This window comes from Podarcis liolepis (assembly GCF_965112155.1).
Source record: "Podarcis liolepis genome assembly, chromosome: 14".
NCBI classification, from domain to species: domain Eukaryota; kingdom Metazoa; phylum Chordata; class Lepidosauria; order Squamata; family Lacertidae; genus Podarcis; species Podarcis liolepis.
In genome coordinates, this window is record NC_139569.1 from 39,766,442 (window position 1) to 40,054,799 (window position 288,358).

The window sequence follows — 288,358 nt, forward strand, 5'->3', positions numbered from 1 at the left end:
CATCAACCTGGAGTCATCCAAGTGCTTTAGACTGCAGCTAGCATATCTGGGGGAGAAGGGAAGAATTACACAACACTTTGCTCATTCTTTGAGGCCTGCCAGCTTTATTAGTGTTGAATTTGTTCAACAGCAACAAGATGAAGTCTTCTCATGTCACTTCCGCTACTACCCTCTAGTGGTGAATTTTAGCCTTGGCACTTTATATTACAAATACAAGCTGGAAAACAAGCTAAATAACAAAATAACAAATCCTGCAAAATAGTGGATAACTCTGAGGCAACGAAGGGCTTCGTATTCCTGAAATGTCACACATTTGTCATTGTTTGTTTGGTTGGCTTGCGTAGGCTTTGCAAAATTCAGATTGCACCAAAGTACAAGACTCAAGTCAAAAGACCTGAAGCCTTTTTCTTAGGTATCATGGGTAAAAAATAAATTTAAAAAGGACCCCTAGACGGTTAAGTCCAGCCAAAGGCGACTATGGGGTTGCGGCACTCTTCTTGCTTTCAGGCCAAGGGAGTCGATGTTTGTCCACAGATAGCTTTCCGGGTCATGTAGCCAGCATGACTAAACTACATCTGGTGCAACGGGACACCGTGACGGAAACCAGAGCACAAGGAAACACCATTTACCTTCCCGCCACAGTGGTACCTATTTATCTACTTGCACTGGCATGCTTTCGAACTGCTAGGTTGGCAGGAGCTGGGACAGAACAAAGGGAGATCACCCCTGTGGACAAACGCTGGCTCCCTCGGCCTGAAAGTGAGATGAGTGCCACAACCCCATAGTCCAGGGGTCCTTTACCTTACCTTTTACCCTTTTACTTATGGGGTGTGTCCTAACCACGCATCTGTGATCAATGAAGAAACATTCATTCATCAAAAGCCATTAAATAAGCATCTTCAGCTACTTCTGGAAATCCCCACCAGCCATCGATATCCACCGGCAAGCAAGCAAGTGAAACTGGATTGTTTTCATTGCACACACCACAGAAAGAGTCTCTGCTGCAATTTATAAACTTTACATGTTGTAAAGCATGGCACACATCAAGGCTGGTGGGGCGAGGCTATCAAAATTCAAAGGAAGGATTATTTGGAGAAATACTCCTTAGAGGAGCTTTGGGGTGCTTAAAGAACATGCTCTATTATGCTAGGCTGGGCAACCTGTGGCTCTCCGGGTGTTGCCAGTACTCCAAATCCCATCATCTCTGACCAGTTGCTATGCTGCCTGGGGCTTATGGGAGTTGGAGCCCAAGAGCCTCTGGCGAGCCACAGATTTCTCACCCCTGCAGAATGCAACTGGATCCTAAGTTGTGAAAGAGCATCCTTAAAGAGTACAAACAGCAGCATCTGGGTTTTATTTTATTTCTTCAGTTTTTACTGCAGGTGGCTCAATGCCTCCCACCTCGCACTATCGATATTCACAAGCAATATCACAAGCTTTGACTTGCCTCCCAAACTGCTTATTTAAACTGGTGCAGAGATGGCTAAGCAGAAAGAAAGAAAGAAAGAAAGAAAGAAAGAAAGAAAGGAAGGAAGGAAGGAAGGAAGGAAGGAAGGAAGGAAGGAAGGAAGGAAGGAAGCTTTATCCAAATGACGCTTACATGGAATCGTAATTGCTCTTTGCGGATGTTCCGTGGAAGCCGCAGCAATAAGGACCACCGAGAGCTCATCATGACCCAAAGATACACAGCATAACAAGCTTATAATGTAAGTAAAAGTTAACATATCTTTCAAGTTATTATTTTCTGTCATTTTGAGTTTTGCAGCTGTGTAATCTGATGTGGCAGCTTTGCTTAAAATTTCCTATGAAAACTGCTTTGCTTTCAAAGAAAAGTGGGATATAAATGTGTGTGTATTTTTAAAAAGAATAAAGCAGGTGGTGTTTTAAGGGAGAGAGTATGGTGGTGACACTGTGAAGCCGTAGGTTTTAATAGAGTTATGCAAGAGTCAGGCATTGCATGCATGCCAAACAGCTGCCCCCGAATCACGAAATCGCGTAGGTAGGCATCGCAACGCCATTCAGAATCCGGAGTGTGCCAGGCTCCTCTAGAGCAAAACAAGGACACACAAAGTCCTGAAAGTGGTTGTGGAAGGTGTACAGGTGTTGCATAATATCCGTGTTAAAAAACGACAGGCTCCCTTTGTCGTAATCAAGCAGAAGTCCAATCCTCCGGGGAGGGACAGTAATCGTAATTTCTGGAGTCATCCCATTGTTCAGAAACTCGTAGGTATGTCTGTGCAAGAGAGAGAGAAAATGCATGCAATTAGAAGCAGACTGAGTTTTGGTTTTTTGGTAGGTACTGTGTTCTGCAAAGTGTCATTGATGCGATAACAGTGCATTAGTGGTAGATTTTTACTGGACATCATTCCAGTTCTATTAGCTGTTTTGCTATGCTTCTCCACTGTTATTTCATTTTTGCCTCCTGGAGCAGCACCCATGCACTGTTACTGCAAATAATAATAATAATAATTTATTATTTATACCCCGCCCATCTGGCTGGGTTTCCCCAGACACTTTGGGCAGCTCCCAACAGAATATTAAAAACACGATAAAACATCATACATTAAAAACTTCCCTAAACAGGGCTGCCATCAGATGTCTTATAAAAATCAGATAGTTGTTTATTTCCTTGACATCTGATGGGAGAGCGTTCCACAGGGCAGGCGCCACTACTGAGAAGGCCCTCTGCCTGGTTTGTTTATTTGTTTGAGCAAGTGCTTTATCAATGTTCTATGTTTTTAAAAAAAAAGTGCAGGAGGGGAAAAAATTAACCAGAACTTTTGTGATATAAAAAGTGACAAGACTTTCAGCAGGAAGGTATGGGAACATGCATATATTGGAAATTAAGCAGCGCATCCAGCTATGAGCTTTTGCAGGTGCAAGATCTGAAAGCAAGATCGTTTATGACTGGGCAGTTGCACCAGAAGATGCTGAAAGTGCCACGGTCATGGGTCTGAACCCTGTAGAAGAAGAAGAAGAAGAGTTTGGATTTGATATCCCGCCTTTCGCTCCCTTTAAGTAGTCTCAAAGCGGCTAACATTCTCCTTTCCTTTCCTCGCCCACAACAAACACTCTGTGAGGTGAGTGGGGCTGAGAGACTTCAGAGAAGTGTGACTGGCCCAAGATCACCCAGCAGCTGCATGTGGAGGAGCGGGGAATCAAACCCGGTTCCCCAGATTACGAGACTACCGCTCTTAACCACTACACCACACTGGCTCTCATATGCACTATATGGGTGCATATTTCTGCATTGCAGAAGGTTGGACTAGATGATCCACCGGGTCCCTTCCAGCACTATGATTGCTGCGGTCTAAACCACTGAGCCTCTTGGGCTTGCCAATCAGAAGGTCGGCGGTTCGAATCCTCGTGATGGAGTGAGCTCCTTTCGCTCTGTCCCAGGTCCTGCCAATCTAGCAGTTTGAAAGCACACCACTGCAAGTAGATAAACAGGTACCACTGCGGCAGGAAGGTAAATGGTGTTTCCGTGCGCTCTGACACTTGTCACAGTGTCCCGTTGCGCCCGAAGTGGTTTAGTCCTGCTGGCCACATAACCTGGAAAGCTGTCTGTGGACAAATGCCGGCTGCCTCGGCCTGAAAGCACCACAACCCCATAGTCGCCTTTGACTGGACTTAACGGTCCAGGAGTCCTTTACCTTTACCGTTTACCTATGGCTTGGAAGTGTTTGTACCTGGAAGAGTTGACTGTGTGCCTCATACACCAGGAGGCGTGGCTTGTGCCCAGATAGCTGTCTCGAGAAACATTTTCAAAAGCCACACCAACACGGTATTCTGTATTTTCATTGACGTCCACCTCCCAGTAATGTTTGCCTTGGAACGGTATTGGGTTTCCCAAGATAGCGATGGATCTGGCAAAAGGAAATGTGGAAAATACTGTATATTCCCTTGCTGTAGAGAATATCTGAAGGTAGCCAACATCTGTGACAGGGGTTCCCGACCTTTGGTGAGTATATTTGGCTATTTGAAGGTGTGCTGTGAGCACCACCCTTTCTGGTCCCACCCCTCCTCCCTCCCTGGATCGGTTCCCTCCCCGAGAGAAAGAAAGGAAGAAAGAAAGGAAGGAAGGAAGGAAGGAAGGAAGGAAGGAAGGAAGGAAGGGCATGTACACACACTTTGCTTTTCCAAGGGATCAGGGTAAGAGTCAGGTACAGGTGGGTTAACCTGAGCCTTGAAAAACACATAGAGCTGAAAGAGGAAGTGGGAAAGAGTGGCACCGTTCCAACTTCCTCCTTCAACTCCGTGTACTTTTCAAGGGAGGAAAGGGCAACCGCTCTCACCACCTCACCCCAAGTGAACGGAGGAGCTCTCAGAGTCTTTACTGGCACCAGGAGAACATCATGTGCCCTGTTGACGGCGCTTGAACCTTATCACAAGACCACTGGATTTATGAGGGAGCATAGATATGATTCAACGTGACCCTGACTTCCTCTGTGTTTATAGACCAATTTTGTTTGCTAGAAAATCAGTGGCTTAAAGTTATTCAGCGCCCATTTGCCCGGTGGTATGCCTGTTCTGTAGTAATCACAACGATGAGGCTCACAAGCCCAGGAATGAGGAATCCTTGGCTGGAAATCGTGCTGCATTTTAACTGTTAACTCTGGAACAGAGAATGCAAAATGGTGCTGTTTGGACAATGCTGCGTTGAATGATGCATGCGATGACTTTTGGTGGGGAGCCTATTTGCAACAATCTGAGGACACGGGACTACAATATCCTAGTGGTGAAGGCAAAAAGTGCAATTCGTGTGCATTCTTGTTGGAAGATTAGTCCTGCTGCAAGGGGTCAAAAAATATATATGGATGTACCGTGCCATATTAGAAGCAAAAAAACTTGTTTTGATGAATTGGAAGAGCCACAAAAAGATCCCATTGAGCACATGGATTGACATTATGGACAGACTAGTTACATACAAATGAATTGCATATCGACGCAAATTAAGAATGGCTAAATATGAAGAAATCTGGAAGGAATACTTAAGCGATAAGGCAGAAAGTGGTGGGAAGTAGGGGGAGGAGAGGTGGGGAAATATTGTTTAAAAGGTGTAGTTATAGGTATCTCAGTACTCAAATGAATTGTTAAATTGTGTTATTAGTGTTATTGCGGTTTTTGTTGTATGTGTTTTTTGTGGTTGCTGCTTGTATGGAAAAAATGATTAAATAAATTAATAATAATAATAAATATTAGTCCTGCTGCGTTTAATGGGCTCTCACCCAAGTATGTAAGCATACGATTGCGGCGTCCGTCTGTTGCAGTTTACTGTCATAGCAAATACAGGACTTAGATCAATAAGGCACCTGATTAGCAGTGCACAAAATTCCATCACAATGTATAGATGGTATGTAACACCAGTGAAACTTGGTAAGATGTATAAAGTCAGTAATAAATGTTGGTAATGTCAGGAAAAAGAAGGAACATTCTATCACATGTGGTGGGAGTGTAAGAAAGTGAAAAGCTTCTGGGAAATGATTTATAATGAGATGAAGAAAATGTTGAAATATACTTTTGTTAAGAAACCAGAAGCATTTTTATTAGGAATATTAGGGAATGAAATTAAAAAGAAGGATGTGAAACTATTTAGGTATGCAGTGACAGCAGCTAGAATTTTGATGGCCCAGAAATGGAAACAGGAAGAAATGCCGACAAGGGAAGAATGGAGAATAAAATTGATGGAATATGCAGAAATGGACAAATTAACGGGGAAAATTCGGAATCAACGTGATCAGAGATTCACCGAGGACTGGAATAAATTTACAGAGTATACCAAAAATGTATGTGAGAAGCAAATAACGCTTGTTGGCTTTCAAGAAGCTTTGTGAAAATGATGGGTAGAAATGTTGCTTAAAAGATATGATAAGATTAAGATTGTTAAAGCGCAATATAAATTTAAGAGATGTGAGTAATTGTGATTATATGGAAAATTGTCAGATAGGCTGAGGGAAGTCTAAAAGATGTATATGTTAGAAGTGGATGTTAAATATGGATGGAATGTATATTGGAAACTGAATAAAAATTATTATTAAAAAAAAAATCCATCACAAAGATTATAATTTATCCGCATAACGTAAACAGAAATTAAGAGAATTATATATACAGAACTTAATACATTGCCATTTTTAGCATAACAAGAAATCTTACAGTTCTATGCATGCTTACCCAGAACTAAGTCCCGCTTAAGGCCACATTCACGGCATATATTTAAAGCAGTATCATACCGCTTCAAATAGTCATGGCTTCCCCCAAAGGATTATGGGAGTTGTAGTTTGTTAAGTGTGCTGAGAGTTGTTCGGAGACCCAATTTTCCCCTCGCAGAGCTGCAATTTCCAGAGCTCCCTGTGAAGAGCAATTGACTGTTCAGCAACTCTGAAAATTATAGCTCTGTGGTACCATAGTGCTTTAAAGTGGAACTGATTCATTTACTCTCTGGTAAACATCACCCAGAATTGTCAGCTGTATGTTGTAAGGAGGAATCTTTCGGGAGGGGGTGTTATCTGCATATCCGTTTGTGTATAAGCTAGCGTTGCCATGGCAATCACAGCAAATTTTGGAATTAAGTGGGAGGGAAGACACTTGCCTGCTTCCTGTAGAATCTAGTAATGTGCAAAAAAGCAAGAGATTGCTACAAGGACCGCATCGTGTAATTAGGCTGACTTTAAAACCCTCACAGCTGTGCGATTAAGAGCACAGAGTTGTGATGGAATCCAGCGACGCTCGTCCTTTTCTTTTTGCATTTTGGGCTGTCTGGAAGCCGAGATGAGGGGCAAACGGGGCTCACAGGCAACGTCAGACCAGCATGCACAAACACTGCTAAAATTACAGGATTCCCCCATGTTTTATGGAACCCCAGAGGAATGCCGGAGGGGAGAGGAAATTCATTCACAACATAAATGGCATACATAGTGAAATGTGACAAAATGGCTGAGGGAATCTAAGTTTCCCTCAGAGTAAACTGTCCTGTCAGAAAAACCAGAATGTGTTGGCTCCGCCTCTCACTTGCTCTGACTCCACCCACCTTTCACGCTCCCTGATTTCTACCCCACCAATCCCAATGGAGGAGGCAGACATTTCTTATTGATTTTTTTTTTTTTTTTACTGCACTTGAGCACAGATCGGAAGAATCTTTATTTGCATCAGCCACTAGCCATAGCAATAAAATAAAATAAAATGTACTGAAGATAGAGGTAAAAACTTAACTATGCAAAATACATTTCGGAGGTTTACACCAATAATCAAGTAATAGATCTTATTCTAATTGCCCCTGCAAAAAAAATTGGAGTTTTTCTTGTCACCTGATTATCTCGATCTGCTAGAAAAACGGGCTCAGTAGCAATGTTTGAGCGGCCCGGCATGGACAATAATAGAGGGGTGAAAACCTCACTCCTCAAATCTTTATAAAGAGTGCAAGCCAGAATCACATGAACCTCTGACTCAATACTGCCATCTCCACAGGGACAACCGTTTTTCCAGAGGAATTTGAGCACACTTCATGGCTGGCTTGCCCCAAAAGTGTGTCTGAAAAACATCCTTTACTATTACAGTGGTACCTCGGGTTAAGTACTTAATTCGTTCCAGGGGTCCGTTCTTAACCTGATACTGTTCTTAATCTGAAGGACAACTTTAGCCAATGGCGCCTCCCGCTGCTGCCGCGCCGCCGGAGCACAATTTCTCTTCTCATCCTGAAGCAAAGTTCTTAAGCTGAAGCAATCTTTCTGGGTTAGCGGAGTCTGTAACCTGAAGCATATGTAACCCGAGGTACCACTGTATATTAACCCTTTGAGAAGGCATTTTTGAAAGGTGCATGTTATGTACTAAGCTTGTATCCTAGATCAATAGGCAAGTAGGATCCTAGAAAGCAACAACTGATTGGCTTGCAGGAAAAGACCAATCAGGCTCCAGGAGGGAAGCAGAATCAGCCAATCAGACGGGACTCATTGTGTAAATAATGTATATAAAAACCTGAGGTTTAGGGGGCAATTCAATCACTGTTTTACAAGCTGCAATAAAGAGCATGAAATCACTACAGGACTCCCAAGTATATTTCAGTGCAAATCCCTGCCAAAGAAGAAAAGGTGAAATAAAATTAGAAGAAATGGAGGCAGTGAAAGATTTTACTTCCTTGGGCTTCATGATCACTGCAGATGGTGACAGCAGCCACAAAATTAAAAGACACCTGCTTCTTGGGAGAAAAGCAATGACAAACCTAGACAGCATCTTAAAAAGCAGAGACATCACCTTGCCAACAAAGGCCCGTATAGTTAAAGCTATGGTTTTCCCAATAGCGATGTATGGAAGTGAGAGCTGGACCATAAAGAAGGCTGATCACCGAAGAATTGATGCTTTTGAATTATGGGGCTGGAGGAGACTCTTGAGAGTCCCATGGACTGCAAGAAGATCAAACCTATCCATCCTTAAGGAAATCAGCCCTGAGTGCTCACTGGAAGGACAGATCGTGAAGCTGAGGCTCCAATACTCTGGCCACCTCATGAGAAGAGAAGACTCCCTGGAAAAGACCCTGGTGTTGGGAAAGATGGAGGGCACAAGGAGAAGGGGACGACAGAGGACAAGATGGTTGGACAGTGTTCTCGAAGCTACCAGCATGAGTTTGACCAAACTGCGGGAGGCAGTGGAAGACAAGAGTGCCTGGCGTGCTCTGGTCCATGGGGTCACGAAGAGGCGGACATGACTAAACGACTAAACAACAACAACAAAGCCTATGAAACAGGCCTATAGATTCCATACCTTGTAAAGCTGTTTTCACGGAAGGGCCATTCACATTTGGGACTCTCAGTTTTGCAACATGCAATTGTCAATCCGTCTTCTAGCACAGACAGCAAGGGGTGGGCCGTCTCCTCATTCAGAGTGAAGGAAGTGCCTGTGAAAGGATGGAATATTGTAGCCGGCAGGGACTGCGGAACCTTGCAAATGCAAACAACTCCTGTATGATGGCCCCATTCGCACATGCCCAGCGTTGCTCCCCTGGAATTGGGGCCTACCGTGCCAGGCCGCAGCCCACTCACCCCTTCCCAGGACTAGGTAAGCAGCCATTCTGCCCATACAGGTGTGAAAAATTGTTCTTGTAATTACTACCCAGTATGTTTCCAAGCAAAACTCAAAGTGTTGATGCTGACCTTTAAACCCCTTGGTCCAGTATACCTGAAGGAGTGTCTCCACCCCCATCGTTCTGCCCTGACACTGAGGTCCAGCTCTGAGGGCCTTCTGGTGGTTCCCTCGCTGCGAGAAGCCAAGTTACAGGGAACCAGGCAGAGGGTCTTCTTGGTAGTGGCACCCACCCTGTGGAACGCCCTCCCACCAGATGTCAAAGAGAAAAACAACTACCAGACTTTTAGAAGACATCTGAAGGCAGCCCTGTTTAGGGAAGCTTTTAATGTTTAATAGGTTATTGTATTTCAGTGTTCTGTTGGAAGCCGCCCAGAGTGGCTGGGGAAACCCAGCCAGATGGGCAGGGTATAAATAAATTATTATTATTATTATTATTATTATTATTATTATTATTATTATTATACCTGTGCTTAGGATGGAGACAGGCTCGCTCCGCTCGCTGAAACCTCCCATGTTGACGGCTTTCACAGAGAGCAAGTAGTTGTGTCCTGGCTCCAGCTGAATCAGCGCTTCACAATTCGGAATGCCAACAATGGACCTGGAGAGAGAGAAAAACAGAAGGAAACCTAACGGATCACTGTTGTCAAGGGAGCACAAAAGGCATTTGAGGAAGAGTGGAGAAATGAGGCAGAAAGAGTCCTCCCTCACCCCCTCAACACACAAATCTGTTCCGATGTCGGGATCAAAATCAAAATCTTTGGAGTGGGACAAAGGCAGCCGTCTGAGGTGAGCCAGGAACCAGAAGCTCCAATCAGCACAAAGAGCGAGAAGACAGAAGTCTGAGTGGCTAAAAGCTCCCTTTTCATGCTGATTGGTGGCTCTTGGGTGGAGACTGCAGAAATAGTCTTTGACCCCTTGCAATCCCCAAGGCCCAATGGTCTCAGTGTGGGTCAAGTGTGCCTACTGTTATGTCCTGAAGTTCTCACCCTGGGCCAGCAGAGGGATACTGTAGATAGTTTTCACTCAGGTCCACATATGCAAATAAGGAATTGAAAGTGACGTTCAGTGATTGGATAGTTACAGAAAGTGGTTACTGCTGCGTTGGAGTGGAGCTCTATATAAGCAGGCTGGCTGAACCCTTCAGTTCAGTTCAGTTCTGGCCGGTGAATAAACAAGAGCTGTTTGAAGAATCGTTGTATCGTCTGATATGTTCACCCACAACTTAACACCTACTGTAAAAGAAAGGTAAAGGTAAAGGACCCCATGGCAGTTAAGTCTAGTCAAAGGCGATTATGGAGTTGCTCATTCCGCTTTCAGGCCGAGGAAGCCAGTGTTTGTCCACAGACAGCTTTCCGGGTCATGTGGCCAGCAGGACTAAACCGCTTCTGGCGCAACGGGACACCGTGATGGAAGCCAGAAAGCATGGAAACGCTGTTTACCTTCCTGCCGCAGCGGTACCAATTTATCTACTTGCACTGGTGTGCTTTCGAACTGCTTAGGTTGGCAAGAACTGAGCAATGGGAGCTCGCCCTGTCGTGGGGATTCAAACCGCCGACCTTCCAATCGGCAAGCCCAAGAGGCTCAGTGGTTTAGACCACAGCGCCACCCGCATCCCTGTGCACCTACTGTAATGTATATATTATCAACTAAATACCACAAAAAAGGCATGTGGCCTTTTTAAGAGAAACCCAGGAGACCAGCTGTACAGAAGCTTGTTGCCTTGTATGCAGGCTCCCAGGCCTTATCAGGAATGAAGTTTGCTAACCCTTAGCTCAAAACGCCAACCTTCCCCTTCGCTGCCTCCCTCTTTCCCCTCAGCTCTTGGGGTGTTTTGAAAAACATGGCCCGAGCATTGCATGCATCTAATACTATGCAACTCACTCAGTAATGATGTTCCCGTCCTCTCCATCTGTCAGCTTGGACAATTCAGCAGTGTAGGAGTCAACAGGATTTGTGTTCCCAGATTCCCAGCGCACCAGCGCTGCGTGTTCACAACTCTGGATCTCCTTCCTCTTGAGGACAGGTGCTAAAGGAGCTTTAAAAAAAGAAGAAGCAGATAAATATTTTCCCCCCTGAGCCATTTGGTTATGAGATATACTATGAGGGTTTGTCTTTTAAAAGTATTACAGTATTAAGGTTTTCATTGATTAACTTGAAAACAAAGATCAAAGACACACACACACACACACACACACACACAGAGATCAGCCCCTCCACAATGGTTGGGCTTTCAGCATCCTCTCAGATGATCAGTTCTTCTTGCGCCCCTCCCCTGCTGAATATTTACATTCATTTATTCCTTTATTTCATCGCAGTATTTATATTCCACCATCTCATGTAAAATGTCAAGGCGGTATTCAGCACTTTATGCAAATATGATGAAGCATTTGGAACTCCCTCCCACTAGAAATCAGGCAGGCACCATCCCTGCTAAAGTTCAGGCTCCTGGTTAAAACAATTTCATTTCAGGTGGTCTTTGCATCATGAATTCTTATTTAATGTTTTAAATTTTCCTCTCCTCATGTTTTTGTTTCCATTATTGAGATTTTAAATTTCTGAGGTTTAAAGTGCTTGAAGTTTAATAGATGTTTTACATTTTGTATATTTTTTATCGTCATAAGCTGCTTTGAGACCCAGATGATTAAAAAGCGGGATATAATCTTTTAAAATATCTATTCATTTCTTATTTTTATTTCTTTATTAAATTTGTATACCGCCTGCCCTATACCTGTCGATCTCACAACATAAAATCACAATATAAAAACCCCCAGAAAATAAGTAATAAAAACAAAAACAAACCAATAAATAATACAATTATTAATATCCATAAATATATAAACAAACAAAAATAAAATACTGTACATGCAGTACAAAATTATCATTAAAATGACTGGCTAATCTTGAGAAAATTTAAGCTGAGTAGGCCTGTGGGATGCAGGTGCCGCTGTGGGTTAAACCGCAGAGCCTAGGACTTGCCGATCAGAAGGTCGGCGGTTCGAATCCCCGCAACGGAGTGAGCTCCCGTTGCTCGGTCCCTGATCCTGCCAACCTAGCAGTTCAAAAGCACATCAAAAGTCCAAGTAGATAAATAGGTACTGCTCCGGCAGGAAGGTAAACGGCGTTTCCGTGCGCTGCTCTGGTTCGCCAGAAGTGGCTTAGTCATGCTGGCCACATGACCCGGAAGCTGTACGCCGGCTCCCTCAGCCAATAAAGCGAGATGAACGCCGCAACCCCAGAGTCGGTCACGACTGGACCTAACGGTCAGGGGTCCCTTTAACTTTACCCTTTAGGCCTGTTGGCATAAAAGGATCTTCAACAGAAGTTGAAGTGTGATTGCCTGCCAAATTATCTTCTAGAAAAGGCTTTTATAGTGTTGTTTTGTTTTAGTAAGCAGCTCTGGTGGGATGTAACTATTTGAGATAAATAAAAAAACCTGCAGAGTTCAACAAACTTTAGCTGGTTCACGCCCCACTTCTGTAGACTTTGCTTCGTTCAAAACTCAGGAAAAGGTGAATGTCAAAAGCCATTCGAAATCTGAAATCCATTTACCTGTGATATAAACAGCTCGTTCACTCGCTGAGCCGACCCCGGCTCTGTTAAGGGCTTTCACCCAAAACTCATACTGCGCGTTCGGCGCCAGGTTAGTAACTGTGCAATATGTTTCTTTCACGTTTAGCATAAACGCTGCAGTGAGAAAGCGGAAGATTTAGAAAGTTATTTTAAAATGGCATTTTCCGAAACCTGCTTCTAAGCAGGAACCCTTTCAATATCTGCAGCACCATTTCATAGTTCAGTGGCGGGAGCCTCTCAGCCAGATTTAATTTTCAAATAAAAACAAAGATAATGCTTTGTATTTTCCTACTGGCTCACCAGTTTTTTAAAAGGTTTCAGGACTGTTGTTTCAGGACCCCGGACAACCACCTCGACAGGTGCTTGAAATTATAGCTCTGTGTGTGGGAAACTAAAGTTCCCAGAATTCTTTGAGGACAGTCATGGCCACAGCTGTCAACTTACAGATTTGAAAATAAGGGACCAGAAGCCTCGAAAATAAGGGATCAGCAGCCAAAATAAGGGATTTTAGTCAACCACCTGAAATACGAAGTTAAAAGGGACCAGATAATTTTGGAGAGCAGCGCCGGTTTTTAGCCCTTCACTTCCAGAGGTTGCTGCTCAGGAGACCAGCTGATGAAACACTGCGATTAAATAACTACAAGCAGCAACCACTTTTCACGCAAAACGAAGTCCAAGCTACGAAGATGCTACCCTAGACAGAGATGCTCAGTTTGGCGGCCGCGAGGAGGATGGCAGCGGAAGAGCCCAAGGCTCCCGCCAGTCCCAGTGGAGAGGGGCTCCTGGGGGCCAAGGCTGGTGAGAGGAGGCCGGAGGGGGGCGGGCCAGGCAACCAAGCAACACAGTTGGAGCCTCCCTCCTCCCTGGCCGGCAGGGAGGGAGGGAGAGGAGCTGCTTCCTTTGAAACCCGGGAAATTTAAGGGACATCATCAATAAGGGACAGCAGCGGGACATGGTGCTGGGATAAGGGAGTTTCCCACCAAATAAGGGACGGTTAACAGCTATGGTCATGGCGTATAGGCAGCCTTACCGTCCTGCTCCTCTTTTGATGTCTCGTTGCTCACTCGTTTGTAGTACAGCTGGTAGCTTTCGACAATATCTTCTGAAAAGAAGCTCCAGCAGACTCTCACGGACGTACCAGTAGCAGAATTGGCATCCTGGGTGTTCATTACTGGTGCACAAGGAGGCAAAGGAACTGGAACAAGGAGGGCGGAAGGGAAAAAAAATAATCTGTTAAACAGAATTCACATGGTGAATTCCAAAGATAAGCAACGCCACTTAACAGAAGAAATTGCTTTATATTTTATGCTAGTTGTCTGCCTGGTTTACTATTTAGTCTACACCAAGCTGATGGTGGGGAGAACCACCAAGGGCCACACTTCTTTTTGGGCAATCTCCCGAGGGCCACATGACAGTGGTGGGTGTGGCTAGAGACAAAAGTGGGTGGAGCAATATATGTAAATTTTCGCTTTGTACAATAGATTAGTTTCTACGTACCCACCCACCCCAGCTCTTTCTTCCATTCAGACAAGAAAGAGGTATTATTGTAACAACAACAACAACAACAACAACAACAACAACAACAACAATTTATTTATACCCCGCCCATCTGGCTGGGTTTCCCCAGCCACCCTGGGTGGCTCCCAACAGAATTAAAAGCACAATAAAACATCAGACATTAAAAACTTTCCTAAACATTGAGTTCAAAGACACTTTTCAGCCAGGCAGAAATCATTGGGGCACAAGCAAAGCTAGTAAGGGGTATGGATGGGGGAGAATTCTGAGGGTCAGATAGAAACCAGAAATAAATACAATGAAAATACCAGGGACTGAATTAATGGAGTCCATTAGCTCCTGAATATCAGAGAAATCTATGACCCGGGCTTCAAAGTTTGTTGGCACTGAAAGATCTATATCCACGTCCTTTTTCAAGAAGTCGACCAATCTGCAAGTGCCAGAGAAATGGAGAGTAAGACAGCAACTCTTAAGAGCTTGGCTATATATTAATGTCTCATATTTTTTCATGTGTGCGTGTTTGTGTGTGTTAGAGATAGATATAAATCCGTTATGTCAAAATCATCCTCATCATTATTATGTACGGTATACAAGTGGGATCTGCAACAAAATGTTGCAGTATGGACTGCCCCTGTTCAGAATACTCCATTCCTTTCCCCCATCTCTCATGGTTTTCTCTTCTCCACTCAGCGATCAGTTAGCATTCTGTGTCCACTGAGCATGCTCAGTCCTCATGGGACTACTGGGAGGCATCCCCCCCCCCAGCCACCTTTAGTAATTTCCCCCCCTAAATAATTTTTGTACTTCTGCTATTTACGCCTGGTGATATGCCCATGAATGGTGGCAACCTAAGCTACATAAGGACTGACACTTGGAAAGTTGAGTTTCTTAGCTGCTATTTAATGCTTCTGTCCCATTCTTCTGTCAGATGAATACTTAAAACAAATTACAAAAGAAAGAGCAATACTGTTATGTACTGAAGTTCTCACCCTGGGCCAGCAGGGGGATACTGTAGATAGTTATGCAAATAAGGGATCGAAAATGACGTTCAGTCATTGGATAGTTTTAGAAAATTGTTACAGTTACATTGTACTGGAGCTCTATATAAGCAGGCTGGCTGAACCCTTCAGTTCAGTTCTGTTCTGGCCTCTGAATAAACAAGAACTGTTTGAAGAATTGATGTGTCATCTGCTATGTTCACCCACAACTTAACAAATACAATATGGCCTTCCCAAACTTGATGCCCTCCAGATATTTTGGCCTACACCTCCTGCTAGCCCCAGCATGGCCAATGGCCAGGGATGATGGGAATTGTAGTTCAAAACATTTGGAGGGTACCAGGAGGTTGAGTAAGGCTGCAATTGGACAATATTGGAACCACAAATCAAACACAGACCCGCCAAGTGTCCCTATTTTCAGGGACATCCCTGATTTAGAGAAGTCATCCCGGTTTCTGATTTGATCCTGGAATGCCCCACTTTTCCGTAAAGGTAAAGGGACCCCTGACCATTAGGTCCAGTCATGACCGACTCTGGGGTTGCGGTGCTCATCTTGCTTTATTGGCTGAGGGAGCCGGCGTACAGCTTCCGGGTCATGTGGCCAGCATGACCAAGCTGCTTCTGGCAAACCAGAGCAGTGCATGGAAACGCCGTTTACCTTCCCGCCGGAGCGGTACCTATTTATCTACTTGTACTTTGACATGCTTTCCAACTGCTAGGTTGGCAGGAGCAGGGACCGAGCAACGGGAGCTCACCCCGTCGCGGGGATTCGAACCGCCGACCTTCTGATCGGCAAGTCCTAGGCTCTGTGGTTTAACCCACAGCGCCACCCGTGTCACTTTTCCTTAGGATGTCCCTATTTTCATCGGAGAAATGTTAGAGGGTATGGAGTTATCCAACCCCCGAGCCGTCTGAAGACAACCCTCTATAGGGAAGTTGTGTGTTTTTATATGTGTTGGAAGTTGCCCAGAGTGGCTGGGGCAACCCAGTAAGATGTGTGGGGTATAAATAATAAAATTATCATTATGGAATGGGACGTCCCTATTTTCTATGTCACATAGAGGAGGGAGAAAGGTTGTTTTCTGCTGCTCCAGAGAAGCGGACACGGAGCAATGGATCCAAACTACAAGAAAGAAGATTCCACCTAAACATTAGGAAGAACTTCCTGACAGTAAGAGCTGTTCGAGAGTGGAATTTGCTGCCAAGGAGTGTGGTGGAGTCTCCTCCTTTGGAGGTCTTTAAGCAGAGGCTTGACAACCATATGTCAGGAGTGCTCTGATGGTGATTCCTGCTTGGCAGGGTGTTGGACTCGATGGCCCTTGTGGTCTCTTCCAACTCTATGATTCTATGATTCTATGATTCTGTGAAATGTTGGAGGGGATGCAAACACAATCATTAAAAGTTCACTTTGTGACCATGGGATGGTGACGACGACTCTCAACCCAAGCTATCTCACAAGTTGTTGTGTGGATAAAAGCTGAGGGGAAACCATGTCTTTCACCCTGATCCATTTGTAATAAACATAAGGGATGGACACAGGCTCTGAAGCATAAGAAAGATATTCAGTATATTCATCTTAAGTACGCAGGAGGGTGAGGAACTACTGATTCAGGGCTTGATATTACCTGTGGCTTGTCGCTACTGCGGCCTGTAGACAAGAGAGGCAGAGAGAGAGAGAGAGAGAAGGAGGAGGAGAAAAAGGTGGTTTAATGATAGGAACACATTATAATCAAAATTAAAGGGGCACAGGAATGTTAAGGTATGCAACAGCAACAACAAAGGTTTTGCCATTTAACCACAAAATACTATTGTTCATAAAAATGGCATCTGTTGATCTAATAACTTGGAACTTGACATACATGATTTACCTGAAGAGGTCTATGATATGCCGAATTTCAAACAGATATAATAAAATTACCACAAGTTCAGCAGGTTAAAAAGTGCTGAAAAGTGACACATTTCTTCTTTCTAATCCACTTATCATATATTTATTTCCAATTTTGGTGAAAACTACTACCGTACTTTATTTTGGCTTGTCAAGGAAGGCATGCGTCCATGAAGTTTGCTAAAGTTCTGAGCAGCCGTTATAATAATAATAATAATAATAATAATAATAATAATAATAATAATATCTTTATTATTTATACCCCGCCCATTTTTAATGTTTTGTTGGAAGCCGCCCAGAGTGGCTGGGGAAACCCAGCCAGATGGGTGGGGTATGAATAATAAAGATGATGATGATGATGATGATGATGATGATGATGATTGTCTTCTAACACCTCTCAGCACTCTTAAGAAAAGCAGTTCCCAGCATTCTTTGGGGGAAGCCATAACAGTTTAAAGTGATTTAAAGGTATAGTGCAGATGAGGGACTAAATTTAGATATAATCTTCAGGGTTCTCTTCTGGCCTGGCACAGTTTGGAAAGTTTTTTTTTTTGGGGGGGGGTGTTATTATTTGGAAGACAGCCTTCCTTTCCTCCAATTCAAATTAAAAGAGAATAAAGGTGTTGCTAAAAATAGCAAAGAGAGCCATTGTGGAGGACTCTTAGGTAAAATGCAATTTCTTCTTTTATCTCCTTCTCAAAGATTGCTGCGATTGTTATATAAAAACCCTTCTTTCTCTCCCCCCCCCCCTGCACTCCGGCTACACGACAGAGCAAAATTACGGTGATCACTCACAGGAATTGCAAATCCCCTGCTATGTTCTGAACTGAAGTACCTGTCTATAAAAGGGCTTTTCTCAAAACGTGGTCCGCTGGCTGGATTCATGAATCAAAATGCAGGAGATTTCTGTCACCTTTCAGCAAGTCAATATTAAACCCATTCATCAAATCAATTCACTCTGTGTGTGTGTGTGTGTCTCAACAACCACTTGCTGATGCGTTTCGGTTGTGCTAAGTTTATCATCAGTATACCATATTTTTTGCCCTATAGGACGCACTTTTTCCTCTCCAAAAATGAAGGGGAAATGTGTGTGCATCCTATGGGGCGAATGCAGGCTTTCGCTGAACCCTGGAGAGCGAGAGGCGTCAGTGAGCACCGACCCCTCTCGCTCTCCAGGCTTCAGGAAGTTATCCGCAAGCCTTGCGTGCCTGGCGGGAGTTCCCGTGGGCTCGCAAGGCTTGCGGGTAGCAGCCTGCCAGCCCGAAGCACGGGGCGCCCTCCAGAGGACGTCCCGTGCTTCGCGCAGGTGTCCGCAAGCCTTGCACGCCGGGGGGCGTTCCCGCGGACTCACAAGGCTTGCGGGCGGCAGCCTGCAGCCCGGAGCACAGGACGCCCTCTGGAGGGCGTCCCATGCTTCGCGCAGGTGTCCACAAGCCTTGTGAGCCTGGCGGGAGTTGCCGCCGGGATCGCAAGGCTTGCGGATAGCAGCCTGTTCTGGGGGCTGGGGTCGTGGGAAGCTTGGGCTTCCCCCGCCCCAGCCCTGCGGCTGGGGGGGAAAAATAATTTTTATTTATTTATTTCCCCCCCAAAAAACAAGGTGCGTCCTATGGGCCAGTGCATCTTATAGGGCGAAAAATATGGTAATTTGTGACACTTTGTGCTGCTCTGATCTGATTGGAAGCAGGGATTCAACCCCATTGTGCCTATCTTCTTTTTTTAATTATTATACATTTTTATTAATTTTAATATATCATTTCCAACAGTCATTTAGCATAATTTCTGGTCTTGTACAATATTTTGGACTTCCGTCAACAACCTCTGAAGATTTCCCATTCTTTATCACTTATTCTGCATTTCTTAATTTCTCTATTAATTTTAATTATCATTAACTAATAGTTCTCTTCATAGTCTTCCTTGCAATATTTCACCTAATCCTCTTTACATAACTTCTTGCGGTCCTACTAGCGTGATCTGTTTATTACAATTGCTTTTCAAATAGTTCAAATATTTACTCCAGTCTTCTAAGAATTTCTGGTCCCTCAGGTTTCGACTCCTTCCTGTTAATTTATCTCATTCTGCATAGTCCATTAATTTCATTTGCCGCTCTTCTTTCGTCGGTAATTCTTCTTGCTTCCATTTTTGTGCCAATAATATTCTTGCTGCCGTTATTGCATATAAAAATAATTTACAGTCTTGTCTGTTAATGTCCTCCCCTACAATGCCAAGTACAGTGGTGCCCCGCAAGACGAATGCCTCGCAAGATGGAAAACTCGCTAGACGAAAGAGTTTTCCGTTTTGGAGGTGCTTCGCAAAACGAATCTCCTATGGGCTTGCTTCGCAAGACGAAAATGTATCGCGAGTTCCTGCGGGTTTTTTTTCCTTTCCCCCCTTTTTCTAAGCCGCTAAGCCGCTTATCAGCTGATCCGATAAGCCGATAAGCTGCTAAAAGCCGCTAATAGCGCTAATCCGCTAATCCATCAATGGGCTTGCTTCACAAGATGAAAAAACCGCTAGACGAAGAGAATCACAGAACGGATTCTTTTCGTCTTGCGAGGCACCACTGTAAAACTATTGTGCCTATCTTCAATCAGAAGCACCCCATCAAATTCAATGGAGCTTAGCCAGTGCTGTTTTTCTAAAGAAACAGATGCTGGACCTCAGCATGAACACTTTCCTTGCTCTCTTAAAATGGCACCCACCTGAGGGGTGCCAGAACCGGGTTCTGTTGAATTCCAGCTGAAAAAAAGCCCTGGGCTCAGCTCTCCCCACCCTCAAAATATTTGGTGTTGGAGAAATTCATTTACCCTGCAATCGCCTGGCCTTCACCAGCTTCTGAAGCAATGCTTGTGTCTCCTTTAATTCAGCATTTAAGAGAATGCCAATGTTCAGTCTCACAATGGATCTGATTGTCCTTGTTACAGAAGAGCTGCTTTTTCCCCTTTCAGTTTCTCTTAAGCCGCTTTGTGGGTCCGGTCTTTGGGACAGAGGCTTGCGAGTACGTACCCTATATTGAAAGCACATGGCTTCCTCCAAAGAATCCTGGCATCTGTATGTATAAAATGTTACAGTGTTCCCAGGGCAATTAACAAGTACCGTATTTTTCCGTGTATAAGACGCCCCCATGTATAAGACGCCCCCCAATTTTTGGGGACTCCAATTTAAGAAAACACCCCTCAGCACTACCCGTGTATAAGACAAGCCCCAATTTTAAACCTTTCTCTTTTTTTGGTAAAAAAAACCTAGTCTTATACACGGAAAAATACAGTACATCTATTAAAAAACACACACACTCAAGAACCAAAAAGCAGTAGGCTTTTTAGTAACTGTTGAATAAAATGTGTCAGGTAGGCCATTTGTATAATCCTCATAATATCGCTTGGAGTTTAGCAACTCTGCTGTGGCAGTTCTTTAGTTCCTTACAGATACTCCCTCAGAAATGTGGGTCGCATCCATACCACACATTTAAAGCACTCTTACACCACTTTAACCAACACAGTCAAGGGCGCTGACTTGGGCCCCAGGTTATGGGTGCCCAATGGCGCCCGTGACGTAACGTGATGACATCATGACGTCACGTTGCGTTGGTTGTGTGGCGCCGCTTCCAAGGCCTCACGGGGTCTTGGAGATTATGCCAGAACCTCAGTTTCTACCAGAAGTCACATTCAGAGGTCTGGCAGGGCCTCGGACGTCACTTCTGAGACCTGGCGGGGTCTTGAAGGTCACATCCAAGTCCTCCCAAGACCTCTGAAGGTCCTCTGGGAGGTTGCGTTGGGGCTCCGACACGACTTCCGGTAGAAACCAGAAGTCACATCAGAGCTCCATGTTGTGGGTGCTAATCACCCACAATTTTTGGTGGGTACCCTGGCATCCAGGGCCCTCTAGACCTGGCGCCTATGATCACAGTTCCCTCTAAAGAATTCTGGGAACTGCAATTTTTTAAGGGTACTCATTGTTAGGAGACGCCTCACAGAGCTACTATTCCCAGCACTCTTAACAAACTACAGTCTCCAGGACTCTTTAAGGGAAGTGGGATAAAAATAATAAATCTCATTTAATTTTCATTTGCTTACAGTCTCATTTGCATTTATCAACTGACTGTCAAAACAAAACAAAACAGATTTGAGGTTAAAGACTAAATAAGTACCGTATTTTTCACTCTATAGGACGCACCCGACCATAGGACGCACCTTGTTTTAGAGGGGGAGAACAAGGGGGGGGGAATTGCCCCTCTCTGCTCAGCGCCCCTTCAGCGAAGTGGCAGGAGAAATGGAGCCCCTTCTATTTTTCCTCCCCGCTTGGCTGAAGGGGCGCTGCGCAGCTCTCCCTCTCTGCTGAAGCCAGGAGAGTCTTGCTCTCCTGGCTTCAGCAAAAGGAACCTGAAGCCTCCGGAGCGCAGCGGGAACTTGTGCTGCACTCCAAAGGCTTCAGGCGGCTATCCCTCTCGCTCTCCAGGCTTCAGCGAAAGCAATGCGAAGCCTCCGGAGCGCGGAGTGCTCCCTCTGCGCTTCGGAGGCTTCGCGTTGCTATCGCTGAAGCCAAGGAGCCTGCATTCGCTCTATAGGATGCACACACATTTCCCCTTAATTTTTGGAGGGTAAAAAGTACGTCCTATAGAGCGAAAAATACGGTATTTCATTACTGGTTATTTCCATCGCATACATCTCCCTACCTTGATCGCATTCACTTTATTTTCACCTTGGCTGAGATCCTCAATTGTTTCCATCAGGTCTTTACATGTGTCCAGGTTGCCTCCACAGGTGACCAGCTGCTCATACAATCCTTCCAGCTTCTCCTTCTTTTCTTCCCCCAAAGCCTGCATGACTTCCTCATACCTTTGCTCAAGGGTCAGCATGAGATCATTGTAGCCCCTCTCCAAGTTCTGCTCCTGCCTAGCAAAATTCTCCTGGAAAGAGAGCATTTCAGGGTTGGAATGGGTTTGCTGAGCAGTTGCCACCCAAAAGATCCACGAAAGGACCTACACGACAAACCTGCCCTGGTTTTATAATACCGGTTCAGCCATAATAGGTTTTTGTTTTTAAAGAAGCAGATTTTCCAGCTGCACAAATTTCCCGCCAGACACCCCACACTAAAAAGAGAGAAATCTGAATGAACACAAAGCGCGCTTTGCTCTTGGAATCAGTGGCAGTTTCTCTATAGGGGTCGGTTGTTGTTATCTACTACGCAGCAACGGTTCATTTATGGGTCTGTCTTAATTCAGTAACCTGAACAAACATAAACCCCTGCATTGCAAAATGGGACAATCTACAAAAAGGCAAACACAACATGCTGGCTAATAACTTAGTAAATTATACATTATTGTTATATGTATCAGAGTCAAATAAAGGTTCAAACAACCAATGAATAGCTTAGAGATGTTTTCCTTTGAGACTTGTGTGAGACGCCTTCCGTTGAGAGATGGTTTGGTGTTCATTGTTTGAACCTTTGTTTGACTCTGATACATATAACAACTTGCAGTTACTTGTATATTTTGTGAGATGTGTTGTATGATATATTATTTTGAAGTGGCTTATTCGTATATTTTGAATGACATCATACCGATTATATATTTACGAAGTTATTAGCCAGCATGTTGCATTTGCATTTTTGTAGATTAATTCAGTAACCAACAGAGGTGCAAAACTTCAAGGGTATTTACAAAGACAACCCAAACATTACCTGCCTGAAGATGAAGAAGGAGGAGAGCAGATTTCAGCCCCAAAGAAGAAGGTATTTTAACATGGTTTGGCAGTTTAAGGAGGAGTTCAGTATGGATGGGGCTTGTCTGATCTCAACTGGTAGGAGTCCCATAAAATTCGGCCCACAATCCTCAACCTGTGGTTTCTAGTGGATACGCACCATGGGAGACTTCTAACAGTGACTCCCCTGAAGACCTCTGTGACTGAGCAGGGATGTAAGGGATCAGGTCATCCTTGAAGTATCTTGGGTCCAAATTACTAACTTAATACAAGAACCTTGAACCCGGTCTTGTAGCATGTGAGCAGCCAGTGCCAACCTTTGAGTACTAGAATTATGTGCTGGCAATAGTCTATCTCCAACAACCATCCAACCACAGCATTTGGAAAACCCAAAGGTAGCCCCACAATCAAGTATTGAGGTCCCATTCTTGAGGTTTCCAATGCATGAAGATGTCTCACCTCGATGGTGATAAAAATTTCCTCCAAGTGGCTAGAAAAGCTCTCCAGGTGAGTGATCTGATCTTCCAGTCTGCATACGTTTTTCCGAAACTCATCCTATTCAAGAAACGACAGCGTTTAGCATACTGGATTATTGTGGAAAGAGAAACCCCCTCCTTCCAGACTGGATTGACTGGTTTTCCATTGTCCTCATTGTTAAGTTGTGGGTGAACATATCAGACTACACAGCGATTCTTCAAACAGCTCTTGTTTATTCACAGGCCAGAACAGAACTGGACTGAAGGGTTCAGCCAACCTGCTTATATAGAGCTCCAGTACAACATAACTGTAACAACTTTCTGTAACTATTCAGTCACTGAACGTCACTTTTGATCCTTTATTTGCATATGTGGACCTGAACTATCTACACTATCCCCCTGCTGGCCCAGGGTGAGAACTTCAGTACATAACACTCACCTTTGCAATTTCCACCACGCTGCTAAGAGGAATGACCTCGTGCTCACTGTGGTCGCCACTCTGCTGACCATCGGCTCTGATCGGGACGCAGCACGTAATGCAGTATGTATCTTCCCCTTTGTCGCTCTCTCTTGCGTTGCCCAAGGAAGGCAACCTTTGCTCCTCTGCACCTTGAGTCTTGCTGGTTTCGCACAAGCCCAGATCTCGTCTCCGGAAGGGCTCTTCCGAAAAGAGCTCCAGGTCATCAGCTGAGTCATAAAGCTCCAAGTGGTAGAATCTGGGGGGTTCTGCCTCATTCTCTTTGGATCCCGTGTCCATTGCAGGAGTGAGAAGGCGGGATGCCAATCTATCCTGCAGAGAGAGTTGTTTGGGTTATGAGCAGTGACGAACAAAATGCCACAAGATGTTCAGAACAGACAGAGGAAGAGCTGCGTAGCCACAATGATACAAAGGAAGAACAAAATACAGTGGTACCTCAGGTTAAGAACTTAATTCGTTCCGGAGGTCCGTTCTTCACCTGAAACTGTTCTTAACCTTCAGTACCACTTTAGCTAATGGGGCCTCCTGCTGCTGCCGCTGCGCCACCAGAGCACGATTTCTGTTCTAATCCTGAAGCAAAGTTCTTAACCCAAGGTCCTATTTCTGGGTTAGCGGAGTTTGTAACCTGAAGTGTCTGTAACCTGAGGTACCACTGTATAGGCACTTTTAATAGGCAGGAGGAGTTACTTTTGTGTAGCAAAAAAGCCAAAGTCCTGGCGTATCTTAAAGATTTAAATCAGGGATTTTTGGTTGTTGTTCTTAGCCTGGGGGCCACATGACATTCTGTGCAATGTTTCGGGGGCCTAATGACCAGTGGTGGGCAGGGCCAGAAGAAAACGTAGGCAGAGCAACAACAAAAAACCTTGCCTTTGTACAGGTCCCCTCTCCCGGGCCCTCATAGTGACCCGGCTAGGGGGCGGGAGATTGACGCTCCCTTTGTGCCAACCCCCGCCACGTCACCCCTGCCCAGCCAATCCGTGCCAGCAGGGGGCATGACCACAGGTAATTTAAACCGTGGCGTGGCCGGGGGCTTCCCACTCTCGCCTCCACGCCAGATCTCCTTACCCATCCACCCTCTTTTTAAGTTTTGCTTTGTCAAGACCTTGCTATGGAGAAATGTCGGCCGCCTTGGTGTTGGGGCCGGGTAGGAATTTTTCCACTTGGTGAATTGGCACTTGCCATTTGGCTCTCGCCTGCCCTGTAGCCATCGTCACAACTTTGTAAGGTTGGGCACTGGGAAAGCCTTTGTTTAAGGGAGGGGGGGTTGTAGCCTCTGCCTGCCTCTCTTCGATAAGGGCATCCTGATAAAGGGATCCGGGGGTGTGGATTCTGTCTGAAGCCCAGGTGTGGGCTAGGGCCATGCAACTACCCCAATGGGAACCCCTCGGATTGCCCCTATTTGATGTAAGTCATAAGGGTTCCCCCTTCTGGTGGTTTGCCCTTAGTTTGACTCCCTGCAGACGGGCGGGAGTCAAGATATAGCCTGGTTTCACCCAATGCCTAGCCAAACCGCTCACATCTGTAACCAATACAGTGGTACCTTGGGTTACATACTGTCAGAGCTGCTCTCCGATCCTAGCTCACAGAGGATCACGCTAGCCAGCGTTCACTTTATAAAAGTCTTTATTGAGTTACAGTTTCCATTTCCAGGCTGCTGCGTGCAGCTCTACGTCTTATAAGCTAGACCGGCGAAGCTCCGTCTGAGTCTCCGCCCCTTGTACACCAACTTAATACCCTAGCCTTACTCCACCTTTTCCGCCTGACCGTTCTCCTCTGGGTCCCTCTGCCCCCCGTGGTCTCTTCCTTCCTGGACTCTTCTGACGCTGACCCCCCGGACCCTCCTGTCTCCTTGCGTCGGGCTTTAGGACCTGGCTCCCTTTCCGGGCTGCTCACTGCGCCGCCTTCCGGTGCATTTGAACTTGGCGCGCGCGCCCAACCTTCCACTTTCCGCTTGACCGTTTCTTCGCTCTCCGATGGAGGTGTGGCCACTCCTGACTCATGCCCTCCCCCCTGCTGCGAGCTGCCAGAGCTCGATACCTGGCGCCTTTCCTCCCCACTGCGCTCTGTTGGTGACGCTGGCCCCGATTTCCAACTGCTGCCCTCTGAACCCTCTCTGGACCCTTCTTCCTGGGGTGTCCCCCTAAGCTCCCCCCTTGCTCTGGCCACTGGTGCTCCTTTCTGTGAATCTTCTGATTCACTGGACAGGCTCGGAGATCTCGGGTCGTCGTCGTCACTCATCTTTTCTTCGGACTCCTCCCCCTCGCTCTCTGTTTCCTCCCTTGCCCTCGCCTCTGCTCCTGAACCCCTGACACATACGCTTCAGGTTACATACACTTCAGGTTACAGACTCTGCTAACCCAGAAATAGTACCTTGGGTTGAGAACTTTGCTTCAGGATGAGAACAGAAATTATGCTCCGGCGGCGCGGCGGCAGCGGGAGGCCCCATTAGCTAAAATGGTGCTTCAGGTTAAGAACAGTTTCAGGTTAAGAAGACCTCTGGAACGAATTAAGTACTTAAGCAGAGGTACCACTGTACAGTCATGGCCTGTTTAAGCCCATAATCCAAAACACTCATGGTGTGTTTATTAATCAGTGCGGAACTACAGGGCACGCAATGGGCTTGTTTCCTCATTTGAACACATTCTTGTCTATCATGCAGTGGCGTAGCTAGTTGCTTGGGCGCCCGTGGCGGCACAAATGCCCTGGGGGTGGGGCAAGAAGCCCATGGGGTGGGGCAAGCCGGGGCAGAACACGCTGCGCAGAACTTCCACAGAGTCCGCAAGCCCCATGTTGCCGTTTCGGGCAGCGTGGAGCCTGCCGGTGCCTGAGCCACTGTGTCACTCCCCAGGAGAGGCGTGTGGCTCGGGTGCACTGCAGGCCCAGGCCCCACGTTCACAGCCCTCAGTGATGACACCCAGGGCGTCCCCCACCCACTGCACCCCACTTCCTACGCCACCACTATCATGCAAGTAGCCAGACAAGAACACTCAAAGAGGATGCGAAGCAGGACTGATGGAAAATGTGGCTCAGTAGAGTGTTTGGTGTTAAAGCTATGGTTTTCCCAGTAGTGATGTATGGAAGTGAGAGCTGGACCATAAAGAAGGCTGATCACCAAAGAATTGATGCTTTTGAATTATGGTGCTGGAGGAGACTCTTGAGAGTCCCATGGACTGCAAGGAGATCAAACCTCTCCATTCTGAAGGAAATCAGCCCTGAGTGCTCACTGGAAGGACAGATCCTGAAGCTGAGGCTCCAATACTTTGGCCACCTCATGAGAAGAGAAGACTCCCTGGAAAAGACCCTGATGGGGGGAAAGATGGAGGGCACAAGGAGAAGGGGACGACAGAGGACGAGATGGTTGGATAGTGTTCTCGAAGCTACTAACATGAGTTTGACCAAACTGTAGGAGGCAGTGGAAGACAGAAGTGCCTGGCGTGCTCTGGTCCATGGGGTCATGAAGAGTCGGACACAACTAAACGACTAAACAACAAAAGGGTGTTTGGCCTGAGGAGAGTCCCGATAACCTTATAAAGAGGCCTGGAGTGAGCAACAGAGCCTCAGTACACCAGGACTGGCATGGACTCTGTCCCCCAACAAGGTGTCAACTCTGGGTTTTGTCGCTGTGCCCTTTCACCCTCTACCACAAGTGGCCTTCCAGTGGCCTTACTGACCAAGGATCCAATTCAGGCCAATTTGAGAATTTCACGATAGTATAAACTTTACACTACAAAGCCATACATTTTGTTACGGGTTGTTTTTTTTACAAACATGTACCGTATTTTTCGCTCCATAGGGCGCACCTGATCATAGAGCGCACCTAGTTTTTAGAGGAGGAAAATACGGGAAAAAATATTCTGAATCAAATGTTGCACTAAACTATTTAAAGGAGCAAAGCGGGCGGCTCCTGTCCGCTTTGCTGCTTTAAACTGAGCCTCAGAGGAGGGTAGGAAGGGGAACCATGGCTTATCTAAGTCCAGTTAATAATGCTGAGCCTGACTTATAGCCATCAAGATTAGCCTGGCCGTCTCAGTGGAAATCTGGGGAAGCTGGGGTGGACTTTCAGTGGTCAAAGTGTGGTTGTGTCTTCCTGCCTGGCATCTATTTCCTGCCCTCTTTCCCTCCTGCACCCCCACACCCTGCTTCGAGGGAAGGAAGCGGAGCCATGGATCCTCTGCTCGCAACTGCAGTGGATTCCCTCCACTTTGAAGCAGGAAAGTGGGAGAGGAGCTGCTTACACAAGTGTAAGCTGCTCCCCTCCCACTTTGCTGCTTCAAAGGGAGCCCAGGAGGAGGGAATCTGCTGCATTTGCCAGCAGAGGATCCATGGTCCCCTTCCTTCCCTCCTCCGTAGTTGCTTTGAAGAAGGAAAGTGGGAGAGGAGCTGCTTACACGAGTGTAAGCTGCTCCCCTCCCACATTGCTGCTTCAAAGGGAGCCCAGGAGGAGGGAATCTGCTGCATTTGCCAGCAGAGGATCCATGGTCCCCTTCCTTCCCTCCTCCGTAGTTGCTTTGAAGAAGGAAAGTGGGAGAGGAGCTGCTTACACGAGTGTAAGCTGCTCCCCTCCCACATTGCTGCTTCAAAGGGAGCCCAGGAGGAGGGAATCCGCTGCAGCTTCCCCCACCTCCCGCAGAAGCCGCACGCTTTTTAAAGGGGCTGCGCGGCTTCTCCTGGCTTTTCTGGGAGGTGGGGGGATTCCCCCACCTTGTAGAAAAGCCTGCAGGAGCCGCACAGCCTTTAAAGAGGGTGCCGCTCTTGGGGGCTTTTCCCCCAGGAGGGAGAAGGGACTCATGTGGCCAGTCAGTCCCTTCTCCCTCCTGGAGAAAAGCCCGCAAGAGCGCACGAAGCTTGTGTGCAGCTCTTGAGGGCTCTTCCCGCCTGCCTCCCCCCTGCATTCGCTCCATAGGACGCACACACATTTTCCCTTGCTTTTTAGGAGGGAAAAAGTGCGTCCTATGGTGCGAAAAATACGGTAATTTCAATTTACAAAGCATGAATGCACTTTCAAAACTACTGCATGCAGAAATATGCTCTCGTTATCTTTTTATGCCGCAGTCCAATTGCTCACATTTGTCTAAGTTTATTGAGCAGCATTTATTAAGCTGAAGCAAAAAGTGTCGTGACGCACAAATAAAAGACGCACAAGGGAAAGGGCACAAGGAGGAAAAAGGAGGAAAATGGAAAATAAGAATCAAGACTCAGGCACCCATTTTTAAACAATCGCTCCTACACTGAACAGCTGCGCCAGTTCAATCTACCATAATAAAAAAGGAGAATCTCACTGTTCTGAAACTTGCCTTCTGTGTAAAGATTCCACAATTTCTTCTGGTGCCCAGATAGCAGTAAACTTCACATTTGTCTCTCCTGACAAGTCTTGATTTTCATACGAAGGCAATTCTCTGCCAGGTTTCTAGACGAGCGACTGCAGACTTTTTGCTGTAACACGAGACAGCCGCTTCTTTCTGAGAGGGATGTCGGCAGCGATGAGCAAAAGCGACAAATATAGACCACCACCAGCTCTCGTTGCAGGGGAAGATCCTAAACTGTCACGGAGGAGAATGTCAGAAGCTGCCGGGAAAAGTTTGAAACCCCCTTGGGACCCATTCACAACATCCCTCCACCGTTTAATTCCCTGTATTCCCAGTTTTCAGGCATACTGTTGCTCAGCGAGTCAAAATGCCATCACATTTGCACATCAGGAAAGTTTCAGCCAGGACCCGATGAAGACATGCTCAGAGCCTAAGTTATGGCAGATTTAAGAGGCCCCATAACGTTACCCAAAACTGAGTTTAATTCAAAGACAGAAGTAAATGAAAATAGAATAACCTTTGATGTTTGCGCATAAGCCAGGAAAGAGGCAATGATGGAATCAGAGCCAGGCTGAGACATTTTGCTGCCACAAAAGCTCCCCCCGCCCCCATCTGTACTCCCTCCCCCTAGCACCATACCTGGCCCTGCCATCACAACTGCACCCTCACCTGTGGCTGCACCCGTGTTGCTGCCACAAGACAACAACAGCACTGAGGATGCAGCGGCAGTAGTGAGGGCAATGGCCCCTCCAGGTGGCAGGTAAAGGTAAAGGGACCCCTGACCATTAGGTCCAGTTGTGGCCGACTCTGGGGTTGCGGCTCTCATCTCGCTTTATTGGCCGAGGAAGCTGGCGTACAGCTTCTGGGTCATGTGGCCGGCGTGACTAAGCCGCTTCTGGTGAACCAGAGCAGCGCACAGAAATGCTGTTTACCTTCCCGCCAGAGCGGTACCTATTTATCTACTTGCGCTTTGACATGCTTTCCAACTGCTAGGTTGGCAGGAGCAACGGGAGCTCACCCCGTCATGGGGATTCGAACCGCCAACCTTCTGATTGGCAAGTCTTAGACTCTGTGGTTTAACCCACAGCGCCACCCACATCCCCCAGGTGGCAGGGGGAGAACTCAAATCGCCAGGTGGGTGAGAGTACCTTTGACAAAAGCCAAAATTATTACAAGAATTGCACACGCAGCTTGCAGGCTCCTGCTTGGCAGTAACCAGCTGCAAATTCTAGCACAGACTCTCTGGTGCGGTGGCTCTCCTCCCCTCCTCCCCTTTCCCAATTAACCTCCATCTCCAGGGCTCAGTCATGCTTAATGACATCACCGTGGCCTGGCCCCCTCTGTGACATCACCAGGGACCACCTTTAGACCTCAGATTTGGGCCCTGAAATCTCAGGGACTGGGATGTTCCTCTACTGAGTTTGTGCAGCGGTCACAGAATGTCGGCCGGTTGTTTGTGGAGGGACGGAGGTGGCAGAAAGGAAACTGAGTCGGAGGGGAAATGCTGTGTAGGAAGGCGTGGCTGGCTGGCTGGCTGGCGCAGTGAACAGGAACACTGCAACATTTTGTTGTCGGCTTCACTGGTAGTTCTATCAATTAGACTGGGAGACAATTTTATCAGAAGCAGATCAGAGGACAAGGTATAAATGGCCAAAACAGATCCAACGGTAGTTGTGTTAAATTATTTAAAAGGATATGTGGACAAGGAGGGCATCGAAATTGTTACCAACCTATTCATAGCGGCAATAATATCCATATTATCTAATGGTGGTCATTATGACTGATTCTTTAGAATCTGTTGCCTTTACAGCAAAAATAACTTATTATACACACCTGAGAAGGGAAGCAGGCACAGAAAAATATAGACTTTGGGCTGCATTCCGGTACACACACAGTAAGCTCTGTTGAATTCAAAGAAACATCCTGTTGAATAACAAATACATAGGACCGCACTGACGAGGGTCGATGTTTGTCTTACACTGGAAGAACAAATACAGTGGTGCCTCGCAAGACGAAAAGAATCCGTTCTGTGATTCTCTTCGTCTAGCGGTTTTTTCGTCTTGCGAAGCAAGCCCATTGACAGATTAGCGGATTAGCGCTATTAGTGGCTTTTAGCGGCTTATCTGCTGATCGGATCAGCTGATGAGCGGCTTAGCGGCTTAGAAAAAGGAAGGGGGGGAGGGGAAAAAACCAGCAGGAACTCGCAAGACATTGTCGTCTTGCAAAGCAAGCCCATAGGAAATTCGTTTTGCGAAGCACCTCCAAAATGGAAAACTCTTTCGTCTAGCGAGTTTTCCGTCTTGCGAAGCATTCGTCTTGAAGAGTTTTCCGTTTTGGAGGTGCTTCGCAAAACGAATCTCCTATGGGCTTGCTTCGCAAGACGAAAATCCTGCGGATTTTTTTCCCTCCCCCCCTTTTTCTAAGCCGCTAAGCCGCTTATCAGCTGATCCGATAAGCCGCTAAAAGCCGCTAATAGCGCTAATCCGCTAATCCGTCAATGGGCTTGCTTCGCAAGACGAAAAAACCGCTAGACGAAGAGAATCACAGAACGGATTCTTTTCGTCTTGCGAGGCACCACTGTAAAGAGCATGAAATCCACTCCCAACTCTGACCCGAAGCAAAACATTCCGGCTTTTTCCCAAACTCCTGCGGATCTTTACCCCTGCCTCCTCCTGGAAATGAGGGAATCTCCACACTTCCCTTTGTCGCGTGATTTCTAAGCACACGCCTAAAATGTTTTTTTGTCCCCCTGAGTTTTGTTGAATTGGAAAGCTTTAAAGTCGAGGTGCATCATCTAATGTTTATTGGATGGATTTTCCCCTTAAATTGATTTTTGAATTCTGATTTTATTGTCATTCACGTTTTATACTGTATTTTATGCTGTTTTTTGTTGCATCAATTAAGTGTTTTAAATTTGTTGTTAGCCACCCTGAGCCCGGTTTTCTGAACCGGGAAGGGCGGGGTATAAATAAAAAATATTATTTTTATTTATTATAATTTGTATTCAGTGGCAAAGAGCGGTTTTTCGCGGGGAACAAAAAGAGCGTTCAAACACAGAGCTTTAAAGTGCAGACGTGCCTGGGAATCTCTGAGTGTGGATAATCGCCAACGTCGATTCAGAGGTAAACAGTGTGTTTTCCCGAAACGGAGTGTTTTCCGGGGAAAGCGGCAGAACGAAACAAAAACCTCTCTGGCGCGGGAAAAGCGGAAGGGCGGGTGACCTTTGAGCCACCTCGGGACCCTTGGCAGCTGCTTCTAATGCGGGCAACGGATGCTTGCAACTTCCAGATTAGGAGGGGAGCCCACTTCCCACGGTGCAAAAAAGTCCCTCCCTTCTTTTTAAAGGAGCGTGTTTGCTTTTATGAAGTCCACTTCCTGGGACCCAAAAAAAGGGGTGGGGAAGACGCTAAGACTCCTCCCACTTGAAAGCCAAGCAGCCAACCAGAAGCGGGGACGCCGCTCGCGACGTCACAGAAAGAGTCACAACAAGTCCTCCCGGGCCGCTTTGCTACTTTCACTAAAAGGAGGGGGAAAGAAAGTTTATCGGGGTTCTAGAACGTTGGAAAGCCTTTGAAGTTCAAAGGGGCGCCGCCGCCGCTGGAAAGGAAGCGGCTGCGAGGCTGCGGGCGCCCGGCTTCCTCTCTGCCCCCATGGACGAAGCAGAGGAGCAGCCGCAGCCGGACAGCCTGGACGGCTGGGTGGCCATCAAGGAGGACGCCTTCGGGCAGCCCGAGCCGCCGCAGAAGCTGCGCTTCCTGGTGGCCTGGAACGGCATCGAGAGCAAGTTCGCGGTGACCTGCCACAACCGGACCTTGCAGGAGCAGGCGGCCGAGGCCGGAGGCGGCGGCGTTGGCGGCCCGCAGCAGATGAGCTGGGCCGGCCTCTTCTCCCCGCAGGCCCTGCAGGGCCCTCGTCCACCGCCAGCTGTCGGCCTTGGCCCCGCAGCTGGAGCCGTGCCTGCCCGCGCTGCCCGCGGCGCTGTCCGGCCAGAGCGGCCTGTGGGCGCTGCTCTTCCCCGGCTGCCCGGTGCTGGCCGAGGCCGAGCTGGAGGCGCTGTGCCGCCGCCTGGAGAGGTACCTGGGCTGGGCTTTGGAGGCGTGCGGCCGCAAGGCGCTGCTCGACTCGCTCTTCGCCCACGACCAGGACGAGGAGGACGAGTACTTCGAGAACTTGCAGGAGTTCCGCAGGAAAGCGCTCAAGGGGCGGCTCAGCGGCGCCAAGGAGGCCTTGCGGAGGGTACGGGGCGCCGTCGGGGGGCGTGAGGGGGCGTCGGGGGGGGAGAGGAAGGGTGCCTAGAGGGCGCTGGCAGGGACGGGGAAGGAGTGGGCTCAGATTCCCTAAACAGAGGCAGTGCGGCGCAGTGGTTAGCGCGTCGGACGAGGACCTGGGGTAATCCAGGTTCGAATACAGTGGTACCTCGGGTTACAGACGCTTCAGGTTACAGACTCTGCTAACCCAGAAATAGTACCTCGGGTTAAGAATTTGGCTACAGGATGAGAACAGAAGTTGTGTGGCAGCAGGAGGCCCCGTTAGCTAAAGTGGTAATGACCCCCCTACCCATTACGTCCAGTCATGGCCGACTCTGGGGTTGCACGCTCATCTCGCTTTATTGGCCGAGGGAGCCGGCATACAGCTTCCGGGTCATGTGGCCAGCATGACTAAGCCGCTTCTGGCGAACCAGAGCAGCGCACGGAAACGCCGTTTACCTTCCCCCCGGAGCGGTACCTATTTATCTACTTGCACTTTGAGGTGCTTTCGAACTGCTAGGTTGGCAGGAGCAGAGACCGAACAACAGGGATTCGAACCGCCGACCTTCTGATCGGCAAGCCCTAAGCTCAGTGGTTTAACCCACAGCGCCACCCATGTCCCTTGCAGCTAAAGTGGTACCTCAGGTTAAGAACAGTTTCAGGTTAAGAAAGGACCTCTGGAGCGAATTAAGTACTTAACCCGAGGTACCACTGTATTAAAATACCATAATACATCAAACATTAAAAGTTTCCCTAAACAGAGCTGCCTTCAGATGTCTCCTGAAAGTCTGGTAGTTGTTGTTCTCTTTGACATCTGGTGGGAGGGCTTTCCACAGGGCAGGCGCCACTACCGAGAAGCCCCTCTCCCTGGTTCCCTGTAACTTGGCTTCTCGCAGGGAGGGAACCACCAGAAGGCCCTCGGAGCTAGACCTCAGTGTCCGGGTAGAACGATGGAGGTGGAGACGCTCCTTCAGGTATACTGGGCCGAGGCCGTTTAGGGCTTTAAAGGTCAGCACCAACACTTTGAATTGTGCTCGGAAACATACAGGCAGCCAGTGTAGGTCTTTCAAGATGGTGTTATATGATCTCGGCGGCCACCCCCAGTCACCAGTCTAGCAAATTAAGTTCTTAACCCGAGGTACCACTGTACCCCACTTGGCATGAAGCTCGTTCGGAGGGGGAACCTTTCTCCAAGTCACCTGTCTCGGGGCCTCCCCTACCTCGCCGGGCTGTTGTGGCAGGGGAGATCAAATCATCTGTATTGATGATTGAGTTTCTTGCAGAAAAAGGTGTGGATATAAATGCAAGAAATAAGCAAGTAATCCAGGCTTTTGCAAGTTTCAAGTTCCCCACATGTTGTTGGACTACTGCTCCCATTAGCCCCACACAGCATGGCCCAGTGGCTGGGAACTGTAGTTGCAACAACGCCTGGGAACGTTAGTTCGGGCAAGGCTGCTCTGATATGTGTGTGTCTTCATTTCTTACATTTGTAGACCACTTACTGGCTGAACAAAGTCAGTCCATTGTTCAAAAAATAAGACTTTAGAGTCACCTTGCCCCCAAATGGCAACTAGACATTCCATACATTGGCGACTGCAACCTTGGTTTAAGGAGCCGTTTGGCGCGGAGCTTTGATATCTGAGTTTCTAACACTGATCATTGCCTGGAACCCTGGAGAGTCGCTGCCAGTCAGTGTAGACATTATTGAGGTTAATGGGCCGATTTAGCATAAGAAAGAGTGCCCTTCATTTTTGAGCTCTATGCAAAGGACACACAGTGGTGAGCTGGAGCCATTTAATTCCACCCCAGTTTTCCAAGCCCCATGGGAACCTGAGGCCAAGGAGCCGCAGATTTTGTGAAGGTTGACGCTCAGCCAAATCAAGCCTTCCTTGTCCTGTCATGTAAGGTGCTGCGTGCAACTCTCCAAAATCCAAACACCCCCCTGGCCCACCAGCTGTGTGTTGGATGGAGATGCTGTTTGGATGACAAATCAGCTGTCAAAATCCTCACAAGTCTTCTGCATATTTAGGCTTAAGTGTAGGGGAGAGGCCTGTGTTTATAGGAGCAGGCAGTGTTGCACCGGATAGGGTATCTGATTGCAGTCATTAAACGAACTGGAAATTCCCCTTGACCTGCAAAAAACGCCTTCTCAGAAATCTGAGCGACTTGGTCTTTTATAACAGCTGCCCCGGGTTTCCAGATCACTATAAAGCAGAGGATCCCTGGTTTTAAAGCGTATTTATCTTTTTTTATCCCACCCATCCTCTAAGCATAGGGGGGTGATGTACCCAGTATTTTCTATGCTCTGCCTCCCCAGTTGGGAGGCAGCGATTCTTCTGAATGCCAGCTGCTGAAATCCCCCAGGAGGAAAGAGTGCTCTTGTGTTCAGGCGTTGTTTGAGGCTTTCCCACACGCATTTGGATGGCCACTGGGAGAACAGGATGTGGCCCTAGATGGGCCATTGGCCAGATCCAGGAGGCTGTGCTGATCTCCTTGCCCCTCTCTCCTCTTTGAAAAATATATACAGTCCATAGCTGTCAACTTTTCCCTTTTTTAAAGGGAAATTCCCTTATTCCGAATAGGATTCCTCACGAGAAAAGGGAAAAGTTGACAGCTATGATACAGTCATACCTTGGAAGTCGAATGTAATCCGTTCCGGAAGTCCGTTCGACTTTCAAAACATTCGGAAACCAAAGCACGGCTTCTGACTGGCTGCAAGAAACTCCTGCAGCCAATCGGAAGCTCCGTTGGACGTTCGGGTTCCAAATAACATTTGCAAACCGGAACACTCACTCCCGGGTTTGCGGCGTTCAGGAGCCAAAACGTCCGAGTACCAAGGCGTTCAGGATCCAAGATACGACTGTACTGTTCCCCTAGGAGGCTTTCGAAGTATTTTCTGGTTGTTGTTTTTTTAAAGGAAAACGAACTACATTAAAACAGTTTATCCTCCCAACAACCTTGCGAGGTAGCTTAGTGAGTGAAGCTGGGGATCACTGCAGAAGATCTTGATTCTAAACAATGGCATTAACAAGGCCAAAACAAAATAAATAAAATAAAATAATTCCTTCCAGTAGCACCTTAGAGACCAACTAAGTTAGTTTATTGGTATGAGCTTTCGTGTGCATGCATCCTTCTGTAAGGCCTACATCAGCCACCCTCTCAACCTGACTAGGCCTCATTTCCACCATGGTCTCTGAGACTTCCGAGTTGCAAGGGGAGGGCTGTATACTGCAGGCCCTTTGGCCCTCCGGAAGTTACTGAACAACGACTCCCATCATCCCTGGCCATTGGCCTTGCTTGCTGGGGATGCTGGGAGTTGTAGTTCAGCAGCCAAAGGCTCCCCTCACCTGCCATGTTGCCTCAGGATCTTCCTGCCTGTGGAAAGCTAGCATGTCAGGAACACCCTTGTAAGCTCACCTTCTCCCAGAGGTGCCAGTTTGCTATGTGCGGAGATAGTAATTTTAAAAATTAACTTGGAGGAACATTTGGACATACCCCCGGCTTCGCTGTACAGTGGTACCTCGGGTTAAGTACTTAATTCGTTCCGGAGGTCTGTACTTAACCTGAAACTGTTCTTAACCTGAAGCACCACTTTAGCTAATGGGGCCTCCTGCTGCTCCCGCACTGGTGGAGCACAATTTCTCTTCTCATCCTGAAGCAAAGTTCTTAACCTGAAGCACTATTTCTGGGTTAGTGGAGTCTGTAACCTGAAGCGTATGTAACCCGAGGTACCACTGTACAATGGCACCGTCCTCTAGGAACATGGGACTCTGTGATTTGCGTGTTTGGCTGGCGCAGCTCTTGGGAGAGAGTGTGCGATTTGTCGGCAGCAATTCACAATTACTCAAAACAGAGAAGTGTCGTCAGATGCTAAGGGGGAAAGGCAAATTCTCCGGCTCTTGACTTGCCTCTGTGGGTGTGGGAAATGGCTCACATTGGTCTCAGCTGAGATGAGCTCTTAGATTCTGGAACACTTTTGGTGTGTTTTCCATGAGGTTCAATCTACCACCCTGCGGTGCAGCCTTTATTCCCGTGAGTGGCTCCCTGGTTGTAAGAAAATTAAACTTATTTCATTGATGACATAGTCAGCATTATATATCTGTTAGGACCACCAAATGTAATGATTTAACTGCTGCTGTGTTCCATTCTACTGTGATATAAAGCAATTAGCACCCTGAGGTGTAGCTCATAGAATTGTAGAGGTGGAAGGGACTCCTGCGGCGTTATCTAGTCCAGCCCCCCACAATGCAGAGATCTCCCCCATCCAATTTGAAACCATACTGGGTGCTGCTTAGCTTTGCTAAGTTTTATTGCTGCGCCACTACCAATAGGAACTCTTCCCCCCTACTTAACTTGAATTGCTTAAGCATTTTCCATTGCTCTGCAACCTTGACTTTCCTCCTATACAGTCGTACCTTGGAAGTCGAATGGAATCCGTCCCGGAAGTCCGTTTGACTTCCAAAACGTTCGGAAACCAAAGCGCGGCTTCCGATTGGCTGCAGGAAGGTCCTGCAGCTTATCGGAAGCCGCGGAAGCCCCGTCGGACGTTCGGCTTCCAAAAATAGTTCGAAAACCGGAATGCTCACTTCCGGGTTTTGATCGTTCGGGAGCCAAGGCGTTTGAGATCCAAAGTACAACTGTATTGGTACAGTGGACGCTCAGGTTGCGAACGTGATCCATGGGGGAGGCACGCTTGCAACCCGCTGCGTCTGCGCATGCGCGGGTTGCGATTCGGCGCTCATGCGCAAAGTGCAATTTAGTGCTTCTGCGCATGCGCAATCGCTGAAACCCAGACATAACCCGTTCTGGTACTTCCGGGTTGCAGTGCATCCGTAACCCAAAGACAAGCAGCCTGAAGCGTCTGTAAGCCGATGTATGGCTGTAGTTGCAAATCATACGGATAAAGGTAAAGGGACCCCTGACCATTAGGTCCAGTCGTGGCCGACTCTGGGGTTGCGGCGCTCATCTCGCTTTATTGGCCGAGGGAGCCGGCGTACAGCTTCCGGGTCATGTGGCCAGCATGACTAAGCTGCTTCTGGCGAACCAGAGCAGCGCACGGAAACGCCGGAGCGGTACCTATTTATCTACTTGCCCTTTGACGTGCTTTCAAACTGCTAGGTTGGCAGGAGTAGCAGCTCACCCCGTTGCAGGGATTCGAACCGCCGACCTTCCGATCAGCAAGTCTAACCCACAGCGCCACCCGCATCCCTAATCATATGGATACAAACTGTCAATTAAAAACTTGCTATATCAAGACCAAGGTTTGCCCAGTCCAGCGTTTGTTTTCTTAGATTGATTGGGGAGGGGTCTTAAAAGAAGGAGGACTCCCCTGAAAACTCCCTAGGATGGACTGAGCATGCTTAGGGGGGTGCAGAACCCTCACTGGCTGTTGTGGGGTGCAGGGGAGAAAGTTAGAAGAGGAAATGGAGTGACTGGAATTCGAACCTTTGTTGTGTCCAATCCTAGTTGCAGAACCAGTGTGGGGAATACTTGGCCCTCCAGTTGTTGCTGAACTACAACTTCCTTATTCTCCGGCCATTGCCGTGATTGCTAAGGCAAGAGAGAGTTGTAGTTCAGCAACATTCCCCACTCCTGTTTAGAGCCATTTAAGCTAGCGGCTGTGACTATGTCTTGTGGCGGACAGTTCCGCAGGTTCTGGAGGTGCCCTGATAGGTGCAGTATTATTACTATTTATTAAATTTGTATACGGCCTTATACCTGCTGCTCTCAGAGCTGTTCACAGGATAAAATCACAATACATAAAGACAACAGGTGTGTTTGTCTTGCGAGGTTTGTGCGGCGCCTCCGTAGGACCCACATCTACGTAAATTTGCGGCGCTCTTAAACGGCTGCTGTCCACCCACCACCGCCATGGATGTCTCAATTGTTTGCAAAGAGTACGATTCCATTGCTAATTTTGGAGTCTTCTTGCCCCCGTAGGTTCTCTACCAGCACAAAGATGCTGACAAGCTGGTTGCTTTGATGGAGCTCTACAAGGAGGAAGATGATGCTTATTGGGAGCTGGTTACCGTGGCGACAGAATTCTATCAATATTTGCTGCAGCCGTTTAGGGATATGCGTGAGCTGGCAACTTTATACAGACTGGAGATCCTGGTAGGTTTCTCTTCCCGGTGTTTCAAAGTCTCTATAAAATAAGATCCTGTGTGATGAATGCTTTCTCCCCGTGGAGTCAGAATGATGGGATCTGTTGGCACCAAACTGCTGTTTCATTTTGTAGGTGTCGTTGGCACAACCGTAGTACATTGCAATGGATTTATTTTGAAACATCCAGGCATAGTTTTGCTTTATTTGTTGTTCCGCAGGGCTCTTCCCTAATGTTACTGCATTATTGCAGTAGGCGCTCTTGTGCTGCAGTGCAACCAAAGCAGGACGAAAACCAGGCAAACGTAGAATAATAGAGGTGGAAGGGACCCTGAGGATCATCTAGTCCAGCCCCCTGCAAGGCAGGAATATGCAGCTGTCAATAATAATAATAATAATAATAATTTTTATTTATACCGCCCTCCCCAGCCAAGACCGGGCTCAGGGCAGTTAACACCAGGTATAAAAACAATTGATTAAAATACAACTTAAAAACAAGATTAAAATACAACATTAAAATACAACATACAAAAAATAAAACATAAAAAATGCAGCCTCATTTCAGTAGAAACTCAAGTCAAAAACTTTTTGGGGATGAAAACCAAAGGCCAACTATCCAGACTGGTCCTGTGTGGGCCAGAAAAAAGCCAGGGAAGTCCCCAAATAGGAGTTCCATCACAGAAGGAAAAAGGGGGAGGGGATCAAGTTGATTCCAAGCCAAAGGCCAGGCAGAACAACTCTGTCTTACAGGCCTTGCAGAAAGAAATCAGATCCCGCAGGGCCCTGGTCTCATGAGACAGAGTGTTTCACCAGGCTGGAGCCAGTGTTGAAAAGTCCCTGGCTCTGGTTGAGGTTAATCTGACTTCCTTAGGGCCCGGAACCTCTAGGGTGTTGCTGTTATGGGGTGTTGCTATTATGGGGATCAAACCTGCAACCTGGGCGTTATCAGCATCTAAACCAATGTTTCCCAACCATGGGCCCCCTTCCAAGGGGGGAAAGGGGGCAGCTGCCTCCCCTCAATAAGTAAATATCAATACAAATTAATACAGATCTGATGTTCTGCTCCCTCTAACAAAAGCTGTCCTACCAGTAGAAAGGTAGCTATTTAAATTTTTTATTTGTAAATAGAACAAAATTTTTATAATTTATACTCTTACCTAGATTTCAAAGAGAAATTATAGATTATAATACCAAAATATTGAAGAAAACATATAATTCATTGCTAGAATGGGAAACTAAAGATGAAGAGGTCAAATGTGTAATGATCAAATGGGCACAGGACTTAGAACTATACAAATGGAAGACTGGGAAAAACTATGGAAAGTGGATTTAAAATTTACTGATTGTATAATTCTGAAAGAAAATTATATGAAAATGATGTATCGATGGTGCATGACTCCTGTTAAACTTGCAAAAATGTATAGGATAAGTTCCAATAAGTGCTGGAAATGTAAAGAGAAAGAAGGTACGTTTTATCATATGTAGTGGAATTGTAAAGTAATCAAAAACTATTTGGAAACGATATATAATGAACTGAAGAAGATGTTTAAAAAAACTTATATTAAAAAACTAGAAGCTTTTTTGTTAGGCATTATAGGACAGGAGGGACTTGGGTGGTGCTGTGGGTTAAACCACAGAGCCTAGGACTTGCCGATCAGAAGGTCGGCGGTTCGAATCCTCGCGACAGGGTGAGCTCCCTTTGCTCGGTCCCAGCTCTTGCCAACCTAGCAGTTCGAAAGCATGAAGTGCAAGTAGATAAACAGGTACCACTCCAGTGGCAAGGTAAACGGCGTTTACGTGAGCTGCTCTGGTTCGCCAGAAGCGGCTTAGTAATGCTGGCCACGTGACCCGGAAGCTGTATGCCGGCTCCCTCGGCCAATAAAGTGAGATGAGTGCCACAACCACAGAGTTTGTCACGACTGGACCTAATGGTCAGGGGTCCCTTTACGTTACCTTTATAGGACAGGAATTGCCAAAAGAGTGGAAGAAGTTATTCATGTATGCTACAACGGCAGCTAGGATTCTACTAGCTCAGAAATGGAACTCTGATATAGACAGAACACCTTTTGCCCGTTTTGACTCTAAAAATATACTCTTTTTTTTTTTGCAGAAATCCTTGCAAGCTGACAGGCTGGGTCCTAAAAGGATTGAGGCCCTGAAGAAGGAGGCGGAGGAGTGGACAGATCAGGCTGAAGAAGCTGTCTGCTCCATCCAAGACATCACGGTTGGTTACTTCAAGGAGACAGTGATGGCACTGGCAGGTGAGCAGAGAGGCAGGCAGAAGCAACCTCTCCCTTTCTTTTAAAATTATTTTCCATTTTTGCGTTTTACAATGTTTCAAGTCTAAACCAGTAGCATCTAAGTCTAAACCAGTAGCATCTCTAAAATCCTGCCCCCCCCCCCCCGGTCACACATAAGTCTTATTACAGTGGTGCCTCGCAAGACGAAAAGAATCCGTTCTGTGATTCTCTTCATCTAGCGGTTTTTTCATCTTGCGAAGCAAGCCCATTGACGGATTAGAGGATTAGCGGCTTTTAGCGGCTTATCGGATCAGCTGATAAGCGGCTTAGCGGCTTAGAAAAAGGGGGGGAGGGGAAAAAACCCGCAGGAACTTGCAAGACATTTTCATCTTGCAAAGCAAGCCCATAGAAGATTCGTTTTGCGAAGCACCTCCAAAACGGAAAACTCTTTCATCTAGTGAGTTTTCCGTCTTGCGAGGCATTCGTCTTGCAGGGCACCACTGTATTCAAAAAGTGAACTCCTATACACATGGCAGACGCCTAAAAGGCTATTCACTGTTAATAACTTCTCCTCCTCGAACTGCCCCCCTTAGAAATCAAATTGCCCCCCTGTGGGGACCACGGGTCTAAGCCAAATTCCACCTGCATTTTTTGCGACTTCCCTTCCTCTGCGGTTTCTTATTTTACTCCGTATTCTTACTGAATGCCCAATTCAAACCTATTTACAAATCTAACTTTTATACTTCCTTTTAAGTTATTTCTTACCGCTCGTGTTTATGTCAACCCTGCTAATGTTTTTAATTGTTTACAATTCGTCTTCACATATTCAACAAATGTTCCCTCGTATTTACGGGACCGCCTCTTCTGGAATGCCCCGCAGAGGATCTTAAGGTCATAGTTTAGAGGTCCCAGGCCCTAAGGAAGTCATAATATCCTCCGCCAGGGCCTTCTCAGTGATGGGTCCAACCTGGTGGAATGCTCTGTCCCATGAGACCAGGGCCCTGCAGGATTTAACTTCCTTCCACAGGGCCTGTAAGACAGAGCTATTCTGCCTGGCTTTCAATTTGAACTTAGCCTGATCTTTTATTCCCCTTCCTTCCCTCCCCCTCCCCTTTTTATGAAGATTACCCGCGCTGGGATCCCACAGCTAATTCTCCCCTGGTCTCCTCGCTGGCCAAAATAGGACTAACTTAGCTAGCTAGCTCTGGTGATCATCTAATGTTTATTGGATGGATTTTCTCCCTAAATTGATTTTTGAATTCTAAATTTCTTGTTATTCACGGTTTATACTGTATTTTATGCTGTTTTTTGTTGAATCAATTGTTTTAAATTTGTTGTTAGTTGCCCTGAGCCCGGTTTTCTGAACCGGGAAGGGCGGGGTATAAATAAAAATTTATTATTATTATTCTGTTTAAAAAACCCTCTCTCATCACCCTCTCTCATCTTGATATTCTTTCGGTAACTTTCGCCCCATCTCTGCGTAGTCCATCAATTTTAGTTGCCGCTCCTCTTTTGTTGGAACTGCTGCTTCTTTCCATCTTTGGGCGTATATCATTTGGGCAGCCATGGTAGTGTACGTAAATAGTTTTCCCCCTGATCTTTGGGTACCTCTTATCCCATTCTACCTAAAAGAAAAGCTTCTGGCCTTTTAACAAAGGTTATTTTTGACATTTTTTCCCAACTCATTATAAATCATTTCCCAGAAAGCTTTTACTATCTTGCACAACCACCACATATGATAAAAGATACTTTCTTTCTCAGGCATGAGTGAGGCACAATCTTCCAACGAGTTCCCCCAGGCAGGCCATCTTGAGTTTCCCAGTAGATTGAGGCCCATCTTAATTAGAGAGGGAGGGTCTGTGCTGAGTGGGAGATTCCATCAAAATATCTTGGGCCATCCCTGGAGGTGACCTTCAGGGCCTTCTCGGTGGCTGCTCCCAGACTCTGGAACTCCCCTCCCGGACAAACTAGAGTGGCTCCCTCTTGGTTGTCCTTGAAGACTTCCTTGTTCCAACAGACTTTAGGGAATTGACGGCTTTGTGCCATGCTATTTATATTGTACCGTATTTTTTGCTGTATAAGACACACTTTTGCCACTTCAAAAATTAAGGGGAGATGTGTGTGCGTCTTATGGAGCAAATGTAGGCTACTTTGCTTCAGTGATAGCAACGCGCAGCCTCCGAAGCGCAGAGGGAGAGCTCCTCCACGCTCTTTGGCTTCGCGTTGCTTTCACAACTCAGTGGATTGAGTGAGATCCGAACCCAGAATCCTTGGCTGTATGAGGTCATAGATAAAAGTTTCACTTGGCTTTAATATGTTCCTACATCTTTGTGTGGGGGACAGAGAAAAGGCTCGGGGCTGTTCTTAGCCTGCATAAAACATCTAAAGCACACGACACCCTAAGAATCCTGGGAATTGTAGCCTGTTAAGAGTGCAAGGAACTGTAGCTCTCTGTGAGAGGTAAATTGCAGTTCCCAGGATTCTTTGGGGGGAAGCAGCACACTTTAAATGTATGCTGAAAGCACAGACTTTTATTTTGTTTGGTTTTTTGTTTTGTTTTCTTCAGATGATCTTTATTGAATTTTTAGTTACATACTGTACATACACATACATTATATTTCACATTTGTTCTTGCTCTCCCCAGCTGACTTCCCTCCTTCCTTCTTCTGGCTTTTTTGTGCCCTCTTTGACTTTTCGCATTGTCTTTGTCCATTTTCCACAAGATTGTTCTTCTTCATTTTTTCCATTAAATGTCCGTAAACAAATAAATTTTTCTATATATACAAATTCTTGCTGTCTGTCTATATTCATTTACAAATACTGTTCAGTAATAATCCTAATATACATTTTTAATTCATTTTGATGTTATTATCTAGTAAATTTCTTGTATTTTCCCGTTATGAGATATTATTTTAATTCTACTGGTTTTCCTATTTCACATCATCTTCTCTATATATAACATAAATTTCCCCCCTTCTTTTTGATATGTTTCATCCCCCTGATGTCCTGATGTCAATTTTTTGCTGTTAATTTGGCTATTTCTCTGTACCCCATAACCTTGTACTGCCATTCTTCTATTGTAGGCAATTTTTGCTGTTTCCATACCTGAGCCAGCAATAACCTCGCTGCCGTTGTGTATAAGAACAGTTTCTGGTCATTCTTGTCAATGTCTTCTCCCACCATTCCCAATAGGAATGGCTCTGGTTTTTTCAAAAACATATACTTAAAAATCTTCTTTAATTTGTTATATATATATATATATATGCCTTCTTTCACCCCCCACTCCCAATAATTTTTATTTCCTGTTTTATACATCTTTGACAATTTAATTGGCGTGACCCTCCTCTTGACAGCCATGCAGAAGCAAATGGAGCAAGACCGGAAGCGCTTTGGCCAAGCTGCTTGGGCCACGGCTTCTCCCAGGTTAGAAAACTTGAAGTACCTGTTGGCGAAGGAGACTCTGCAGCACATGAGGGCCAAAGAGCTGTGCCTGAACCACAAGAGAGCGGACATCCGGAAGCAGGTAAAGGCATTGCCCCCCCCCCCATTCTCCTCTCGTCTCACTAGAGGAGCCTCCCAGATGCGGGAGTCATGAGATGGAGAGTGAACATTGCAGCTAGGAGACAGCCTTAAAGGAAAAGGGAAAGGGACCCCTGACTATTAGGTCCAGTCGTGGCCAACTCTGGGGTTGCGGCACTCACCTCACTTTATTGGCTTTGCTTGACCACTGGTCCTGTTAGCTAGGGATGATGGGAGTTGTAGTCCCAAAACATCAGGAGAGCCGAGTTTGCCTATGCCTGACCTGTCAAGTGGCCTCAGCTGAGAAGCGAACAGACAGCTTAAAGGAAGCAGAGGGCAAAAAGGATGGTTTCGTTACAGGTTTGCATTGTTTCATCATGTACGGCAGCAGATTGGGTCACCTGTTCCAGCCACCATTGACAAGCAGAGATTTGTGGAGGGAAAGAGAGTGAATATGTACAGGTTATTCGTATATTTCATTGTTTACAGGTGCCCTGGAAATGTGTGTTTTATTTTTACTTACGTGTTCTACAACACACACACATATACAGTGATACCTTGGGTTACAGACGCTTCAGGTTCCAGACCCTTCAGGTTACAGACTCTGCTAACCCAGGAATATTACCTCAGGTTAAGAACTTTGCTTCAGGATGAGAACAGAAATCGTGTGGTGGCAGCAGGAGGCCCCATTAGCTAAAGTGGTACCTCAGGTTAAGAACGGACCTCCGGAACGAATAAAGTTCTGAACCCGAGGTACCACTCTGTGTGTGTGTGTGTGTGTGTGTGTGCGTGCGCGCGCGCGCGCGCACACACACACACACACACACACACAGAAAATGCCCCTCTAATGGGAGGGAAGCACGATGAGGGGAAACGGCCGAGTGATGTCGTTTTGCTTCTAATAGTTTGTGGGCTTAATGATGCTTCCTGCAGATGGAGACCCTCCAGGAGCAAGAAAATGACATGGCTCGAGTCGAGGAGCTGGAAATAGAATATTATGAAACACAGCTGGAGCTGTATGAGGTGCAGTTCGAGATCCTGAAGAATGAAGAAATGCTGCTTATTACACAGTTGGAGTCTTTAAGGAGGCGGATGAAAGGTAAGCAAGCAAAAGGAGCCACACCTGCCAGGGACTGGGCGGCTGTTCCTCTGCTCTCCTGCAGTAGCCGGGGCGGCAGTTTGGAGCCTCCAGTCAGAGAGCAGCAACAGGGGAAAGGATATTGTGTTTTGTGTCCTGCTTGGAGGCTTCCCAGAAGGATCTGGTTGGGTAGTGTGGGGAGCAGAATGATGGACCGTTGGCTGACACCTCTGACACTCATCAGTTTTCCCACTCTACACACCGGCCTCCCAAGTTGTCCGCCTCCATAATAATAGTAGATAGGTAGCCGTGTTGGTCTGCCATAGTCAAAATAAAAAAAATTCCTTCCAGTAGCACCTTAAAGACCAACTAAGTTAGTTCTTGGTATGAGCTTTCGTGTGCATGCACACTTCTTCAGATACACTGAAACAGAAGTTGCCAGATCCTTCTATATAGTGAGAAGGTGGGGAGGGGTGTTACTCAGAAGGGTCTCCATAGGAACGCATTGATTGATTTTCAATGCATTCCTATGGGAAACCGTGCTTCGCAAGACGAAAAACTCGCAAGAAGAAAAAACTTGCGGAACGAATTAATTTCGTCTTGCGAGGCACCACTGTATATGCCTTCTTTCACCCCCCACTTCCAAGAATTTTTATTTCCTGTTTTATACATCTTTGACAATTTAATTGCCAAAGGAGGGAGTCAGGCTGTGCCCTGACCAAAGGCCTGGTGGAACAGCTCTGTCTTGCAGGCCCTGCGGAATAAAGCATTGTTTTTACATTGCCACTCCAGGGGCAAGGCCAGAACAGTTAGTCACAGAGAGACACACACAGCAGGCAGCCTCCTTTCTGAGAAGTGGTCATTAGTCCATGGTGCTGGATTGAACGAGTTTACCTATGCGCCTTAAGGAGGCTGGAAGAGGGAAAGTATATAGAGCAGGGCATCATGCAGAGATGCAGCAGATAGCCAACTTTTGGGAATTTGGGGGAACTTGAAAAATATTATTTTCTTGAGCTTATTTAATATACGTGTGTGTACAGTCATACCTTGGAAGTCGAACAGCCTAGTTCTTGAACGTTTTGGCTTCCGAATGATCGAAATCCGGAAGTGTTCTGGTTTTTGAATGTTCTTTTGGAAGCCAAACATCCGACGTGGCTTCCACAGCTTCTGATTGGCTGCAGGAGCTTCCTGCAGCCAATCGGAAGCCACACTTTGGTTTCCAAACGCTTTGGAAGTCAAACGGACATCCGGAATGGATTCCGTTCGACTTCCGAGGTACGACTGTATAGGTATAGATAGATAGGTAGATTTGCATATTTCACATAAGTAAACATTTTCTCCTTCCTTTAGAGATCCAGGATGAAGTAGTTTATTATGACACATGTGAAAACCCTGATGAGTTAGAAGCCACTGAACAAGTCCTGGAAGAAACCCGTGTGCCTTCCTCTGAAATAGCTCAACTGAGGCAGAAGACCCAGCAGTTGGAGACGAAGCGTGGGATTATCTGCTCAAGGAGAGCTTACCTCAGAAACAAAAAGGCAAGTGGCCCAGAAAAGTTCGGGTGCCCTGTTATTATTATTTATTAAATTTGCTTATCACCTTATACCCACAGGTCTCACGGCTGTTCATAGGATAAAATCACAGTATAAAAACACAACATACATAAAATAAAAAGAAAAATAACCCAATAAGACCCCCCCCCCCCCCAAAAAAACCCCACACACATTTTAAAGAGGCATTGAATGTCAAGTCAACCAAAGGCCTGGTTGAAAAGGAACGTTTTTGCCTAGCGCCTAAAGGTGTCTAATGAAGGCACCAGGTGAACTTCTCTGGGGAGAGCATTCCACAGACGGGGGGCCACTGCAGAGAAGGCCCCGTTCTCGTGTTGCCACCCTTTGCACCTCTCAAGGAGGAGGCACATGAAGAAGGGCCTCAGAAGATGATCACAGGGTACAGGTGGGTTCATATGGGAAGAGGCGGTCCTTGAGGTATTGTGGTCCTGAGCTGTTTAAGGCTTTACTGGTCAAAACCAGCCCTTTGAATTGGGCCTGGAAACTAATTGGTAGCCAGTGCAGTCGGACCAGGATCGGTGTAATATGCTCAAACCGTCTTGTCCCGGTGAGCAACCTGGCCGCTGAATTCTGCACTGTTGACATTGGGGGAGAGACACTTGTTCCAATAAACATGATACACACACACACACACGTTGCGTTTTAAAATAAAATGGGGACCTCAGCCGGCACTTACAGCTGACCGGCATTCTTCTGCTTGGTTTTTCCATTAGGATCAATGTGAAGAGAGCCGCCACGCCCGGCTGCAGCAGGCTCAAGAGAGCTCACGGCATTTCCAGCAACATCACAGCATCCAGATTGTGAGTAGCAAGGAACTGGGGGAGAAATCTTTAAGGCAGGGGTGGGGAGTCTGTGGCCCCGCAAGCAAATGTGATTGGGTTCCAAGCCTCAGCCAGCATGGCCAGTGGTGAGGTGTGAAGTCGAGCAACATCTGGAGGGCCAGAGGCGCCTTGCTCCTCCTTTATGGAATTACAGTCGTAACCTGGATCCCGAACACCCTGGGAGTCGATCGTTTTGGCTCCTGAACGCTGCAAACCCGGAAGTGAGTCTTCTGGTTTGCGAATGTTCTTCAGAACCCAACCATCCAATGGGGGTTCTGTGGCTCCTGATTGGCTGGAGGAACTTCCTTCAGCCAATCAGAAGCCGCGCTTTTGTTTCTGAACTTTTTGCAAGTGGAACGGACTTCCGGAACAGATTCTGTTTGACTTCAAAGGTACTCTGGCTGAGCTGTAGTTAGTGCTTCCATCATGCAGCAATTCACAGGAAGGCAGGGAAAGAAGTAACACTGTGTGTGCTGGGAACTCTTGCGTTTCTAGGCCCTGTGGTTGGGAAGCTACACTTGGAAGCAGAAGGGGCGGTGCTTGCTGGTAACTCGGAAACCAGGGACATACTATTGGGGGTTGGACTAGATGACCCTTGGTGTCCCTTCCAACTCTATGATTCTGAGTCCAGTGTACATATCCCTCTGCCCTCGCTGCCCTGAGGATTGCGAAACCAGAATAAAGCATGCAAAATAGTTTTTAAATGGTGGTGGTCGGGAAATGAGATGGATGCAAACTTGCTCAACTTGCATAATCTGTTGCGACTCAGAATCCTACTTTTGGGGGTTTTGGCTTTGGCTTTGGATTCCCTGTGCATATAACTTTACTGCACTATCTAGGGACATGGGTGGCACTGTGGTCTAAACCACTGAGCCTCTTGGGCTTGCCGGTCGGAAGGTCGGCGGTTCAAAACCCCACAACAGGGTGAGCTACCATTGATCTGCTTCAGCTACTGCCAACCTAGCAGTTCAAAAGCACACCAGTGCAAGTAGATAAATAGGTACCGCTGGGGTGGGAAGGTAAATGGCTTTTCCGTGTGCTCTGGCTTCCGTCACGGTGTTTCGTTGCACCAGAATTGGTTTAGTCATGCTGGCCACATGACCAAGAAAGCTGTCTGTGGACAAACACGGGCTCCCTCAGACTGAAAGCAAGATGGGCTCTGCTACCCCGTAGTCACCTTTGACTGGACTCAACCGTCCAGGGGTCCTTTATCTTTTTGGGGGGTTTTTTACTGCACCATCTTCTGTATATTACCCCAGTCATTGTAGCAGATCTCTATACAGTGATACCTCTGGTTACATACGTTTCAGGTTACAGACTCCGTTACAGACAGGTTACAGAAATAGTACCTCGGGTTAAGAACTTTGCTTCGGGACGAGAACAGAAATCGTGTTGCGGCGGCAGCGGGAGGCCCCATTAGCTAAAGTGGTGCTTCAGGTTAAGAACAGTTTCAGGTTAAGATCGGACCTCTGGAACAAATTAAATACTTAACCCGAGGTACCACTGTATGCGGGTGTTAACTTTTTTCTGGTGTCCAAATGCAGAAAAGAGACAAAAGGAAAGAGGACGAGAAGAAGAAGAAAGCGTGGATAAAGCAGGAGCGAGAGAAAACCCTGGAGAGGCTGAAGACGTTCAAAGAGGTGAGTCTCAAGTCGAGCTCCCAGCGATCCTTCTGCCACTGGGAAATCTTCCTTCTGGAGAAAAGACAAATCGAAGGTGGTGTGCTTGTTTCCTCATTCCCCTGCAACTGGCCAGCGGCGGCAGGAAACAACAAAGACAACTTCTGTTTGAGAAATTGTTATAATAAATTGGTTTGGCATGGGTTGTTGTTGTTTCTTAAACATAGGCTTAAGTGGTGTAGGACCCCACCCTCTTGCTTTGAAGTGGTTTTGATATTGTATTTTTAAATGGCTCAATAACTCACCTTGGACGCTGCGACGAAGGCTGGGTAAGAAATCACGACCACAGTTATAATCATAATACCCTCCTTTCAAAGTAGCAAAGGAAAGCGCATTGAAGTGCACTGATGAAAATGATATGTTTATTGTATTTATAGCCTGCCTTACCTCCAGGGTGTGGCTCTCCCCCTACCCATTTTAATCTCACAACAACTTCAGTCGGTAGAGCAGGAGACTCTTAATCTCAAGGCCGAGGGTTCGAGCCCCATGTTGGGCTAAAGATTCCTGCATTGCAGAGGGTTGGACTGGATGAGTCTACAAACAACCCTGTGACATAAAGGCTGGCAACTGTCCCAAAGCCAGCCGGTTAAGGATCATGCTTGAGTGGGCATATACCGTATTTTTCGCTCTATAAGACGCACTAAAAAGTAAGGGGAAATGTGTGTGCGTCTTATGGAGCGAATGCAGGCTGCACAGCTATCGCTGAAGCCAGAACAGTGAGAGGGATTGCTGCTTTCGCTGCGCAGCGATCCCTCTTGCTGTTCTGACTTCGCTTTGCTGGAGAGGCACTGCGCAGCTTTCCCTCTCTGCGCAGCGCCCCTTCAGCGAAGCGGGAGGAGAAACGGGGCCCCTTCCGTTTCTCCTCCCGCTTTGCTGGAGAGGTGCTGAGCAGAGAGGGAGAGAATATTTATTTTCTTGTTCTCCTCCTCTGAAACTAGGTGCGTCTTATAGAGCAAAAAATACGGTAACCCCTGGTTTCCCAGGTCCTAGTCCGACACTCCAACCACCCACCAGCTCTCTTTCCACCATCGTTGCTCTTCGGCAGTTGAATTGCACCTTTCTGAAACCTGACAGCTCTGTCGTCGTTCCCCTTGCAGAAATGCCCAGCACAGTTTGTGCTGAAGACTTCCCGGTCACAGCCATTGAACGCCAAGCAGCCCCAGGGCGCCTCCCGTCGGACTCCAGCCGGTACACCTCAGACGCCCTCAGCGAGCAAGACGCCCTCTGCCAAGACCTCCCGGCCAGCACAAGCCAAAGGCTTCAAAGCGCTGCGGCAGAAGCCCTCGAAGGATATCCCTGTCCAGATTTTTGCCCCTCCGCCACCCAGCCCTGAGCAGCAAGGGAAGAGCAACGGGGGGCAGCCACTGTTGCCTCCCCCACCGCCTCCCCCGCCACCACCGCCACTTCCCCCACCATCAAACAACCAGCCTCTTTACTTAAGGACAGGAGCACAGATCGGGGAGAAGCCTCTGCCCCTCTTGTGCAAAGACCCTCCTGGGAGAAGTGGCTCTCCGGAGAAAGCAGACGGGACGTCCAGGCGCACGGCAAACGATTATGCAGGTAGGAGAGGCTGTTGTTTCCTTTTTCTGTGCATTGCTGATGTGTGCTGCATCGCACCGTCATGTAGGCTGACCCTGCAGGGATGCCAAGCTTTGTAGCTTCCCAGAGCGGCCTCTGGCTCACCAATGTTCCTGGCTAATCGCAGGACCTTTGATCCGATCCAGGAAGGCACTTCTTAATATTTCAGACTGGAGACATCCTGGTTGGCTTCCTGCAGGCTTCTGGTTGGCCCTTGTGGGAGGAGGATGCTGAACTGTATATAGGCCATGGGACACAGGTGGCGCTGTGGTTTAAACCACAGAGCCTAAGACTTGCTGATCAGAAGGTCGGCGGTTTGAATCCCCGCGACAGAGTGAGCTCCCATTGCTCGGTCCTTGCTCCTGCCAACCTAGCAGTTCAAAAGCACGTCAAAGTGCAAGTAGATAAATAGGTAAGGGAAGGTAAATGACGTTTCCGTGAGCTGCTCTGGTTTGTCAGAAGCGGCTTAGTCATGCTGGCCACATGACCCGGAAGCTGTACGCCGGCTCCCTCAGTCAATAAAGCGAGATGAGCGCCGCAACCCCAGAGTCGGCCACGACTGGACCTAATGGTCAGGGGTCCCTTTACCTTTACCTAGGCAAACTAAGGCCCGGGGCTGGATCCGGGCCAATCGCCTTCTAAATCCGGCCCGCGGATGGTCTGGGAATCTGCGTGTTTTTACATGAGTTGAATGTGTGCTTTTATTTAAAATGCATCTCTGGGTTATTTGTGGGGCATAGGAATTCGTTCATTGCCCCCGCCCCCAATATAGTCCGGCCCCCCACAAGTTCTGAGGGACAGTGGACCGGCCCCCTGCTGAAAAAGTTTGCTGACCCCTGATATAGGCTTTTGTTCTGACCCAAAGGGGCTCCCCTTGCCTTCTTAATCCAGCAACAGACATTTCCACAATTAGAAACTTCACTGCCACTGTGAAATTCAAAAGTAACTCTCCCCCCCCCCCCCACTCCCTCCTGGCATAGCGCCGGGACCGGCCCTCAAACATGTGAGTTGTAATCAGATGGAAGAAGCAGGCAGTCCGCAGCTAAATTTATAGGTGGCACATATGGCAGCTTAACAAATGAGCTCTAAAACGATGTGCTTTTTAAACATGTCAATAGTTATTGCTAAGTTAACTCCTTCCCCCCACCCCCCTCTGGTTTTTGTTAATGATTTTTCTACCTCTCTTTCTTTGTTGCAGTTGTTTTTAATTAAACGTGAAAAGCTTAGATCTTAAGGGTAGCTTTGTGGTGTGTAGCAGGGCGCATGGGAACAAAAGTCTGCAGAAAAGGAACTTTGTGGGTGGGCGAGGGGCAGTGGCGTAGCGTGGGTTGTCAGCACCCGGGGCAAGGCAAGTAATTTGCGCCCCCTAACCCGTGGATTTGCGCCCCCTAACCCGTGGATTTGCACCCCCTAACCCTAATCCCCAGATGTTGCGCCCGGTGCGGCCAGCACCCCCTGCACCCCCCACGCTACGCCACTGGCGAGGGGGGGCTTCTCCTTTTGGAGATGGAGCCATAGGTCCAGTGGGAGGTTGCCTGCTTTGTACAGGGAAGATTCCAGGTTCCGTTTCCAGGGGGCAAGGAATCGGGTGGTGGCAGTATACCCAGTTTGCATGTAACACTGGTTTGTCTCCAGTGCTGGTCCTACTTGGAGGAGATCCATTAAACCATGGGTAGGCAGACTAAGGCCCAGGGGCTGGATCTAGCCCAATTGCCTTCTAAATCTGGCCCACGGACGGTCCGGGAATCAGCGTGTTTTTACACAAGTAGAATGTGTGCTTTTATTTAAAATGCATCTCTGGGTTAATAACAATAATAATAATAATAATAATAATGTATTTATACCCTGCCCATCTGGCTGGGCTTCCCCAGCCACTCTGGGCGGCTTCCAAAAAAATATTAAAATACTTTAATACATCAAACATTAAAAGCTTCCCTAAACAGGGCTGCCTTCAGATGTCTTCTAAAAGTCTGGTAGTTGTTGTTCTCTTTGACATCTGGTGGGAGGGCGTTCCACAGGAGAGTGCCACTACCGAGAAGGCCCTCTGCCTGGTTCCCTGTTGGTGCTGACCTTTAAACCCCTAAACTGCCTCGGTCCAGTATATCTGAAGGAGCGTCTCCATCCCCATTGTTCTACCCGGACACTCAGGTCCAGTGCTGAGGGCCTTCTGGCGGTTCCCTCATTGCGAGAAGCCAAGTTACAGGGAACCCGGCAGAGGGCCTTCTTGGTAGTGGCACCTGCCCTGTGGAACGCCCTCCCACCAGATGTCAAAGAGAACAACAACTACCAAACTTTTAGAAGACATCTGAAGGCAGCCCTGTTTAGGGAAGCTTTTAATGTTCAATGTATTACGGTATTTTAATACAGTGGTACCTTGGGTTAAGTACTTAATTCGTTCCGGAGGTCCGTTCTTAACCTGAAACTGTTCTTAACCTGAAGCACCACTTTAGCTAATGGGGCCTCCCGCTGCCGCCGGAGCACGATATCTGTTCTCATCCTGAAGCAAAATTCTTAACCCAAGGTACTATTTCTGGGTTAGAGGAGTCTGTAACCTGAAGCGTCTGTAACCTGAAGCGTATGTAACCCGAGGTACCACTGTATTCTGTTGGAAGCCGTCCAGAGTGGCTGGGGAAGCCCAGCCAGATGGGTGGGGTATAAATAATAAATTGTTGTTGTTGTTGTTGTTGTTGTTGTTGTTGTTGTTGTTAATTTCCCTCTCAGCTTGGGAAGGAGAGTGATCTGTCGAACTGCGGCTGACGGTCTTAATTTTGTTTTCCCTCCTGCCACAGGATCCATGGACGAGGTTTTGGCATCGCTGAAGCGCGGCGAAATCCTTCTCCGCAAAGTGGAACCGCCCCGCCAGGCGCCATCTTCCAACTCCTCCCTCAACGACAGCATCCTCGCGGCCATACGGCAGGGGGTTAAGCTGAGGAAAGTGACCCAGGAGCCCAAGCTGGACACGGAGAAAGGGCACGCCAGCAGCGAACTGGAGAGGAGCATCAAGGCAGCCATGCAAAGGATCAAGAAAGTGTCTGCCGATTCGGAAGACGACGAAAACGACCACAACAGCGGCGAATGGAATAGTTAACGGGAGCGGGTTTTCGAACTGCGTTCTGGGGTTTCCTTCGGAAGGTTACTGAGGGTTCCCCTTAGAGAAGAAGGTAACTACTGGCGAACACGCTCAGTTCACGCAGCGCAGCAATGAGGTCCACCTGATCTGGCCTGGGCCCTGCATTAACGCCCTGGAACTTGTCCCAGAATCCCTTGCAAGCACACTGGAGTTCTGGGCCAGATAAGTTCATGTAGAAATGTGTCAGTGCGTCCCACACACCCCCTGGATTTAGGAAGTTTGAAAAACCATCATGTTTGATTCTATTCAGGTCAACCAGTTTACTGACATGGGACATTATGCTTTTATTGAATTTTGCACATTTTAAAGGAAATGTATTGGCCTCTTTTTAGGAAACGGAGGACTCTGTGTTTCCGGTGATTTGCCTACCAAAAAATAATGCTTCAGAACTGTTTGTCTGTCTGTTTGTTTTTAAAGAAAAGCTGCCCCCTCGTTTTTGTTGTTGTGCTGAAATCAGCAAAACTTTTATCAAACCCATTTCTGTAAGTTTGCCGGAAACCATCCAGATAGACAATCCAATTCTCAGAATAATAATCAGGTTTGCAGCAGTGACACAGTCAGACTGTGAGGATTGGCTTCGTTTGTGGAGAGCCAATAAGGGGTCACACTGAAATTCTGATAGTGTAGAGTAATTATTTTTTGTGTGTGAAAATCACAACAGTTTCTTTGACTTAATACTCAAACCAATATTTTATGCGGGTGTCACCGTTGTTTGCTAAAAAGGGTATTCCATGCAGTATTTAGTAGAACCTAACTTGGACAAAAGGGACGCGGGTGGTGCTGTGGGTTAAACCACAGAGCCTAGGACTTGTCGATCAGAAGGTCGGCAGTTCAAATCCCCGCGACGGGGTGAGCTCCTGTTGCTCGGTCCCTGCTCCTGCCAACCTAGCAGTTTGAAAGCATGAAGTGCAAGTAGATAAATAGGTACCGCTCCGGCGGGAAGGTAAACGGCGTTTCTGAGCGCCGCAACCCCAGAGTCGGTCACGACTGAACCAAATGGTCAGGGGTCCCTTTACCTTTTACTAACTTGGACAAAACGCTGCTAATGTTTGTGAAGTTTTATGCAACGGTTCCTTTTTAATAGTGCCATCATCAGTTAACTAGGAGAGAAGTACCCATCAGTTTGGTGCGTTTTATTGGAACCGTGCATGCTGCCTTATACACTCCCACGATAGCTCAGTTGGTAGAGCAGGAGATCCTTTAAATCACAGGGTTGTAGGTTCTAGCCCCAGGTTGGGCAAAAGATTCCTGCATTGCAGGGGGTTGGACTAGATGACCCTTGTGGGTCCCTTCCAACTGTACAATTCCATGATTCTATTCAGAATCAAGCCATTAGCCCCTCTAACTCCGTATTGTCTACACTGACTGGTAGCATCTGCCTAGGATTCCAGACAGGAGTATTTCCCAGTCTACCCTGGAGATGTTGAGAACCCAACCTGCATGCTCAGAGAAGGAAGGGCTGGGTAGAGAACATTTCTGCTCCCCCAATACTATCAGCTTTGGGGTTTCGGTTTAAGGACAGCCTTCCAGGGAACTATGGTGAGCCTAGGCAAACTCGGCCCTCCAGATGTTTTGGGAATACAACTCCCATCATCCCTAGCTAACAGGACCAGAGGTCAGGGATGATGTGATTTGTAGTCCCAAAACATCTGGAGGGCCAAGTTTGCCTATGCCTGGCCTAGGCTACTGCCTCCTCTGTTGTCATGGCAACTTTGTGACCTAGGAGGCAAAGATGCTGCGCCTGTGGAAGGAAATGAAATCTGGACCACAGTGTACTTGGGGTTGCTGTGGGCAGGCTCCCTCAGCCGGTTATCCACCTACCAAACTCTGCCAACACTTCAGGGACCTTGCACTAGGGGGAGTTAATCATGCATCATTGAAGGTTCCTTACCTATTTTTGCATTTGGTTTTGGTTCCAGTGCTGCTCCTACAGGAGAGGGTGAGGTTTTGTGCCACAAACCGTGAGGACAACCAGGCACCCATTTGTGTCGTGTTTTATTGCACTTTTCAGTTACAAGTGTTATTTCGGTTACCGTCATAATATCATACCAAAATGGATTAAGATGACAAATAACTTGCCCACAGCCATTGTTTTCAGTGCTGGGCAGAGATCTGAACTGGAGATTTCCAAATTAACTTCAGCTTATAACGAAGTGGGCTTTGTATAACTACAAATAAAGCATGTTGCCATATTTCACACTCCTGCACTAAGCAGCATAAGACCTCCAACAAAGTATTCTGGCCATATCTGGTGTGCCAAGCGAGGGAGAAATCTGATTGATTTTGCTATTAAAAAAACAACCCCCCCATATTCTTCATTTTTCTGAAATGTTCCAAACTCTCCACACCCAGGTTTTTCTCTTGTATCTCTACAGTTTCCCACCTGCTTGCAATTTTCAATTTTAGTGGTCACCAGAAGGCTTAAAACATATCGGGTAGAAGTCAACTAAACTTTACTCAAAGAAGACCCAATGAAATTAAGAGACCTGACTCATTTCAGTGGGTCCTGGCAGAGTAAAACTTAGTTGAATACCACCCTTTCTAATCAACAGTGTTTTTAATCTAATCTAACCCACTTGCTAAAATATGCCAAGATTTAAGATGTGTTTTGTTAATAACCTGGATTGTTTTTACCACTGTATCTTATAATGTGTACGTCATCAGCATCTTCTCTCCTGCATTTCCATCATCTTATCACAGGTTAGGGATAAATGGGAGTCCTGTTCCCAAAAAAAAAACATCTGGAGGGCTGCAGGTTCCCCATCCGTGGCGTAGCTAGTGACAGGTGAAGAATAGGGAACCTGCAGTTCTCCAGATGTTATTGGACTAGAACTCCCATTTTCCCCAGTATAGCATGGCCAGTGCCCAGGGACGAGGGGAGTTCCAACATCTGCAGGGCTATCGCTCCCATCCCTGACCCTTGGCCATGCTGGCTGAGATGGGACAGGATTTGTGAGTCCCCCGGACAGCTGTAGGGCCGCAGCTTCCCTACCTCTACAGTATGTAATGCATCCTTTTCAAGGATTTTAAATGGCCTCATAATGAGTGTGTGTGTGATTAAGTAATATTGGCCATTGAACCTGAAAGGGAGGGGGGATATTCTTCCATTTCTTTTTAGAAGGCAAGGTAAACATTTCTCCCATTCAAGAGCATAATGCCGAATAACCCGCCTAACATGGTATTTAGGTGAGCACTTTATATTTTAAAAATCCCAAACGTGGCTGCATCCCTATTCATCTGATGTTTTGTCTTACATGCTCCTCAATAAAGTGTGCTTTCGGAGGATGCTGGGGAAAGCTTGGTCTCTGCCTCCTTTCTTGCCAGACTCAGTTGGGCCCTGCTTCAAGGCTGCTGCCAAGCAAGAGTTGGAGGAAGGAGGAATCTGCCTTTTGCTTCTCGGCCAGAGATGACCAAAGACCTTCCCAGAACAGAGACAAGAGCCGCTGGAGTTTGGCTGCATTTGCAATTTGAGGGGGAAATGTAGCCACTTGTTGACAATGGACACAGCTTGGGGGACAGCCTTGGCTTACAGTTCTGCTTTATCGCTTGCTTGTTAGCTTCACAGGCAAGAGTCACGTAGGTTTTTGGCACATTTGTTTGCCTCTCTGAAGCATAAGACGGCCTGCCTTTATTTTAAAGCTGTTTTTCAACATCTGGTATTAAGTCACGGAAAACAGAGAGCAACAATTCCACCAAAGTTGGGATGGGAAGAGGGGGGGGGGGAAGCGATCACAAAAAAGCAGTAGTAGATAGAACTAGCAATTTAACTCCAGCTGAACGTTTCAAAATAGTGTGAGCTTCGCCCACTGGGAGAGGGGAAAAGTGGAATCAGCAATGAAATAGTGTGAGGTTTGGGACTGGCTGCTAGCCCTGAACTTAGAATCATAGAATCATAGAGTTGGAAGAGACCACAAGGGCCATCGAGTCCAACCCCCTGCCAAGCAGGAAATACCATCAGAGCACTCCTGACATATGGTTGCCAAGCCTCTGCTTAAAAACCTCCAAAGAAGGAGACTCCACCACACTCCTTGGCAGCAAATTCCACTGTCGAACAGCTCTTACTGTCAGGAAGTTCTTCCTAATGTTTAGGTGGAATCTTCTTTCTTGTAGTTTGGATCCATTGCTCCGTGTCCGCTTCTCTGGAGCAGCAGAAAACAACCTTTCTCCCTCCTCTATGTGACATCCTTTTATAGATTTGAACATGGCTATCATATCACCCCTTAACCTCCTCTTCTCCAGACTAAACATGCCCAGCTCCCTTAGCCGTTCCTCATAAGGCATCGTTTCCAGGCCTTTGACCATTTTGGTTGCCCTCCTCTGGACACGTTCCAGTTTGTCAGAGTCCTTCTTGAACTGTGGTGCCCAGAACTGGACACTGTACTCCAGGTGAGGTCTGACCAGAGCAGAATACAGTGGCACTATTACTTCCTGTGATCTAGATGCTATACTCCTATTGATGCAGCCCAGAATTCCATTGGCTTTTTTTAGCTGCCGTGTCACACTGTTGGCTCATGTCAAGTTTGTGGTCAACCAAGACTCCTAGATCCTTTTCACATGTACTGCTCTCAAGCCAGGTGTCACCCATCTTGTATTTGTGCCTCTCATTTTTTTTGCCCAAGTGCAATACTTTACATTTCTCCCTGTTAAAATTCATCTTGTTTGTTTTTGCCCAGTTCTCTGTCAAGGTCGTTTTGAAGTGTGATCCTGTCCTCTGGGGTGTTAGCCACCCCTCCCAGTTTGGTGTCATCTGCAAATTTGATCAGGATGCCCTTGAGTCCATCATCCAAGTCGTTGATAAAGATGTTGAATAAGACCGGGCCCAAGACAGAACCCTGTGGCACCCCACTAGTCACTCTTCTCCAGGATGAAGAGGAACCATTGATGAGCACCCTTTGGGTTCGGTCAGTCAGCCAGTTACAAATCCACTGAGTGGTAGCATAGTCTAGACCGCATTTTACCAGCTTCTTTACAAGAATATCATGGGGCACCTTGTCAAATGCCTTGCTGAAATCAAGGTAGGCTACATCCACTGCGTTCCCTTCATCTACCAGGCTTGTAATTCTGCCAAAAAACGAGATCAGGTTAGTCTGACACAACTTATTTTTCAGAAATCCATGCTGACTATTGGTGATCACAGCATTCCTTTCTAGGTGTCCACAGACTGTTTGCTTAATGATCTGCTCCAGAATCTTCCCTGGTATTGATGTCAGACTGACTGGGCGGTAATTATTTGGGTCCTCTCTTTTCCCCTTTTTGAAAATAGGGACAACATTTGCCCTCCTCCAGTCTGCCGGGACTTCGCCTGTTCTCCAGGAATTCTCAAAGATGACTGCCAGTGGTTCTGAGATCACATCTGCCAGTTCTTTTAATACTCTTGGATGCAGTTCATCTGGCCCTGGAGACTTGAATACATCTAAACTAGCCAAGTATTCTTGTACTATCTCCTTAGTTATTCTGGACTGTGTTTCCTTTGCTGAATCATTTGCTCCAAATTCTTCAGGTCGGGCATTGTTTTCTTTATCGGAGAAGACTGAGGCAAAGAAGGCATTGAGGAGTTCAGCCCTTTCTGTGTCCCCTGTTTGCATTTCACCATCTTCTCCTCTGAGTGACCCCACTGTTTCTTTGTTCTTCCTTTTGCTACGAACATACCCATAAAAGCCTTTTTTGTTGCTTTTAACCTCTCTAGCAAGCCTGAGTTCATTCTGTGCTTTAGCTTTTCTGAATTTGTGTCTTCACGTGCTGGCTATTTGTTTGAATTCCTCTTTGGTGGTTTCCCCCCTTTTCCATTTTTTGTACACATCCTTTTTTAATCTTAACTCAGTTAAAAGTTCTTTCGGGCCCCACTCTTGGGGGGCCAAAAAAAAATTTAAAGGAAAAAAACCTGGATGTACTTTGATAAGATACATATTTTGTTATGTGCAGATGGCTTTAAATACCTATTAGGTCCATAAATTACCGTATAGCATATATGCAACTCAAAAAACAGCGACAATTTGTTGTTGACAAAGGAAAGCTGGACATATAAAGAGCCCCATTACCTTCAGTAGCTAAGGGCCTCATCAAACCTAAATCTGGCCCTGTGTGAAGGGCTTGCCTTAAACAGTCTCTGCTTATTCCACAGGTGACCTTGAAACAACTAGGAAGTTCCTAACCCATGGCCATTAACTGAAACAAGCTCGCTATCTTTATAAGTGCAGGCTTCCTGTTCACTTCCTTCACAGAACTGGTCCATAGCTGTCAACTTACAGATTTGAAAATAAGGGACCAGCAGCCTCAAAAATAAGGGATCAGCAGCCAAAATAAGGGATTTTCCGAACACAGGTATGTTCGACTTCTGAGCCCCTCCGAGCCAAAGGCAGAAAGCCCAGCCAGCAGCCAAACGAAGCCTCAAGTGGTGGTTCCCACAGTGCAGCAACCCGGCAAAGGGGACGCAGCAAGGAAAACCACCGTCCCCTCTCCGCTGGGAAGTGCTGAGCAAAGGCGAGTCCCCAGGCAATGCGGCCGATTTGATTGGCACAAGGGATGCAACCTCCACCCCCCCAGTCGTTCTTAGACTCCTTATTGGGTGAGCAACGCAGCCAAGCAACACAGTTGGAGTCTCCCTCCTCCCTGGCCTGCAGGGAGGGAGGGAGAGGAGCTGCTTCCTTTGAAACCCGGGAAATTTAAGGGACATCATCAATAAGGGACAGCAGCGGGACACGGCGCTGGGATAAGGGACTGTCCCGCCAAATAAGGGACGGTCGACAGCTATGAACTGGTCCCTCCTTCGAAGTGAATGGGGAAAGTCTTGTGAAGAAGGACTCTGAGCGTGAAAGTAGGGGCACAGAAGCTCAGATGCAGGGGCAGAATGTGGCCCTCCATGACTTATCTGGCTTTCAAGACTCTCCCCTCAGTGACCCTGCTCCTTCTGCTGCTGCCTGTCTCGAAGGTGTCCCTGAATCAGGGCATTTTTTCAGCCGGAACTCACCAGAACTCTGTTCCGGCACCCATCAGGTGGGCGCCATTGCCATTATAACAGAACAAGGGAGGCATTTAAAGTTCTGGCACTTCTTTTCTAGAAAAATAGCACTGTCCTGAGTGTATGTAGAAACTAGCCTCCTTTTTAAAGGTAACATTCACATTTGTTTCTGTGTCCCTGCCCACCCATTCACTTGCGGACCTCAGTAGGGAGTGCGGCCTTGAGGCTGGGGGAAAAAATCCCCACTTCTGATCTCAATTCTTGTACAGTGGTACCTCAGGTTAAGTACTTAATTCATTCTGGAGGTCCGTTCTTAACCTGAAGCTGTTCTTAACCTGAAGCACCACTTTAGCTAATGGGGCCTCCTGCTGCTGCCGCGCCACCGGAGCACGATTTCTGTTCTCATCCTGAAGCAAAGTTCTTAACCCGAGGTAATATTTCTGGGTTAGCAGAGTCTGTAACCTGAAGCGTCTGTAACCTGAAGCGTCTGTAACCCGAGGTACCACTGTACCTACAAATTTGTGGCTACTGCCTTCCATGATTTCTCCTTTCCTCTGGTAGAGTTTACGAACAAAAGCAAATTAAATAAACCAAAGACAGAGTGCCTAATAGAATTTCCTAGAAGAACAGCAGCAAAGATTAATAATGCTGAATTTATAGAAGCTGAGAGATTAAAATAGAACCAGGCAGCATATTAAAATTCACTGCTAGGAAAGGAGTTGGTAATGGCATCACTGGCTTAGGAACGCAGAAACACTGGCGGGGGGAGTGCACTGCCACCAGCACCATTGGGGAGGGGGGTACATTTGCGGCTGCCCCCCGGACATGCGCCACATACCCCCTCACCGCACCGGGCACCACGCCCCCAAAGACAGCGCGCCACGCCCCCAGGACGCACGCCACGCCCTTGGGGTGTGCGCCACGGGACGCGCACCAGCCATGCCCCCGCCTGCTCTCCGCCCCTGGTGCCAGAGCATGCAGCTTTGCCACTGTGTAGAGAGCGACATTATATGCCATATTTTTCGCTCTATAAGACGCACTTTTCCCCTCCTAAAAAGTAAGGGGAAATGTGTGCGCATCTTATGGAGCGAATGCAGGCTGCGCGGCTTTGGCAGAAGCCAGGAGAGCAAGAGGGATTGGTGCGCACCGATCCCTCTTGGTCTCCTGGCTTCAGGGACAGCTGCCCGGAGCCTCCTGAGTGCAGTGGGAATGCTCCCGCTGCGCTCAGGAGGCTTTGCGTTGCTTCGCTGGAGAGGTGCTGTGCAGCTTTCCCTCTGCGCAGCGCCCTTTCAGCGAAGCGGGAAGAGAAACGGAGCCCCTTCCATTTCTCCTCCCGCTTTGCTGGAGAGGTGCTAAAGAGAGGGAGAGAATATTTTTTTTCTTGTTCTCTTCTAAAACTAGGTGCATCTTATGGTTGGGTGTGTCTTATAGAGTGAAAAATACTTGAGGCCCCATGGAGAGCCTCAAGGTCCATAAATAGCAACACCCTAGTGGTCCCGGGCCCTAAGGAAGTCAGATTAGCCTCAACCAGAGCCAGGGCCTTCTCAACACTGGCTCCAGCCTGGTGGAACGCTCTGCCTCATGAGACCAGGGCGCTGCAGGGTCTGATTTCTTTCTGCAGGGCCTGTAAGACAGAGTTGTTCCGCCTGGCCTTTGGCTTGGAGCCAATTTGATTCCCTCCCCCTCTTTCTATTTCTTTTTCCTTTCCCCTCCTGTGATGAGGCTGCATTTTAATATTTTAATGTTTCAATCTTTTAATGTTGTATTTTAATCTTGTTTTTAAGTTGTATTCATTCAACTTGTTCTTATTATTGCTTGTTAGCTGTCCTGAGCCTGGCCTTGGCTGGGGAGGGCGATTTATAAATAAAATTATTATTATTATTATTATTATTATTATTATTATTATTATTATTACTGAAGTTCTCACCCTGGGCCAGCAGGGGGATACTGTAGATAGTTATGCAAATGAAGGATCGAAAGTGACGTTCAGTGATTGGATAGTTTTAGAAAGTTGCTAGAGTTACGTTGTTCTGGAGCTCTATATAAGCAGGCTGACTGAGCCCTTCAGTTCAGTTCTGTTCTGGCTTCTGAATAAACAAGAGCTGTTTGAAGAATCGCTGTGTCGTCTGATATGTTCGCCCACAACCTAACAATTATTATTATTATTATTATTATTATTATTATTATTATTATCTAGCTCAGTATTGTCTATACTGACTGGCAGCAGCTCTTCAGAGTTTTGAACAAGAGTCTCCTAGCCCTACCTGGATTGAACCTGAAACGTTACACATGTAAAACACTGAGCTATGGCTCTTCTCCATTGGAAGTACTTTTTATATGGCTTTTTCCTCTTTAGATCTCCAGTGAATGAGCAACAGCACCCGTCATAATAATAATATATTGCTAAAAAGTAGGCGGAGGGTCATATTGTTTTGCAGAAAGGCATAATTGAGATGGAGCACACAGGGCAAACTCATGCATTTCCTACCCCTGGAACTCACCAGCGCAAGTACAAAATTAATAGCAGATGAGATAGCCAACAGAGCAAAGATGTAAAAAGGGGGAATTACTTGGGAGTTGTGGATGAACAGGTGCTTATTTTGTTCCACACCATTAGAGAAAATGCAGCACGTTCCATCTCTCAGTCTCACCCGTTCCCTGTGCAAACATCTATCGCAGACAAGCTGAAAGTTATAATTAGATAAATGGTGATGATACACATGCTGGGTCTTAGATCGATGCTATTTAAGGACACACACAAAGAGGTCGGTGTGCCAGCCTGAGATCATCCGTGCTTTTGTTTTATTTCATCCATTTCTACCTAGCTTTTTCCATCCTGGAATGGGGCTCCCAAAGCAGCTTACAGAGAAGAGTTCAACCCAGTACAATTCAAGCGACAATAAGAATAATGAAAATTAAAAAGGAAAGAGTTCAAATTCAAAAGTAAAACAGGAAAGGTGGATGAAACCACAAGCAAAACATTACAGCTGTGCTGTATTGTCAAATAAAACTCTACAGCAGAGAGATTCGCTCCAATTTATGCAATTCCTTCCATTACATATATGGAGCTCTGTGGGTTGCAAAGACACTTCAGTGGAGAATCTTTGCATATGCAATGGAATACGCTTTCAAAAAAGTCTAGGTTCAAATTCTTCCCTGAGGTATATACTCAACAGCCCTTTCACTATAGATTCAACTGATCAGATTTACTCCAGATTTACTCTGGCATTTCCCATATAAAGTTTGGGTTAAGATTTCCTTATTTGCCCAGGCGTTTAATTTTTTCCTAAGTTAATTTCTGCTGCTTTGTTTTTATAGTTGCTTTGGTTCATTTGACGATACGTCGTTGTTTATATGATCATTTGATTGGTTATTTTTATGTGTTGTATCTGAATTGATGAAAGGTGGACTATAAAAGCTTTAATTCAATAATAAATAAAGCATGGGGAACAAAGGTGTATTCCTAAACACTTATTTACTGTTAAATTTGTATCCTGCCCTTCCTCGCAAAGGAGGGCAAACAATGAGGAATAAAAGAATAAAAACCTATTATAAAACAATTCTAATACAGAAGCAGATCTCAATTTAAAAGGCTTTTTAGAAAAGGAAGATTTCCAGTAGGCGCCAAAAAGACAGCAGAGATGGCACCTCTCTAATATTTAGGGGAATGTTTTTCATGTCTAATACTCACTGAGGGAATTCCAAAGGGTGGAAACCATCACACTTAGGGCACAATTCCCGCATTGTGCTGGATGGACATCCTGGTAAGATCAGTGGTGGCTGGTGCTCATTGACTTGATAGGGCGGAAGGTCTGGAGACCAGCAGCAGGTGGCGCCAGAGCCAACCAATCCCAGTTTTGTTTCCATCCCTGCTGTAACACTGAGACTGAGGATGAGGAAGAAGCTGATAGCCAGGGCCGCCTCCTGGACTGGTTTTAAGTATGAAGACAAGCAAGTGCGGGGCTGGCTGAGAGCTGACTGAGGATGGCCAGGAAGTGCCTCACTTGCCCTAATGGATCAGCCTCCATTGGGTAAGACGGTGTCCTCACCTGCAGAGCGCAGTGATCAATTGGCTATATAAGGGATCAGGCAATCTGGTCCCAAACTGTATGGAAGAAATAATAATAATAATAATAGTCAATGACAAACCTAGACAGCATCTTAAAAAGTGGAGACATCACCTTGCCAGCAAAGGTCCGTCTAGTTAAAGCTATGGTTTTCCCAGTAGTGATGTATGGAAGTGAGAGCTGGACCATAAAGAAGGCTGAACGCCAAAGAATTGATGCTTTCGAATTATGGTGCTGGAGGAGACTCTTGAGAGTCCCATGGACTGCAAGAAGATCAAACCTCTCCATTCTGAAGGAAATCAGCCCTGAGTGCTCACTGGAAGGACAGATCCTGAAGCTGAGGCTCCAATACTTTGGCCACCTCATGAGAAGAGAAGACTCCCTGGAAAAGACCCTGATGTTGGGAAAGATGGAGGGCACAAGGAGAAGGGGACGACAGAGGACGAGATGGTTGGACAGTGTTCTCGAAGCTACCAGCATGAGTTTGACCAAACTGCGGGAGGCAGTGGAAGACAGGAGTGCCTGGTGTGCTCTGGTCCATGGGGTCACAAAGAGTCGGACATGACTAAACGACTAAACAACAACAACAACAACAACAATAATAGTAATAAATTATTTATATCCCGCCCCGCCCCCCAGCTGAAGCCGGGCTCAGAGCGCCCAACAACAGTAAAAATAACACAGTTTACATAAAATCACAATCAATTAATTGAAATACATTCTAAAATCAATTCAGAGTCAAATTAATGGCAACCATTGGGCTAGAGTTCTACGAGGATTACAGAAGGAGAGAGGGGGTCAGACTGTGCCTTAGCCAAAGGCCTGGTGGAACAGCTCTGTCTTGCAAGCCCAGCGGAAAGATGTCAAGTCCCACAGGGCCTTAGTCCCTTGTGACAGAGTGTTCCACCAGATTGGGGCCATGGCCGAAAAAGCCCTGGCTCTGGTTGAGGCCAGCCTAACTTCCCTGTGGCTCGGGATCTCCAAGATGTTTTTATTTGAAGACCATAAGGTCCTCCGTGGGACATACCAGAAGAGGCAGTCCCGTAGGTACATGTGCTTAGGGCAGCCTTTGCAAGTCTGCTACCCTCCCAGATGTTTTGGACTACAACTCCCATCAGCTCCAATCAGCACAGCTGGAGGGCAGCAGGTTGACAAAGGGAATTCTGAGAGATCAGAGCTCCCTGGCAGACGCCCACTATGATTTTAGGAATGACTCACCTTTGTCGTTGCTGGAAAACACTGGTGCAACAGGGGCCACGTAAAATGATGAAATGGCAATTTAGAAAGCCACCAGGGGGCTGAACCCTTTTGGGCCCCTCTATATTTGGGGGGCTGGGGCCATGCCCCCCAATACCCAAAAAGTGTGGGGCAGAGCTGACCACAGCACTGCTCCAGTGGCTGGTTCCTGCTCCTGATCCTCTTGCCACAGAGGAGGGTTGATGTAGCCTTACATTTGTGGGAGCACCAAGAGGAGAAGGAGGACGTACCAGCCATCAAAACCGCACAACCACTGCATTTGGCTCCGCCCCCGGCTCCTCCTGACCTTGGGACATTGTGACCTCATGCATGCAACATTGCCCCCCCCCAAATCATCCTTGCAAGCCACTATGTATAAAAGTAGTGTTATCAATTTGCCCACATGTAATTAAAAATGGGGAATTATGTCTGTCTTAGATGACAAAGAATACAAATGCGCTTTATGGACCAAAGTGCCATGCAAATTATAGCAAGGCTGGCAAGCAGATGGAGTTAATGTGATTTGCTTACACGGATCACTCGTTCCATCGGCCTGCTCCTCTCCTTGCCACCCACCCTGTTTCCCTCCACTCTCTGTTTTACACGGTAAACTCCTTGGGGGCCTGGAGACCTGCTCCTCTTGTTAAACAATCAGCAGCAATAATCCACTCTCAGACAACGCGTGCAAGCTGTTCGGACAAATGGCAAGCACATTGCCCCCACCCGAGGGTGAGGATTCAGTACAGGTAAAGGTAAAGGGACCCCTGACCATTAGGTCCAGTCGTGACCGACTCTGAGGTTGTGGCGCTCATCTCGCTTTATTGGCCGAGGGAGCCGGCGTACAGCTTCCGGGTCATGTGGCCAGCATGACTAAGCCGCTTCTGGCGAACCAGAGCAGCGCACGGAAACGCCGTTTACCTTCCTGCCAAAGCGGTACCTATTTATCTACTTGCACTTTGACGTGCTTTTGAGGTTGGCAGGAGCAGGGACCAAGCAAAGGGAGCTCACCCCATTGCAGGGATTCGAACCGCCGACCTTCTGATCGGCAAGCCCTAGGTTCTGTGGGTTTAACCCACAGCGCCACCCACCTCCCTTCAGTAGGAGAGCCCAATTCGCACATCTGCAAAAGAAAACCCCACAACAACTAGCTCTCTCTCTCTCTCTCTCTCTCTCTCTCTCTCTCCAACAAGTCAGGAAATGGTGCAACTCTGCTCCAAAGGAGGAGGAAGAGATTTTGAGTCTGTCAAGCTGGGAGACCTTTCCTGCTTTTTCCTACAAAGTTGCAGCTGCAGCTTTATCCCAATCAATATTATTAAAGAATGAGTCATTGGAATCCTCCTCCTCCTCGATCTCAGTCTCCATCTCCAGTGCCCAAGAGCTGCAGAGGTGGCGACAGCAATTACACGCCACCCTCTGCTCTTCTCACCTAGCGGAAACTTTCGCTGCCTCTCTCCTGACAAGCCAATTAAAATTAGCATCGAGGTGAGCTGGAGGTGCGGGGCAGGGTGGGCGGAGAGGCATTTCCCACACAGCTATAAATTGACCTAAACATCGGAGCAGCCCAAGGATTGCTTTTAACATGCTGGCATGCACGCTTATGGGGGTTCGTGTCGCAGCAGGAAAACGGAAGACAACACGGACTATAGCCACTTCTTTTTAGTATTTGCTATTTATTGGCCACTGCGGATGTTCGCAGAGGGGTTTTACCTGTAAGAGAAACAGCGCAGCTGGCTCCCAGGCCTGTTGACTCGGGAACAAGCCCAACGACAACAACAACAATTTATTATTTATACCCCGCCCATCCGGCTAGGTTTCCCCAGCCACTCCGGGCGGCTTCCAACAAAAGATTAAAAATACATTAAAACATCAGTCATTAAAAACTTCCCTAAACAGGGCTGCCTTCAGATGTCTTCTAAACGTCAGATAGTTATTTATTTAGTTGATATTTGATGGGAGTGCGTTCCACAGGGCGGGTGCCACTACCAAGAAGGCCCTCTGCCTGGTTCCCTGTAACCTCGCTTCTCACAGGGAGGGAACCGCCAGAAGGCCCTTGGCGCTGGACCTCAGTGTCCAGGCTGAATGACGGGGGTGGAGACGCTCCTTCAGGTATACTGAGCCAAGGCCATTTAGGGCTTTAAAGGTCAGCACCAACACTTTGAATTGTGCTTGGAAACGTACTGGGAGCCAATGTAGGTCTTTCAAGACTGGTGTTATGTGGTTTCAGTAGCCGCTCCCAGTCACCAGTCTTGCTGCTGCATTCTGGATTAGTGGATACTACAATGTTCAGTAGGGATGCGGGTGGCGCTGTGGGTTAAACCACAGCCCTTGGTTAGAGAGAGAGAGAGAGAGAGAGAGAGAGAGAGAGAGAGAGAGAGAGAGTTGTTGTGGGGTTTTCTTTTGCAGATGTGCAAATTGGGCTCTCCTACTGAAGGGACGCGGATAGCGCTGTGGGTTAAACCACAGAGCCTAGGGCTCGCCGATCAGAAGGTCAGCGGTTCGAATCCCCGCGACGGGGTGAGCTCCTGTTGCTCGGTTCCTGCTCCTGCCAACCTAGCAGTTCGAAAGCAAAGTGCAAGTAGATAAATAGGTACCGCTCTGGCGGTAAGGTAAACAGCGTTTCTGTGCGCTGCTCTGGTTTGCCAGAAGCGGCTCAGTCATGCTGGCCACATGACCCGGAAGCTGTACGCTGGCTCACACCCTGTTCATATCTTTAATGTGCCCTTAAGACAGTATTTGTGAGGAAAGAGATAATGGGGAGGTTTCCCACTTTGACCTTGCAGAGAAATATCTAGGTCAATTTGTTCAGGACCTTTTCTGTGGGGTTTCAGACATGTGGTTTATATATACAGTTATGAACATTTATTTTTTTATATATGTGACCTTAAAATTCTTATAACAACTACTTATTAAATTTATATGCCGCCCTTCATCCGAAAACCACTGGGCACTTCACAACATAAAAATACAAAATGAGAACACAAAACAAATAATAAAAACAAGATCAATACCAACAACCCTACCTCCCAGAGTCACAGAGTTCCCAAGAAAGAGGAATTTATTGTTAAACCACTTTAGAAATTGCAGCTTTGTAAAGGTAATAGGAGTATCTTGACAACTCTCAGCACTCTAACAAGCTACAGCTCCCAGAATTATTTGGGGGAAGCCATGGTATAAAAGTGCTTGTAATTTTTAGTGCGACTAGGGTGCAATTGGCTTCACTTAAAAAATTGCATACTGCCAAAGCCTTCCCACATTTTTAGACATCTATTGCCACTTCACACCTGCCCATCCGAGGTCTAAGACCAGAATGACTATAGCCTATCACATATAAATATGAGTCTACTTAAAATGTGAAGACTGGGGTGCGTACGTGTGATATTCTAAAAATGTGTGTGTGTGTGTGTGTGTGTGTCCCCAAATAACACTATTAATACAACTTGGTAATAATAATTGGTGCATGTTTGAGAGCACAATTGCATAAAGTGACTTGTTTTCTGCCTTGCTTTCTGTGTAGAATGAAGGGGAAAAAAGTATTTTGTCAAACTTTCCCAAGCTGTCTTAGTTTTGAGTGGGTGATTTGGTATACTATAATTAGGAGCTCGTTTCGGAAATGTTCCTGTAGGCCACCATCACCGAGCGCTGCCGTAACCATAGCAACAGCGGTTGCCTGGATTCCTCCAAGAAGCTATTCGGTTCTTAAGAGGGAGGGCCTTCGTTCTGACGTTGCTGTTTACATTCCCCCAAAGGCTTTTCCTGGCTCGGAGACAGCCATGCCACAGCTTTGCAGAGGAGAGAACATTATGGCAACAGATGACGTGAAACGGCTTTTTCTCCTACGTTCCCCCTTGGTACCTGGCTAAGTGTTAGCAACATAATTCTGTTTCATGCTGCCTGCTTTGGGATGCTTAGACAGCGACAGCTCATAAAACAGAATTCGACAGGGATGAGTCAAGCGGAAACAAGGGCACATCCGCCCCATACATTTAAGCACACTTACGCCACTTTGGGACGCAGGTGGCGCTGTGGGTTAAACCACAGAGCCTAGGACTTGCCGATCAGAAGGTTGGCGATTCGAATCCCCGCGATGGGGTGAGCTCCCTTTGCTCGGTCCCAGCTCCTGCCAGCCTAGCAGTTCGAAAGCACGTCAAAGTGCAAGTAGATAAATAGGTACCGCTCCAGCGGGAATGTAAATGGCATTTCCGTGCACTGCTCTGATTCGCCCGAAGCGGCTTAGTCATGCTGGCCACATGACCCGGAAGCGGTACGCTGGCTCCCTTGGCCAATAAAGTGAGATGAGCGCTGCAACCCCAGAGTCGGCCATGACTGGACCTAATGGTCAGGGGTCCCTTTACCTTTACGCCACTTTAACAATTCTGCCTTTCAACCCACCCACCCCCATAATTCTGGGAAATGTAGTTTCATAGGGAACTCTGGGAGTTCTACCTCTGGAAGGGTAATAGCAATGCTCAGCACCCTTAGCAAAGTACAGCTCCCAGAATTCTGCTGGGGAAGCCATGACTGTTTATTGCCACTTCTCTAAATCTAACATTGAGTTAGATTTATGGGAACAATTGTGGAAAATGTAATGTGCTGAAGTTCTCACCCTGGGCCATCAGGGGGATACTGTAGATAGTTTTCACTCAGGTCCACATATGCAAATAAGGAATTGAAAGTGACGTTCAGTGATTGGATAGTTACAGAAAGTTGTTACTGTTGCTTTTGTAGTGGAGCTCTATATAAGCAGGCTGGCTGAGCCCTTCAGTTCAGTTCTGTTCTGGCCTGTGAATAAACAAGAGCTGCTTGAAGAATTGCTGTGTCGTCTGATATGTTCACCCACAACTTAACAGAAAAGTGGACTAAAGTTCGCTGTTTGTCATACACTAAACGAAAACTACTTGAAGATGATCCATAAGTGGTATTTAACACCAAACAGATCAGCAAAGATGTTTAAATCAGAGACAGGTAACTGTTGGAAGTGTAAAGAGGTCGAAGGGTCATTCTTCCACATGTGGTGGTCTTGCAGCGTACTTAAAGGTTATTGGGAAATAATATATAATGAACTTTAAAAAATAATGTTTAAAAGAAAATTTCCCCCCAAACCCAGAAGCTTTCCTCCTGGGTATAATAGCACCAGAAGTCCGCCCCAAAAATCAGAATAACCTATTCATGTATGCGACTACAGCAGCAAGAATGCTACCAGCGCAAAAAATGGAGAACAGGTGCAGGACCAACGAAAGAAGAGTGGCATGTTAAAATGTTGGAATATGTGGAATTAGCAGGAATGGCCAGTAGAATAAGAAATCGAGATGAAAAATGGTTTAAGGACTGGGAGAGAGAGAGAGAGAGAGAGAGAGAGAGAGAGAGAGAGATTAGATGAAAAACTATGATAAGCATGATGCTAGTAACTTCAGCAGTAAGTAAGAACAAGAGATAAGGAGAGTAAAAGAGAAAGGATTGGAAAACTAAGAAGATGCAGGGGGGGGGGGGAGGGAGTGGATTATAAAAGGAGCCATGGGAAGAGAGGAAGGGAAGTCCACTAATGTTTGTACAGTGGTACCTCTGGTTGCGAAGGGGATCCGTTCCGGAGGCCCGTTCGCAACATGAAAAGAGCGCAACCCACAGCGGCGCGTCTGCACACGCGCAGGTTGCAATTCGCCGCTTCTGTGCATGTGCGCGACATCATTTTGCGCTTCTGTGCATGCGCGAGTGGCGAAACCTGGAAGTAACCCTTTGTGGTACTCCCGGGTCGCCCTGGGATGTAACCTGAAAGAACGTAACATGAAGTGGACATAACATGAGGTGTGACTGTATCTTTGAAAGAAATAGAAGATATTACAATTTTGAATAGTATTTGAAATGCAAGTAAATAAAATATGTGTGTAGGGGGGGGGATAGAGTGGCGTCTGTTGTTAGCATATGTCTGTCTCGAGAGACAATGCACTGCGCCTCCGGGGGTGAAGTCAAACCGCTATGCAACTATGGGAAGGGAAATGGCGAATTAGGGCTGGGGATACCAGACTGTTGCTATGTTCAGGAGGGACTAAATCACATGTGATATGCCACCCATTTTTAAAAGTGTGCTTAGAACTGGTCACTGTCTCCCCATCCCCTGAAATATCCACCAAACAGGGTTTTAATCCACATTGGGGCCACTTCCCTTCCCATAACATTTTACCCACTCAAAATCTATGCCAAACACACACACACACACACACACACACACACACACACACACCTCTACCTGTGTTGCTCTTTTCCCCGAAGGCGCTGTTTATTTCAAACAGCACACTGGGGGATCAACAGCAGTGGTCTTGCTCAATTAAAGTGCTCTGCATACATTCAAATCCAGGTTGACTTTTATTTGAAGGGCAGAGGGAACTCTCCCAAGTAGAACACAAAGCAACAAGAAAGTGTAATTCAGAAAACCAGAAGTTTATCGAGTCAGGACAGAACTTTGTATTGTTGTTTTTTAAAAACTTAAATATATGACATAAATGACTCTATAATACAATAAAATCAGATAAAAATTACAGAAAATTCATAAAAGAAAAATGTTTTGCTTTTCCAAATATATATATTAAAAAACCATCATTTACTGCTACTAGAAGAGATTCCACATATCAATGTTTGCTGAATATTCAGTGACATGGAGGAGGGGGGGGGGACTTGTTCACAGCAGACAAGTAACAAGGTAAAAGATAATTTCACACCAATCAACCTACAATAATATCTTCAGGTTGATTAATCATATTTTATATCTGGATAAAAATATACAGTTTAATGACTGCAATGTTTTCCCACACTCTTATAATCAGTTAATTCATCTTTCACTAAACCTTACTTGGAACCATGAGAACATATTGCAAATTACTAAAGGCTCATCTTACTTTTAGAACATTTGGTATAGCAATATCGCACTAAAATACTCTCGTATTTGTTAACTACAAGGGAAGAATATATTTCAGTTCTTAAAAGTGCTCTGTACATCAACATTCAATTTCAGAATGTATCACAATCTGTAGCATAATAAATTCAAAATGCCTTTTTCTAGTATTGTCAACTAACCTCCCCCTCTCTCTGCCAGACACACACATCAAATTGAAAACAATTGTGCAAGACTTAGGATATCAGTTTGTACCTTTTTAGGGGGACAATATTTCTTCTTGGTTGGCATATGGCTAAAATAAAATTATTGCTAGCCGGTATTAGAAAACAGAAAACACAAGTTAATTCCCTTAACTGCCCAGATACATTTTAACTCAAAACATTTTAATAACTCACACTAGGTTTCCTAAATGCCATGGGGGCAGACCTGTGTGCCATGCTCAAAATAAGTCAAACTCAGGATTGTATGGGATCATGGCTATGATGTTAAAATGAAATATACTTCTAAGGAATTGTGCTTAGAATCATGGCCTCACATTCCAGATCCATTTAAGGTAATAACAGCTTCAATAGCCCTGAATCACTACAGGAATCCAAAATCTGCCAACCCACTACTTGTTGCCACTACAAGAGTCAAACCAAAAGATGAAAAGTTGAAGCATATGATGCTCATCCAGACCAGAAGCCTTCTAAAGTCTCAAGCAAAGAGCTTTTTGAGACCTGCTAGGATAATTTGTCCCTGGGAGTTTCGCTATTTGTGATGGCAGCCAGTTCTCCCCACAATGCCGTTAAATGACTCAACTTCTGTGGCATTGTCAGAAATCCAAGATGGCGGCTGTGAATCTCCAAGGCAAAGGCTTCAGGGCCCATGGGACAGCTCCCCAATGATGGAGCTGGCCCTGTCTGTATGCAGTGCAAATGCCCAGTTAAGGTATCTGGTCCTGCCACACTGGGACAAATCCATTCAATTATGGCACCTGATACGAACTTGCTATCAATGCTTCCAAATGCTACAAAGGCCAGGTGGCCACATCTATGCTGTGTACTGTACAGTGCCGGTGTCAAAGCTTTGTCACAAAGCATGAGCTATGGTTGCAGAAGCACCCTTGGATTTAAATGCAGCTGGGTTAAACCACAGAGCCTAGGACTTGCCGATCAGAAGGTCAGCGGTTCGAATCCTCGCAAAGGGGTGGGCTCCCATTGCTCTGTCCCAGCTCCTGCCAACCTAGCAGCGGGAAGGTAAACGGCATTTCCGTGTGCTGCTCTGGTTCGCCAGAAGCGGCTTAGTCATGCTGGCCACATGACCCGGAAGCTGTACACCGGCTCCCACGGCCAATAAAGCAAGATGAGCGCCGCAACCCCAGTTGGTCACGACTGAACCAAATGGTCAGGGGTCCCTTTACCTTTACCTTTCCTCCTTCCACAATAGGTGGAAAGCAATACTAACCTCCCTCCCAAGGTTGTTGCAAGTATTACTCTGGTGATGTTACATGAAGCGCATTGAACACCTCAGGAAGAGCTACATATATAAATGCCAACAGTTATCTCAATTCATCGGCACACATCCATCCAGCTACTCTGGTTACAAGTTACAAGACTGCAGATGGCTACATGCTCCACTTAGAAGCCATGTTGGCTTATAAGCAGCATATAAATAAATAAGTAAATAATGATTATTGCAAACTGAACTTGTTATTGTGCACCAGTTTCCCACAAGATATATTTTCATTCCTTAAAAGAGGGGTGTGTCTGCATGATTTCCACCAAGTGGTAAGGTTAACATCATTAGAGTGGGTTACTAACAGATCCCAGAAATTCATCTTTTGCCCCAGTCCAGCAATTTACATGAAGCGGCCTTCAGGTTATGATCGCAAGCACACTTTTGTGAAAGCACCACTGGAATCGATGGAAAGTTGCATCCAGGTAATTAGAATAATCTACATGTACAGATGAAACACATAGTACAGAGCTTTGGGGGTAGTTCCATTTCAAAACCACAGCTGGCGCGACTATCCCCATTTGGGTCCTTTCCCATAGTAAAAGCAGCCTTCACACAAACACACCCTAATGTGAAATGGTACAGTCCAAAGAACCATGTGATTTACCTACAGAGTGGCTCAGCGTCCTTAAGACCAGGGGTATAAGAAGCCAAAGCAATAGAAAGAAGCAATATAGTAATCAATCAATCAATCAATCAATCGTTTACAAATATGCACATAAACTTTATATGCATATATAGGCACCTTGATGTTTTAAAAGTTAATTTCCACCTTTTCATTTTATCACAGTAAAATGTCATACCGGCTAGCCATTCTACAAACTTCATTCAACACATCTTCCACCAACAGAATACAGTATACATATTAATATCAAGCATATTTGCAGAGGGTTGTGGCCAACTAAAGCCTACTCAGAGTAAACCCACTGAAATGAATGAACCTAAGTTAGTCATGTCTATTAACTTCAGTGGGTCTACATTGAGCAAGGCGAGCCTTGGATACAACCCCAGCGTTCTTTAATAGATACCTTAGATATAGTACCCTTTTTGACTCAAGGTATCTTATTACTACTGAACATAGCATTCAGTATTTCAGACAGTAACTTCTTCAAAATTGCTAGCCCACCCCCCTGGTCTGAAGATGGTGCTTTGGAGTGCCAGATCATTAAATGGAGAATTGACAGCCACCAAGGGGTTAATCCTGGATGAGAGAACTGTCAAAAGTTTCATTTTCCTGACCAGGGTACCAGACATATCAGGTTTTGGGTTTCGGGGCTTGTAATTGAGGATAATGTAGCGAGAACAGAATGAGTATTTTGTGGGTATAACCTGCTCCCCAACAATCTCCCTAGCTTATCTAACCCGGGCGGTCTTAGGTGTGGTTTTGAAGACTGGTGATGATGGGTGGACGCGGGTGGCGCTGTGGGTTAAACCACAGAGCCTAGGGCTTGCCGATCAGAAGGTCGACGGTTCGAATCCCTGCGATGGGGTGAGCTCCCGTTGCTCAGTCCTCGCTCCTGTCAACCTAGCAGTTTGAAAGCATGTCAAAGTAGATAAACAGGTACCACTCCGGCAGGAAGGTAAACAGCATTTCTGTGCGCTGCTCTGGTTCGCCAGAAGCGGCTTAGTCATGCTGGCCACATGACCCGGAAACTGTACGCTGGTTCCCTCGGCCAATAAAGCGAGATGAGCGCCGCAACCCCGGAGTCATCTGCGACTTGACTTAATAGTCAGGGGTCCCTTTACCTTTACGTGCTGGGTGCCTTCAGCATTCAGCCTCCAGATGTCTCACAGGCTTGGATGGTCCACACCGATTCCAACTGTGGAGATGCTTTGACCTCTTCCTCTCTACTGCCTTTGATCTGGCCTCCATGTTGCTGAACCAAATGGGCCCTTGCTTAGCCACACTGGTGGTGGTCCAAATGGAACTAACTGGTACCGTGCAAAGCATGAAGTAATGCTATGCGTGAAAGCAGCTCTTTGGCATTTTGATTCCAGCCTACCTTTGTTTACGCTGTGCTTGGGAAAAGTTTGTTGTTGGTTTTAAATTCATGACATTGCAATGCCAATTGTATTGTATTTGTTGACCATTGGTTATTATGCTCACTTTATGCACTTTAAATTTATTCGGCAAAATATCTTGTGAGGGCAATGCACCCTGAAAGTCTGGTTAGAAATCCATTCAGTTATGCAAATAAATCTGCTGAGGCATGACTAGGTTCCTCCGAATTTTGGTAACTCTGAATTTCTTGTTTATCCAGTCTTAAGTCCAGTTCTCCACATCAGTTTGAGAAATGCACTTGCTTATGAAAATTCACCAGCATTTTAGTGCAAATCTCTCTTGATATGTACATATACTTGTATGCAGTTTCCCATAAAATGCACATTTTTGCAAAGCAATTTCTCCAAATATCATAATTTTTTTGTATACATCATTATTTTCACTTTACCCTGGTATATTCGTTCTTTGTACCCATTACTTGGCTGTAGAACAGCATTGCAAAATTCGGAAACGCGTACATTCCAAAAGATGACTGTGTTTCAATTTATGCATTTGGATAGTGCAAATTATGTCGCTTCATTCACATTCAAATATGAACTGAATCAAATTTCTTACACATCTCCAGGCATGCCATGCAAAGTCCTCATGGAAACACAATGCTAGTATGGACCCTTTTGCCATTTTTTAAATTGGGAGCAAGCATTGAATATGGCAGCAGCACCTGAGGCTCCCCCAAATTGCTTTAGGAGCCAGATTTGGGGTACAGGAAGATGCAGCCTTATTATATCAGAATATTTGTTCATTTAGCCAATAGTGGCTGACTGAATACAACTGGCAATTCTCCAGGTTCCCCAGGGGAGAGTGGTTGTTACCATAACCTGCTGCTTGACCCTTTTGAAGTGCAAATGCTGGGGACTGAAGCTGGCATCATTGCATGCCCTCTACCAATGAGCAACGGTTCTAAGCCCCACTTGATCCCAAATGATCTGGTTTGTGGTCACTTCAAAAGAGGAGAAAATATCTATGATCAACATCTTGAAATCTTCTGACTACTGCTAGGACGGCCCCACTTTCTGGGAAGACAGAGGTAGCCAACTTAATAGCACAACCAACGTGCCATCTCTCCTGGCCAACTCACTGCTACACAAAACCAGTGCAGCAGATGGTAGACTAAAGAAGGGGCTGGGGTGTAAAAACACAGGCCTTTAAATGATTTTTGTAAAAAAATAAAATAAAATACAAGGCAGCCTTGGTGTCATTTATGGCAGCTGTAGGTTTTATAGAAGCCTGTTTTCAGTTCTAAAATGTCAAAGACTTTGCTCCTGGCAAAGGACCGTCTCCGTGTTTTAATTGCCAAAGAAGAGGACATAGCACAGAAGGCCAGTCCTGTCACCCTGTTGGCCTTGGCCTGTGCTGCCCACATGCTCCTCATCACGGCTTCAGCTCAGCCTAACACACCTAAGTCACCTGGCTCTGACCTGAAAGAGAAGCTCTGAACCCAGCCCTTCACCGGCACCTACAGAGATAATTCTTGTGATCTTGGATCAGGAGCCTGTGAATTGTGGAAGAAGGGGAAAGTGGGTTAGGCGGAGGCTCAAAGCAGCGAGAAATCAGATTAGAGGCATGGGGTGGGCGAGGGGGCAGGAAATTTGGTTCCAAGGAGTTCAGTGGGAAAAGGTTTACTGGTGAGCAGATGGCTTTGCTCTCAGGAGCCAAAGGAAGCAAAAATTAAGGAGGGCTGTGTGCTCTGGGTGCAGCCAAATGCTTGGCTTGCTATTTCAGATCTGTTTTGTTAACTCTGTGCATTCAGATCCTTGTGCCTCGCGCCTCTCTTCTCGCGCCTCCCTATGGACCACTCACTACTCTGAGCCTCCTTTCCTAGGCCCATCTGCTAACCCTGCCTCTCTAGAATCTGAGAAGCTCACCCAATGGCAGCCAGACTCCTCTCTCCGCTCCCCACTATCCACCAAGACATTAGGCAAAAGCTCAAGCAATCACGGACTCCGTCACCACCATAAAACCCCATGGCACACTGCAATATAGATATGCATATATATCAGCAGAAAGAATAGCTAACTGTTTTGGCAGTGGATCAGGTTTCATCAGCTAAGAAGCTGTTGCAAAATGCCCTCTTCATACTTTGCACCTTACGAGGAAACAGGAGAGTCACACAGTCCAAAATGAGAGCTTTATGTCCAACGCTTTTTCAATAAGAAGGTGGCTTTTTATATTAAGAGCAGAGAAAATTGAATCACACACCCATGCAATGGCAGACACAAAAGGAGAGAGCACTGTGAATGATGAGTTGAACTCCCTCCTGCAGTTTTAAAAGCAGTTAGAAGCTGCAGGCGCTTAACACACAGGACAGAAAAATGGAAGAGGAGGTAGCTTGCTGTTAGGCAGGGCACCTTTGAGCTTCCACACATCTCCATGGCAGGCAAAGGAGGTGAGTTCGGGTAACTACCAGTACTAAGATCCGTAACGGGCATGACTAAAAAGTGTTTTCCAGTGTGATACAGTCTCAGTAGCTGACAGACATTTGTGTCAGCAGCCTTCCCCAGTGCCCTCTAGAAGTTTTAGACAACTCCCATCCGTCCCAGCTAGCATGGCTAGGGTGATGGAAGACGTAGCCCCAAACATGTAGAAGGCACAAGATTGGGAAGGTTCGTACAGAGCTTAGTTTGAGATACGACTCTGGTTTTTGTAATTCCAAGGGCTCAGCCCTGAAAGAAGCTGAAGGCGCTAACGGGAGTGTTTTGGAGCATGTGAAAATGACTTTCTCATTTCATCCCAGATGTGACCACCGCCAGCCTTGATTCATCTGGAATTAAAGAGCAGGTCTTTGGGGGCAGAGCAGAAACCTTCAAGGTGGGTTGATGTCCCAGGTTGTTCCTTTTTAGGTGGCCATGTGTCTTGATGCTTAGTTTGAAGACACCCCACTGAACTCTTGGATTGAGGACTCTTGGATGGAGACTTAATTCTAAAACCCAGTTGCAACCAGTGCCACTGTCTGCAGCAACTCTTCCATTCCCCTCCCCTCCAATTCGTGCCTGGTTGCTGCTGCATCTAATATCTTTACATCAGGCACCAACCTCATAGCCAGCACGGCACCAATTAACCACATTTCCCCCTTCTTGCCTAAACTTTTGGCAACAACTGAGAAATTCAGAACCGTTTATTTATAATTTACCTGCTCCTTTGTCTTGCTTCCACCTTCATTTCCATGTCACTGATACTTTTATTCAAACAGGCTCTTTGAATCCTTACGATGGTTTAAAGCATAGGTAGGCAAACTAAGGCCAGGGGGCCGGATCCAGCCCAATCGCCTTCTAAATCCGGCCCGTGGACAGTCTGGGAATCAGTTTGTTTTTTACATGAGCAGAATGTGCCTTTTTATTTAAAATGCATTTCTGGGTTATTTGTGGGGCATAGGAATCCGTTCATTTTTCTTCTTCTTCAAAATATAATCCGGCCCCCCCCCACAAGATCTGAGGGACAGTGGACCGGCCCCCTGCTGAAAAAGTTTGCTGACGCCTGGTTTAAAGTCTTTGTTGCAACCAACGTCTGAGGTTTCTCTGGGTGAAGAGGTGGAACATAAATGGTTTTAAAACAAATACCAGTATCCTGAATGTAAAAATGGTGCTGCCAGCCAGTGCTAGGGGCAGCAACTTGTAGGGCCAACTGTTTACATCAGGGATGGGAAACCTGTTCCAGCCCAAGGGCCACATGCCAGTGGATGGAGCAAAGAACGTTAATATTACCTCTGTGTAACACGCCTATGCACGCTCACACAGCCTGCTCTTGTTCTCCATCCGGAGAAGCAAAAGGCATTGCCAGAGTTCAAGGGCAAATTCCAGCCAGGCAAAAACACCTGTGGTACAAAGCAGGACCAGCAAGGGATGTGGTGTTGGAGAACTTCCAAGGGACAGCTGGAGAGGCATTTGACTCCTGGGCCTGAGGCTCCCTACTTAACATCCTTTGCTCCGGGAGTGAACTGACCCTGGTTCCTAGGAACAGTGCCCATCTCTCCGGCATTCAGATGGCTAATGTACAACACCTGCATTTCTAAACACCCTCAAAGGCTTGGAAACCGCGAACCAACTTTGGGTAACTACCACCACGTCCGTTCCACCAGAAGTGCAAAGGGCCACACATTGTGATTTCTACACCGATTTCAAATGCACATTGTTGAACATGGCAAATTCTGTATGAAAAGGCCTCATGGTTTTTTTTTTTTTATAATTAAATAAAAAGCCACCACTGAATTCTTCAAATGAGGCTTCACAATTTGATCCTAAGGCCATGAGCATCTACTAAAAGAATATTTCTCTACCTGCCAATGGCTGCTCCCAAGTGCACTTCTCTTTTTCAAGCCCATGGACAAATTGCAAGCATCTCCTCTCATCTTCACTGTGGTCTGTTACACACACACACACACAAATAAAACTGCACAGGGCTTGATAATCAAGATTAGGAAAAGGCTCGCTTCCTGTTTCTATGGTTGCAGCAGCCCTTAAGATAGAAATTTCCCTGCAACAACTAATGCATATTCATTTTAAGGTAGGTCTAGTTCGATTTTCCTGAGGCAAGAACCCTCCCCCACCTGTTCACAAACCCTCCAAGTCCAGAAGCAGAAAGATAAACAAAGCTCTACCTTAAAAAAGAAAAGTCAACAACATTTTTTGGAAAGAAAGAAAGAAAAGGAAGAATGGGTAGTGGGGGAGAGAACCATTCAATCTTTAAATTCTATGTACAAATCACATTGCAAACAAGAAGAATACTCTGGTTATTTTTTTTTTGTGGAACAGACATTTAGGATTAAAATGCACACCCACCAAATGTTAGTTTACAAAAAGATATATGTTGCTATTCCCTAGTTATCAACTCCCAGTTTAGATAGTCCTTGCCGGAAGTCATGCAATTCATCAATCTTTCCATCTAGTACGTCTAAAAAAGTCTGTAACTCAGTCTTAAGGTTGTTTTGTCTGTGTTTGCTCTCTTCCACCTCTGTCCTTAGAGCTCTGACTTTCTCTTCCAGGTCTTTATTCCTTTTCTCAGCAGCCTTAATAAAAAAAAAAAAGTTGCATTAATGTCTCAACAATAACAAAAAGAGCAAAGGCCCTCCCCACACCTGCCCCATCGCTGCATCTCTTATTTATTGTGTCCATTGCAAACCTACCTGCAAGCAAACTCTGTCAGGGGAAAGGCTATTATTTTATTCTGACTGCTTCACAGAAGGATGTGGAAGAGATGCTTTGCCTTGAATGAGGTCACTTTGGGCAGCTCTTGGCTGGAATTTATGTGCCCTGCTCTGCATATATTACTGCCATTGATAGCGCTTCAGAATTTGTTCTAAACATTATCTGAAGTTGGTTTGGGTCCTGGCTCACCCGTCCACAAATACAACCTGACAAAACAGCGCCTGGGAACTGATATTGTTTCATTCTGGAACTCAATGTTATTTTTTAAAAAAAGTAAGAAAAAGAAATATATGGAGTCTCCCTGGCTGAATGTGTAGGAAGACAGCTAGAATCATCATCATCATCATCATCATCATCATCTTTAAGTTCCCTAGCAATGGAGTTTACACCATCAATATAAGCCTGTACAGTGGTACCTCGGGTTAAGTATTTAATTCGTTCTGCAGGTCCGTTCTTAACCTGAAACTGTTCTTAACCTGAAGCACCACTTTAGCTAATGGGGCTTCCTGCTGCCACCGCACCGCCGGAGCACGATTTCTGTTCTCATCCTGAAGCAAAGTTCTTAACCCGAGGTACTATTTCTGGGTTAGCGGAGTCTGTAACCTGAAGCATATGTAAGCTGAAGCGTATGTAAACCGAGGTACCACTGTACTTGAAATGCATTGCCCCAGAGGATAGAGTCCCATGTTGCCTCTCAACAAATTCATGATGCATGGGTTGAGATGAAAGATTTACAGATGAAGCCGTTCCTAAATTGTAAAACAGGGTACACCTTCTACAGGCTTGAGCTTCCAAGGCAGAAGACGGGTAAGTCAGTGGAGTGCCAAGAGCACAGGATAGCAACTAGGACTTTAGTGCCGAAGGCTCTCTCATCCCTTGAGTAATCCAGGCTCCTCCCTGAACATACTGCTTTTATTGAAAAACATGTCTCCAGCCATGGGTGTAGCCAGAGGAGTGCAGGGGGGCAGCTGCCCCCCTAAATAAATAAAGTAAATAAATCAAAATATTTAACTGACCAACTGCATCACAGATTACTCGGTTCTGCCACACCTAACATAAAGCCTGCCTCCCTCCCAAATAAATCCTTGTTGTTGTTGTTTAGTTGTTTAGTCGTGTCCGACTCTTCGTGACCCCATGGACCAGAGCACGCCAGGCACTCCTGTCTTCCACTGCCTCCTGCAGTTGGGTCAAACTCATGCTGGTGGCTTCGAGAACACTGTCCAACCATCTCGTCCTCTGTCGTCCCCTTCTCCTTGTGCCCTCCATCTTTCCCAACATCAGGGTCTTGTCCAGGGAGTCTTCTCTTCTCATGAGGTGGCCAAAGTATTGGAGCCTCAGCTTCAGGATCTGTCCTTCCAGTGAGCACTCAGGGCTGATTTCCTTAAGAATGGAGAGGTTTGATCTTCTTGCAGTCCATGGGACTCTCAAGAGTCTTCTCCAGCACCATAATTCAAAAGCATCAATTCTTCAGCGATCAGCCTTCTTTATGGTCCAGCTCTCACTTCCATACATCACTACTGGGAAAATCTTAGCTACGCCCATTTCTCTAGCTCTTTTATTTTATGGACATAAGGAACACAAAACATGGAGGTGGTATTCTACCCAATTGCACACTAATGCAATTAAATAAATGGAAGCCTGAATTTATGATTTGGTTGTTCTGCAGTTATTCCCTGGTTCCCTTAGGCTGCTTTGAGTCCATTCTCAGGGTGACTTTTAGAGACCTGTGATCAGGGAGTCCACTTCTCCCTCCTACTAGAGCACTCATTCCTTGACAGGTCCTGCGAAGACAGCATTGCACTAAGCCATTATTGTGCTGTTGGCCTGAGCAGTTAAGGTGTCTTAGTATTTTCCATCTGTGTTATGATTATACCTGCACTAAAGTAACTTGCATTCATGAATGGAAGGGAAAACGCTGTGGCTACTTCCCTACTGCTTGGCTCTCCAAGCAAGCAAGCAGCATTATCCTGACATGACCCCAGAGGAGTAGAGGACCAAGATGGAAAACTGGGTAAAAGTTAAGAGGAAATCGTTTTTCCAACACCTTCACATCTCTACATCTCTACCTGCGCCATCATCATCCAGCATGAATCATACGCTTCAGTTTCCCCAACATAAACATTCTGGCTATAGGTCTTAAGTGGAGTATAATTTTCCTTTTAAAACTGAAAATACATACTGAATAATAATAACCATTCATACCTGCAATTTCTCAGAGACTGTTTCACATTCTGTCATCAACTCTGGTATGATTTCACCCTGTTTCCGAAGATCCTCTATTTCCTAGAGAAAGTAACACAAAAATATAAAGGTTACGAATTTCAACCAGATAATAAAACTTAAAAAAAAAATCAGCATCAGCCATATACACATTACCCAGCCTTCATAAATATATACAGGCATTCCCTGCCCCTCAATTTATGCACATTTAATTCACATGCGACTGTGCATACAAACAGCCCCAGAAACCCAGAGGTTGGGGGGAGAGGCCTGCAAAGGCTTGACGAAGTCCTACTGTGTCTCCAGCTTGCAAGGAGACTCTCCCTGAAGCCTGAAGGGGGTGTCCTCTTTGGGTTCCTAGGAAGGTCTCCATGTGAGCCAGAGGCACAGCGGGGCTTTGTTCAGCCTCCCAGCTAACAGCTGATGCGCAGAAAAGCAGCAGCAATAGCTGCTGCGCTTTCCCACATAGCAGCTGCTAGCAGGAATGTCCGCTGCGCCTCCGGCTCACGCAACCCGGATAAGTAGAGGGCTTAGCGGGGCTTTGCTGAGCACAGCCTCAACAAGTCTCTGGCTCACTGAGACCCTCCCTCCCCAAAGAGGACGTCCCCTTTGGGTTCCGGGGAGGGTCTCCTCACGAGCAAGAGGCACAGTAGGACTTTGTTGAGGCTCTTCAGGCCTCTCCCCCCACTTCTGGGGCTGCTCCCCATTTACACTCATTTCACGTATGTGTGCAAGGGGTCAGAGTGTAACAGTAGTGACTACTGTCTGTGGAATGCTCTTCCAGGCAGGGAGATGTGCTTGGTGCCATCTCTGGCAGTTCTTAGGCACCAGGCTAAGACCTTTCTGTTTTCCCAAGTCATTAGTTAATTAATGCTTCCTTCTATGGTGGCGCTTACCTTTTAGTGGGCTTGGCCCTTATTATTTTATTTTAAATTTTATTTTCTAAATATTTTTTAAAATAAATACTTATTAAACATTCATCACATATTTACACAGCAATTTACCATATTACAATTTATGCACATACACTACACGGAAAAAAGAAAAATATAATGAAAAATAGAGAAGAAGAATAAATAATAAAGATAAAATAAACTTCCAATTGTTCTCAAAAAACTGAATTTCATTTGCTATTTTTTACACAATATCGTGTTATTGTACTTTGTTTCCTTAACTTCCTTCAGAGAAAAATTCTTTAGTTTATTATCTATACATTGCAAGAATCATTCGAGGTCTGCCAGGAGATTTTTGCTATCGTAGTTTTTCAAGTATTCGTTTAATACTGTCCATTCTTTATTCACCCTCTGCATTGAGTACCCTCTAACTCTCCCCATCATTATTGCCAATTGGATGTAGCCTGTCATTTTTACCTGCCATTCTGACTTTGTAGGTGTAATTTCACTCTTCCAATTCATTGCGACCAGAATTCTGGCTGCAGATGTTGCGTACATAAAGAGTGGTCTTACTTCTTTCTTGATTTCAGCTGACATTATCCCTAATAAGAAGGCCTCTGCTCTTTTTGTGAATGGGAATTTGAGTATCTTTTAAAATTCATTATATACAATGTCCCAGAACGCTCTGATTTTTTTCACATTCCCACCACATATGCATATATGAACCACTCCCCTTTTTATATCTCCAACAAGTTTCAGATCTATTCTTATACATTTTGGCCAGTTTGGCCACCGACAGAGCATTTTCATAACATTTTCTCTTAGATTGCAACACGTTGTAAACCTAATATCCTCCCTCCTTGATCCTTATTAACATACTGCTAGATGGGCATTTTATGTATTCTGTATTTTGCTTTTCCCCCCTTTTCTTTTCAGCCTTTGAATAGCTTTTATGAGTTGTATTTTATTTTTGTCAAGTTGCTTTGAGACTTTTTTTATTGTAAAGAACGATAAAGGAAACAACACACCCCAATTCAGATATCATCACCAAACTATGATGTGCATGTGTAAACACTTCAACACATGCTTCCTCTTTTACACTCTGTTTCACTTCCTGATTTGCACTGTACAAAGTTTGTCCCTAAAGCAGTATTGGAAACCAGCATTTAAACAAGATTTCCAGCCCTGCTTTGGAAGCAAGTTATAGTTTGTGCAAAACATAATTTATTGGACTTGGTTGTTATACGAAACTATAGGAACAGCAACCATGGAGGGGAACAGGGGAGCATGGGAACACAAATCCTGTGTTGATGGTCAAATTTGGCCAGGTCACCTGAACCATACCTCTTGGAATTAAGGGGGCAGCAATTTGGAATTGCTATGGCTGCAGAATGAACTCATTTTGTGTACAAATAGGGTCTGTTCGATTTTCGCCCTTAATGTTCCCTATTGGCTCAAGGTGATGCAAACAGTACGTATGCCAAAGCTCTTTTCAGGGATGATATTGCTAACACACTCAACAGTCTGGCTTGTTAAAAGAGCCCCAAGCAGAAGGAAATTGTTTAGAGCGATGGATTTTGATGGATTTTAAGACATCTCCCAGGGACATGGGTGGCGCTGTGAGTTAAACCACAGAGCCTAGGACTTGCCGATCAGAAGGTTGGCGGTTCAAATCCCCGCGATGGGGTGAGCTCCTGTTGCCAATCTAGCAGTTCGAAAGCACGTCAAAGTGCAAGTAGATAAATAGGTACCGCTCCGGCAGGAAGGCAAACGGCGTTTCTGTGCACTGCCCTGGTTCGCCAGAAGCAGCTTAGTCATGCTGGCCGCATGAACCGGAAGCTGTACGCCGGCTCCCTCGGCCAATAAAGCAAGATGAGTGCCGCAACCCTAGAGTCCAGAGTCGACTGGACCTAATGGTCAAGGGTCCCTTTACCTTTAAGACATCTCCCAGCAGCTTTTCCCAAAGAAAAAATGTCATGCTTTCTAACCCTGGCCCTTTGCACTGGTAATAGCATTCACAAAGAGCAGTATTTTGTAACTTTCAGTACTCCCACTCAGCCGGAAAATGGGCTCATTAATATTACAGACTTCTTTCTCACTTGCTGTGGAGGGCTGCCCCAACTTCCAGGCTGTGTGCTCTTATTACACGAGCAGCCACAAAACAACCCAGACACAAGCTATTCTTGGCTTTGCAAGACAAGCCCAGTGTGCACTCTGCTCAGTGTGAAACTGCACGTAAGGAGCACCTTTGAAAACCTCATATTTAGAGGAACACTGGAAGGCCAAGGAAGAACGACAGAACAGCAAGGCAGATGTAAATATTTTAAATTTTAATTGCAACTTGGAAACCTTGGCAAGCAGCAGCAGCAAGATGTACGCCCCCCTACAGCATAAGAGAGTTGCCCCTTCCAAAAAGATGGTCATCGCTGTCCACTTAAGACAGTGAGGATAATTGGTTGAGGAAACTGGGGTCCTGGAATCAGTCCACACTCTTCCAAGCAGGTGGTGGGCACAAGCAAAACTCACAGCATTGACAGTCAGTGGTGTACACCAAAACTGCAGCAGCTTGGACCCTTGGGTGCTGGAGGTGGAGAATTCCCTCCCCCAGCAATTCCCATTTTTGCATGTTTTGCAGAATGTCTGTCCAAGGATGAATCACCCCTACTATTCTGAGCCAGAAAAGTCTTTGTCACTTAATCACTTGCTGTAGGTCTCTGTTTATTACTACCTCAATCCATTTCCCCCCTTCCCACCTTGTGTAATATGAATTTTTATGTGTAGGTGTAACTGTGTGTGTGTGTGTGTTGATAATTTAATGAAGAACAAAATAGCTTGGATTCTCGGGAGTCAGATAAATGCTTAGGGTTGTGATAAAATAAAATAAAAATGAGTTGGTGTGAGTGCAAAACGTTTTAACTTTCTAATATATGAATTATTCATTCTTGTGTAGCCACCCCCTACACCCCCCCCTTGCGCAGGGTCCACAGAGGAGAGCCTCTGATGAAGACCACAAGGCAGGGGTGGCCCAGGATGTTTTGCCACTAGAGGCGAAAACCCTGGCTGTGATCCCCACCCCTCTTCCCACTGCCACGTACTTGCCCCCTCCTGCTCGATCCTGCTGCTGTGCTCCTCTACCCCAGGTGAACTCGAAGAGGGTGAGCAGGAGGAAGATGGTGGCCCAGGAGCAAATAGAGGAGTTGCCACTTGAGCATGCTGCTGCAGCCTCCAGGGTTGTGGAGGTGGAAAGCATTGAGGAGCAATGAGTGCCTGGCAGTGGCAAGACCTGGGAGCCAACCACCAGGTGCCCAGCAGTGGCAAGAGTCAGAAGGTAGCAGCAGGGGCGCCAGCTCATAGCTGTCAACGTTTCCCTTTTTTTAAAGGGAAATTCCCTTATTCCGAATAGGATTCCTCGCAAGAAAAGGGAAAAGTTGACAGCTATGCGCGGCCAGCTCCACCTGTGCGGGGGGGAAGCATGATGGTGTGGGGAGTGGTGGCACTGCTGCTGGTGGAGAGGTGACAGGAGGTGCAGCCCCAGCTATTAGCAGTGGCTTCTGCTCCTCCTCCTCTCAGGGTGATGCCCTCCCACATCTTGCTTCAGACTGCTTCGTGGACTGCCTGCCTGTGTTGCAGGGTCTGGGCTGGTTGATAAGGTGGATGGGTGGTCCTTAAGGTTTCGTGGTACCAAGCTGAACTGAACCCAGAAACTAATTGGGGTTTTTGTGTGTGTGTGCAAATTCCAAAAAGGGACGCGGGTGGCGCTGTGGGTTAAACCACAGAACCTAGGACTTGCTGATCAGAAGGTCGCCGGTTCGAATCCCCGCGATGGGGTGAGCTCCTGTTGCTTGGTCCTTGCTCCTGCCAACCTAGCAGTTCGAAAGCACGTCAAAGTGCAAGTAGATAAATAGGTACCACTCTGGTGGGAACATAAACGGCATTTCTGTGCGCGGCTCTGGTTCGCCAGAAGTGGCTTAGTCATGCTGGCCACATGACCCGGAAGCTGTACGCCGGCTCCCTTGGCCAGTAAAGCGAGATGAGCGTCGCAACCCCAGAGTCGGTCACGACTGGACCTAATGGTCAGAGGTCCCTTTACCTTTTACCTTTAAATTCCAAAACTAAACTCTATTTGTGTCTCTGCCTTGGCCCCATCAAGCCACCTTAATCCCTTATTCCAGTTCAATGAATATATGCATGCTACAACAAGAAGGTTTTTTTGTGTGTGTGTTTTGCGCTGTGTCACCATTATCCTAAGATGTCAATCTTCCTCCCAGCTGCAGCTGCTGAAAGCAGGGAGAGGCGGGTGGGGAAACAAGAAGGAATAGATCTAAGACAGCCCCAACAAGTTTTCCAGACAGCTGTTAATTCAGTACAATGCAGTTGTCTGTCAGGGACCAGGAGTCAGGTTCCTCTTCTGCAGGTGAGGAAGAGTCGAGTACTCTGAACAAGAAGGGGAAGGTCACACAGGGACAGCCTCAGAAGCGCTGCTTCCCAATGAACCTGTACAGCCAGAGCCTCTCTGGTCTGAGGATGTGGCACTGTATCAGAGTTCTGGATTCCTAGAGTACAGGACAAGCACTGCCCTACCTTGCCTTGACTTGCCCCTAGCATGAGCCATGCCTTGCATCCAGCTTAGGCCTTGTTTCAGCACAGAAAAGGGTAATATCTTTTAGTACTGCTCTATTCTGCATTGGTCAAGCCGCACCTGGAGTAAGGTAAAAGGTAAAGGACCCCTGGACAGTTAAGTCCAGTCAAAGGCGACTATGGGGTTGCGGTGCTTATCTCGCTTTCAGGCTGAGGGAGCCGGCGTTTGTCCACAGACAGTGCCACCCCTGTCCCTGCTCTATTCTGCCTTGGTCAAGCCACACCTGGAATGCTGAGTCTAGTTCTGGGCACCACAGTTTAAGGACTGTAGAGTTGGAAGGGACCACAAGGGTCATCTAGTCTATGAAGATGAAGAAGAAGAAGAAGAAGAAGAAGAAGAAGAAGAAGAAGAAGAAGAAGAAGAAGAAGAAGAAGAAGAAGAGTAGTAGTAGTAGTAGTAGTAGTAGTAGTAATAGTTTGGATTTGATATCCCACTTTATCATTACCCGAAGGAGTCTCAAAGTGGCTAACATTCTCCTTTCCCTTCCTCCCCCACAACAAACACTCTGTGAGGTGAGTGGAGCTGAGAGACTTCAAAGATGTGTGACTGGCCCAAGGTGACCCAGCAGCTGCATGTGGAGGAGCAGAGACGCAAACCCGGTTCACCAGATTACGAGTCCACCGCTCTTAACCACTACACCACACTGGCTCTCTATGCGCTACCAACTGATCTAGGATATTGACAAGGGGAAACATATGCAGAGGAGGCTGGCCAAGATGATAAAGTGGCTGGAAACCAAGCCTTATGAGGAACAGTTGAGGGAGTTGGGTATGTTTAGAAGAGAAGACTGAGAGGTGAAAGGATAGCCATCTTCAAATATCTAAAGGGCTGTCACATGGAAGATGGGGGAAGCTTGTTTTCTCCTGCTCCGGAGGGCAGAACCTGAACCAGTGGATTAAAATTACCAGGAAGGTGATTCCAACTAAACTTTAGGAAGAACTTTCTGATTGTAAGAGTTACTTGGCAGTGGAACAAACTGCCTCAGAAAGTGGTCAACTCTTCTTCATAGGAGGTTTTGAAGCAGCAGCTTGATGACCATCTTCTCAGGGATTCCTTAGGTGTGATCCCTGTGTTGCAGGGCGTTGGCCCTTGGGATCCCTTCCAACTCTACAATTCTATGCTCCATTTGTTTTGTCCCTTGTATTGAGCAGATGGAGTTGAAACCAAGCAGGAAATTTTGGTATAGACTTAATACAATGCGCAACAGCTTTCAAGAGATCTATACAAATGTCTTCCAACACTGGGTAACTGTTGGATTGGAATAGCTTGACAACTCTATGAGGTACGTTAGGCTGAGACGCCAGTGACTGCCCCAAGACCACCCAGTGAGCTTCAAGGCCAAGTGGTGATTTGGTCTCCTGGGTACCTAGTTCGACACTCCAAACCAGAGAGCCAGTGTGGTGTAGTGGTTAAAAGCGGTGGACTCGTAATCTGGTGAACCGGGTTCAATTCCTCGCTCCTCCACATGCAGCTGCTGGGTGACTTTCGGCTAGTCACACTTCTCTGAAGTCTCTCAGCCTCACTCACCTCACAGAGTGTTTGTTGTGGGGGAGGAAGGGAAAGGAGAATGTTAGCCACTTTGAGACTCCTTAGGGTAGTTACAAAGTGGGATATTAAATCTAAACTAAGGCCCGGGGGCCGGATAAGGCCTGAGGGACTCATTTATCCAGCCCGCGGCGACCGCTGCCGCCCGCTCTTACCGGCGCTGTGCTGCTGCCCACTTCCAGGTCGGAGGAGCACTGGAAATAGCTTGTGAGCATGAGCAAGGGTTATTTGTACATGCGCGTTATTTCCGGTGCACATCTGGGTCCGAGGAGGCCCGTGCACATGCGCACAAGCTATTTCCGGTGCTCCTCCGACCCAGAAGTGTGCCGGAAATAGTGTGTGCACGTGCTTCCCTGCCCTCCGCACGATCGGCACTGGAGACACTGGCCTGAGGCGCAGTAAGTTTGCTGACCCCTGCTCTAATTGCTGTATCACACTGTGTCTCTCTGGTTTCCTCTGCGTAGAAGAAAAACACCTTCCTCACACATTTCTCAAAGGACAAATCCCCAGGGTTCTTTGGAGGAAGCTTGCAGTATACGCGTACCTTAAGAAGGGTACCAACCATCACTTCTACCTGCCCCTGTGGGTTATCTAACCCTTCCAGCTTCCCCAGGAGGGCTCAGCTTGCTCACTTAGAAAACAAAAACCATTCTACCCAACTTAAAAATTTGTCCAGCTTTTGTTACTGCATTAAAACAGAACACACACACACACAAAAATGAGAATAAGGTCCCAAGGTAAAACAGACAGAGCACAAAAGCTTAATGTTTTGCTAGGAACCCATGGCATTTTCCGGAGCATCAGTCATGTCGTTGTGCCCAAAGCCTCCAGGGCTTGCTCAGCTTCTAAAGTAATCTGCATTAAGGTTTTCTATGTTTTTGTTTCACAAGTACTGTGGAAGCGGACTGATTCCCCAAAGATGTTGTGGCTGCATGTCCGCAGCTTTAAGCACTTCATTACCATTCTTTGTTTTACATACCAGCTCCTTGTCTTGCAGCTCCGTTTCCAATTCCTGGAGGCGCCTGCTCAGCTGCGCATTTCGTTCTCTCTCCTTATCTATTTCATTGCACTGCTCTTCCAGTTCGTCAATCTTTAAAGAAGGGTTGAAAGGAGCCAGTCTGAGTTCCCAATCCACTACAAATATTTATCATTTGCTTTTCACGTTTTTAAATAATGGAAATGTTGCAGGAAAATTAGGAGATAGCAGCAGGTTGCTGAAGGGGCTGGGGAAGGCCTAGAGCAGAGTTTTTACCAAACTTGGGTCTCCAGCTGTTTTTTGGACTACAGTTCCCATCATCCCTGACCTAGCTAGGGATGATGAGAGTTGTAGTCCAAAAACAGCTAGAGACTAATTTAAAGCACTTGTTTGTTAAGGGTTGCTAGAAATTGTAACTCTGAGGGATAAACTACAAAACCCAGAATTCCTTGAGGGAAACAGTATTCTTTGAATGTGCTTTGGAGGGAGAAGCAAAGAGGCTGCAACCACAGCAAAAAGGCTTGTGTATAGGCCAGCTTATGAAGCCAAGATGCAATCATCCAAATGCAGCCAGTGTGTTCAAGGTACAGGTCCTTATGAATGAAAAAAGAACTCATTTCTGCATAGTTCTCCCAGCACTGAGCAAAGCTGCCTTTCCCCACAAATCAAGTTCAGTGTTGTGGGATTCTTGCTACAAGTAGCATTGATGGAAACCAAAAAAACCCTGCTGTCAATAAACTTCTGCCAGGAGTGTGTGGGTCTATTGCCGTATTTTTTGCTCTATAAGACTCACTATTTCCCTCCTGAAAAGTAAGGGGAAATGTGTGTGCGTCTTATGGAGCGAATGCGGGCTGCGCAGCTATCCCAGAAGCCAGAACAGCAAGAGGGATCGCTGCTTTCACTGTGCAGTGATCCCTCTTGCTGTTCTGGCTTCTGAGATTCAGAATATTTTTTTTCTCTCCTCCAAGAACTAGGTGCATCTTATGGTCTGGTGCGTCTTATAGAGCGAAAAATGCGGTAACAGTGAAATACCGCACCATATTATTTAGTGGCAGTGCACACTACTATTCCTGGACTGCTCCAAAGTTTATACCTTTTTGTTATTCTCCCCTGATATTTACATCCGGTACATCTAATATTGGGCAAATCAGTTTTTAGTAGACAGGAATGATTGTGCCTTGACCTCTCCCTCCAGCAATTTTTGGACTATCCCAGGGCAACTCAGCACAGCTAGGTATGCATGAAGGAGCACCAGGATTTCTATACTGCCTAAAATGCATTTTAAGTTCTCAAATTTAATTTTTGCAAGTTGCCAATGCATTACATAAGTGAAGTAAATGGATCTACCTCCAAGGTGTGTTATGGACCAGGATCCATAGGCTAGCTATTAAGTATAGATACTAAAATATTCATCCCGGAGTAAGAACCAATTTATTTGCTACCACAAATGCTTAAGACCCCTGTTCTTCTCACAGAGCTATACAGTGGACCCTCCGGATATGAATTAAATTCATTCTGGAGGTTCCGTCCGCAACCCGAGAAGTCTGTAGGAAGACGTACCACTTCTGCGCATGCACATGGCGCGATTAGCGCTTCTGCCCATGCGTGCATGTGGCGAAACCCAGAAGTATACACTTCTGGGTTTGCTGCGTTCATAACCCGAAAGTTACATATCCAGAGCGGTACAGAACTAGAGGATCTACTGTAGTTCCTTGAATGGTTTAACAATAAATCTCTCTTCCCAAGGAACTCTCAGGACCCTGCAGTTCTTGTCCAGTACTTCAATACTCTCAGGTCCATGGGCCCCTCCTTTGGACATGCCCTCTCCTCAAGCCACCCCCCTGACTAGCCGCTGCTGGTGCTACAGCAACATCTGATGTCTCCTCTTCTGGAGCCTTCGCCCTGAGCCCTGCCTGGAGCTGTCCAGGGTACCATTGAAGCTTTGCCTCTGTAAATTGCCCAAACCATCATTCAGAAGAGAAGGTTTCCCAAAAGGAAATGCAGCCCTCAGGGTTGGAGAAGTTTCCTCACTCCTCATCTAATCAGGACAGCACACTGGCATGTTTTCTGACTAATAAAATTAGTAAAGCACCACCGTTTCAATTTGCTGCATTCAATACCTTGCTCCTAAGTTGATCGTTCTCATCTTTGCAAATGGAAAACTGCTTCTTCCAGTGTTCTATGCTGGCTGCAGATTCTTGGAGTGCAGAAGTCAGTCTGGCATTGCTCTCCCTAAGACTGTGAAGTTCTGTTTCCCATTTCTTTACATTGGAGGAGCTAAAAGAAAGGGGGGTGGGGAATCACACAAACATTGGAGATTTCTCTTTAGTTTTTTCTATAGACCAGATATGCAGCATATAAAATACCTCAGAACTGGGAGGGGGAAGTAGTTTGAAATATACATAATCCTGATTAACAGGGATGGATTAAGCATTTTTAAGATTAATCACACACACATATTCCAGCGTGCTCTCTCTCTCTCTCTCTCTCTCACACACACACACACACACACACTCAAGTTTACTACAATACAACAGCTCTGTTCATGGTATAATACCTTCATATTTGGTTAATATTACTCATATTCATATTTATTGTTGCAGCAGGTCAAATAAAAAACTTTATACCTCATGAATTGTGTGCCCTTATTATGCTAATCTTCTACAAACCTATTCCAGTTCTGCAAAAAGACTGTATTTTTTTTTGTCTCCCTTCTTGCATCCTTATATAACTCGTAAGCTCTGTCATTATGAAATATCCATACTTTCTCAATTCCCACTGTCACCTTGTAAATTTATATCCATTTGCTATGTCCAGCCTTCCAAGCATATTCCCAAACTGCAAACGTAACTGGGTTACTCAAACCCATTTATTTTGGGCAGTCGTGGAACCAGGGAGTTTCCTAAAGAGAAAACACGTGCCATTTTGGCTGCTTTCACACGGGCAATTTACTGGACTGGCCACACTTTGCACACCTACTTTGTGGCGGCAGGGTGCTAGAGTAAATGGCCTTTACGCTCTTCTTTTGTTCTTAATACTAGAAAATCTCTCTCATGGAAGTCTTTTGTTCTTAATACTAGAAAATCTCTCTCATGGAAGGCTGACTGTTAAACACCTCTCTCGTCAATATCATAAATACATCTGAGGGCGTAACAGTGTCCAAGAACAGTATCGGTATTGTTTTAAATCCTTCCAGCAGGACAAATACATGTGGCGTGGCGAAACTTCTCTTATCCTCTTTAAACAGCATAAAGGTATAAAGCCTCTTAGCGAAACAAAACAAGGCACAAAAGTGACCCAAAAGCTTCTCTCTGTCTCTCTCTCTCACGCACAGAGCACTATTTGTATTGCTCTAGTATTGGTGGATCACAATAGACCTCCTACTTACCGTATTTTTCGCCCTATAGGACGCACCGTCCCATAAGGCGCACCTAGTTTTTTGGGGGGGGAAATAAAGGGGGAAAATTTATTTTTCCCCCAGGCGCGGGGCTGGGGCGGCCTGAGCTTCCCCCGACCCCAGCCCACAAACAGGCAGCTCTTTGTAAGCCGTGGGAGCCCAGCGCTGGCTCCCGCTGCTTGCGGAGAGGTCTGAGAAGCCTGGAGAGCGAGAGGGGTCGGTGCGCACCGACCGCTCTCGCTCTCCAGGCTTCAGCGAAAGCCTGCATTCGCCCCATAGGACGCACACACATTTCCCCTTCATTTTTGGAGGGGAAAAAGTGCGTCCTATAGGGCGAAAAATACGGTATTTGATTTTGGCTTCCAACAGGTTTGACCATGTTTGGGTGGGCCTGGGTTTAAAAGGGCAGGGGAGGAGATTGCCACATGGGGAACCTCCAGATGTTCCCAGCTCCCAACTCGCATCAGTCTCAGCAAGGATGGGCAGTGGCCAGGATTGTGGGAACTGGAGTTCAACAACATTGCGCACCACTGTAGGGAATGTTTAAGTTAGAGCATGGAGTTGAAAGGAGCATGGACTAGAAGCGGCCGCCGAGACCACATAACACCGGTCCTGAAAGACCTACATTGGCTCCTAGCACGCTTCCGGGCACAATTCGAAGTGTTGGTGCTGACCTTTAAAGCCCTAAACGGCCTCGGTCCAGTATACCTGAACGCCCTCCCACCAGATGTCAAAGAGAAAAACAACTACCAGACTTTTAGAAGACATCTGAAGGCAGCCCTGTTTAGGGAAGCTTTTAATGTTTGACAGACTACTGTATTTTAATATTTTGTTGGAAGCCGCCCAGAGTGGCTGGGGAAACCCAGCCAGATGGGCAGGGTATAAATAATAAATTATTATTATTATTATGGAGTGAGCCAGTGTGATGTAGTGGTTAGGGGATTGGACTGGGACCTGGGAGACCAGGGTTCAAATCTCCACACAGCCAAAAAGCTCTATGGTTGACCTTGGACCAGTCATAATCTCTCAGCCTAACCCATTTCACGGGGTTACTGTGAGGATGAAACAGAGAGGGAAGAGAACTTCATGTGTCACCTCAAGCTCCTTGAAGGAAAAGTAGGATAACTGACGGTTGGAATGGTGGTGGGATTTTATTTTATTTTTCAACTGACAATTTGAAAAAAAAGAGGGTGGTAATAGGTTTAAGAAGTTACTAGTTCTATGCTTAGAGGGCTTGGACACTTACCCTGATACCTATATTAACACAGTGCTGCTACCACAGTAATAATGTGGCACGACTTTATCCAAACATGTTTGTAAGACATGCTTGTATTATGTGAATTGCAGAGCTAAGTTTATAACACGTCAGTTACTGGTGTCCAGAACAGAAAATGACCAATCCACTTAAGAAATAGGCAATATCATAATAAAAACCATATAAAAAAGCAAGTTGTAGCAGATTTAAAAGAGCAGCCTGTTAAAAACAAAATTAAATTAAAAATGGATTAAAACACAGCGAAGCAGGAAAAAACAATCAGCTCGGTGGGCCAAACACCTGTTTAAATAAAGAGGTTTTTTGCCTTCTGGTGTTCCAGTTCCCTCCTCCTTTCTCCTCCCTCAGGAGTCCTGCCCCATGTTGAGGTTCCTGAGCATGTACAGAAGCTGTCTTGGGACTATTGTGGACTCTTGGCAGGAAAGGGGGTGAGGGGGTTTCAGTGTGTTCCAGTTGTTTCATTCTTGTGCTTTGGCATGGTTCCCGGAGAGAAAGCAAGTTGCAATGTGGTTCTGAGAAAGGCCTGAGAAGACAATGGGCTCTGTTCTCTACCTTGTTGCAATCTTTTTAGTTACAGCAAGCGGAATGTTTCTGATGCTTAGCTGCTGAGAAAATGATTTTGAAAAGCTTTGAGAAGCTTTGAGCCTGCTTTGGTGGGGGGTGACTTCGGGCCTAGGTGAGGTCACCTGTCCTCACCTTCCTTCACTGGTAGAAGAATATCAACAAGAGAACTAGACAAGTTATCTCAGCAGGGAGTTTCAACGTCAAATCAGAGCCCCCCAACCCCCATAGGATAAAGTTAGCTCTCAACTCCTGCTTGCTATCTAACCACGCATTTAAAGCAAATGACGTCCCACAAAGAAACTTGGGAACTCTGTGTTGTTGAGGGTGTTGGGAATTGTAGTTCTGTGAGGGGAAACTACAGTTCCCATGCTTTAAATGTGGTGTGGATTTGCCCTAAGAAATGGCTGTTGGTGCTAATTGGGACAGACAGGGTGGAAAGCAGGGAGGACCAACAGTAGGGGGAGCCAGAGTGCAGCCACTTCCCTGACTGTTTGTAAGTACAGTGGTGCCTCGCAAGACGAAATTAATCCGTTCCGCGAGTCTCTTTGTCTAGCGGTTTTTTCGTCTTGCGAAGCAACCCTATTAGCGGATTAGCGCTATTAGCGGTTTAGCGGCTATTAAAGGCTTAGCGGCTATTAAAGGCTTAGCGGCTATTAAAGGCTTAGCAGATTAGCGGCTAAAAGGCTATTAGCGGCTTAGCAGCTTAGAAAAAGGGGGGGAGCGGGGAAAAATCGGAACACTCGCAAGACGTTTTCATCTTGCAAAGCAAGCCCATAGGGAAAATCGTCTTGCGAAGCAGCTCAAAAACGGAAAACCCTTTCGTCTAGCAGGTTTTCCATCTTGCGAGGCATTCGTCTTGCGGGGCACCACTGTAGGCAGTGACTGGCTGAGGGCAGACTGAGGTTGTGTGGGCAGCACTCCATTCACCCTAATAGCCCAGCCCCCACTTTTAGTACAAAAGAAGTACTCTCCCACTAAAAAGCATGGGCACTTTTTTTGGCCTGGGAACGCAGGGACCAACAAATAGTCAACAATAATGTAGTCATGAAAGCAGCTTCACCTCTGGGCTAAGGCAAGTTTCAGTTTGTCATTCTCTGTTTTCAGTTGTGCATCTGAGGGACCATGTGACGCCTTCTCATCGTCCGTTCCATTGACGCTGGACGCCCGAGTAGAACACGGAGTTTCGCGGCCTGATTCCTGCACAACGCATTCCGCAAACCAAAAAAATTGTTACGATAAAGGCCTGCTGCTTCTCAGCGTGCTACAGCGCAGAACCCCCGCAGGCGCCCCCACCATCTTCCAAACGACCCAGAGGGAACACCTTCTGCAAGAAAGGACGGTCATTGTATTTCAGAGGGCGGGTCAACGCAATCGGATCACTTGGAAAAATTGTTCCTGGACTGTATCACCTCAGCTTTGAATGCTATTGGAAAATTATCCGTACGCAAAGATTTTCAAGCCAGGCTGGGAAATGGCTAGGCCCAAATTCTTCTCCTTAAGATGCAACAATTTCTATTTCAGGGGCAGGCCGAAGGTAGATTTGGATCTACTGGTAGATTTCTAAGTGATTTGCAGTAGATTTCAAAATGTCTCTGCCTACCAGTGCTTTAACAAGTTCAAGTAAAAATTGAAGTAAAAAAAAAAATCTATCATGGCTGGTCTTGCGTTAATTGCTTCTCTCTTAACATCAGTGTCCCTTGCTTGTCAAATGAGAGTACTAATTGGCTGCCATATGTCTTCATTCAGCAATGTGGGCCAGTTTTGGAGGGTTGTGTTAGAAGCACTGATGCCTGGAAACTTACAGGTAGATTTGTATGCATTCCAGTGTGCAGGTAAAACTGGCTTCACCATTTTGTGACTGGCTCTCGCTTGCAGACCTTAACATTCTAGGAAAACAGAAAAAAAGATCCCTCACCTCTGAATTCTCCCTGCTATGAGTGCAAATGAAGGGAGCTCTGGAGATGCCTTTTTTAAGGATACCGTGCCAAACATGTGACTCTCTTTACCTAAGGTCAGAAGTCGTACAGTCCAGGAACAGCTTTCTCAGCTCATCCGCTGTATGTGGCATCTGCCATCAGCCTGGGCCAGTAGGCATCAAGCAAGCAAGCAGATCCACCAAAAGCAATCGCCAAGAATCATTTTCGTTGCTGCTGTTAAAATACTTTACTTCTTTGCTAACACTCACCTGAAGCTGACCCTGGGTAGCATTTTCAACTGCTCTTCTCTTTCACAAAATCCATTTTCAAATCAACGAGATCATGTTCCCATATTCCACATTCAGATAAACCACTTACTTGGGAATGATTGCTAGAAGTCTCTGTTTTTTCTTGAGACCGGTCTCTTGCCAGTCTGGCAGCTTCTTTCACCTCTTGAAATTTCTCTGCAAACTGAGCATAAACACATAAGCAAAGTGTTACATTAGGACAGCCGCAAATAACAGCTTACTCTAACTGATTTTAAATTAGCCTGCATGAATTATGAAGGTCCATAGAGCAGGCATGTCCAACTTTCAAGAGACTGAGATCTACTCCACTATAAAAAAACTGGCAGTGATCTACCAAAGCTGTTGAGCTTTTATTTAAAAATATATATATTTGGGGTGGGGGGTGGGTTTTCCGCGATCTACCGAAATCTACAACGTACCCCCCATGATCTACCAGTAGATCATTATCTACCTGCTGGACGTCCCTGGCATAGAGAAAAGTGAGCTTTAAGGTATTCCTCTGGGGGCATCCAAAAGAATCAGAAATTGAGGTGGAGGGGTTCTAGTTTTGTTTCTATACAATGAGGTCTGGTGGGGAACCTCAGGCCAGTAAAAATCAGGCTCTCCTATGGCTGTTAATATATATATTTAATTTGCATTTTATTGGTATTCAGTTACAAATGAATTAAGTTATAAAAAAGGAGAAAGGGAAAAAATTCAGCAGCAACAACAAAGGGTACGCAAAAAGATATATAGCTGCAAGCTGCATAATTAAGATAACATTTAAATGTGGCCCGGAGACGATTGCAGAAAGCACACCATTAACATCTGGATGCTGAGAGCCTCAACCAGAGCTCCAGTTGTGTAACACTGCACACTGGCAGATCTCTTTTCCCCACAGATTAGCTGCACACTTGGCTAATTCTGATTTATAGAAGGTCAAAATTAGAGCCAAATCACACAGGATGCAAGATAACATATCTATTTATTTATTTGTTTCCTATACCATCCTTGTGTCCAGCTGGGAGCTCAAAGCAATGTACTGCATCGTTAAAATGCAGTCAATTCAAAAACACTGTATTAAAACTGATTCTAAAACTCTCCATATATGCAATGCAACCTAATTTAGAACTGCCCTTCCCTCCCTTTCTCTTAACATGTTGGGGGGTGTGTGTCCACATTTGATTGATGCAACAGTGCTGTGGGAAGCTGTGCTTCATACTCTCCCTGATCTAAAGACCACCGCCCATTCAATCCTACAAGGGGAAAATTAAAGGTTCAAATAAGATGCGGAATAGAAGGGGAATTTCCTGCTCCCACCCTTGGGTGTGGTGTCTACTCCCAATTCTGCTCTTGAAACGTCAATTTAATGAAAGAGAAATGTCTGTGATGGTTTGAGGCGGAGTGACAGGTAATGACAAATAATCATTTGAGAGCACATTTGGGGTATGTGTGTATGTGAGGAAAGAGCCTTAATAAATTCTTGCAACTGACCATGAATGTAATTTGGCTGTCAGCCTTACAGTAACCTCTGGCCTCAGACATCATAAAAATAATGGATGTGAGGCTGTTAAATGTTGAAAATTTATTGCTGGGTTTAGGGAGCAACAAGAATACAGATCCATTATTTCATTATTGTCGTCCCATAGTAATCCAACAAGCCTAACTAATGCATGTCCTATTGTACAACTTACCTTAAGGTTGCACAATTCTCATTAAATAAAATAAGATAATATTATCCCTGCAATGCTTAGGGTCTCAGAATCCTGATCTGGATAAGGAATCCACCCCCTTTAAAAAATGCAAGACCAGAAAGAATCACATGTTTCCATCTTGCATAAGTCTTCCACAGATTTTGACATTTAGCCTGCATGAAATTTTTATGATTCTTGCTTTGTGTGGGATTTAATGATGCAAGCCAGCAGGGAAAGCTACAGCTTTAAGAAGTTGAGCCTATATCAAAAACTGTTTGCAAAACCTTTGAACTTCATTGCAATCCCATGCAGGCACATTCATAAATGACACTGAAGTCCAATTAACAGTTATTGCCACATCCTCCTTCTCATTCCTGTGGACCAGCATGTCATTACTACTGTAATTTACTTCTTCCCAAATGGTAAACTAAGGCTCAATCAGAAGAATAATTTCTGACGTAGCTGGAGGGATCAACAGTGGTGGGCTTCTCTCTGTTTAAAAATAAATAAATCGGGAAATTGCTGCTTTAATTAATTCACAGCAATCCACATTGACAAAAGTTTGTTATTTGTGCATTGTGGGGTATCTTTTTAAGTCACATCCACACCATGTATTTAAAACACCTTTTTACCACCTTAACGGTCACGACTTCCCCCAAAGAATCCTAGGAACTGTAGTATACCCCTCACAGAGCTACAATTCCCAGCACGGTTACAAGCTACAGTTCCCATCATTATTTGAGGAAAACCATGCACTCTGAATGCTATTTAAATGTATGGTGCGGAGCAATATAAACAATTCTCATAAGAGCAGAGCACATCATCCTTAAAAGTTTATCACAAATTTCTGATGCTGTTACACTATCACTACAGTTATTACACTACCTACTTTTTGAAGTTATTTCACAGTTACTCTAGGACAGGGGTCGGCAGCGTGTGGCTCATGGGCTGGATCCGGCCCATGAAGACCGTTTTACTGGCCCATGAGCTGCCCGCTCGGTGAGTCCCCTCTGCGCTATGCTAAACCACTCGCTGACTCGCTGAGCGGCAGTGGAAATCGCATCTTTGCACTCAGATACCAGAAATCGCTTCTGCGCATGCCCTGACACTGAAAATCGCTTCCAGGATCTCAAGCCAGGAGACCAGCTTGAGATACAAGGGACTGAACATACAAAGCATTTTCGACATGAAAAGCATGTGCTCTGTCCCTGAGCTATGACTCCCTCCCCTTTGGCCATATATGTTTCCAGGGCAGCTTCAGACTCTTGCAGGAGCGCTGACACGGCCAACCCTATCATTAGGCCAAATGAAGCAGCTGCTTCAGATGGCAGGTGCTAAGGGGCAGGGAGTGGAGAGGAAGTACTGGGAGGATTGAACTGCACGTACCGCACAGCCTGCCCTACAGCTCCAAAGCTGGGAGTGGTGGCGATGGACGTTTTCCCATCAGCAGTGCTGGGATTACAGCCATATCTGCACTATATACCGTACATTTAAAGCAGCATAACAACTTAAACAGCTGTGGCTTCCTGCAAAGAATCCTGGGAACCGTAGTTTAAGGGTGCTGAGAGTTGTTAGGAAACCTCGGTTCCCCTGGCAGAGCTGCAATTTTCAGAGTGGTTTAACAAGAGCACCTCTTCCCAGAGAATTCTGGGAACTGTAGCTCCACTAGGGGAATAGGGTTCTACTAACAACTCTCAGCACACTTAAACTACAGTTCCCAGGATTCTTCATAGGAACCCATGATTGATAAAGTGCTAGAATAGTGCTGAAAATCTACAGTGTGGCCTAAGAACCAGCGTGGCATAGCAGAATGTTGGGTTCGGACCTGGGTTCAAGGCAGCCTTTCCTTATAGATATTTAACTACAGAACAAAGACCACTTCTCCAATGCAAGTCAAAATAATTTAATAGAAGCAGAGAAGGTGCATAATGTCTGTGCATGCATTTGCTCTAGAATTCTGCTTTGTGCCTATTTTCTTATGGAGGTGGCATGGGGAATCTTTCAGGGAATTTCAGAAAGGAAAATGCAGAGGATTGAAAGAGTGTGAGCTGCAAGGTACCCATATGGTAAGCTTAGTCCAAGGGGAACAGAGAACGAACTGAGCAAAGGACTATTCTTTGGAACCTGGGAAAAGACTGGGAGGTTCACAGCTGACTGTTTAGTCTCTCACTCTGCCAATTTACATGGCCCTAAAATACAGTAGAAAAAACCAACAACATTGGCCCCATTCATAAGCCACAATTAATGGTTTATGGTCAATGCTCTGATCTTCTCACCTTTGCTCTTCCCCATTCCTGCCAGGAGGAACGAAAGCATTATGCCTGGCTTAGCATTATGTTCAAACTGGGGATCCCAGTCTGTCCAGCAACAAAACAAACCATGGTCTGCAGCCAAGGTTTGCTCTAGTTTGTTTGAATGAAATAAACCATGATCCCTGGTTTGGGCGTAACACTAAGCTGGGGACCAGGGTTTCTTTCTTCCACACATTAGTGCAAAGCAGTGAGACAGGTGCATGCATGGTAAACCATTAAATATGGTTTGTTGTGACGTGTGAACTAGGTCCTTGAGTGGCTTGGCCTTCAATTTGGGCTTCTTTAAGTTCTGTGACACACTTGCGGAGAAAGCAGTATTAGGCTAGACCCTCCAGACTAAGCCAGTTGAAATTAAGTCCCATTGAACTCAGTGTACTTTATCATCATAACTTGGGTCCCATTAGGGATCCAAGTGGAACTACCCAGGAGTAGATCCAACCCATAGTCTTTACTTGAGGTTCCAATTTTGTCTTTTGGATTTCTTCACATGGATGTTCATCATTGACCTGCTTGCAGAACTGTTCAGGGAACTTGAGGAGAAAGAGTTTCCTTGGAGTAAGCCCCACTGAACTCACTGGGACAAGTATAGGATTCTGCTGCAGGGCACCCCAGGAACCCCAAACGAAAAGCAACAATCCATAATGGTGCAGACATACATGGGAAAGTACAAAGGATCCATTTGGAAGAACTAGTTCCCAGCCTGATTTAGTTTCAGTTATAGAAGCAGGGGTGCGGTGAGGGGACCCAAAGTTTGCTTTATCTACATTGTTAATATCAAAGGAAGAAAACTGCTGAATACAGGTGGGTGGGTGGTTAAGTGCCTAATATTTAGAGCAAACGCTTTGGGGGGGGAAATACAGCTCTACTCTCAAGACAATTACAAAATTATTGCAGATCACAAGAACTGGAACAACCACTTATTGAAAATGTAGATGGAAAGAATGCTACATTTCAGACCGAACCAGATTCGAAGCATGCTCCATGCACCCGCAGCAGAGTTCCTGTGAACAATGGTTATTTCCCCCAAGGTTCTCTTTGGCAGGTGGCAAACTGAAGGACACTGCATTGATTCTTAGGAAGATGTCCACAACTGTAGCAGACTATGCTGAGGATCTGTCAGAAGTAGCTAAATAACGCAACAATGAAACTGTATTTATTTATTTTCCGTACCACTGTTCATCCAAATATCACAGGGCGGGTTACAATATTAAAAAAAAAAAAAACAAAAATACATACCATAATAGCAAATAAAAACAATAGCAACCCCACACAGAGAGATTAAAAGTCCATAGATGGTTTAATTAGCCTGTTTTTGCCTAGTGCCTAAAGATATGTAACAAAGGCGGCAGGGGAGCCTTGCTGGAGAGAGCATTCCACAAGCGGGGGGCCACAGCAGAAAATGGCCCACTCTCGTGTTGCCGACCTCTGGACCTCTTGTGGAGGTGGTACACGAAGAATTGCCTCCAGTGATGACTTTTAAAGTCCTAAACGGCTTTGGCCATATATACCTGAAGGAGTGTCTCCACCCCCATCATTCAGCCCAGACACTGAGGTCCAGCTCCGAGGGCCTTCTGGTGGTTCCTTCACTGCGAGAAGTGAGGCGACAGGAAACCAGGCAGAGGATCCATCCCATGCGCTGTTTTGGCTTCCTCTTTAGCCATAGCCGCGTGCAGCCTCTCCCTGCCGGAGGGGCTGCGCGCGGCTATCCCTGAAGCCTTCTGAGCACAGCGCAAGTTCCTGCTGCGCTCCTCAGGCTTTGGGTTCCTTTTGCTGAAGCTGGGAGAGCAAGACTCTCCTGGCTTGAGCGAAAGGAACCTGAAGCCTCCAGAATGCAGCGGGAACTTGCGCTGTGCTCGGAAGGCTTCAGGCAGCTATCTCTGAAGCCTGGAGAGCAAGAGGGGTTGGTGCACACCAATGCCTCTTGCTCTCCAGGCTTCAGCAAAAGGAACCCAAAGCCTCCGGAGCGTGGAGGGAGCGTTCCCTCTGCGTTTCGGAGGCTTAGCGTTGCTATCGCTAAAGCCAAGGAGCCTGCATTCGTTCCACAGGACGCACACACATTTCCCCTCAATTTTTGGAGGGGAAAAACTGCGTCCTATAGAGCGAAAAATACAGTATTCTCTTGTTGTAGATGGTCCAGCCTAAAGGTGAGCAGAACGTGGACACTGCTATGGAATACTCAGTCGCCGAAAATGGCTGCCATAGACAGCAACAAAGGAAGTCTGTCCCAATGCATATTTGTCACAAAAAAAGGACTGTGGCTCTTCCCTCCGAAAGAGTCCAGAAGTATGAGGAGTCTACACCATGTTTTCATCTGGCTGACAAACACAGCCACCACTTTTAGCTGTTTGAGGCAGCAGCTGGGACTTCTGTTAACATGGCCTCTAATCGAACATCTGATGCCCTATAGCCTTCAAGGCTATGGAGGACAAGATTAATGAGAAAGTTGTGGAATGTTCAAGGGCATCACGTTTAGTGAACTAATACGATCCGGAGACACTAATGGTGAGTAGTTCTTTTTTAAAAATGTCAACTATCTGTCCTGATAAGTGACTCATTTCTAGCCTGGGAAAATTATTCTGATTCTTTGACAAGAGCACCAGCTCAACAAATAGAGCGCACATTGTGTACACCATTGGGCTATTCATCACCAAGCTACTACTGCTAGTTTAAAAGGGTCTCTAATAGGAAGACTCCCAAAGTAATAAATCATTCCTACGACATCCAATTCGCCTGGATCTACCGGCACCTAGGCTCCATCTGCGTTATACATTTAAAGCAGTATCTGAAAACAGCATCATAAACAGCTATGGCTCCCCCCCCCCCAAAAAAAAAAAAACTCCTGGGAAGTGTAGTTTGTTAAAGGCGTTTATTTGGGATAACCCTTTTCTGCCTCCCAGAGCTACAGTTTCCAGAGTTCTCTGGGAAGATTGTAAATCCATTCTGGGAATTGTAGGTCTGTAAGGGGAACAACTCTCAGCATCCCTAAAGAAACGACACTTTCCAGGATACTTTGGAGCAAGCCATGGCTGTTAAAGTGGTATGATACTGCTTTAAATGTATAGTGCAGCTGCAGTATTAATGGCTGTACGAGCAAGACTGTACCTCCACTGCCAAAGGCTAGATCCAGCAGACCGTTCTTTTGTTCTTAGATGGGATGTCGTGTTGAAGTGAGGAGCAGAACACACAGCTGTTCTGTTGAGCAATGCCTTTGCATTTAGCCTAACACCTAGTTTGGCTTCAAGGCAGGCACAGAAAGCTAGGCGTAGAAAACCATATGATCAAACACACTCAGAAAATTTCTAGCTTGAACGTTAACACCTCCCACAAACTCTGGCCCACTCATTGATTACAGGAGATTAATCGCTTGCAAAGAGCCAAGTTGCTATTAATTAAGACAAAGTGGAAGAAATCCAGTTTCTCTCTCTCTCTCTCTCTCTCTAAAACACACACACACACACACACACACACACACGACTACCACAAGATCTATATGTTCCTCCTTTTAATTCATTGAGATTGCAGGAGATTTTACAAAAGCAACAACAAGTGAAAAAGTAATTCAAACTCAAGTTACCTTTGTTAGCTGCTGTTCAGAAGAAAATCCCAGGCCAAACACAGTGTTTGCTCGGCTATCAGCCCACTGGCCAAACTTCTGTGATGTTTTCGTGAAGGTCATATTAGGTGTGATTGTGCTATTTATAATAACCTAGAGAGAGAAGGGGAGGGATGGAAACACAAAACAAAAATAGGTACACAATTCAGAAAAGAATATTAGGATTACATATTGTAGGAGAAACAGCCACTTGCCAAAAAGCTTGCTGTGCAAAAGAAATATTCAGATGAACAACAACAATAAGCATATTGGTACATGGGCTTCAGCTACACTGTACTGATTTGACTTGCATATATTTATGTTTCTCCTTTCGTTTATTGTCTTGAATCAATCATTTTTTAAAAAAAGAACAGATAAAAGATATTCAGTTCCATTACTAGATTTGAAAACGGAATTCAACCGCAGGGGATTGATCTTCCAATCCTGAGTTCATTGAACCTACAAGTCAAAATCGTCCAAACAGTCAAAAGGTTGCTTTAACAGCAAGTTCAGACCAGAAGAGCAAGAACTGGACTTAATAATTAAGATGGTGCTATGACAGCCATAACAGTAGTCAGGGCTAGGGCACTTCAGTCTTCACAAAGGAGACAGACTTATTTAAAAAAACAAAAACTCAAGAGTCTGGTGGCTCTGACACTACCTAGTTGCAGCCCCTACACACAACCCCATACATTAAGTTGTTATTATTCCTCGTGTTGCAGGTAGGGGTTGGGGATTGAGGCTGTGAGCCGCAAAGGCCGCAAAGTAAGTTCATGGTACAGGTGACATTTAAGCTCTTAGGTGCTACATTCCAACAGCATTTTCTCTTTTCAAAAGGAAAAACGGGTCAAAGGGTTGCATCCAACATAGTGCTACGTTAAAGTTGCTTTGTGATATACAGTACTTGTTCTGCTGGCATGGTTGTGCAAGAGAATGCAAGAGCAGGTTGCTGGTAGTGAGGCATCAGGCATAAGCCTGCATTTTATTAATGTTTGATCAGGACTTGTATATTAGAGAGAGCCTAAAAGATTTTCAAATGTTTCAATGCCAGGCAGAGAAAACCTTGGCCATTCTCCTAAGACAAGGGGCCCCTTTTTGATTGATAGCAGAAAGCAATTCTCAAAGTCGTAAAAGCTGAAATTACAGACTGAGTAATGACACTGAACAAAGGCAGAGATAAATATAATTAGGAATGGGCAAATAGTAAAATGATACCATGGGCCTCTCTTAAACCTTGAGCTGTATTTTCTAAGGCCAGAGGCAAATGGGAGAAAAAAAGCATCTAGCTGGGAAGTCTTTTTAAAGCATCTAGCTGGGAAGTCTTTTTAAAGCTGTTTCTTCCTTAAACAGATAATGGGAAAAGCAGCTTGCTGAAGGGGAGGAGGCTTCTTCTGAAACTGTTTTAAACTGAGTCCTTTTCTTTCTTTCTCTCTCTACTTTAAAAAGGCCTTATTCCTTTTAAGAGGCTATCTGTGTTGTGTATTAAATATGTTGGCTTAAATGTAATTATGCAAAGGATTTAACAAATGCTAGAAGAGTTGTATTTATCTTGAAATTAAGTCAGCCACCAGTCCAGCCTCTTGCCAGACAAGAAGACGCCATCAAATGCTGTCCTGATATATTAGCTGTCAGACATTTGTTTAGAAACCTTCAAATGAAGGATATCTTTCAATGTTGATGTGAAACTCAAGATCCTTGACATATGTTTAAGATAAAAATTTAAGATTAACCATTTGTTTTAGAAGGCAATAGGGCAAGGAGGGCAAGAGGTGAGCTGGTAATTAAGATTCCTTGTTGAGACACATGTAAGATATATTACTACTTATTTGTCATTTATAGATGTAACAATATATAGCTGTTTGTCTTCCATATAAGGACAGAAGGATATGGGTGTATCTTTTTGTGATTGGTTCTAGCAATCAGCCAATAGGAAATCCAACCAGGCTGATTGGACAGAGGCAGCCACAGGAGGAGCAAAGGGGGCTGGATTAAGGGAATATAAGGGCTGGCCATAATGGCAGGAGGCCAGGCCAGAGCTTGGTAACCATATACCACTGTGCCTCTCATTTATTTGTCTGACAAATAAATAATTATTTTAAATTCTCTATTGCTGCGTTGAATATTTCATTCCAGCTAAGCGTTAACCACAAGCAGGGTGCTACATTTTATGGTGCCCTGTGACTCGGATAAGTGGTCTGCTGGAACGCAGCCCCTTCGCTCTACTGAGCAGGGTACAAGAGAGAGGATCTCTAAACTGCTTACCCAAGCGCGCACTGGTAAATTTTTCCAGGGGGAACGCAGAAGTCTCGTCTGTCTGATACCCTGCTCACTGGCGGCGACGGACCGGGGGGAAACGGAACCAACCAGGGGTAAGTGCACAAAGGGATTTTTGGCCCTCCAATTAATTGGGAGGAAGAGAAGTCTTGATCAAACTTCTGCGTCTCAGTAAGTGGGAACTGAGTACGCTAGGTGGTTGGGTATATCAGATGGTGGTCTGGTGGGGGGAAAGGGAAAGTTGGGAGGTAGTGTGTGGTGAAGTATCCAGCGCATTGTATGTGTGAGAAAGTACAGAGCAATCTGTAGCTGACCTGAGTGTGGAGTGGGTAGTACTTCGGTTCCCAGTGAGGCGACTCCATCTGGGCAAGAAACCCCACGAAGCGTGTGTGTGAGTGACTGAGTGGATACTTCACAGGGCCATACAATGGGAGTTGGGGGTTCAAAAGGGGAAAATACACCTCTTGAATGTATGTTAAATAATTTTAAGAAAGCCTTCTCAGGGGCATATGGAGTCAAAATGACGCCAGAGCGCTTGAGAACGTTATGTGAATTAGAGTGGCCGAAGCAAAATACTGAATGGCCATCTCAAGGAACCTTTGATATAAATTTAGTAAGCAAACTTTGGTCCAACATCGCCAAAGAAATTGGAGGGTGCCCAGAACAATTTTCATATATAGATTCCTGGCTGAGCACATTAAATAAAAATCCTCCATGGATAAGGGAATGCAAAGTCCAACGATGCAAATTATTGGCTGTAAAAGCCGAAGCTAGAAAAGGAATCTTGCCAAATAAACTCAAACCCATTTTTGAGGGACCAGAGGAAGAGCTGCTTCCACCTCCACCCTATGCTCCACATCGAAGGGAGCCTAATCCAAACACTCCACCAGTTGTAACCCCAAGGCAAGAAAGTGGAATGAATAATGGGGCTGGAGTCACAGAACTTGATTCCTTGATAGATTATGATAAATATCTTCAGGAGGCATTGGAGGCCTATAATGAAGCCCAAGCAGAAGCAGTTATTCCATCTGTGAGTCCCAGTAGAACTCCATCTACAGTCTCTTTTAGTGGAACAACTGATTGCCTACCCCAAACTCCTGTACATCCAAGTCCTAGAGAATTATTACAGAAGTTACAGGGAGACCTTAATCGGTCAGCAAGCAATACAGCCAGGCGTATAAAGCTGCTAAAAGAACGCCTTGGGACAAATACCATCCCCTATGATTTGAGGCCCCTAGAGCAAAGCGAAGAGAAAGATCACGTAGTAGCCCCTCTCAGAAGAGTATTTGATGCACTTGAGGAGCCTGTGCTGGTTAACGGGCTACCTGGACCAAGGCCACCTCGAACTTCGACCCTGCAATATATTCCATTCACGACTACAGATTTGATGAATTGGAAAACACACACCCCATCTTTCGCAGAAAAACCTCAGGCTATGATGGACTTGGTGACTTCAATAATAAATACTCATAGTCCTACTTGGACAGATTGCCGCCAGCTCCTGAATACTCTGTTCACCACTGAGGAAAGGAGAGACATAATTGAAAAGGCACAGATATATTTGCGTGAGCAGGCCAGAGTGGGAAATATTTTTAATATTGACCGTCATCTCCAAGACAACTTTCCCTTGGAAGATCCTAATTGGGATCCAAACAATGTAATTCACCTGGCCAGACTTACCACCTACCGCCAGACGCTTGTGCAAGGTATCCGCAGGGCATGCCAGAAGCCCACTAATATGTCTAAAGTCTCAGAAGTAGAACAGAAACCAAATGAGAGTCCAGGAGACTTTTTAGAGAGGCTGCAAGAAGCCTATCGTATATGGACTCCTTTTGACCCTGAAGCCCCTGAAAACAGCAGAATGATTACTGCTACATTTGTGGCCCAGTGCGCTTCTGACATTCGTAAGAAAATTCAGAAATCAGAAGGATGGGAAGGGATGCTGATGAGCCAAATTATGGCCATTGCACGCCGAGTTTATCGGAATAGGGATGAGGCTGAGAAACAAGAGAAGAAGAAGTGGCAGAAGGAAAAGATGGTAATGCTAGCCACAGCAGTGAAGCAAGACTACCGCCCCTTAAATGGAGGAAGAGGGCGGGGAAGGAATCCACCACTGGGAAGGAATCAATGTGCAAATTGCAAGAAGGAGGGTCATTGGAAGCGGGAGTGTCCTGAACCCCTGAGGTTGGAAGAAGTACGCCCAGGCCCAGGCCCAGGCCCAGGCTCCGGCCCAAGAAACCAGGGACGGGGACGGGGAATGATCCGAGATGGAAGATATCAGAGACCTGGACAAGGACGGAGTAGGGACAATGTCATTGGACTGGCAGAGGAGGATTTTACCCAAGACTAGGAAAGACCGGACTCCATAAAGTTAGGCTTCCAGGAGCCCACGGTCACGATTCAATTAGGAAGCCATTTAATAGACTTTATGATTGATACTGGGGCTGAATACTCAGTACTCCCAGAACTATTGCAGAAAAAGGCATCCAAAAGTGTAGTCATTAAAAGTGCCACTGGTCAGTCAGCTAAGAGGTCTTTCCTCCAACCTTTGGAATGCCAGATTGGGGGACATCGTTTAACCCATCAGTTTTTGTATATACCTGAGTGTCCAATACCTCTCTTAGGTAGAGATATGCTGTCCAAATTGCAGGCCCAAATCACCTTCACTCCTCGAGGTCCAGAAATGAAACTGCCATCAAAGGCAGCAGGAATAATTTCCCTCTCAGTACCTAAGGAACAATCATGGCGCCTAATGTCAGCCCTGCAAGTCCAACCCACATTGGATACAGAGTTAAACAAGCTCCTCCGAACTCTACAGGTGCCACCAGGAGTATGGGCCGAAAATAGCCCACCAGGAATGGCCAAGAATATAGCTCCAATTGTAGTAACCTTAAAACCTATGGCTACCCCTGTATCTGTAAAGCAATATCCTTTACCCCGGCGAGCAGCAGAGGGCATCCAGAAACATTTGGACCGCCTATTAAAATATGGTCTGCTTAAGCCCTGCCAATCAGAGTGGAACACACCCCTTTTGCCTGTTCGAAAACCTGGGACAGATGAATACAGGCCAGTGCAGGACTTGAGGCTCGTAAACCAGGCTATCGAGACCTTGCACCCAAATGTACCAAACCCATACACCCTGCTGAGTTTGATCCCACCAGAAGCAACATTTTTTACTGTATTGGACTTGAAAGATGCATTCTTCTGTTGCCGGCTGGCACCACAGAGCCAACCTATATTTGCCTTCCAGTGGGAAGACCCTTTAACAGGAACAAAAGGCCAGCTAACTTGGACGAGATTGCCCCAGGGATTCAAAAATTCCCCAACTTTATTTGGCACTGCCTTGGCGAAGGATCTAACAAGTTACCCCTCAATACCTGGAGAAAAGGTGGTTCTGCAATATGTAGATGACCTTATACTAGCAGCAAAGGATTTTGAGACCTGTAAAGAAGGGACAGAGGAACTGCTCCACTTGCTCTGGCAAGCTGGCTACCGAGTTTCCCAGAAAAAGGCACAGTTATGTTTAGAAAAGGTCAAATATTTGGGCTTTGACATCTCACACCAACAACGAGCATTGAGGCCAGAGAGGAAAGAAGCTATTTGCCTTATCAAGGAACCTACCACAAGGAAACAACTCAGAGGATTCCTGGGAACAGCAGGGTTTTGTAGACTATGGATACCTGATTTCAGCAGTCTGGCCAAGCCCTTACATGAAAGCACTCGAGGTGCAGAAAAGGACCCATTCGTATGGGGACCTGAGCAGCAACAAGCCTTTTTAGTTATCAAACAACGACTTATGGAGGCCCCAGCCCTTGGACTGCCTAATTCGGAAAAACCCTTTCAGCTGTATGTACATGAACAGAATGGGATTGCAGCGGCAGTCCTGACCCAGAGATTAGGAAGTTGGAACCGTCCAGTAGCTTATTTGTCAAAACAATTGGACTCAGTAGCAAAAGGATGGCCTCCATGCCTAAGGGCAGTAGCGGCCACTGCCAGCCTTGTCAAAGAAGCTGATAAATTTACCTTCGGCCAGACGATGTATGTGAATGTACCTCATGCTGTTCTGACACTCATGGAATATAAGGGTAGTTATTGGCTAACGAACCCAAGGATGGCTAGGTACCAAGGCCTATTGTGTGAAAATCCCAGGATTCATCTACGAGTAGTGAATATGCTCAATCCAGCGACTTTGCTGCCCCTACCAGAGGTAGATGATGAAGAATCACATGATTGTCTCCAAATAATGGATGAAGTTTATTCCAGTAGACCCGATCTGAAAGATGAACCATTGAAAAATCCAGATGTTGTATATTATACTGATGGTAGCAGTTACCTGCATGAAGGTGCCAGACGAGCAGGATATGCTGTGGTCACCAATGAGGAAGTTGTGGAAGCTGAAGCTTTGCCTGCTGGCACCTCAGCACAAAAAGCTGAACTTATAGGTTTAACTAGAGCTCTGCAATTGGCAGCCGGATGTAAGGCAAACATCTATACTGATTCTAAATATGCCTTCTTAACCCTGCATGCACATGGTGCTCTATGGAAAGAAAGAGGTCTAATAGGAGCCCACGGGAAGGCCTTGAAATATGGACCTGAAGTAGAAATCCTGTTAGAAGCAGTATGGGCTCCAGAACAGATTGCTGTAATGCACTGCAAAGGTCATGGACGAGGAAGGGATCCAATAACCAGAGGAAATCATGCTGCTGACAAAGCAGCCCGAGAGGCAGCCCAAAAGCCTGTGGGAGGATTTATAGCAGCCCTCATACCAGAGGTAGTTCCAGAAGAAGTTAAACCTCACTATACCCCAGAAGAGAGGAAGTGGGCTGAACAGGAAGGAGCAGTTGTGAAGGACGGTTGGATGATCCTGCCAGACAATAGGATTTATGTACCTCATCATCTAGCAGGCACAATTGTAAGAAATTATCATGAATCTACTCACCTTGGCGGTACTGCAACCAGAGAGAGTCTCAGTCGGAAGTTGTATATTATTAACCTATCACAATTAGCAACTTGCATTTCACAGAAATGTGTTCTTTGTGCTAAAAACAATCCCAGGCAGGGACCGGTACAACCTCCTGGAATCCAACATGTGGGATATGTCCCCATGGAAAGCCTAATTGTGGACTTCACAGAACTGGTCCCTTCTAAGGGATTCAAATATCTCCTTGTGTTTGTAGATACTCTTACCGGATGGGTTGAAGCTTTTCCCACCCGAACTGAAAAGGCACGAGAGGTAACTAAGAGACTCCTCACTGAATTGATCCCGAGATTTGGGTTACCTAGATGCATTGGAAGTGATAATGGGCCAGCGTTCATTGATCAAGTAGTACAAGAAGTATGTCGAGTCCTACAAGTGAAATGGAGACTGCATGCAGCCTATAGGCCTCAGAGTTCAGGGAAAACTGAAAGAATGAATCGGACTCTGAAAACCCAATTGGCAAAATTAACCCAGGAAACGGGATTGGGATGGGTAGATGTGTTACCCATAACACTGTTTCGTGTTCGGTGTGCACCCACAAAAAGACTTAAGTTGTCACCTTTTGAGCTCCTGTATGGGAGACCGCCCTCCTTTGTTCAGGATATTCCAGCTGATCTTAAACAAATAGGAGACCATGTGACACAGGGACAAGTGCAATCTCTCTCCCGTGTTTTTGTTTCTCTTAACAGGTGGGTCCTCGAGCGCACGCCGTGCAGCATTGCCGAGCCGATTCATCAGTTCCAGGCTGGCGATAGCGTATGGGTGAAAGAGTGGAAACGTGATCCACTTGCACCTAAGTGGCGTGGACCTTACACCGTCTTGCTCTCTACTCCAACAGCGGTGAAGGTAGCTGAGGTGACCCCCTGGATTCATCACTCCCGTTTGAAGAAGTCCGAAGGCAGTTGGACGTGCAAAGGTGACCCCTCTAATCCTCTTAAACTGACTCTCTCCAAAAACCCCTGTATCTAGCCCTACCGGGAACGGGCTAGGTCACGGGCAACATTAGACGACCGGCCTGCTGCAGCCACAACCTGGAAGCTGGCTGACCTGCGCACGCCTGAAGCTTGAGGAGCATCTGAACCAGCGATTGTGAAAGGAAAGATTCTCTTATACAATTAATTGACTGCCCACCCCCTTGTGGAACAATTATCAGAGATATTACTCATTGGGGATCCTCGGGATATATGTTTTGGTCTTGGTGGTTCCCCATTTCTGTCACTGGGGGAATTATATTGGGACTAATATTTATTTGCTATCACTATAAGGTAATCTTTTGTGGAAGGAATGCATATGCTAGACATCAACATGATTCTATTATTAATCCTGATCCCTTGGGAAGGGGAAGGGTCCTTGAATCTGGCCAAATTGACTAAATATGGATTCCACCATGACCACAATATGTGGGTAGGGTTAGCTGAAATGGTAGCCAATGTTGCAAATAGGACCAATTGCCTTGTTTGCTCTCTCGGGCCAGATGATTCAGAGGGAGGTATGCCCTTATTACCGATACCATTAGATGCCATTGGTATGGTAAGCGAAATACCACACCAAACAGAAGTACAGAATTTCCCCGGATGGAACTCAACTAAACCATTACGAGTTATACCTGTACAAGGGGAATTCTGTGTACATAAATCATCAGATGCAGCTGATTCTACCATGATAGGCTCTTCTCATTGTCACTATACTTGGGATAATATTAAGAATACCTGGGCACACGATACTACCTATCGAACTCGGGATGCCTTGCCCTGTGCACCTCCTTTTATTCATGCATGGAAAGTGGTATGGAACATAACTGTGACAGAAAAAGGCAATCTAACATACTGCACTGTGAACTCTCTACCTCTTTTGCTATTTCGCCTTCTGTACTCCACGTACCAAAGACCTCAGACACGATGGTTGTGGTGGATATGTGGAGAATGGGCATACAAGAAACTCCCCTCCAAATGGAGTGGGACTTGTTTCCTGGGATGGGTATTGCCACCAATGTGGATTATGCCCACTAATTTGCCCAAGCGTACACGAAGAAACGCTGATATTTCTCATATAGCAGGAGGAAGTACCCAAAGTTGGAGCGGTACTGATGATTGGCCACCAGAGCGCATTATAGCCTATTATGATCCTGCCTCCTGGAATCCTGGTGAGCTCATACAAGGGGCACGGGATCCTATTTATAATCTAAACAGAATAATTCGATTGCAAGCAGTAGTGGAACTTGTAACCAATGCAACGGCCCGGAGTTTGAGACTTATTGCACAACAATTGGATGAAAGTAGAGCCGCCATTTTGCAGCTGAAAATGGGAATGGATTATGTACTTGCCAAGCAGGGAGGCCTATGTGGAGTCTTGAACTTGACAGGGAATGCCTGTTGCTTTAACATTTCAGATAATGGTGAGGCAATCCGTGTGTTGGCCACAAAGATGGAGAATATAGCACATGTCCCAGTACAAACATGGGAAGGATGGGATATGGGATGGCTCACCAATTGGTTACCTAATGTCACAGGACTCAAAGGGATACTATTGTCTTGCTTGTTTTTCTTGACAGTAGTGGTAATGGTTTTATGTATGATGCCATGTATCATTTCATGTTTTAGAAGTACAATTAGCAAGATGGTTTCAAATGAAACTCTACCTCATATCATGGCCCTATACAGAGCTTTACCTCAGGAATATGATGAAGGTCAAGCTATCAAGGACACTTGGGACGAAGGTCCTTGAGCTTGAAAGGGGGGAATGAGGCATCAGGCATAAGCCTGCATTTTATTAATGTTTGATCAGGACTTGTATATTAGAGAGAGCCTAAAAGATTTTCAAATGTTTCAATGCCAGGCAGAGAAAACCTTGGCCATTCTCCTAAGACAAGGGGCCCCTTTTTGATTGATAGCAGAAAGCAATTCTCAAAGTCGTAAAAGCTGAAATTACAGACTGAGTAATGACACTGAACAAAGGCAGAGATAAATATAATTAGGAATGGGCAAATAGTAAAATGATACCATGGGCCTCTCTTAAACCTTGAGCTGTATTTTCTAAGGCCAGAGGCAAATGGGAGAAAAAAAGCATCTAGCTGGGAAGTCTTTTTAAAGCATCTAGCTGGGAAGTCTTTTTAAAGCTGTTTCTTCCTTAAACAGATAATGGGAAAAGCAGCTTGCTGAAGGGGAGGAGGCTTCTTCTGAAACTGTTTTAAACTGAGTCCTTTTCTTTCTTTCTCTCTCTACTTTAAAAAGGCCTTATTCCTTTTAAGAGGCTATCTGTGTTGTGTATTAAATATGTTGGCTTAAATGTAATTATGCAAAGGATTTAACAAATGCTAGAAGAGTTGTATTTATCTTGAAATTAAGTCAGCCACCAGTCCAGCCTCTTGCCAGACAAGAAGACGCCATCAAATGCTGTCCTGATATATTAGCTGTCAGACATTTGTTTAGAAACCTTCAAATGAAGGATATCTTTCAATGTTGATGTGAAACTCAAGATCCTTGACATATGTTTAAGATAAAAATTTAAGATTAACCATTTGTTTTAGAAGGCAATAGGGCAAGGAGGGCAAGAGGTGAGCTGGTAATTAAGATTCCTTGTTGAGACACATGTAAGATATATTACTACTTATTTGTCATTTATAGATGTAACAATATATAGCTGTTTGTCTTCCATATAAGGACAGAAGGATATGGGTGTATCTTTTTGTGATTGGTTCTAGCAATCAGCCAATAGGAAATCCAACCAGGCTGATTGGACAGAGGCAGCCACAGGAGGAGCAAAGGGGGCTGGATTAAGGGAATATAAGGGCTGGCCATAATGGCAGGAGGCCAGGCCAGAGCTTGGTAACCATATACCACTGTGCCTCTCATTTATTTGTCTGACAAATAAATAATTATTTTAAATTCTCTATTGCTGCGTTGAATATTTCATTCCAGCTAAGCGTTAACCACAAGCAGGGTGCTACAGTAGCAGAGGTTGCAATTTGATCTGCAATGAGTTTCCGCTAGGGTACTTGCTGCACTGGATTCCCCTGTTTCACAGCATTAAAACTCACCTGTCCAGTGGTGGGAAAAGAACGCGGGGTGGTACCCAAGGTGGGCACAACAGAAACATTAAACACAGGTGGGCCAAATGATGCCAGTGGAAGGGCCCTCACTTTGTTTTCCTCTCTTGCTGAGTGGCAGGCCACTGATGGAGGGAAGGGACTCAATATCTTTAGGCAGTTGCCTGGGCTCACACTTCCCAGCAAGGCCCACTGCCACCAGCCATCACTTTAAAAAATTCCCACAATGCCCAGAGAGAGACTGGTCTGAGTTACTGATGTAGGCTGCCCAAGAGTGACACTGCTGTGTAAGCACACTTGGGGGGTGGGGGAGCACTGGCAAACACAATCAACCTCAGCAAAGGCTGGATCCGGCGCTAGTGAGAAGGGAAGAGACCAATGCAGCAGTTGGGCCAGGCAGGCAGGCAGGCAGACAGGAAAGGAAGATCTTATACTCTCTCCTTCTCCTACAGGCAAAGATGGAGAAGACCTGGGATGCACGCCAGTTCACGTTTGTTAAGAAGCACATTTGAAATAGTTTCCTTTTGCAGCAGCTGGGATTTAAAAGAGGAATATATTGCACAGGAAGCAGACACTGATAAGTCTCTGTGATTCACGCTAAGCGGCAATTAAGGCAAACTACTGGGGACCCAGCTTGAACCTGAATGGAGGAAGACGCAGTCCTGCCAATCATATGCTGAACAAAGGAGCTCCGTTCTTGTTGCAAAAAATGAGACATAGCAAGAGAATGTTGATGGGAGAGAAAAGGAGCTAAATTAGTCCAGGAATGCCTGCAAAACACAGAGCGCTTAGCACACCCACCCAACAACGTTTTTTGACATGTAAAAAAGTTAATCAAACCTAGGAATAGGGGGCCACATCACCATCGCACCCAGAATTTGCAAGTCTTCCATGCAATTAAAATAGATCTTATCTCCTGATCTGGGAAAATGCCAGCTGAAATATTTTTAAAATCTACAACGCTGCCCTTATTTTTAAGGAAATCCATCAAAATCTAAACTTCTGACATGGGTTCCCATATATCCAGATTTTCCTGGACATTAAGTGATTTCCGCCTGGGACACTGTTTCTGAAGGCCAAATCCTGGCTACGTCTGGGATTTTCCGGACATATGACAGCCCTAACTTCAGTGAACACTGAAGAAGTCCTTTTGGTTGAAATGTGTTGGGTTTTTTATATTTAAATTGTTTGGTTCTTTACCGTTATATTTGTGTTATAAATCTTATAGCAGTGTCATAGAAATACTTTTTCTGATCCCAACTTGTTCATTGTCATTGGAGGCAAGATTCATCACTGTTCGCTTTGCCAGTTTGCCAACCCCTGAACTGCCCCATGAATCCAGGGACTGCTAGTTGTATAACCTGACGACCTCACTTCTCTGATGTTTCAACACCAGCTTCTTGTCCTTTGCTTTGCAGAAAGGATGAACAATTGCGACTCCTCTTTTTTTTTGCCTTAGCATTACTTTAAAACAATGCATTTTTAAAACCAGGTACCTCTACCTATGAAAAGCTGTAGCAGTGTGTGAGATGAAGCCAGACAACTGCTAGATTTTATATGAGGGATGAGGGAGAGATTACCCATTGTTCTGAAACCTCATGCAACCTAATCTAATTAGGACTGCAACATCCTCCTACACTCCAACATTAGACAGTGACTAAACGCAGACTTGGTGGCTTCAACATCAAGCCCAGACTCTACCCTGTTTTTGCTTAATATCCAGACTGGTAAAGAGCTCTCACTGCTTTACTTCCTTTTGGTTAGTCCAAATAACAAGCATTGCCCAACTGTGGACCATACATATTGGCTATCAAAACGGATATGCAGATTAATATTTTTATTCATGGCCGACAGAGGGTACCAATAGATCTCTTTGACAGCGACTAGCGGGGTAGGTTGGCATTCCAGGAGAATCTAGTCATTTGCAAATCCACACTGCAGAGGACAGTAAAATAGAATCCCTTTATCGCACCCACTCAGGGGCTTAATACGTTTGATAAATGAGGTCATTATTCTGCATGGTGCTTACTAGATTTACACTTCCTTCTTCTGTTCTCCAGTTTCATCACAGATTACATTAGTGCTCAGGGAACTCTTAAAGCATATTGGAGCAGCTATTGTTGACCAGATTGCTTAGCTCCCCCCCTCCCCCTTGTTATCTACCAGGAATGGAAGTTCAATGCATAGACAATCCTGCTCATCCCAATAGTTTAAAAGCTCCTTTGCATATAGTTTTCTGGTTTCATATGCCTCATAAACTGGTAGGCCACTAAAACCCTAAGAAGAGCCTGCAGGATCAGGCCAATGGGCCATCTAGTCCAGCATTGTGTTCTCACAGTGGCAAATCAGATGCCTGTAAGGACCCTACCAGGGTTAAGGCAGGGCCCTCGCCAATTCTGCCACAAGATCTCGCTAGCACCTTCTGCTGCCATCGCCCCTTTGCGGGCAACACCACACAACCCTGAGAGGGTAGACTTTGGTCAGGAGAAGTGGGCCAGCACTTTCCTGTTTCACCTCAGGTAACAAAATGGGACGCCACCCCCCCCCCCCGACCCCATCATGCACATCTCCTTTGCTAGAGTAGGCAAACAACAGATGCTGGCATAAGACAGCTTTATAGATTCCCAAAAAAACCCACCAATTATCCCACCTTTCCCTCCCACTACAAAAATATGCATAGTACATTATAACTTTGGGTGAGCATAAACAACACATAAATGTATTTTTATGTATTTTAAAATGTGTTTCTCTTTCCTCTTGGTTTTAATGTATCTATGTGGTGGTACATTGTCTGTTTGGTTGTAAGTTGCTTTGGGTTGCCCTGGACTAGATAAAATGACTGACAAGTTAATCAATCAATCCACCAAATTCCAATGGCTCTTATCCCTTTTGTCTTTGTTCCCTTATGTCTATTTTTCTATATTGTCAAATATTTAGCAAGGACTATGTTCCATGGGTGGCGCTGTGGGTTAAACCACAGAGCCTAGGACTTGCTGATCAGAAGATCTGTCCCAGCTCCTGCCAAGATAGCAGTTCAAAAGCACGCCAGTGCAAGTAGATAAATAGTACTACTGTGCCGGGAAGGTAAGCGGCGTTTCCATGTGCCCTGGTTTCCGTCATGGTGTTCCGTTGCGGTTTAGTCATGCTGACCACATGACCCGGAAAGCTGTCTGCAAACAAACACCGACTCCCTTGGCCTGAAAGCGAGATGAGCGCCGCACCCCATAGTCGCCTTTGACTGGACTCAACCGTCCAGGGGTCTTTTACCTTTACTGCCTTAATAGTGGACAACATCCACTATCCCAACCCCAGTAAATATTGCAATTGCCTTGAAAAAGCCATTGTGCATAAAGCATCTTGCACCATATCCTGCCTAGTGGTGGTATACGATTGTACAGTGTTACCTCGGGTTAAGAACTTAATTCGTTCCAGAGGTCCATTCTTAACCTGAAACTGTTCTTAACCTGAGGTACCACTTTAGCTAATGGGGCCTCCTGCTGCCGCCGCACCACCACCACGTGATTTCTGTTCTCATCCTGAAGCAAAGTTCTTAACCCGGGGTACTATTTTTGGGTTAGCGGAGTCTGTAACCTGAAGCGTATGTAACCCGAGTGTTATGTACTGAGTTGAATAGGATCCAAACTGCAGCAGTCTGATTGGTCCTAGAACAATAGGATCCAAATTGCAGCAGTCTGATTGGTCCTAGAACAATAGGATTCAGAATGCAGCAGTCTGATTGGTCCAAGAACAATGCAGCAGTATGATTGGTTGGCAGGAACCACCCAATCATGCTCCAGATATAAGTGAATCCACAACCTGATTGGTTTACAGTAGAATTCCAGAATTAACCAATCATGTGCAGCCCATTGTGTAAATAATGTATATAAAGCAGATACTTTGAGGGGACTTTCATTCATTCCTCCTCACCACTATGAGCTGAATAAAGAGCATGAAATCACTTTGCGACTCTGAGTATATTTCACCGTGGTACCCCTGTACTGGCAAAACCCCAGCCGCAAAGGGTTAAGGGTGATGGGAGGAAATCAGGAGGAGATCTGGCTAGCTTTGCCTCACTCACTCCCCTGGCATAGGATGCAACTCTGGCTCTGTGACACAAGCATCTGCTTGCCTTACCAAAGGCAAAGTGACATCCTGCTAAATTTCTGGAGAGCAGCCATGTCACTACGTTGGGGTGAAAATGAGATTCCTGTGGTGCCTTAAAATAGGCTGCAACCATGAACGCTAATGCCACAATAAATTTGCTTGCCTTTTAATGTGCCAAAGGACTCTTGATAGGTTAAACTTCCTGCTTTCTCCCTGCCCTAAAGCAGCTTACAGAGGAGCAAATCGGTAACTAGACAGATAACATGCGACAGTATTTGCTTACTTTTACCATGCTAAAACGCACAGATAATGGCAACTTCAATTATTATTAGTTAACATATTTAAAAATAAGCCATGGAATTATTTGGGTAATATGGTTATGCCAAGTGCCTAAAGGGCGAATGAAGAAAAACCCCAAAGAGCGTTGCATTGAATGCAATGACGTAAGTTGTGATTGAAATGTCTGATTTAAAAATCAACCCATCTTCTGTGTTCTCCATCTGTAAGGGGTTGCTAGCTGCTAGTCTAAATAAGGTTCTTCCCATCTCTTTCAGCAACTGAGGTCTCCTCCAGGGAAAAGCTTACCAATTTCTTCTGCCACAGCGCTAGTAACAGGAGAGGTTTCACCGGCTAACCTCCCGCTGTCATGCTAAAAGTAAAAAGGAGCAGCCCCTAAAGGCCCAGGCATTCACAACTCTGTCTTCTCATTGAGAATACTGAGAGATGTTGGACCAGGTAATATCTGCAGGTGTTCTTGAATTCTTCATATGAACCTAGGCTTGGTACCTTGTACCAAGTTGTTATGACCCATCTAGTTCAGTATTGTTTACTGCGACTGGCAGTGGCAACCCAGCATTTCAGAGAGGAGACATTCTCACCCCTACCTGGAGATTTTGGGGATTGATCCTGCATGCAGAGCAGATGCTTTTCCAGTGAGCCACGGCACCTTCCCTGGCACCCTGCATCAAAGGCATGTAAAACTCCCACACAAGTAACTTTGCTGCCGTTTCTTTGACATAATTTGTAATGCTGCATTTCCTAAGACGTTAAGTGGAACATAAAGGTAAAGGGATCCCTGACCATTAGGTCCAGTCGTGACCGACTCTGGGGTTGCGGCGCTCATCTCACTTTATTGTCCGAGGGAGCCGGCGTGCAGCTTCCGGGTCATGTGGCCAGCCTGACTAAGCCGCTTCTGGCGAACCAGAGCAGCGCATGGAAACACCGTTTACCTTCCCGCCGGAGTGGTACCTATTTATCTACTTGCACTTTGATGTGCTTTCAAACTGCTAGGTTGGCAGGAGCAGGGACCGAGCAACGGGAGCTCACCCCATCACAGGGATTCGAACCACTGACCTTCTGATCGGCAAGCCCAAGAGGCTCAGTGGTTTAGACCACAGCGCCACCTGGGTCACCACTCAACATCTGAAAAGTCACACAATAGAAGCAAGAGGGGTTGATGACCCTTTCCTCACCAGGCTTTTAATAGAAATACATAAAGACTAGCCTGTTGGATCAGGTCAATGGCCTGTCCAGTCCAGCATCCTGTTCTCAGAGTGGTCAACTGGATGCCTGTGGGAGACCAGGAAGCAGAACATGAGCTCAAGAGCAAACTCTCCTCTTGTGGTTTCCACCAACTGGTATTCAGAAGCACTGCTGCCTTCAACTGTGGATGCAGAATATAGTTATCATAGCTCTCTACTTTTCTTAAAGCCATCCAGTGGTGGTGATCACTGCCTCCCTGTGAGAGCGAGTTCCATCGTGCGACGAACACACACACAAAATTTGCAATATATTGCCAGGTCAAAAAATTATGAAACCAGTATCACAATATGGACTTCAAACTGGTTTTGGGTGATCTATTGCCCGGCCCTACTTGACACATCATCTTATCCTTTAGTCCACCATTTTCTGCAAGAGACTCCAGAGCAGCATTTGAATTTTTGCACCTGGCTATCGGCCACTTGCAAACCTAGTGGAGATGCCTGTGAGCCAGGATGGCGCATGACGTCTTCACTATTTGGAGGTGCATGCCTGGGGATCCTTGGATGTTGACTGTTTTCAACAGTCAGAATGAATTTCAGGAACCAAAAAGTTGTACAGTGGTACCTCGGGTTAAGAACTTAATTCATTCTGGAGGTCCGTTCTTAACCTGAAACTGTTCTTAACCTGAAGCACCACTTTAGCTAATGGGGCCTCCTGCTGCCGCCGCACCGCTGGAGCACGATTTCTATTCTTATCCTGAAGCAAAGTTCTTAACCCAAGGTAATATTTCTGCATTAGCGGAGTCTGTAACCTGAAGCGTATGTAACCTGAAGCATATGTAACCCGAGGTACCACTGTACTGAAAAATACGACTCTAGAGCCATATTCCCCCAAAATGGCAACGAGGCATTCTGTTTTTGCGACTAGACTATAACCTTGGTTTAAGGAGTCATTTGGCGCCTAGCTTATATATCTGAGTTTCTAACACTGCTGCAGAGTGACTCCAGACATTTTTGTTTCGACAAGTTCTTCTCCTTGGATGGAAGGGAGTTCATTTTGTACTGTTTTCAAGCTATTTTAGCTGTTTCTATGATATGTCTGTAAATTGCCTTGAGACATACATAAAAGGTGATTTATAAACTAATAAAATTAACAAACGATAGCCATCTTCTAAAATGTAGCGCCACCCTGCATAGTTCTCATTTCCATTCGGACATCTGAACAGGTTCCTCTTCTCTTCTCTCTCCCTTTTTTAAAAACGATTCAAAGCATGCACAAATCCAGCCACTGAGATCTCCTGTGCAAATGGACCTCAGGTACTCACAGGAGGAACAGCAGCATCTAAATTGAATTAATAAAAATATGTTTTGCAAGGCAGCAGGCAAACACCTGAAAGCTGCTTCACTTGCACAGTTGCTTACAGGCTTCGCAAACACGCTCTTACAAAACACCCAGAGATACCTTAAATTACCTTCCCATGAGGCAGAGACAGAAGATTTAAATGTTTTCCTGTGGGTCGTGGTAAGAAAAAAAATCACAGCAGGAGGAACAAATTTAGCAAATTAAAAAAGAAAAAGAAAAAAAAGGAGGGAGGATAATCAACACCCATTCTTGTAATTATAAGAAACAGAAATAGAATGGTTAAAATTAAGTGAATGTTTAAACCCAACCAAGAGTTGAGGTTTATGAGGGATTGGGGGGGGGGATTTATTCAGGGAGAGAAGACGTGGAAGGGGCTACAGGTGTGTGACCGACAGCAGAGCCAGACCAGAGTCTAGTGATGCAGTCCCCCCTGAAATTCCACCAGAGTGCTGGAGCTTCTCCCTGATGGACTACAGGGGTCAGCAAACTTTTTCAGCAGGGGGACGGTCCACTGTGCCTCAGACCTTGTGGGGGCCCGAATTATATTTTTTGGGGGGGATGAACGAATTCCTATGACCCACAAATAACCCAGAGATGCATTTTAAATAAAAGCATGCATTCTACTCATGTAAAAACACGCTGATTCCTAGACCGTCTGTGGGCCGGATTTAGAAGGTGATTGGGCCGGATCCGGCCTCCGGGCCTTAGTTTGCCTACCCATGGACTGCAGAGTCAGCTAGCCACAGAGAGGGGAGGAACAGCACTTTGGGTGGTGGTGATGGGGAGAATAAAAGGTACAGTTTCTGAAGGAGAAGGTTAGAGGGCTAGATTTAAGATAAGGCTGGATTTTAGAAGAGGGAAAGGATTTGATTTGAGATGTTGGGCAGGTTTCAGGTTGGGAGATGGGGGCGAGATGGGGAGAACTGATTCCAAGTTAAGTTAAACATCCACACTGTGAAGACTATCCATAGCGAGAGTACAGAGCCTCTCAGCTTGGATAGGGAGACCGGGTTGAGGGCCTGGGAAAGGTATACAGATAGGAGTGTCCTGGGAGGGCTGTGACTGAACCGGGAGAGGTAGATCTCATGTGAATTCAGGCTACCTGGGTGTCAGTATAGCCAGGAGGGGCGAGTTCTCCTAGGTACTGAAGACTCCCAACCCAGTAACAAGAGGTGAGGGGACCCCCTGGGTCTGTTATGCCCTTTGGAATACCTCAGGTGTGAGATTGTTAAGAGATTATTGAACCAAGGTATTACCGTATTTTTCGCCCTATAGGACACACTTTTTCCCCTCCAAAAATGAAGGGGAAATATGTGTGCGTCCTATGGGGCGAATGCAGGCTTTCGCTGAAGCCTGGAGAGCAAGAGGGGTCGGTGCGCACCGACCCCTCTTGCTCTCCAGGCTTCAGGAGAGCCCCGTCGCCAGCCCCGCAAACTCGGGGGACAGCGGGAGAGGCGCAGCGCGCCTTTCCCACTGTCCCCCGACTTGGCTAGAAGGCTGGCGGGGGGGGGGGGAGAAGCCTGCTCCTCCCCGTCGCCAGCCCCACAAACTCGGGGGACAGCGGGAGAGGCGCAGCGTGCCTTTCCCGCTGTCCCCCGACTTGCCTAGAAGGCTGGCGGAGGGCTTTCCCCTCCTCCAGCCCCGCAAGCTCCCAGAGCGATGCCAAAGCTGCACGCAGCTTCCACATGGCTCTGGGTCCCGTTCTGGGGGCTGGGGGAGGGGGAAGCTCCGCTTTCCCCGCCCCCAGCCCCGCAAGCTCCCAGAGCGATGCCAAAGCTGCCAAAGCCCGAGCTTCCCAAGCCCCGCGCCTGGGGGGGGGGAATAATTTTTTTTCCTTTATTTTCCCCCCCCCAAAAAATCTAGGTGCGTCCTATGGGCCGGTGCGTCCTATAGGGCGAAAAATACGGTAATCGGTGAAGGAAGTGATATAGTGTTGAAAGTATTTAATTGTAATATCTAAGTAACAGAAACTGAGTTGAGCATTTTACCATCTAATCCAGAAACCTGAACATCTACACCTGAAGTGCAACAACTGCTTTTTAGTAACAAGTTGAAGAAGAGCTGTGCCTGTAGCGTTGTGTTTAAGCCTGAAACATCCTAGAGTTAAAGTAAACCAGCTAACGTCTACCTGAAAAAACGCATTTCCTGACCCACTTTGTTTCATAAACCCTTTTTGTTCAATAAAACTTTTGATTCTTTTCTGCCTGAGACTCTAATCATTAAGTTTTCCCTCACACAAGTCCCCCACTAGGATAATCTGTGGTAAATTGTAGAAATCCATGTAATTGGTGTACCGTGAGGTGGGTGCACTATTATTAATTGGGGGCAGTTAGCGGGAGTGGATCGGCCGCATTATTTACAGGTGGCATTAAGTGGTTGGGTCCGCTACAAGGTATATTAATGAAAAGTTTTCATTTTTGGATCATTAGAGTGGCTGGGTGGATTGGAAACTAAGCTTTAAGGGGAGTTCAGGGAGGGTATACCTTGGGACCTGCTTTCAGAGTCAGGTATGAAGAAGTCTTTCCCCCCCATTTCAAACTTGTGTATTGAATTTACACAAAACATAAACATTAAATTGTTGTTCAGTATCACAACTTGCATTACATATTTGCTGTAACAAAACAATACACGGGTGCCCTTATTTCGGCTTTAGACAAATCAGTTATTTAGATAACCTCTCCAAATATCTTTTTGAATAGAGGGCAATGGGAAATCTCTTTCATGTTCATTGACATAAGTAATAAATGGATGCCACACCATGTCAGACTTGTTGCTTTTGGAAGTTCCTTGTACAACCCTAGGTACTGAAGACTCCCAACCCTGATTCATGGGTATTTCTGACTGGTTTCCCTACTGCTGGGCTATCACCAGGCAGGCTGCAGTCAGAAGAAAACCCATTAATTCCTTATGACCCTTAAGACAACTTGAGCTAAGGTCCAGTGTGAGGAGTGCTTAATGCTTGATTAAGCTGCATGACTTGTTTAGTGATAACGGAAGACAGTGGTCCAGAGTTTTTGTAAAAGAATACATTCCCATTATACATTGATATATTATACATCCATCTTTTATCCAGGGTTCCCATACCCTTTCCAGCACAGAGGGGGCAGCCAGTGGTTTATTTTATCTAGTCGTATCAGTGTCCAGTACCAACAGAAGATGATTTTGAGGGAGGCTTCCAGAAGGCATGCTGATACCCTCTTTAAGCAGGGAGCTTTGCCAGATGATGGGCCTCTGTCTTTACTCCTAGCTTTTCCTCTCACATTTGCCTTAAACCAGGCACCCCCAAACTCGGCCCTCCAGGTGTTTTGGGATTACAATTCCCATCATCCCTGACCACTTGTCCTGTTAGCTAGGGATGGTGGGAGTTGTAGTCCTAAAACATCTGGAGGGCCGAATTTGGGGATGCCTGCCTTCAACCTTTAGAATTTCCCATACTATGCTCCAATATTACAATACAGGGGTACCTCGGGTTACATACGCTTCAGGTTACAGATTCCGCTAACCCAGAAATAGTACCTCAGGTTAAGAACTTTGGTTCAGGATGAAAACAGAAATCATGTGGTGGCGGCGCAGCAGCAGGAGGCCCCGTTAGCTAAAGTGGTGCTTCAGGTAAGAATAGTTTCAGGTTAAGAACGGACCTCCGGAACGAATTAAGTACTTAACCCGAGGTACCAGTGTATAAACTAGGAAGGCCGCCCCTTTCAATTCAGAGTTTGAGTTACAGCACAGAGACCCAAATGCAGTGAGGGGGTTGTAATTCTTCCCCTTTATGCTCCAGGTAGAACCGTGACTTGTGTGCAACCCCCCCAGCTCTTCCAGCATCGTTCCCCTAGAGACTGTGCCCTCCCCACTGTTGAGAAGACCTCAAATTCTACACAGCTCCTTTGACTCCCAATCACTGAACTGATGGCACTTATCTACCAGTCTAGAATGGGAGTCAGGGGTGAGGAAGCCAGGGTTAAAACTTTATGCCGCTCTTTCAATTAGGTCTGAAAAGAGGTCCTCATGGCATCAGAGCGCTGGATGAAAATCCATGTACTTTTTGCAAAACCAGTACCATGCCGTTACAGAATAATAATAATAAAAAAAACAAGAAACACAAAACTTTGCTGAATAGGCTTAATGAGCATAAGCCAATGTCAAAGCGGTGCTCCACCTTCTTGCCACCACTCGACTGGTGACAGCTGCCAAACACTTTGTGACCATCTATTTATATCCGGGGTCTGGGCACATGTACCCTTTGATTATCAAAGCATATGCCCTACAAAGAATGCCAGACATGAAACCTGGGATTATAAATCAGTTGGAGGCTTGGCAGCCACTTTTAAAAAAAATGCACAAGGGATATTAAACAAAAATTCTAGTTTGTTCTGAATGGCTAATATTGGTTCTGCTCCCAATTGCGACTTCCAAAATGTGAATAAATGGAGAGCCCCCTATAACAATACTCATAGTGTCATATGCAATGAAACATATGCAGATTTAATCTTTATTTATTACATGCCACTTTTTGGGGTTTACATTGAATTGATCAACCAAGAGTCCCTTAATCAGATGGCAACTCTAGCCCTTTTGGTCCACATTTGCACTGTACATTTAAAGTAGTATTATACCACCATATATGTTTGTTCACTGTGCTGTGAGTTGTTAAAGGTAAAGGGAATCCTGACCATTAGGTCCAGTTGTGACCGACTCTGGGGTTGCGGCGATCATCTCGCTTTATTGGCCGAGGGAGCTGGCGTTTGCTTCTGGGTCATGTGGCCAGCATGACTGAGCCACTTCTGGCGAACCAGAGCAGCGCACGGAAACGCCGTTTACCTTCCCACCGGAGCGGCACCTATTTATCTACTTGCACTTTGACATGCTTTCGAACTGCTAGCTTGGCAGGAGCAGGGACCGAGCAACGGGAGCTCACTCCATCACGGGGATTCGAACCATCAACCTTCTGGTTGGCAAGTCCTAGGCTCTGTGGTTTAACCCACAGCACCACCCACATTAGGAGACATCTATTCCCCTCACCAGTAGAAGTAACATCTGTGCCCTTTGTCTGTTAAGCTAGAAAATGGGAACAGGCGGCAGCACTGTCTTAAGTTGCTGCCTTATTATTGTAGTGCAAACTTTGGAGACAAACAAAAGGCAATCTCTGTTCACAATACAGGCAAATGCTACGAAGTCATTAAAAGCCATGGAAACCTAGGATTTCATACATGTCAGGAACAGTTACAGTTCAGCGGGGAGGAATACATTAGGGATCCCGACAGCTACATGAAGTTATAATATACATAACTGCTGCAAGCCATTCTTAAGCTGGATAGCCATGTGTGTTCCATTAAAATTACTTTGCAAAGATAAATACACCACCCCTGATCTTTCACTGTACTTCCCATAAGCCAGACCCAGTAATTCGCTGGTGTGCAGAACAAGCACTATGATTAGTGAGCAGGCATCTACTGACGTATTTCAATTTATTGGAAGTTGGATGATGCTCTGTGGCGCAATGGTGAAGATGTAACAGCATGAAGCTTCCTTTCATGGGAAAATAAATCTCAAAAGCTTCATCCGAGATTTGAACAGCAAACTAGTGACAAACCGAGTTTTATAAAGAGACATTAGTGGGAACATAAAAAGTAAAACTCCCTCCCCGCCCCCCCAAAAAACTAGCCTAAGAAAGAAGAGGTGTTCATCGTCAGTATGTGCAGGACTGTGCGTAATTCTAATTGTGCCACCTCAAAAAAGGTAAGCTGCACAGCTGGAAAAGAGCAACTAACATGTTCAAGAGGATGAGATGCCTTCTCTGTGAAGAAATGGCTGCAACATTTGCACTTTTCATTTAGAAAGCAAGATGATTAAGAGGAGACATGACATTTATATAATCATGTATAGTGTGGAAAGAGACCGCTTCACCCTCTTTCAACACTAGAACAGCTCAAAGGTAAATTCAGTGATAAAACAGTACAATTAAAAACAAAACAAAACATGCTTAAAAACAATTTAAAACATCTAAAAACATAATCAAACCATCATGTAAGTGTTTTAATCCCAGTCAGTACCACCCTGGGAGGTAGGACAAGACGCTAATTTAAAAACTGATTAAAGAAATCTCCTTCCACCCTTTTGTGAGACTAATTTCTCAGTAAGCACACCAAGTTGAAAGACTTCAAACAGCTTGGGACTCAGCTACATTAGTAAAAAAAAAAAAAGGGGATCTGAATGCATTATAAGCATGCAACACCAGGTGGTGCCAGAGAGCACAAAACATTTCTATAACTTTTTTACATAGGTTTTTTTCCTTTTGTTATAATTATTTAATTTCTGGCTTATTTATAGCATCCCCTCCCCCCCGTGTGTAGATCCACCCATGAAGAGCTCAGTGCAATATATACTTCTATATTCCATTATGAAATGAAAAAAAATCTACTTATTCTCACTGCAGTCCACAGAAGTTAATTTATCTGAGCCCAGCTATTCAGCACTGCAGTTATTTTTTTCAACAGGTAACAACAGGTGACTTGATTAGAACAAAAAGAAGTTTGGGCAGCCTTGTCCTTTGCATGGCTCCCAAGGGGAAGAGAAGGCAACTGCTTGTGCTCTTTCAAATCTGCATCCTTTTAGGTCACCGTTGTTCTGAAGGAATAACAATGTAGGTCGATTTTAATGAGCTGTCTGGTGTGTAGTTTTCCCCATGCGCTGTGCAATAATTTTCATGAGCTCATGCCCTTTCTCCAGAATAATCCCTCTGTTAATTCTCCCCCTCTCTTTTACCTGCAATATTCCTTTTTATCAGGTAGCGAAGACACAAGTTAAGAGTCCTCACAGCATGTTCTTCATCTGCTTTGCAAGTTTGGCATTGCAAGTTGCATTCTTTCCCGTAAACCCATCCTGGGGTAAAAATGCCTTATAAGTTGAATGTTGGACCAACTGTCAAGTCAGTCAGTTTTTAATTGTGTGTAGGCAATGAGCGTTACAATGTAAGAATCACAAAAGCACATTTATCGAAGACAAAGTTTTTTAAAAATCAGTTTTTGGAACTGCAAGTCATCAAAACTTAAAATCGCAACATTCTCCAAAATAATTTAGATTTTAAAATCCCCCTGGCAGACAACACTGTTTGGGGTCCAAAAATTAGTCCAGAACCTTCATGCGGATTAAGTGCATATAAAACTACCCGGTAGGTAACAAACTTGTCTACATCCATCAGCAACCATATAATTTTGAAAACATCTGATTGGCCCCTTGGAAAATTCTTTGATATAGATGAGCTGTATCAAATGGCAACACAATATACATAGCACAGTGTCTTCAATCTGGCCTGATATGCAAGCACAAAGGTAGTCATTTGTTGATCTGTTAAATAATTTACCAGCCAGATTTCCAATTATGCTTGAAGAATTTCTAAGCTGAGTAAATGGGTGTTTAATAGGAGGGGAACTGGTTTTTCAGTTTGTTCTGAAAGGGCAAAAAGGTGCATTTGTGTCCAATGTAGAGAGGTTATTTCAAACCAGTCCTACTGATCTCTAAGTATTACACTCATCTTCACTCTCATATGCCATAGTAAATACACACATACACAAAGTGGATTCTATGTCTTTTAATTTGTCTTTCTTTGACTTTTAGTACATCCCTCTTGAAGCAGCAAGGATGCTCATTAGTAAAAGAACAAAAATAATTTCTTAGTCACGGTGGAAAGTTTCTCTGCAACCATGCTTTAATGGAATTGCTTCATTGCATATTTTAATTATGTGTGTTTATATTTTAATGGGATTGTTTTATTGTGTATCTTAATTGTGCATTTTAATTATGGATGTTTAACATTTCTGAGGTTGTGCAATTGGCTTTTATGCTTGTAAACCACCTAGAGGTCTATTGCAGCATAAAGCAGTATATTCATGAATTAATTGGTGATGATTTCTGGGGGGTGGGAAATCAAGTTATTTTACTGGTGTTTTTCATATGGTCAAGAGCTATCATGAAACATTACATGTAGCTATTATATGCATTGCCTTTTCTGCAAAAAATAAAAACGAGGTGCTATTAGTCACAGATTGATTAAAGGGTGCTGGTACTCTGTACCACTAACTGCTGTCACAAAAGGGACCCTGGTTATATGTAGTCTTATCTAGAAAGGTTGTTCTGCCAATGTCAAGATAAATAGGATTAATGGGAGCCTGCCCCATTTGACAAGACTAGAGGTGGTCTGCATGTAATCCTCAGCCTAATTTCAGACAGGTGGCAAGGAGAGGGAAAAGGTGGTAGCAGAGTGAAAAAAGTTGGGTGCCTCTCCCATCACCAGCTAGCAATCTCCCAAGAGAATAAAAGATTCCCCGCCCCTAAACTAGGTCTATTAATAGGCACATTCCCTATTTTCTCCACAATCTGTTGAATGTTTTCCTGACAATGGAACTTACCTGCCAGTTGCATCACTTGGTTAGACAAAATACAACCTGGAAACTGAATAGCATAATCTTGCTAATGTACTCTGGATGTTAACATTCTGAATAAGATGTATGGTGAGGCAACAAGAAGGAAAATGCAAATTGGTGCAAATTGATGCTAACTCCAGGTGGGAATGTGCTTTCTGGTTGAAGGCGAATATGTATTTAGATGTTATTACATCAGTAAAGAATGTGGCAAGGCATGGCAACAGATTACATGGAAGTAGCTGCCTCAGCAGCCGAAAATCGGATGACATCAACAAACTTTGAACTCGCTTAAAATTAAGAGTACCACTTTCCTCTGCCAAGTGTTGGAGGCTGTGCACTCCACTCTTCAGGTACCCACATTTATCACTCAGCTATACAGCTGCAAATAAAACATTTTAAGTGTGTTTTAAGTGTAATATACAATGTGACACTAGGTGGCAATGGTGAGCCTTATGGAAAATTCAATGTATTTTTTAAAAGGCTTTTTTGAAAAGCCATTTTCAGAATGGTTTTTATATGTGTGTAGATTCCACCACAGTCTCTACCCACAAGTAACACATGAAGGGGGCTTTTAGATGTGAAGGGAAGATGAATTAGCGAGCGCACAACCACACACCATCAACCGCAGTAACACTTTCAAACAAAACACCCTTAACACTCAGAGACATCTGCAGCAAACAAGCAGATTTTCTTGTCTACCAGTGTTTTTCTTTTGCAGCCCCTGCAACATGCTACCCTAGGCAACAAACCAGTTGCACTCAGCAGGTCTTGTCAAAACTTTAAAAGTCTAGTCTGCATTAAATGGCCACATATTAGGTGCAATTTTCAAGTTTAGTACAAACTTTTCTGAGAGATGCAGCTATTATTTTTTAAGCGGAAGATTCCAGGCACACTGGAACTCATAGCAAGCCTGCAGAGTATATAACACAGACTCCCATTTACCTCAGGGTAGAAGGCCACTGTTGGTGCATGCAACAGTACGCCAGCAACCTTTTAAAACTGGAAAAGCCACTTCCCACAGAAAAAGCAACAGCAGGGAGAGGAAAGTTGAGCATTCTCCCTGCCGTTTATCTAACCCAAACTGTGCACGGTATGAATGTGACAACCAGTGGAATAGCAGCAAATTCAGAAGTGGGTGAATTTTGTGATAGTCATAGCCACACACCGTCACAGCCACACCCACTATACAACTTCCAAAAGCATTATTGCATATTTATAACAATGTTATGCAACTATTTTCTGTGCACATACACACTCAAGTGATGTGAAGTGCTCCAATATCTTCTTTCGGGGTGTGTTTCCCCAGAAGTTCCCTTGCACCTAAAAGAACTTGCACACCATACTCTTGAAACTGAAGCACCTTGTGCTTTCAGTGTTTTAAAATGCTCAGCTTTAAATGCGCACCACTGGTGGCAACCAAGTTTGCACGCATGAGCGTGGGTGTGTGAACACATGTGCAAACATACACAACCGGCTGCAGGACCCTGTCAATGCATATTTGATGGCAAACCCCTTTGCAACACTTTGCTTTTGTGTGGTGTGCAAAATGCCTCTTTATCCTCAGCAACTGATGGGCAAGAGAAACAAGCTTCTAGGCTGCCTACGAATTGCTCATGGGTAACCTGGAATTTGTCTGACACTCAGTTTCAAGTTGAGAATTTGACCTTGCCCTGCACACAGAGGCAGAACACCAGCTTTACCTGCAGAAGATCCAGCTGGAGATGTACGTATTTTTTGCTCTATAAGATGCACCAGACCATAAGATGCACCTAGTTTTTGGAGGAGGAAAACAAGAAAAAAAATATTCTGAATCCCAGAAGCCAGAACAACAAGAGGGATCCGGCTTCTGGGATAGCCTCTTGCTGTCCTGGCTTATGGGATAGCCGTGCGAAGCCTCTTCAGGGCAGTGGGATGAAGGTTCCCCCTGTCCGGAAGAGGCTGCGCACGGCTAAGGCAGAAGGCTCCCCCAAGAACCACGCTCCCTTTAAAGAGTATGTCGAGCATGTGTGCGGCTCTTGGGGGCTTTTCCCCGAGGAGGGAGAAGGGCTGCCCTTCTCCCTCCTTGGGGAAAAGCCCCCAAGAGCCGCACACACGGCTCTTTAAAGGGAGCGCTGAGTAGAGCCTCCCAACTGCATTCACTCCATAAGACACACACACATTTCCCCTTACTTTTTAGGAGGGAGAAAGTGTGTCTTATAGAGCGACAAATATGGTAAATGTCCCCTTCCCTGAAACACACCGCCAGTCGCTGTAGGAAGTACTGCCCTAGATGGACCAGTTGTCTGACTCAGCAGAAGGCAGTTTTCATGTTCCTATGAGTCAACAACTTCACCCCCCCCCCCAATGCATTTAGCACTGTAACTGGCTCAAGTGGTATTAAAAATAGGTTAGAAACCCTTCCTTTCCTAATCCTCCGTATGTTCTATTCTGTGATGTCTTTACACATAGACCTTCCCTGCGTTTCTCTTGGGGGGGTGCCATAGCTAAGCGGCAGAACACCTGTTTCATATGCAGAAGGTCCCGGGTTCAATCTGGTATCTCCAAGCAGGGTTTGGAAACCCTGGAGAGCCGCCATCAATCAGTGTAGACGACACTGAGTTAGACAGACCAATGGCATAAGGTAGCTTCTTATGTTGAAACTTCAGGGTCTCACTACAAGGGCATTGGGGTCAAATTCCACAGCACTACATTATCATCTAAATCAAGCCACATCCCTGATTACCTTTGGAAATAGGGTTCCTGATGGAGGCGACGTTACTGCCAAACCATGGTTTAGTGCTGCGTGAATGCATTGGTTGTGGCGGGGAGCAATCTATGGCTTGTGCAAACCACAGTTTGCAAGCAACAGCAAAATATAATTTCCCTAAAACTCAGAAATAAGGTAAGCAATTGGCTGGCCCAAGGAGAGACAATGTTGCAGGCATATGGCTCGCTGCTATGCCTGAATGACGCCAGAGACCGCTGCTGTGATCATAAAATGAGGCAAAGGTTGCAGCCAGTTTTTGGAAGTTACCTTGAGCCTAGGAAGCTCAAGTCATAACATTAAGTATTGCAACAACAACAAAAACCCAACCAAAACAACATCCTGTATCAAATAGATTCTTAATACTATCTCTCTGTCTAGAGATGCAAACCTTGAGCTAAAACTCCCATCTTTTTACCTCCAAAATAAGTTTCTACAACCAATTCTGCTTGGAAGGGGGAGGGGAGAATGAGAGGAGCAATATCCCTTTGTCCATTAAACAAAATGGTTAAGTAAGGCACCCACACAATTAAAATGTATTTATGAAATACCGTTAGCAAAGAGCTATTACTGATCATAGCTTTTCTGCAACACTAAAATTACAATCTCATAATTCATGTCTTCCTTTAAGAACTCACAGAACAGTTTAACAAAAACTCCCAGTAATTTCCCAGCTAGGCACTGAAAAGAGCTCCTCAGCTCCACCACTGACACAATATGAGAACCTTACTAGACAATTTACCAAGCTACCTCAAATTTAAAAGGATGGAATAAGAGGAAGAAGCTCAAAAAAGTTGATAGCGATGTTTGTTTGTTTGACTAGTTTGGTAAGAGACTAGTAGCCTGTTTTTCCATGCTGGCAACCAAGGGTTATTATGGGATAGGGAACTCTCAGCAGCCAGCTGTCTTCTTAGCAGACATTCTGTGTTATCGTAGGGGGAGGAACCTACATTTTATCAAACATACTGGTAAAGGAGAGATGGGTTTCCTGTCCTCCACAGCCAGATGGAATCCAAACAGACTGAAGAATAGAGAGGTCTGTCCCTCCCCCTCCAGCACTCACTTACAGGAAATTCCTGGCTGCCTGTGGCTATCAGGTGAGTTGGTAAGTAAAAGGTTCTCTTAGTCGTCCTATGCTTTTCTTCCAATGAAATGCATACGTTTTCACGATTAACCATACACCCCAACTTTCCTGCAACAACTAAAGTTTATGAAATATGGACAAGCCTATTAAAGTTTCATATATATATATATATATATATATGCAGGTTTTGGTGTCTTCGGGTGTCTTCCCGTGTAAGAGTTGGGGTGTCTAGGCGACGTTTCGACGAGGTCTCACTCGTCATCTTCAGGCTGGTGCTTTCGGCTTCTTGTTACTGGAACAGAGCAGGATCTCAGTGTTTGAGTTCCTATAAATACTGTTGAGGGGTGTGGTGTATAGCCTCCAACGTTCTGGGCAGAGAGGAAGTTCCCAGGTTAGTGTGCCTTTTCTTCTTTTGTTCCTTAATTACTTGAGGGATATCTTGAGTGATTTCTTGAGTGATATTCTGAGTACCACTTAGGTGGGTCATTAAGTGTGGATTAGTTGCTAAAGCTTTCGTGTCTTGACCTCTTGAGCTTGTGAAGAGTTTTTCTGAGAAGATGGCTGTACTGCACTTAGTTGTGCTCTGGCTTGGCTTCGTGTATAGGGGCGAGCTGTGGTTTTGTGCCCTGTGCCAGCCAGATCTGTGTAGGGATTGCAGGGGGGTGCAGCATCCGGAGGTGCCACTATGGTTTGGCTACTGGATGGTGTCTGTAATTTATCTGTGGAGAGGGTCTGGGTTTGGGTCTGGTGTGGTTGATTGGTGATGGCGCCAATGGTTGATTGGTTGATTGGTGAAGAAGAAAAGGCACACTAACCTGGGAACTTCCTCTCTGCCCAGAACGTTGGAGGCTATACACCACACCCCTCAACAGTATTTATAGGAACTCAAACACTGAGATCCCGCTCTGTTCCAGTAACAAGAAGCCGAAAGCACCAGCCTGAAGATGACGAGTGAGACCTCGTCGAAACGTCGCCTAGACACCCCAACTTTTACACGGGAAGACACCCGAGGACACCAAAACCTGCATTCCTGTACCCGTGAAAATCTACGAAAACAAATATATATATATATATATATATGAGAGAGAGAGAAATGTACATGAGCCACATTCATACAAATTTTCCCACTTCAGTGATATTTCAATTCTGCAAGCATGCCAGATGTATCTGCGCCAACCTCCTACCTTGGTGCCATCCACACTGATTATCCGATAGCTGTTTCTTGTGCTGTCATAGAAGTAGGAAACAGTTACAGCCTGCTTGCTTGCAGGTACCCAGTTCTTCTTGGTGGTGTGGTCAATTTGGAACACATGCGCTCTGGTGGTGAAGATGGGCTGCTCTCTGGAATAGGGAGGGACAGGAGAAATGGAATGCATCATGAGTTTGTGAAAGATGGAAATGCCGCGTCTGTTCTGCCCTTGATCAACAACGTAACGTTGATCAAGTCTAGCCCAGTGTTGAAACAGCTCAGGATGAGAACTCTGGAATTCTGAAGCAGGAGAGCAAAGCTACAAAGAGTTACACCACTTAAGTCTTATACCTATTCTGACCCATATCACCTTACATTTTACCTCCTCCTTATCCTGGGAAGTGCCAAAACTTGCTAGCACCGCGCTTCTTCTTCTTAAATTTCCACACTATTACCAAATAGCCAAATTCCACAGCTCCTTTTCCTGCATGTGTCACCAACCACTCACGGCTATGAAGTTATAAGGTTTAAGTAGCTGTTTTCTTCTGGGAGAAATGGTTGTGTGTGCATGTAAAGAGAAGGGATCAGATCCTTGAAAGGATGATGGAATAAATATGTCAGATAGTATGTGCTCCATGATCACATTCTCTTACCGCTGCCACTTTGAAAGACAATAATGATTTTTAAAATATATATTTTTAAAGCTTTTAAATTTTTGACACTTAAAACGGGAAAACGTCCCATGCCCAGACCTGTGGCCAACTTTATGACAAATGTGTGTATTTTCAGCTACTGCTAGAAATTACCTTGTGCAAATACCAGAGACAACTGAAGCTTAGTACTGTAATTCAGGTACATAGTTTAATACACAACACACGTTTCTAAGCAGGTGGCTCTGGTGAATGCTAATGCAGCAGGACGATAAAATGAATTCAAATATAATGTGAACAGCCAAATGGCATACAGGAAGCACCATCATTCTTCCCCAATCCCCTTCTGCATTCTAATAAGCAATCTCCAATGTAGATCCACGCATATAAAAATGACCAGTACCTAGGTGGTTGAGAAGAAGATTGTGTCATGCATTTTATCTACAAAATGCAAATGTTCCCTAGAGTAAAGCTTAATTTAAAAAATCCACAGTTTGAGGGATTAAAATTCTGCTTCTTGGTTTCATTCCAGGTGCAGGATTCTTATAGCAGGTATTCCTCACAAACAAGTAAAGAACTAGTTTCCACCAATTCTTGCAATTCTCCCTTTTACTTTGCCTTTTTGTAAGCGACTCGGTACAACTTACAAAAGTAAAAAGGAGTATGAGGTATCAACCACATGTGGTGCGCTCATTTTAAAACGACATATGTATTGTTGCTCAACATTCCCAAGTGCCACAAGTTCCAGGGCAGTTTAAAAAATGAACAAACTAAGGTCAGAGTCCTTCTGGAGAGAGGAAGAGGGAGAACGTGCTGCAAACAAGCATATATATGTGTGTGTGTTTGTGTGTTGAGCACAAGCACCCAAAAAAACAACCCATCAAGTCCCCAAAACACAGAGAATGCTCTTGGACATTCAGCCAGCTGCACAACTCTTTCTCCTTCGCTGACCACAATACAACTGCTCTTCTGTTTCTTCTCTAGCCCCTAATCAAGCAAGATGTGGACCACAGCTAATAGCCAAGAGCCATCGATACAGATATAAGGAAACAGTTTCTAGTCATCAAGGATGACTGAAGCAGCATTTTTGATAAAGGCTCTTCTATCTGCAGAGAAGGCTCCACATGCATAATAACCAAAACCTTGTCCTTAAATGTCCCCCTGCAGTAACACTCCTTGATATAGGCACATAACTCCACCTTTTAACGGGGCTCAGATTAACAGACCCCTCCAAGTGTCCCTATTTTCCAAGGACAGTCCCAGATTTACAGATGCTGTCCCGGTTTCCGATTTGATCCTGGAATGTCCCACTTTTCTTTAGGACATCCCTATTTTCATCGGAGAAATGTTGGGGGGGATGGAGTTATGTGACCCCCAAGCCAAGGAGATAACTATACAACCTTTAGAAGACATCTGAAGGCAGCCCTATATAGGGGCTTTTTAAATGTTTAATGTTTTATTGTGCTTATATATTTGTTGAAAGTCTCCCAGAGTGGCTGGGGCAACCCAGTCAGATGGGAGAGGGGTTGGTGTTGTTGTTGATGATGATGATGATGATGAAGAATAAGGTAAAGGTAAAGGGACCCCTGCCCATTAGGTCCAGTTGTGGCCGACTCTGGGGTTGCGGCGCTCATCTCGCTTTATTGGCCAAGGGAGCCGGCGTACAGTTTCTGGGTCATGTGGCCAGCATGACTAAGCTGCTTCTGGCAAACCAGAGCAGTGCACGGAAATGCCGTTTACCTTCCTGCTGGAGCGGTACCTATTTATCTACTTGCACTTTGACGTGCTTTCGAACTGCTAGATGGACAGGAGCAGGGACCGAGCAACGGGAGCTCACCCCGTCGCAGGGATTCGAACTGCTGACCTTCTGATCGGCAAGTCCTAGGCTCTGTGGTTTAACCCACAGCGCCACCCGCGTCCGGATGATGAATAGGACGTCCTTATTTTCATCAGATAAACGTTGGGGGGTATGGACTAAACTCCTTCCAGGCAAACACAGACAATGCTCTTTGACAGATACTTGCTAAGGGCAGAGGAAGGACATGGGAAACTGCTTTATATCAAGTCAGACCATTCGTTCAGCGAGCTCAATATTGTCTATACTGACTGGCAATGGGTTTCAAGGAGGAGTATTTCCCAGCCCTACCTGGCGATGCTGGGCACTGAACTCAGGACCTTTTTTGCATGCAAAACAGATGCTCTACCACTGAGCTAAGTCCCTTCTCCAAAGGCCCAATCAGGTCTATCATCTTCTAAATGAGCCATGAAGGCTAACCATTTAATAGACAACCATTCTACCCAAGGCTGCTTGATGCAGAAAAAATTATAACAAGTTTTCTTTTTCGTAAGTCATTGTGAGAGTTATTTTAGATGAAAAGCAACTAATTTACACCACACACCTGGCTATGCACTTAAATCATTACGAGCCAGGTGATCATTAATTGAAGCAATCTTTATTTGTGAACATATTTTTTGCTCTATAAGACTCACCTTTTCCCTCCTAAAAAGTAAGGGGAAATGCGTGCGTGTCTTATGGAGCGAATGCAGGCTGCGCAGCTATCCCAGAAGCCAGAACAGCAAGAGGGATTGCTGCTTTCACTGCACAGCGATCCCTCTTGCTGTTCTGGCTTCTGAGATTCAGAATATTTTTTTTGCTGTTTTCCTCCTCCAAAAACTAGGTGCGTCTTGTGGTCCCGTGCGTCTTATAGAGCGAAAAATACGGTATATCTGGGGAGTGCCTGATCACCTCATCTGCCTCCTGAGAAATCTCTATGTGGGACAAGAAGCCACAGTTAGAACTGGATATGGAACAACGGATTGATTCAAAATTGGGAAAGGAGTATGACAAGGCTGTATATTGTCTCCCTCCTTATTTAACTTATATGCAGAATTCATCATGCGAAAGGCTGGGCTGGATGAATCCCTAGCCGGAATTAAGATTGCCGGAAGAAATATCAACAACCTCAGATATGCAAATGACACAACCTTGATGGCAGAAAGTGAGGAGGAGTTAAAGAACCTTTTAATGAGGGTGAAAGAGGAGAGCGCAAAATATGGTAGTGATGTATGGAAGTGAGAGCTAAACCAGTATTGGAAGACACAAGATCTACCCACCCTGGAAGAATGGCAGATGAAGGTGATGGATTACATGGAACTGGCGGAAATGACTGGCAGAATCCGAGACCAGGGATAAGAGTCGGTGGAAGAAGATTGGAAGAAATTTAAAGACTATTTACAGAAATATTGTAAAATTAATGAATGTTAGAATGATGTTGGATAGAAATTAAGGGGTTTTCAGCTGTAATACTATAAAGGAATATGAAAAAATGGATTATTAAATAGGTAAAAAATTAATGTTACAATAGCTTAAGATTAAAGACTATGATAAATGAAGAGGGTAAGGATTTGCTGAACCAACAAACTGAACTGGAATACAAAAAAGGGAGGTGTGAGGAGGTCCAGGAAATAAGCTAATGAAAAATAAGTAATGGAAAGAATGAGTTGTTTTTAACTATCTTTATTTTGTATTTTCTTACTTTTTTATTTTTATTTTGTAACATTTTGAAAATCTTAATAAATATCTTATTAAAAAAGAGAGAGAGCTAAACCATAAAGAAGGCTGATGCTTTTGAATTATGGTGCTGGAGGAGACTCTTGAGAGTCCCATGGACTGCAAGAAGATCAAACCTATCCATTCTGAAGGAAATCAGCCCTGAGTGCTCACTGGAAGGACAGATCCTGAAGCTGAGGCTCCAATACTTTGGTCACCTCATGAGAAGAGTAGACTCCCTGGAAAAGACCCTGATGTTGGGAAAGATGGAGGGCACAAGGAGAAGGGGACGACAGAGGACGAGATGGTTGGACAGTGTTGTCGAAGCTACCAGCATGAGTTTGACCAAACTGCGGGAGTCAGTGGAAGACAGGAGTGCCTGGCATGCTCTGGACCATGGGGTCACGAAGAGTCGGACACAACTAAACGACTAAACAACAACAACAATGTATCTGGGGAAACTTAAGAGTTGTGGTGCTGTTTTGAAAATCAACCCTCTGATGAACCACACTGCTTCTAACACCTTGGTGTTCAAACCAATAGCAGCCCTGGAGTTCTTTCAACAGGGGCTCCATGAAGCCTACACACTTGAAAGTGTTGAGCCTATCACAAGAGATCAGGGGTCACCAACGCAGCTCCAGGAGCCTGCGGAAGGCTTCAGTAAATGTGTCCTCAAAAATCATTCAGTCAGTATAGTTGTATGCCACCTTTCCAAAGTTAAAACCATGCTGAAGGCAGCTTACAACATACAAAAAATGGCATAAACACAACATTAGTATTCATAAACAATGAACAAAACACGAAAATGTGCACAACCAGGCTGAGCAATTTCCACCTGACTCATAGCACCTAAAATAAAGATACAAAAAATTAACAGCAACCACCCCTGCCAACAAACACCCCTTAACAACACCCCAGCCCAAGCATCTGTTCAGCAGCCTCAGCTTTTGTAGCTGGAGTCAGTCCGGCCCCCGCCTTCCCAGGCCAGGTGGAAAAAGGCCTGCCTGCAAGACAGGGGTCAGGTCTTCCAAGCCAAGATGCATGAGTCTGCTTGCTCTTTTGATTCACTTGCTCAGCTTCTCCTACATAGAACATGGCCCCTTCATCAAATCAACCTTTTCCTAGAGGCCAGGATAGGAAACCCACCTTCCTCTTCCTTCTGAATGGAAGTAGTGTGAAAGACCTTCTCCCTCTGACCAAGTGCAGTGGCGGCTGATGTACATGCCTCAGTTTATTGATTAAGGGGAAACCTGCCTGTTTCTGTACTTTTAAGGTGTGGTGACTATTTGTGACTGGCACCCACTGAACTTCCAAATGTGCCCAAAAAGTATGGAGGCCCCTTCAATAGATAATGATGGCCACTGACATCAAGTATGAACATTACCAGCTTTTAACATTTCCAAACCAGCCCTCATTAAACAGCTCTACATAGCGAATTTTCTCCAAGCATCCTACACACCCACAATGCCAGGGGAAGGGAAGAAATGGTATATGTACATAAAAAGCTGAAAATCCAATAATGACAAAACAGTGGGTGGAACAAATGGCAAGTCTTCTTAAAGAGTTTCACTTGTTCGAGCTGCCTTACATCTTGTGTGCACCTTCAGCTTCTGAACCACAGCCAGATTTTTAAAAGCCTACATACCCAAGATTTATCCTTTAGCTAAAGAACAAGCTTACATCTGATGCTTCGATCGTAATTTGAACATATTTAGGTGTTCAGAAGCATGCCAGGTGTCAGGTGGTAAGGCAGCTGAAATGCTCTGTTCTGGGTTTGTAAACATTCCCAACAGCCAGGCATAAGCCAGCATGGCAGAGTGGCTAGTATAGGGGCAGGGAACCTGTAGCTCTCCAAATGATCATGAATCATAGCATTGGAAGGGACCCTGAGAATCATCTAGGCAACCCCCTGCCGTGCAGAAATATGCAGTTGCCCTATAGAGTGGTACCTCGGGTTACATACGCTTCAGGTTACAGACTCCGCTAACCCAGAAATAGTACCTCGGGTTAAGAACTTTGCATCAGGATGAGAACAGAAATTGTGCTCCAGTGGCGTGGCGGCAGCAGGAGGCCCCATTAGCTAAAGTGGTGCTTCAGATTAAGAACAGTTTCAGGTTAAGAACGGACCTCCGGAACGAATTAAGTACTTAACCCGAGGTACCACTGTACAGGGATCAGACTTGCAACCTTGGCATTATCAGCACCATGCTCTAACCAAATGAGCTATGGTGGTCATCTTGGACTCCAACTCTTATCAGTCAGGCTGAGATGCCCCAGCCAATGGTCAGGAACAGCAGGAGTTGGGAGCATAATAGCAGTCCTGTTGGATGAGACAAAAAGGCACATCTTTAGTTCAACATCCTGGTCTCATGATGGCCAACCAGAGGAATATAGAAAGACTGCATATGTTAGTTCTTTAAGAACTTTCTGGACAATGCCACCCGAGACCCAGGGATTTGTTCATTTTTAATATCACCTTTATAAGCCCTATATGTTACAGTGCAACTCAGTTTATTACACAGCAGTGCACATGTACAAGTTTGTTTGCTGAGCAGGTATCCTTCCCCATGCCCTGGTTCTTTCAAATGCCCACATCTGATGCCCAAAAATGTACCGTATTTTTCGCTCTATAACACGCACCAGACCATAACACGCACGTAGTTTTTAGAGGAGGAAAACAAGAAAAAAAATATTCTAAATGAAATAGTGGATATATGATTTTTGTGGTTCATGCTGTGGCCACAGACATGTGATCTGACAGTGAGTTTGGAGTAGCCCAATGCAAAAATCCTGAGGATCCATGTGGATCCATGCTTTGTAACCACGGAGGAGGGAAGGAAGGGGAACCATGGATCCTCTGCTCACGACTGCAGCAGATCCCCCCCGCCACCCATAGGCATTCCCTCCATAACACGCACAGACATTTCCCCTTACTTTCTAGGAGGAAAAAAATGAGTGTTATGGTGCAAAAAATACGGTATTTTGCAGATGACAAGACGGACAAGATGAATACAAAATGGCCCCCTATTATATAATATAATCTTATGTGTGTGTGTGTGTGTGTGCGCGCGCACACACACACACACACACACACACACACACTTTAAGATTATTTTGTTTTTGTTGCAACAGACAAATACGGCTACCCGTCTGAAAATTGTTAGCTATGACTTATTTTAAATATGATAAAAGCAGAGCAATCATGATTTTTAAAAAATGGATTTGGGGGTATTAATTCACGCCTGCAATTAATAATCGGCCTGGAGTGTATCAGAATAACTTGCCTATGTATATTCAGGAAGGAGGGGGTGAATGGATGAACCAGTTCACAACTTCAAAAATTAAAATGCATTTAAAAAAAGGGAGGGGGAGCCTGTTCTTGTGCCTGAAGGCAAAGCTGAAGAAATATGTTAATTATGATGTAGTTATAAATCCTATTTTGTGTGGCCCTGAACTAAGCATAAACGAGATTCCACAGCCCATGTATACTTGAATTTTACACAAGACTAGAAATTGTTCGGAAAGAAGCTGTGACAATATATTTGGACACCTCAAATACCAACCAGGACACAGTATTAAAATGAAGGATATAAACCTTCCTGGCACTCAGCTTCCTCTACTTCTGATTTATTTCTGTGCTCTTCACACAAAAATGAAGCTCCCCTGTCCACATCTATGTTTGCTAGCAGCAGGCCTTAAAGTAGAGACCCATTCCCAGACTATTCTAAGCACCTTTTAATCCAAAGGAAGGTAAACCTACAGCCCTTCAGGGGTTGGACTACAACTCCCATCATCCTTCACCACCCATGGCCCCATCTGAGCTGTACATTTAAAGCGGTATCATACCACTTTAAGCATTCATAGCTTCCCCCAGAAAACCCTGGGTAATGTAATTTATTAATAATGCTGAGAAGTTGCTGTTGTTGTTGTTGTTTAGTTGTTTAGTCATGTCCAACTCTTCGTGACCCCATAGACCAGAGCACAACAGGCACTTCTGTCTTCCACTGCCTCCCGCAGTTTGGTCAAACTCATGCTGGTAGCTTCGAGAACACTGTCCAACCATCTCGTCCTCTGTCGTCCCCTTCTCCTTGTGCCCTCCATCTTTCCCAACATCAGGGTCTTTTCCAGGGATTCTTCTCTTCTCATGAGGTGGCCTCTCAGGATCTGAGGCTCCAATACTTTGGCCACCTCATGAGAAGAGAAGACTCCCTGGAAAAGACCCTGATGTCGGGAAAGATGGAGGGCACAGTTGACCGCTATTCCCTTCACAGAGCTACAATTCCAAGAGTTCTCTGGGAAAAGAGGGATTGACTGTTAAATCAAGCCTTCAGACATGCATATAAAGCTTCTCACCCTTCAACAAAAAGTTGAAAGGTTGGTGTTCTGTTCTGTTGTTGTGGCTGTTCCATTTCATTTGAATATTGATCCTAATAGGAGAAGACAGGTAGGCCAATCAAGCCTTTTATACTGCCAGCAACCAGCACTGCGAGGGATGTGAACAGTGTCACTTATAGATTGACAAATGGAACAGATAGACTAATTGTATTTTAGTTGTCTTTGGACAGCTTGCAAAAATCACATAACCATATGGTGATTATTTCCACTGTGTTGGAAATAAATTTAACACTTACCACCCTCAAAAAAACACGTGGGTTTCTTTTTCGCTGCTGCTGTTGTTGGAAAAAGTTAGAATCTAGGGTAAATGGAACACTGTCAAGCACTGATCAACAAACCGAGCACAGAACATTTCCTCCAGAATCCTAGTTCAGTATTAATCCCAGAGCCTGAGGGGAGCACAATCATTGATCCTGCTGATTGTGTGATGGGTCGCTCTGCTTGTGTACTGTACTGTTGGAGCAGCTGGAGAATTTATCAGAGGAAGGATGCACAGCTGCCGCCTGCTCATTTGGTGGTCCAGTATCCAAAAAGTGTGCCCTGGTACTGAATTCCAGGAACAGCAACACCCACACCAATAAATCTGCAATTGCAACCACTTTAGGACAGGCTTCTAACACAGAGAGAGCTGACTGCCTTGACAGCTGAAACAATGAGGGTCTTATGAGGACAGACACACTTCAGGAGCCCTGTTAAGGAGGAAAGCAGATCAGGGGGAAGGTTTTAAAGTGGAAAACTGGTTGTAAGGCAAAGGATTCGTATATGCACATACTACTGCTTCTCTCCACCCAGAAACTGAGTTGCTTTTTATTTTAAAAAAGCTGGGGGAGCATTTTTGCATATATTTGCATGCATCACATGGTCCCAGTGAGTATCATCAGGCAGACTGTGGTTCCTGCTTTTAGTGTTTTAAGGTGGCACGATAGAAGCATCATTGAGCATGGTATGTATACTCATCTTACCGCCATTACTTGTCAATGAGGGTTAAAAAAAAAAAAAACCTTTCCACACACAAAAACCCCCAAAACCTTGGAAAGCCTATTTTGATGAGAATGGAGAAAAAAATATCACAAAAACATACAAATGCCACAGAGTTGGGCTACAGAGCCTGTTTAACTTCCAGCATGAACAAATTCTTTCCATTTAGCAGCACTATCACTTATTATTGGGACTGCAACAGGATTAAACAATTTTGTTAAAATGACTAATGTATGGTTTTTAGAGTGGCTTTCAATTAAAGTTGAAGAAAGGTATGGCCTACAGGCACATGAGGCCACCACCATCAGCGTTATTTAAGTGACATTGCTAACAACCCTAGTTCTAAACACCAGTCTCTGCTATCAGCAGCAAACCCACTTTTTGCACTCAGAACCCCAGTGGCAAGGAAGTTACAGGGCTCACAATTCTAGAAAAATGTGCAATTTTGGCACACTTATCCATGTACACAAGCGCAATCTTATTTACTGCTCTTTCGATGGGAATTAACCAACTGTCCCATGGATAATAAACCATGAAACATTTCCCTAGCCTGAGCTAGCATAAGCACATTTTATTTATTAATTTAAGTGAGTGATTAACTCGCTCACCAACATTTGCATCCCTCTGAAGCGCTTAGGCACAATCTCTTTTCAATGCCAAAATTGCACTACCTTCATCCACGTTTCTTCATTTGAATAAGCAGCACCAGAACCTGACAAGATGCCAAAAATGTCAAACGAATGCATCTTTCATTTCCATGGCAACTTCCACACGTAAAGAATGTACAGAATTGCAAAGCTCATAAAAATAACTCTGCACTCTGTCCAAACATGCATATACTGTATACATTTCCCCCCAATTCTCACTGCCCCATCTGCCTTCCTCGCATACCAGTTCATCAACAGCAATCTATAATCAGAGACCAGAAAGAAGGTGAAATATGTCCAGATTCAACTTTCTTCAAGATTTGGTTCGAATCTCTTCCCCTCTTGGGATGCACCTGTTTGGATAAGTTGCTCTTTTCATTCTGAACACTCTAATTGTGCACCCCAAGTTTCTCCAGCATTGCATTATACCCTTTCTCTGCTTCACTCAGCAAGTTTGTCATTATCCACACCCTAATTGCTGCCACACCCTGATCTACAGGAACTCATTCATACCTTCTGAATCAGGGCTAAGCTGCAGCACTCCCATTTTTCACCTGCGATTGGGATGACAAGCACTCCTTAAAACTAAAGGCGCATCCAGATGCACAAAGCTTTGAGGGGCAAGCCCACTGCAAAACAGTACCCGATGCATTGTGTTAAGGCATGCACCCTACAGCAGCTGTAAGCCAAACATGGTGCCATCCAGATGTTGGACTCCCAACCCCCCATCTGACGTGATCCAAAGAACTAGCCAATTCCCCTTCCACTCCAGAGGGGCTTCTGAACTTTTTTAAAAAATTGATTTCTGGTGTGTGTTTTTCAAACGGGAAGAGAAATAAACATTCAGGCGAAGTGATACACATGTTCTGCTCCAAAAGATTAATGCAGACAGTCTACCTGGAGGAAGAGCAACTAAGCAAATGCATAAATAAAAAAATTCCTTCCAGTAGCACCTTAAAGACCAACTAAGTAGTTCTTGGTATGAGCTTTCGTGTGCATGCATTTCGTGTGTGTATCTGAAGAAGTGTGCATGCACACGAAAGCTCATACCAAGAACTACTTAGTTGGTCTTTAAGGTGCTACTGGAAGGAATTTTTTTATTTTGACTATGGCAGACCAACACGGCTACCTATCTACTAAGCAAATGCATGTTCGGTGTGCACATAGATACATCTGTCATCATGGCATTTTGAATGCAGGAGCACACCAGGCTTACCCAGATGGGGAAACATATGCTGTTAACACCCATTTTGTTGTCGTTTTATAAGTTTGGGTGCACCCTGCAAAAAGGAATTCTTATGCTCTTCCGAGCAGTTTAGTAAAGCTGGTTGAAGTGGCATGTGGAATAGATTGCTGCAGACTCAACAGGTTTCACACTGCATGCAACATGAGTGAAGAAAACTGCAGTAAGTGGACAATCCTCACCTAAAGCTCTGGCAGATTTGAGGCATTGCCTTCAGAGAACTTTCCTTCACCACACCAGTCTAGGAGACCAGTTTTTTTGTGTTAAGCCTGTAGAACTGCAGAAATAAAGCAAGAACTCTAGAAATCTCTCTTTTATAAAAGAAAGCTGCATTTTAAGTTTTCTAAAGCTTGGGTCCTATGCCGTAGCTAGGCTTTTGTGTATCTGTGACTCCATGCAACAAGGAAGGGGAGGGGAAGAATATGAGGAATTCAGTTTCCAATAATAATAATAATTAATAATAATAATAATAATAATAGCTTTAAAAATGATTTTAATAGTATGTGGGATCTCAGTGCCAGCACTGCTCCTTGACTAGCAGATGTAAAATAAAGTTGCCCTCATAACACCTTGGTTATTAGGAAATCTAGCAGATGTAGTGCTACAATATGGCTAAAGGAAGCCCTGGAAGAGGAGGGAGAGTTCAGCTGGAAAGGCGAGCCCATGACACAATTCCAATCTCCTAACCATGGTTGGCAGATCAGGAAAGTTACGCCTTAGCAGAAAATAGTTTACAGCCAAGTTTTATTTTGAGGCCCGGATGAGGACTACAAAAGGTGGGTGGAGGCAGCCAACCTCACATCAGTTACAAGAAGAAGAAGAAGAAGAAGAAGAGTTTGGATTTGATATCCCGCCTTTCACTCCCCTTCAGGAGTCTCAAAGCGGCTAACAATCTCCTTTCCCTTCCTCCCCCACAACAAACACTCTGTGAGGTGAGTGGGGCTGAGAGACTTCACAGAAGTGTGACTGGCCCAAGGTCACCCAGCAGCTGCATGTGGAGGAGCGGAGACGCGAACCCGGTTACCCAGATTACGTGACTACCGCTCTTAACCACTACACCACACTGGCTCTAACTTGGAAGTTACTGTTTCAAATCGTTTGTCAATTTAATGCAAGTCTACACTAACAAGGAAAAAAAGGGCAACACACTTTAACCTTAAGCATCTACCGCTTGTTTGGTCAGAATACATCTGTATCTTCTCTCTCTCTCTCTCTCATCTGACATACACAATGCAGAGGTTATCAGAGGGCAGAGAAACAGAACACAGTAAGGTCTCTCTCTTCACCACTGGAATTCTGTGCCCCACTCCGAATCTATCTACAGTGCCATTAATAGCAGTTTCAGTGTCTGTAGGCAAAAACAATGCAACAGAATATTTGTAATTCACAGGGGAAGCCTCTTATGGTCCTCAACAGAGCTAACACTTAATACAACACCACTTAATACAAATTCTACTTCACACATTACAGCACTTGTCACAGCTGAGACCCAACACAACAAGGGAAGGGGGGGGGGAATATCATGAGGATCAGGACTATTATTATTTTTTAAGTCTGGATTACTGGCAAATCTTTGAGATGAACTTTTAGCTTTGCTTAAAGCCACCTCTTAAAGGGAGATGCTTTCTTTTCATCCCCTTCTTCCAACTTCCTCATTGTCTTCCACTAATTATTTTAAGCATTCAACAATACAGGGAAAGTTATGGCACATTTAACTGGGAATATTAAAGAGCATGCGGAGGGGTGGGGAAGGGAGGGGAGAGAATAAATCATGCAGCCAGCCTATCACAATGCCTATGCTCTGTACTTCCATGATCAGAGGCAAAAATGCTTCTGAATGTACTTGCTGGAAAGCACAGGAGACGAGAATGCTCCTGCCCCTGGGTCTTCCTTTCAGGTTTCCCACAGCATCTGGTTGGCCACTGAACAGGATGCCAGACTAGATTGGCCACCGGCTCTTCTTTTCCCAGTTGCATTCTAAATAAAAGAAATATGCTGATACCACAGGTATGCATCTCTACAACCTCCTCAGGAGCTTTTGCCTGAGTGGAATGTGTATTGCGGTCACATGCTCATCCAGGCAAGCAGGACGCATGACCACAAGACACATTCCAGTCAGGCAAAAGCTCTTGAGGGGTGTGTGGTGGTGTGGCCTTGAGAGCAGGGCTGATGACTGCAGAGGGTCCCAAGGGCCGGACAGAAAGGAATGGAGGGCCACATTTGAAGTCCCCCCACACCAGGTACATATAGTGGCATCAGCGTATTTCTTTTACTCAAATCATCAGTTGTTCTTCAGACCTCAGAGCAGCTTACAAAGAAAAACATAAAAAATACCAGGAATGGCAACCAATTCAGCTTTGAGCCTAGACAAATTGGCACCAGGCAAACCTCTCTGGGAAGAGAATTCCACAACTGAAAAAGATTCTTCTGTGTCTGATCTTCACCCTTCACTTGGCCTTACGTCAAATGGCAAGGAGATGCAGAGCCTCCAAGACCAATTTTAACAGCCCAGCAGGTTAATGCAAGAGCAGGCAGTTTATCAGACTGTCCCCTGGTCCCAAGCCATTAACTGCTTTGTTCAATGGAACTAACTTGCAAGCAGCAAGCATGTATAAGATTACAACCTAGGTGCAAGGAAAAGAGGGTGCCAAGATCCTAAGGAGGTTTTATTTATGTTATATTTTGCTTACAGCTCCCTTTCCATTTTTGTGCTCCTACTCAAGCTGACATACAGCCAGTTTGGACTTTATGATAAGCCATGATTTATTGTGGCAGGAATGAGTCACATCAAGTCTCAGCCTCCTGTGCTCCGTGCTCCCCTCTCCCACTTTCTTCCCCTGGTATGGCTGCAAGGAGGAGATGTGGAAGACTTCTGTTTTCCTTTAACCTCAGCTTGTCATTTTGTCCAAACTCAACAAACTGTGGTTAACGTTAACTGCAGCTCATTGGAAATAGGCCCACTTCAAAGCAAGTATAATGAAGCTGTCTTATTTCAGCACACCACCAAGAGTAACCACAGTTTAGGGTTCAGACATATCACTAAACAGGAGTCAATCAAAACAGAGATGAAAGCTTCTGATCGCCTCCTCATGGCTGCAACAGACAAGGGAGAATTGTGGGGAGTGTGTGAGCACAAGACATGGTTTACTGTGATGTCTGGACCCACTCAATACATTTGCTCAAGAATCAGAGAGAAAGACGGTGACTTGGGAAACCTACACATATTATTTTCATGCTAAGCAAGTCAAATCCATTTATCCCTGTTCGTTATAGTTTTGTGATGGAATCCCAGTCTCTCTGCTGAACAAGTGTCTTCTTGTTTGTAACATCAGACTCATAATGACATTCTTGGTACTTGCTGGTAATGAGTAGCTTCTGGGAAATTAGGAAGAGTCGTTCTTCCTTCTCACAGTATTGATGTGCCACAATTACCTAACATAGGTACTGGTAGGCAGACAAAGATGTTATGGGCTAGTGATTTTTGTGAACTAATTTACAAGGATGTGTAGCACAGCATCTCTCCGCTCACTATTTTTAAGCAAGACGTTTCCCACAAATCCCTGACAGTTTTTTTTCACCTACACAATACTGCGTGGCAATCCCCTCTGAGTCATGCATGCAATCAGTGATGTGATCCGGTAATATCTCTTATATAAACCTCTGAAATTAGATTCTTAAGAACAATAACTTGAAGTGCCTTCTCTCTTCCAGAACCAGGCCTGAAGCATTTTGGCACATCTAAGAGTTTCAACAATGCTGGTATTGTCCATGGCAAGAATCACCGCTTGTACTCAACTTAAACTTGTTTGATGTATTACTCACAAATTGTTGCTTCCTTTTCAGTTTACAAAGGCCTTTTCCATCTACAGGTAGATGAAGAACTACTTTGTTGCAGAAAACAGAAGTACTTCAATTTCTAGCTAGGGATTTCCAATTGTTCTAAAAATAGTGGTGAGGATATTTTATAGCGCTCTGTCAATCGTCATAGTAGTAACAGACCACAAATACACCATAAGGATATAAGAAGAGTCTGCTGAATCATGCCAATGGCCCATCAAGTCCAGAATACTGTTCTCACCATAGCCAACCAGATTCCTGTGGGAAGCCTTCAAGGAGGAACTGAACATCACAGCACTCTCCTCGCCTACAGCTTCCAGCAACTGGTATTCAGAAACATACTGCCTCTGACAGTGGAGGGAGAACAGATCAGTCAGAATTGGTAGCCACAGATACAGTGGTACCTCTGGATACGAACGGGATCCGTTCTGGAGCCCCGTTCGCATCCTGAAGCGAACGCAACCCACGTCCGTGCATGCGCGGGTCACGATTCGCTGCTTCCGCGCATGCATGTGATGTCATTTTGACTGTCTGCGCATGCACAAGTGGCGAAACACGGAAGTAACGCATTCTGTTACTTCCGGGTTGCTGCGGAGCGCAACCCAAAAGCGCTCAACCAGAAGCAACTTCAACCCGAGTTATGACTGTAAACTTATTCTCCACGAAGCTGTCTAATCCCTCTTTTAAAGCCACCCAAGATGGTGGCCACCACTGCCCCTCAGGAGAATGAATTCCACAATTTAACTAAGCACTGTCTTAAGGCGTATTTTATCTTGTCTCTCCTGATTCTTCCAACATTCAGTTTCATTGGAAGTCCTTCATTGGAGTTCCAGTGTTAAGAGAAAAGGAGAAAAACTTCCTCTCTAACCACATTCTCCATACCACACATGTCAAGTTGCCTCTTGCTTGCCTTTTCTCTAAACCCAAACATTGCACCCTTTCCATTCCAATGATCATTTTGGTTGTTCTCTCCTGAAGTTTACACTTATATAATGCTTTAGAGAGCAGGAGTAACCAACATGGTGCTTTCCTGATGTTGCTGGCTTCCAATTCCCATAGAACCAGCCAAGATAGGCAATGGTCAGGAGAGATGGGAGTTGTAATCCAACCAAATCTACGTTGGCTACCTGTCCTTTACAGTGTTCAAAGCACTTTACATACTGTTATGAGTTTGTGGGTACCATCCCCTGCCATCCCTGGATCCTAGAAGTGCTAAAATCTAATCAAGTCTTCTGATCCAGCAAATGTTAACAGCTAACCAAGCCAGGATAGCTTCCTGGACTCTGGATCCAGCAAGTGTTAAAATATAAGCCAGGCTAGCTTTCTCTTGAGGTCATCACCTGGGTGAAGGGCCATTAAGAGAACAAAGGGGGCTCTGTGCCAGACAAAAAATGGGTAGAGCCTCTCCTTCCAACTCTGAGATAGTTGGAAGGACAAAGCCCAAGTTTGAGAGCAGAGTTTTGGTACCATTGTGTGAACTAGAAGTAAAGCAACAAGCTGAAGAGAGAGAGTACAATGCTTGGTGTGTGTTTGAATCCAAGGCTGCAGCTATGGGAGAAACAAGACCCGTTTGGGGTGTTGATGCTGTGAACCCCTCCACTGTAGGCTCAGGATGTATATATGTGTAAATAAACCACATATCTTAAAGACACCACAGTCTCCGCTGTGCCACATTTCCAAAAGGAAACACAAACCCTGGGTAAGCACCTGGAACCCTTGCAATCTTGCACCACTTGGAGATTGAGGTGGGATGCAGCAATACATTGAAGGTACACAAAGCCAGGCCTTCTCTATAGTGGCCCCATATAACCCTTTCATTGGAAACCCTTAAGCAGACCTATAAAACGTTTGTTGTTTGCTGCAATCCTTACTGAACATTGTGGCGTTTGTGCTGATTTTGAGCTAAGCGCAACATCCTCTGTCCATTAACACAAGGGCTCCTTTGATTTGAGTTTTAATGCTGCACAACAGAGAGATCCAATGCAACAGACTGCAGTAGCAGAAACTCACTGTGCAACAGGCTATGCAACTGTGCAAAGAAGTTGCCAGCAACTTGCCTATGCCTTCTCTAGTGCAACAATGCTCCAATGGCACAAAAGACTAAGACTGGATATGACCCACAGGATTTGATACCTAAACCACATCAGCACTATACATTTACAGCACTACTATACCACGTTGGCAGTCATGCCTTCACCCAAAGAACCCTGAGAACCGGAGCTTATTGAGGATGCTGAGAGTTGTTAGGCTGAAGGATAGCTCAGTCGGTAGAGCATGAGACTGTTAATCTCAGGATCTTGGATTTCAGCCCCACCATGGGCAAAATATTCCTGCATTGCATGGGGTTGGAATAGATGACCATCGTGACCCCTTCCAATTCTATGATGGCCAATTTCCCCTTAAAGGTAAAGGGACCCCTGATCATAGCTCCAGTCATTACCGACTCTTGCTTTACTGGCCGAGGGAGCCGGCGTACAGCTTCCGGGTCATGTGGCCAGCATGACTAAGCCACTTCTGGCGAACCAGAGCAGTACACAGAAATGCCGTTTACCTTCCTGCTGGAGCTTTAACGCGCTTTCAAACTGCTAGGTTGGCAGGAGCAGAGACTGAGCAACGGGAGCTCACCCTGTCGCAGGGATTCGAACCGCTGACCTTCTGATAGGCAAGTCCTAGGCTCTGTAGTTTAACCCACAATGCCACCTGCGTCCCTTCAAACTGTCCCCTTACAGAGCTTCAATTCCCAGAGTTCCCTGGACAGAGGGATTGCTTTTTTCAAAACCACTGGGAGCACCACAGCTCTGTGAGGGGAACAGGGGTCTCCTAACAATTCTCAGCACCCTTTACAAACTACTGTCTGCATGGTTCTTTCAGGGGGCTGTTTAAAGTGGCACCATAGTGCTTTCAATGTATGGTGCAGATTTAGCTCTAGTCACGGGAGGGAAAATGCTATTCTCTCATCCAATTCTATACCCCCTCCATCCTACCCGCAGCATCAAAGCACCCCATTATCCAGCATTACCACTGATGGCTCAATCTAACAAGTTCTGAACAAGATGATACAGAGCTTCAGTGACCCTATTCCTTGGCATTAATGGCCTCCTTCCTGGTTTTCTTTGCGCATTAAGAATTTCCACCCTACCCACCCGCAAACCCTCCAGAGCTAAAAGCTTCCCGTCCCTAGCGGCGGGCCACTGCCACTTGCCCTTGCCACATTTGGAAATTTAATCACAGCCTTCTTGACTGTTTCAGGGCAGTAGCATTCAACTACTTGAGAGATGCAAATTATAAGGTTCCCCCCCTCCAACACCCCAAACACAACCACAACCAAGCAAATTCCAAGATGCTATTTAAGGGAAGCTGGCTTGCGGTATTTATAAAATGAGGGGAGGGGGGAAGAGGGGGAACAATGTACATAAACATAGCTAGTAGTACACAGGGTGGGATGAGGGAAAAATAGACAATCAACTTTTATAGAAACCTTCCAGAACTGAACCAGCCCACACAAATCTGCACATCCAGCAAACTCCTTCTGTGCTGCAGCCATCATTACAGCAGCTGCATCTAAAACATTCGCAAAATAATCACCCTTTCAAGGTTCAGATATTGCAGTGATCTTCTAAAAGTCCTTTAAAACGTAGGGGCAGAGAAAGAGGTGCAAATCACAAGAAGCTGGCGCATTAGCTGTTATTGTCTCTAAGCCACATGTGCAAATGTTGTCACTCAAACAAGCTGCATACATCCCACAAGGGCAGGGATGTGTGGCCATCCATATGTTGCTGGACCATAAGCCATGCTGGCTGGGGCTCATGGGAGTTGGAGTCCAATGAGAAGGTTCCCCATCCTTGAACCAGGGGCCTGGAACTGCAAACAAAGGTGTTTCACCCCCAAGTGCATTTTCTACACTACACATTTCAAACCACTTTGAAGCTGGGTTAAGAAAGTCGTGGATGGTTCCCCTAAATAACCCCTGGCAATTGTAGTTCTGAGATTATCCACTAGACACCCCTTATTAAGGTAAAGGTAAAGGGGCCCCTGACCATTAGGTCCAGTCGTGGCCAACTCGGGGGGTTGCGGCACTCATCTCGCTTTATTGGCTGAGTGAGCTTCCGGGTCATGTGGCCAGCATGACTAAGCCGCTTCTGGCGAACCAGAGCAGCACATGGAAACGCCGTTTACCTTCCCGCCGGAGTGGTACCTATTTATCTACTTGCACTTTGACGTGCTTTTGAACTGCTAGGTTGGCAGGAGCAGGGACCGAGCAACGGGAACTCACCCCGTCACACGGATTCGAACCGCCAACCTTCTGATCGGCAAGTCCTAGGCTCTGTGGTTTAACCCACAGCGCCACCTGCGTCCCTGACACCCCTTATTAGGGTTAAAGAAAATGCAATGTTAAATGCATTATTATATTTAATGTGCACATTTGTAGGGGGGGGTGCTATTAGTTGAAGCTGGGGATTCAAGCAGGATTGGGACTTTAAGAGGTCCCAATGAAAACTGGAGTGCTCAGAGTGTTGGACTATGGACCAGGGAGTCCAGGGTTCAAATCCTGACTCAGCCATGAAGCTCACTTCGAGACCCTGGTCCAGACGTTGTCTCTCAGCCTAACCTACCTCTTAGGGTTGTTGTGAAAATAAAATAGGGAGGGGGAGAGCTATGCATGCCACTCTGAGCTCCTTGAAGGATATAAGTATTTAATACATGCTGCCATTTTCACTGAGAGAAGGGCTCCTGGTGATGCCAATGGCAGTTTTACATCCAATGCAAATTAAGTTAGCATTTAGTTTGCAGACACAGTGAACACATAAAACACTTAAAATAAAAAACAACATGGCTTAAAAACATCTTAACTTATACACTTGCTTCAAATATCAACAAGAAGATTAAGGCATAAAACACTGTGCACTACAACAAAGCATTGCAAAAGAAAGGAAAGCCTCCTCTAGCTGCTACATGTCCCGCTGTTAACTTTGGCAGAAGTAGTTTCTTTTCTTCCCCATCCAAGACAGAAATGAACAAAGCCCATTATACCTCTGGAATGCTAAACAACAGGCTTCCAAGTCCATCCACCTTTCTTTGCAGCCAAAGATTAAAATGTGTACAATTCCCTCCTGCCCTCCCGGCCTTTTACAATGCACAGCAGGTGGGGGGAAGCCCCTAGGAAAAATCCCTGGCATCTCCAGGTAGGGCTTGGAAAGGCCCGTCTGAAATCCTGGAGAGACACTGCCAGTCAGAGCAGACAATATTGAGCTATATAGACCAAGTGTCTGACTCAATATAAAGCAATTTCTGATGTTTCTGTCGTATATTATTAGCTGCAGGGCAGAAGGTACTGTGTTAAATCCCTGACATCTCCAGAAAGTCGCTTACATGAAACCCTGGAGAGCTGCCACCAGTCAGAATGGACCAGCTAGGTGGCAGTTTATGTCCCTATTTATTTATTTGTATTTCATAAAATTTACATACTGCTTGATTGTATAACAAACCAAACCTCAAAGTGGTTTACTAGGGGGGAAACAGTACTGTATCAGTAAAAACAGCTATTTTAAACACTCAAAAGAATAATTAAAATCAACTATAAGCTAAAAGCATATTGAAGCATATGTCAACATTCTAGGCTTGCTTAAACAAACATGCTTTTAGCAGGTGTAAGAAAAGTGTGCACTGGGGATGCCTGCTTCATGTCAATAGGTAGTGAGTTCCAAAGTAATGGGCGTTACCACACTAGATCAATTTCTTATAAATACAGAATGAGTATTACGTGGCACCTGTAGCACTTCCAGTTCCGCAGATCAAAGCACTCAAGTGGGCATATAAGGGGCAAGGGAGCCTCACAGGTAAACTAGTCCCAAACCGCTAAAGCTTTGACTTATCAAGTGGTTAAGGGTGAAGAAGAAGAAGAAGAAGAAGAGTTTGGATTTGATATCCCGCTTTATCACTACCAGGAGGAGTCTCAAAGCGGCTAACATTCTCCTTTCCCTTCCTCCCCCACAACAAACACTCTGTGAGGTGAGTGGGGCTGAGAGACTTCAGAGAAGTGTGATTAGCCTAAAGTCACCCAGCAGCTGCATGTGGAGGAGCGGAGACGCGAACCCGGTTCACCAGATTACGAGTCTACCGCTCTTAACCACTACACCACACTGGCTTCACACTGGTGAAGGCCTCTTGTTTATCCAGCATCAACAAACCACTGAATTAAAGGGTGCCATCCCTATTCTTTTGAAGACATTTAAATCCATCTGCAGATTCAAAGAGCCAGGCAGACAGTTCAAGATGCCCAAGGTGGTTTTGGGCTTGCGTTTCTCACAAGCAAAACACCCATTTCTGAAAACAATGCGACTTGCAAAAGCAGTTGGGAAATAAACAGTTTTTATAAAAACAGTTTGCAGCAGAAGAGGGAGAGAGAAGGGGCTCAGGACCACTCCATCGGCCCTGCTTAAAGATCAGCTGGCTTTTGGCTCTTCCTCAATTGTGACCTAGCCATAAGTCATTCCATCAGGATGCTACAGAGGGAGAGATGGAAAGCAGGGTTACTGCACCAGCTGTGTTAAGAGAACAACTTATCTTAGGTCCCCTTTCCATTGCAGTTGGTCCTTACAAAAAAACACTGTTAAAAACGAATGCCCAGGGTCAGGAACAGTCTTGATGATTTTGCTTTTTACTAATCGGTAAGCGGGTGGCGCTGTGGTCTAAACCACTGAGCCTAGGGCTTGCATCTTGGAAGGTCAGCGGTTTGAATCCCCCTGACGGGGTGAGCTCCTGTTGTTCGGTCCCAGCTCCTGCCCACCTAGCAATTCGAAAGCATGTCAAAGTGCAAGTAGATAAATAGGTACCACTCCAGCAGGAAGGTAAATGGCATTTCCATGTGCTGCTCTGGTTTGCCAGAAGTGGCTTAGTCATGCTGGCCACATGACCCAGAAGCTGCCTGCTGACAAACGCTGGCTCCCTCGGCCTACAGAGCAAGATGAGCGCCGCAACCCCCGAGTCGTCCGTGGCTGGTCAGGGTTACCTTTACCTTTACAGCTGCCCTAGGACTCTTTTTGGCAGAAGCACTGGGGGGGGGGAGGTGTGTGCTTTAAATAAATAAGGCATTTGGGTGGGGTCTCTGCCTAGAGTAGTTCCTATGCAGCTTTCTCCATACACCCTTAATGCTTCAAAATTATCTCTGTAACTACCAGTCATATTCCAGCTTCCAATATAGCTTTCACCTCCTGTTCCTGCTTGATATTCATCTTGTTTGCTCAATTGTTCAGAGCTATGCCACTTCAGCACCATCACACAATTAACATTTATGCGCCCAATCTTCATAAATTCTGAACTGTGCATTTCCATGCTTAGAGTTGCATGAGTAGACAGAGAAGTGAGTGAACAGAAGGAGGGTGGAATATTTAAGGATGACTACTTGCCATGAAGGGCTAAATGAGAGGAGCAGATAAGTCACAGGAGCACCATAACCTGAATCATAGAATCTTAAGAGTTGGAAGGGACCCCAAGGGTCCTCTAGTCCAACCCATCCGCAATGCAGGAATCTCGACTAAAGCATCCATGACAGATGGCCATCCAACCTCTGTTTAAAAACCTCCAAGGAAGGAGAGTCCACCACCTCTTGTGGGAGTCTGCTCCACTGCTGAACAACTCTTACAGTCAGAAAGTTTTTCTGAACGCTTAATCAGAACCTCCTTTCTTGCTACTTGAAGCCATTGGTTCAAGTCCTGCCCTCCAGAGCACGGTGCCCAGTGCTGCCGAACCAGTCACACAACCATAAGACAGTCTCTGACCCAAATCTCCTTCCTGTCACCTCACCCCTCCCCATCACCTTGAGAACCTCTGTTTTACACAGACCTGAGAGATTCCTCTTTAGTGTGGTAACCTCAGCCTATTGTTTCATAATGACCTACATTCAACCAGCCCAGCCAGGCTAGATTGTACAGGCTACACCCAGGAGAACTGCTGCAGCTTGTACTTTGCATTCAACATCCCTCATATTATCTATACTAATTTCTACTATTCACTAATAGACCCTGGTAGCCCAAATCTGCAACACCATTTTTCCTTTGAAAATATCTGAACAGTATTCTAGGGCCAAGCATTTCAGGTTCGAGGTGTGGGCCTTGGGCAGAGTGCCATCTTAGGAAGATAGGAAGCTACCTTGTACAGAGTCAGGCCATTGCTCCAGCTAGCTCAGTATGGTCTACAACACTAACTGGCAGGCTCCCCAGAAGGTCAGGTAAGGGGTTCTCCCAGCCCTACCGGGAGATGTGGGGAATCGAACCTGGAACCTTCTGCATACAAAGCAGATGCTCTACCACTGAGCCATGGCCCTTGGTCTGTGAGGCATGTCTGATTTACCTAGAGGCTGCCACGGCAGGCAGCAGCAACAGCACTCCAACAAAACCACTGCCTTAATTTCCCAAAATGCCCTGGAGCCCCTGTCCCCCCCCCAGGGGGTACTTGAGGGTACGCAGTACTGACACCTCTGCTTCTTTTTTGTTAAAAAGTGTGGGACTTGCTGTAACAACTCCATGGTGAGTACCAGCACCGATTTTTCTAGGGGGGAAAGCAGTGCCTGGGCCCTGGAGCAACACTGTATGGGGCATTGCGATAATTAAAACTGTGGGTCAAGGGCAGGCATCAGCTGTACCAGGGTGAAAAGAGCTGCCCAAGAATGCTACAGGATGATCTGTGGCCTGAAATATTTCACCAAATCTTTTCTGGCCCGTCAAGTACCCATTCACTACCCGGTTTCGCAGACTGAAAACAAGGTGGCAAGGAGGGCGGGTAGCTGGGGTCAGTAGGTGTGTTTCTGTTTGTTTCTATTTTCACACTTAGAAGAAGAGTTTGGATTTGATATCCCACTTTATCACTACCTGAAGGAGTCTCAAAGCGGCTAACATTCTCCTTTCCCTTCCTCCCCCCCACAGCAAACACTCTGTGAGGTGAGTGAGGCTGAGAGACTTCAGAGAATTGTGACTAGCCCAAGGTCACCCAGCAGCTGCATGTGGAGGAGCGGGGAAGCGAACCCGGTTCACCAGATTACGAGTCTACCGCTCTTAACCACTACACCACACCGCTTAGCATTGTGTCATCAGCTAACCTAGGTTTCCTAAGTATTCACTCCACAGGGAGTCCCAGCCAATTCCACCTCTCTGATGCATCTTCTTGTGCTTATGTAGTTCTTGGTCATGTTCAGAGCCTTTCTGCTTTTAGATGTATGCTTTAAAAAAACAACAACTTTGAGGCACATCAGTGGTGGCGAGTGCTTTCTGTGGCAACTAATTCTAGCAATTGTTCCCATCCTCCTCCCTGTTGAGTCCTACAAAGGCAACACTTAGACTAAGGCTGAGGAAACTGATAGATAGCAGCAGTTCCTGGACTGGTTTGAAATAAGAAGGCAGGCAGGTGGGAGCTGCCTGAGGTTGGTTGGCAAGTCTTCTGTTGTTGTTTTTTTAAAAATAATATTTATTGAAACAAAAGAATTTTTTTTAAAAAAAATACACAAAAAAGACAAAATTACAAAAAAACAAAACAAAATCATGAGGGGAAAAAAGGAAGAAAAGATAAAACCATCCTTATCAAATTCTCCAAATTCCATTACCTTCTTTCCATGACTTCCTCCTCCTCCCATCTCTTGTATCTTGATTAATAATTATCACAGCAAATCCTTTCCATAACTCATAATATTTTATCATTACATTACCTTACTCTATTCTCATTTTATCTTATAAAAACGACCTTAGAGCTTAAAACTTAAATCTTTTTTTACCAACTTCTCATAACCATTACCTTTTTGCCTAGTTCTTTAAACATTTTAACAAGAGCCAAGTAATTTCATTTCAACATTTTCCCAACATTCACAAAACATTTCTATTAATAATAATACAAAAAAGTACAATATAATAAAAACAATCCAATCTTCTTCTAGCGTCCCCTCCCCCCGGTCCTGGGGTTGTCAGTCTTTTCTTTTTTCTTTTTTTTAGTCTGGCACATTAACCTGGTGCCCTTATATCCGAGGCCTTCAAGTCTCTTCCATGTCCCTTTCGCAGCTCTTCTGGTCACTGCCTGGTTGGCAAGTCTTCTGGTCACCCTAATGGACCACATTGCACTGGTGTTTGCTCCCAAAATGTACAGCATGGTCCCCAGTCAACAAGCTACTAAAGAGTAAACAGCATATCCATCTCCAATACACTTATTTGGAAGCAGGTTTACTGATTTAAGTGGAACTTGCTTCCAAGTAAGCGAGATTTTAGGTTCCTAACACTTCTAAGAAACTCAAGCTAAAAATACTAGGAGAGATGCAAAGCCTAAATCTAGTTGCTTATGCAAGCAGACAGTATTCATACAAAACAGCCGAAATACAAAAATCAACGCAATTTCGCTGATGAAAATATAAAGAAGTTGAAAATAAATCCCTAGCTCTGACATCACATTAAATACTTGAAGGGTTTGTCACCTCGTGACATTTCACATTTACACTTTTGCCAAATAGGTTTTAGTAATTCAACCCATAAAATGGGCTAATGAAGTCAAACATTTTACTTTCAAAGGCTGCCTGCCTGCCCACCTTGTGCAAAATGACATTCATTCAGCTATAATGACATTCATTCAGCTCAATATCAATGTCACGGGAGGCGTTTTGCTTAGCAAGAACCCAAGTCTTAAAAGCTTGTGCATGTCAAAAGCTACTTTTCCTTCACATGCTTACCACTGAGAAAGTTAAAGAGGTTCCTAACATTCCCTTTGGAATATGCAATGAGTTAATGGCCCAAGGCACCTCAGGCTACAACCTTAAGATTAGGTACTCTAAAATAATTGTACTGAATTAACAGGAGTAACCTGAAGAAACTGGTCAGTGTACCTTAGAGAATTCAAGACTACTCTTCAAAGAAATATTTGGTACACTGATAATTGAAGTCTTAAGGATACACTGAAGAACCCTTACAGGCACTGGAAATGGCAAGTCTTCCCCCCCCCCCTTTTGTAGGGAACATAGCTCAGCAGGAGAGCATATGGTTTGCATGCAGAAAGTCTAAGATTCAATCCCTGGCATCTCCAGTTTGGAACACAGGAAGCTGCCTTATCCCAGGAACTGATTATTTGTCCACCTTGTCTGGTACTCTCTGCTGTGGCTGGTGGTGGCTCTCTAGAACCAGCTGTTATCCATTGAAACAAAAATGACAGGGAGAATCAAGTAGCAGCTGATGGGGGGGGGGGAATCTTCCTGAGACCCATCAGAAGAGACAGTTCTGGGCTAAACAGCCAAATAAATCTAATAGGGTGTGAGACAGCTTCCTATTAGAGCAGTAAGCTAGACATCATACATGCTAGAATCCTGCAGGAATGTTGAGAAAGCTCAGAAGCTAGTGCTGAGTGTAGAAACAGAGTCCTAAGAATCTGGGAATTCCTTTTGGGGGAGGGAAATCAAGCTGCTAGTCCTTATGACTATGAAAATGTGTTTAAAGGTTTGTGGGCAACACCGGCTCAGATCTCAGCAGTCAGAAAGGTTTCCAGTGGTTGGGGTAGAGTTTCAACATACAGTGGTACCTCGGTTTATGAACTTAATCCGTTCTGGAAGTCCGTTCTTAAACCAAATCTGTTCTTAAACCGAGGTGCGCTTTCCCTAATAAGGCCTCCTGCTGCCGGTGCCCTTCCGGCATTCGTCTTCTGTTCTTAGACCGAATTAAAGTTCACAAACCAAAACACTGCTTCCAGTTTTGCAGAGTTCTTAAACCAAATAGTTCATAAACAGGGCTGTTCTTAGACTGAGGTACCACTGTACCGTATTGCTCCTTGCCCCACTTCAAACCAGAACAAGAAGTAAAATGAGACAAATATTTTTATTTATTTTTAAAAGAATAAAAAGCACTGTGTAACATACCCCAATTTGCATCACCTATACAGGTTGCAGAATTCTTGGCATTAAGTAGTCACACAAAGGAAACTATGGAAGAGTTATTCCTATTTCCTAGATAAATGACAACATGCTAATTTTCTCTTTTGGCAGACATTTTATGTATGAAGCTGATTTTAAAAATAATTTTAAATGAAGCTGTGGCCTTCTAACTTGGTCACTCACTTCACACCTTCCTTTACATAACTCCCCGTCAAAGGCAGATAGCGGCCATTATTTCCTCTTTATCAGGGAGAATTTGGAAATCTCTCAGCTGCCAGACTTGCACTGCCTATTGTCCTTGACTTTTGTCCTTCAATTCAAAGTTCGAACTAGTCCACCAGTGCCTAAGGAAAACACCCACTTCTGTTCCCCCACAAAATGTATCCAAGTTTAAACATACATAGCTAAAGCAATTATAGCACAAATTACTCCTGGCCTAATCACTATGGTAAGCAACTGAGCACTCTGCAGAAAGAGCTTCTGTGATGTTAGTGGTTAGAGTAGCAGAGTAAAATGGGGAAAATTTCTTTGTCTAACCTACTTCACAGGGCTGATGAGAGGATAAAATGAGGGTGATATAAAATGAGGGGAGGCTATGTACACCATGCTCAGCTTTTTGAAGGAATGCTTTTTAAAATTATTATTAGCAACAACAGTGGTGGACATTTAAAAGGTACCACTGCTGAAATCTTAAGTCACCCATGCTTTCAGTTAACTCTTGCAACTCCTTCAGCTATTGAATGTGCTGCACTGAGTCAGGCTGCAATTGCTGAGACTATGAAGATGCTACAATACTACTCTGCCTGCACCCTCATCTCTGATCAATCAAATGCCTGGCTTTTTTGGAAACTTGGAAACATGAGTAATTATTTCAGGTGGAAAACAAAATGTTACATGATTTTAGTACGTGTCAATACATTTCAGGAATTTTGTTTTTTTTAAATAATATTTTTATTAGTTTTCCATCAAAAAATACATATAACACCATATCAAAACTTTCACAAATTTTCGCTTTTGGACTTCCTTCAGCTTCTCTGACAATCATCCATTTTTAACATTTTTACTTTCACATTTCCTAAATTTGCTATTGCCTTTTAACATATCCTTCCCAATTTATTTTTCTTTTTTACAATATTTCTCAAACTTTTACAGAGCTTCTTGAAATGCTACTAGCATTATTCTCTCATCGCTTATACATTCCAGATACTCTACAAACTTTCCCCAGTCTTCGATAAACTTTTGATCTCGTAGATATCTAATCTTCCCTGTTAATTTGTCAAGTTCTGCATAGTCCATCAGCTTCATTCTCATTCCTCCAATGTTGGTAGTTGTTCCTGTTTCCATTTTTGGGCCAATAATATTATTGCCGCTGTTACTGCACGTTTCAGGAATTTTGGTGCCAGTTCCTATCCAGGCTGTGCCCAGGGAAAGTGGTTTTACTGGCCTAAATTCACTATTGCCAATATTCACCTGAAAAGCGCGTCTCCCCAAAAAAGCACTTGGGGTTGTAAACGTACCAAGGCAACCTCTTGGGACTTCCTATACCTTTAGAAGCTGCTAAGTCTGCAGAAATCCCGCAGTAAAACTTTTCACGACAGGCAGATAAGCATTAACAAGTGTCAGGGAGCAGTCAAAGGTACAGAATCCACACTGGTAACTCTACCTGTTGGGGATATTGTACTATGCTGTATGCCTTAAACCAGGCATCTCCCTCCCATCACATAGTCTGCAAGCCACAAATTATTTACCGTAGAGTAATATAAATAACTCACTGGGTAGTTCTGGGCAGATCACTGTTATGGTGGCCAACTCCTGAACCAGCCCCTGCAGCTATGCTTTAACAGCAACTTGGTCAACATTCATTAGCGGGCGATCTAACCTGTTTTGTAGTTCTTAAACCAGTACAATCTACACTGGCCCAGCCTCACCCCCATGCCTTAATAATACATTTGTGCAGAGCCTGTATCCTCCAGCAGCGGATTACACCCACTTTCAAGGAAGTCTGAACATGGCAAATGTTTGTGCCTTAGAAAGCTTCAATTGCCAAAGTCTTCTTTTAAAGGCACAACTACAGCAGCTTGTTGAGGAGTTGGTGACCTGACCTCTAACCCAAATGGCACATGTTCAGATTTGGGAGGGGAGGGGCAAAAGCTTGACTGCTGTTTGTCTTATTGCCCCAGTCACAATACATCTCACTCCCCAATACTGGAATGCAACATTCAAAAATGTGACCATGTAAAGTATTCATCCTCAGCATGCTCACTTGAAGGAAAACTCAATGGAAGTCCGCGGTGCTCATTTGCAGGTAAATGAGAGTTGCAGGTAAATGATCAGAGTGCAAGTCAGACTGGTGGCAATCCAAACAGATGTTGAAAGTTGCCAGTCAAATTGCATCGAGTACACACATCCCAACAAAACAGTATGCACACTATAGAACTTGCAAAAGGCAACTCTCCTGGCTGCCCATAGTGAGCGAAGGTCACATCCTGGTAACCAGCAGGAAATCTGTAAAATGGGAAGGGTGTTCCGCTCAGCCTCCAAGCCATCCATACAATCCCAACAGCTGTGTGATTACAAGCAGACTGAAAGAAGTGTTTTGTGAGCGCCTAACTTTTGTAAAACTCATATGCAAGCTACACTTTACCCTAGAGAAACATCTCAAGCACTTGCTTTGGACAGCAATATTTTTATTTTTAGGGGCAGACATGAAGCAGCATGCAATATGAGAGCCCTTGGGACTCTTTGCCACATCATGGAGAACACTGGCGTGCAATCAGATGCCTTTTACCAGTCAGACCCATCTAGCTTGGTATTGGCTACACCAGGGGTCAGCAAACTTTTCCAGCAGGGGGCCGGTCCACTGTCCCTCAGACCTTGTGGGGGGCCTGACTATATTTTGAAAAAAAGAATGAACAAATTCCTATGCCCCACAAATAACCCAGAGATGCATTTTAAATAAAAGGACACATTATACTCATATAAAAACACGCTGATTCCTGGACCGTCCGCGGGCTAAATTTAGGAGGCGATTGGGCCAGATCTGGCCCACGGGCCTTAGTTTGCCTGCCCATAGGCTACACCACTGGTCTACAACTGGTGGGCTGGGAACCACTACTAGGTCACAGTCTGATTCAAGGTGCATCACAGCAGCAAATATATGGGGAGGGGAAAGTTTAAGAAATGGGTACCCAAATCCATGTTTGATTAAAGGTGGGTCCTGAGGCTGAAAAAGTTGAAGAATACTTACTGGTCTATATTGACTGGCAACAGCTCTCCAGAAACTGAGGCAGAAGACATTCTGCGCCCTCCCTGGAGATACCAGGGACTGAACCTGGGATCTTCTGCATGCAAAACACATAGTCTACCACTGAACTATGGCCCTTCTTCATGATGTCTGGAATTGCATTCCTTGGCTGACAAACCGTTGCACACTTTCAGCAGCATCTTTGCAATGGTGCCAGAGATTCTGGGAGGTGCACCTCCTGGATTGCACAGTGCAGCTTTTTGGGAGCCATTCCTGACCATACCTGCCAGTTCCTGTCCCCATAACCCAATCCCATGCAGGTTTATTCAGAAGTATAACTCCAATTGCATTCAGCGAAGTTTATTCCAGGTATACGTGCAAAGAATTGGCGCCTTAGAGCACATGGACTCAATGAGTGAAACAGGCTTTACCCGAAGGTAAGCGAGTATAATATTTCACCTTTAGTGTTGTAGTATTAGATTGGAAGGTGTGGGAAATATGTTGCAAAAATGAGGTAACAAGGGGGGGGGGCAGTTTGTAAAGCTGCCACCTGCACCAGTCTTGCCAAGTCAATGTGCTGTCTGGACCTGTTCCCTTCCTGTTCACATCCCTGCGGGCAGGGCTTGTCTCTAGATTTCTATCACTGCAGAATGCCTAGCAGATTTCAATAACTTTCAAAATATTGCTCTTATGAACAGCCAAGATCAGCCTAAGGCTGACAGTCAGCCCCTGCTTGGCTTGACCCTGACACAACCAGATGATCTGAATCTGAGATTATTTTTTATTTAAATATAGTCCAGCTCTTGAGTCACACGACCCTTCCATCCCTCCCCTTTTAAGCAAGGCGCCGGCTTCCTTTTTAGACCTCCCAAAGCTAAGTGGCGATCTGAAAGCACACCCACCTGGATGCAAGCCCTGCTGAAGTCTATGAGACTTTTACTTCTGACACGGCTGCCAGGCAGAAAATCCTACAGGGATCCTACAGGCTGGACATCCTCTGCGAAAGGCGCAAGAGATCTAGAAGCATTCAAGCCAGAACCTGGACTTATTTACTCAGAAGGAACCCCCACTGTTTTCCAGGAGGCTTAAGTCTCGCATAGTGAGAAGGGCTCGATCCCGTCGAGCTCTGACAGCAGGACTCCTTTCTGAAAGGGAAAGGAGCCCAGTGGCCAGGCGGCGCCGGAGAGCCGCGCCGAAGTTCGAGCGCCTCCTCCGCGAGGCGCCCCCCCCCCCCAGGCCCCTTCCTCACAAGGAGCAACCCCCCCCCTCCTGCGCGCGCGCGCGCCCCCTCCAAAAGGCGCGAATTTCGAGGCGGGAAAGCGTCGCCCCCCACACTCCGTCGCTGGCGCCCGGACTCACCCCATCTCTCGGCACTTGTCGCCGGCCACGCAGCCCGGCGGCGACAGCGCGCTGGCCGGGGGAGTCTCTCCGCCGCCTCGGTCGCCGGCGGGGAGCGGAGGGCGCGTCCCGACTTCGCACATACGGCCGCCCCGGGGAGAGCTTTCTCCTCAGCTCCCTCGCGAGGAGCTTCCGAGCTGTGGCGGCGGCGGCGGCGGCGCGCGCAAAGCAGCCTCTGGCTTGGCGGCGGCACCCAACCTCTTCGGCGTCCTCGGAGCTGCCCGCCCTGCTCTTTAATTGCCTCTGGTCCTTTTACATAAGCGCCTCTCGCAGGCGGGGAGGGCAGCGAGGGCAGCCCGCTGCGTTGCGCGACGAGAGGCTGGGCTGGCGAGCCTGGAGCCGGGCGCGCTCTGCGCTGTCCTCTCCCGCTTCGGAAGTCGGCGCTTTGGAGCGGCAGCTCCGAGTTCCACCTGCTTTTGCGCGCCCGCTGCCGCCTCCCACTCGCTCACTGGCAGGGCGGGAGCGAGTCGCACATGCGGCCGCTGCCGCAGTTTCTCCCGAGGGCGAGGGGCGGGACGGCGCGCGACGCGTCCAATCGAAGCGGCGGCTGCCACCGCGCAGGGGCTCCCCCGCGCGCGATCCTGGGCGCCGGAGCGATTCCTCGGACCTCGCCCCCGCCAGGCTCGGCGGACGGAGTGACATCCCCTGAGCGCGGTGGGGTTTTAACTTGCGAGGCAACGGGCATAGGATCGGACTGCGCTACTTCGGAAACAAAAGGATACCGAGTGCTGCACCCAGCGCTGGAAAGCTCCAGGCTCAGAAATGTCGGATCTCCCATCAAGTTCACAGCATGACCTTGCGCGCACAGCACACTTTCTCTCCGCCTGACCTTCCTCGCAAGATTGTTGTTGTGAGGATAAGTTGGGAAGGGGGGAAAGGAACAGCGTAGGCCAGCCGGAGCTACTTGGAAGGAAGGTGCTATATGAATGCAATTAATAAAGAAGAATGTGCTAAGGCTGGCACACATCTGGAGGGCACCAGGTTGACAAATACTGCTACAAAACTTGGTTTGAGCTGAAACCTTGGGGAAATGGGGTTTTGGTGTGAGCTCAGTTCTGAGAGCAAACAAATATTCACAGGTATATATATAAACAAAGATTTATCAGAAAAGGTTTTCTCGGGCTGATTTTAAACTAGCAAATGAGATAGTTAAATCAGCCATGATAAAATGGGCTCAGGACATTGGGTACAACATTATGTTTGAAGACTGGGAAAGGTTATGGACCACCGGTATGAAATTCACGGCATGTAATGCCTTGAAAGAAAATATTATGAAAATGATATATAGGTGGTACATGACCCCAGTCAAGCTCGCAAAGATATATCATTTGTCCGATAATAAATGTTGGAAATGTAAGGAGGCTGAAGGGACATTCTTTCACCTCTGGTGGACATGCCCGAGGGTGAAGGCCTTCTGGGAAATGATTTATAATGAGTTAAAAAAGGTATTTAAGTATACCTTTTACAAGAAACCAGAGGCCTTCCTCCTGGGCATTGTCGGCCAGAAAGTGTTAAAGAAGGATAGAACTTTCTTTTTATATGCAACTACAGCAGCAAGAATACTTATTGCCAAATATTGGAAGACACAAGAGTTACCCACGCTGGAAGAGTGGCATACGCAATTGATGGACTACATGGAGTTGGCTGAAATGACTGGCAGAATCCGAGATCTGGGAGAAGAAACAATGGAAGAGGATTGGAGAAAATTTAAGGACTATTTACAAAAACATTATAAGTTATATGAATGTTGAGAATTTGCTAAGTTTTGGAAAAATTAGCTTCAGCAATAAAATTTGAAAATGGTGGAAATTAGGTTATAACTATGAAAAGACCAAAGTTTAGAGTAACTTTTTTAGGATTGATTATGGAAAAAAGGTGATTTAACAACAAGTACCCTAAACTTAAAATATAATTAGATGAAAGTACAAAAAACGCATGAAATAAGGTAACAATTTGCTGTTATTTTTATTGAAAAGAATGCAGGGTGTGGAAGATGTGGGGAAGTCCGGTAGATCATGAAAAACTGCTTTGGAAAGATGAATATCTTCTTTTTTATTCTTTCTTCTTTCTTTCTGTAAAGTTGCTTTTGTTGTGTTATTGTTTATGTATTTGAGCCTGGAAAGAAGCAATAAAAAACATTATATGAAAAAAAATAATAAACTAGCAAATGTAAATTTTATCCTGTGAAGCTGGGTTTTTTATGGGGGGAGGTGTTTTTAAAATATTGTATTTCCACTGAGTGTTTGAATAAACATAACATGCTTTACTGCCATTTTGGAAACTGTACAAAAAAGCATTCACATTGGGTGCCTTGGAAAGGACATTAATTTCTCTTATTTATTAACCACCTTCCACATGTGTGTCTCAAGGCGAAGTACCTGTCTTTAATCCTCTCAGGAAAAGTTTCTAATTTGAAGTATGCCAAAGGGTGGGCCAACAAGTTATAAATTCATTCTCTAACTCCTGAATTGTGGATTCAAACATACAAGAGCAGTTTTCAAAAGGACCAGGACTGTGCTGCGTTTACTATGATAACAAAGTAACAACCATCATATGAACACAATAATTGGCACGTGGATTACTACAATTTGACAAACATTGCAGGCAGCTGTGTTGGTACAATAGTGGGGGAAACTGGAAAACAGTAGCATAAAAGCTTTATTAGGACCAACTGAAACATCACAAAGTAATAAGCAAAATTTCAAATTTCACCGGAATTCTAAGCACCCTCACTTTTCTTCCTTTCTTTGTTTCCCCCTTGCTTTGGGAGACTGCTTTCCATACAGAAGGTCCCTGGTTCATTATCACTTTGGGGGAAGCCATGGTTGCTGTTGTATAAGAGTGCTTTAAATATATGGCGCAAATGTGGCCTTTGAGGTTACATGGCAAGGATCTGAGATGACTCACAATATTAGAGCCGATGATGCTCGGAATATGAATGTGGGAATTCTCCCTTAGGCTGAAAAAATTCACGGACAGACATTTTGAATATGCGTAAGACTTGCTGTTGGGTATTAGTGAGCAAGGCATTTCTACATCTATGTTCTGAAGCAAGACTGAGAGGACGAGCACGTATTTTTATGATGCGTGTTTAAAAGTTGATGTCATCTGTTTGAGTATAATAAATGGCTCGTTCATAAACAATCCAGTAATTGCTATATATGGTTCTTCCAATACGTTTCGGAGGCATAAACATTTCATTTTTGTCTTGTGACTTAGGAACACTTCTTCTGTGGAACCTCTGTTTCCAAAATAGTTTGAACACAGAAGTTCTTTTAACCTGCTTTGTGTTTCTACTTAAAAAAGAAAGAACAAGAAAATACTTCTTTCTCATGATGCCAGCAATTTGCAAACTGGGTCATATCCAACTAAGTTTCAACTCAGAGTAGACCAATTCAAATTAACAAGTCTAAGTTAGTCATAGGGGGACGCGGATGGCGCTGTGGTCTAAACCACTGAGCCTAGGGCTTACCGATCAGAAAGTCGGCTGTTTGAATCCCCGCGACAGAGTGAGCTCCCGTTGCTCGGTCCCAGCTCCTGCCAACCTAGCAGTTTGAAAGCACGTCAAAGTGCAAGTAGATAAATAGGTACCGCTCCGGCGGGAAGGTAAACGGCATTTCCGTGTGCTGCTCTGGTTTCGCCAGAAGCGGCTTAGTCATGCTGGCCACATGACCCGGAAAAACCGTCTGCTGACAAACGTTGGCTCCCTTGGCCAGTAAAACAAGATGAGTGCCACAACCCCAGAGTCATTCACAACTGGACTTAACTGTCAGGGGTCCTTTACCTTTTTTAAAGTTAATCGTGCCCTGTAATTTCAATGGATTTACTCTGAGTAAAACCTAGTTGGCTACCACCCCATCGCCTAACCCTCTGTATCTTCCTGAAAGATCACACTGCAACGTTGTCTCTTAACCAAACAACGCTAAAACCATAGCCATGTTGGCCCATAAGATACAATCCAAAAGCAGGGCAACATCTTTATTATGCCAAGCAAACTAGTGCACAGTTTGCAGAGGTAGCCATCCCTTGGCTAGGCTGGCTGAGTTGCAGGCAGCCCTGGCTCCTGTAAAGGTGGATTGGGCCTTCTTAAAGGAATAGCTAATGGAGAGGCCATTCTTCCCAAGGCATCCCCTGCAGACCATCACGCTTGGTTTTTAATGTTTTGTTTTTGCAGGGTAAATCACTTTGGGTGGGGGGCAACAAAAGTGTGGTGCAGTGGTTAGAGTGTCAAACTAGGACCAGGAAGGTCAGAATTTGCCTCCCCACTTGGTCAGGAAGCTCACCGGGTGACCTTGGGCCAGTCACTGCCTCTCAGCCTAAGCTACCTCACCAGGTTGTTAATAATAATAATAATAATTTAATATTTATACCCCACCCATCTGGCTGAGTTTCCCCAGCCACTCTGGGCGGCTCCCAATCAGTGTTAAAAACAGTACAGCGTTACATATTAAAAACTTCCCTGAACAGGGCTGCCTTAAGATGTCTTCTGAATGTCAGGTAATTATTTATCTCTTTGACATCTGATGGGAGGGCGTTCCACAGGGCGGGCGCCATTACCGAAAAGGCCCTCTGTAGGGTTCCCTGTAGCCTCAATTCTCGCAATGAGGGAACCGCCAGAAGGCCCTCGGCGCGGGATCTCAGTGTCCGGGCTGAACGATGGGGGTGGAGACGCTCCTTCAGGTATACAGGACCGAGGCCGTTTAGGGCTTTAAAGGTCAGCACCAACAGGTTGTTGTGGGCATTAAATGAGGAAGAGGAGACCCATGTGTGCCACTCTAAGCTCCTTGAAGAAAAATGTGGGAAATAAACACACACATACAATTCTAACCAAATAATGGGGATAGGAGATGCTGCCACACCAACCTCTGTCTACCCTTACCCAGTCCCCACCTGCCTGCCTTCTTAGTTACAACCAGCCCAGTGGGTGGCCCTGGATATCAGCTCCCCCCCCCCCTCTACTTAGTCTCAGTGTTGCCCCTTGCAAAACTCAGCAGGTAGGAAGATGTGTACAAACCTATAGTTGGCCCTGTCTGTAACTGGCTCTGTCGCCACCTACTGTTGGTCTTCCTGCCTTCTGCCCTACCCATCCCAACGGGCACCAGCCACCACTGCTCCCAGGCAAGCGTGCATAGAGTTGCAGTCAGCTGGGTTTTTTTAAAAAAAATATATGTATATATAAATATGAGTTAAGGGTAGCTTTGCTAAAAGTTCTGTGTGAATTAGGGATATTGCCAAGCCAGCAAAAAGAGAGAAAGCGAGAAAGCAAAGTATAGCACCCACGCCACATAGCATCTTCTGCCAACTGTGCAGAATGAGGGTGAAATTCCATCTAGGTAGCGATATCGCCGACCACTCAAGTGAAGCTCAAGCCGTTTAATGTCACCAGAGCCCTCAGATGGAATTACATCCCCCGCCGTCCCCCTCCTCCATATGCATCATGCTAAGAGGTTTCAAGCGTTGCCTTTAGCTGTAACGTTGAGACAGGCTTTCTGAAATATCTAGTGCAAATTCTGAAAAGCCTTCCAAGATAAGCAGCTGCGCCATTCTGACACATGAGACAAATGTAGTTGAGCGGATTTTCCTCACATAAGCATTGTCAGACCCTCAACAGTCTAATGTACGCCCATAGATTTTAAACACTTGTAACTCCAGCCACTAAGTCTGCTTGAAGGAGATTTAAAGGCCATGATCCTCAAGGCAGATTTCCAAACAGCAGTCCTGGAAAAGTTGAAAAGGGGCACTGCAAAAAAGGGTACTGCAGAGTCAGTGATTTTTCTTCAGATTGCATTATACACACACACACACACACACACACACACACACACACACACTTATTTGACACCTTCAATCAAAAAGATTTAAAGGCAATGTGAATAAAACCATTCACACAACATATGAATGCAGTACTAAAAGCAACAAATAAGCATAACAGCACACAGTATAAATGTATGGTAGAGCAAAATCTACAACTTAAGAGTGGAGTAAAGTAAAATTCCAGCTAAGGTCAAAGCACATTTCATGCGCTTGGTCTTCTCCCAAATAAGTCTGAGAACTGTAGTTTGTTAAGGGTGCTGACCTCATACAGCTACAGTTCCCAGTGCCCTGTTACAAACTACAATTCCCAGGATCCATGACTGTTAAAAGTGGTTTAAGAGTCCTTTAAATATACAGTGTGGATGTGATTAAAGAATCAGCCTAGCATCCTTAGCCTCTAACCATTAAGGGCTTTAACCAGTCTTTCTGGCCACAATTAATAGTTTTCTGTTCGAATCCAGATTCCTTCACAACAACCAAATAGCAATCCTAATAATCTAAGAACTGTGAGTTAACCTGACATGCCTGCCCACAATATACCAGCTGGGTCATCTGTAATCTAAACAAGGAGGGGGTAAAATCCATATATTTTGTGAACATTTCCTTCCTTGGTCCTGGAGAAGTCTTACCCCACATGGCTTACAAGTTTAGTTTTGTAACGGTTTCCATCTAGGAGGTGCAAGGATGGGAAACCTTAGGCCCAGGGGTCAAATGCGGCTCCCAGGCCTCTCTATATGGCCCTTCAGACCCTCCCCAAGCTACACCCTCTCATTCTCAGGACACACCCTATCGTGAGTCTTGCTTCACACCCTCTCTTATTGTTCTTGCCTGGCTGGACTATGTCCCTGAACTCTTAATTCTTGACTGTTCCTTGCCTGGATGCAGGCAGCCTAGAGAGGGGTGTATATAGAAACTAGCCTATGGTACAAAGCTGAATTCATTCCTCCCCTCCCTCTTGGTATGTGGGAGCTGAAAGCATTTCCCCACCCCTTGCTCTAAATCTCACATACATGTACTGATGGTAATGGGCCAACTTTGATGATGTTAAAAGGTTAAAAGCAGAGTTATGGATTATGCCCTGAGAGCGCACAACCTTCCAGTTCCACAAGTCTATGAACTGTAAAGGGACCGTAGCCAGGACAACAAATTGTGAAACAACAGGGCAGACTATGCCGTTTTGGAGGACAGCAGCATAATTTCCAGGCTAATTAAATCACAGAATCATTTTGTTCTCCAAAATATTTTTCTCACATATAAACTTGTATGTTGTTCGGGTGTTTTGAATTCTCAGCCTCTTGTCACCATCTGTAACTCAAATCCCTGTGTCTTAAAGAAATGGCAGGCATCTGTTGAAAATATTCATCTCTTCTGTGGCATGGGAGGTTCATAATCCAAGCTTATCTAATAAAAACTGGGCTATATTTCAAAGCAACCAGGGAGAGATTGTCATTATTAGAGTTGCTTCCCGCACCCCCCAAAAAAAATCTGCAATGGACATCATCCTGCGTGTGATGTTGTCCATCTACAACAGATTGAAAAGTCAAATGATGCTTCAGTGGGAATACCACCATGTTGTATCAAGTGAAGAGGTCATCTTTAGACTTTTATACAGTTTGACAACTTGCTTCATGGCATTGGATCACTGGTAGCTGGTGGATGCTCCTCAAACCGGGGTGCTGCGGCTGCTTTATTTCTTCACATAAAAATTGTCATTTAAGAATATAATGTGAACAACTTAACATGTGTTTTATCTGAGTTTTGCCAGTGAATGTCGAGGGCTAACCTTGATGTGGACTGCAAGTAAATTCTGTTGCTTTGCTGGAGTGGAAACCAATGCTGGTTATTTGATTGCTCAACCTGCATAGTTTGTAAATAAACTAATACCGCAACACTCAATTTTATATCTAGTCCTTTCTCTTCAGCTGAAAAAGACAGCTGTTAGAATCATCACTTGAGGAGATGGGAAGCACAAAACAATACCTTTAATTTTCAAGAGGCATGCGTGCGCAGGTGATTGTAAAATTCCAGACATCCTCCTGATTCCCTGCTTGCAAATGATGAGTATAGTCAGTTTATCAAAAGGCATTCTTTGGCACCTGCAGCCCATCAAAGCAAAACTCTGGTTTGGTTGTCATTCAGTTTGGCAGTAAAGATATAAATTATTTGAATCACATGTCCTTACATAATTAGAAAGTCACAGTGAGCTCTCTTATTAATTTCTGCTACCATTTTTCAAATATGACAGCTCCTGTATCTTTCCACTAACATAAGAAAAGCTCTTCTAGATCAGGCCAAAAGTGCAACTAGTCCACTATCCTTTTTCTAACAATGGCCAAAGATATGATTCTAGGAAGTCCACAAGAAGACACAAAGGCAACATCCTTCCCTTTGATTTTTTAAGAAAATAAATCATATGAGAAAAGGTGGAAGAACTAGGAATAATCAGCCCAAATAACAGAAGACTCAAGGTACGTTCACATTACTACTTATTCTACATCCACTGCTAGTTTTTAAAGCCACGTTCCCATGGAGTTAGCCGCAATCCATAATGATCCCGTAGTTTCTTGACACATACTGCTATTTGATGTGCTTTCCTCAAATCAGTTTCAATCCAGCTAGAGTACAGTGGTACCTTGGTTTACGAACTTAATCCGTTCCAGAAGTCCATTCTTAAACCAAAGCATTCTTAAACCAAGGCATGCTTTCCCATAGCAGCGGGGGACTCAATTTACAAATGGAACACACTCAACAGGAAGCGGAACATGTTCTTATTCCAAGGCAAAGTTCACAAACCAAAGCACCTACTTCTGGGTTTGCAGCATTCTTAATCCAAGTTGTTCATAAACTAAGCTGTTCTTAAACCAAGGCACCACTGTAATGTGAATGTTTGAGACCACCATTGTGCACAGATGGTAGCTTCATGAATAGCAGTGTGTGTTTGTGTGTGTTTCAGGTGTGGGGAAACCAAAAAGGGCATTAACGCTTGGTGAAGACATCCCTGCTCCCTCTGATGTGAACAACACCATCCCAATTCAGTTTGAAATACAGCGGGGGGGGGGGATGACCTTACTGTATTTGCTGGACTTAGGCTTGCAGTCCTTGGTTCAGGCTCACGGGCATCTGACATCTCAGTTCCGGAAGGCTATGGCAGCTTGGCTTTGGGGATCTGCAGTAAGTGCCAATGCCTCAATGGTCATGGCAAGTACTTTGTTATCTCTTCAATGTAGGCTCCATTTAGCTGTCATGGTTCACAGCTGCTGCCAGATGAGGGATGGGGAACCCATGGCTTTCCATAAGTTGTTGGACCACAACTCCCACCTCCCACTGGCCACTGTTTATATGAGCCTTGAGAAATGAAGACTTGAAATCCAGAGCAAAAACTGTTTTTCAGTCTTTATTTGCAGGGCTTGTACAAAGCACAGTTAGCCGAAATGACATGGCTTGCTGAAAATAATAAGTGATTAATTAAGTAAGGTCTGCTACCTGCTGAGTTTTGTCAATGAGCTTCCCATGCATATCCTTCCTCATTATTGTTGCACTAACCTTATCAGACTCGGCTAGTACTAGAATGCTACACTTTAAGTATTTGTAGTCTGGCACACCATGTTACTTGCTACTTAACTGGCTTGCACATATAACACTGTATATATTTCGCGTGCAGCTTTTCACCCCAAATCAGTTTATACAACTGTGAACAAAAACAAGCTACAATGTTCCCTGACTGAATCAGCCTTCAGTGTACAAAGAAAACAGCATGATGCCACCTCATATGGCCACGTTGTATTTTTCCCATGCAAAAAAACAATGTATTCATTAAGATTAATAATTGAAATTTGCTTTAGGATAAGCTGCATTGATTTTTACCTCCTGGTAGGAGGCCGGCCCTCACCCAAGTCTTCAAATATGTTCATGTCCATCTGGCATGTCCCTGGCTCATCCTTCCTGTTGCTTTGTCCATCTGTTTTAAAATCACTTCCAAAATACTGCCTGACTCCCCCCACCCCAAAATAGGTTCGACAAATCTTTGGTATAATCTGAAAATATCCAAGCCTGGCTCCAGGTTTGAGTATTCCTTTGGCAAAACGTCCTCTGGTGGGTCTCCCTAGCTGGTATATTTGGTTCTGGTGATAGCAGTGAGCAGCACCAGAGCTCTGATGGAGTCAACTTCAGTGCCCCTGATCTATTGTCACCATTGTGGAAAATCTGAAAGATGGCTCCAGCTACCCACCATACACAAAACATGATTAAAATGGAGGCAGATGCAACAGGAATATCAACTTAGTTTAAAGTAACTGTCCTGAAGCTCTACTGATTAGCCAAAGATGCAATCTATGGATGTACGTTATGCTCACATCTACAATATTTAACCAACCCTGACTTAAGAAAACAGAGTGCCTTATTGGGCTGTGCACACACATATATTTAAAGCACATGACTTCCCCCAAAGAGGCCTAGGAACTGTAGCTTCCCCTTCACAGAGGTACATTTCCCAGCACCCTTCCCTCTCTCTTTTGGGGAAGGCATGTGTTTTAAATGTATGCTGTGTACACAACCTGGGTGTGAATTACTGGTAAATTCCATCTCTGTAAGTTTTAGTCTGTGATAAATGCTTGGCGTCAGGGGGGGGGGGTTTCCCCCCAAAAAAACTCAACAATTAACTCCATAGACTTCAATGGGAGTTACTCCCAAGTAAATGTGTAAACATTTGCAGTCTAAATGTTACTTCCTAGGCTGCATACACTCTATACCTTTAAAGTACATCTGAGGCACATTTCTCCTCTCAAAAATTTATCCATTGTTTATTAAAGGTTGATGGGAACTGTAACTCTGTGAGGGGTAAACTACAGTGTTCAGGGTTCTTTGAGCAAAATAATGTGATTTTAAAGGTACAGTTTGCGTGCAGTCCTCATAGTTTTCCTTGGCCAGAGAGAGGTGGCCCTATGCCTCATCTCTTCATACATGTGGGCGGTGTTCCTGGAGCTGCTATGCTCCTGATGATGCACACTCCTCTTAATAGTGGCATTTACATTTTAACTGCCTAATTTTTGTGTGCTGTTGCTGCTTTTATAATAAAGAAATAGGAAAAAAAGGTTTTGCTCCCGGGACATTTATTCGTGCCTCGTGTTGTTGGTTTTGTTGTTGTTGTTGCCATTCTTTGCAGAAAGGGGGATTGCTAAATTTTCAGATTAAACGCACCCCACAATGCACAACCATGATGTAACTTCTGCTTATCTAAATCCCAAAGCAAGAACCACTCACTCTGCTTTGTGAACTGCAGCCTGAGTCTTCCTGAGTCATAATAGGATTTTATTTACTCATATTTGAATCGGTAACTCCTAAGCTATGTGTCAGCAGCAAGAGGAAGGGGGACATTTGAGAAAGAAAGAAAGAGTTTATGGTTTCTGTGGCCCTAAAGCACCCATTTACTGAAGAAGGTTACCCATTCTTCCTCTGCATTATCCACTCCTCTGGCCTTGCCTACTTCTAACCAACCTGTATTCAAAGCAAGTCATTCTGTCACATCTCTCTGTCACAACTAGATCATTCAGTCACTTGGGCTGTGGAACCACTGCAGCAAAGGGACATTACTGGTGCTGCAGTGGCACAGCAGCCAAGGGATGAGGAGGGACGGTAGTTCAGTGATAAAGCACATGTTTTGCATGTAAACGGTCCCAGGTGCAGTTTCCAGCAACTCCAGACAGGGCTAGAAAAAGACTCCTGTCTGAAACCCTGGAGAGCTGCAGCTGGTCAGTGCATACAAACTGAACAAGGCGATCTGATTCTGTATAAGGAAAATCCCCATGTTGGCCCTACCGTTAGGCGAAGTGAGGCAGCTGCCATAGGTAACTTATTAGACTGTCCTGAAACCACAGCACAATTTTAGTGGTTTAATTTACTTATGTTGTTTCCCTTTTTTCAGCCAAGGAATGGAAAGAGGTGATGGTGAGATTTTCTGCCTCAGATGCAAAAAATAACTTGACTGTCTTGCAAGGGAGCATTTGTTGTTCTGCCTCAACCAGCAGAGACTCTCAAGTAGCACTTTAAGAACAGGTAGGAGCAGGAGCAGCTCTACCATTAGGTACTGAGACAGCCGCTTCAGGCAGCAGATGCTGGGGAGGCAGGGAGTGGCAGGGATGTGTTGGTGGGCAGAGGTTGTGCGTCACTTGACCTGCCCTGCAAACTAGCCTGCTGCCCTCAGGTGTGGTAGAAGACTGTCTCATTACCAGAGTTGAAGCAAAATTCAACCAGTAAGCTTCTGTAAATGGAATTGGGTGGGGAGGGATCTCATCCTTTGTCTCGTGCAGTATAAATGTCCTGAAATTGACCCCCACCCAACTGATGGGAGGATGTCCATTGCATCTCTGCATGAGTCACAGGGTTGGGACTTGCCATGACTTTTTTCAGATTCTAATTATAAATCCAAGTATAAATCACAACTAAAGTGTACTTCAGTTGCCAGAGGTTTGGAGAATGCTGCCTAATATTATGAAGTTGACCCAGTGATGTACCCAAGTACGAGAGGGCAAGTGTGTATCTGAGCAGAGCAATCCTATCTGTGAATTAGGCCTATTGGGCAAGATAGGAAATTCCTTTGCGCACTGGTGAGAAAAAGTATGTTGCAATGTAACTGAGATCTCTCTGCACCAGTAGAGGCTAAAACCAGTGAAAGGCAGGGTGAGTGGTAATGGAATATGTAGCCTTGAGGAGGGAAGAATGGAATTTGTAGAACCTTCTCCCCATGGAGGCTTGCCTGACACCTTCATTTCATATCTTTAGGCACCTGCCAAAAAATGTTCCTTTTCTCTCAGGCCTTTGGCTGCGTAAACAATCTATTACCTTTTAATAGAATCATAGAATTGTAGAGTTGGAACACCATGAGGGTGATTTAGTCCAAACCCCTGTGTGTCTGTCGGGGGTGGGTATGGTTTTATTTTGTTATTAAGTTGTGTATTTTATGCTATTGTACTGTAAACCGCCCTGTGATCTTCAGATGAAGGGTGGCATATGAATTTTATAAATAATAACAATAAGAGTGAAATTTAGTTGGAATCTTATGCTTGTACCAGTCCCAAGGTGCAGCAATAAAATATTCTGGAAGCATTCACCAGCGACCTCCCTGCTCCATTTCAGAAAATGTCTTCTCTTCAATATAAAAACAACTTTTTCCCCTTTTTTGTTACATAGGCAGTTAACATTTAAAGGTTAAGAGAAATGCTCTCCTAGCAAGCATTATATTGGAAACTCAAGTCTTATCAGGGCCTTTGGGATTGTACTCTGTGCTCTAAAGGTGCCTATTTTAAAAGCCGTACTAATGCACACACACCCGATCACGAAAGGCAATGTTGATTTAGCAGCTCTGTTGATTCCAGTGGGAACTTACATGGAAGTAGCCTAGAATATTTAGGACTGCTGTCTATAACCAAAGCTTTTTCTGAACCAAGACTACGTAACCTCTGGCCATTACACTTGTGGCAGCAGCTGGTTGGTGGTAGTGGACCCTCACCAGGCAGGCCTGCAGCAAACTACGTATATTCCAATATTTATTTATTTGTTGGTTAGTTGCAGACTGGCCCTTCGCCTCAGGCAGCAGCAACACTCTTGCATCCTGGTATTTATTAACCGAACAGGTGGCAGATCCTTGACTGGACCTGACTGGGGGGCGGCACCCATCCTTCATCGACAACGTTGCATTTCAATTTCATATTTGGGTGTAGCGGTAGCATCTCAATTTTGCCTCAGGCAGCCATTGGCAACAATTGATTTCTCTCCCTGCTGCCTCTAGGCAGCAGGGAAAAGTGCACAGTTATACTACGGAACTCACTTCCACAGGATGGCCACCAACATGGATGGCTTTCAAGTCTGGCGGTTGTCTTTGCTCCACAGTTAGCAATACTTTATGTATGAGAGAGCGTGCAATGAGGACTTGGTGCATAAAATATGAATATGAATAAAGGGGCGCGGGTGGCGGCGCTGTGGGTTAAACCACAGAGCCTAGGGCTTGCCAATCGAAAGGTCGGCGGTTCGAATCCCCGCGACGGGGTGAGCTCCTGTTGCTCGGTCCTTGCTCCTGCCAATCTAGCAGTTCGAAAGCACCGTCAAAGTGCAAGTAGATAAATAGGTACCACTCCGGCGGGAAGGTGAACGGCGTTTCTGTGCGCTGCTCTGGTTCGCCAGAAGCGGCTTCGTCATGCTGTACGCCGGCTCCCCCGGCCAATAAAGCGAGATGAGCGCCACAACCCCAGAGTCAGCCACGACTGGACCTAATGGTCAGGGGTCCCTTTAGCTAAGTTGGTTAGAGCAGAGCGCGGTGCTGATAATGCCAAAATTGCAGGTTCAATCCCTGCATGGGGGAGCTGCACATTCGTGCACTGCAGGGAGTTGGACTGCATGACCCTCTGGGTCGCTTCCAGCTCTGCAGTTCTCTGATCCTTCGTGTCGTCTAAAAAGTGGGGGACGGACGGACGGACTCGCAGCTGGTGGTCAATTTCAACCTTGGAGGAGTGGCTCCCTAGTCTTATTATTATTTATCCCATTTTTATACCCAACCTTTTATTTCGGTATTTGTTGCTTTTCCGTGCTGAACCCTTGCCCTGAGTCGAGATTATTTCCCTCCCCGTCCCCTCAGCATACAAGGTCGGTGTTTCACTGTGTGGGGCGGCGGCGGTTGCACTTTTAGGGGGCAGAGCAATCCCCACCCCCTCGGCCTCCGCCTTGACTCGAGATTTTCCCCTCGTCGTCAAAACTGTGTATTTTATTTGGATGTTAATCGCGCGAGTCCGCGAAGGGGCACGAAAACAGCCCGAAAGCTCAGCCCCTGAGGAGACTGAGAAGAGATGAGGCCCGCCTTTTCGATTTACCTCAGGCCGAGCAAGCCACGCCCATCGTCAGCGAAGCCAGCTGGGGGCGGGGCAAGGGGCGGAACCGGAAGCTGGAGGCCGCCGGCGCGCGGAAGAAGAAACAGGAGCTCTTCTTGCTGCAGCTTCAGGTGAGGGGCTGCGGGTTCTCCTTCACCTCAGGGTCGGGCTGAGTGCGGCGCATCCCCTTTTCGGCTGTGTGCTCCTCAAGGTTTCATTTGAGCCCATGTATTGCCACAGCGGGCCAGCCCCTCAGTCGTGGGAAGGGGGACGAGAGCGCCTCTGGGCATGTCGAGAGGGCCTGTGCAGCACAGGCACGCGGTACTTTGCGGAGGGAGGGGGCGGGTGGGTAGAGACTGGGGGGGGGGACGAGGGGCTCTAGGAGGGTCGTCGCCATCTCTTCTCTCTGCTTACCCCGCCCCCCAAACACACACACTGTGTCTCAGGACCTTTGAGGTTTTTGGGCTGAGGTTCGACGGCCACCTGCTGTGTATGATTTAGCTGAGAATCCTGCGTTGCAGGGAGTTGGGCTAGGTGTTCCTAGGGGGTCCCTTCCAACTGTACAGTGGTACCTCGGGTTACAGACGCTTCGGGTTACAGACGCTTCAGGTTACAGACTCCGCTAACCCAGAAATAGTACCTTGGGATAAGAACTTTGCTTCAGGATGAGAACAGAAATCGTGCTCCGGCGGCAGCAGGAGGCCCCATTAGCTAAAGTGGTGCTTCAGGTTAAGAACAGTTTCAGCTTAAGAACGGACCTCCAGAACGAATTATGTACTTAACCCGAGGTACCACTGTACATGTTTTACGATTCTGTGATCGCAACGAAACTGTCCTATATTGTATCAGACCATTTGGCCTGCCTAGGCCTGTGTTGTTTGACTCCCAGCTGTACTCTATAAGCCTTAGGTCTCAGAATCAAGGCAAAGTCTTTTTAACCGGCGAGATTCTAGAGATTAACTTCAGACTTCAAAACTCAGTACAGTGCTCCCTCAGGTTGAGAACTTAATTCGTTCTGGAGGTCCGTTCTTAACCTGAAACTGTTCTTAACCTGAGGTATCACTTTAGCTAATGGGGCCTCCCACTGCCGCCGCACGATTTCTTCTCTCATCCTGAAGCAAAGTTCTTAACCCGAGGTCCTATTTCTGGGTTAGCGGATTCTGTAACCTGAAGCATCTGTAACCTGAAGCCCCACTGTACTGTTGTTATTTCTTACTTTTATATCCCAACTTTTTCTCCAGTGCGCTCGGGTTGCAGGTGTACATGGTTCTCTCTCTCATTTATCCCCCACAGCAACCCTTTGAGGTAGGTTCTCCCACACAGTTCCATAGTTCAGTGTTCAGCCATCTCAGAAGCAGGTGGCTGAGCACTAATTATGGAGGAGTCTTGGAAGAGAGGGCTGTCGAAGGCTACTAGCCATGATTGCTCTGCTCTGCTTCTAGCTAGAGGCACAAATGGCATCTGAATACCAATTTCTGGAAACCACCAGAGAGGAGTGTGCTATTGTACCCAAATTCTTCTTGCTGGTTTCTCACAGGCATTTGGTTGTTCACTTTAAAAACAAGATGCTGGAGTAGATGGACCATTGGCCTGATCCAGCAGGCTCTCAGTATTTATTTAGTATATTTGTATCTTACTTCTTGTCTAAAGTTTCCAAAGCAGCTAACAGCATTGAACACTGTTCAAGTGTTCCAGAAGAACACTGTTGGAACAGAATGTGAGACTTGATGGACTTTTGACCTGATGCAGCAGTGTTCTTTTTCTGTTATTATATTCACTCTCATTCACATCCACCATTGTTTAAGAAAAGTGAGTATGGATCTCTCCCTCCCTCTTCCCACACCACTGTTAACTCATCTTCATTTATTTGAGTTGAAGCAGGTTTTCTGATCCATCTGAGTTAAGTGCAACTGCGGAACCATATATTGCAGTTCACTGTTCAGATCAATTAAGGCAGAGATGTGTAGTAAAAGATTAGAATCCACATGTTATCTACAATCATGCATTGAGAAGATGGTGAAAAGGCCACTTTCTTCCCACGCTTCTAAGAGTTCTGGCAATACCTCGAGAAGATTAAAGCACGTTGGGGCAACTAATCCCAGTAATGAGGGGAACGTACTCTGAATATATTTAGAGTAATTTCCCTGGAAACAGCTGGGATTTTTCATTAGGTGGAGGATGAAAAAAATCACATATGTACTGAAGCAACCTGCACCATGTGCCTGCATAATACAGAACCCACAGAATACAAATGCCCAGTTAACAAAATGTACAGGGATAGTATTCCCCATTGTATAATTACTTTGAGTGTGTGTGTGTGTTGGAGGGGGGCACTAAGAATCTTAATCCAAATTACGGAGAGACTGACATTTTAAATTAACTATTTGTGATAATAGCTATATAAAGGATAAATAGCAGACTTATTGAGTTTTACTCAGACCAATGGCCATGACGAAAGCCCATTAATTTCAATAGCTCTAATTAGTGTAAAAATTTAGTTGAATACCACCCATTGTTTGAAACAGAAAATTTAAGCTTAATGTTATATTTTTCATTCAGTTCTGTAATCCACTTTGTTGACAGTTTCAACCCAAAGATTTACACAAGTATTTGATTTCCAAAGGTGGTCAAAGTATTTTTTTTCCATATTTGCAGAGATTATAGAATGGCTTCCGCAATTGACATCCTTCAGAATTATAATAGCCTGTTTGCTCATCGATATACTTCTGAAGACGAGGAGTATCAGAAATATGTCCAACGCCCTGCAGACCCACCTCCCATCGTTGAAGACTGGGCAAACAGGTCTGTTGAAAACATTCCCTTACCAACACTTTGCTTTTTTGGTGGTTGTAGGAGTATGCTATGCAATAAGGAAGCACCATAAACCAAAGCAAAATGGCAAAAACCTAAATATAATTAGGCCATTAATCTATTCATTTAATTTTAATCCTGTGTCTACAGTTCTTTGGTGTCTCTCTTTTAAATGCAGACATATTAATGATTAAGAACAGAACACGCAAGTCACAGGCAAAGCAACACACAACCTATTCAAATCTGTAGAAGAGGGTTTTGAGATATTAGCACAGTGGGAAACCGTAAAAGTTTTCTGCCCAGTTTGTGTTCTGTCCAGTGCTAGTGCTACTCAGAGTAGACCCATTTAAATTAATGGACTAAAGGAGCCTTGAGTCACTTCTACAACATACATTTAAAGTACTCTTATACTGTAGCACTTTAACTGCCATGGCTTCCCCCAAGGAATGCTGGGTTGTTCAGGGTGCTGGGAATTGTAGCTCTGTGAGGTGTCTCCTAATCACTCTCAAAGGCAATTAGTGGTCCATGTTGAATATCTCCGTGCATGATTAGTGTTATAGCCTGCAACAAACAAACCAGCCAGCGGAGCTATAGGCCTCCTAAGTGCTCCCCTGGTTAACATCAACAGAGTGTGTGTTTCTTGTAATGGGAGGGACGTATCTTCTCAAAAGAGTTTAATGCACTGTGGATTCAATCTGTTTAACACAACCTCTTTGATTCCACAAAACCTTTCTAACACAGGGAAATATTGAGTATTCTAATAGCTGTCCTGAGAATACATGCATTTCCTCTTTTATTTAGAAAATTTAGAAACGGCTTAATTAAAAAAAAGATCTCCCAGGAGGTTGAATGATGATAAACAAATAAATATGCATATATACTTGAGGCGCAAATGCTTCATTTTTAGTTGTTCCAGAAATTACCTAGATATGATAACATTCCCTGGAGTTTGGAATAACTTCGGGTTCCATGAAAAAGCAGGATATAAATGTGAGGAAATTAAAATAAATCAACAAACCTCAAGATCATACAGAGAAAATCTGAACAATGTGTGAACTAAATCAAGCTTAATGCAAGATATCCAGGAGTGATTAGTAGCTTGCCAGGGGTTTAATAAACCTTCCAAGAGAGAGATGGAACTGTTCACCCTGGAAAGTGATGCCTTACTGAAATCATGTTCAGTCATTGTGAGCGCTGTTGTCTTGTCTTCAGCCATAGGGAGGTTGCCAAGCATCAGACAGGCCACAGTATGTAGTTGATGAGCTATATTCAACTTGATAGGCCAAAGGTTGAGTAGCTTTGATTCAGAGTTTGTCAGTGTCTGATTTTCTACAAATAGCTTGTATACGTGGCTCGCCCACAATTGTGGAAATTCTTGTATGTATTGCTGAAAGCTGCAGATGGTTAAGTGCATGACATTGTGATTACTGCCTCGATTATAAGAAGAGTTTGGATTTGATATCCTGCTTTATCACTACCCTAAGGAGTCTCAAAGCAGCTAACATTCTCCTTTCCGTTCCTCCCCCACAACAAACGCTCTGTGAGGTGAGTGGGGCTGAGAGACTTCAGAGAAGTGTGACTAGCCCAAGGTCACCCAGCAGCTGCATGTGGAGGAGCGGGGAATCGAACCTGGTTCACCAGATTACGAGTCCACCACTCTAACCACTACACCACACTGGCTCTCAAAGAAGAGCTGCTCTCAGTGTACCCTTGATGTATGAAACAAAACCCTTTCTCACTTGCAAATCCAGTTTGTAAACAACTTTAATCCTCAAACTTCCACAGATAATGTAATTTAGGAGAGACTTTTTTTTAAAACTTCCAGAGAACCCACCGTGCCTTCTGTATCTGAGATACTTCAGAATTATGAAAAGATGTTTGCAAACCGATTTTCTTCAGAAGATGAAGAATATCAGAAATACGTCCAACGTGCTGCAGATCTACCTCCTCTAGTAGAGGACTGGAGAAATAGATCAGGTGGCCACCAGCGATACAGAGACAGGTATTGCTCTTATTTATTGGCTCTATATAAATGTTACCCTGTCCACTGATTCTCTCAGCAGCCACTATTTTTACTGTAAGAAAGTAAAGCACAAGAGAATGACATCTAGCCTCCAATGCAAAACACAAAAGAGCAAGTTGGGGAAGGACAAAAGGAGAAATTGTGTGAACATCTACCCATCAAATATGGTGAAGAGATAAAATTCAGTTCATGTACAATGGTAAGCCACCCAAAGTGGCTGGGGCAACCCAGTCAGACGGGCGACACAACAACAACAACAATCAATAATAATACCACCTCCCAGGTCCCTCAAAGGAAGTGTGATTAGGCACTACCACAATAACAACTCAATTGGTAACATTCTTTTACATGAGCGTGACTTTGGATTTTTTACAGTGATTTGATTGCTATGAGGAGAGGTCATTTCACCACATCATTGGGCATGTTGGCTAAGAGGCCAGATTCATGTTATAAGTTGTTCGATACTTTTTTGAGCCACTGAGGAAGACTTGTAGGGTAGCAACAAGTTTAGGTTTTGGTATATGCTATAATTTGTCACACAAGGTTTTTGACCACATATACAGACAGATTGTGCTAAAGCGTTTATGTTTTTCCCTTCCTAAGATTTGAGTAGTAGCTGTTGCCATGGGACGATACCCAATGCTAGTCCTACTCGGAGTAGACATGTTGAAGTTAATCATCATTACTATCTTTGGTTCCTTATTTTCAAGGGGTCTGATTTTGAGAAGGTCTAGCATTGGGTGCCGCCCACTGTGTGGAATTCAGCATCACCCTCTTCCAATCATCCTTCTGTATAAGCATGCCAGGTTGCCAGATGCAACAATGCCCCTTCTCCCCCACTCCATGGGTTTTTCTAGAGATTCTCCTGACCTCCTCTCTTCGCTGAGCTAATGGTTAGGTGAACCTCACCCCTTGTTTTTACTTTTGCCCAGCATACTTTTACTGTAAGGCAGTTATGCTGGTGATAGGCCAGGATCCTACTTTATAATCTCTGCAAAACAAGACGGTTACCTTTTGGTTGGCGACTGAGGACCATATAGTAAAACGGTAAAGGACCCCTGGACAGTTAAGTCCAGTCAAAGGCAACTATGGGGTTGTGGCGCTCATCTCGCTTTCAGGCCGAGGGAGCTGGCGTTTCTCCACAGACAGCTTTCTGGGTCATGTCGCCAGCAGGACTAAATTGCTTCTTGCGCAACAGAACACCGTGACGGAAATCAGAGCGCATGGAGACGCCATTTATCTTCCTGCCTTTGATCGGACTTATCCATCCAGGGGTCCTTTACCTTACCTGGATCATATAGTATCCCTGATGGAGCCATCAGTTGCTGATGCTTTGGGTTAATTTTCTTTCTTTCTTTCTCTCTCCCCTCTCCCTTTTCTCCAAGCCAGTAGCCACAGGGGTGGGGAATCTAGGCACTCTGCTTAAGCAACAGTGCCAAGGGTTTTTAATTCTGTGTGGAGCTGAATCAAAGTGCTGCTTATGCCAAAAGGAATGAACTGAAACTCTTGAAACAGATTGCCCTTGGGACCAGTTGCTTCCTTGGGCATGAAGTGATTTTTCCCCCCATGGCAAAGAAAAGAGATCCAGGCTTCACCTCGTCAGTGAAATAGCCTTTCTTCTGTGACATAATTATTAGCAGAAAAATGACTTTACCAATCAGCAGGCTAAATATTTATATTTATTTTGGCCTTTTATTTTATAACATAAAATTCATTTGCATACTTAGATAACATATCTCGCTGTGCGTGGCCTGATCTACGTTTCTTATGATCCTTTGTGACAAATGTATACTTCAGCCCCACTACAAGACACTTGGGATTTTCTACCTACTGAAAATATTCTGAGTCATATACTCCAGGCTGTACATACTGTGCTTCCTTAGTTTTAACTTAATCTTGGCTGCTGACACTAGGGAAACAAGAAAGGACATTGTGCATTAGATTTACTTGGGGCTTCTTGTGCTGCATTTCATAGTACTTGGGCCATGCGAGTGAGACGGTTTAGCTGTTGCTTGGATGTAACATTCGGAAATAAGAAACTTTAGCCTAGGGCAGGGGTCTGCAACCTTTAAGACAAAAATAGCCACTTGGACCTGTTTCCGAAGAAAAAAAAACTGGGAGCGGCAAAACTCGTCATTATAAAAATAACTTTTTTGTCACTTTTTTATTATTTCTTTGTTTGACCCCTCAGAATTACTCCTCCTCATAGAAATAAACGTTAAATTAACAAGTTACCTTTTTTTTGTGTGGGTTCTTCACTCCCCTTCAAAACAGTGACCAGCGTACATGCCCCCTTTCAATGCAGTGACCAGCGTACATGCCCCTTACAATGTAGCGGGCAGGTGGGCGGGAAGGTGACGTCGGGACGGTGCGTGACTAACGCACGCACCGCCCCCATGCGACGTCATAGCCAGTACAGCGCCCGCCACAGTGGGGAGTGTCAGGGCGCACAATGCGCCTCCTCCCCTCGCTAGTATCCGCCCCGGAGCCACGGCAAAGGTGTAAAAGAGCCACATGCGGCTGGCCTAGGGCTATACTCAAGTCTAACTCATAGTAGACCCATTAGCATGAATGGACATGACCATTGTAAATCTAATACTTTCATTGGGTCTACTCTGTAAGCCAAAACCTGGAGAGCCAAAGGCTCCCCACCCCAGGTGCAAATACAAAATAATAATAATTATTATTTATTGCTTACACCCCACCCCTCTGGCTGGGCCTCCCCAGACACTCCAACAGAATATTCCAACAGAATATTAAAAACACAATAAACATCAAACATTAAAAACTTCCCTAAACAGGGCTGTTTCAAATACAAAATCTGCAAATCAGGTAGAGTGTAAATATGCACATTTGAGAAATGAGAAAACTGGTTCTTTGTTTACAAGGAAAAGTCTCTTTTAACTGTGCATTTGGCAGAAGGCAGTGATTCAGATTAGATATTAAATCTAACATGCTTGTGTCCAGATCTAAAAAAAAAAAAAATTAACCAAGTGTTTCTGTAAGAGAAACTTAGTCTTTATACTTCAATTTTCAAATTGGATTTTTTAAAAAAGTGCCTGTATCCAATGTTCTCTGTTCACTTAACACAAATACAAGTTTTAATATTACGCAACAGAGGAACCAGTGCAGTAGTTGCACTAACAGAAACCTGCTGTGCAACAGATTGCTGGTAACTTTGTCGCGCAAAAAGATTGAGCAATCTTCTTACGCATTCTCCCATGCAACAACTTCCTGCTGGCAGACGACATCTTGCCAGCAGAATCTGTATTGTGCTAACTGACTTGAACATACCGCCATGTTGGATACAACCCAATATATTTTATCCACCCTGCTGAGACAGTGTATGTCGATGCAGTTTGAAAATAAATATTGTTAAAATGCATACCATTTGCTTCCTTCTACAGATTCAGAGACAGCAGACAATTCAGAGGCAGAGGGGACAGATATGACCGGCAAGGAGGCTATAGATACGGTCAATGGCAAGAGAGAAGCTGGGGAAATAACTATCAGCAGCACAGACAAGAACAGTCTTCCTACTCCTATCACGGGCGACCGTCCCACTATGGCTATAGTTCTTATTCCCAGGGGTCACAGTATGGCCATTACTAGTATTGTCTCCATCCTGTCAGACATTTCTTTATTCCGTTTTACATTTTTTTTAAGGAAAAGTGGTGGTGTTGGTGCTTTAAAACAAATCTTGTTGATGTATTTTGGCAGTACTCACTTAACAAAGGAACCAGAGATAGGCTTGATGAATGAGTCATTTGCCTGTGCATGCAGCCCTTTCTGTTCCTTCGTGTGAGCTGCAATTAAAAGAGTAAGTCAAACCATAGTCACCCGAACTGGGGAAATGCAGTTACCACCTTCAAGACAAGACCTTAAACCACAATATGGAGCTGGTTTAAGAACCTGGCTAGCTCCAAAGCTGGTAACCGTAGTTTCCTGGTTTGGATGAAATAGGAAGCAGTTGGTTAATTAGAAAGTTTCTGGTTTAATTGCGGCTTCAGTGAAGGAGCTGAATGCGTGGACAAAACCTTATTCACAACTCCGCTTATTATGTCAAGATACCACCATCCCAATATGACCACCATGAAACTGATGTACAAATGCTAAAGGGTGAACTTGTTACCTTACATTCCCTTTCCCCTTCAACGTATTGCCTGTACAAATACGTAATAATTTGGGGGTGAGAAGGGATTGCTTTGCATCAGAAGAATTTGGCAGCGACCCTCAGCAAAAAGGGCTGTTCTTCCTGAAATTCTGACTCACACTATTTCATTGCGAATGGGTAGAAAAACAATTAACATTCGCAATGCATCATAGCAGAGAAATGTGCAGGTTGCAGGGAATGGGGCTGGCCGTTGATAATAAGCAGGTTTAGCAGTTTTCATTTTGATTACTCTGAAACTTTTTTTTAGCCCCTTTAGCGTTGTTGGTTTAATTTTCTTTTTAACTCACTAATAACTGATGAGCAAAGATGTCAAAATAAGCAGTAAATGTAAAAGATGCAGTACTTGGGTTTGCTTGCTTTTTAGAAACTCCCCCACAAGATTCATCATGATTAAATGGTGTCCTCTTGTATATGTTTTTCCTGCCATTCCTCTGATCATTTCTCATATTAAATTGACTGTTGTGATTGTACACTGTGGAATAAAATCCAGTGGCTTAATGAAAATTCTGGATGTGCATGTGAATGTCTCGTTTCAAGGGAAGGAGAGCACCTAGGGCAAATGTGGGAAACCTCTGGCGCTCCTGATGTTACCAAACTACAGCTTCTATAGCCATTGGTCATGCTAGCTGGGGGCTGAGGGGAGCTGTAGAGCAGCAATCTGTGGAGAGCCAAGCACAGGAAACTATGAGTAGTTATTGCATTTATATCCTACCTTTCCATTCAGGGAACTCAAAGTGGCCTACATAGTTCTCCCCTTCATTTAATCTCCACAACTACTCTGTGAGGTAGGTTAGGCTCAGAGGCAGCGACTGGCCCAAGGTCAGTGATGATAGATGATAGATAGATAGATAGATAGATAGATAGAGTTTTCAATGCAGAATTACAACATAAAATACAAATAAAATGAAACCAATACAAAGAGTAAAAAAGAAATAAAAGAAAAACAGCTATAACAAAACATAACCAAACACATATACATACCTACATTCTGACTTCCTTCCATCCTTTAGCGACTTCCAATTTTCAATTTTTCTTTTTCATTGTGTTTTTTATATATGTATATGTGTGTGTGTGTGTGTGTATATATATATATATAGATACACGCACACACATACATAAACACACATTTATTACTTCCGGTTTTATGCCTTTATTTCCTTTCCTCAAGCCTGCAAACTTCATTCCTCACATCTCGATATATTTATTCCAGAACAATGTTTTTTCATATACTCTTTGACACAGTAGCCCAAGGTCAGATATGTGACTCATGCACAAAGGCTCCTCTCAAGAATATGAGAAATCCACAAGAAAGTCTAGAACGTCCCTTTGAGGAGAGGAGGGCAGCACTCCAGACAGAGGACAAGTGTGCCTTCTGATGTGGATAACAACTTCCAGAGGAGTAGCTTTATTGCAGAGCCTTGCGGTACCTGAAAACCTAACAGATTTGTGCCAATACCTTTTTCCATCCAGGAAGACTTATGCCACAACAGATCTGTTAAATTTAAGGTGTCACAAGGTTATGTTTATTTATTTATTTATTTTAGAACAGTGTGTTTATGTTTGATTTTCCAAAATCTATTATATGTCTTTTTGAAGTGAGACGAGGTCTGCGTTTTAAACCTTTTTAAGGGGCGGGGGAAATGAAGGACACTTGGCCTCACTCTTCTCCATTCCAATTATGGTGGCTATTTAATTAAAATAGTGTCTTCTTCTTTACAGAAATAATCTGTGGTTGTCTTGGCAACCTTTCTTTGGCTCCTGGTAATCTTGCACGCAAGAAGAAGCGTGTACAATGTGCCACGGATTGCTTAACCTATTAACTCCAGCGTTTTGGGGCACAGCCTTGCGTACGGGCCAAGGTAGAGTAAAAACTTGAAACACGGGGGGAGGGCTTAAGAATTCTCCGTGAAGCTTCCCAGAATGGGCCTAGCAGTGTTGTCTCAGGCCTAAGCGTGACGAAAGGTTGTGTTGAGGCTCACTTAAGGAGTTAAAAGAGTAAAGGTAAAGGGACCTCTGACCATTAGGTCCAGTCTTGGACAACTCTGGGGTTGCGGCGCTCATCATTATTGGCCGAGGGAGTCGGAGTACAGCTTCCGGGTCATGACTAAGCCGCTTCTGGCGAACCAGAGCAGCGCACGGAAACGCTGTTTACCTTCCTGCCAGAGCAGTACCTATTTATCTACTTGCACTTCATGCTTTCGAACTGCTAGGTTGGCAGGAGCTGGGACCGAGCAACGGGAGCTCACCCCTTCGCGGGGATTCGAACCGCCAACCTTCCGATCGGCAAGCCCAAGGCTCTGTGATTTAACCCACAGCACCACCTGCGTCCCTTTGCCAAAGAGTAGGGGCTGGCAAACTTTTAAGGCCTTTGGATTTTTGAGTGAGTGCTGTCGCTTCTCCCCCTATATATTCAGAGAGGAAAAGTGCAAGCATTTCACTTATCCAACAGAGCTGGGTTGGATCGAGTAGAAATAATATTGAACCTTGAAAGGTGTAGAAAACTGCACTTTTCAAGGAGAAAAAGGCCACCACTGTTGGGGTGGGTTTTTTTTGGGGGGGAATGGCGGCTCCCTGAATGCCAGGGAAGACAAGGGCACTTAGAGAGTGGGAACACATGGACCCTTTCCCTTATTCCTTGTCCTTTTACTGTTGGCTATTTGCAGATTACGTGCGCTGCAGAAGGCATGCTGGGGAGACCACACATTACAAGGAACGCAAAAAAACTTTAGCTAGGTTTTAATAACAAAAACTCATTTTACATTAATTATAATATATCATAGAATCATAGAGTTGGAAGAGACCACAAGGGCCATCGAGTCCAACCCCCTGCCAAGCAGGAAACACCATCAGAGCACTCCTCTCCTGACATATGGTTGTCAAGCCTCTGCTTAAAGACCTCCAAAGGAGGAGACTCCACCACACTCCTTGGCAGCAAATTCCACTGTCAAACAGCTCTTACTGTCAGGAAGTTCTTCCTAATGTTTAGGTGGAATCTTCTTTCTTGTAGTTTGGATCCATTGCTCCGTGTCCGCTTCTCTGGAGCAGCAGAAAACAACCTTTCTCCCTCCTCTATGTGACATCCTTTTATATATTTGAACATGGCTATCATATCACCCCTTAACCTCCTCTTCTCCAGGCTAAACATGCCCAGCTCCCTTAACCGTTCCTCATAAAGCATCGTTTCCAGGCCTTTGACCATTTTGGTTGCCCTCCTCTGGACACGTTCCGGTTTGTCAGTGTCCTTCTTGAATTGTGGTGCCCAGAACTGGACACAGTACTCCAGGTGAGGTCTGACCAGAGCAGAATACAGTGGCACTATTACTTCCCTTGATCTAGATGCTATACTCCTATTGATGTAGCCCAGAATTGCATTGGCTTTTTTAGCTGCCGCGTCACACTGTTGGCTCATGTCAAGTTTGTGGTCAACCAAGACTCCTAGATCCTTTTCACATGTACTGCTCTCAAGTTTATCAATAAGCATGACCCAACCACCAGGGTACTGAGAGAGCTAGGTGCTGCTCTTTATATACTATACCCAACAGCTTAATTACCAGACCTTAACTGCACCTGCTATACTGCTTCACAGCTGTAAAACTAGGTCATGTTATTTGCTTTGGCCCTTAAAGAAACACACATCTTGTGGAACAATAATGAACCTTCAAATTTAAAGAAACCATTCAACAAGTCCCCACATCCGCTTCCACCCAGTTTTGACACTAGCACTCAGTAAAGCATGACACCCTTAATCTCAGGGCTGTGGGTCGGAGCCCCACCTCAGGTGAAAAGGGGGTTTGGGTGAGATGACCCTCGTGGTCCCTTCCAGTTTCTATGATTTGTTGATCCTGCAAAGTTGGCGGCCATCATCGCCGCTTGTGGGAGCTAATTCCATAGTTTAACTCTGCACTGTGGGAAGAGGGGTTTTCTTTTTGTGATATGAGTGATGAAGGGAGAATTCTCTTCGTTCACTTCCTCTATGCCACACATAATTTTGTATACCTCCACCATGCCTTATGAGGAACGGCTAAGGGAGCTGGGCATGTTTAGCCTGGAGAAGAGGGGGTTAAGGGGTGATATGATAGCCATATTCAAATATATAAAAGGATGTCACATAGAGGAGGGAGAAAGGTTGTTTTCTGCTGCTCCAGAGAAGCGGACACGGAGCAATGGATCCAAACTACAAGAAAGAAGATTCCACCTAAACATTAGGAAGAACTTCCTGACAGTAAGAGCTGTTCGACAGTGGAATTTGCTGCCAAGGAGTGTGGTGGAGTCTCCTTTTTTGGAGGTCTTTAAGCAGAGGCTTGACAACCATATGTCAGGAGTGCTCTGATGGTGTTTCCTGCTTGGCAGGGGGTTGGACTCGATGGCCCTTGTGGTCTCTTCCAACTCTATGATTCTATGATTCTATGACCATGTCTCCCTGTCCTTGCCTTTTCTCTAAACTAAAAAGCTCTACCCGTTTGATCATTGGTTGGGGAAACCCAGCCAGATGGGCAGGGTATAAATAATAAAATTATTATTGTTGTTATTATTTTGGTTGCCCTATTCTGAACCTTTTCCAGTTCTACCTTATCCTTTTTGAGGTGAGGCTGTGGGAACCAGGCCATTATTGTAAACTCAAGCGAAGGAACCTGGCTGACAACAGATGAGTTACTTAAGTTGCGGGGGTAAGAGGCAGAAATCCTTCGGTTTTACCATTCAGCTGATAAGCTCTTCTTGCAGGAAGGAGGAGGCCATTTCATGCCATTTTCTTAAAAGTTCCCCAGCAGGATGCGTAAACAGCTCAGCCGGCCCGAAATAAATACCAAGATTCCCTGCTGTGAAGCCACGTCATGAATGACAGGGGTACACCTCTGTATAAGCAAAACAGAGATGAGAAATGGTAAAAGGATGACTAGAATTGAGTTTCCTCTGTTCCTCGGGATTTTATTTTCTTTCTTTTTTTAGATAGGAACACAGAAAGCTGCCTTCTGCTGAGTCAGAACATCAGTCCATTAATGTGTGAAGTGGGAGTTGGAATCTAGCACAGTGATTGGTTAATTTTGTTGTTACCACCTCCGATGGCAGCTTCATTTCCTTTCCCAGTGATTTTCTTGAGTCAAAATGAGAATACAGTGGTACCTCGGGTTATATATGCTTCAGGTTACAGACTCTGCTAACCCAGAAATAGTACCTTGGGTTAAGAACTTTGCTTCAGGATGAGAACAGAAATCGTGCTCCGGTGGCGCAGCAGCAGCAGAAGGCCTCATTAGCTAAAATGGTGCTTCAGGTTAAGAACAGTTTCAGGTTAAGAACGGACCTCTGGAACGAATTAAGTACTTAAACTGAGGTACCACTGTACCCCTAAACATTTTTTTAGAAAAAAAAGCACTGGTTCTGACATGTCGTCCCTTTCTGAATATTTGGGTAGATGACAAGAAGAAGAAGAAGAAGAAGAACGGCAACAACAACAACAACTACATGACTACCCCCAAGGGTCGGGGACCTGTGGTCCTCTAGATCAGGCATGGCCAAACTTGGCCCTCCAGATGTTTTGGGACTACAATTCCCATCATCCCTGACCACTGGTCCTGTTAGCTAGGGATGATGGGAGTTGTAGTCCCAAAACATCTGGAGGGCCAAGTTTGGCCATGCCTGAGCTAGCTGAATGTTGTCTGCATTGATCTTCAGAGGCTCTCCAGGGTTTCAGACAGTGGATATTCTCAGCCTTACCAGGAGAAGATAGGGTTTGAACCAAAGACCATATACATTCAAAGCAGATGGTCTGCTGCCAAGCTACATCCCTTCCCTTGCAGCTGGAAGAGAGATGCAGAAGCTGAGAAGTCTTCACTTGTTAAGAATTCATCCTTCCTTCCACCTTCCCCGCCAACTGTCAGTATTAATAGTTTTCTTCGCCTCGGTTGATAATTGTTTCCAGGGAGGCTGCTGTGTTTGTATGTGGCAGCAAAAACAAGAAAGAGGCTTCTGGCACCTTAATGACAGAGAAATGATGGCTTCAGCTTTCATGGACTAGAGTCTTGTCCACATAGGTATAAAGTGTTCTCCTGAATTGGCAGATTTTATACAGGGGTGCAGGTGGGAGTTGAATGCTGCAGCAAGCCCTGCCTGTGCTTTAAAAGTATGGTGTGAATGTGTCAGAGATGGGCAACAATGCAAAAGGGGAAAGTGGAATATCTTGGAAATAAATCGTCAGGTGGTCACAATTCAAGAATGAATTGAGCGGCTTTTTATGTTTTAGGATCAGGCCTGAATATGCAAGAGTCCAATATGGTAAAGTTGATGGGCCGGGAAGACATGGGACATTTGGCAGTTTATGATGGAGAGTGAATTTTGTTCGCACACAAACTTAGGAAAAGAGTGGTGCGTTTTTCAGGAAAGACAAGTATTTGCCTGAAGATTTCTGGAAATAATGGTCCCAGCATCTGTAGCTGTGATCTCAAGAATTAGTAAATTCTTGCAGTTTTATCATTGCTGTCAGGGTCATGAACTACAAGTGCATAAGGATAGTTGTCACAAGGCTATGAACAAATATATCCTGTTCACCTTCCTCTGGGCCAAACCTATCTATTTGTCAAAGGGAAGAAAAGATGTAGATAAACATGTCTTGAAGGTCATCCATTTATACTTGTCAAATTAATAACATGTTGCTGCTATCTGTCAAAAGATTTCTTACAGCCTCTAACGGGAGATTATTTATTGTTTTATTCTTGGTTATCTGAAATCCTTTTAATTTTTAAAAAACATATATATAAATTTTTATTAGTTTTTTAACATATCATTTTCAACAGTAATGAAACATACTTTTACATCTTATTCAGTTTTTTTGACTTCCATCAATCCTGTCTGAAAATTTTCCAATCTAATCTCTTAGTATGCATTTCTTATCTTCCCTATTACATTTCAAACTCATAACCAATATCTCTATCTTTTTCTACTTTGTAACACTTCGTATATTTCTCCTTACAAAACTTCTTGTAGTCCTACTAGTGTAATTTGTTGATTACAGTTTGTTGATTCATATACCTCTTCCAATCTTCTGTAAATCTCTGGTCCTGCAGGTTTCAAATCCTTCCTGTCATTTTGTCCAGTTCTGCATAGTCCATTAATTTCATCTGCCATTCTTCTTTCGTCGGAATTTCTTCCTGTTTCCATTTCTGGGCTAACAATACTCTTGCCGGATATCTGAGATCCTTTTAAAGGAAGGATGAACTTGCTCATTGCTTTTTTTCTGGAAGATGTTCCAGAGATTCCAAATCATGGATAGAAGGGGGTCATAACGCTGTTTAAAAATGTCCTAGCAATATTCCAGCATTACATTTTCCATCCCACCTTTCATCCAAGGAGCTCAAAGTGATATATGTAGTTTCCCCCACTTTATCCCCTCGCGACAACCCTGAGAGGTAGGCTAGGGCAAGAGTTTGAGACTGGCTCAAGGTCACCCAGCAAGCTTCATGGCTAAGCAGGGATTTGAAGCCCAGTCTCACAGGGCCTGATCCAACAACCTGCATAATAAAAATAATAAAAACAAATAATGAATAAAGCAATGAATTGCTTCAGAAGCGAAAGAGAGATTATTAAGGGCATGCGTAGCTTTGCCTTCCTCTAAACTTACTTCCTCTAAACTTACGCCGAAGAATTGATGCTTTTGAATTATGGTGCTGGAGGAGACTCTTGAGAGTCCCATGGACTGCAAGAAGATCAAACGTATCCATTCTTAAGGAAATCAGCCCTGAGTGCTCCCTGGAAGGACAGATCCTGAAGCTGAGGCTCCAATACTTTGGCCACCTCATAAGAAGAGAAGACTCCCTGGGAAAGACCCTGATGTTGGGAAAGATGGAGGGCACAAGGAGAAGGGGACGACAGAGGACGAGATGGTTGGACAGTGTTCTCAAAGCTACCAGCATGAGTTTGACCAAACTGCGGGAGGCAGTCGAAGACAGGAGTGCCTGGCGTGCTCTGGTCCATGGGGTCACAAAGAGTAGGACACGACTAAAGGACTAAACAACAAACTTACTCAGTACAAGGGATTATATCCTTTGATTCTCACAACTGCCCTAAGAGGTAGCCACAGAGAAATGGTGACTGGCCCTGGTACACTTCACGGCTGAGAGGCAGAAATGGAGCCCCCTGGTCTCTTCCACCCTCCAGTTCTGTCCAATAGCCTTAACACTGTGCTGCTTCGTTCTTAGTGAAAGACTCTGACATGGGTAAAATGGGAAATCCTGCTTAAAAAAAAAAGAAGACTATAAATACAGGGGCTACGGACCGAGGTGGGGGCGTTGAGACAAAGTCCTGGAGTCTGACTTGCCTACTGTCTATAATTATATGCAAATCAGTGCTAAAATAGGATAATCACACAGAGCGCACTTGCACGAGCTGTTTTTGGGACGTCAGTGGCAGATTGAAGTCCCCAGCTCTAACCTGCCTTGGCTGAGCTCAAAAAGAATATTGTTGCAGCCTTGGCTTCCTGCAGAAATCCGCCATTACTCTCTGACCCTCTGCTTGCTGGTTTTTCCCCAGCTTCTCACTCACATAACCACAAACTCTGCCCTCAAACTCCTGCTTTGTCCTACTAACTTTCTAAGAGAGGGCGGAGGTTCCCCCCACATTTGTCATCGAGCACAGAACCCCCTTTCCTCTGTTCTCTTTCCCCCCCAAATTTTTTTAATTAATTTTTCCACAGTTATAACACATATAACCTAACAAAAAAGAAAAAAAGAAAAAACATACCAAAGGAAAAAACAGTACAATACATTACAAGAAAAACATGACCAGAACCACAACATAAAGAAATAATCTTAATCCCTTAAAACCCAACCTTGTTTACATATTAATTGACTTCCTCTAATCCCTCCCTTCTTAATTTCCTTGTATCTGTATGTAACAGCTTTCCAGTATCATTCTTAAACAAAGATATTTCCAGTTATTATCTAACTTATTCACTTTTCTTACTATTCTGAACCCCATTTATTTAATAAATCCTAATCTCATCCTAGGCTTCTTTGGTACTTTCAAGTGATTTCTAATTTTTAATGTTACAATATTTGTTCAGATAGTCCTTAAATTTCTTCCAATCTTCTTGGTATTCCTCTTCTTTCTGGTCGCGGATTCTTCCTGTGAGGTCAGCTAGCTCCGAACCCTTTCCTCTGTTCTCTTAACAACCCATTACCTTTCCTCCCTCCCCCCAGGTGACCACCTCGCGAGGAAGCAAGGCTGGCAGTGGTGACTGGTGCCCATTGGGAATAGAAGGGTGGAAGTCAGGGAGATCAACAGATGAACAGGCTGTCCTGTTTTAAGGAAGGAAGCAGGGAGGTGGGGGCTGGCTGAGAGCAAACAGGTTGGGGGGGCAGCACCACATTTGTCCCAATGGTCCGGCCTCCGATGCATCTTGGTTAAGGGGTGGGTGGGTGAAAGAATCTACTTTTAACAAAATTAAAGGTGAATTGGCTCCAGGAGATAGAGAAGAAGAAAGTGTTGAAATAAAGAAAGGGGGACACTCTTTTTCCCCGTTTCTAGCAACAACATGCAAGAGTGCATTTTAATAAGCTGTTCCCCGAGCCAAGAAAGTGGCGTGAACAATAAGGCAGATGAAATCAAACGAAGGCAAAATAAAACCCCATCTCCAAGCCCAAACGGGTGACGAGAGTTGGAAGCAAGAAGAAAACTGGCGTCATTTCTTCCCCTTGGCACAAAACCCAGTCCAGATTGCATGTGTTTGTCATGAATGTTCTTGGGAAGATCAGAGATTTCTCAGTCTCTCTTCATAACTCTGGAATCAAAGCTGCTCTTCAAAGCACAGTACTACCACTAATAATTATGATAACATACACTTTTACATTGGAGGTCTCAACTGCTTCATATAGACTACAGTCGCAAGCTTTATAATAGCATAATGTTTCCAAATGGTTAGTGTTTTATTTTGCCTGTGTTCTCCAACATGCTCTGGGAATAATAATAATAATAATAATAATAATAATAATAATAATAATAATAATAATAATTTTTATTTATACCCCACCCTCCCCAGCCAAGGCCAGGCTCAGGGCGGCTTAATGCATTAGTTGTTGATTTATTCTGCTTTGTTAAGCTGTTCTGCAACACACTGGTGCAGTATAGTGGTTAGAATTCTGGGTTAGGACCTGGAAGACCAGGGTTCAAATTCCCGCTCAGGCATGAAGCCTTGGGCCAGTCACTATCTCTCAGCCTAACCTACCAACCACAAGGGGTTGTTGTGAGAATAAAATGGGGAGCGAACCATGCATGCCCTTTTGAACACCTGGGAGGAAAAGTGGGATATAAATATAATAATAAACAACAACAACAACAACCCTTTTAACAAATGTTTTCCAAATGCTCCCACAGTACTGCTGTCTAGGAGGGCTATAGCATAATAAAAGCGGGACGGTTAAAAAAATCCCTGAACATTTGTGGCATGAAAAGTTATGCAATTTCATCAAGACGCTGCAGAATAATACACACTGATTGGAAAACAAAGGGTGTGACTGGCTTGAAAACACTGCAGGTTCAAATAATATTGAAAGCAGGATCATGTACCGCGATACCATTACAAGCAATAATGCACAGTGTGCCAGGAGGCACCCTTAATTTTTCAGCTCAAGATTCGAGTCAGGGACTCCCTGGATCACAATGGCTCACAGTTCTAGCCATCATGCTCACTGGAGCCCTATTCTCCTTGCCACCATCTCAGTCCTACTTTTCTATTTATCTTGTCCAAAGCACAGCCACCTGGCGCCATATCCCATGATACACCTGTGCCTGCTTTGTTGCTAGGATGGAAACTCTGTGGGGGAGATGGGAATGATGGGAATAAACTCTTCTTCCCCAAGGGAAAATCTCTCGTAAACATCCTGATGTAATAATAGCCTCTGGGGAACACCTGTACTCTAGTCATCAAAACAGATTGGGAAACTTGTGGTTGTTTGAAGTCGCAAATCGAATCACCTGCACAGAAAACATCACCACACAGGAATTTCCAAGCACCTCATGTAAATTATTACACAGGCCTTTTCCTTATGGGACAACCGCATTTGCTAGGGTTCTGCACCACATTTGGACGAGATCCAAGACCAACTGGGTTGAGATGGGTTGAGATAGCCACGAATGGCTTTGGGTCAGATGGCTCTGAGCAATTCAGGGCTGTCAGGCAAGGAGAGGCTGGCAAGACCAACCTGACTGCCAACTGTATCTTCCCTGGAGAAGATAAAAGGCAATGCTGCCTGACTCGCCTTCACGTCTGATATCCCATTCCTGAAACAGCACTCACTATGATCAGTGAGTGGATTTCCCAGTAGTGATGTATGGAAGTGAGAGCTGGACCATAAAGAAGGCTGATCGCCAAAGAATTGATGCTTTTGAACTATGGTGCTGGAGGAGACTCTTGAGAGTCCCATGGACTGCAAGAAGATCAAACCTATCCATTCTTAAGGAAATCAGGCCGGAGTGCTCACTGGAAGGACAGATCCTGAAGCTGAGGCTCCAATACTTTGGCCACCTCCTGAGAAGAGAAGACTCCCTGGAAAAGACCCTGATGTTGGGAAAGATGGAGGGCACAAGGAGAAGGGGATGACAGAGGACGAGATGGTTGGATGGTGTTGTCGAAGCTACCAGCATGAGTTTGACCAAACTGCGGGAGGCAGTGGAACACAGGAGTGCCTGGCGTGCACTGGTCCATGGGGTCACGAAGAGTCGGACACGACTAAACGACTAAACAACAACAAATGATCAGTGCCTCCATCATGCAACAGCTGTTCAGCAGATGCGTTGCTCCTGCACGGTGCAGGTTGCTCCTTCACAAGCTGGAAGGAGCATGCTGCATAATTGACCCCTGGAACTGTCATGCGCTAGGAAGCTGCAATCAGGCCTGTGTGAATTTTTGATTCTGCAGAAGGATGGGGTGGGCTGGTGGTTGGGAAATAAGCGCTACATGTGGTGTTGGGCACAGAATTCAGATTCTTGAGAATCCTTTCCTTTCCTAGCCCCTAGGACAGCAAAGATACACAGTACTTGAAAACACGATTTGAAAGCATTGCCTGCTGAAATCCTGGAAGCCAGAGGGGATGCTGAATAAAATTAAAAGTGATTAGGGTTGACCTTCAGTGCCCTGCACAGCTCATTGCTTCTTCCCTTCAGAGGCAGCAAAGCTTCTAATTACCAGAGTGGACAGGGCTCTTGTGTTTGTGTGCTTCCATTGGGTATCTGGCTGGCCACTTTTAAAAATCCATCCTGGGACCTTGGGGTGAAGGGTGGGTAATTATCATCATTAACAACAGTGATGCTAAATGCGTAATTAGAAAGCACAAACTGGCATGCTCAAGATGTGAATAAGCATCTATACCAGGGGTTAGCAAACTTTTTCAGCAGGGGGCCAGTCCACTGTCCCTCAGACCTTGTGGGGGGCAGGACTATACAGTGGTACCTCAGGTTACATACGCTTCAGGTTACAGACCCGCTAACCCAGAAATAGTGCTTCAGGTTAAGAACTTTGCTTCAGGTTGAGAACAGAAATCGTGCTTCGGCGGCACGGCAGCAGCAGGAGGCCCCATTAGCTAAAGTGGTGCTTCAGGTTAAGAACAGTTTCAGGTTAAGTACAGACCTCCGGAACGAATTAAGTACTTAACCCGAGGTACCACTGTATTTTTTTTTTTGGGGGGGGGGGATGAACGAATTCCCACAAATAACCCAGAGATGCATTTTAAATAAAAGCACACATTCTACTCATGTAAAAACACCAGACAGGCCCCACAAATAACCCAGAGATGCATTTTAAATAAAAGGGCACATTCTACTCATGTAAAAACACACTGATTCCCAGACCTTGAGAAGGTGATTGGGCCGGATCCAACCCCCGGGCCTTAGTTTGCCTATTCATGGCCTATACAGCTCCGACCACCACTTTAGAGGGCTGCCTGCTGCCTGCCCTCATTTTAGGCATTAAAATTTGGCTTTCCAGTATTAATGATAAAAGGCCATCCTCTTTATAGCACCGACCCCCTAACATCTGTCCTCATCCTGCCTCCTCTTAAACAGAACCAGTGCTCATGGAGGTAGTACGATTAGCCAAGAGAAGATGACGGCAGGTAACTCTTCTGATGGAGTTACCAATTTAGCACAATGGGAATTTTGCCACACTTTGCATTCACATTTAGCTGACGACACCTCCACCCCCACCCCCACTTTGCCTCTCTGTTTGGCTCGTATGGCAGAGAGACTCTGCCAGCATCTCACAGTAATGACAGGGTGTTAGTTTTGCCTCACTGCAAAAGATAAGTGTCCCCCCCCCACACACATTGTGGTGGGAATGATCAGAACTTGGCAAATACCAAGAGCTTTTGATGAATCAAATGGATTTAATTAGATTTTGGGAGGTGTGGGGGGGGGAAGGTTGCGGGAGGTAGAATTCTTTTCTGGGGCTCCCTTTAATTTCATCAGATGTGGCCAGTTTCCTTCTATTCCTAAAAAAGTTGAGGTCGTCTAAGACGATGATTCACATGACTATTTTAGCAGGGACAGAAGATGCTGGTTCCTCAGGCAGAAATGTAAGCCTTCTTCGTTCAAGTTCATTTGATAGCTCCATTGGACCTGAGCATCTCAGCTTTGTGGTGGTTCTGGTCCTACTTGGATGGTCATTTTTGGTAATCAGTGCTTGAGGAATGTCATTTGGCCCTATGGAGCCTTCAATGTGGGGTTCCTCAGGTTCAATTTTATCCCTCATGCTGTTTAACATCTACATGAAACCACTGAGTGGGGTCATCTGGAGTTTCGGAGTATGTTGTCTTCAATATGATGATGACACACAGCTCTACTTCTCCCTTACATCTGCAGGTGTGGCAATGGATGTGCTGGACCCTTGCCTTGCCTCTGTAATGGACTGGATGAGAGCCAACAAACTGAAGCTCAATCCAGAAAAGATGGAGGCACTGTTAGTAGGGGGTTCCCTAGACCGGATGGAAGGGAGGTTGCCTGCTCTTGATGGGGTTACACTCCTTCTGAAGGAGCAGGTTTGTAGCTTGCAGGCTCAGGTGGCCTCGGTGGCTTAGTTGCACCCCTATCTGGACAGGGATAGCCTAACTTCTGTCATCTAAGCTTTGGTAACCTCTAGGTTAGATTACTGCAACACATTATATGTGGAGCTGTCTCTGAAGATGGTTTGGAAACTTCAGCTGGTGCAGAATTCAGTGGCCAGGTTTCTCACTGGGTCAAGATAGCTTGAGCATGTAACACCAATCTTGGCTCAACTACACTGACTGCCAATTAATTTCTGGGCCCAGTTCATAGTGCTAGTATTGACCTGTAAAGCTTTCAATGGCTCAGGACTGTAATACCTCAAGGTCTGCCTCTGCCCATATGAACTGATCCAGACTCTGTGATCATCAACTGAGGCCCCCTCCGTGGGAGGTCTGGTGGGTGGCAAGCAAGAATGGACTTTTTTCTGCAGTGGCTCCTAGTTTGTGGAACATTCTCCCTAGGGAGACCCACCTGGCACCTTCATTACATAAAGACCAAAACATTCCTCTTCAACCAGGCCTTTGGCTGATTAAGCAATCCATGTTGTGATGGCCTGGGAATCCGATTCAGAGGCTGAACCGGAGGAATCCCAGCCTGCACAGGAGTCCCCGCCTCCAGGGCCGGCTGAACTGGGGCAGGGCCTTGATTCTGAGGCGCCTGCACCTGTGCCGGATCCTCAGGAGCAGGCACCAGGTGAATCCACTCTGGCTCCAGAGGTGGTTGAGGACTCAGTGCCTACAGGTGAGTCTCCCCCTGGGCCCAGTAACCCTTCAGCCTCTCCTGAACTGCAGAGGCTCACGGCAGAGAGGCGGAGGGAACTGGGTTCTCCCAGGAGGAGTGCTCGCCTTAAGGCCAGGGGAGGCGGGTCTCCTGGGGGCTAGGACCGCCCCGGCCTCAGAGAAGATAAAGGCCAGTCAGCCCGGTCCCAGGTTGCAGGAGCAACGTCGTTGTTGAGTACCTGTTCCTGCCCGGACCCAGACCTGACCCTCCAGTGTTCCTGTCCCCGCCCGGCTTCCTGCTTCGGACCTCGCCCCGCTCCTTGTGAACTGTTTCCAGGCTAGTGACCCAGGACCGGACTTTGACTACGCCAACGGTAACCTTCCCCCCGGGACCAGCACACACGGCCTTTTAAATGTGTTGGGGTGGTTTTTGTTTTGTTTTGTTACCATGTTATATGCTTTGTGTTTTCATGTTGTAAATGGCCCTGTGTGCTGGTCCGGGGGGGGGGGGTATACCGTGCAGCATGGTCCGTGTCCGGTCCGAGGCTGAAGCGGGCTCCAAGGCAGGGAGTCGGGCGTGGTCAGGAACTCTGGCAGAAAGCAGGACAGGGTGCCGGCAGGAACAGGTAACCAACGATGTTGCTCCCACAACCTGGGACTGGGCGGGCTGGCCTTTATCTCCTCTGAGGCATAGGGCGGCCCCGGTCCACAGGTGACTTGCCTCTCCTGGCCTTAAGGCGAGCACTCCTCCTGCGAGAACTTAGTTCCCTCCGCCTCTCTGCCCTGAGCCTCTGCAGCTCAGGAGAGGCTGGAGGGTTACTAGACCCAGAGGCAACCTCAGCTTCCTCTGATGGGGCTGAGGGTGGAGCACCTGCAGGCAATGGGTCCTCCATCACCTCCGGAGCCAGAGCGGATTCAGCCTCTGAATCAGATTCCCAGGCCATCACACCCTGTGATCTTCAGACGAAAGGCAGTCTATAAATTTAATAAATAAGAAAAATAATAAACAAGAAGAAGAATGAAGCGTCCTGCAAGGGGGTTTCGAGCAATCACAAATAAGAACAAGAAGCACAGGCCCCTCATTGTTGTGAAGGCACTCAAAATTTCCAGTATGGTGGCAGCTCTTTGGAAACTTAAAAGATGGACTTATTGCACTCGCAGAGAAGAGCCAGCATCTTAACCTGAAACTGGGGAACGTAGGAAGTCAGAACACTGGGCAATTAGCTCTGTATTGTCTCTACTGGAAGAGGCTCTCCAGGATTTCAGGCGGGGGGCAATTCCAGCCCTATAGTTGCCAGGGATTGAGCCTGGAGTCCTGCATATATAGCATGGGATTTGCCCACTGAGCCTTCGCCACCGCTAATTCTATTTTTTTAAAATTTTCAGCTCAGGAAGCTTTTCAAAAGGCACAGATGTCTCTTAGCTGTCCAGAAGGGATTAGCCGCTTAAGTTCCCCAATATACTCTAATAGGATCTTCCATCCCACAAACTGTCTGTCCATATGTACAAAAGCCTTAAGGTCTTAACAAAAACCGTGGGTTGTGTGTGTGGTGTTTTTTTGTTAAGTCGAAATGTGGCGTTTTGATCAGGATGTTCTGCCCATTAGGGAAGGGGAAAAACAAACTCAACACACCAGTGATATCCACTCATCAGCTATTCCTTGGGGTGATTTGCAGGGCATTTTCGAGAGCTGTTGTGGTCATTCCTCTTCAGAAATGAAGGCTGGGGGAATGGGGGAAGAGAAATGTACAAAAGCAATCTGCTAGATGTTCCTACGAATATCTGGATGTACGAGTCTGCTGAAAACCAACATTATCCCCATCACAGATCCTTCCTTTCCTGTTCTGACACAAGTGCTTGAGCTGAAAGCCAGCTGCCAGGAGGCATTTCAATGTGCTCTCATCATGCACTTTGCAAAACATCCCTTTGGTAGAACACAGACACGGTGACATGTAGCAAATGCTACAAAAATTACTTCCAAAAAGCCAAACCGGATCGCTAAGAGCTCAATGACACAGGGAGCTACGGAGGGATCTGCAGAGCCTAATTTAAATGAAGCATGTCTTTATATTCATTTTATTTGGGGGAAGGGGCATGGATAAATCCACATATCTCGCTGCTCCAGATATTTGTCACCGTGTGGGACCTAAAACAAGTTGTTGGCTCTTCTCATCAGGATTAAGAAATGTAACCTGTGAAGGACATGCCCTACTTCAGTGGGAGATATTCTGGGCGGGAATCGGGAGGGACCATTTTCAGTTGTTAGAGGTTAAGGCAGTCATTCTGTGTGCCATGAGAAACAGATTTGATTTTTAAGCAGTCAAGTCTGAGAGCCCAAAGCAGCTGCCTGCTGTATCTCTGTATGAGTCACTGCTCTGGGCTTTCATCCTTTCAAACAGCCCTTGCTGGGGGCAGGTAATTCTCCTTTGTATCAGGTGTGCTTGGATCATCCAATCATTCCAGAAGAAAAGGTGAAGCTGAATGATCAGGCTTCAGAGCGCTGGCCAGCTGGGCTCTTCCCTGTGTGGGTGGGCAGGCGGCTCAGAGTGGCCCCTCTTTGCTGTGGTGGCGATGAGGACTGGGCTGATGCCCACCCAGCACACACACACCCATGTGCTCTCCCCGATGAGCAGCAACTGATGCTACACCACTGCCTTGAATGTTGCCTTTCGAGATTACCGCCTGTTCAGCCGACTCTCAAGGCATGCCACCCAGTTGCATCATATCAGCTATGAACGAAAGCTGAGACAGAACTGCCTAGTTAGGTGCTGTTACGTGCCTACGGTTGCATATCTAGATGGATTAAAAGGCACACCCAAATTAACTTGCAGCGCTGAACTAAGCAGCTACGCGAAGCTGAATATTGTCAGCTAGGAAGGCCAAGTGTCCTACTTTACAGAGGATAGGAAGATCTGCTTGGTCCAAGTCCTGTTTGCTTATTTCAGAGTCTTAATACCGCACCCTTCCTTCTGATGGGAGGTAAAGGATGGAATTCAAAGTAGCGCTAAGGAGATTGCTCCATCAAATGATCTCTCCTCTCCTTCCCCCTGCAAGCTGTTCTGGTGGTTCTTCCCATTCCTCCCTTCCAGCTATTTTTTTGGGGTGCTGGGAACAGGGGCAGGAAAGCCCCATTGTGCTAAGCCAGACTCACGCTGGCTCCACTAGTATAGCTATTTCATTGAATCTGGCCTAAAGAACTATAAAAAATGAGTGTGATGGCCTTGTCGTTGTCCATCAGTGGTTGCAGCAGCATCTTCGGAATAAAGGAACCTGCAAATCAGACCATTAGTCCATCTTCAGCATTGTCTACATTGACTGCCAGCAGCTCTCCAAAGTTGTAGGCGGGGTTCACTCCCAGTCCTATCTGAAGATGCTGGGAACTGAACCTTGGAACTTCTGGGTGTGAATAGGTGCTTGACTCCCACTAAGCTGTGGGCCTTCCACTGAGACAACACACTGAGCAAGCACACAGGTCGCTTGGCCACAGTCTTCTCCACTATGGTGAAGTGTCTTTCTATTAAAACTATCACTATTTCAGAAGTTGCTCCTATGCACATTGGTTTGCATAGCATACACAATTTCAATGCAAATCTGTGTCCTCTTCTGCCCTCTCTTTTTGCAGTTTGTAAGTGGCCACCACTGGAGGAACGCAGGTGGCGCTGTGGTCTAAACCACAGAGCCTAGGTCTTGCAGATCAGAAGGTCAGTGGTTTGAATCCCTGCGACAGGGTGAGCTCCCATTGTTCAGTCCCTGCTCCTGCCAACCTAGCAGTTCGAAAGCACGTCAAAGTGCAAGTAGATAAATAGGTACCGCTCCAGCGGGAAAGTAAACGGCATTTCTGTGTGCTGCTCTGGTTCACCAGAAGCAGCTTAGTCATGCTGGCCACATGACCTGGAAGCTGTCTGCGGACAAACGCCGGCTCCCTCAGCCTACAGAGCGAGATGAGCACGCAACCCCAGAGTCGCCCGCAACTGGACCTAACGGTCAGGGGTACCTTTACCTTTACTTTAAGGGACCACCATATTCTTACCTCCAGTGATAGAAGCTCCATTCATATTTGGGTCATTACAGCCAGCCAGCCAGCCAGCCAGTTCAGTTTCCAGAGAGGCTTTTGCCTGCTAATAAAATATCCATTTACATAAGCATATGTTTTATTTGTGTGCACTGCCTCTGTTGTGATTTAAATGTACAGATACGGTTTTATGCGACATTGGGATTTTGAATTGTTGTAAGCTGCATAGGCACTGGGAGGATAGAAATTTCTAAACAAACAAACACACTAGTAAATCAATAAATACATCCAGAGAAAGGAATGCGATAGCAATAAATTGCCCCCAAATGCAAGAAATGTGTCATAATTTCTATGCAAAATTCAGAAGGATTTGCAAATGGTATATCATCCTGACTTTCCTACAGCCAGAGGTACTATGACCATTAAATAGGACCTAGCAGAAGTATACAGGCAAAATTACATCAAAATAACCAGTCTTTACACTGTGCCTTGGATATACGTGCATCTACAACAGTGACCAGAGGAGGAATGACTGCTGGGAGGAGCAGAGAGAAAGAAATTCCATGGTGCATCTGAAGCAGCAAAAGCAAACACCTTTTTTGCTTTTACTATGTATTTCATGTTCTCATTTTGTATTTTTACGTTGTGAACTGCCCTGTGATCTTCTGATAATGGGCAGTATACGAATAATAATAATAATAATAATAATAATAATAATAATAATAATAATAATAGACCAATGGTCTGGCCCAGGATATGGCTACGTCCTAGGTTCTGTCCATGCTGAGGTAGAAAATTATGTTGTGCCGTCCAGCTATCCTGCCTGATACTTAATAGCATAACACACAGAGAGTTCTATTTTGAGCCTTCTCCCTATTCGCCCACCACCTCCTTTCTCTTAAGAGCACCATTGCATTACTTCCCAGCAGGACAGAGACAGGTTCACTGAGCTCAGGCGCAAAAGCGACAGTTTCCTAATGGATCTGCTCACTACTTTCTTTCGGTGCTGGCTGGCAGCTTTAAATAAAGGATTAAAATTAAAACTCCCAGATAAATGCAAAAGCTCGGGCAGGGGACAGCTTAGCACTCTGCCACCCAGTGGCCGCTGCTTGAACGGCAGGCTCGTTCCAAAAGCAGCGCTGTATACTCTGGGGCCTTCTTGCGTGCCCCGTGCTAAATAAATCAAATGCAAGCTCTGCAGGAAGAGGAGCTGAATTTTGCAACCTCAATGAATCACACAAAATCATGACATTTGCAGGGGTACGCAAAATAAGAACACTATATTTTGTCATTCTTGGGGAGACCCAAGTAGGTACAGCAGTACCTCGGGTTAAGTACTTAATTCGTTCCGGAGGTCCGTACTTAACCTGAAACTGTTCTTAACCTGAAGCACCACTTTAGCTAATGGGGCCTCCCGCTGCTGCTGCCGCAACGCCAGAGCATGATTTCTGTTCTCATCCTGAAGCAAAGTTCTTAACTTGAAACACTATTTCTGGGTTAGTGGAGTCTAACCTGAAGCATATGTAACCTGAAGCGTATGTGACCCGAGGTACCACTGTATACAGGACTCGGAAGTTAGGCCAGCTCTAGATTTGAGGTAGGGGGACGGGTGAAGGGAGGCTCCCTTTTACATTGGAGATCCCCCTCCCTGGCTTACTTGCTGGTGGAAGCAAGCAACAGCAATGCTGCAATCTATGTATCTGCCCACTATTTTAATTATCCAAAGACACCTGACATAGCACCAGCCTGCTGCATTGCAGGGAATTTAAAAGTGTGTGTGTGTGGGGGGGGGTTACCCTTCCCCTTTAACTTCCATGTGGGGCCTGCTGGGGCTTCTAGTAACTTCCCAAAGATGACAGCTGCCGATACCAAGCCTGCCCTGAAATCTCTTTCTGTCCCCCACGACCCACAACGTTTTGCTGGAAAACTTTGTTCAGCAATCTGTTTGCCTCTTGGGTATCACAAGACCTAGGCCCTGCAACTTTCAAGTTTGTCTTACAACCATATAGGTTATAAAGGTTGCCTTTTAAAGATGTTGGCGACCATTGCCCCCCTTTTTTTGCTGTTCAGTTTTCCTATGAAAGCATGGCGACACTGCCTACGTGTTCAGACTAAGGGCCGCCCATGCCTTTGTAAGTTCAAAAGCTGACAACTACTCCAGGTGCTTTGGGGGCTGCCCTTGAGAGCTGCAGATGGGTCAATGTGGTGATTCACCTCCTGATAAAGGTAAAGGGACCCCTGACTGTTAGATCCAGTTGCGGACGACTCTGGGGTTGTGACGCTCATCTCGCTTTACTGGCCGAGGGAGCCGGCATACAGCTTCCGGGTCATGTGGCCAGCATGACTAAGCCGCTTCTGGTGAACCAGAGCAGCGCACGGAAACGCTGTTTACCTTCCTGCCAGAGTGGTACCTATTTATCTACTTGCACTTTGATGTGCTTTGAACTGCTAGGTTGGCAGGAGCAGGGACCAAGCAATGGGAGCTCACCCCATCACGGGGATTTGAACCGCCGATCTTCTGATCGGCAAGTCCTAGGCTCTGTGGTTTAGACCACAGCGCCACCTGCGTCCTTAAAACACCTTCTGATAGGGCCACTCAAAAGACACTGCTGCTGCTTCCAGGCTCAGGTTCAAGGTGTTCTTTAACATTAGCTGATGATAATCTGCTGAAGCATCTGTCCAGCAGCTGCAACAGCTGGTTCTAATGGCTTGGGTCCAGCATTGTCTATGGACCATTTCACAGGAGACATTATTGCTCCTACGTGGAGATGATCTCAATGCAGAGACAGTGTATGATATATACAGTGGTACCTCGGGTTAAGTACTTAATTCGTACCGGAGGTCCGTTCTTAACATGAAACTGTTCTTAACCTGAAGCACCACTTTAGCTAATGGGGCCTCCTCCTGCCGCCGCACCGCTGGAGCCCGATTTCTATTCTTATCCTGAAGCAAAGTTCTTAACCCAAGGTAATATTTCTGCGTTAGCGGAGTCTGTAACCTGAAGCGTATGTAACCTGAAGCATATGTAACCCGAGGTACCACTGTACTGAAAAATACGACTTTAGAGCCATATGCCCCTAAAATGGCAACGAGGCATTCTGTTTTTGCGACTAGACTATAATTTTGTTTTAAGGAGTCATTTGGCGCCTAGCTTATATATCTGAGTTTCTAACACTGCTGCAGAGTGACTCCAGACATTTTTGTTTCGACACTGGAGCAACACTGGAGCACAATTTCTGTTCTCATCCTGAAGCAAAGTTCTTATCCCGAGGTACTATTTCTGGGTTAGCGGAGTCTGTAACCTGAAGCATATGTAACCTGAAGCGTATGTAACCCGAGGTACCACTGTATTGTGTAAAGTACACTGTGAAAGTTTGGATGTCGGGAAGGTGCTATAACCCCCAAGAGCACTAAACTAGTTCCAAGCAGCCCAAGGAACATTTGCAGTGCTCCAATTTCACACTAAAGACTCATTACCTTCAACAGCAATTCTGCAAAGCGGAAACGTTAATAGGAAAAGCCGCTCCATGCTGCAGTAAAGAGGCAGCCGGCAGAGTCCTTGGGGAAATTGTCTAGGCCAGAAAGTCTCCTATCACCGCCTGATTGCCATTTAGAACAGGAACACTTCCATAGTCTCAAGGACCATTCAATTCTCCAGACAACTATTGGGGAGGCAAGAGATTGTTGCTTTTCTCACGCACAAATGGACCACCTCTCAGATGAGCAGGCTCAATGCTAAGTTGGGTGCCGTTTTAGCAGTATAGAGATTTACAGTCCTGGAGCTCAAGTGCAGAGAAAGAGCTGAGATGTTACATACAAAATCGAAGCAGGGGGAAAGGAAGAGTACCATCACGGGAGAATTTCTAACAGCTTGACTCCTTGTTTTTGAAGCTTTACAACAGGGTTGGGGAACCTGTGGCCCTCCATATGTTGTTGGCCTATGACTCTCACCTTCCCCCATTGTTGGTCCTATTGACTGGGGCTGATCGGAGTAGGAGTCTGACAACATCTGGAGCACCAGAGCCTCCCCATCCCTGTCTTATTAAGAAGGTGTTGTAAGAAAGAGACTGAGAATAGCATCATAGACTGCTGCCCAAAGGGACAGTGGTCCTCTGAGGAAACATCTGTCCAGGCTGACTTGATTTGTTGCAGAAATGGCTGCAATGGCTTGATTCTAGAAGATCTGGAACCAAGGTGAAACTCTTTGAATGGCCTTGAAGGGAGATGTAATGTTGTTACCTTCATAGTCTTGGAATGCTGCTGGGTTTCTGGTATACCATAAGTGTTTGGATTTGATATCCCGCTTTATCACTACCTGAAGGAGTCTCAAAGCGGCTCACATTCTCCTTTCCCTTCCTCCCCCACAACAAACACTCTGTGAGGTGAGTGGGGCTGAGAGACTTCAGAGAAGTGTGACTAGCCCAAGGTCACCCAGCAGCTGCATGTGGAGGAGCGGGGAATTGAACCCGGTTCACCAGATTATGAGTCCACGGCTCTTAACCACTACACCACACTGGCTCCCTGTGGTGTAGTGGTCCCAGCAGCTCCTACTATTAAATTTGCTGTCACAGTGGAATCATTCTTGCAGTTCTTGATTTTCTGGTCTACTGTTGCTTTCATTTTTTGCATGTTTGACTCCAACTTATTCTCTGAGGAAACTGAAGACGGCTCAGTGGTAGAGCACTTGTTTTGCATGACGAAAGTCTCAGGTTCCAGCCCCAGTATCTACAGGTAGGGCTAGGATAGAACCCTGCCTGAGACCTTGGAGAGCTGCTGCCAGTCAGTGTAGACTCTACTAAGTTGGATGAACCAAGGGTCTGGTTAGGTATAAGTCAGCTTCCTAAGTTCTTATTAAATAATAGTACAACATGAAAGAAAGGAACCGCACACTAGCCAATAAAACACAAATTGACAAATCCAGGAGTCATTAAAACAAACATTACCTATGCCAGCATAAAAGTTATTTCATGAGCCTAATAATAATAATAATAATAATAATAATAATAATAATAATAATAATTTATTACATATACCCAGCCCATCTGGTCGGGCCTCCCCTGCCACCCTGGGCGGCTTCCAACAGGATATTAAAAACACAATAAAACATCAAACATTAACAACTTCCCTAAACAGGGTTTCCTTCAGCAATCCTCTTAAAGTCAGATAGTTGTTTATTTCCTTGACATCTGGTGGGAGGGCATTCCACAGGGTGGGCGCCACTACCGAGAAGGCCTTCTGCCTGGTTCCCTGCAACTGCACTTCTTGCAGGGAAGGGATCCACCAGAAGGCCCTTGAAGCTGGACCTCAGTGTCTGGGCTGAATGATGGGGGTGGAGATGCTCCTTCAGGTATACTGGGTCGAGGCCATTTAAGGCTTTAAAGGTCAGCACCAATTGTGCTTGGAAACGTACTGGGAGCCTTAGTACAAATGCATGTGTCAAATAGGTCAGGCATGGAATGCCCTGAGTGAGGAATTAACTCTTTAAAGCACACTTACAAATTAGGGGAAAGCATGTCCATCAGTCCTACGTTTCTCAGCTACCCAATGAGGCAGTTGGTGAAACAGCTTATGCATCTCCCACAACCAAGCTGCAGGCAGGCAGGCAAAGACTCCACCTGTGTGTAGCCTTCTGCTTCTCCTGCTTCAGTCCTCTTTGGGTCATGGGAGACAGCAGAGAAGGAGAGGTGGGAGCAAGAGGAGAAGGAAGAGGTGTGAAACCCCTTGACTCTTAACCAGCCCGACTTCTCTCTCCCTCCTCCCCCCCCCCCCGTTCTTCTCCAATCCTGCAACTTCTCCTGCCTTTGACTCTCATCTTCTGGCTGTTGCAGGCTACCCCAGTTCACTGCTCCCATCTTCCAAGCTGGCCTCCAACCCCTGCTTCTCTTGGTACCCATTCATCAGTATCCAGCCACCAGTCCTCAGGGTCCAGCGAGTCCCTGACATTGTGTCTTCCCTGAGAAGACACAATGGAGTCCACCTTGCTTGGTGGAGGGTTAGACAGGACGGGCGCCTCAGCAGGAGAAAGTCCAGTTGATACTGGCTTTGTCTAAGGAGGGCCTCAGATAATGAGTGGAGCATGCTGAGAGGACCACATGGAAGACCACAGTCTTTGAGCTACCGTGGTCCCAATCCATTACTCCAGAAGTTGGCTGCAGCCCATTAGCTGGCCCTTCCCTGTTTCAGAAGAGTGTTCTGCAAGTGCGGTGTTGACTTTTAGTTGCCCTTGGCTTTTAAACGGCCTCGCAGGAGTGATAACCTGATTTGAGAAGCAAGATGACGAGGCTAAAATGGAGCATCCTTATTAAGCAGAAATTAGCTGAATCAAATTGGCCGAACAAGCCCCATGTGCAAAGCAACTGTCGATGCCACTCAGTCAGTAGCTGGCTCAGTAATGGGTTTCTAGAGCGAAAAGGAACAGCTCCAGGTTATTAGGGACAGACTTGCACTTTCTTTGTTAATAATGAGAGAGAGAGAGAGAGAGAGAGAGAGAGAGAGAGAGAGAGAGAGGGATTGAGAAGGCAGCCAAAGACTGCTTGACAATTCTCTTCTGGGGGAAAGGGGAAGCGCCTTCTAGTTGTTTCATTGCAATTTCGCTTCCAGCAGGATGTCATTTGGTGAGCAGCCGAGACCTGCGATGTACTCTGGATTCTGAGCTGCCAGATGCATTAGAAGCCCTGAGATGTGTACTTTGCAAAAGGGTAAATGCTAGCGGGGAGCTGCAAAACCCCAGCCCAGTTCTAAAAGTCAAGGCAAGCCGGCCTTCTGCTGACGGTGCAGGTGGCAAAAAGGGCCATTTCTGAATCTGCAGGTTGCCAAGAGACCCTTCAACAGACAGAATGCTTGCAGACTTACATTAGATGGATGAGTCTGGGTTTCAGGGAGAGACAAAACTTTTTCATGGAAATACAGCAGGGCTGTGTGTATGCAGTGACTTGCACAGAATGCGGTGTGTGAAATGACATACAAGAACTCAGCTTGCTTTTTTGAAAATAATAAAAGAAAAATCCATAAAACTCACTTCTTCTGGCTACAAAGAAATGGTGGGCATGGCTAACTGAAACTCCAGAAGGCAGGAAGCCAGCAGAAAAAAGCTTTCCAGTGGGTGATGTAGCTCCTTGCTCCCAGTGGTGCAGTTATAAGCAGTGGCGTAGCGTGGGGGGTGCAGGGGGGGCCGGCCGCACTGGCCGCAACATCTGGGGGTTAGGGTTAGGGGGCACAAATCCACGGGTTAGGGGGCGCAAATTACTTGCCTTGCCGCGGGTGCTGACAACCCACGCTACGCCACTGCAGTTAAGACAATTTTAGACTCTGCACTTAATGTTCTTACAAAGGGTGGTAATCTTCAGATGGTAATACAGTGGTACCTTGGGTTACAGACACTTCAGGTTACAGACGCTTCAGGTTACAGACTCTGCTAACCCAGAAATAGTACCTCGGGTTAAGAACTTTGCTTCAGGATGAGAACAGAAATTGTGCTCCCATAGCGCGGCAGCAGCAGGAGGCCCCATTAGCTAAAGTGGTGCTTCAGGTTAAGAACAGTTTCAGGTTAAGAAAGGACCTCTGGAACGAATTAAGTTTTTAACCCGAGGGACCACTGTATATGTTTCTCCACTTACTTCAAAATTCAGCAAGCTGCTCCTGCTAAATTTAGGGCCCTCCTGCCTATGTAGCTGAATTCTGGACTTCTGCCCCAAAGCCTGGCCCTGGTGCATATATCTTAGTCTTCATTGCCAAGTGAAATGAAGCCTTTATTAGTGCGCTGAGAGCTCATTTTATGGCATACCGTGAATCGTGGGGTTTGCACTGGCAAACGTTTACCAGTGTTTGGCACCATTTTCAAGTGAATTGGACAATGTCAGGTTTTGGGCAAAACCGTGACCCCGCGGGTTAGGGCGCCAAGGGGTCATTTTCACAGGGAGCTGCAACTAAATGACTCCAGGTTTTTCCTCGCTTCCCGGTGCCAAAAGGGCTATTCTGGACTTAACCAGTTTGCAACCTTTTGGAGCCCAAATGGTTTGTAAGTGACTGTGCTCCTGAACAAGGGACCAAACAGCTAGCGTGAAAGTATGCAAGCAGAACAATGAATCTCGTGAAAAGAAAAGTTTTTAAGATGCGGAACAGAGGAAGCTGAAATAAACCGAAGCTCAGCTGGTCAAGGCTGTTTTAGAGGCACCCAAAGAGGAAATAATAAGAATAAGGTGACATAATGAAGACAAAGTTCCTAGCTTACTACTTCCCAGTAAAATAGCAGCTGTGGGTTACTGAAAAGGATGTCAATTTCAACGGCTTATTAAGATGGATGAAGGAGAGCAAAGAAAAGGTGCAATGGGACGTTTTGTGCAGGAAGGTGGAGAGGGAGCAACTGAAAGCAGCTGAAAGACTGATTCAGAGGGTAGCATTTGGGGGAATAAGTGAATCCTTTTAAGTAGGAAGGAACATGGTGCAGTCAATACAGGACTTTGGTCCAGGGTCTCAAATAAAAGAATGAGCAGGAGGCAGCAGGGATGGTTTAACTACATCTTGATATAAGTGATGGCATGGGCATTAATCACCTAAAGACCATTAAGTCCAGAGTCTAAAATTACTTAACTGCACCACTCAGCAAGAAAAAGAACATGAACACAGTCATTTAAGGTGAACTACAAAGTTAAAAGGGAAGCCTGCCTAAATAGTGCAAGGGGAAAAGTAAATCAGACAATCAAAACTCAGGCAATTAAATCAGCTAAAGCACAATCCTATGCACGCTTTCCTGGAAGTAAACCTCATCTAACACAAGTTGGGATTGACTTCTGTGGGAACTTGCATAGCATTGCAGCAGACTTTCTGACAGCCTTAGCATGGAAAAATGATAAGTAATTCATATCAGAGTTATTGCTGCCACTGAGACACAGAGAACATGAGAAAGAACATAAATGAATAAAACCAAGAGAGACAAATGAGGTGATAATCAAGCTGGGTTTTAGTTGAGACTGGAATACACTGATTGGTGGCAGAGATTTGAAAGCAGCTTTTTTCTCAGTTCAAGTCCCAGAGAGGCTAGTTGCTGCCATATCTCAGTTCCCACTGTCTCCAAGATCGCAGGCAGCGCTCCCCACCTGCTCACAGCATTTCCTCAAGGAAAGCCCCTTACTTTTCCAGTACAGGTCAAAGGAGTGAATATCCTCCAGCTCAATGGCCACACAGAAAGTCCCGTTGGCTTTACACTGCTATTTGACAAACCATGGAATCAGTGCTTTAAGTGGGAGTCTCTGACAGACACAAATCATCGAGCTGACAGCGTGTCAGGCCTACTGTATTTTGAAATGAGCGCCTCAGGACCTAAGGCACCCTTGGCCATGTATGTACAAGGCAGGAAACCCAATATGATGGGAAAGCAAAGAACCAGAAAACCCAGTTTTGAAACATGCAGTCAGAAAACATTAATGCCAAAGGAGAGCTGGAAAGGCAGAACATAGCAAGATCAGAATTCACATCCTCTTATGAGATGTTTCTCCCGGGCTTGTGGATGGGGAACAGCAGGGGGAGAAAAGGTTCATACAGTTGCATCTTCACTGTAATAGGTACAGGTGGGAGACTGGAAATGGTTCCTCATATGCAGATATGAAGTATCAATGCATATTTACCCATACCAAATGGCAGCAAGTATACTAATATACTACGTGTTATGTACTGAGTTGAATAGGATCCAAACTGCAGCAGTCTGATTGGTCCTAGAACAATAGGATCCAAATTGCAGCAGTCTGATTGGTCCTAGAACAATAGGATTCAGAATGCAACAGTCTGATTGGTCCAAGAACAATGCAGCAGTATGATTGGTTGGCAGGAACCACCCAATCATGCTCCAGATATAAGTGAATCCACAACCTGATTGGCTTACAGTAGAATTCCAGAATTAACCAATCATGTGCAGCCCATTGTGTAAATAATGTATATAAAGCAGATACTTTGAGGGGACTTTCATTCATTCCTCCTCACCACTATGAGCTGAATAAAGAGCATGAAATCACTTTGCGACTCTGAGTATATTTCACTACGGGAGAGAGATTCTTACTAACACGAGAACAAAACAGGTCTTCCAAATGATGTCCATGCACCGAGCTTGAAGGCAGATAATCATTTCTGAGGGAACTGCGAGTAGAATGGACAGAGGCCTTGTTCCCCTTGGTGTAGTCATGCATTTCTTTTTCAGCATGAGGTCCAGGCCTGGAGCTTCTGCCCTGTTGCTGATGGGAAGTTCCAAAGCCGTTGCAGCAGCAGCCCAAGTGGGACTTTTTGAGTTTCTGGTCCATGGTCTCTCTAGATTCAGAGATGCTAATACAGCTTCCTGCCAAGGCTGCAAGAGATGGGGGCGGGCACCAATATGGCTCCATGCCAAGAACACACAGGAGCCTAGTTACGCCTCTGCCCTAAGATAGTTGGATAGAAGAATGTTAAACTGTAACTGCTTTTGCATGTGTCAGAGCTGCTTGAAGATCCTAGCTCACAGAGGATCACGCTAGCCAGCGGTCATTAAGTAAAAGTCTTTATTGAATTACAGTTTCCATTCTCACGCTGCTGCGCGCAACTCTACGCCTAGTAGCTAGGTCGGCGAAGCTCCGTCTGAGTCTCCGCCCTGTGTGCACCAACTTAATATCCTAGCCTTGCTCCACCTTTTCCTCCTGACTGTCCTCCTCTGGGTCCCTCTACCCCCCGGGGCTTCTTCCTTCCGGGATTCTTCTGACGCTGACCCAGACCCTCCTGCCTCCTTGCGCCGGGCTTTAGGACCTGGCTCTCTTTCGGGGCTGCTTACTGCGCCGCCTTCCTCTGCATTTGAACTTGGCGCGCGCGCCCAACCTTCCACTTTCCTCTCAACCGTTTCTTCGCTCCCCGATGGAGGTGTGGCCATCCCCGACTCATGTCCTCCCTCCTGTGGAGGTGTGGCCACTCCTGACTCATGTCCTCCCTCCTGTGGTGAGCTGCCAGCGCTTCCCCCCTGGCTCCCTTCCTCTTCCCTGCTTCCTGGCGGTGACGCTGGTCCCGATTTCCAGCTGCTCCCCCCTGAGTCCTCTCTGGCTCTGTCTTCCTGGGGTGCCCCCCTAGACTCCCCCCTTGCCCTCGCCACTGGTGCTCCTTTCTGTGAATCCTCTGATTCACTGGAAAGACTAGGAGATCTCGGGTCGTCGTCGTCACTCATCTTTTCTTCTGCCTCCTCCCCTTCGCTCTCTGTTTCCTCCCTTGCCCGTGCTTCTGCTCCTAAACCCCTGACATCCATCCCCCCCTCGAAGCCCCCCATTCCCCCCTCCCCTCCTTCCGGTGCTGGAGCTGGGGGCTGCTGTTGCAAAGGGACGAACGTCGGGTATCGGTCGCTTCCCGTGGCAGGCCTCCATCTGAAGTCTCCCGGGTCTTCCTCCCCGCTCTCGTCGACGACAGTCACCTCCGCTTCCATCTCTGTGCCGCCGTGCTCGAAACCAGGGTCGTCCCCGAAAACGTCCATGTCCGTCTCTCCCTCACTTCCTCCTGTCGGTGTTGCTCGTCCTGGGCCTTCCAGCCACCGTCTGCGCCACTGCTCCTCTGGCCTATCGTCCCACCAATACGAGGGTTCTGATGCAGATCCCGAAGGTGACCCCTCCGGGGAACGGACGTCTTGTGTCGGGTCCTCGTCCGAGTCGAACCCCCGGAAAGTGCTGGCCGAAAGTGTGGGCGTGAAAAGCCAGTCGTCAAAATATTCTGCTGGCATAGGTCTATGGGGAAAGAGGGCATGAAACTCGTCTTTGAGAAGAGGTTCGTCCAAGGCGTAGCCCGGCACCCAGCTGTTCGCACTGGCCGGGGTGCCCTCCTTGGCGAGAAAGTATTCTACCCCCTCTTCCCCCCATCTGGAGTCCAAAATCTCAGTGACTTCGTTGATGCGCTCCTTCTGTGCCACTTCCGCGTGCCCTGTTCTGTCTCTGACCGGACTCGGCGCTGTTCCGGGTTCCTGGAACCTGTGCGGTGCCTTGTAGGGAGTGAGCACCGATCTGTGGAATACCGGATGCATTCTGGAACCCTCCGGAAGTGCCAGTCTGAAAGCTACCGGGTTGACCTGCTCTTCGACTTGGTAGGGCCCCAGTTGCTTATGCCCTAGTTTCTTCTTGGCCAACGACCTGGCCGGCACTGCGTGGGCTGCTAACCAAACCCAGTCTCCCACGTGGAGCTCTTCTCCAACCCTTCTGTGCTTGTCTGCTTGTACCTTGTATGCGTGCTTGGCCAGCTCCAGGTGGCGCCTCAGCTGATCGTGGACCTCCTGCAGCTCCGACGCGAACGCATCTGCTGTCTGCGGCTCCCCCTCCCCCATTCTTTCCAGTCCCGGGAAGGTTCTGGGGTGCCTCCCGTTGTTGGCGAAGAACGGCGTGACCCCCGTGGACACGTGCTTCGTGTTGTTGTAGGCGAACTCGGCAAGCGGTAGGTAATCCACCCACGTCGCAGGCTGTTGATTTGCATAACATCTCAGGTACTGCTGCATGATGGCATTGACCCGCTCCGCTTGCCCGTTGGTCTGCGGGTGTCTCGCCGACGCCAGGTTGATCTTGACGTTCAGGAAGCCCATCAGCTTCTGCCAGAAATTCGAGATGAACTGCCGCCCCCGGTCGGACAGAATAGACCGTGGCAGACCATGAACCTTGAACACGTGGTCTATGAACAGTTTGGCGGTTTGCTCCGCCGTGGCCACCTTCGCACACGGAATGAAATGCGCCATCTTGGAAAACAGGTCCACCACCACCAGCACTGCCGTCTTGCCCCTTGAGCTGGGCAGATCCGTGACAAAGTCCAGAGCCACCCTTTCCCAAGGTTCGACCGGAGTTTGCAGCGGTTCCAACAGTCCGGCCGGCGGTTTGTGCACTGGTTTGGCCCTCTGGCAGGTGTCGCACCTCGCCACGTAGTCTGCGACCTCCCCTCTCATTCCAGGCCACCAGAAATCCCTGGCGACTAATTCCACCGTCTTCTCCTTGCCAAAGTGCCCGGCCGTGGGCGCGTCGTGCAGCTGCTGCAGCACCTTGGCTCGAAGTTCGTCTCCCGGCACGTAGATGGCCCCTTTTCGGATGAGCAATCCATCTCGTAGCCGGAAACCGTCGGCCGCTGCCGTGCCCCTTTGCACCTCTGCCATCTTCGCTTGTGCGAAGGAGTCCTCCTGCAACGCACGTCGCACCGCCTCTAGGTCCACGGTCGCCGCGGCGCACGCCCACACTGCTGGTGCGAAGATGTGCATGGCGGCCGCTGGCGTTGCGTCCTCCAGATACTGTGGCTTACGGGAGAGAGCGTCTGCCATGATGTTGGTGTCCCCCGGGACATACTCTATTCGGAAGTCGAAGTTTGCAAAGAACTCAGCCCAACGTATCTGCCTCTGGTTCAGGAACTGTGCCGTGCGCCAGTGCTCTAGATTCTTGTGGTCCGTGCAAACCTGCACCGTGTGCTTGGCGCCGATCAGAAAGTGCCTCCACGCCTTGAACGCTGCGTGAATGGCCAGCAACTCCCTGTCCCAGATGGTGTAGTTCTGTTCGGACTTGCTGAGCTTCCTGGAGTAAAACGCTCCCGGTCGCCACACCCCCTGCGGGTCTTTCTGCAACAGGACCGCCCCCACGGCTCTGTCCGAGGCGTCTGTCTCCACCCTCATCGGCCTGCTGGGGTTGACATGAAGCAGCTGCTCTTCCGACGCGAAGAGACGCTTGAGTGCCTGAAAGGACTGCTCCGCCTGCGCTGTCCAAACGAACTTCTTCTTCTTGGAGCTAAGCGTGTCAGTGATGGCCGCTGTCTGCATCGCGAAGCCCTTGATAAACTTGCGATAGAAGTTCGCAAAGCCGACAAACCGTTGGACCTCCTTCCGGTTGCGCGGACTCTTCCAATCCAACACCGCTCGAACCTTGGCGCTGTCCATGGCGAGCCCCTTGTCAGACAGCTTGTAGCCCAGAAAATCCACCTCCGGCACGTCAAATTGGCACTTCTCCAGCTTGGCGTAGAGCCTATGTTGCTTTAGCCTGCTCAGCACTTCCTTGACGTGTCCGTCATGCTCCTGCTGCGACTCCGAAAAGATCAGGATGTCATCTAAGAAACAGACGCACGTCTTGTAGAGAAGTCCCGCCAACACGTGATGCATAAACGCTTGAAAAACGTGGGAGCCATTTTGCAATCCAAAAGGCATAACTCTATATTCGTAGGTCCCCAGTGGCGTGAACATGGCTGTCTTCCACTCATCTCCTTCCCGCATGCGAATGAGGTTGTACGCCCCCCGCAGGTCCAACTTGGTGAACACTCTGCCCTTCCGTACCTTTGCGAGGAGGTCGTCAATACGGGGCATGGGGAAGTCCGATGGCCTAGTCAGACTGTTCAAAATCCTGTAATCCACTACCAGTCTTTTCTGGGGCGTGTCCCGCTTCTTAACAAAGAATACGGGACTGCCCCCCACTGCCCTGGACTCCCGGATGAAGCCGCGTTGCAAATTATGGTCAATGAACTCTTTGAGTTCCTGCAGTTCGTCCTCTGACATGGAATACAGTTTCCCTTTAGGCAGCGCCGCCCCCGGCAGCAGGTCAATTTTGCAGTCATATGGTCTGTGAGGGGGTAGCCTGTCTGCCTCCTTCTCGCAGAAAACTTCCAAAAATTCCGCGTACTTGTGTGGAATCGCTTGCAGCGTGCCTAGCAGCAGCTGTGACTCCTCTTCCTCTCCTTCCTGCCTGGGCACGATGCAGTGTTCAGCACAAAAGGAAGAGCCGAAGGTCAGCTGCCTCTGGTACCAAGCCATCGCTGGGCTGTGCTTGTCCAGCCAACTCATGCCCAATACAATGGGCGTGTCAGATAGTCGAGTGACGTTGAAGCTGATGATTTCTCTGTGATTCCCAAGTCGCATCACCATTGGTGGCGTCTGCTTCACCACTTGCCCCCCGAGCAGCTCCCTGCCATCCACCGTGACAACCTGCAGGGGCAGTGTGGCCGGCAGCAACTGCACAGCGTGCCTGTCGACAAAGTCCTGCCCTATAAAGTCCGCATTGCTGCCTGAGTCAATGGTGATTGGCACGTCCATGGTGATTCCATTGGGCAGTTGGAGAGACGCTGTGAGCCTCACTACTGGTTTGGGCGGGAGGGGGTTCACGGGCTGTAAAATCGCTGGGGACTGCGTCACTAACACGTCTGGCTGGGCCCCAGGGCCTCTTCCTCCAGCCAGACAGCCTCGTTTCCCTGCTGTGGTCCTCCTTGCTGTGTTGCTGCAGTCACCATTGCTGAGGCTGCAGTGAGCTTGTGGGGCCTCTGGGGACACTCTTTCGCCATATGCCCTGGCTCCTCACAGACGTAACACTTCCTGTTCCCTCTAGGAGGCTTCGCTTTCACTGCTGCTGGTACTAGGGCTCTGGTTGCTGACTGAGCCCTTGCACCTCCCACCTCCATAGGTTCGGCTCCTCCTCCTGGCGGAGGCGTGGATTGCGCCCGCGCTGCTTCCCTGGGAAAGAAGGAGGGGCCCCCGGCTGGTTCGCGCCCTCCACGCCCTTCGTCCCTGTTCCACGGACGTCCTTCCAGCCTCACCCCCACTGCCAGTGCCCTCTGAACGACCTCCTGGGTGGTTCGGGGTCTCTCCCCCCTGGCGATCTCATCTTTAATCGAGTTATGCAGCCCCTCCCAAAAGAGGTCTCTTACAGGAGCCGAATCTCTGTCCCATTCCAGGGCACTGACCAAGGCGAAAAAGCGGGCATGGTACTGCCTGACGCTGGCCCTCCCTTGTCTCAGCCCATGCACCTCCTTCCGTGCAAGATCCACGTCAATACTTGATAAAAAACACCCATCCATTGCTTTAATAAAGGCATCTGCATTCTGTAGCGCCGGATCCTTATCTCTCCATAAATTGCGTAGCCATGCTCTCGCATCCCCATGCAGATGGGACATGATGAACCCCACTCTCTCTTGTTCATCTCTAAAGTCTTTATGCAGCAGTTGCAGTGCGCACAGTACGTCGGCTCTAAAGTTGGGATACTGTTGCAAGTTCCCATCGAAGTGAGAGACCAGCCCGCCTGTCCGTCTCGCCAACCCAATGCCCTCCTGCCGGGGTGTCTGCTTTGTCAGCACGTCTAACCTGACCTGGAGATCCCTGCAGGCTGCGGCTGCTTCCTCCTCCCTCTTCCTGGATGCTAGAGCCTCGGCGTTCAGTTGTGCCACCGCGTTTCTGAGTTCCTCTATCTGCTGCTCAGCCGTCATGTCGTCTGCCGTTCGTGAGCTTGCTAGTAGGCACCTGTGTCTCTCCCCTCCTCGAGGCTGTAGATGCCCACAAGTGGAGACGGAGCTTACTGTCAGAGCTGCTTGAAGATCCTAGCTCACAGAGGATCACGCTAGCCAGCGGTCATTAAGTAAAAGTCTTTATTGAATTACAGTTTCCATTCTCACGCTGCTGCGCGCAACTCTACGCCTAGTAGCTAGGTCGGCGAAGCTCCGTCTGAGTCTCCGCCCTGTGTGCACCAACTTAATATCCTAGCCTTGCTCCACCTTTTCCTCCTGACTGTCCTCCTCTGGGTCCCTCTACCCCCCGGGGCTTCTTCCTTCCGGGATTCTTCTGACGCTGACCCAGACCCTCCTGCCTCCTTGCGCCGGGCTTTAGGACCTGGCTCTCTTTCGGGGCTGCTTACTGCGCCGCCTTCCTCTGCATTTGAACTTGGCGCGCGCGCCCAACCTTCCACTTTCCTCTCAACCGTTTCTTCGCTCCCCGATGGAGGTGTGGCCATCCCCGACTCATGTCCTCCCTCCTGTGGAGGTGTGGCCACTCCTGACTCATGTCCTCCCTCCTGTGGTGAGCTGCCAGCGCTTCCCCCCTGGCTCCCTTCCTCTTCCCTGCTTCCTGGCGGTGACGCTGGTCCCGATTTCCAGCTGCTCCCCCCTGAGTCCTCTCTGGCTCTGTCTTCCTGGGGTGCCCCCCTAGACTCCCCCCTTGCCCTCGCCACTGGTGCTCCTTTCTGTGAATCCTCTGATTCACTGGAAAGACTAGGAGATCTCGGGTCGTCGTCGTCACTCATCTTTTCTTCTGCCTCCTCCCCTTCGCTCTCTGTTTCCTCCCTTGCCCGTGCTTCTGCTCCTAAACCCCTGACAGCATGTTTTTAATTATAATTGTTTTTTAACTGTTTTAACTGTTTTAGAATGGCTTGGCTTGGCTTGGCTTTTAAATTGTGCACCTGTCATTCTCAGCTCCTATGGAAGAAAGAGTTGGATATAAATTCAATTATTAATATTATTAATAAATTAGCATATGAAAAGTTGATGCACATCAATGTCTTTTTTTGTGGGTGATACATTTCCTCTTTATTTGGAAAAGTAACACCCACCCTCTCCCAAAGTCACATTCAGTGAGGCTCTAACATGTCAACTTTGTTCTTCTGCTCGGCTTCTGGAGGAGAAAAAAAATCAAAGAAACCCCGCACTTGCCTAAACATCTTAGAACCAGGAAGCAAAGGCTCAGCACCATTGACAAGGCTCAGATGAGAGACCCTGTGAATGATCCCCACCCTAGCTGGAATGCTCCAGATGTTTTGGATGTGTTAGACTAGGACCTGCGAAAGCAGGGTTCAAATCCCAAACTCAGCCATGAAGTTCACTGGGTGACCTTGGGCCAGTTCCTCTCTTTCTCTCAGCCCAACACAGAGTAACACATGAAACCGGTCCATTCAGTTCAGTATTGTCTACACCACTGGTCTTCAGCTGGTGGGTTGGCACCCACTAACATGCTGCAGCCCGGTCCAAGGTGGGTTGCAACAAGACCTTCTTTGAATCATGCATGCATTTGGGGACCCATTTCTTAATCTTTTCCCAAATATTTGCAGGGTGGTAGTCTTTGGCTAAACAGGTTTTACAAATTATTAAACCACGGCAACCTGCATAACCTATTTTCTAGAGACGTTCTTGGGTTGAGTGCACACACAGGCAACTAAGTTCAACATTTTAACACTTCCAAAAACAGTAATCTGCTTCCAGGCTACTATATAAAATGCTATTTGGAGAACTTCCAGCAGTGACCCATCAAAAAGGATCACCTTGCCCCACATGCAGTGCTCCCCCCCCCCAGGTACCTAAGAGTACTTAAGGGTACGCGGTACCGGCACTTACTTCAACAACTTCATGGTGAGTACCGGTGCGCGCGCGCGCGCGCGCGCACACACACACACACACACACACACACCGCATATATAAAAAAGAGAGCACTGCCCGATGTGCTCATTTGCCCACATCAGTTTGCAGAACTGCCACTTTTACAAGTGCCACATTATGCTTGTTCTGCATTTCCAAGTCACTGATCCTTGAGTTTGGTAGCACCTACTCTTCGGAACTCCCTGCCCATTGATGTTAGACAGGTGCCTTCGCTGTGTTGATTTCAGCACCTGCTACACACTTTAGGTGAGTCTACCTACCCAGACGTGTAATTTGAATATCATTTTTTTATGTGTATCTGCTTAAAAAACTGTTGGTTTTATTTATATTCTCATCAATGTTATGTCAGCTGGTTTTTAACATTTGTTTTTATTGGTGATTTTAATGAATAGTTGCTATTTTCCAATGTAAACCACTTAGGAGGTTTACGTCAATTAAGCAGTATATAAATTCTAGCAATAAAATAATATCAATTATACCACAATTTTCATCTTTTCCAATTAATGAAGTCTTGGAGTCCTGAGGCTCTCTCAAATAACATTAGGTTTTGTACCTTGTGTTATGACATTAGTGTATCCACACCTTGTAAATTCATCTTTGCGGTTGTCTACAGATGCATGTTGAGTTTCTCTGCCGCCTTTTAAAATGTGCTCTCCTGTGTACAACCTTATTTGTCCTTCACCTTCAGCAAAACGACCTGCTGAGACGACTTTGCTCATTTATTGCTTTGGAAATGTCTCAGCTGGCAGCTTCTTTTCTCAGCTTCTCTAAAACTTCATCGGGAGTCACTGGGGCCAAAATCTTCACTACTTTTTCTCGAGATTTGCCTCCCTGTTTTAATAAAAAAAGCAAATGACTTTAAGATGATTTCACACATTAACACCTGCATATTTTGACAGCGTTTCTACATGGGACTCCTGGTCATCTCCAATCCAAGTTTCTGTGCCTGCTTAGCTACAGCAATGCTACAGCATCAGCTGGTATCAGGCACTCACTGGACTCCTTAAAGAGTTTGAAAAAGTCATGGACAATATTTAAAGGATCAATTAATGTGAATGACAACAATGAACAGAGAATTGGACTACAAACCCGGTCACTCCTGACCATTAGCCATGCTTGCTGGAGCTGATGGCAGAGAGAATTGTAGAGTTGGAAAGGGTCATGAGGGTCATCTAGGCAAACCCTCTGCTTTGCAGGAATATCAGATGGTCCATGACAGATGGTCGTCCAACCTTTGTTTAAAGGCCTCCAATGAAGGAGAGTCCACCACCTTCTGAGGGAGTCCATTCCAGTGTCGAACAGCTCTTACTGTCAGAAAGTTCTTCCCGATGTTCAGTTGGAATCTCCCTTCTTCGGTGTTCGAAACTCCCATTGTTCTAGGCATGTTTTGTGACGGAATTTCATTAGCACGGGTGGTTTCCGAGCTCTGGGCACAGTACTGTGCCTAAGATTTCAGATTAAAACTGCACAGTGGAAGGAAAGGAGGACCTTTTTCTGCCCCCCCCCCCACTTCCAGCTACTCTCTGAAGACCCTCTTAAGAATATTAGGGGGGTGGGCAGGGGAAGGACTAGACCAGTGTTTCCCACTTCTTCTTGTATTGTACAGTAGCCAGGCACTGTGGAAACTTTGTATCAAGGTATCACTTCACAGGGAAAAGTCAGTTCAGTATAGTACAAAGGCAGACCGTTTCATTTTCAGATGGATGAGACAGCAGAGGTTTTTTTTACTTCTAACAAATCATGCAGTTGTTGTTCAAATTCACCTCCCCTCTGCCCTGCTAGCTAGAGGGGAGATCAAAGGGTCTAAATGTCCGGTTAAGCTAATCAAGTAGCAGGTTTAAACGGATGCAGGTTTAAAGCTCCGTTGCTTTCACTTTCATGCAGTCGGGGGGAGGCAGACTTCCTTTGTTTAGATCTCCCCCGTTTTTAGCCCAATTTTTGAAATTTAAAAGGTCCCGGTTATATTTCAGCTCTTACTCACGGGGATTCAGTCCAAATTTTCTTTTCAGGAAGGAATCGGCGCTCTCCGCTTATGGCGACGCGGCTTCACTTCGCAGGCTGGGTAGCGACTCTCAGCACCGCGCTCGCTCCCGATGTCGATCCGTAGCCTTTAAAAAGGCTCTTTCACGGTACCGGGGGGCGCAAAGGTGCCCACCGAGTCTCCTTGTTCTCAGGCTTCAGCGCCTGGGATTTTAGGGGTCCCCCGCTTGCCGTAGCGGGTAAGACCCGAACTTGCGAAGCAGTCCTTCTCCGGAGCTCGGAGCTAGGACCGCCATTAAGCGCTGGCACCGACCGGAAGTAGCATAAATTGGGCAACTGTGGCAATCCAAAGCAACAAGTTTTTTAGTAATACTGACTTTGACCGTGTTAACTTCCCTTTTTACATTCTGGACAGACTCCTTTGTTTCTATACTTGGAAACTTTGTTCTATGGCCATTTTGATTTGCTCCCTCTAGAGGACAAAGTGAGGCCCGGCACGGCCTAAGATTGTGGAATTTTCCAAGGGACAATAAATCCCGTGGGAACTGACCTTGACATGAGTGGCGCACAAGAGGAGATAGTCACAAGAGCCAAAACCAAGCAACAACAACAACAGCTGCAGCAGCTACAGGCAAAGAAAAGAGGCTCAATCTCAGGCGCAACAGTTGGATCAACAGGAACAACAGGACAAGACAAAGGAGCAGCCGTCTCCATGGAAGCTGTGACAGATGCTTTGCTCAAGATAAATCAAACTCTGGAGTCTCTGACAAAACAGACTTCAGAGAATACACTAAAACTAACAGAAATTTCAGCAAGACTAAACCAGAATACAGAATCCATAAATAAATTGGTGGAGGAAAACGCCACTACGCGCCAAATTGCCGAAGACGCCAAAGCTACTGCGGGAGAGACACAGGAGAAGTTAGAGCCGATCGCCAAGAAGGTCTATGAGCATGATGCAACTTTGGCCTTGTGGGAGTTACAGAGGAAAGAGAGGAATTTAAAAATAAGACTGATTCCGGAGAATGAAGGAGACAACCTTGTGGAATACTTGACAAGGGAGTTTGTGGACTGTTGGGACCTCCAGGAAGACGAACTCAAAATCACGACTGCCTTTAGATTGGGCAAAAAGCAAAATAGAAAGACCCCGAGAGACTGTTTGATCACACTCAGATCCAAGGAGGAAAGAGACAAAATATTGGGACTACACTTTGAAAAGGCCTTGCAAATTGGAAACTCAGCTGTACAGATCTTCAAAGACATCCCAAAATACATTCTGGACTTAAGAAACTTTTATAAGGATTTAGCCCTTCTACTAAAGAAAAACTCTATCCGCTTCAGGTGGGAATTCCCACAAGGGCTGTCATTTGACTATAAGGCAAACAAGGTGAAAATAAAGACAATTCAAGATAAAGACAAATTTTTGGCAAGATACCAGGAGGATCTACAGAAGGGGACTGTGGACGCACTTGCAGAACAGAGGAGAGCGTTGGACATCCTGAATCTTTCGTTTGGACAAAAACCACCACCATCAGAAGAAGAGCAACAACTGGGAGCTGTTGGAGGAGCCTCAGAAAAATAGCAAGATGGCTCTGCAATTCCTCAGTTGGAATTGTAATGGGCTCAATGGGCCTTTGAAGAGAAGACAAGTATTTCATGTATTAAATAGAGAACAACTGGACTTGATATGCTTACAAGAAACTCATATAACTAGAGCCCACAGGAGATTACTTACAAACAAAAGGCTAGGACAAGAATTTATCTCATCAGACAAAGTTAAGAAGAGAGGAGTGGTAATATATGTGAAAGAGAAATGGGCTCCAAAAATGATATTCAAAGACGAACAAGGGAGATATCTGGCTGTGGAGATACAAGTACAAGGAGAAAAATTTCTAGTTGTTGGAATTTATGCACTAAATGAAGGCAAATCCGACTTCTTTAAGAGACTTCATGAAACGTTGATGGATTATTTGGATTACAATATGATAATCATGGGAGACATGAATGGCGTGGTCTCCACCAATATGGACAAGGCACAAAGACTAACAGTCACCAAAGAAGGGAGACTCCCTAAGACTTTTTTCGAAATGACTGAAAACATGGACTTGATAGACATTTGGAGAACAAGGAACCCTCTGGAAAGAGAGGGAACCTTTTTCTCCCAAGCAATGATGACCTGGACCAGAATCGATCAAATCTGGGTTACTAGTGGAATGGCTCCAAAGATTAAGAAAGTGGAAATCTGCCCAAAAACTTGCTCCGACCATAACGCCGTGAAGATGGAGATGAAGCTTACAATAACTGGTCAATTTAGATGGAGAATGAATGACACCCTCTTTCGTGATAAGGAGATTCTCACGAAGGCCCAAAAGACTCTAAAAGACTATTTTGAAATAAATTTGAGGACCGACGTGGAGAAAAGAGTGATCTGGGATGCAAGCAAAGCGGTTATGAGAGGATTTTTGATTCAACAAAATTCAATAAAGAGGAAAAAACAAAATGAGAAAAAAGAGAAGATTTTGGAAATGATAAAGGAAGGAGAGAGGAAATTAAGAACAAAACCAAAGTCTCAAGACATTTTAAGAGAGATCAAGTTATATCAAACACAATACATGGAATTGATGAACCAAGAGATTGAATGGAAGATAAAGCAAATGAAGCAAAAGACCTTTGAATCAGCAAATAAATGTGGTAAACTTTTAGCATGGCAACTGAAGAAAAGGCAGAAACTAAATACAGTTACAAGCCTTGAGGTGGATGGAAAGAATATATCTAAGCCCAATGAAATCAGAAATTGCTTTTTAAGTTATTTCAAAAAACTCTACACTCAAGGCCCGCAAAATGAAGAAGATATAGACAAATTCCTTGGAAAATATGGATTACAAAATATCTCTCATCAAAGTAAGATGGATTTGAACCAGAGAATCTCAGAACAAGAGATAGAGGCTGCCATTCAGAATATGCAACTGGGCAAATCTCCGGGACCAGATGGACTGACTTCCAGATACTACAAATCGCTGAAGGAATGGTTGACTCAACCACTAAGAGAAGTTTGTAATGAGATCCTTGAGGGAAAAAGGGCGCCTGAATCGTGGAAAGAGGCATATATTTCACTCATACCAAAGTCAGAGACTGAAAAGACCCAACTCAAGAACTACCGCCCAATATCACTCCTTAATGTGGATTACAAAATTTTTGCAGACATTTTGGCAAAAAGACTTAAAAGAGTTTTGATGGAGAAGATTCATAAGGACCAAGCAGGCTTTCTCCCTAAAAGACACCTGGCAGACAATGTAAGGAATGTAATAGACATTTTGGAAAAGCTAGAGGTGAATATAAACACTAAGGCAGTATTGATCTTTGTGGATGCGGAGAAAGCCTTTGACAATATTTCTTGGAGTTTTATGAAGAAGAATCTTCATGGGATGGGGGTAGGCCGGGGTTTTGAGAATGGTATGGCTGCAATATATTCTGAACAAAAAGCTAAACTGATTGTAAACAATGTTGTGACTGAGGAACTTAAGATAGAGAAAGGAACACGACAGGGGTGCCCGATTTCCCCATTACTTTTTATTTCAGTTCTGGAGGTGTTGCTGAACATGATAAGAAATGACCAGCAGGTTAAAGGTGTGCAGGTCGGAGCTAAACATTATAAGTTAAGAGCGTTCGCAGATGACCTAGTATTGACTTTGCAAGAGCCAAACACTAGTACGAAAAAGGTATTAGAAATAATACAACAGTTTGGCCAGGTAGCTGGATTTAAGTTGAACAAGCAAAAAACCAAAGTTTTAGGGAAAAACCTAACAGATATGGAAAAGGAGAAATTTCAAGAGGAAACAGGTTTGACTGTGGTCAAGAAGGTTAAATACCTAGGGGTTTACTTAACATCTAAGAATCAGAATTTGTACAAGGACAATTATGAAAAATGTTGGTTAGAAATCAAAAAAGATTTAGAAATATGGTCAAATTTGAAATTGTCAATGTTAGGCCGAATTGCAGTAATCAAAATGAATGTATTGCCTAGAATGTTATTTTTGTTTCAGACCTTGCAGATTATTGATAAGATGGAATGTTTTAAGAGGTGGCACAAAGATATTTTGAAATTTGTCTGGCAGGGCAAAAAGCCCCGAATTAAATTTAAAATATTGACAGACGCTAAAGAAAGAGGGGGGTTTGCCCTGCCGGACCTGAAACTGTACTATGAGGCAGCAGCTTTTTGCTGGCTCAAAGAATGGATGCTCCTCGAGAACACGGACATTTTGGATCTGGAAGGTTTCAATAACGCTTTTGGTTGGCATGCATATCTTTGGTATGATAAAGCTAACAGTGCCTTTAAAAATCACATTGTCAGAAAAGCATTGTTTAATGTTTGGATAAGATATAAAGATCTATTGGAAAACAAAACCCCTAGATGGGTGTCACCAGTGGAGGCTAAAGCAGTGAAGAAACTCAATATGGAGGTCGGATGGCCGAAGTATTGGGAAATTTTAGAACAGGATGGAGATAAGTTCAAACTACAAAGTCAGGAGAAATTGAAGTATAAAGTAGAAAATTGGTTTCAATATCGCCAAATAATGGAATTTTTTAAACAGGACAGGAAAGTCGGCTTCCAGGTGGAAAAATCAAAATTAGAAACCGAACTGTTAGAACCCAATACTAAGAATCTATCTAGAATGTACAACTTGTTGTTGAAATGGAACACACAGGATGAAACAGTTAAATCGGCTATGATTAAGTGGGCTCAGGATGTTGGACATAACATTATGTCAGCTGACTGGGAATGGTTATGGAACACCGGTATAAAATTTACGGCATGTAATGCCTTAAAGGAAAACATTATGAAAATGGTATACAGGTGGTACATGACCCCAGTCAAGCTAGCAAAAATCTATCACTTGCCCGATAACAAATGTTGGAAGTGTAAAGAGACTGAAGGTACCTTTTATCACCTTTGGTGGACATGCCCGAAGATTAAGGCCTTCTGGGAAACGATCTATAATGAAATGAAAAAGGTACTTAAATGTACCTTCCCTAAAAAACCAGAGGCCTTTCTCTTGGGCATTGTCGGCCAATTGGTGACAAAGAAAGATAGAGCCTTTTTCATGTATGCCACAACAGCAGCAAGAATACTCATCGCAAAGTATTGGAAGACACAAGATTTACCCACTGTGGAAGAATGGCAGATGAAAGTGATGGACTATATGACACTGGCCGAGATGACAGGCAGAATCCGTGACCAACGAAAAGAGACGGTGGAAGAAGAGTGGAAAAAATTTAAAAGTTATCTTAAGGACTACTATAAACTTAATGAATGCTAAAATGTTGTGGTTTTCAGAAGCAAAAGGGTACAGGGATACAAGGTTAGACTATAAAAGAGGACTAAGATGATAAAGAGTGGAAAGTAACAATTGGAAGTTGCTAGTTGAATTTTGGACATTGGGATGCAGAGAGGGGGGGTATGGGGAAGTCCAAGAAAAGAGGTTTATGAAAATATGTTTGAAACTATACGTGTATGTTTGTCATTTTTAGTGTTTGTCTGTTTTTCTTAAAAATTTTGTAAAACCAATAAAAATTTTATAAAAAAAAAAAAAAAAAGACCAGTGTTTCCCAACCTTGGGCCTCCAGCTGTTTTTGGACTACAACTCCCATCATCCCTAGCTAGCAAGACCAGTGGTCAGGGATGATGGGAATTGTAGTTCAAAAACAGCTGGAGGCCCAAGGTTGGGAAACACTGGACTAGATCATGGGTAGGCAAACTAAGGCCCAGGGGCCAGATCCAGCCCAATCGCCTTCTAAATCCGGCCCACAGATGGTCTGGGAATCAGTGTGTTTTTACATGAGTAGAATGTGTCTTTTTATTTAAAATGCATCTATGGGTTATTTGTGGGGCATAGGAATTTGTCCCCTCCCCCTTCAAAATATAGTCCGGCCCCCCACAACGTCTAAGAAACAATGCTGAAAAAGTTTGCTGACCCCTGGACTAGACCATGTGAAAAATGAACATAATATTTCAGCCGTAGTTCATTCATTTTCAGCTCTGAATTCTTGCTATAAAAGAAGCATGCCTAGACATTCCGTTGTTGCACCCATAACTTAGGTTTAAGGTGCTGTTTAGCTCCTAGCTTTCATATTTCAGTTTCTAACTTCCTTTCTTGTAACTTGAAGCCATTGGTTTGTGTTCTACCCTCCGGAGCAGGAGAAAACAAGTTTGCTCCATCTTCCATGCGATAGCCCTTTAGATATTTGAAGATAGCTATCATATCTCCGCCTCTTCTACGTCCATCAACATCTCTTCCAAGGCCTGTGGTTAGACAGCCATTTCTAGTTCTTCAAGACAACCTTTTGCAGGAATTGGTCCCCTCCTACTTTTTACCGTATATCAGTTGGATTAAGAGCGTTCCCCATGCTGGTAAAATGAAAGTTGGCAAAAGTGACCAGCCACGGTTAATCAGCATGAATAAGTTTCAAGAGCCCCACATACAACATATTAAAAAGAGAGAGAATGGAATACCTTCTCCAACACAACCTCGCTCTTCTTAACCTCAAGGACCTTAGAGAGGTAGCGACATAGCTCTGCATTGGCCTCCCCTTCGGAAGGAGGAGCAGCGATGGCCACACCCACTGCATCTGTCGTCACATCTGCAAGGAGTATTTTAAAGCTTTTATTACTCAGATACTCATTAAGCTTTTTGTGACGTTCAAACCATAAAACGCTTCTTTGGAAACTTTCATATACCATCAACATGAAACTCGCGGGTGAGGTCATCTGGTGATCTGGGGTGAACACACATTGCAAACAACAAGTTGAAGTGCTAAATTGGTGTTGACTGAGATATTAAGATGAGGCCTGCTCAATCAGGCCAAAGGCCCATCTGCTACACTATCCTGGTCTCACTGTGTTCAAACAGCCAGGAAGCCCACATAACAGTGTTCTTCTCTCTACTTGTGTTCCCCAGCAACTGGCGCTGACTACGGTTTATGGACTGGTTAAGTGCTAATAAGCTTAAAGTTTTACCCAAATAAAACACTAGATGAGTGGAGTTCACCCTGTTTGGGGCCGAATTACACTTCCTGTGAAGAACGTTCCAGTTTTACCAGTTTAGGATGGTTCACTTGCTGTATCCCTATCTAAGCTGAAATAGGCTGACTTCAGTGATCCATGCTCTGGCAGCTTCAAGGTTAAACTACTGCAATGCATTCTATATGGGGCTGTCTTCTGAAGATAATCTGGAACCTGCAGTTACTTCAGAACAAACCTCCTAGATTACTAACAGGGACTGATCATATTATAGTGGAGATTTGTCCACTGCACTGGAACTTGGTCAATTTCCAGACCCAATTCAAAGTACTAGTTTTGACCTTTGAAATCCTTTACAGCTTGAATCTGGGGTATCTACCCATAAACTGAAGGCATCATCAGAGGGTTTTTCCTCAGAGTGCCCCACTATGTGAAGTGTGTTGGCTACTAAGGGGAAAACCTATTCAGCAACGGCACCCCATCTTTGAGATGCCTTTGCCAAAGAGGTTAGCCTAGAATCAACTTTAATCCCATTTGGCACCAGGCACAAACATTTTCATTTCCCCAAGCTTTTAAACCATGCTGATTCATTTTGTTTTATCCTAGTTGTACACATCTTTAGTGCTGTTTTATGGATGTGTTGTTTTCATTAGCTTCACATACGTTATCATATAAAAAAATGGGGGAAAATGAGAATTTTTATCGTGCTTTTCTACCCCCCTTAACACATGTAACAGCTGTAAGGCAGTTCACCCTCCCATTCCTTCTTTCCCAATAAATGGACCCTCGGATGAGTTGCAGAGTACTGGCCGCTCAGAGGGCCTTTTGCATCCAGTCCACATCTAAGTTCTAGGAGTTTTCTGCCTCTTCCAGGAACCAACCCAAGATTTGCACACAAAAAATTTCCCATAACAAGGAATTAAAAACATTATCCCCACCAACATACCTGTTACAGCATTTTGTTTGGAGCCAGGTTTGGCATGGACAGAGATGGTAACGGAGCCGCTTTTATCTGTTGCCACAGGGCCTGAAGGAACCGAAGACTTTGCTATATCCTTACTCTGTGTTTTTCCCTTAAAACAGAACAGAGAAACATGATGAGCCAGAGAGTGCAGGCAGGGGAAGCAAAGTTGAAAAAGCCTCATGTTTTACTTTGCTTTTCATTTAAATATTTTATTGTATAGGTTTCGTTAATTTTCACTGCATTTTATTGCACAGTAAACATTTAAACAGGCTGTATCATTGTGATTTGAAGTGTATAATGTCATTTTAAAAATAAAACATTGCTATAACATATGCTGCCTTGCAAAGACTGCCTTGAAAGGCAGCTTAAGCATATCTGAAACTACAATATTAAGACTGCTGTATCAAATGGCTTGCAAAAAGTTTCAAAGGCATTGACTCATCTCTGCCAAATGTATCTCTACCCAGAAGTTCACAAACCCCAGGTAATAGGCAGCATCCCCACCCCCTAAAAATTCAAACTATCTCCTAATTTCAGTTGCTGACTGGCTGTGAGAACTGGCTTCTGCTATCATAAGTCTGTTTTGTCTGGTATGTTCCACAACAACCTTTGTAACCATTTCCAGAGGCGTAGCTGCATCAGTCAGTCACAGCAAAGTTAACAAGAGTCCTGTGGAATAACAAACTTTGTTAACTTTGGTGAGCTAGGTTGCACTCCATTAAGACGCATGAAGCATAATCCTCACTTGCAGGTATATAAAGATGTGGTGGTGGTGGGGGGGAAGCTTTAAGAACTGCAGCCAATGGGAAGTGAAAAGCAAAAAGGAGAGGGACAAATCATTAAAAAGTTTATTGGAATGTTGCAATTCTGTTAAGTTTTCTGGATCTAACGGAACTGTCCACCACTTTTGGCATTAGCCCTTTTGGCATTTCATTTCCCTCTGACCCAGGCTTCCTCAACCTCAGCCTTCCAGATGTTTTGAGACTACAATTCCCATCATCCCTGACCACTGGTCCTGCTAGCTAGGGATCATGGGAGTTGTAGGCCAAAAACATCTGGAGGGTCGAGGTTGAGGAAGCCTGCTCTAACTGATTAAAACTTCTAGGCTGTTGCAAGGGATGGGGAGGGGGGTTGTTGCTGTTATTGATTTTTTTAAAATATAAAAATATAATTTATGTGGAAATCATTCAATTTGGCTGTGCACTTTACGCGTTTTACTTATTTCTTTACGTTTGCAGTTATGCGATTTCGCCCCCCCCCCAATGTTGTAAGACGCCTTGAGCAGGGCCTTAACTATGGAAAAGCGGCCGACAAAATTAGGCATGCCTGCCTGTATGCGTCTGATGAGCTCATGCCACAATATTATTTATTCGTCTCTAAGGTGCCATGATATTATTCTGTCTAATAATTCTGTGATTCTAAGATAGGGTTGCCATATCTCCAAAAGTGAAAATCAGATCAGAATTGTTGAGCTCCCCACCCCACCCCCCAACTTGTTGTTGAGTTGTGTTTGTGTGTGTGTTTTAGAGGAATCAAAGTCGTCAAACATTTTTTTCCATAAAAGCTACAAGAATTTTTGAGGTGTCAAAAAATGTTATTTATGTATGCCACTATTGCGGCCCGTGTTTTGTTGGCCCAAAAATGGAAAATGAGCGAGGTCCCAAATAAAGAAGAGTGGCAACTTAAACTGCTGGAATATGAGCAGCTTGTGGACCTAACATACAGAATAAGAGAACAAGAAGAACATACATTTGAAGAAGACTGAAAAATGTTTATTGAATATATGGGGGGGATTGTGTACACTTGAAAATGTTGGCATTAAGATAAATTCAACAGTGCAAACAAGTTTTGATGGATGTAATAATGGAATACTGACTGGTTTAGTTTATGTAAAATATGCAGGGATTTATGGTATGCAATAATGAACCATGGAAAGAGAAGAAGGGAAGTCATTGACATTTTAATGTTGTTTAAATGAATATTCTAAATTGCAAAGCAGAAAATTTAATAAAAATTATATGCACATATGCACACACAAAAAGTATTTTTGAGTTTTGGAGCTTTTTATGTGCTTTGGCACAATTTAACCCACTGCAGGTTTTCCAGGACATTTGTTGTTCTGTGAACTGCCCTGAGATCTCCGGGTCTAGGGTGGTATATGTACATATATTATTATTATTATTAATATATATATTATTTATAGGGATGTGGGTGGCGCTGTGGGTTAAACCACAGAGCCTAGGGCTTGCTGATCGAAAGGTCGGCGGTTTGAATCCCCGCGATGGGGTGAGCTCCCGTTGCTCGGTCCCTGCTCCTGCCCACCTAGCAGTTCGAAAGCACGTCAAAGTGCAAGTAGATAAATAGGTACCGCTCTGGCAGGAAGGTAAATGGCGTTTCCGTGCGCTGCTCTGGTTCGCCAGAAGCGCCTTAGTCATGCTGGCCACATGATCTGGAAGCCATACGCTGGCTCCCTCGGCCAATGAAGCGAGATGAGCGCAGTTGGTCACGACTGGGGTCCCTTTACAGTGGTACCTCGGGTTAAGTACTTAATTTGTTCCGGAGGTCCGTACTTAACCTGAAACTGTTAACCTGAAGCACCACTTTAGCTAATGGGGCCTCCTGCTGCTGCCATGCCGCCAGAGCATGATTTCTGTTCTCATCCTGAAGCAAAGTTCTTAACCTGAAGCACTATTTCTGGGTTAGCGGAGTCTGTAACCCGAAGCGTATGTAACCTGAAGCGCATGTAACCCGAGGTACCACTGTACCTATATTATTTATATATATGTTGATTTGCCCGGTTTCCGAAAAATAATTAAAGACGCCCTTTTCGGAGGCGAACTGCAGGACATGTCCTGGGAAACCCGGACGTATGGCAGCCCTATCCAAGGCGAGGGTTGCACTAAGCCCTGGGAGGCCACGAAGCTCACTGCACCATCCCTGCCTCGCTCTCTGCCTAGCCTACCTCACAGGGTTGTTGTGAGGCTTAGGCTGAGGAAGGGGGAGACCCGCGTGCGCCCCCTGGAGGGACACGACGTCTTTTACATTTCAACCTTCGGACGCTCAGGGCGGCTAATCTGGAAGCTCGGAGCCTCCGCGCTCTCCGACCGACCTTCTTAGGCATGGCGCCTCCGTACCCCCTCAGCGCACCGGCCGCAGCAGCCCAGGGAAGGTTCCGCGAACCCCGACGGGAAGCGAGAAGGGCCAACCCAGCCATTCCGCGAACATCACTTCCGGCAACAGAGCAGCCCGTTCTCCTCGTAGAGCTAAGAAGAAGAAAAAAGTGTAGAGTGATATGCAGGCCCTTCAACGGCGGGTTTCTTCGCGCTCTCCATGTGCTGCAGCTGCCCAGATAGAGACCACGACGGAGACTGTTCAGACTTTGGTAGGCGCTGGTTGGAACAAGTGAAAAGGAAGGCATTTCGTGCTGATGCAGAAATGGGCATTTCCCCCCCTCCTCTTACGGAATCGTACAGTTGGAAAGGGTTCCAGGGTCATCTAGTCCAACCCTTCGGGGTAAAAGACCTTTACACGTGATATATGCCCAGGAGTGGAAAGAGGACACAGTACCAATACCAATAATAAGTATTAGGAATAATAACAATTTATCAATTTATATAAAAATGTATGAGAGCATCTTATATTGCATTTTTTGTATGCATTAATAATAATAATAATAATAATAATAATAATAATAATAATAATATATTTTTATTTATACCCCACCCTTCCCGGTTCAAAAACCGGATTCAGGGCGGCTAACAACAAATTTAAAACAATTAATTATAAAAGCAGCATAAAATACAGTTTAAAAATATGAATAACAATAAAATTCAAAATTCAAAAATCAATTTAGGGGAAATATATCACACACACACATCTTTGTTGTTCTTTTTTTCTCCCCTCACTTTTCCTCCCCCCCCCCGTACATTTCATTTCTTTTAATTTAAAATACCTCAATAAAATATAAATAAATAAATAAATACCAACAAAGGAAGAATGGCAGATGAAACTAATAGAATGTGTAGAAATGGCAAGGTGTGAGAGATTGGAAATGTTTTGTAGATCATTTGTGGGGGGGGGGGGAATTGCAAGCGTATTAAAAAGTTAACAGTAACAAAGTAAATTCAGCAGTAGCAATTACTGAGATATAAAAATGAGGAAATGAGAAGATAGGGATTCATTAGAATATGTAGTGGAAAAGAAAATGACGTGAACCATGGAAAGTGGGGGGGGGGGGTTCAAAACTAAATGTGCATTTGACACTTGGATTATTATCTATTGTTTTAATTGTAAAAATGAAAATGATAATTTTTAAAAAGTCCTTTATACAAATATCAGTGTGTTTCATGCCATCTTCCAGAATGTGATCTAAACACTGTCTTCCAGTAATGCCTCCGGAACTGTAGATTTATTGTCTCCCCCCCCCCCCCAAAAAACCCTGGTCCCTTGCTGCTTAAACACCGGTTCCTTCAAGAAGAGGCACTAGTCTAGTTCAGTGTTTCCCAACCACTGTTCCGCGGCACACTAGTGTGCCGCGAGATGTTGCCTGGTGTGCCGCGGGAAAAATTAAAAAATTCGAAAGATTTTTTTTTTAAAGTCAAATTTTCGATTGGGGCGCCGTCACTAGATGACCCCTGGGGTTCCCTCCCGCTCTGCGCCTCCCTCCTCCTCCTCCGGGGAGGCCCTTCCTGGCTCTCGGCCAAGGCTTGGCGGCTGCCACTCACTCACTCGCTCGCCCACCCGTCCCTCCATCCCTGCACCCGGCCTCTCCCCCTCCGTCCCCGGCGCGGGGGCTGCCGGGATCCGTAGTCCCCTCGCCCTTGGGCTCCGCGCCTGCGCGGGGTGCGGAAACTACGTTTCCCAGCGTGGCCTGGCGGGCCGGGCGTTTTGTTTGAAGCGCTCTTCTCCTGGCCATGGAATGAGCGCAGCGGCGGCGGCCAGACGGGCAGGGGCTCTTCTGCGCAGACCCCGTGCAGCCTGCCTGCGCCCCCGCGGAGATCGGGCGGCAGGATGGAGCCCGGGGATCCCCGCGGAGGTGGAGCGGCGGAGGTGGAGGCTGCCCCCCAGGTAGGGCTGCGTCGGGGGGGTGGGTTATTTTTGCAATGCTGCATCCGCGCCGGAGGTGACGCATTGGACCGCGGGGAGACCCCTTGGTGGGCGTGCAAGGCAATGCATGCGTGCAGGCGTTGCATGGAGTGCAGTGCAATGCAATGGCAACGCGGCGCCCTGCATGCATGCATGCAACTTCCACCGGCGCTCCGGACTTGGCAGGTGAGGGAGGTCCCCAGTGGGCGGCAGAGAGAGCCGGGAGGGCGAAGGGGAGCCGGGGGGGAGCAGCGCTGCTCCCCGAGCCGAGCCCGGGGGAAAACTTCGGCATCGTTGCGCCGGGTGTTGGAAGCGGAGGCTGGCGGGGGCCCCTCACCTGCAAAACCTGGTCGCCTCTCATATATTTCGTGCATTGCATTCATCGCCCGCTTTCTCCTCCAAGGAGCTCCCGGAGGCACGCGTGGTTCTCCCCGTGTTATCCTCGCAACAACAGCCCTGCGAGGTGGGTCAGGCGAGTGGCCCAAGGGAGCACCCAGGGATTGTCCTGGCCAGGTGGGGTGATTTGAACCCTGCTCTCTGCCCGGTCTTCGTCCTCATTTAGCCCCCACATGTGCATGACTGTGCATGACTGTGCATGACTGAGGTTTTCCCCCCTCGTCTTGGCTATGGTGTGAGTCTGTGCTGTTAATTAATGGGGTTCTGCCTTCGGAGAAGATGAGCCAGCCCTCAAGGAGGTGATTATGTAATTTGCTAGCAATTCATGTCCCTCCCGGCGTGACGCTGCGCGCTGACGTCACGGGGCTGTAATGGTGGTGTGCCTCGAGATTTTTTTCATGAAACAAGTGTGCCTTTGCCCAAAAAAGGTTGGGAAACACTGGCTTAACAGATACTTGCCAGGCTGTATTTGCAGGGAGGTGTGAGTCCCTACAGTCCAAAGAACATTGCAGAGCTTTCCCCATTTCCTTCTTCCTTGCAGAGAAATATTTGAGGTTAATTTGGGAAGAGTCAAAATGGCTTCAGGATTGCTCTCCTGTACTATTTCAGACATGTGGTTGGTATACTCATGTATGTGTTTGCCTTGTACATTTATGCACATATATTTTTTATATATAAAAGGCCTTAGAATTCCTATAACAGGGGCCCTATATCTTGGTCCAGCTCTCACTTCCATACATCACTACTGGGAAAACTATAGCTTGAACTATGCGAACCTTTGTTGGCAAGGTGATGTTAAGTTGTGGGTGAACATATCAGACGACACAGCGATTCTTCAAACAGCTCTTGTTTATTCACAGGCCAGGACAGAAGTGAACTGAAGGGCTCAGTCAGCCTGCTTATATAGAGCTCCAGTACCACGTTACTGTAACAACTTTCTAAAACTATCCAATCACTGAACGTCACTTTCGATCCTTCATTTGCATAACTACAATATCCCCCTGCTAGCCCAGGGTGAGAACTTCAGTACATAACAGGTGATGTCTCTGCTTTTTAAGATGCTGTCTAGGTTTGTCACTGCTTTTCTCCCAAGAAGCAGGCGTCTTTTAACTTTGTGGCTGCTCTCACCATCTGCAGTGATCATGGAGCCCAAGAAAGTCAAATCTCTCACTGCCTCCATTTCTTCCCCTTCCAGTTTCCCTAAGGCGGCCGAGAGGGGGGTTTTGTCGTCTGGACAGCCTGGGACCCCCAGACACTTGGCCCAGGATTGCGCCCTGGGAAGGTCACTTTGGTTCTGCTTTCACAGTTTTTTGGCTTCTTCCCCTCTGGAGGAGCACTCCATCGTCTCTCGAAACACATGGGTGCCGGCAATGCGTGCAAGCTTGGGGAAATGTGCTTGGTGCAATTACGTATGAAAAGGAGAAATGCACACTCGGGGTTTGCAAAGCAGAAATAGAGAAAGAAAGCCAAATTTCCTTCATCCCTAAAGATGAAGTGATTGTGTGCTGCTCCCTCGTGGCCAACTCATAAACTGCACTCATGAGGCAAAGGATTCCTAGTTTGCTCATCCTGTACTTGGCATCAGTGCAGTAGCTAATGGAGCTCACACTCACAGCAGTTGACACCTACCCCCCCCCCCCGCCATGCTGCACTGTTAAACCTGATCTTTCTTTCTCCAGACTTAGAAACTTCCAAATTAAGTCTGGCAGACAGCTTTAGCATAAGCCCCAGTTTGGGCAATACTTAAGCCAGGGCAGTCCAACTTTTCAAAGCAAGTGGGCTACAAAAGTACAGTGGTACCTCGGGTTACATAGGCTTCAGGTTACAGACTCTGCTAACCCAGAAATAGTACCTCGGGTTAAGAACTTTGCTTCAGGATGAGAACAGAAATTGTGCTCCGGCGGCACGGCGGCAGTGGGAGGCCCCATTACCTAAAGTGGTGCTTCTGGTTAAAAACACTTTCAGGTTAAGAATGGACCTCCGGAACGAATCAAGTACTTAACCAGAGGTACCACTGTACCTCTATACGGTGGGGCCACACACTGCCTTGTCATGGGGAAAGGGGAGTGAGGCCACACTCCAGCAGGGTCCTAACAGCCCTTCCATCTTCTTCCCAAAGCTGGGAAAATGCTAACTAGGCTATGGGAAGGAGATGGGAGGAGTCTAGGACCCTATCAGAGCCTCATGCCTCCTTCCCAAAGTCCAGCACCTCAATTACCTGACTTTGGGAAGGCAGTATAAGGGCTGCAGGGAGTCAAATGTGGTTGAGGGCCACAAAAAAAGCCTTGAAGGCTGCATGTGGCTCTTGGCCTGCGCACTGCACCACCAAAGCCAAACCTTATCTTAGTACAGAGTAGCATGGGGGCAAGAATAACCAGGGAGGTGGAGCAAAGCAGTTGCAAGCTTCTCTCCTGCAAGATTTGAGTTAGCGTGATGTGCAAGCCCAGCCATGGTGTTAAAAACATCTTAATATGTAAACCAGAAAGAGGTCCACCTAATGTTACTGGTCTGCAACTCCCAGCTTCCTTCACAATGTTTGATGGGGCTGATGAGGAAGTCTGTTTTCTATCCTTTGTACTTTAATATTTTTTTTAAAATTGATGGCAAAACATTCTAAGGGTCTAGGCACAAGGTGATGAGAAGCATTCAGTCTCCCAATCCATCCAAGTCCTAAGGGTAAAGGTAAAGGGACCCCTAACCATTAGGTCCAGTCGTGGCAGACTCTGGGGTTGCGGCGGTCATCTCACTCTATAGTCCGAGGAACCCAGCGTTTGTCCACAGACAGCTTCCGGGTCATGTGCGAGCCAGAGCAGTGCACAGAAACGCCATTTACCTTCCCGCCGGAGCAGTACCTATTTATCTACTTGTACTTTGACGTGCTTTCAAACTGCTAGGTTGGCAGGAGTAGGGACTGAGCAACGGGAGCTCACCCCATTGCGGGGATTCGAACTGCCAACCTTCTGATCGGCAAGTCCTAGGCTCTGTGGATTTGCCGATCAGTGCCACCCACGTCCCATCCAAGTCCTAACCCGGCCCAATCTTGCTTAGCTTCCACAACTGGGTAACGTTTATGGTAGTATGGTCACATGTGATTTAGTCATAAATCCAGGTACGCAGAGATTTTTCTAGGGCTGACACTTTTCACATATGGTACTAACCACCTCAACAGAAAAGGCAGCATTTCAGACACTTGTGATATGTAATACAGCAGCTGCTTGCTTCGCTGATCACAGACATTTGTGGCACATTTTCAATGAGATCTTCTCAAAGATGAAGTCACCTCTGTCTTTTTCACTAGCCTGATCCATAGCTCACTGAACGAGCAGAGGCATGCATTAATGATCAAAGCAGCTTTGAAAAATGCTGCTGTGACAGCAGCTTCCAATCAAATCACCATGGAACTACCGGTAGTTTTTGAGGCCAAGGGAACTTTGTAATCCTGTTCATTTTTACCTCTGAAAAATGCCCATTACTCAGCACAATGGTACTTTTAAAGTAGATTTTGCAATACAGAGTAAGGATTAAAGTGACAAGCTTTTCAGATCCTAGCAAACAGCTATACCTTACCGAGGTGATAAGGCTTGTGTTTGAGTTGTAGCGTTTCAGTCTCTTAAAATGGGCTTGCATGATTTTATATGGGATATTCCACCTGTACACCAGCCTTTGCCAACCTAGTGCCCTCCAGATGTTTTGAACAACAACTTCCATTGTGAGACTAAGTAGTCTGATCCTTTGGAACCTAGCCAGTATCTTTAATACTTAAAATATATGCCTAGGCTACTTTAAACAATATTCTTAATTACTCCATTATATATATACTGAACTACTCAGTATGCTTGCATATGTATGAACAAGTAAGTTTAAAGTGTTCAGGATTTATTTTTAAGTAACGTATTCCGGGACTATACAAAATTGCTTCCACTCTTCACTTTATTTCAAGGATAGCTTCATACAACTGACTTCTGAATAATATTTCCCCAGCAAAACAGCAAAACAGATTTAATTTTATGTACACTGTACTGAGTACAATTACAGAGGCAATTTGTATCAACCTTAATTCGGCTTCTCTTCATAAGTGTTCAGTTTTAAGAATGCAAGTGGTGTATTGTGCAGGAACGCAATCATACCATCCACAAATGATATATCATTTGCAACATGTATATTTCAGGAAAAAAATACAAATATTCTGCTCCAGCTTTCAGGTAATGATGGCAGTATATTTAAAGTGATCAAGTTAAATACTTATGTACAGGTAAGAATATTTTAGTTCAAGAACAATTTGGCTGCATACTGCCACTGGAAGTAGTGAATACTAGGTTTTAGTACCTTCCATGTACAATACTTCAGTATCATCATAACACATCCGAGATTATGTATTTACAATGCTTCACAGTATTCTGTATCTTCCATCTGTCCTTTTTATCAAGAGTCAATGCAAAGTTCTACTTCTCAGTTATTTGAAGTTACGTATAAAATATTATTTCTGGTATTTGCCCATCTTCTATTGATGTACCGTTGTTGTTACCCGGTGAACTAAAAAAGAAAAAGCAGGTTTTGCTTGAAGTGGGGGACTCGTGGATTACTTTCTTCAATCCCTTTGTGCCATAATGAGAATCAGGGCCCTAAAGAATAATAACAAGATAAGTTTATTTCCTTCTTCTTTACAATACTTTATAAAGTAAGTAGTAAAGTAAATTAGTGGCAAAGAATTACAATACCAGGAAATATATGCTACAGCAGAGATACTCATTTTAGTAATGAAGAGGCTTATATTATATAAAAGGTAAAGGTACCCCTGCCTGTACGGGCCAGTCTTGCCAGACTCTAGGGTTGTGCGCTCACCTCACTCTATAGGCCGGGAGCCAGCGCTGTCTGCAGACACTTCCGGGTCACGTGGCCAGCGTGACAAGCTGCATCTGGCGAGCCAGCGCAGCACACGGAACGCCGTTTACCTTCCCGCTGGTAAGCGGTCCCTATTTATCTACTTGCACCCAGAGGTGCTTTCGAACTGCTAGGTTGGCAGGCGCTGGGACCGAAAGACGGGAGCGCACCCTGCTGCGGGGATTCGAACCACCGACCATGCGATCGGCAAGTCCTAGGCGCTGAGGTTTTACCCACAGCGCCACCCGCGTCCTTTATATTATATAAGCCACACATAACCAATACATACAGTCCAGTTTCTCATCGCTCATGTTTAAAATATTTACAAAATAATTGAGAATATCTTACTTTTAGGGTTGCACAAGCAGTGTAACACACAGTTGGCAGAATCTCTATAGGTTCTTTGAACATCACTCTGAAGGTATTGGCAGTTCCGTCACAGCTAAATCCAGTGTCATTCTGCCCTAGCGTCTGATTTTTCTCATATTCAATTATCTGCAGTAAGACAGCATGGCAAGAAATAAAACAGAAAACACCCTGTGATTTTTTTGTTTTAGAAACCACTTCCTACACATTTTATTAAGATGACCAGAACCTGATTTTTGCCACTGGAACCTGTTTCACTCTTCCAGCTTCTGGCTGAAACTGAAACCACAGCTTGGGGCTTCAACAAGCAAAGCTTTCACAACCCATAACACTTAAATTGGGCCTCTAATTGGCACCTGTAATTAATACACAATCTAATACAAGACCTATACTAATAGTTTGCTTCAGGGCATAGTTCAAAGCAATCAAAGTCAACTTCAGAAGCTCTTCCTCAGATGCTCCTTCTGTCATAGGTAAGACAAAAGGGGTTTTGCTCTGTCTTTGGAATGCCTTCCCCACTCAGATTTGTCTAAATTTCTGTGGTGGCTCTCCATTTGTGTTCCTTCCAGGGAGGTTCAGCTGGCACCCTCATTATACACCTTTAGGCGTCAGGTGAAAATATTCCTTTTCAACCAGGCCTTCGGCTGATTGACATCCAATACCCTTGTCAATGTGCTGTGGGAGGGAGATTATTGGTTTGTTGCTGTTCTTATTTTCACTATCTGTTTTGTGGTTTTCATATTGTAATTTTATGTTGTGCACCACCCTGACATCTATGGAGGAAAGGTGGTATACAAATTTAATAAATAATTATGATATGATGAAAATGATAATGATAATAAGTGATTTTGAAAGTCATCCATTAAAATATTCTGGATTTCTTGATAACTATTTATGCAAGTACTGGCACACATAATTTTTTGCCAAGCACGTTTTTTTCTTCATAAGCCCTGTAGTACCTTAACAGAAGATCTGAAAACGTAATTCACACAGAGTTCAGTAATTTAGGTAGCAGTCCCCTTGAAGCACTCCAGATATACCAAGGTAGCAATACTCAATGTGGGTGGGTGTATTCCACAAGCAAGTTCAAACATGGCAAGTTTGAATGGAAAGCTAGTTCCATGGGACCATAAGTAAGAAACCCTGCCTCGGTAATCTACTGATCCAATATACCAAAATGATGCAACTCTGAACAGACTATCCCTGGCCAATTTAGTTAAATTAATGAACTATTTACACATTTTGGTGTCTAAGGAAAATGTGTAATTCATTAAGCACGTAGAAAGCATGATGGTACCTGTATATTAACTTGGTAATCTGTGGGTCCATGAATAGATCCATACAATCCAAATCCCACTATCGAAATCCTTCTATTAACAGTGAACCTTAAAAAGAGAAAATAAAGAATTTGTTGTTGTTGTTGTTTAGTGGTTTAGTTGTGTTCGACTCTTCGTGACCCCATAGACAATAGAGGGAAGTAAATGTATTTGAAATATGGAGAGAAAAATGTAATTGACTAGTGTTAAAATTTCCAAATAAGGGTTGGATTCCTAAACTACAGTTGTTTCTACCTTTATTTTGCACTGGAATAAGCTAGAAGTGTACAAATTCCAGTTCTGCCACATCCTTAAAAACATACCTATGCCAAACTACTGTCAAACAAGACCATATTTACCTAACAGATTTTCTTCTCCCTCACCAGCTTCATCATACACCAAGATCTCCAGAAAAGATCACTCAGGCTTATGTTTATCTGAAATAGGGGCAAGGGGCATAATTCCCTCAGCAGGACTCCCTCCCCTTATGAATCCCCTTCCCAGAAAAACTTGCGAAGTCAGTTCTGTTCTCATCTTCTGAAAATGAAGTTAAAATGCTTATTTCATCAGGGATTGAGAGGGCAATATAGACTACTTTAAAAAGAAAAATAGGAACTATTTGATTTGCTGCTAGTAGTTTTATCAGTTTGGGGGGGGGGGTTAGTGATTCAATTCAGGAGTTGTTTTATTCCAATGTCTGCTATTATTATTATTATTTACATTTCTTAGACTCCTTTCTCAAAACAAGACCCAAGGTACTTACACAAACATTTAAACAATATTTCTAATAGTAATTTGTCTGTATAAAACCAACTCCTCCAAATACAAATTAACAAAATCAACACTGGAACAATAATAATAAAAAGGACAAAAACATCCCATCTCACAGTACTTAACCTGGTATTGTAAGCAACCTCTTGAACTTGCCTATATGTTAGAAGCTTTGGCCCTTCTTTTAATGCTCTTTTATACAAGTATTATTTAACTGATGCCCATAATCTTTAGTGAAATACTACAGGTCAACACACAAGAGCATATGGTGCAACAGCATGCATAGTGTGCTGAACATTAAGCTTCAAGCAGTCTCTTCTGAAGAAGACCTCCCTGTGTTTTTGTAGGCACCTGGACCAGGATTCAGAGAGCTGTATAACCAGTTCTAGGCACCCAAAAGAGGCACTGGGTTTTCTTTTTCCTTTTTAAACAGCAGCCACCCATGCCACATGGCAAGCTGCTTTTGAAACTTAGGGCACAGCCTGACTCCCTCCTTTGGCAATCTTCACAGAACTTTGGCTCAATGGTTGCCATTCAATTTGATTTGAATTACTTTTATAATGTAATGATTTTAGAATGTTGTACTATTTTATTGTTGTTAGCAGCCCTGAGCCCGGCTTCGGTTGGGGAGGGCAGGATATACCGTATTTTTCGCCCTATAGGACGCACTTTTTCCCCTCCAAAAATGAAGGGGAAATCTGGGTGCTTCCTATGGGGCGAATGCAGGCTTTCGCTGAAGCTTGGAGAGCGAGAGGGGTTGGTGCGCACCGACCCCTCTCGCTCTCCAGGCTTCAGGAAGACATCCGCAGCCTAGGCAGCCCTGCAGGAGTTCCCGCAGGGCTGTCTAGGCTGCGGATAGCAGCCTGCTTCCCGGAGCGTCGGGCGCCCTGAAAGCAGAGCGCCCGGCGCTTCGGGAACACACCCCACGCTGCGGATAGCAGCCTGCCGCCCGGCGGGCGGGACGCCCTGAAGCAGAGCGCCCCTCGCGCCGGTCAGACATCGGCCAGCCCCACAAGCTTGGGGGACAGCAGGGAGGTGCAGCGCCGCCATCCCACTGTTCCTCGACCTGGTTCGGTTTCCCCGACCTGCTTTCGAGGGGGGGGGGGTAAATAAAGGGGGGAAAATTCCTTTATTTCCCCCCGAAAAAAACTAGGTGCGTCCTATGGGACGAAAAATACGGTAAATAAAATTTATTATTATTATTATTATTATTATTATTATTATTATTATTACTACTACTACTACTACTACTACTATTACTACTACTACTTTCAACAGCTGCTTGTGGCATGGTATTTTGCAGGGTGGGCTCATCAGCTTACAAAGCAAAAAAATGTTTCCCCTAGTAGCTCTTTAGATCCCAGCCTCCATCAAGTAAATATATATTGAACAAACCGAGCATCTATTGAATCGGACTAAGGGCCAATGAAACTACATGCACACAGCCTTAATGAATTTGACCCCAAACCTATCAGCCAGTGTTGACACCCATTAAGAAGAACATTTATTATAGGCAGAACAGTGCATCTTTTATCTAGTCTCCATGCAATCCCAAAGCCACAAGAGAAACCTTCCATGTCATAGCCCAAAGTGTGTTTATTTGAGCACCAACGTGCTGCCATACGATTCCCTACATGAGTTATCCAATCCTGTGGTGAAAAGCCAAACAGCAGAACAAGCATCCTTGGCCATGCTTTCTTCTTTAATGTGTCTATGATGGGAGGGAAAATACATGCCTTCATGGCCAGCTACTAACTTGCTAACTGAGCAATAATGTTTTGGAAGGTTTCTCCTAATTGTGATAGGCACACGAGTTCCCCTGAAAATGGACCAATACCTGATCCTGTCACTTGTTCCACTGTAACCCCAGCGGCTCTCCACTTGCTGGAATCTATTTATGCTGCATTCCTTTCCTCTAAGACAGCATCTTGGTCGGTCAATATAGTCAACTCTAGGCTTAGGGTTGACTGTAAAATGCAGAAAGAGATTTACTACTTCCCGATCTGACAAAATTCCAGACTGAGCAGGACCTGGAAAAAAAGGCAGTGCAACTGAGCTGAATATATTCTATATACTAGGAGGCCGGCTGAGAAATGTTATTGAGGCAACTATTACTTTATAAGCCTATTTTTTTTACAGCTATCCCACTGCTAGATTGTAGCTGTTTAACTTGGATTAACTAATCTGGGCTATAAACGGAGAAAGACCAACATGCTTCAAGAGAAGGCTGACAAGATCCAAATACTCCAACCAAAAAATAGCTTGTGAATCAAGCTTGTTATCTGCTAGCATAAGCTCTAATGTTTTTTAAGATAAAATTAATATAAGCATTGGGATAAAAGGTTTGAATGTCCACCTCAGCTAGTCTGAAATATGTTGTGTTAGCCACAGTAGCTTTACTGAATAAGACTTCTTCCACAACACATAGGTTAGAATTGAGAACTATTTGTACTACTAGTAGTTTGGCAATTAAGATTTGTATTATGAGTAATTCCTTTCCATGATATATGGTCTATAGATGTGTGTTCATGCTGCCAAATTTGCCATTGGCAATAGACTTAAACAGGATGAAACACTTAATTATTCTGGTTTAACTGGTTTGTATATTGCAGACACACACACAAAAGAACCATTTTAGCAGTGTGACTTGTGAAATAGGTAAAACCAGGTGTTTAGTTTTATATATGATTCTCAACCAGTTAAATCAGAAATATAAAACACAAAGTTATTACAATATATAAAATTAAATACATGTAAATTTAAATGCAAGGTTTTTTTTTTTTTTAAAAAAAACCAACAACCCTGAAACATAGTAATTTTTTAAAAACTGAAACATCATAATTATGGTCCTTTGTTGTGCCTAAGGCAAATATCCCAAGTGAAAACAAAGTTACATGTGAAGCCAACAGATTTGTTTTTAAGTGCTTCATCCAGTTTAACCTCTGACATGACTAAATTGTCTTGTAAAAGAAGTTCCAGAGAGTTCAATGAGACTTGCTCCCAGGTAAATAAGCCATTATCTGTAGATGGTTTGTATCTTTTAATGCAAGCTGCTTTCCTTTTTTTACAGGATCTAACTACTGCAGGATGTATCACACATATTGGCTTCCCATCCTACAAGAGACCCTTCCCATTTTTGAAAGCAGACAGCCTGTCAATGAGGCACAAATTTTGTCTTCCACTATAAAAATGATTCAATTAATTGAAGATAACTGTTCCCACAGGAAATTCTCATTATTGGCAGCTAAAATCTTAGCTGCAGGAATTAAACAAAAAATGAATGAGCAACATTACAAATATGATTTAACAAAAACTGGAGAATAAAGCTGCAGTCTTACACAGATTTTCTGAGAAGCAGGTCTTATTGAGATCAACAAGGCTTATTTCAACATAACCATCATTGGATCAAGCTGCAAGAGCATCACAAAAGTACAGAAAAATCAGATTTCTGAGCAAACAAAATGTACTGTATTGTTTTCTTGCTACTTTTCTCGAGCCAATGACCATGTTGTTAAACAAAGATGATTTAATCGCTAGTAAAAGGGCCAATAGAACTGGAACCTTAGCACATATTTTGGACATTATCTCTAAAAACATAGAGAACCTTTCACTTTTTGCAACAATGAAGCCAGCCATACAGTTACCTGCTGCAAACTCTTCAATAGTCATCAATGGAAAGCGGATTAAGGAGAGGGCTTTGCCAAGCACTTTCTGCTTATTGGCAGATGTGACGGGCAGTTGCTGTCTTTGACACTCTGCTTCAGCCCAGCGTACAACAGCTCCAAAAAGTCTACTTTCACGAATACTTAGTGTGTCTCTTTCCAATACTGCACACAAAGTGTCTGAAGAAGAAGAATCAAGTTACTTGTGAATTGAGGACTCCATCCCCTCCCCACTTCTGCCCAGAAAATTCACTGCTATTGAATGCCTTTTAAAGTTACTACATAAACTACCTATCACAGGCTATACTCCTTAAATTAATTTGACAATATAGTTGACACAAACTTTTTTAAAAAACTGTGCTGTCCTTCATCTGAAGATTACAGGGCAGTTTACAATATAAAACAAAAAAATGCACATCATAATAACAAAAATAATACTGAGTTTCTTTTGAGTAGGTCCTACGTAATCAGTGTGCAGGTGATTATTATAATAATCACCTGCACACAGATTACGTAGGACCTAATCAAAAAGAAACTCAGTGGGAATGTGCATTCAGTTGGGGCGCAAAATCTAGTACTAATCTCCCTTAAAATGGTCAAGACAATCAGGCTAGCTTGGAAAGTTAAATGCCCAACTAAAATCACCCATTAACAAAGAATGTGGATCTTTTTGGATCAACATGTGAGAAGGGATAGCAAAAATCCTATCAGGTAAGTTATCAGCCTAGTCCTTCACAAAGAACATAAATGGTTAGAGGGCTACTTACCTATATCAATATCTGTGAACCCTTCTGCACTTATTGCATCCATAGTACTTTTGTCTATTGTGTCAAGACAGAGACTAGCTAGTTGCGGTTCATCAAATAAACGAGCCTATGCAAGAGATTTACTTAGAATTATTTTGCAAATTCTGTATTGAAGGATAGGCTTGACTGCTAATAGAAACAGTTTCCAACATAAAATAACAAAAAAAAAGGATTTCTACAAAAGCAACCTTAATTTCACATTGCTGCTCCCAACATTAATGTTTTGTACACAAAACTCCATTTGCTACCTTCAATTCTTGCTCGCCTTACTTCTATCAACAGTGACACAAAGCATGACTAAGGGTTCCCATTTAATACCAGTTTAAAATCGTGGTTATGAGCTGGCTTCAACCCCTTAGCAATTGGTTACCCTAAGCAGCCTTAACCGTGGGTGGTGGAAAAAAACAGTCACTATTAAGGTAGAAAAGATTTCCCTACCGGCTTCCAGGCCTTCACTGCAGTTAGAAGTGTTTCTGCACTAGCTCTGGGGCATACACAGAATCCTATGCATGCTTAATTTTCAGTGAGTCTAATGGAACAGTGCCTGATAGGCACCAATCTTTAAGAACTGTTAAACATTATAACTCGTGTAAGTTATAGGAGGATGAATTTGATTCTGACACACCAGAGGCTGATAACACTGAATATCAGAAACCACCAAGCTTCATGCCATTTTCTTACAATAACAAAACATGAAAAACTAAGAACTGATCACTAGTTCATGCTGTATTTATAAAATAGTCCTGAATGCTAAGCAATTTGTCTTTCCACAGTGTTGTTCACAACACACACACACACACGCAGGCTGAATCAGGATCATGAGCAGGAAGCCTTACTCAAATGTGTGAGTTATCATAATTTCCATATTCCAGCATCATTCACAACTGCTTTACTACGTACATGTTTTTAAGTAAGACGTGCTCAGATCTACGCAATTAGGGAAGTAACAGACACATATTTCCAGTTAGCTCATTAAGTATGCAAGTCAGCAGGTTACCTGAGTAAGCAGCATAAAAGCATTGTCTGCCCGAAGGTGCTTAGTGAGAAATTCAACACAATGAGCTTCTAAGGCTGGGACAGCATACTTCTTGGCTGTGTAGAGAGTGGTCATAACGGTTTCGGGACCAATCTGAACTTCATCTGAATACAAAAACCTAGGAATGAAAGAAGAGCAAGTTATGAGAACAGTGCTTGATGACAATTAAGGCAGCCACCCTTTATAACATGAAAGGCCCATTGAACTTACTTTGAAGTACATACACATAGCACTGAGCTGCAAGTCACTCAAGATCCTAATATCCTTTGTTCTGCAGAGCTGGTTCCACAGCATATGACAGGCAATCCTACCCCAAATATTAACAGACAATCTTGACTATCTGCAGAAAGTCAGCAGCTTTACAAACCTGAAAGGTCAGGGATTGCCTTACGATGCAAAAACAGACAAGAAATACTACATTCCTAGAAGAATGGTTCAGAGCTTCTTTGTTCCTGACCAGATATAAACTCAGATTCAAGTATTTTGACTTCCAACTATTTTCATCTTGGGCTCTTAGGCTGCATCTTCCAGATCATACACACCACAGCAGCATCTCCACACCCAAATCTATATTCTGTTCAAAATCCATACCAAAATTCTCTGATCCGCAATAACTGGTTTGAATGAGGAGTTAACATAAAAGGTCAGGCACTAGACAATTCTCTCTGCCGTGCAAAAGAAAAAAAATCAAGATTGCAATACCATCTTGTGCAGGGAACAAGCACCGCCAGTTGCTTGACACCACAAGACCTCTATCCATGTCCTCCAAACAGGGAAAATAAAAAAAAATTCCTTCCAGTAGCACCTTAAAGACCAACTAAGTTAGTTCTTGGTATGAGCTTTCGTGTGCATGCACACTTCTTCAGAAGAAGTGTGCATGCACACGAAAGCTCATACCAAGAACTAACTTAGTTGGTCTTTAAGGTGCTACTGGAAGGATTTTTTTTATTTTGACTATGGCAGACCAACACGGCTACCTATCTACTACTGGAACCTCCAAACAGGGAGTGAGACTTCATCAACAGATCTATCAATGCACTCACAGTGTACACTAAATCTTGTGCAGCATGACTTTTTACACAATACCTGGAAAAAGCAATTCCAGGACTGCCATAATTGGCATAATTAAATGAATCAAAACCCAACACAGTAAGCCCCTGGTTCAAATCTTCCCTCACTAAGCCACTGACCAGTGGGTCTTTCAGGAAATCAAAATCTGTGCCACAGCCTCCAAGGTCACATTCCACAGACCAGGTTACATTTGTTTATTCATAACATTGATTTATATAAAAAAATTCCTTCCAGTAGCACCTTAAAGACCAACTAAGTTAGTTCTTGGTATGAGCTTTCGTGTGCATGCACACTTCTTCAGATCTTCAGATTGATTTATATGCCAGTCTTGACAAGGAGTTCCAAGTGCAGTGAAAGAGGTGGGATGGAAGACTCTATTTCTCTTTTGCACCCAATAATACAAATCAAGCAAGCAGTCACGAGGAAGAAAAACCCCTCCATCACATCCAGCTTAGAAAAATATATGCAGAAAGTTAAACTATGGAATTAGCTACCTTAAGATATGGTTAGGGCCACCAACTTAGATGGCTTTAAATGGGGAAGTAGACAAATTCATTAAGGGTAATAGCTTACAAGTCATGATAGCTGTATATTCCTTCAAATATCAGAGGAGGCATGCATCTGAATGTTAGTTGTTGTCCCATAAGCAGTTGGTTGGCCAATGCAGAAAACAGGATGATGGACAAGTTGGTCCTCTGGTCTGATCCAATAGGATGGTTCTTGTTTTCTTAAAATGCTGCTGTAGAAAGGACAGTTTCCACTCCCTCCTATACTTATGGTATAGGAGGTATATGGTATGGTATAGCTTATGGCAGTCCAGCTACTTTTGTTGATTATACTCTAAGAACTGCATAGCCACAAGCAAGTTGGGATGTAAATGTCTATATAAAATAACTATGAACAAATATAAATTATTCAATAAAACAAGCTATTTATTTTTACAGGTGTAAAATACTATAAAATATAAATTTAGCACCATAACAACATGAAAAGGGTCCTACTGGATTAATAGCCTTCTCCCATTGTTGTTCCTCGCAAACTGGTGGTCAGAAGCATACTGTGTCCAATACTGGGAAACATAGCCATTATGCTAGCCACAAACAACTGGCTGCCCAACCCCATTTTTATAGCCACCTAAGGCAACACCCACACCATAAATTTAAAGCACTATGGCACTTTAAACGGTCATGGCTCCCCTCATGAAGAATCCTGGGAACTGTAGTTTGTTAAGGGCACTGAGCGTTGTTAGCAGACCTACCTATTCCTTTTCCAGAACTACAATCCCCCAACAACTCTGGGAACTGCACCTCTGGGAGGGGAATAGAATCATAGAGTTGGAAGGGACCCTGTTTGATCGTGTTTTTAATATGCTGTTGGGAGCCGCTCAGTGGCTGGGGAAACCCAGCCAGAAGAGCAGGGTATAAATAATAAATTTATTATCATCATCATCTAGTCCAACCCCCAGCAATGCAGGAATATGCAGCCATCCCACACAGGGAGCGAACCTGCAACCTTGTCAGCACCATGCTCTGACCCACTAGGGATGTGGGTGGCGCTGTGGTCTAAACCACTGAGCCTCTTGGGTTTGCCGATCAGAAAGTCGGAGGTTCGAATCCCAATGACAGGGTGAGCTCCGGTTACTCTGTTGTCCCAGCTCCTGCCAACCTAGCAGTTTGAAAGCACGTCAGTGCAAGCAGATAAATAGGTACCACTGTGGCGGGAACATGAACGGCGTCTCCATGCGCTCTGGTTTCCGTCACGGTGTTCCATTGTGCCAGAAACGGTTCAGCCCTGCTGGCCACATGTCCCAGAAAGCTGTCTGTGGACAAACGCCAGCTCCCTCGCCCTGAAAGCGAGATGAGCGCCACAACCCCATAGTCGCCTTTGACTGGACTTAACCGTCCAGGGGTCCTTTGCCTTTTACCTCTAACCCACTGACCTATCCAGCTGATGGAAAGGGGGGCTTCTCCTAAGAGCTCTCAGCACCCTTAACAAACTACAGCCCCACAATTCCTTGGACTGTTTTTAAAGCGGTATCATAGCGCTTCGAAGGATGGTGTGGACGCGGCCACATCTTGACAATGCCTCGTGCACGGAGCGTATATCCAGCAGCCACCGCCGTCGCGACCCACCCTTCCTTCCTCCTCGACGGACCTGAGCAGGGCGAGGAAAGCGGCGGGCTCCACGTCGGGCAGCTCGATCTCGGCCGAGGTGGTGGCCATGCCGCCGTTGAACATGGCGTCGAAGACGGCGCTGCCGGCGGCTAGGACGAAGCGGTGCGCGGGGATGCGTTGCTGGCCCGGCCCGGGCGCGCCTCCTCCGGCCCTCGGCCCGCCTTTGCCCACCACGAAGCGCACGTCGCTCAGCAGCTCGTTGGCGAAGAGGAAGGCGAAGCGCTCCCGGAGAGACCGCTTCGTGGCCTGCCAGTTGTACACCGGCTCGCGCTGCACCACCACGGGGGCCACGGCCGGCGACGACGACGACGACGAGGCCGCCACGGCGACGCCGGCCGCCGACGCCGCCTCCGAGGGCCCCGACGACGCGGTCGCCTCAGGGCCGCCCGCGGCCGCCATCGCGAACCCTCTTCAGGCCGGCGCACGCGCACTCGCGGCCTCTTGGCTCACAATGGGCGGCCCCTTCCTCCAAGCTGCGCCGGCGCGGTGCTACGTAGACAGCGCGGCGACGCACGGTCGGGCTTGGTGCGCCCGAGGCGAAAGCTTGAGAGCGCCTGCGCACAATTCACAGAGATAAAATGGAAGAGAAGCATTCCATTGTGCGAGTGGGGCGTTTCGTGGTTCACTTTGGGGAAAGGGGGGAAGGCGTTTGTATTCCGCAGAATTCAACGGAGTTGCCCAGTGGAGAGTTCCTGCACATTTCTATTCAGGTTTTGTTTTATTGTTGATTTTAATTTTTGGTTCCTGAGTGTTAATAAAAAGAAGTGATGCCCATCCCTAGTCATTATTCCCATATTGCCAGTGACGGCCCTGCGAACTAATCCACTGGTAGTCTGACACTTTTCCAAGCTGGGAGTCAGAATGGGAGCATCTCCAGCAACGCACAGGGTTCTTCGCATAGCTGTCAACTTTTCCCTTTTCTTGCGAGGAATCCTATTCGGAATAAGGGAATCTCCCTTAAAAAAAGGGAAACGTTGACAGCTATGGTTCTTGGGAGGGCAAAGTGAAATTGTCTCCTCGGAAGGAGGATAATATTCAGACGTAGATAAACGTGATTCTATAGGCACTAAAACAGATCTCAAATTATTTCTTTATTTAAAACATTCCCTACATGCTCTTGATTGCAAATGCAATTCTAAAGCAGGTTACAAGTTGCACCTCATTCGCCTCACACAGAGTAGCAACAAGAAATTAAATGCGGGTGGCGCTGTGGGTTAAACCAATGAGCCTAGGACTTGCCGATCAGAAGGTTGGCGGTTCGAATCCCTGCGACAGGGTGAACTCCCGTTGCTCTGTCCTAGCCCCTGCCAACCTAGCAGTTCGAAAGCACGTCGAAGTGCAAGTAGATAAATAGGTACCGCTCTGCCGGGAAGGTAAACGGTGTTTCCATGTGCTGCTCTGGTTTGCCAGAAGCAGCTTAGTCATGCTGGCCACATGACCTGGAAGCTGTCTGTGGACAAAGACCGGCTCCTTCAATTGCAGGATATTTGATATACATGGACACTGTTATAACACATCATTTTCAGATCTATCAGGATCTATCAAAGTCTGTGTTAAATAAAGGGGAAATTGTGTGGTGCTACCCAATTGCTGATGCGGGTGGCGCTGTGGGTTAAACCACAAAGCCTAGGGCTTGCCAATCGGAAGGTCGGCGGATCAAATCCCCGCGACAGGGTGAGCTCCCATTGTTCAGTCCCAGCTCCTGCCAACCTAGCAGTTCAAAAGCATGTCAACTGCAAGTAGATAAATAGGTAGGTACCACTCCAGCAGGAATATAAACGGCGTTTCCGTGCACTGCTCTGGTTCGCCAGAAGCGGCTTAGTCATGCTGGCCGCATGACCCGGAAACTGTATGCCGGCTCCCTTGGCCAGTAAAGTGAGATGAGCGCCGCAACCCCAGAGTTGTCCGCGACTGGACCTAACGGTCAGGGGTTCCTTTATCTTTACCCAATTGCTGACTATGCCCACTGACAGCAGAACAGGGAGAGAAGAAATTTTTGGCAGCACACCCCACCCTGCAGTGTGACCTGCACCACCTCAAAATCTGCTCCAGAGGGTTGGGCAAACATTCAGAGCAGATTTAGGTGGGGGCAGTTTGGCACAGGGGAGAGATCACTGAACATTGCATCCCACCCTGTTATGGGCGTAGCTAGGATTTTTGTGGGGGGGGGGGCAGAACCAAAGTGATTGATCAGTTTGTTAAGTATTTCTATTGTTTTACTTGATGGGGGACAGCTGTTCCCGGCTCCCCCTTGGCTACGCTCATGCGCCCTGTTCCGCTGACAGATTCCATTCCATCAGCAGACGGTCACCACTGGATATCACAGTATGCATGTCCAATGCTCTATTCAGAATTCTCCTTAGCAACTTTTAAAAGATGGATACAGCCTAAGAGGGATGAGAATTATCAGCTATTTGCTGTTCCAAATGTTTTGTAACTGGAAACATAAATGCGTTTTGCCAGCATAACATGCTGTTGGGGCACAAGGCTGACAATTCCCCTAGCGTGAACTCTGAAGAAGAAAATCCAAATCAAGAGGGAAAAGAGAGAGAGAAATTGGGTGGCCTGAGCGCAGGCCGGGCCTGCTGGTTTTATACCTGCTGCTGGGATTGAGAAAGCTGCCTCTGATTGGTTGACAAGGCTGCTGGGATTTACAAAGCTGCCTCTGGTTGGTTAACAAGGCATTCTTTGATTGACAAGGCATCTGTCCCTCCCCTTCACCTCATAGCTCACCAATTAACCCATTAACTAACGTCTAGGCAAACCAATCAACCCACTTGAAGGATTACTGTTAATTTTTTTCCCTTAGGGTGTCCCTATGTTCAATGGAGAAATGTTGGGGGGTATGGAGTTCTCCGACTCCCGAGCCGTCTGAAGGCAATCCTGTACAGTGAAGGGTTTTGTTTAAAACGTCTAGTGTTTTATTATGTTTCTATACATGTTGGATGCCGCCCAGCGTGGCTGGGGCAACCCAGTCCGTTGCGTGGGGTATAAAGAATAAAATTATCTTTTTTTTTTCAAAATTTTTTTATTGGTTTTACAAAATTTTTAAGACAATACAAACATATATAAAGACATACAAACACATATAATTTCATAACCTTTTTTTCATAAACCGTGTTTCTCGGACTTCCCCATACCTCCCCTTTCTGCATCCTAATATCCAAAAGTTTTTAGCAACTCTAAATATGTCTGTCAGTCCTTTGTCCTCTTAATCTTTCCTTCAATCTAGTCTTATATCGCTGTAACCCTTTCTTACTCAAACCTTGACATTCTAACATTCAGCAAGTTTATAATAATCCTTAAGGTAGATTTTAAATTTCTTCCATTCTTCTTCCGCCGTCTCTTTTCCCTGATCACGGATTCTGCCAGTCATCTCAGCTAATGTCATATAGTCCATCACTTTCATCTGCCATTCTTCCAGAGTGGGTAAATCTTGTGTCTTCCAATACTTTGCGATGAGTATTCTTGCTGCTGTTGTAGCATACATAAAGAAAGTTCTGTCCTTCTTTGACACCAATTGGCCGACAATGCCCAAGAGGAAGGCCTCTGGTTTTTTAGGAAAGGTACATTTAAGTATCTTTTTCATTTCATTATATATCATTTCCCAGAAAGCCTTAATCTTCGGGCATGTCCACCAAAGGTGATAAAAAGTACCTTCAATTTCTTTACATTTCCAGCACTTATTGTCAGGCAAATGGTAGATTTTTGCTAGCTTGACTGGAGTCATGTACCACCTGTAAATCATTTTCATAATGTTTTCCTTTAAGGCATTACATGCGGTAAATTTAATACCTGTGTTCCACAACCATTCCCAGTCAGCAAACATAATGTTGTGACCGATGTCCTGTGCCCATTTAATCATAGCAGATTTAACTGTTTCATCTTGTGTATTCCATTTCAGCAGCAAATTATACATTTTTGATAGATTCTTAGTATTGGGTTCTAACAATTCAGTTTCTAATTTTGATTTTTCCACCTGAAAGCCAATTTCCCTGTCCTGTTTGAAAATCTCCATTATTTGGTAATATTGAAACCAGTCTGGTACTTTAGGTTTCAATTTCTCATGACTTTGTAATTTCAGTTTATCTCCCTCCTGTTCCAAGATTTCCCAATACTTCGGCCATCCGACCTCCATATTGGGTTTCTTGAAAGCCTTAGCCTCCAAGGGTGACAACCATCTAGGGGTTTTGTTTTCCAACAGATCTTTATATCTTATCCAAACATTAAACAATGCTTTCCTAACAATATGGTTTTTAAAGGCCCTATGCACCTTGATTTTGTCATACCATAGATATGCATGCCAACCAAATGCATTATTGAAGCCTTCCAAATCTAAAATGTCTGTGTTCTCGAGGAGCATCCACTCTTTCAGCCAGCATAATGCTGCTGCTTCATAGTACAATTTTAAGTCCGGCAGGGCAAATCCCCCTCTTTCTTTAGCATTTGTCAATATTTTAAATTTAATTCTGGGCTTTTTGCCCTGCCAGACAAATTTCGAGATATCTTTCTGCCACCTCTTAAAACAGTCCATCTTGTCCAGAATCTGCAAAGTTTGAAACAAAAATAACATTCTAGGCAATACATTCATCTTGATCACTGCAATTCGGCCTAACATAGACAGTTTCAAATTTGACCATATTTCTAGATCTTTTTTAATTTCTAACCAGCATTTTTCATAATTATCCTTATACAAATTCAAATTCTTAGATGTCAAGTAAACCCCTAGGTATTTCACCTTCTTAACCAATGTCAAACCTGTCTATTCTTGAAATTTCTCCTTCTCCATAACTGTTAAATTTTTTTCTAAGACTTTAGTTTTTTGTTTATTCAGTTTAAATCCAGCTACCTGGCCAAATTGTTGAATTATCTCCAACACCCTTTTCGTACTAGTGTTTGGCTCTTGTAGGGTCAAGACTAAATCATCTGCAAATGCCCTTAACTTATAATGTTTATCTCCGACCTGTACACCTTTAACCTGCTGGTCATTTCTAATCATATTCAGCAAAACCTCCAGAACCGAAATAAAAAGCAATGGGGAAATTGGGCATCCCTGTCGTGTTCCTTTTTCTATCTTAAGTTCCTCAGTTACCACATTATTTACAATTAGCTTGGCTTTTTGTTCAGAGTATATCGCACCCATACTGTTCTCAAATCCTTGGCCTACCCCCATCCCATGGAGATTCTTTTTCATAAAACTCCAAGAAATATTGTCAAAGGCTTTCTCCGCGTCCACAAAAATCAGCACTGCTTTAGTATTAATTTTCACCTCTAGCAATTCCAAAATGTCTATTATATTCCTTACATTGTCTGAAAGGTGTCTTTTTGGGAGAAAGCCTGCTTGGTCCTTATGAATCTTCTCCATCAACACTCTTTTAAGTCTTTTTGCCAAAATGTCTGCAAAAATTTTGTAATCCACATTAAGTAATGATATTGGGCCGTAGTTCTTAAGTTGAGTCTTTTCAGTCTCTGTCTTTGGTATGAGTGAAATATACGCTTCTTTCCACGATTCTGGTGCCTTTTTCCCCTCTAAGATCTCATTGCAGACTTCCTTTAACGGATGAACCAACCACTCCTTCAAAGATTTATAGTATCTGGAAGTCAATCCATCTGGCCCTGGAGATTTGCCCAATTGCATGTCTTGAATAGCACCCTCTATCTCTTGTTCTGTTATTCTCTGGTTTAGATCCACCTTGCTTTGATGAGAGATTTTTTGTAATCCATATTTATTAAGGAATTTATCTATCTCTTCTTCATTTTGTGGTCCTTGAGAATAAAGTTTTTTAAAGTAACTCAAAAAACAGTTTCTAATCTCGTTGGGTTTAGATATGATCTTTCCATCCACTTCTAAACTTGTAACTGTATTTAGTTTCTGCCTTTTCTTCAATTGCCATGCCAAAAGTTTGCCGCATTTATCTGCCGATTCGAATGTCTTTTGTTTCATTTGCTTTATCTTCCATTCAATCTCTTGATTCATCAATTCCATATATTGTATTTGATATAACTTAATCTCTCTCAAGATCTCCTGGGACTTCGGTTTTGATCTTAATTTTTTCTCTCCTTCTTTTATCTTTTCTAAAATCTTTTCCTTCTTCTCATTCTGCTTTCTCTTTTTAATTGAGTTTTGTTGGATTAAAAATCCTCGCATCACAGCTTTGCTTGCGTCCCAGATCACCCTTTTTTCCACATCGGCCTTTAGGTTTATTTCAAAGTAGTCCTTTAGAGTTTTTTGGTCCTTCATGTGGATCTCTCTATCTTGGAACAGAGTGTCATTCATCCTCCATCTGAATTGACCAGTTGTTGTAAGCTTCATTTCCATCTTCAAGGCGTTATGGTCGGAGCAAGTTTTTGGGCAGATTTCTATTTTCTTGATCTTTGGAGCCATCCCACTAGTGATCCAAATTTGATCAATTCTGGTCCAGGTCATCATTGCTTGGGAGAAAAAGGTTCCCTCTCTCTCCAGAGGGTTCCTTGTTCTCCATATGTCTATTAGGTCCATATTTTCCGCCATCTCAAAAAAAGTCTTCGGAAGTCTCCCTTCGTTGGAGATTGTCAATCTTTGTGCCTTGTCCATATTTGTAGAGACTACACCATTCATGTCTCCCATGATTATCATATTATAATCCAGATAGTCCGTCAAAGTTTCATGGAGTTTCTTGAAAAATTCCGCTTTACCCTCATTTGGTGCGTAAATTCCAACTATTAAATATTTTTCTCCTTGCACTTGTATTTCAACTGCCAGATATCTTCCTTGTTCGTCTTTAAACATCATTTTTGGGGCCCATTTTTCCTTTACATAAATCACGACTCCTCTTTTCTTCACTTTATCCGATGAAATAAATTCTTGTCCTAATCTTTTATTTATAAGTAATTTCCTGTGTACTCTAGTTATATGGGTTTCTTGTAAGCAAATCAAATCCAATTGTTCTCTTTTAAGAATATGAAATACTTGACGTCTCCTCAAAGGCATGTTCAGCCCATTACAATTCCAGCTAAGGAATTGCAGGGCCATCTTGTTATTTTTCTGTTACTCCTCCAACCGCCCCAAGTTTTTGCTCTTCCTCTGATGGTGCTGAGTCAAGTCCGTACTCTCCTTTGTTCTGTAAGTGGGTCCACTGTTCCCTTCTGTAAATCCTCTTGATTTCTTTCTAGAAATCTTTCTTTGTCTTGTATAGTCCTTATTTTCACCTTCTTTCCCTTATAGTCAAAAGACAATCCTTGTGGGAACTCCCACCTGAAAAGGATGGTATTCTTCTTCAGCAGATAGACCAAGTCCTTATAAAAAGCTCTCAGCTCCAAGATGTGTTTAGGAATATCTTTAAAGATCTGTATAGATGAGTTTTCAATTTGCAAGGCCCTTCCGTAATGCAATTTTAATATTTTGTCTCTTTCTTCCTTCGATCTAAGGGTAATCAAACAGTCCCTCGGGGTCTTTCTGTTCTGTCTTCTGCCCAGTCTGAATGCTGTTGTTATTTTAATTTCTTCGTCCTCCAAGTCTTCCCAAAAATCAGCAAACTCTCGTGTTAAGAACTCCACTAAATTGTCTCCTTCGCTCTCAGGAATTAGTCTTAATTTCAAATTTCTTTCCTTTCTCTGTAAGTCCCACAAAGCCAGAGTTGTGTCATGTTCATAGACTTTTTTAGCAATCGGTTGCAAATTCTGTTGAGTCTCTCCAGCAATGGTTCTGGCTTCCTCTGCAATCTTACGTGTTACGGAATTTTCTTGAACGAGCTTGTTTATAGATTCTGTTTTTAAGTCCAATCTTGCTGTTAGCTCTGTTAATTTCTGTGTATTTTCTGTACTCTGCTTTGTCAAGTTCTCCAAAGACTGGTTTATCTTGAGAAGCGCTTGTGTCACTGACTCCATGGAAGCAGCTGTCACTTTTTCTTGTCCTGTTGTTCCTGTAGGAGTTACGCCAGTGATCGTGCCTCTTTTTTTTGTTGTTGTTGCTGGTGTTGTTGTTGCTTCGCCTTAGCTCTTGTGGTTATCTCTTCCGCTGAGCCACTCATGTCCCAAGGTCGTTCCCAGGGAAGCAATTCCCTAGTGGAAAATTCCACTGTCCTAGGCTTTACAACTGTTACTTTAGCCCTCTAGAGGGAGCAGGCCAAAAGAAGGAAAAAAATAAGTATGGAGACAAAGAGGTTTAAAAACAAGTATGTCAGGAGGCTTGTAAAAGTCTTTTAAAACACTTTTTCCAGTAGATACAGTCTAGTCCAGTAAACTGTAACAACAGAGTCCAAAAACTTTGTATCAACAGAGACTTCAACTATGTAACTTTCCCCGGAGTTAAGACAGTTCAGTGCTTCACTGTCTTATTCAGCAGTCTGCTTCAGGGCAGTGAGACAGCAGAAGGATTTTTCCTTTATAAGTAAATCATGCAGTTGTTAATGTCCTTTTTCCCTCCCCTCTGCCCTGCTTGCTAGAGGGGGGGGTCTAAGTTCAATGCCAGGTTTAAATAGTCAAAGAGAAAAGCCTCTTGCGGATGCAGCTTTAAAGTTCCGTTGCTTTAGCTGTCATGCAGTCGGGGGAAGGCAGACTTCCTTAATTTTGCCTTTCCCGTTTTCAGCCAGATTTTCTTTTTAAAAAGTTCCAAATAGCGTTCAATCTTACTCACAGGTTTTTTCAGTCCAGATTTACAGGAAGGAATCGGCGCTCTCCGTCAATGGCGACGCGGCTTCACCCTGCGGGCTGGGTAGCGACTCTCAGCACCGCGCTCTACTGATGCCGTTCCAGAGCCTTTAAAAAGGCTCTTTCTGCAGTAAGGGGGAGCGCTTCTGGTGCCCACCGAGTCTCCTTGTTCACAGGCTTCAGCGCCTGTGATTTTAGGGGTCCCCCGCTTGCCGTAGCGGGTCAGACCCGAACTCGCAGAGCAGTCCTCCTCCGGAGCTCGGAAAGAGGAACGCCATTAACGCTGGCGCCGACCGGAAGTCCTAAAGAATAAAATTATCATTATGGAATGGGGCGACCCGCTGTGTGTGTGTGTGTGTTTGTGTGTGTTTGTGTTTAATGCACTTGGAGGGAAGAGCTGGCTGGAACTCTAAAAAGAAGCAGCAGAACGCACGGCAACATTTGGTTGCAGGTCCCATTTGTGACATACCACAGATGAAGTCCCTACTTTGAAGCATTTACCATATAGAAATCCCCCCCCTCCTTTTGGACTGACAAGTGTAAAAGCATGAGACAAAAGGAGCTGGAAGGAAAGAGGAAACTTTGCACAATCTGGAAGAGAGTGAAAGAAGAAAAGAGTGGTAAAGGAACTAAAGAAAACAAAAACAAAAAAAATGACAATAGGTGGGGGGGGGGAGAAGAAGAAAATCCAAATCAAGAGGGAAAAGAGAGAGAGAAATTGGGTGGCCTGAGCGCAGGCCAATGGCCTGCTGGTTTTATACCTGCTGCTGGGATTGAGAAAGCTGCCTCTGATTGGTTGACAAGGCTGCTGGGATTTACAAAGCTGCCTCTGGTTGGTTAACAAGGCATTCTTTGATTGACAAGGCATCTGTCCCTCCCCTTCACCTCATAGCTCACCAATTAACCCATTAACTAACGTCTAGGCAAACCAATCAACCCACTTGAAGGATTACTGTTAATTTTTTTCCCTTAGGGTGTCCCTATGTTCAATGGAGAAATGTTGGGGGGTATGGAGTTCTCCGACTCCCGAGCCGTCTGAAGGCAATCCTGTACAGTGAAGGGTTTTGTTTAAAACGTCTAGTGTTTTAATATGTTTCTATACATGTTGGATGCCGCCCAGCGTGCCTGGGGCAACCCAGTCCGTTGCGTGCGGCATAAAGAATAAAATTATCATTATGGAATGGGGCGACCCGCTGTGTGTGTGTGTGTGTTTGTGCTTAATGCACTTGGAGGGAAGAGCTTGCTGGAACTCTAAACAGAAGCAGCAGAACGCACTGCAACATGTGGTTGCAGGTCCCATTTGTGACATACCACAGATGAAGTCCCTACTTTGAAGCATTTACCATATAGAAATCCCCCCCCCCTCCTTTTGGACTGACAAGTGTAAAAGCATGAGACAAAAGGAACGGGAAGGAAAGAGGAAACTTCCGGGGAGCATTTGCAACTGGTTGGCACCATTTTTGAGTGAATTGCCAAAAGTCAGATTTTTGCTGAAATTGTGACCCCGGGGCTTAGGGATTTTTTCAAAAAAATATTTTCCGCAGGTTAGGTTTTCGAGGGCTGGTTTCTTGTCCTGTGATAAAAAGCCTTCTGTTTCGACTGACAAACCTTTCAGGGGAGCATTTGCAACCGGTTGGCACCATTTTTGAGTGAATTGCCAAAAGTCAGATTTTTGCTGAAATTGTGACCCCGGGGCTTAGGGATTTTTTCAAAAAAATATTTTCCGCCGGTTAAGTTGTTGAGGGCTGATTTCTTGTCCTGTGATAAAAAGCCTTCTGTTTCGACTGCCAAACCTTTCAGGGGAGCATTTGCAGCCGGTTGGCACCATTTTTGAGTGAATTGCCAAAAGTCAGATTTTTGCTGAAATTGTGACCCCAGGGCTTAGGGATTTTTTCAAAAAAATATTTTCCGCAGGTTAGGTTTTCGAGGGCTGATTTCTTGTCCTGTGATAAAAAGGCTTCTGCTTCCATCGCCGAAGCTTTCAGGGGAGCTTTTGCAACCTGCTGGCACCATTTTTGAGTGAATTGCCAAAAGTCAGATTTTTGCTGAAATTGTGACCCCGGGGCTTAGGGATTTTTTCAAAAAAATATTTTCCGCAGGTTAGGTTTTCGAGGGCTGATTTCTTGTCCTGTGCTAAAAAGCCTTCTGTTTCCATCGCCAAAGCTTTCAGGGGAGCATTTGCAACCGGTTGGCACCATTTTTGAGTGAATTGCCAAAAGTCAGATTTTTGCTGAAATTGTGACCCCGGGGCTTAGAGATTTTTTCAAAAAAATATTTTCCGCCGGTTCAGTTGTTGAGGGCTGATTTCTTGTCCTGTGACAAAAAGCCTTCTGTTTCGACTGCCAAACCTTTCAGGGGAGAATTTGCAACGTGCTGGCACCATTTTTGAATGAATTGCCAAAAGTCAGATTTTTGCTGAAATTGTGACCCCGGGGCTTAGGGATTTTTTCAAAAAAATATTTTCCGCCGGTTAAGTTGTTGAGGGCTGATTTCTTGTCCTGTGATAAAAAGCCTTCTGTTTCGACTGCCAAACCTTTCAGGGGAGCATTTGCAACCGGTTGGCACCATTTTTGAGTGAATTGCCAAAAGTCAGATTTTTGCTGGAATTGTGACCCCGGGGCTTAGGGATTTTTTCAAAAAAATATTTTCCGCCGGTTAAGTTGTTGAGGGCTGATTTCTTGTCCTGTGCTAAAAAGCCTTCTGTTTCCATCGCCAAAGCTTTCAGGGGAGCATTTGCAACCGGTTGGCACCATTTTTGAGTGAATTGCCAAAAGTCAGATTTTTGCTGAAATTGTGACCCCGGGGCTTAGAGATTTTTTCAAAAAAATATTTTCCGCCGGTTCAGTTGTTGAGGGCTGATTTCTTGTCCTGTGACAAAAAGCCTTCTGTTTCGACTGCCAAAACTTTCAGGGGAGAATTTGCAACGTGCTGGCACCATTTTTGAATGAATTGCCAAAAGTCAGATTTTTGCTGAAATTGTGACCCCAGGGCTTAGGGATTTTTTCAAAAAAATATTTTCCGCAGGTTAGGTTTTCGAGGGCTGATTTCTTGTCCTGTGATAAAAAGCCTTCTGTTTCGACTGCCGAACCTTTCAGGGGAGAATTTGCAACGTGCTGGCACCATTTTTGAATGAATTGCCAAAAGTCAGATTTTTGCTGAAATTGTGACCCCGGGGCTTAGGGATCTTTTCAAAAAAATATTTTCCGCAGGTTAGGTTTTCGAGGGCTGATTTCTTGTCCTGTGCTAAAAAGCCTTCTGTTTCCATCGCCAAAGCTTTCAGGGGAGCATTTGCAACCGGTTGGCACCATTTTTGAGTGAATTGCCAAAAGTCAGATTTTTGCTGAAATTGTGACCCCGGGGCTTAGAGATTTTTTCAAAAAAATATTTTCCGCCGGTTCAGTTGTTGAGGGCTGATTTCTTGTCCTGTGACAAAAAGCCTTCTGTTTCGACTGCCAAACCTTTCAGGGGAGAATTTGCAACGTGCTGGCACCATTTTTGAATGAATTGCCAAAAGTCAGATTTTTGCTGAAATTGTGACCCCGGGGCTTAGGGATTTTTTCAAAAAAATATTTTCCGCCGGTTAAGTTGTTGAGGGCTGATTTCTTGTCCTGTGATAAAAAGCCTTCTGTTTCGACTGCCAAACCTTTCAGGGGAGCATTTGCAACCGGTTGGCACCATTTTTGAGTGAATTGCCAAAAGTCAGATTTTTGCTGGAATTGTGACCCCGGGGCTTAGGGATTTTTTCAAAAAAATATTTTCCGCCGGTTAAGTTGTTGAGGGCTGATTTCTTGTCCTGTGCTAAAAAGCCTTCTGTTTCCATCGCCAAAGCTTTCAGGGGAGCATTTGCAACCGGTTGGCACCATTTTTGAGTGAATTGCCAAAAGTCAGATTTTTGCTGAAATTGTGACCCCGGGGCTTAGAGATTTTTTCAAAAAAATATTTTGCGCCGGTTCAGTTGTTGAGGGCTGATTTCTTGTCCTGTGACAAAAAGCCTTCTGTTTCGACTGCCAAACCTTTCAGGGGAGAATTTGCAACGTGCTGGCACCATTTTTGAATGAATTGCCAAAAGTCAGATTTTTGCTGAAATTGTGACCCCAGGGCTTAGGGATTTTTTCAAAAAAATATTTTCCGCAGGTTAGGTTTTCGAGGGCTGATTTCTTGTCCTGTGATAAAAAGCCTTCTGTTTCGACTGCCGAACCTTTCAGGGGAGAATTTGCAACGTGCTGGCACCATTTTTGAATGAATTGCCAAAAGTCAGATTTTTGCTGAAATTGTGACCCCGGGGCTTAGGGATCTTTTCAAAAAAATATTTTCCGCAGGTTAGGTTTTCGAGGGCTGATTTCTTGTCCTGTGCTAAAAAGCCTTCTGTTTCCATCGTCAAAGCTTTCAGGGGAGCATTTGCAACCGGTTGGCACCATTTTTGAGTGAATTGCCAAAAGTCAGATTTTTGCTGAAATTGTGACCCCGGGGCTTAGAGATTTTTTCAAAAAAATATTTTCCGCCGGTTAAGTTGTTGAGGGCTGATTTCTTGTCCTGTGACAAAAAGCCTTCTGTTTCGACTGCCAAACCTTTCAGGGGAGAATTTGCAACGTGCTGGCACCATTTTTGAATGAATTGCCAAAAGTCAGATTTTTGCTGAAATTGTGACCCCGGGGCTTAGGGATTTTTTCAAAAAAATATTTTCCGCCGGTTAAGTTGTTGAGGGCTGATTTCTTGTCCTGTGATAAAAAGCCTTCTGTTTCGACTGCCAAACCTTTCAGGGGAGCATTTGCAACCGGTTGGCACCATTTTTGAGTGAATTGCCAAAAGTCAGATTTTTGCTGGAATTGTGACCCTGGGGCTTAGGGATTTTTTCAAAAAAATATTTTCCGCCGGTTAAGTTGTTGAGGGCTGATTTCTTGTCCTGTGCTAAAAAGCCTTCTGTTTCCATCGCCAAAGCTTTCAGGGGAGCATTTGCAACCGGTTGGCACCATTTTTGAGTGAATTGCCAAAAGTCAGATTTTTGCTGAAATTGTGACCCCGGGGCTTAGAGATTTTTTCAAAAAAATATTTTCCGCCGGTTAGGTTTTCGAGGGCTGATTTCTTGTCCTGTGATAAAAAGGCTTCTGTTTCCATCGCCGAAGCTTTCAGGGGAGCATTTGCAGCCGGTTGGCACCATTTTTGAGTGAATTGCCAAAAGTCAGATTTTTGCTGAAATTGTGACCCCAGGGCTTAGGGATTTTTTCAAAAAAATATTTTCCGCAGGTTAGGTTTTCGAGGGCTGATTTCTTGTCCTGTGATAAAAAGCCTTCTGTTTCCATCGCCGAAGCTTTCAGGGGAGTTTTGCAACCTGCTGGCACCATTTTTGAGTGAATTGCCAAAAGTCAGATTTTTGCTGAAATTGTGACCCCGGGGCTTAGGGATCTTTTCAAAAAAATATTTTCCGCAGGTTAGGTTTTCGAGGGCTGATTTCTTGTCCTGTGCTAAAAAGCCTTCTGTTTCCATCGCCAAAGCTTTCAGGGGAGCATTTGCAACCGGTTGGCACCATTTTTGAGTGAATTGCCAAAAGTCAGATTTTTGCTGAAATTGTGACCCCGGGGCTTAGAGATTTTTTCAAAAAAATATTTTCCGCCGGTTCAGTTGTTGAGGGCTGATTTCTTGTCCTGTGACAAAAAGCCTTCTGTTTCGACTGCCAAACCTTTCAGGGGAGAATTTGCAACGTGCTGGCACCATTTTTGAATGAATTGCCAAAAGTCAGATTTTTGCTGAAATTGTGACCCCGGGGCTTAGGGATTTTTTCAAAAAAATATTTTCCGCCGGTTAAGTTGTTGAGGGCTGATTTCTTGTCCTGTGATAAAAAGCCTTCTGTTTCGACTGCCAAACCTTTCAGGGGAGCATTTGCAACCGGTTGGCACCATTTTTGAGTGAATTGCCAAAAGTCAGATTTTTGCTGGAATTGTGACCCCGGGGCTTAGGGATTTTTTCAAAAAAATATTTTCCGCCGGTTAAGTTGTTGAGGGCTGATTTCTTGTCCTGTGATAAAAAGCCTTCTGTTTCCATCGCCAAAGCTTTCAGGGGAGCATTTGCAACCGGTTGGCACCATTTTTGAGTGAATTGCCAAAAGTCAGATTTTTGCTGAAATTGTGACCCCAGGGCTTAGGGATTTTTTCAAAAAAATATTTTCCGCAGGTTAGGTTTTCGAGGGCTGATTTCTTGTCCTGTGATAAAAAGCCTTCTGTTTCGACTGCCGAACCTTTCAGGGGAGAATTTGCAACGTGCTGGCACCATTTTTGAATGAATTGCCAAAAGTCAGATTTTTGCTGAAATTGTGACCCCGGGGCTTAGGGATCTTTTCAAAAAAATATTTTCCGCAGGTTAGGTTTTCGAGGGCTGATTTCTTGTCCTGTGCTAAAAAGCCTTCTGTTTCCATCGCCAAAGCTTTCAGGGGAGCATTTGCAACCGGTTGGCACCATTTTTGAGTGAATTGCCAAAAGTCAGATTTTTGCTGAAATTGTGACCCCGGGGCTTAGAGATTTTTTCAAAAAAATATTTTCCGCCGGTTCAGTTGTTGAGGGCTGATTTCTTGTCCTGTGACAAAAAGCCTTCTGTTTCGACTGCCAAACCTTTCAGGGGAGAATTTGCAACGTGCTGGCACCATTTTTGAATGAATTGCCAAAAGTCAGATTTTTGCTGAAATTGTGACCCCGGGGCTTAGGGATTTTTTCAAAAAAATATTTTCCGCCGGTTAAGTTGTTGAGGGCTGATTTCTTGTCCTGTGATAAAAAGCCTTCTGTTTCGACTGCCAAACCTTTCAGGGGAGCATTTGCAACCGGTTGGCACCATTTTTGAGTGAATTGCCAAAAGTCAGATTTTTGCTGGAATTGTGACCCCGGGGCTTAGGGATTTTTTCAAAAAAATATTTTCCGCCGGTTAAGTTGTTGAGGGCTGATTTCTTGTCCTGTGCTAAAAAGCCTTCTGTTTCCATCGCCAAAGCTTTCAGGGGAGCATTTGCAACCGGTTGGCACCATTTTTGAGTGAATTGCCAAAAGTCAGATTTTTGCTGAAATTGTGACCCCGGGGCTTAGAGATTTTTTCAAAAAAATATTTTGCGCCGGTTCAGTTGTTGAGGGCTGATTTCTTGTCCTGTGACAAAAAGCCTTCTGTTTCGACTGCCAAACCTTTCAGGGGAGAATTTGCAACGTGCTGGCACCATTTTTGAATGAATTGCCAAAAGTCAGATTTTTGCTGAAATTGTGACCCCAGGGCTTAGGGATTTTTTCAAAAAAATATTTTCCGCAGGTTAGGTTTTCGAGGGCTGATTTCTTGTCCTGTGATAAAAAGCCTTCTGTTTCGACTGCCGAACCTTTCAGGGGAGAATTTGCAACGTGCTGGCACCATTTTTGAATGAATTGCCAAAAGTCAGATTTTTGCTGAAATTGTGACCCCCGGGGCTTAGGGATCTTTTCAAAAAAATATTTTCCGCAGGTTAGGTTTTCGAGGGCTGATTTCTTGTCCTGTGCTAAAAAGCCTTCTGTTTCCATCGTCAAAGCTTTCAGGGGAGCATTTGCAACCGGTTGGCACCATTTTTGAGTGAATTGCCAAAAGTCAGATTTTTGCTGAAATTGTGACCCCGGGGCTTAGAGATTTTTTCAAAAAAATATTTTCCGCCGGTTAAGTTGTTGAGGGCTGATTTCTTGTCCTGTGACAAAAAGCCTTCTGTTTCGACTGCCAAACCTTTCAGGGGAGAATTTGCAACGTGCTGGCACCATTTTTGAATGAATTGCCAAAAGTCAGATTTTTGCTGAAATTGTGACCCCGGGGCTTAGGGATTTTTTCAAAAAAATATTTTCCGCCGGTTAAGTTGTTGAGGGCTGATTTCTTGTCCTGTGATAAAAAGCCTTCTGTTTCGACTGCCAAACCTTTCAGGGGAGCATTTGCAACCGGTTGGCACCATTTTTGAGTGAATTGCCAAAAGTCAGATTTTTGCTGGAATTGTGACCCTGGGGCTTAGGGATTTTTTCAAAAAAATATTTTCCGCCGGTTAAGTTGTTGAGGGCTGATTTCTTGTCCTGTGCTAAAAAGCCTTCTGTTTCCATCGCCAAAGCTTTCAGGGGAGCATTTGCAACCGGTTGGCACCATTTTTGAGTGAATTGCCAAAAGTCAGATTTTTGCTGAAATTGTGACCCCGGGGCTTAGAGATTTTTTCAAAAAAATATTTTCCGCCGGTTAGGTTTTCGAGGGCTGATTTCTTGTCCTGTGATAAAAAGGCTTCTGTTTCCATCGCCGAAGCTTTCAGGGGAGCATTTGCAGCCGGTTGGCACCATTTTTGAGTGAATTGCCAAAAGTCAGATTTTTGCTGAAATTGTGACCCCAGGGCTTAGGGATTTTTTCAAAAAAATATTTTCCGCAGGTTAGGTTTTCGAGGGCTGATTTCTTGTCCTGTGATAAAAAGCCTTCTGTTTCCATCGCCGAAGCTTTCAGGGGAGTTTTGCAACCTGCTGGCACCATTTTTGAGTGAATTGCCAAAAGTCAGATTTTTGCTGAAATTGTGACCCCGGGGCTTAGGGATCTTTTCAAAAAAATATTTTCCGCAGGTTAGGTTTTCGAGGGCTGATTTCTTGTCCTGTGCTAAAAAGCCTTCTGTTTCCATCGCCAAAGCTTTCAGGGGAGCATTTGCAACCGGTTGGCACCATTTTTGAGTGAATTGCCAAAAGTCAGATTTTTGCTGAAATTGTGACCCCGGGGCTTAGAGATTTTTTCAAAAAAATATTTTCCGCCGGTTCAGTTGTTGAGGGCTGATTTCTTGTCCTGTGACAAAAAGCCTTCTGTTTCGACTGCCAAACCTTTCAGGGGAGAATTTGCAACGTGCTGGCACCATTTTTGAATGAATTGCCAAAAGTCAGATTTTTGCTGAAATTGTGACCCCGGGGCTTAGGGATTTTTTCAAAAAAATATTTTCCGCCGGTTAAGTTGTTGAGGGCTGATTTCTTGTCCTGTGATAAAAAGCCTTCTGTTTCGACTGCCAAACCTTTCAGGGGAGCATTTGCAACCGGTTGGCACCATTTTTGAGTGAATTGCCAAAAGTCAGATTTTTGCTGGAATTGTGACCCCGGGGCTTAGGGATTTTTTCAAAAAAATATTTTCCGCCGGTTAAGTTGTTGAGGGCTGATTTCTTGTCCTGTGATAAAAAGCCTTCTGTTTCCATCGCCAAAGCTTTCAGGGGAGCATTTGCAACCGGTTGGCACCATTTTTGAGTGAATTGCCAAAAGTCAGATTTTTGCTGAAATTGTGACCCCGGGGCTTAGAGATTTTTTCAAAAAAATATTTTCCGCCGGTTCAGTTGTTGAGGGCTGATTTCTTGTCCTGTGACAAAAAGCCTTCTGTTTCGACTGCCAAACCTTTCAGGGGAGAATTTGCAACGTGCTGGCACCATTTTTGAATGAATTGCCAAAAGTCAGATTTTTGCTGAAATTGTGACCCCAGGGCTTAGGGATTTTTTCAAAAAAATATTTTCCGCAGGTTAGGTTTTTGAGGGCTGATTTCTTGTCCTGTGATAAAAAGCCTTCTGTTTCCATCGCCGAAGCTTTCAGGGGAGCTTTTGCAACCTGCTGGCACCATTTTTGAGTGAATTGCCAAAAGTCAGATTTTTGCTGAAATTGTGACCCCGGGGCTTAGGGATCTTTTCAAAAAAATATTTTCCGCAGGTTAGGTTTTCGAGGGCTGATTTCTTGTCCTGTGCTAAAAAGCCTTCTGTTTCCATCGCCAAAGCTTTCAGGGGAGCATTTGCAACCGGTTGGCACCATTTTTGAGTGAATTGCCAAAAGTCAGATTTTTGCTGAAATTGTGACCCCGGGGCTTAGAGATTTTTTCAAAAAAATATTTTCCGCCGGTTAAGTTGTTGAGGGCTGATTTCTTGTCCTGTGACAAAAAGCCTTCTGTTTCGACTGCCAAACCTTTCAGGGGAGAATTTGCAACGTGCTGGCACCATTTTTGAATGAATTGCCAAAAGTCAGATTTTTGCTGAAATTGTGACCCCGGGGCTTAGGGATTTTTTCAAAAAAATATTTTCCGCCGGTTAAGTTGTTGAGGGCTGATTTCTTGTCCTGTGATAAAAAGCCTTCTGTTTCGACTGCCAAACCTTTCAGGGGAGCATTTGCAACCGGTTGGCACCATTTTTGAGTGAATTGCCAAAAGTCAGATTTTTGCTGAAATTGTGACCCCGGGGCTTAGGGATTTTTTCAAAAAAATATTTTCCGCCGGTTAAGTTGTTGAGGGCTGATTTCTTGTCCTGTGATAAAAAGCCTTCTGTTTCGACTGCCAAACCTTTCAGGGGAGAATTTGCAACGTGCTGGCACCATTTTTGAATGAATTGCCAAAAGTCAGATTTTTGCTGAAATTGTGACCCCGGGGATTAGGGATTTTTTCAAAAAAATATTTTCCGCCGGTTAAGTCGTTGAGGGCTGATTTCTTGTCCTGTGATAAAAAGCCTTCTGTTTCGACTGCCAAACCTTTCAGGGGAGCATTTGCAACCGGTTGGCACCATTTTTGAGTGAATTGCCAAAAGTCAGATTTTTGCTGGAATTGTGACCCCGGGGCTTAGGGATTTTTTCAAAAAAATATTTTCCGCCGGTTAAGTTGTTGAGGGCTGATTTCTTGTCCTGTGCTAAAAAGCCTTCTGTTTCCATCGCCAAAGCTTTCAGGGGAGCATTTGCAACCGGTTGGCACCATTTTTGAGTGAATTGCCAAAAGTCAGATTTTTGCTGAAATTGTGACCCCGGGGCTTAGAGATTTTTTCAAAAAAATATTTTCCGCCGGTTAGGTTTTCGAGGGCTGATTTCTTGTCCTGTGATAAAAAGGCTTCTGTTTCCATCGCCGAAGCTTTCAGGGGAGCATTTGCAGCCGGTTGGCACCATTTTTGAGTGAATTGCCAAAAGTCAGATTTTTGCTGAAATTGTGACCCCAGGGCTTAGGGATTTTTTCAAAAAAATATTTTCCGCAGGTTAGGTTTTCGAGGGCTGATTTCTTGTCCTGTGATAAAAAGCCTTCTGTTTCCATCGCCGAAGCTTTCAGGGGAGCTTTTGCAACCTGCTGGCACCATTTTTGAGTGAATTGCCAAAAGTCAGATTTTTGCTGAAATTGTGACCCCGGGGCTTAGGGATCTTTTCAAAAAAATATTTTCCGCAGGTTAGGTTTTCGAGGGCTGATTTCTTGTCCTGTGCTAAAAAGCCTTCTGTTTCCATCGCCAAAGCCTTCAGGGGAGCATTTGCAACCGGTTGGCACCATTTTTGAGTGAATTGCCAAAAGTCAGATTTTTGCTGAAATTGTGACCCTGGGGCTTAGAGATTTTTTCAAAAAAATATTTTCCGCCGGTTCAGTTGTTGAGGGCTGATTTCTTGTCCTGTGATAAAAAGCCTTCTGTTTCGACTGCCAAACCTTTCAGGGGAGCATTTGCAGCCGGTTGGCACCATTTTTGAGTGAATTGCCAAAAGTCAGATTTTTGCTGAAATTGTGACCCCGGGGCTTAGGGATTTTTTTCAAAAAAATATTTTCCGCAGGTTAGGTTTTCGAGGGCTGATTTCTTGTCCTGTGATAAAAAGACTTCTGTTTCCATCGCCAAAGCTTTCAGGGGAGCTTTTGCAGCCTGCTACCACCATTTTTGAGTGAATTGCCAAAAGTCAGATTTTTGCTGAAATTGTGACCCCGGGGCTTAGGGATTTTTTCAAAAAAATATTTTCCGCCGGTTAAGTTGTTGAGGGCTGATTTCTTGTCCTGTGATAAAAAGCCTTCTGTTTCCATCGTCAAAGCTTTCAGGGGAGCATTTGCAACCGGTTGGCACCATTTTTGAGTCAATTGCCAAAAGTCAGATTTTTGCTGAAATTGTGACCCCAGGGTTTAGGGATTTTTTCAAAAAAATATTTTCCGCCGGTTAGGTTTTCGAGGGCTGATTTCTTGTCCTGTGATAAAAAGCCTTCTGTTTCGACAGACAAACCTTTCAGGGGAGCATTTGCAACCGGTTGGCACCATTTTTGAGTGAATTGCCAAAAGTCAGATTTTTGCTGAAATTGTGACCCCGGGGCTTAGGGATTTTTTCAAAAAAATATTTTCCGCAGGTTAGGTTTTCGAGGGCTGATTTCTTGTCCTGTGATAAAAAGCCTTCTGTTTCGACTGCCAAACCTTTCAGGGGAGCATTTGCAACCGGTTGGCACCATTTTTGAGTGAATTGCCAAAAGTCAGATTTTTGCTGAAATTGTGACCCCGGGGCTTAGAGATTTTTTCAAAAAAATATTTTCCGCCGGTTCAGTTGTTGAGGGCTGATTTCTTGTCCTGTGACAAAAAGCCTTCTGTTTCGACTGCCAAACCTTTCAGGGGAGAATTTGCAACGTGCTGGCACCATTTTTTAGTGAATTGCCAAAAGTCAGATTTTTGCTGAAATTGTGACCCCGGGGCTTAGGGATTTTTTCAAAAAAATATTTTCCGCTGGTTAAGTTGTTGAGGGCTGATTTCTTGTCCTGTGATAAAAAGCCTTCTGTTTCGACTGCCAAACCTTTCAGGGGAGCATTTGCAACCGGTTGGCACCATTTTTGAGTGAATTGCCAAAAGTCAGATTTTTGCTGGAATTGTGACCCCGGGGCTTAGGGATTTTTTCAAAAAAATATTTTCCGCCGGTTAAGTTGTTGAGGGCTGATTTCTTGTCCTGTGATAAAAAGCCTTCTGTTTCGACTGCCAAACCTTTCAGGGGAGCATTTGCAGCCGGTTGGCACCATTTTTGAGTGAATTGCCAAAAGTCAGATTTTTGCTGAAATTGTGACCCCGGGGCTTAGGGATTTTTTTCAAAAAAATATTTTCCGCAGGTTAGGTTTTCGAGGGCTGATTTCTTGTCCTGTGATAAAAAGACTTCTGTTTCCATCGCCAAAGCTTTCAGGGGAGCTTTTGCAGCCTGCTACCACCATTTTTGAGTGAATTGCCAAAAGTCAGATTTTTGCTGAAATTGTGACCCCGGGGCTTAGGGATTTTTTCAAAAAAATATTTTCCGCCGGTTAAGTTGTTGAGGGCTGATTTCTTGTCCTGTGATAAAAAGCCTTCTGTTTCCATCGTCAAAGCTTTCAGGGGAGCATTTGCAACCGGTTGGCACCATTTTTGAGTGAATTGCCAAAAGTCAGATTTTTGCTGAAATTGTGACCCTGGGGCTTAGGGATTTTTTCAACAAAATATTTTCCGCCGGTTAGGTTTTCGAGGGCTGATTTCTTGTCCTGTGATAAAAAGCCTTCTGTTTCGACTGGCAAACCTTTCAGGGGAGCACTTGCAACCGGTTGGCACCATTTTAGAGTGAATTGCCAAAAGTCAGATTTTTGCTGAAATTGTGACCCCGGGGCTTAGGGATTTTTTCAAAAAAATATTTTCCGCAGGTTAGGTTTTCGAGGGCTGATTTCTTGTCCTGTGATAAAAAGCCTTCTGTTTCGACAGACAAACCTTTCAGGGGAGCATTTGCAGCCGGTTGGCACCATTTTTGAGTGAATTGCCAAAAGTCAGATTTTTGCTGAAATTGTGACCCCGGGGCTTAGGGATTTTTTTCAAAAAAATATTTTCCGCAGGTTAGGTTTTCGAGGGCTGATTTCTTGTCCTGTGATAAAAAGACTTCTGTTTCCATCGCCAAAGCTTTCAGGGGAGCTTTTGCAGCCTGCTACCACCATTTTTGAGTGAATTGCCAAAAGTCAGATTTTTGCTGAAATTGTGACCCCGGGGCTTAGGGATTTTTTCAAAAAAATATTTTCCGCCGGTTAAGTTGTTGAGGGCTAATTTCTTGTCCTGTGATAAAAAGCCTTCTGTTTCCATCGTCAAAGCTTTCAGGGGAGCATTTGCAACCGGTTGGCACCATTTTTGAGTGAATTGCCAAAAGTCAGATTTTTGCTGAAATTGTGACCCCAGGGTTTAGGGATTTTTTCAAAAAAATATTTTCCGCCGGTTAGGTTTTCGAGGGCTGATTTCTTGTCCTGTGATAAAAAGCCTTCTGTTTCGACAGACAAACCTTTCAGGGGAGCATTTGCAACCGGTTGGCACCATTTTTGAGTGAATTGCCAAAAGTCAGATTTTTGCTGAAATTGTGACCCCGGGGCTTAGGGATTTTTTCAAAAAAATATTTTCCGCAGGTTAGGTTTTCGAGGGCTGATTTCTTGTCCTGTGATAAAAAGCCTTCTGTTTCGACTGACAAACCTTTCAGGGGAGCATTTGCAACCGGTTGGCACCCATTTTTGAGTGAATTGCCAAAAGTCAGATTTTTGCTGGAATTGTGACCCCGGGGCTTAGGGATTTTTTCAAAAAAATATTTTCCGCCGGTTAAGTTGTTGAGGGCTGATTTCTTGTCCTGTGATAAAAAGCCTTCTGTTTCGACTGCCAAACCTTTCAGGGGAGCATTTGCAGCCGGTTGGCACCATTTTTGAGTGAATTGCCAAAAGTCAGATTTTTGCTGAAATTGTGACCCCGGGGCTTAGGGATTTTTTCAAAAAAATATTTTCCGCAGGTTAGGTTTTCGAGGGCTGATTTCTTGTCCTGTGCTAAAAAGCCTTCTGTTTCCATCGCCAAAGCTTTCAGGGGAGCATTTGCAACCGGTTGGCACCATTTTTGAGTGAATTGCCAAAAGTCAGATTTTTGCTGAAATTGTGACCCCGGGGCTTAGAGATTTTTTCAAAAAAATATTTTCCGCCGGTTCAGTTGTTGAGGGCTGATTTCTTGTCCTGTGACAAAAAGCCTTCTGTTTCGACTGCCAAACCTTTCAGGGGAGAATTTGCAACGTGCTGGCACCATTTTTGAGTGAATTGCCAAAAGTCAGATATTTGCTGAAATTGTGACCCCGGGGCTTAGGGATTTTTTCAAAAAAATATTTTCCGCCGGTTAAGTTGTTGAGGGCTGATTTCTTGTCCTGTGATAAAAAGCCTTCTGTTTCGACTGCCAAACCTTTCAGGGGAGCATTTGCAACCGGTTGGCACCATTTTTGAGTGAATTGCCAAAAGTCAGATTTTTGCTGGAATTGTGACCCCGGGGCTTAGGGATTTTTTCAAAAAAATATTTTCCGCCGGTTAAGTTGTTGAGGGCTGATTTCTTGTCCTGTGATAAAAAGCCTTCTGTTTCGACTGCCAAACCTTTCAGGGGAGCATTTGCAGCCGGTTGGCACCATTTTTGAGTGAATTGCCAAAAGTCAGATTTTTGCTGAAATTGTGACCCCGGGGCTTAGGGATTTTTTTCAAAAAAATATTTTCCGCAGGTTAGGTTTTCGAGGGCTGATTTCTTGTCCTGTGATAAAAAGACTTCTGTTTCCATCGCCAAAGCTTTCAGGGGAGCTTTTGCAGCCTGCTACCACCATTTTTGAGTGAATTGCCAAAAGTCAGATTTTTGCTGAAATTGTGACCCCGGGGCTTAGGGATTTTTTCAAAAAAATATTTTCCGCCGGTTAAGTTGTTGAGGGCTGATTTCTTGTCCTGTGATAAAAAGCCTTCTGTTTCCATCGTCAAAGCTTTCAGGGGAGCATTTGAAACCGGTTGGCACCATTTTTGAGTGAATTGCCAAAAGTCAGATTTTTGCTGAAATTGTGACCCCGGGGCTTAGGGATTTTTTCAAAAAAATATTTTCCGCCGGTTAGGTTTTCGAGGGCTGATTTCTTGTCCTGTGATAAAAAGCCTTCTGTTTCGACTGGCAAACCTTTCAGGGGAGCACTTGCAACCGGTTGGCACCATTTTAGAGTGAATTGCCAAAAGTCAGATTTTTGCTGAAATTGTGACCCCGGGGCTTAGGGATTTTTTCAAAAAAATATTTTCCGCAGGTTAGGTTTTCGAGGGCTGATTTCTTGTCCTGTGATAAAAAGCCTTCTGTTTCGACAGACAAACCTTTCAGGGGTGCATTTGCAACCGGTTGGCACCATTTTTGAGTGAATTGCCAAAAGTCAGATTTTTGCTGAAATTGTGACCCCGGGGCTTAGGGATTTTTTCAAAAAAATATTTTCCGCAGGTTAGGTTTTCGAGGGCTGATTTCTTGTCCTG

At 45.2% G+C, this 288,358-nt stretch overlaps 6 protein-coding genes and 2 long non-coding RNA genes across 9 annotated transcripts; 2 read left to right on the forward strand and 6 right to left on the reverse strand.

The window, feature by feature from the left end:
- Nucleotides 1-1,345: 1,345 nt before the first annotated feature.
- Nucleotides 1,346-30,272, reverse strand: FSD2 (fibronectin type III and SPRY domain containing 2). 2 transcript variants are annotated; one of them, XM_083475774.1, is made up of 14 exons: nt 30,148-30,272; nt 28,988-29,233; nt 23,655-24,005; nt 23,199-23,294; nt 21,713-21,946; nt 16,784-16,806; nt 14,469-14,590; nt 13,676-13,840; nt 12,625-12,759; nt 10,957-11,110; nt 9,540-9,673; nt 8,755-8,887; nt 3,690-3,866; nt 1,346-2,233 (listed from the first exon to the last, which is right to left on the reverse strand). In XM_083475774.1, the coding sequence occupies exons 3-14, from the start codon at nt 23,970-23,972 to the stop codon at nt 1,984-1,986; spliced, it is 1,941 nt and encodes a 646-aa protein (XP_083331900.1). In that variant the 5' UTR covers nt 23,973-24,005; nt 28,988-29,233; nt 30,148-30,272; the 3' UTR covers nt 1,346-1,983. The 2 variants fall into 2 exon arrangements, with proteins under 2 accessions (XP_083331900.1, XP_083331901.1); XM_083475775.1 differs by having other exon boundaries at nt 28,988-29,228; nt 30,148-30,264.
- A 2,194-nt stretch (nt 30,273-32,466) lies between these two features.
- On the forward strand, nt 32,467-55,358 carry WHAMM (WASP homolog associated with actin, golgi membranes and microtubules). Its single transcript, XM_083475688.1, is given in 11 exon segments — nt 32,467-32,907; nt 32,909-33,235; nt 39,187-39,360; nt 41,459-41,609; nt 44,942-45,111; nt 46,041-46,206; nt 47,536-47,723; nt 48,470-48,556; nt 50,122-50,217; nt 51,354-51,816; nt 54,624-55,358. Coding segments are annotated over 11 exon segments (2,379 nt in total). The 5' UTR covers nt 32,467-32,649; the 3' UTR covers nt 54,923-55,358.
- An 18,109-nt stretch (nt 55,359-73,467) lies between these two features.
- LOC310693718 lies at nt 73,468-175,412 on the reverse strand. Its single transcript, XR_014519360.1, has 2 exons — nt 175,178-175,412; nt 73,468-75,335 (listed from the first exon to the last, which is right to left on the reverse strand). It is a non-coding gene; the product is annotated as an uncharacterized lncRNA (long non-coding RNA).
- Nucleotides 73,564-172,066, reverse strand: HOMER2 (homer scaffold protein 2). Its single transcript, XM_083475951.1, has 9 exons — nt 171,594-172,066; nt 139,796-139,952; nt 108,102-108,233; nt 100,613-100,705; nt 99,379-99,515; nt 95,205-95,361; nt 93,088-93,198; nt 85,014-85,094; nt 73,564-82,672 (listed from the first exon to the last, which is right to left on the reverse strand). Exons 1-9 carry the CDS (start codon nt 171,713-171,715, stop codon nt 82,484-82,486), a joined length of 1,179 nt encoding a protein of 392 aa, XP_083332077.1. The 5' UTR covers nt 171,716-172,066; the 3' UTR covers nt 73,564-82,483.
- LOC310693707 lies at nt 95,414-98,531 on the reverse strand. The gene is made up of 3 exons (XR_014519350.1): nt 98,461-98,531; nt 96,826-98,064; nt 95,414-96,467 (listed from the first exon to the last, which is right to left on the reverse strand). It is a non-coding gene; the product is annotated as an uncharacterized lncRNA (long non-coding RNA).
- Nucleotides 175,413-186,265: 10,853 nt separating the features above from the next.
- Nucleotides 186,266-195,813, forward strand: RAMAC (RNA guanine-7 methyltransferase activating subunit). Its single transcript, XM_083476126.1, has 4 exons — nt 186,266-186,432; nt 188,957-189,103; nt 190,938-191,114; nt 194,543-195,813. The coding sequence occupies exons 1-4, from the start codon at nt 186,281-186,283 to the stop codon at nt 194,745-194,747; spliced, it is 681 nt and encodes a 226-aa protein (XP_083332252.1). The 5' UTR covers nt 186,266-186,280; the 3' UTR covers nt 194,748-195,813.
- Nucleotides 195,814-232,544: 36,731 nt separating this feature from the next.
- LOC310693649 (UPF0235 protein C15orf40 homolog) lies at nt 232,545-245,405 on the reverse strand. Its single transcript, XM_083476055.1, has 4 exons — nt 245,266-245,405; nt 242,139-242,265; nt 240,686-240,813; nt 232,545-233,025 (listed from the first exon to the last, which is right to left on the reverse strand). Exons 1-4 carry the CDS (start codon nt 245,368-245,370, stop codon nt 232,933-232,935), a joined length of 453 nt encoding a protein of 150 aa, XP_083332181.1. The 5' UTR covers nt 245,371-245,405; the 3' UTR covers nt 232,545-232,932.
- Nucleotides 245,406-251,549: 6,144 nt separating this feature from the next.
- On the reverse strand, nt 251,550-264,233 carry BTBD1 (BTB domain containing 1). Its single transcript, XM_083475886.1, has 8 exons — nt 263,701-264,233; nt 260,437-260,593; nt 259,401-259,506; nt 258,616-258,813; nt 256,809-257,001; nt 254,182-254,269; nt 252,867-253,013; nt 251,550-252,259 (listed from the first exon to the last, which is right to left on the reverse strand). Exons 1-8 carry the CDS (start codon nt 264,117-264,119, stop codon nt 252,101-252,103), a joined length of 1,467 nt encoding a protein of 488 aa, XP_083332012.1. The 5' UTR covers nt 264,120-264,233; the 3' UTR covers nt 251,550-252,100.
- Between the last annotated feature and the right edge of the window lie 24,125 nt (nt 264,234-288,358).

Bases quoted from the DNA above. Each gene is read 5' to 3' on its own strand.
- LOC310693649 (XM_083476055.1), bottom strand. From the start codon at position 245,370: ATGGCTGGGTTGGCCCTTCTCGCTTCCCGTCGGGGTTCGCGGAACCTT. The intron at 242,266-245,265 runs GTCGGTCGGAGA...TTCTGTTTTAAG, and splicing joins GAGGCGCCATGCCTAAGAAG to GGAAAAACACAGAGTAAGGA. The intron at 233,026-240,685 runs GTATTCCATTCT...TTATTAAAACAG, and splicing joins GCGAGGTTGTGTTGGAGAAG to GGAGGCAAATCTCGAGAAAA.
- HOMER2 (XM_083475951.1), bottom strand. From the start codon at position 171,715: ATGTGCGAAGTCGGGACGCGCCCTCCGCTCCCCGCCGGCGACCGAGGC. The intron at 108,234-139,795 runs GTAGGAGGTTGG...TTCTCTCTCTAG, and splicing joins TCAGTGTGGATGGCACCAAG to GTTATTATAAATAGCACAAT. The intron at 99,516-100,612 runs GTAAGTGGTTTA...TGCGTTGTGCAG, and splicing joins CTTCTAGCAATCATTCCCAA to GAATCAGGCCGCGAAACTCC.
- RAMAC (XM_083476126.1), top strand. From the start codon at position 186,281: ATGAGGCCCGCCTTTTCGATTTACCTCAGGCCGAGCAAGCCACGCCCA. The intron at 186,433-188,956 runs GTGAGGGGCTGC...CCATATTTGCAG, and splicing joins TCTTCTTGCTGCAGCTTCAG to AGATTATAGAATGGCTTCCG. The intron at 189,104-190,937 runs GTCTGTTGAAAA...TAAAACTTCCAG, and splicing joins GTTGAAGACTGGGCAAACAG to AGAACCCACCGTGCCTTCTG.
- BTBD1 (XM_083475886.1), bottom strand. From the start codon at position 264,119: ATGGCGGCCGCGGGCGGCCCTGAGGCGACCGCGTCGTCGGGGCCCTCG. The intron at 260,594-263,700 runs GTCCGTCGAGGA...TTTCATTCCTAG, and splicing joins GCTTTCCTCGCCCTGCTCAG to GTTTTTGTATTCAGATGAAG. The intron at 252,260-252,866 runs GTAAGATATTCT...ATTATTCTTTAG, and splicing joins CTGCTTGTGCAACCCTAAAA to GGCCCTGATTCTCATTATGG.
- FSD2 (XM_083475774.1), bottom strand. From the start codon at position 23,972: ATGGACACGGGATCCAAAGAGAATGAGGCAGAACCCCCCAGATTCTAC. The intron at 23,295-23,654 runs GTGAGTGTTATG...TTTCTTGAATAG, and splicing joins GCGTGGTGGAAATTGCAAAG to GATGAGTTTCGGAAAAACGT. The intron at 16,807-21,712 runs GTAGGGAGATGT...TCTTGTCTACAG, and splicing joins ATAAAGTGAATGCGATCAAG to GCCGCAGTAGCGACAAGCCA.